Source organism: Salmo salar, chromosome ssa13 (genome assembly GCF_905237065.1).
Source record: "Salmo salar chromosome ssa13, Ssal_v3.1, whole genome shotgun sequence".
NCBI classification, from domain to species: domain Eukaryota; kingdom Metazoa; phylum Chordata; class Actinopteri; order Salmoniformes; family Salmonidae; genus Salmo; species Salmo salar.
The window spans coordinates 61,478,779-61,767,136 of NC_059454.1; the positions used below are offsets into that span (position 1 = coordinate 61,478,779).

The window sequence follows — 288,358 nt, forward strand, 5'->3', positions numbered from 1 at the left end:
CAGTTTCCTCCTCAGTGAACCCCCCCAGCCCTGCCTGACCCCAAGGCCACAGAAGATCTGACTACTTAGCGAGCCACTCTGGACCATGGTGACTGTCCTCCTACCCCCCAGAGCGGTCACTCCTGGTCAAAGGAGCCCCCGCCCAAAACCGGAAGTCTGGTGGTGCCGACACAGGGGGGTCCAGAACATGAGCCAGGTTTTGATCTAATAAAGCTGCATCCCTCAGGCTATCTTATGTCTTTTTTTCTCTCCAGATTCCAAAAAGCATCCGAATCTCTTTCAAGAACTCACTCTCACTATCTCACACACACACACTCCCTTAGTACCCCACTACCGCTATCCCGCTTTCATTCCCTCTCTCAATTTCCCTCTCACACAAACACTCTCTCAGCTCCTCTTGCTCTCTCTCGCTCTCTCTCTGCCCTCTCCTAAGATGACCCACTTCCTGAGTCTCTCCGTCTTCTGCCTCTCTCCACCTGCTCTGCTCAGCGCTGCTGGCGTATAGTATCCTGTACCTGTATACCAGGCTGTAGCTATAGCCCACTGTGCAGTGTGGATGATTCTCCCCATGGGAACGGCCTGCCTGCCTAGAGAATCACCACATAATTAATGAGCTGTCCACCAGGGAGGGGGAGCGGAGGGAGAAGGGGAGCTGGGGAGTTAACCATGAGGGAGTGTGTGCAGTGCTCAATGTCCCCCCATAGGGCAGTTCCTGCAGGTGTTACGTAATGCAGGGGGTTGGGTGTGTGTGTGTGTGTGTGTGTGTGTGTGTGTGTGTGTGTGTGTGTGTGTGTGTGTGTGTGTGTGTGTGTGTGTGTGTGTGTGTGTGTGTGTGTGTGTGTGTGTGTGTGTGTGTGTGTGTGTGTGTGTGTGTCAGTGGAGGCTCCTCAGAGGAGGAAGGGGAGGCCCAATCCCACTCAGTGAATTTAATACAAATAAAAATAGTGAAACATTCAAAACGTTATCCTTTTTAGATAAAACTATACTAAATATATTCACGTCAACAAATAACGGATTAAAACACAGGTCTACAGTAGCCTCAGCAGCATTCTGTAGAGTAGCACCATGGTGTAGCCAGAGGACAGTTAGCTTTTATCCTCCTCTGGTACATTGACTTCCAAACAAAACCTAGGAGGGTCATGGTTCTCACCCCCTTCCATAGACTTACACAGTAATTATGACAACTTCCGGAGGAAGCCCTCCAAACTTACAGAGCTCTTGCAGTATAAACGGACATGATTTCTGAGAATTAATCTAGAAATGAAAGCATAAGTTACAGCTAGCTAGCACCGCAGTGTATAAAGTGTGGTGAGTAGTTGACTCAAAGAGAAAGACAATAGTTGAACAGTTTTGAACAAATTAACTTCTTCAAAAATTAAGGAGAAGCAGCAGAGAGCGAGAGCTAGCTATATTTCGTAGTATTTTTTTCTTCTTCTTAGTTTACCTTTCACCTACTTAGCTAATGCAGCAGAGAGGAATGCTAGCTGGCTAAGGATATCCAACACTGCAACTCTTCCAAGTCAAGGTAAGCTTTCGGTTTTATACATTTATTGCCACTGGGGCCTGCCGCTGTAACTGCTAAACTGCTTGCTGTACACCGTACTGCTTGATTGTACACATGGACTGGATTGTTGTTTTACTAACACGTTAGTTCTAGTTTGTTGACTATAATGTTCATCTGGTGACAACGATGTAGGCTGTGTAGCGGTTAACAGTCATGGTATGAAGGTTTGTCTTGGAGAGGTTTTTGCGCCTGGTCAGAGACAGTTGTTGTGTTGTGCACTATAGTCCACAATCGAAGGGAAAAGGTGAGAGGAGGAGAGCGCGTAGATATGAGAAGGAATTATTGAGCAAAGTGATGCTGGTAGCCTAGCTCTCTGACTCGTGACGTTGCTGAATGTAAAGTGCTACATTTCTACGTAGCAGGGTCTACCCCACAAGGGCGCCATGCGCAGTTGATACCCATAGCCGCTGCTGTGGCTGTCGGCTCCATAAAATATTGCCATAAAATAATCTCAAATGTATTAGGTGGAAAAGTACACATTTCCTGACTCAAAACCGATAGTACTTTTGACAAAAATAGCTAATTTAGCTGTGCGCTTTCAATAAAACAAATTTGTCCACACTTTGTGTATTCCTGATTCATGAGTTCACTGGCAACGGAGCAGAGCAAGGCCTGCATCCAGCGACGTCACGAGTCACATGACCCGTGACACCAAACGCTACTGGTGTGTTCAGGGCCCGAGGTGTTTTGTTGTTGATAAAATGACATACTGTATGACCCAGCGTGAGTAAAATAAGCATCCTGAGAGTTGGACTATTTCATTAAATTAGACGCTAGGCAATGAGTCGTTAGGAACCAACACTGTTTTTCCCTACAGTGAGAGTCAAGGTCTAGGGTGAAGTTCCTCCTTGTGTCAGTTTTGCATTTCCATCCACATGGATGGGGCTGTAGTGGAGCGGGTCGAGAGCTTTAAGTTCCTCAATGTCCACATCACTAAGGAATTAACATGGTCCACCCACACCCACACAGTTGTGAAGAGGACACAACATGGGCAAGGGCCCTGAGATCCTCAAAAAAGTTATACAGCTGCAACATTGAGAGCATCTTGACTGGCTGCATCACCGCTTGGTACGACAACTGCAAGGCACCCGACCGCAAGGCGCTACAGAGGGTGGTGAGTACGGCCCAGTACATCACGGTCTGAGGCACTGCATCGCAGTGCTAGAAGCATCACTACAGACCCGGGTTCGAATACAAAAAATACGTATTCATCAGCGAAATATTCACCATCCAGTCAAATTCATCTCTTGAGCAGTATAAAAATAAATAAAAATGTCAGAAAATATGTATAAAAAAATAGAAAAACATTGAAATACCAAATGTATTTGAACTGAGGTCTGAAGATATCTGAGATGAGTATGTGAGTAACAAGACTCAGCCCAAATACTCTAACTAGTTACCATTTTACAACATAACAGACAGGTGCACAGCCAGCACAAAGATATATATTTTTTCTTAGCTCCGTGAGCATTAAATTAGGTCACACCCAAGAACACACACACTCACTTACTCACTCACTCTCGGGGGTGACTGTGAAAAACACCTTCAAGGGGGATGCTAAAGTCTAGCAAGACCACATTTGCATCGTTATAAATCATTAATGTGATAGTTAGCTGTACCTCCACACCAGAGAAGGAGCCTCAAGGTTACGTGACCATAAATAAATGCATCAGTGTGCCTGGCGGTCTGTTAGTGAGCTGGCCAGTGCTGATAAAAGATGGGTATCTAGCCTCAGTGAGCCACTGAGTGATACCAATGATGTATAAAAACCCTGGATGGCTGATGCTATTTATTGGCCAATGAGAGGCTTTGATGCCACTAGTAGGCCATATTGGCACTTCCCAGAATGTGCAGTCCTCCATAGGAATGAATGGAATTCTATAGTATTTCAATAAAATGTTTCAAAGACAAAATTACATGTATTTAAGTATGTTTTTGTTGTAGTGGGGACAGTAACATCAGTACTTTCTAAAAAAGTATACTTTAAGGAAAATGTTTGTATATATTTGTTTGTTTTTTATTTAGCTCCCATAATATAATTTCAAAGTATGCATTAAGCTGTCTATAATATAATACAAGTGACAAAAACAAATGTAGACATTAATAAATGCATTTCTATAACTTCCAAAATATTTTTTACAAAGTTGGGGGAGTGCCAAGATGGAGGCAAGGTGGCTTCAAACATCTAGTGTATATATAAATTATTTAGTGATACCTGTCTGGTTGGATATAGTGGAGACTGGTGGGGTTTAATGAGAAAAGGGATAAGAGGAGAAATAATTCAAGGAGCTTCATTGAAAATGTATCTGTGTTGGTGTTTCTAGGTAATTTGACATCTATTGTCTACTACACTGTTACACTGGCACACTGTGATGCTGACGGGCACAGTGGCCAAAATGACCTGAGGAGTGGATGTGTATTTACAGTGGGTGGAACCTTTGATGTTCTTCCGACCGGAGTTCAATGGAATGAGCTCGCAGGCACCCCCCTCAGGGGGCTGCTGGGGCGTGTGCTACGCCTTTTTGTGAGAGGCCATACCATTTCAAATTCAAGCTTACTACACCTGCAAGCTCGCAGAGGAGATGTTACGCCATTATATGCCATCCATTGACGTAAATTAATAGTGTGTTCTTGCCACAGATGGTGCTAAGAGTAAATGCAATTCTTGAGAAAACATCTGATATAGATTTTTTTGGGGGGGTGAAAGATGCTTTGCCATTTTAAAGTCCTGCATCAGCATCAGCTAGGTGGTATTCCCTAGGCAGGAAACTGAAGTATACAGTCTGAAATGGAGTGGTACTATTCCGAATTATGTCAATAAGAGACTAATTTTTCTGTTGCACAGCATTTTGAAATGTTTTGCTATGGTGTGCCGTAATGAATCTTTACTAAAACAGAGAGAGAAGGAGCCATTTTGATGAAAAAATTGGCACGTTTCGCCGCTACTTAACACCTCCCGTTTAAAATTGAGCATTTAACACCCCTTTTTTAAAACAGTCCCCCTCTCCCTTTTTCCCCCTTTTTCTCGTTCTCTCTCCCTCCCTCATCACTTTATCTTCCCTTTTCCATTTCTCTCACACACATCCCCTCTCTCTCTCCTTGACTCTAACCTTTTGTAGTAGACCTCCATTGAGGGTTTTGGTTAAAAACTGCCCTCTAGTGGAATTATCACCTCACACATCATCCTCACCACATCTCTTTGCACGCTAGCAAGTTGTGTTAAATTGGCTGACAGGCGATACATGTAAAACATAGTGTCTTCCAAAAGTCTTTATGAGCAACACATGGACATTGTATGTATTTGCTTTATCATCGCACACATTCACCTAGCTGCCCACAAGCATGCATGTTAACACACATATGCATGCACACAGTATGCAGTTACACATACAGTACATGTACGCACGCACACACACACACACACACACACACACACACACACACACACACACACACACACACACACACACAGGTGTTACCCACCTCTCCTCCCGACTGTGAGGGGTCAAGAAGCGAGCGGAGTCCTCCTCGTGGCTGCTGTGTAGGCTGCTCTCCCTGCTGGGAAAACACAGCACAGAGATACAGTGTTAAGAGTGTAATATGTGTTATTTAACACACACACAGGCAGAGATCTGTCTGTTTGTGTGTGTGTGCGCGTGTGTGAGGGTGTGTGACAACTAGAAAAGTTCCAAGTTAAATGAAACGTAACAACTCAACAGAAAGAGCTATGGATGCAAAGACTGACCATCTATGAGGTCAAAATTCTAGTTTTAACCATGTTTTGAAGCTACACTGAGTATACAACACCTGCTCTTTCCATGACATACACTGACCAGGTTGAATGCAGGTGAAAGCTATGATCCCTTTATTTATGTCACTTGTTAAACAATGTAGCATTTCCTGGCATCCCCGCATAGCCTACAAGCCACTGAAGCGGACCTTTAGAACATCTACATTTAAAAAATCTAATATATCCATATAATATAGCCTACACCATCACAATAAATCCATGATTTATTTTAGACAGGTCTAGAGATACAAGATATGAATGAAAATGTATTCTATTTCAGAAGAACAGAATAGCACTCTGAGTTGTCCTTATGTTAGGCCCTGATATGGCTATGCCATATGGCTGTGGGCTACACTAGTTAATTTAGCAGACAAGATTTGCGTAGAATTCTGTGGCATTATTTTATAGTATATTATAGTATGAAGAATACAATTGAATATAGCTGAATAAAATAGAAAGGATATTTTCTCTAAACGATTTGAGGGAGTGCGCACATACGGCTATTCTGTGTTGAGCGGTTAACAAAGAAACAGGTACTCCTATATGCTTCATTTAGAGTTATTTATGAAACTTTAGTTGTGATACAAAACTTGGGGTATATGTTTAGATTTTTATACATTCTAAGGCTGCATGATGCCACTCTAATGATGATTTTAAAAAAGTTACATGAAAAGCATGAGCTCTGCTTAGTTTTTTGCGCAGGCTGTACACACTTCATCAGCCTCTCATTCACAATTTGACAAACACTTGCCTCGAATTTCCCATCGTGCATCCCATTTGTATGGCCGTAATGCCCCCTAAAAAAAATCCATGCCTTTTGCGGCCAGTGGCTGTTGTGCTCTTGGGCTGAATATTATCATTATAATTCCCTTCTCTCAGCTGCGTGCCGAAGCACCTCTCACTCACATGGCTCTCCATCACATGATCGGGTCTTTCTCACTCGGGTCTTTCTCACAAGCAATGCTTGGATTCAAGATCCAAGCATTGCTTACAAATGCCACATCAGGATAGCGGATTTGAGCCAATATTAGCCAATGTGAATGCAATGTGACGGTAAATATGTTATGGTTAGGTTAGGAGTTGTTCCTGAAAGTGACCTGACTAGGAAAGACTCTGGTCCCTAGTCATAGTAGCCAATTGCTAGGAGTCGAGTGGTTAGTTGTTCAGGTCAAGTGAGAAAGAAAAAAAAACTGTTGGCCCTACGAAGCCTAATCCTGGATTAAAAAGTATATCCATTGAACATTTTCTAGTCTAGAACTAGTATTAAATCCGGGAAACCGTCTAGTCACTTTAAGCTATCATTTGTTCTATTGAAAGTATTTCCATGCATTGTTGCCAGTGTTCAGGCAGCAACATTTATGTAAAAACAGTGGGGATATTTTCTGTCAAAGAGGCATCCAGACAAAGTCAACAACAACGGCAACTACAACAACAAAAGACAAGCCTCCATTGGTCGGATAGGCCTCTTCACATAACCAAGAGTGCCACAACTGCAATGCGCCTTACATGTACCACACGAAAGAGTGTGACAGAAAAGTGGCACATCTCATAGCAAATAATATACCTTCAGAGCAGCCTGTCGGTTTCTGCGATAGCCAACTTGGCATGACTTGCCATGACAACAATAAGGCGTGGGTGCATAAATCTGCCATCCAGGCTATGTGTCAGAGCACTGGAAACTAAAGGCTGACTGGGCTACATAAGCAGCAGTACTGTTTTATATTAGGCAAATCAGAGCTGTGTTTCAAATGGGACCCTATTCCTTATATAGTGTACTACTTTTGACCACGGCCCATATGGGGGCTACAAAAGTAGTATACTATATAGGGAATAGGGTGCCGTTTGGGACGTAGCCCAGGTCTTCAGAAAGCAGGTTTGGTTATGAATATTTCATATAGCCCTGTAGACTCCTTCCAGCTGTCCCCTGGCACTTCTACATGGGCTGTGTCCCAAATGGCCCCCTGTTGCTTATATAGTGCACTACCTTTGACCAAAGCCCTATGGACCCTGGTCAAAAGTAGTGCATTACATGGGTGCCATTTGGGACGCAGACATTACCTTTAGCTCTCAGTTGTAAGGCTGAACATGTCAATGGGACTAGGACAACGATCAACTCCAGAACTATCCACTGTAATAAGCATTGATTGTAGTTCTCACTTTGTCTCTTGGAATGGCTGTAGTATGCAATCAGAGATCAGTTTCACCTAATCTCTTGTGACAGCCTTAACAAAATTTAGTAGCTGATTTGGTCAGTCATTAAAGTAGAACCAATGCTACAAGTGGTAGAAATCTCCCATCCTTTAAAGTAGTGAACAGCCAGGCACTTTCAACTTCGATGCAGTTAGTAACAGACACCAGGCAACTCCAGGCAATTAACATTATATTATGCTAATAAAATACGAAGGCCAAAACTTGAAATTCCAATAGTGAACATAAACCCCCATTTAAAAACAATACAAACCATTTCTTTCCCAAACAATGTATTATTGCATTCCAGTGCTGTGCATATCATCCAAATTCACTGAAGACCAAACTCTGGCAGAAATGGCATTTGAATGTATTAAACATTTGTATCCATTATTCTTAAGCGCACTCCTCCATTTCCTGCTGTTTGATGATGCATACTGTATCATGGGCCTGGTTTAATTTATAATGCAATTCATACTCAGCACTGTTTCTTATGTATCATTTCAAGGTGCCTATTTAGTCAAGGTAAGCTTGGGGGTGAAAATAACCTGTTTACAGAACATGTATATTATCAGACTCGGACATCAACAGCTGGTATATATGAGAAACACAAACCTGGGATGGAGTTTCAATAAACAAATAGGGTCCCATTGAGGACTTGAACCACTAAGTGCAGTTTTTTTCGTGTTACTAATCACTATTAGGGGCTTGTTCAAGTGAAAAAGTGATGGAAGTGGTAGAAATCAACAAACCACATCCCTTTGATAGAAGTAGGAAGGTGTCATTTTTTTCACAGGAGGAATATTATACACAAAGACAAAGAAAAACAAACTACATTCCAGCTCTCCACTACAGACCAGGGCCTGAATTCATAAGGCGTCGAGATCAGTAGGAGTGCTGATCTAGGATCAGTTTTTAGATCACAATCAATACAATTAAATGGACAAGAGGCACCTGATCCTAGATCAGCACTCCTAGTATAATCATAATTACTGTTCTGTTTAATGGTTCTGATGATTCCATTTCTACATGGTTCCAACTACACTTTGATGCATAAGGGTGCCTTAAGCTGGCCCAACTTTATATCTAACACTTAATGGGTAACCCACTGTGTATTTTTACATTATACACAGTTTTGCGTTTTCCACACCAATGGTTAAGATTAGGATTGGGAAGGGGAAGCACATCATAGATCTGTACCTAGGGGAAACTTACCTGCTCTCACTGTCGTGATCCTTCTTCTCGCGCACGTTCAGCCAGCGGTGCAGCAGGAAGCGTTTGCGTCGCGGTGAAGCGCTGGGTGTGGAACAGTTGGACCAGGTGGCTGCCGCCTCCTCATCGCTGGACGGTGTAATCTCGATGGACGGCAGCTGTAAATACTCCATGCCCCCTGAGAAGGAGTGCGACCCCTGGCCCTTACTCATAACCTCTGACCTCATAGTGGCAGCCGCTGCAGACACAGCCGGGGTCACGCTGCTCTCGCTCTGCACATTCTTCATGCGCCGCATCTTGAAGCGCTTGCGGCGGAGGGACGGAGTGGCAGAACTGGAGAGGGCGGAAGAGTCACCACCCGCAATGGGTACCTTTCCCCCGGCGGAGGCTTCCGATCCTGGGTCTCCATCCGGGGTCTGCCAGTCCCCCGGGGCCTGCACCTGGAAGGAGGGGAGCCGGAGGGTCTCGGTCATGATCTTCTGTCCCACCGACAACTGGCTCATATAGGAATGACAGCAGCCGAGGCAGACACCTCTATCCAGGGAGGATGAGAGAGAGGGAGGGAATGGGTGCCCGGCAGGATGCTTCCTGGACTGCACTAATGTAGGCGGAGAGAGCCTCTCTCACTGTTTTGTCCAGAGTGATAGTGAGTATACAGTATCAGTATAGCATCTTCTTGTGTCAATACCCTTCCTGGTAACTATGCTCTGTGGATCGAGGTCTTGTGCATTTCTGATCCAGCTGCCACAGCGTGTTCTTAGCCCAATTAGATGAGTTCTCTTCAGCGCCCCCTGGCTCTAGTCCCTGGAATCACAGCCATGGCCTAGAGGTCAGAGTAAAGTGAAAGGGTGCTGTATGCTAAGTATAGTTTAGCCGCATGCATGCAAGTATTCACAGCTCCCATTCACAATTATACACTCAGATAAACTAAAGGATGCAGATATGCACACGCACACGCAGAGGGAGCACAGGACTTTGTTATTAGGATTTGTTTCCTCTCGTTCCCAGCAGGGAGACGATTCAGAGCAAAAGACTGTTGATTCCCCTGTGGTGGGAGGCTAACCACTTTCTGCTTCCTAAATGGCTCCCTATTCCCTACATGGGGCCCTGGTCAATTGTAGCACAGTATGTAGGGAATAGGGTGCCATTTGGAATGCATAGTCTGAGATGAGTGAGACACGTCTATCATAAGTGGTCCTGAGGGGGAGAACCTGCAATTTCTCTGTAGGCTAAAACGTCAACAAAACAAAGGAGCTGATTGTGGACTACAGGAGACAGCGGAGAAAGGATGGCCTCATCCACATCGACGGGGCCGCATTGGAGAGGGTCAAAAACCTCTCCAAAACAATACAGCAAGATGGCGTCGACAGAGATGGTCGCCTCGCTTCAAGTCCTGAGGAAACTATGCAGTAATTTGTTTTTTTATGTATTTTTTCTTACATTGTTAGTCCAGCAAATCTTAAGTGTTATTACATACAGCCGGGAAGAACTAATGGATATAAGAGCGACGTCAACTTACCAACATTACAACCAGGAATACGACTTTCCCGAAACGGATCCTTTGTTCGGACCTCCAGCCTGGACATTGGATCTAATCCCAGAGGCCGACCCAAAACAACGTCGTCTCTGCAGGAGAGGCAGACGGAGCGGCCTCCTGGGCAGACTTAGAAGGCGAGCACACCACCCACCGCTTCAGAGCATATTAGTGGCCAATGTCCAGTTTCTAGACAACAAGGTGGACAAAATTAGGGCACGAGTTGCCTTCCAGACAGACATCAGAGATTGTAACATTCTCTGTTTCACGGAAACATGGCTCCCTCGGGATATGTTGTCAGAGTCGGTACCGCCACTGGGTTTCTTCATTCGTTGCGCCGACAGAAACAAACATCCTGTCACGCCCTGACCATAGAGAGCCCTTGGTTCTCTATGGTATAGTAGGTCAGGGCGTGACTAGGGGGTGTTCTAGTCTTTATATTTCTATGTTGGTGTACTTGGTATAGTTCCCAATTAGAGGCAGCTGGTAATTGTTGCCTCTAATTGGGGATCATATTTAGGTAGCCTTTTTCCCCACCTGTTTTTGTGGGATATTGTTTTGAGTTAAGTGCATGTAGCACCTCTGATGTCACGGTTTGTTGATTGTTTACCTGTTTTGTTTGGGAAGTTCGCACTAAATAAAGATGTGGAACTTTAATCACGCTGCGCCTTGGTCCGTCTCTCCACACAATCGTGACACATCTCTCTGGTAAGAAGTAGGGTGTGGGTGTATGCCTCATGATTAACGACTCATGGTGTAACAATAACAACACACAGGAACTCAAGTCCTTTTGTTCACCTGACCTAGAATTCCTTATAATTAAATGCTGACTGCATTATCTCCCAAGAGAATTCTCTTAGATTATAGTCAGAGCCGTGTATATCCCCCCCCCCCCCAAGCAGATACCTCGACGGCCCTGAAAGAACTTCACTGGACTCTACGTAAACTGGAAACCAGATATCCTGAGGCTGCATTTATTGTAGCTGGGGCTTTTAACAAAGCTAACTTGAGAACAAGGCTACTTAAATTCTACCAGCACATTGACTGCAGTACCCGCTCGAGCAAAACACTGCTACTCTAACTTCCACGATGCATACAAGGCCATCCCCCGCCCTCCCTTAGGCAAATCCGACCACGACTCCATCTTGTTCGTACCGTCCTATAGGCAGAAACTCAAACAGAATGTACCAGTGACTAGAACCATTCAAAGCTGGTCTGACCAATCGGAATCCACGATTCAAGATTGTTTTGATCACTTGGACTGGAAAATGTTCCGGGAAGCCTAAGACAATAACATTGATTTATACGCTGACTCGGTGAGTGAGTTTATTAGGAAGTACATTGGAGATGTTGTAACCACTGTGACTATTAAAACCTAGCCCAACCAGAAACTGTGGGTAGACAGCGGCATTCGTGCAAAACTGAAAGCGCGAACCACCGCATTCAACCATGGAAACAGGTCGGGGAATATGGCCGAATATAAACAGTGTAGTTATTCCCTCCGCAAGGCAATCAAACAAGCGAAATGTGGATATAAGGACAAAACGGAGTCACAATTCAACGGCCCAGACACGAGACGTATGTGTCAGAGACTACAGGCAATTACGCACTAAAAAAAGAAAACCAACCACGTCATGGACACCGACGTCTTGCTTCCAGACAAGCTAAACACCTTCTTTGCCCGCTTTGAGGATAATACAGTGCCACCAACGCGGCTCGCTACCAAGGACTGCCCCTTCTCCTTCTCTGTGGCTGACGTGAGTAAAACATTTAAACATGTTAACCCTCGCAAGGCTGCTGGCCCCACATGCTTCAAGATGGCAACCATTGTTCCTGTACCAAAGAAGGCAAAGATAACTGAACTAAATGACTATCGCCCCGTAGCACTCACTTCTGTCATCATGAAGTGCTTTGAGAGACTAGTCAAGGATCATATCAACTCCACCTTACCTGCCATCCTAGACCCACTTCAGTTTGCATACCGCCACAACAGGTCCACAGATGATTCAATTGCCATTACACTGCACATTGCCCTATCCCATCTGGACAAGAGGAATACCTATGTAAGAATGCTCTTCATTGACTACAGCTCAGCATTCAACACTATAGTACCCTCCAAGCTCATCATTAACCTCTATGGGCTAGGCGGGACGAATTCGTCCCACCTACGTAACAGCCACTTGAAGCCTGTGGCGCGATTTTCAAAACCTTAAAAATCCTATTACTTCAATTTCTCAAACATATGACTATTTTACAGCTATTTAAAGACAAGACTCTCGTTAATCTAACCACACTGTCCGATTTCAAAAAGGCTTTACAACGAAAGCAAAACATTAGATTATGTCAGCAGAGTACCAAGCCAGAAATAATCAGACACCCATTTTTCAAGCTAGCATATAATGTCACCAAAACCCAGAAGACAGCTAAATGCAGCACTCACCTTTGATGATCTTCATCAGATGACAACCCTAGGACATTATGTTATACAATACATGCATGTTTTGTTCAATCAAGTTCATATTTATATCAAAAACCAGCTTTTACATTAGCATGTGACGTTCAGAACTAGCATACCCCCCGCAAACTTCCGGGGAATTCGCTAACATTTTACTAAATTACTCACGATAAACGTTCACAAAAAGCATAACAATTATTTTAAGAATTATAGATACAGACCTCCTCTATGCACTCGATATGTCCAATTTTAAAATAGCTTTTTGGTGAAAGCACATTTTGCAATATTCTAAGTACATAGCCCAGGCATCACGGGCTAGCTATTTAGACACCCGGCAAGTTTAGCACTCACCATAATCATATTTACTATTATAAAAGTTTGATTACCTTTTGTTGTCTTCGTCAGAATGCACTCCCAGGACTGCTACTTCAATAACAAATGTTGGTTTGGTCCAAAATAATCCATCGTTATATCCGAATAGCGGCGTTTTGTTCGTGCGTTCCAGACACTATCCGAAATGGTAAAGAAGGGTCGCGCGCATGGCGCAATTCGTGACAAAAAAAATCTAAATATTCCATTACCGTACTTCGAAGCATGTCAACCGCTGTTTAAAATCAATTTTTACGCCATTTTTCTCGTAGAAAAGCGATAATATTCCGACAGGGAATCTCCTTTTCGGCAAACAGAGGAAAAAATCACAAAGGCGGGGGCGGTCGGGTCATGCGCCTAAGCCCAGAGTCCCTTGATCGGCCACTTGAGAAAGGCGATAATGTGTTTCAGCCTGGGGCTGGGATGACGACATTCTGTTTTTTCCCGGGCTCTGAGTGCCTATGGACGACGTAGGAAGTGTCACGTTAGAGCAGAGATCCTTAGTAAAAGATAGAGATGGAAAAGAAGTTCAAGAAATGGTCAGACAGGCCACTTCCTGTAAAGGAATCTCTCAGGTTTTGACCTGCCATTTGAGTTCTGTTATACTCACAGACACCATTCAAACAGTTTTAGAAACTTTAGGGTGTTTTCTATCCATATGTAATAAGTATATGCATATTCTAGTTACTGGGTAGGAGTGGTAACCAGATTAAATCGGGTATGTTTTTTATCCAGCCGTGTCAATACTGCCCCCTAGCCCTAACGGGTTAAGCTTAAGGCCCTGGCTCTCAGCCCTGTCCTGTGCTGTGCAATTGGGTCTTGGACTTTCTGACGGGTCGCCCCCAGGTGGTGAAGGTAGGAAGCAACATCTCCACTTCGCTGATCCTCAACACTGGGGCCCCACAAGGGTGCATGCTCAGCCCCCTCCTGTACTCCCTGTTCACACATGACTACGTGGCCATTCACGCCTCCAACTCAATCTTCAAGTTTGTAGACAACACAACAGTAGTGGGCTTGATTACCAACAACGACGAGAGCCTACAGGGAGGAGGTGAGGGCACTCGGAGTGTGGTGTCAGGAAAACAACCTCTCACTCAACATCAACAAAACAAAGGAGATAATCGTGGACTTCAGGAAACAGCATAAAAATTGATTTTAAACAGCGTTTGACATGCTTCGAAGTACGGTAATGGAATATTTTGATTTTTTTTGTCACGAAACGTGCCGGCGCGTCACCCTTCGTTACCCTTCGGATAGTGTCTTGAACGCACGAACAAAACGCCGCTATTTGGATATAACTATGGATTATTTGGAACCAAACCAACATTTGTTGTTGAAGTAGAAGTCCTGGGAGTGCCTTCTGACGAAGAACAGCAAAGGTAATGCAATTTTTCTTATAGTAAATCTGAGTTTGGTGAGTACCAAACTTGGTGGGTGTCAAAATAGCTAGCCTGTGATGGCCGGGCTATCTACTCAGAATATTGCAAAATGTGCTTTCACCAAAAAGCTATTTTAAAATCGGACACCGCGATTGCATAAAGGAGTTCTGTATCTATAATTCTTAAAATAATTGTTATGTTTTTTGTGAACATTTATCGTGAGTAATTTAGTAAATTCACCGGAAGTGTTCGGTGGGAATGCTAGTTCTGAACGTCACATGCTAATGTAAAAAGCTGTTTTTTGATATAGATATGAACTTGATTGAACAAAACATGCATGTATTGTATAACATAATGTCCTAGGAGTGTCATCTGATGAAGATCATCAAAGGTTAGTGCTGCATTTAGCTGTGGTTTTGGTTTTTGTGACATTATATGCTAGCTTGAAAAATGGGTGTCTGATTATTTGTGGCTGGGTACTCTCCTGACATAATCTAATGTTTTGATTTCGTTGTAAAGCCTTTTTGAAATCGGACAGTGTGGTTAGATAAAGGAGAGTCTTGTCTTTAAAATGGTGTAAAATAGTCATATGTTTGAAAAATTGAAGTTCTCGGATTTTCGAGGAGTTTGTATTTCGCGCCACGCCCTATCATTGGATATTGGAGCGGTGTTCCGCTAGCGGAACGTCTAGATGTAAGAGGTTTAAGTTCCTCGGCGTACACATCACGGACAAACTGAAATGGTCCACACAGACTGTGTGGTGTAGAAGGCGCAACAGCGCCTCTTCAACCTCAGGAGGCTGAAGAAATTTGGCTTGTCACCTAAAACCCTCAAACTTTTACAGATGCACAATCGAAGAGCATCCTGTCGGGCTGTATCACCACCTGGTACGGCAACTGCACCGCCCTCAACCGCAAGGCTCTCTAGAGAGTAGTGCGGTCTGCACAACGCATCACCGGGGGCAAATTACCTGCCCTCCAGGACACCTACAGCATCCGATGTCACAGGAAGGCCAAAAAGATCATCAAGGACAACAACCACCTGAGCCACTGCCTGTTTACCCCGCTATCATCCAGAAGGCGAGGTCAGTACTTATCGGCAGACTCAATAGCCTTGGCTTCTCAAATGACTGCCTCGCCTGGTTCACCAACTACTTCTCAGATAGAGTTCAGTGTGTCAAATCGGAGGGCCTGTTGTCCGGACCTCTGGCAGTCTCTAGGGGGTGCCACAGGGTTCAATTCCTCTTCTCTCTGTATATATCAATGATATGTCACTCTTGCTGCTGGTGATTCTCTGATTCACCTCTACGCAGACAACACCATTCTGTATACATCTGGCCCTTCTTTGGATATTGTGCTAGGCAAACCTCCAAACGAGCTTCAACGTCATACAACATTCCTTCCGTGGCCTCCAACTGCTTTTAAATGCTAGTAAAACTAAGTGCATGCTCTTCAACCGATTGCTGCCCGCACCCTCCCACCCGACTAGCATCACTACTCTGGACAGTTCTGACCTAGAATATGTGGACAACTACAAATACCTAGGTGTCTGGTTAGACTGTAAACTCTCCTTCCAGACATTAAGCATCTCCAATCCAAAATTAAATCTAGAAATGGCTTCCTATTTTGCAACAAAGCCTCCTTCACTCATGCCGCCAAACATACCCTCGTAAAACTGACTATCCTTGACTTCGGTGATGTCATTTACAAAATAGCCCCCAACACTCTACTCAGCAAACTGGATGTTGTCTATCACAGTGCCATCCGTTTTATCACCAAAGCCCCACCACTGCGACCTGTATGTTCTCGTTGGCTGGCCCTCACTACATATCCGTCGCCAAACTCACTGGCGCCAGGTCATCTATAAGTCTTTGCTAGGTAAAGCCCCGCCTTATCTCAGCTCACTGGTCACCATAGCAACACCCACCCGTAGCACGCACACTCCAGCAGGTATATTGCACTGGTCATCCCCAAAGCCAACACTTTCTTTGGCCGCCTTTCGTTCCAGTTCTCTGCTGCCAGTGACTGGAAGAAACTGCAAAAACCTCTGAAGCTGGAGTCTTATATCTCCCTCTCTAACTTTAAGCATCAGCTGTCAGAGCAGTTTACCGATCACTGTACCTGGACACAGCCAATCTGTTAATAGCACACCCAACTACCTCATCCCCATATTATTACTTACCCTCTTGCACTTTTGCACCCCAGTATCTCTACTTACACATCTATCACTCCGGCATTAATGCGAAATTGTAATTATTTGAACCTCTATGGCCTATTTATTGCCTACCTCCCTAATCTTCTACATTTGCACACACTGTACAAAGATTTTTCTATTTTTCTTTTCTTTTGTGTTATTGAATGTACGTTTGTTTATGTGTAACTCTGTCATGTTGTTTTTGTCGCAGTGCTTTGCTTTATCTTGGCCAGGTCGCAGTTGTAAATGAGAACTTGTTCTCAACTGGCCTACCTGGTTAAATAAAGGTGAAATAAAACATTTAAATAAATAAAAACTAACATAGAGAGGCTGCTGCCAACATCCAGACCTAAATCACTGGCCACTTTAAAAAATGGATTTAATAAAGGTATCACTAGTCACTTTAAATAATGCCACTTTAAAAATGTTTACATATCCTACATTACTCATCTCATATGTATATACTGTATTTCATACCATCTGTTGCATCTTGCCTATGCCGCACGGCCATCGCTCATCCATATATTTATATGTATATATTCTTATTCGATCCCTTTACATTTGTGTGTATAAGGTAGTTGTTGTGAATTTGTTAGATTACTTGTTAGATATTACTGCACTGTCGGAACTAGAAGCATAAGCATTTCGCAACACTCGCATTAACATCTGCTAACCATGTGTATGTAACAAATAAAATGTGATTTGATTTGAAACCTTAAAGTTCCTTGGCGTACATATCACTGACGACCTGAAATGGTCCCTTCATACAGACAGTGTGGTGAAGAAGGCGCAACAGCGCCCCACAAATGAAATGAACCCCCCCCCATAAACCCCCCTAAAATGGTTTCATCCAAATCTGGCAACACTGTTTAGTTTTCGTGCTATGGTTAGAATAGGCAGTAGGCTTGTATTTGGGGTGATGATCTGTGAGGTGATTTGTCAAAAACTGTAAACGACTTGTTTATGTACTCTTGTATACACTGTAACAAGTACATCGAAGACTTGTGATATACTGAAAAATGGCCAAACTAAGTTAATATTTTCGGGGCAATGGGCGCAGCTGACTTTGACTTTCTTTATTTGCATTTTATAGTGAATGGCATTCTGGGATTAGGGAGTTTTCGCTTGTCAAACATAAACAAACATGGCTGCCATCATAAAGAATTTAGCTACTGTTAGCTTAGCTGACACGCATCTCTTTTCTAAACAATATTACATTACTGCCTTGTGCTCACCAGAGATGTTTACAGTGTAAACAAGTCTAGCTGTTAAGTCGCTAACTTCTGTTTAGTTTTTTGTCAGCGCAACCTGTTATTTAGACAGGTTTATGGAATGAATTTGGGTGTGAATGTGTTCCGTGTGATGCTCGGATGATGAATTTCATATTTATCTTTTACAATAAAAGGTGAAATTGAGGAATAAAGTTGTGTATATCTTTATTTCCCATCAGTACAAAACATTGTTTAGATGCTTTTCAGACAACAATGCTGTTTAGACGCGTTGTTGCATCATACATTCTGTTGCTACTGTTCCAATCACATACAGTATTAGCGATGGTACGCTGCAGGGACCACTCAACCATAATCACAAATATGTGATCGTACTTGTCAAAGGGTTAACCTCAGGAGGCTGAAGACATTTGTCTTTGCTCCTAAGACCCTCACGAACTTCTACAGATGCACAATTGAGAGCATCATGTCAGGCTGTATCACCACCTGGAAAGGCAATTGCACCGTCCGCATCCGCAGGGTTATCCAGAGGGCGGTGCGGTCAGCACAATACATCATTGGGGGGACACTGCCTTTCCCCACCAAGACACCTACAGCACCCGGTGTCACAGGATGGCCAAGAAGATCATCAAGGACCTCAGCCACCCGAGCCATGGCCATTTCACCACGCTACCATCTAGAAGGTGGAGACAGTACAGGCATCTAGAAGGTGGAGACAGTACAGGCGCATAACAGCTGTGACCGAGAGACTGATAAACAGTTTCTATCTCCAGGCCATCAGACTGTTAAACAGTCACCACTAGCTGGCCTCCACTCAATAACCTACTACCCGGCTACCACCCAGTACTCTACCCTGCACCTTAGAAACTGCCTTGCCCTATTTACATTGAGTCATTGAACACTGGTCACTTTAATCATGTTTACATACAGTATATACACATAAAGTGGGTAAATCTGTATGTTAGTCATGGCTCATCCTATATAACTACTCCTACACAGACCTTTTCTATTCATATACTGTCCATACTGTCTATACACACACCATTAAATATATATATATATATATTTATACACTGGGTAGGTCGAGCCCTGAATGCAGATTGACTGAAAGCCATGATATGTCAGACCGTATACCACAGGTATGACAAAACATTTATTTGTACTGTTCTAATTATGTTGGTAACCAGTTTATCATAGCAATAAGCCACCTCGGGGGTTTGAGGTATATGGCCAATATACCACAGCTAAGGGCTGTATATAGGCACTCCGTGGTAAGTCGTGCATAGAAAAGCCCTTAACCGTGGTAAATTCGTTATATACCACACCCCTTCTGGCCTTCTTGCTTAAATATACAGTACCAGTCGAAAGTTTGGACACACCTACTCGTTCAAGGGTTTTTCTTTATTTTTACATTGTAGAATAATGGTGAAGACATCAAAAATATGAAATAACACATATCAAATCATGTAGTAACCAAAAAAGTGTTAAACAAATCAACATATATTTTATATTTGAGATTCTTCAAAGTAGCAACCATTTGCCTTGATGACAGCTTTGCAAACTCTTGGCACTCTCTCAACCAGCTTCACCTGGAATGTTTTTCCACAGTCTTGAAGGAGTTCCCACATATGCTGAGCACTTGTTGGCTGCTTTTTCCTTCACTCTGCGGTCCAACCATCCCAAACCATCTCAATTGGGTTGAGGTTGGGTGCTTGTGGATGCCAGGTCATCTGATGCAGCACTCCATCACTCTCCTTCTTGGTCAAATAGAACCTTACATAGCCTGGAGGTGTGTTTGGTCATTGTCCTGTTGAAAAATAAATGATAGTCCCACTAACTGCAAACCAGATGGGATGGCGTATCGCTGCAGAATGCTGTGGTAGCCATGTTGTTTAAGTGTGCCTTGAATTCTAAATAAATCACAGAAAGTGTCACCAGCAAAGCACAACCACAACATCACACCTCCTCCTCCATGCTTCACAGTGGGAACCACACATGCGGAGATCATCTGTTCACCTACTCTGCGTCTCACAAAGACATGGCGGTTGGAACCAAAAATCACAGTTTGGACTCATCAGACCAAAGGACAGATTTCCACCGGTCTAATGTCCATTACTCGTGTTTCTTGGCACAAGCAAGTCTCTTCTTATTATTGGTGTCCTTTAGTAGTGGTTTCTTTGCAGTTTCATCATAGCGCTTGATGGGTTTTGCGACAGCACTTGAAGAAACTTTTAGAGTTCTTGAAATGTTCTGGACTAAGTAATGATGGACTGTCGTTTGTCTTTGCTTTTTGAGCTGTTCTTGTCATAATATGGACTTGGTCTTTTACCAAATAGGGCTGTCTTCTGTAATACCACCCCTACCTTGTATCAACACAACTGATTGGCTAAAATTAATTAACTTTAAACAAGGCACACCTGTTAATTGAAATACATTCCAGGTGACTGTCTGAAAGAATGCCAAGAGTGTGCAAAGCTGTCATCAAGGCAAAGGGTGGCTTCTTTGAAGAATCTCAAATATAAAATATATTTGAATTTGTTTAACACTTTTTTGGTTACTACATGATTCCATATGAATTACTTCATAGTTTTGATGTCTTCACTATTATTATACAATGTAGAAAATAGTAAAAATAAAGAAAAACCCTGGAATGAGTAGGTGTCCAAACTTTTGACTGGTACTGTATTATATATATATATATATATATATACTGCTCAAAAAAATAAAGGGAACACTTAAACAACACATCCTAGATCTGAATGAAAGAAATCATCTTATTAAATACTTTTTTCTTTACATAGCTGAATGTGCTGCCAACAAAATCACACAAAAATAATCAATGGAAATCCAATTTATCAACCCATGGAGGTCTGGATTTGGAGTCACACTCAAAATTAAAGTGGAAAACCACACTACAGGCTGATCCAACTTTGATGTAATGTCCTTAAAACAAGTCAAAATGAGGCTCAGTAGTGTGTGTGGCCTCCACGTGCCTGTATGACCTCCCTACAACGCCTGGGCATGCTCCTGATGAGGTGGTGGATGGTCTCCTGAGGGATCTCCTCCCAGACCTGGACTAAAGCATCCGCCAACTCCTGGACAGTCTGTGGTGCAACGTGGCATTGGTGGATGGAGTGAGACATGATGTCCCAGATGTGCTCAATTGGATTCAGGTCTGGGCCAGTCCATAGCATCAATGCCTTCCTCTTGCAGGAACTGCTGACACACGCCAGCCACATGAGGTCTAGCATTGTCTTGCATTACGAGGAACCCAGGGCCAACCGCACCAGCATATGGTCTCACAATGGGTCTGAGGATCTCATCTCGGTACCTAATGGCAGTCAGGCTACCTCTAGCGAGCACATGGAGGGCTGTGCGGCCCCCCAAAGAAATGCCACCCAACACCATGACTGACCCACCGCCAAACCGGTCATGCTGGAGGATGTTACAGGCAGCAGAATGTTCTCCACGGCGTCTCCAGACTCTGTCACGTCTGTCACGTGCTCAGTGTGAACCTGCTTTCATCTGTGAAGAGCACAGGCGCCAGTGGTGAATTTGCCAATCTTGGTGTTCTCTGGCAAATGCCAAACGTCCTGCACGGTGTTGTGCTGTAAGCACAACCCCCACCTGTGGACGTCGGGCCCTCATACCACCCTCATGGAGTCTTTTTCTGACCGTTTGAGCAGACACATGCGCATTTGTGGCCTGCTGGAGGTCATTTTGCAGGGCTCTGGAAGTCCTCCTCCTGCTCCTCCTTGCACAAAGGCGGAGGTAGCGGTCCTACTGTTGGGTTGTTGCCCTCCTACGGCCTCCTCCATGTCTCCTGATGTACTGGCCTGTCTCCTGGTAGCGCCTCCATGCTCTGGACACTACGCTGACAGACACAGCAAACCTTCTTGCCACAGCTCGCATTGATGTGCCATCCTGGATGAGCTGCACTACCTGAGCCACTTGTGTGGGTTGTAGACTCCGTCTCATGCTATCACTAGAGTGAAAGCATCGCCAGCATTCAAAAGTGACCAAAACATCAGCCAGGAAGCATTTCATTTCTGTATCCACTTTTCATACTAATCATGCCACTTGTGTTTAACATGAAAAGCACTGTTAAAAACTCCCTCTGTGTACAGCCTTTGATACACATTCCAGGTTACTTACAGATTCGGTATTGCTGTCATCACAGGATGTGGTGAAAACATAGTAATGGAATATTTGACTTCCAATTCGGTTAACATAACATGTTCTTAACTTTACTGTATTGTTCAGTAATGTACTCTACTTTACTGTCTAAACTTGTGAAACATAGACGTCTATGACTGGTTCAGATTTGGTCCGGTCCTTTGCCGATCCCAAAGCTTTTGCTTATTCCTAATTTTCAGGATGGAAAATGGTTGAAAAATGTATATATTCCTTAATTTCTAAACATTTCTAAACGGTAAAACAGATAGTCCTATGCATGAAAATACCCTAATTTAAAAGGTGAAATTCTGTACTGTCGCCTCATATGAAACATTTGATCTCAAATCCAAAATGCTGGAGTGTAGAGACAAATTAAGCGTTTTAGCTTCACTGTCCAAATAAAAACGTAGGGGAGTGTACATATCCCCAGCCCTACCTCTCAGCTGTATACCAGAACAGGTGGATGGGTGTCATAAGCGTCGTTGTATGTAGACCAAAACGCAGCGTGTATGTGAATGCTCATCTTCCTTTTATTGAAGAAAAACCAAACAAAACACTTACACAAAACAAACGACGAAAACAGTCCCGTAAGGTGCTCAGACTATACAAGGGAAACAACCACCCACAAACACAAGAGAAAATAAACCCACTTTAATATGGCCTCCAATTAGAAGCAACAACCAGCTGCCTCTAATTGGAGGTCATTCCCAAAACTAACATAGATATAGAAAAACTAGAAAACCCACATAGAAATAGAAAACATAGAAGATAAACCAAAACCCCAAAACACACAAAAAAAACACCCCCTGCCATGCCCTGACCACACTACAATAACAAACTACCCCTTTTACTGGTCAGGACGTGACACTGGGCTGCCATTTTCCTAAAAAATGAATCCCAGAATGTAGTTTTAAGACAATATATGAATTAAAAATATATTTACAGTATAATACAAATCTTCACTTTGTCAATAGCTTTAAATGTTTCTGCTACAGCAACAGTATGGCCTTCTTTAATGCTTTAATCCATAAAAGAGTAACTGAAAAAGGTATAACAACCTCTGTGCGATAAATCAATTATTTCAAAGTCATTTCAAATAAAGCCCAGCGCACAAAGAGACATAGGCTTATGTGTGAGAAATACCATCAAAACAGATCAATGGGATTGCAGCCCAAATTAGAGGCCGATTAATTAGGGCCGATTTCAAGTTTTCATAACAATCGATAATCGGCATTTTTGGACGCCGATTACATTGCACTCCACGAGGACACTGCGTGGCAGGCTGACTACCTGTTATGTGAGTGCAGCAAGGAGCCAAGGTAAGTTGCTAGCTAGCATAAAACAATCAATCTTAACATAATCACTAGTTAACTACACATGGTTGATGATATTACTAGTTTAACTAGCTTGTCCTGCGTTGCATATAATTAATGCCGTGCATGTTAATTTATCATCGAATCACAGCCTACTTTGCCAAACGGGTGATGATTTAACAAGCGCTTTCGCGAAAAAGCACTGTCGTTGCACCAATGTACCTAACCATAAACATCAATGCCTTTCTTAAAATCAATACACCAGTATATATTTTTTTAACATGCATATTTAGTTCATGTTAGCAGGCAATATTAACTAGATTGTGTCACTTCTCTTGCGTTCTGTGCAAGCAGAGTCAGGGTATATGCAGCAGTTTGGGCCGCCTGGCTCGTTGCGAACTGTGTGAAGACCATTTCTTCCTAACAAAGACCGTAATTAATTTGCCAGAATGTTACATAATTATGACATAACATTGAAGGCTGTGCAATGTAACAGCAATATTTAGACTTAGGAATGCCACCCATTCGATAAAATACAGAACGGTTCCGTATTTCACTGAAAGAATAAACATTTTGTTTTCGAAATGATAGTTTCCGGATTTGACCATATTAATGAGCTAAGGCTCGAATTTCTGTGGGTTTATTATATTATAATTAAGTCTATGATTTGATATTTGATAGAGCGGTCCGACTGAGCGGTGGTAGGCAGCAGCAGGCTTGTAAGCATTCATTCAAACAGCACTTTCCTGCGTTTGCAATGCTTGAAGCACAGCACTGTTTATGACTTCAAGCCTATCAACTCCCGAGATTAGGCTGGCAATACTATAGCGCCTATAAGAACATTCAATAGTCAAAGGTAAATGAAATACAAATGGTATAGAGAGAAATAGTCATATAATTCCTATAATTACTACAACCTAAAACTTCTTAACTGGGAATATTGAAGACCCACGTTAAAAGGAACCACCAGCTTTCACATGTTCTCATGTTCTGGGCAAGGAACTTAAACGTTAGCTTTTTTACATGGTACATATTGCACTTTTACTTTCTTCTCCAACACTTTGTTTTTGCATTATTTAAACCTGTTTCATTATTTATTTGAGACTAAATTGATTTTATTTATGTATTAAGTTAAAATTAAAGTGTTCATTCAGTATTGTTGTAACTGTCATTATTACAAATATATATATATATATATATATATATATATATATATAAAAAATCGGACGATTAATCGATATTGGCTTTTTTTGGTCCTCCAATAATCAGTATCGGCGTTGAAAAATCATGTTCAGTCGACCTCTAGCCCAAATGGCATCCTAATACCTTTACGATGCCATTTGGGACGCATCCTGAGACTGGCCGCACAATGGCCATCTAACGAGGCGAAGAAAAAAAGCACCTGGTAGTGTTTATACAGTCCTGCTGAAGTTATTCAAGTCATGCAGGCTGAATAAGGAACCTTTCTGCCCTGATCTGTGGAGCTGTAGGTCAAGTTCAAATGTGTGACTTGGAACCACAGAGCAGTCAAACCAAACAACAACCTCTGCTTTTTAATCTCTGTCGACGAACACATTTGGCGTGATATCTGTAGCCCAGGTAGTTAGCCTACCCCTATCAATCTCACAACACTGTAGAGCAGACAACAAATCTCTCTCTCGCTATTTCTCTCTCGTCAAAAACGTGATTTTCCTTTATGTACCTAGTCAATCTATCTCATGGAAAGAGCAGGTTTTCCATGAGATAGACTGACCAGGTAAATCCAGGTGAAAGCTATGATCTCTTATTGATGTCACTTATTAAATCCACTTCAATCATTGTAGATGAAGGGGAGGAGACAGGTTAAAGAAGGATTTTTAAGCCTTGAGACAATTGAGACATGGACTGTGTATGTGTGCCATTCAGTTGGTGAATGGGCAAGACAAAAGATGTAAGTGCCTTTAACGGGTTATAGTAGTAAGTGCCATGCGCACCGGTTTGAGTGTGTCAAGAACTGCAACACTGCTGGGTTTTTCACTCTCAACAGTTTCCTGTGTGTATCAAGAATGGTCCACCACCCAAAGGACATCCAGCAAACTTGACACAACTGTGGGAAGCATTGGAGTCAACATGGGCCAGCGTCCCCGTGAAACGCTTTCGACACCTTGTAGAGTCCATGCCCCGACGAATTGAGGCTGTTCTGAGGGCAAAAGTGGTTCAACTCAATTTTAGGACGGTGTTCCGAATGTTTTGTATACTGAGTGTATATTTCCACACTATGAGGTTGGAATAATACTGTGAAATTGTGAGAATTATGATAATGCCCTTTTAGTGTAAAAGGGTTTGAAAAGACCGCCTGAAATGTCTGCCTGTTCTGGTGGGATGGAGTTTTGGCCTGGTGATATCATCAGTTTTCCCCTTCCCACTCAGATCACTCCCAGACAGTCCTACCAAAATTCTTGATTGAGAAATGTATCTTTGCTAAGGAGCAATTTTTTTTTTTTACCATTTAAATTGAAAACAATCACAGTAAGGTACTTAATTGTTACCCAGAAATGATTTGATATTGAGATAAAATCAGCTGTACTGAACCCTTAACCTGTGCATATACAGTACACTTTAGTGTTTGCTTACGACACAAATAAGCTCTTTCAGGTGACAGACAAGGATGTAAGCCTTTATTGAGAAGGTTTGCTTGAGGCTCACATCACATGGGCCGTGAAGCAGAGGGAAGTGTGGTAGGGGCCTCATTCTGTGACCAGGTGAAATCTAGCTAGATAGTGCAGTAGGCCTAGGTTGTCTCTCCACAATCCATCTGTACAGAGTAATAATTCCAAAATCAATGTTTGATGGTCAATTAATCTTCTGTGAGTGGAGGAGGGACATTTGTCAAATGAAAAATGTTGTGTCTGGTTCATCGAGAGAAATAGTATACAACTTCAGCTACTACGAAGGCTTTCGGAAACTCACCCCAGGCACCGTATGTATCAAGTGTCTCAGAGTAGGATCAATTTAGCCTTTAAATTTCACAATGAATAAGGTTACATGGACAGGGTGGACCTGATCCTAGACCAGCACTCCTACGCCGAGACGCTATTATGAATGGGGCCAGGTCTATTTGTCTGTCAGCACCTCATATTAGAAAGTCCACTGCCTGACTCCATCTCCTACCTCACATGGTCTCAGGTAACTGGCTACACAGGAGAGGCCTGTTCCCAGCTCACCTCGGAGACCCCCGGCTTCACAAGATGGCTGCAGATACAATGCCACTACAGTCCTGCTCAACTGATACATCAACGGAATCTTCAATGATATGTATCAACCGTTAACACGAGGCAAAGACAAACTACATCAGTTTGACAAAAAAGTAAACTTTGATTGTTCAAAGTTGAACTTAAACCTTGTCTCTGAGTCATAAACAGAAAGATGGTACTCGGTCAAGGTCCTAAAATCAAATGTTTAGGGACAGTGAAAAGGAAAAGTCCTGTGGTCTGAGGAAACCCTATTAAAAAAAAAACATACTTTTAGGGAAACCTAAACCATTCTTCATTTTCAAAGCGGTGCCTGACAGGAAAGAATCCCTGTTAAATCTTACTAAGAATGATAAGGTTCCATTTACACAAAGTCATAATGAAAGTGAAATGAATTGGTCTCTAACAGAAAGAAAGAGAACAAAGGTGATAATAACTTGAACTCAATAGTAGGTTAAAGAAATATAGAGGGTCTACAGTTGCCTATAGGGTTATGAGGCATAGAATCATAGTTAGTCTGGGACATGACAAGAAATGCAACATTATCAGAGATCATCAGAAGACACACTGTGAGAAAATAAGGGTCGGACCTTTTACTTCCTGTCAATGTGCACATTTTCCCGTCAAAGGAAGAGCAAAGCACCAACAACAGCAAAGTCAGCAGAAAAGAGCCTGCCATTGTGCCATAAAACATGCATAGATGGTCATGGTGTGTAAATCAAACTGTCATAAAATGTCCAAAGCCAACTTCATTTGGCAAAATGAGTGTTGGTGTTATTTTAGGGATTGTAGAAGTTACATAGTCTAACATCCTAAACTTAACCATAGCTGAGTCCCTGTTCAAAATGTTACCAGGTGACACACTTTCTTCTTGACAATGCCAAGAATGTGTAAGGTGTTCCATCTCACATTGTTATACTGTAGCTATAAGCATTGCCAATTTCCTTAGGAATTAAAGTCTTAACCCTTTAACGGTCTCTTCTTGAAAAACACATACATTCCTATTACTAACATCTCAAATAAGTACTTCCAATTACTTTAGGCCTGCTTAGATGGCTTTCATAGGTAGGAAAGTGTTGTTAAATAAGGACTGATTATGGTAATTATGTATGTCCAAACATGAATATTTAATAACATTTCAAAGTCTGAATATTGATTAATTGACCCCATGGGTCATGAAATGTGGTTTAATTAAACAATATATGTTGCCTACCATAGTGTGCTGTCAATAAAAATGTTCACCTAAATAAGTATTCTTAGTAAAAAATAAATGTACCCTATTCTTACACCCAATGTCCAACAGTTGCATTTTGTTTTGCCAGATGTCCACCCAGCATTTTCCATACTTGAGCTTAAAACTACCTAGTTGGAGTCTGTGTGTGAAGTTCAGTTTGTACCACTGCACTGTAAAGCAACGCATGAGTTGAAAATACTGAACTCATATGGTACAGAGAATGCACCACAGCCTAGTTCCGCATCCCCTGAGAAGCGTTGAGGACTGCTCCATTGACAATAAATGACTTCCGCTGGAACACTGGGTTTGATGCATCTGGTGGACATGAAGTGGTATCAACTGCCTGGTTGAGCCTATTCTTCCTTATTAGCCTTTTTACATTTTAACTATTTATTTTCATACGTTTAAAGGTTTAATGTACAAATATGACCACTCAATATCACACTATACCACAGTTTAATGCAAGGAAAGTAATACTACTGGACAAAGTATGTCAAATAAATGAGTTACTATGTGGAGAAAAGCTTCACCAGTTCCCACGGTACGACATAGGCTACAATCTAAAAACGGCAAACTTTCTCAAAACACCAACATGTCATGTGCTGGCAAACAATTAGCCTGCTATCCGCGTTCCTACCTTTTCAGACCCAGGCATGGACTCGGCTGTCAAATTCCACCTTCAAAACTTTGTCACAGCCATAATCTGCTATGGCTTTAACATTTCCTTTCGTTTGTGTCCACGCACAGCCTTGAGGGGAAGTGTGGACAAATTAAACGTAGGTTGTATCAATCACAGGTGAACGCATATACTATAAACTATTTATTAAACGTTGTATATTAGAAATAAACGATAATAAGTGATTTATCCTTTTATCAACGATATTCCCTGCATTTTCGGCATTAGAACCTCATACATTTCCAGTGTTAACGCATTAGATTGGCATGCGCTCCACGCAATCAGAATTGCCTTTCGCTTTCAAACGGGGCCTCTCGAGATCCGAGTTAACTTAACGTAGCAGGCTTAAAAGAAAGTTCCGAGTAGGCTACTGCTTTTCGGAAGGGGGTTTGTGTGGTGTCTGTCCCATGTGGCATTTGGTGCCACAACCGGAGAGAAAGTGCCACTGACAAGCAAGCATGTGACAGCAAATGACGCAAATGCAGTTATCAATTTGATTATTCATGGTCTCATTGGCTACTTATTCACAGCTCAGAGATACTTTTCGGTAACCTACTATAGATGTTAATTCAAATCCACCTTTTCAGAGCATAATACCTTCTCCTTACTAATCACGCCATCCCAAATGGCCTGAAATAGAAGCAGTCGAAATAATGAAGACCTTTTGAAACACACACAGCCTACAAACAATACAAAGCCATTACTGAAAATGGTCTGAATGTATTCATCATAGCCTATTAAGCCCGTGCTTCATAGTGTATGAAGATAATCAGTTTCACATGGTGATAGAAAGTAGTCAGATTATTTAATTTAGCATCTTCCAAACAGTAATAGCATACAGTAGCAGCTGTGTATAGTTGCTCTTTCACTATTGTCCCGCCATTGTCTTTCATCTATATTTTTAGCATTTGCTTTATGGCTAAAATAAGGCTGAAATAAACTCATTGTAACATGGCCTAGAGCCAGACAATCACTGGCCACATTAAGAGGTTGGGACTGACAAAGTATTTGGTTAGTTACATGACTTAGGGGTGAAATACTTTTGCATCCTAAACGGCACTCTATTTCTTATGAACCCTATGGGCCCTGGTTAAGAGTAGTGCAAAGGGAATAGGGTGCCATTTTGGAGAAATCCACAAATATATATCTTTTTAACCTTCCTCACCACACTGCAGCTTGGCAATGGCACAATACGTTGTGACGTCATCCGGATAGCCTTTAGTGTCGAGCTTCGTCTTTTAAAAGTTTGACCCCAAAAAATGATGAAAATAAATAGTGAATTGGCTGTGTAAGTGAGGAAACTCCAGTTGATAGAACTGTACCACGCTCTCAGATAAGCTCAGATAAGCTGTACGTTTTCCACCCCACAGTGATTGAAGTGAAAGAGATGTTAGGCCATAAGGTAGTAGCTGAAACTGTTTCATACCAATACTGACAAGGATTGAGGGAAATGGATACAACAGACATGTTGGGTTATGCTACAATATCATATGAATCAATCCTGATGCACCTAAAATGTCAACAATAATATCTCCATGTACCACCAAAAGGTGCACTACGTCATATTCTGTACAGTCATGGCCAAAAGTTTTGAGAATGACACAAATATTTATTTTCACTAAGTCTGCTGCCTCAGTTTGTATGATGGCAATTTGCATATACTCCAGAATGTTATGAAGAGTCATCAGATGAAATGCAATTAATTGCAAAGTCCCTCTTTGCCATGCAAATGAACTGAATCTCCAAAAAACATTTCCATTGCATTTCAGCCCTGCCACAAAAGGACCAGCTGACATCATGTCAGTGATTCTCTCGTTAACACAGGTGTGAGTGTTGACGAGGACAAGGCTGGAGATCACTCTGTCATGCTGATTGAGTCGAATAACAGACTGGAAGCTTCAAAAGGAGGGTGGTGCTTAGAATCATTGTTCTTCCTCTGTCAAACATGGTTACCTGCAAGGAAACACGTGCCATCATCATTACTTTGCACAAAAAGGGCTTCACAGGCAAGGATATTGCTGCCAGTAAGATTGCACCTAAATCAACCATTTATCGGATCATCAAGAACTTCAAGGAGAGCGGTTAAATTGTTGTGAAGAAGGCTTCAGGGTGCCAAGAAAGTCCAGCAAGCGCCAGGACCGTCTCCTAAAGTTGATTCAGCTGCGGGATCGGGGCACCACCAGTACAGAGCTTGCTCAGGAATGGCAGCAGGCAGGTGTGAGTGCATCTGCACGCACAGTGAGGCAAAGACTTTTGGAGGATGGCCTGGTGTCAAGAAGGGCAGCAAAGAAGCCACTTCTCTCCAGGAAAAACATCAGGTACAGACTGATATTCTGCAAAAGGTACAGGGGTTGGACTGATGAGGACTGGGGTAAAGTCATTTTCTCTGATGAATCCCCTTTCTGATTGTTTGGGGCATCTGGAAAAAAGCTTGTCCGGAGAAGACAAGGTGAGCGCTACCATCAGTCCTGTGTCATGCCAACAGTAAAGCATCCTGAGACCATTCATGTGTGGGGTTGCTTCTCAGCCAAGGGAGTGGGCTCACTCACAATTTTGCCTAAGAACACAGCCATGAATAAGGAATGGTACCAACACATCCTCCAAGAGCAACTTCTCCCAACCATCCAGGAACAGTTTGGTGATGAACAATGCCTTTTCCAGCATGATGGAGCACCTTGCCACAAGGCAAAAGTGATAACTAAGTGGCTCGAGGAACAAAACATCAATATTTTGGGTCCATGGCCAGGAAACTCCCCAGACCTTAATCCCATTGAGAACTTGTTGTCAATCCTCAAGAGGCAAGTGGACAAACAAACAAACCCACAAATTCTGACAAACTCCAAGCATTGATTATACAAGAATGGGCTGCCATCAGTCAGGATGTGGCCCAGAAGTTAATTGACACCATGCCAGGGCGGATTGCAGAGGTCTTGAAAAAGAAGGGTCAACACTGCAAATATTGACTCTTTGCATCAACTTCATGTAATTGTCAATAAAAGCCTTTGACACTTATGAAATGCTTGTAATTATATTTCAGTATTCCATAGCGACATCTGACAAACATATCTAAAGACACTGAGGCAGCAGACTTCGTGAAAATTAATATTTGTGTCATTCTCAAAACTTTTGGCCACGACTGTACAATGCATACCACCTAAAAATGTCTGTGTTCCAAATGCATTGGTTCGGTCCAATCCCTGCTTTAGTATGACATCTTTCATCCACAATCAGACCCTGTTTCATGTCAAGATGAGTGACCAACCACATCTCCTCAGCAGTGCGGATGCATCCTGTCTTAACCTTCACTTCAGACACCTCCCTCAGTCGTCTGGCCCTCGGCTGATGTATTACGCAACGCCCATACATAAATGGATCATCGTGTGGAATATTTGCCTTGAATGTGCATTTGTCCTCTCAGCCCACAATGCAGTGCACTACATCCAGCCCAGTGCCCACTGACTATACATTACCATCCCTTTAACAAGTACAGAAGCCTCTGATCAATAGTTAATTGTTATTCTAAGGACATTTAAGATCATCTGTAATCAGGGACACAGGAGAGGAGTGTTTCTTTGGTTATGGTTGTATATCACGAGGTGCTATTTGATCCAGGGGATGAAATACTATAGAACAAAAATACGTTGATGCTGTATAGTAAACAATGACGAAAAAGCCTTTGCGCTAAAAAACTTTCAGAAGTAATCAAGGCACTCATGTCATGGAACATTTTTAAAAAGCCTTTATTGTTTACGGCTTATGCACAGCAAGACTTAAAAAAACGCAATGACGCCCTGCGTCTACAACAGCCTTCATCGGCACCCTGGTGAAGGCTGTTGTAGCCGCAATGAGTCAGTGCGTTTTTTAATTCTTGCTATGTATTTATAAGTGACCCCAACTCTCTCTGCAAGACATGAAATAACTTAAATCATTTGAATAGTATTCATTTTGCAGCAATGCTTTGATTAATTTGTTGTGTAAACAATGTCTTTCAATGTGCCTTTTTGTCTTTGGATCATAGCTCGGTTACAGACGACACTTTCCATCTCCCTTCGCAGCTGCGTTCAGAGTTCAGAGCATTTCATTATTTTGTTCATAATGACTCATGGTCAACATCATTTGTCCAAATGTCAACTGCCTCTTACGAAGACATTATTAATTAATTCGGCAGAAATGTCATTTTCATTTAAAAGCCTCTCCACTTGATCTTTTGAGGGGTTTAAAATCAGCAGACTTTGTTCTTGGGTGTTTGAAGATATGCAAAGGGGACGTTGCCCTAGATAAAAGCCTCAAACCCCCCACAAGGACGTCGATCTGACATGCAGTGCACAAAGCACACTCTAATATCGGCCCTCTAATTTCCATCAGTACCACCGAAGACTAAATTCCCTTCAGGATGTATAAATCCAATAGGGAAAGAAAACACCTGCCTCCCATATGGTACCCTATTTCCTACATTGTCCATGTCAAAATTAGTGGACTAAGATAAAGTAATGCAGTCAAACAGACATATTTATGTTTAAGCACTGCCTTCGTTGCCGCTGACATATGTATTATGGGCCCTTTGGCTCTGTAAAATACATCACAATAAAACTCTGCCAACAGACCACTCTCTCTCTGTCTGTGCCTGGAATACACCTAAACAAAGCCACTGTAACATGCACGCTTGAGTAATGTATTATTACATTTTTTTTACCTTTATTTAGCTAGGCAAGTCAGTTCTTATTTACGGGTTAGGCCAAGCCCTAACCCGGACAATGTTGGGCCAATTGTGCGCCGCCCCATGGGACTCCCAATCACGGCTGGTTGTGATACAGCCTGGAATCAAACCAGGGTCTGTAGTGATGCCTCGAGTACTGAGGTGCAGTGCCTTAGACCGTTGTGCCACTCGGGAGCCTCAGTCCTATGGTGTATGTCTTGCAGGCTGGCTGCATTAACACACCCAGACAATGATCAACCATTCACCCGGGGCATATTTGTGGCCCAATGTGGCTCAGGTGGTAAGAGCATGGGTCAAGCGTTTCCCTCCTCAACAAACAAATGAATAATTGTAACTATGTTGAGGTTATACAGTGTTTGTTTACATTTGTTGTTTACAAACATTGGAGTAAAGAAAGCATTTTTTAATCCATATTCTTCAAGAATCAGTGGGTATATTTCATTAATGTGTAAATCCAAAAACGGATCGAGCAACTAAGGATTCTATCTTGACCCATTCTCTTACCACCTGGGCCACAAATATGCCCCAGGTGAATGGCTGATCATGACATTGTCTGTGTGTGTTAGTGCAGCCAACCTGCAAGAGATACATCATAGGATTGTATCATGACTGTGCAGATAAACTGTCATGACTGTTAACGACATGTCATGTTATGTTTATTACAGTGTTATGTAGCCATTATGACGCAGCGTTCAAGTGTAACCAACAGTTTTTTTTTCTTGAAACTTTTATCCAACCAAACATCAACACATCATCACCACTCTTAAGTCATTCACAATCTTTTCAAGCCTGACCATTTAGACTTTGCGTATTCCTTTAGTTACATGTTATGCAAAAATACAGTTGAGAGGCCTGGAGCAAATAATGCTTATTTTTAAGGAAACAAAAGGGGCACTGCGAACATACTCTTCTCACTGTCCAGTTATTTGCATTAATTAGCATTGCTCAGGCATCCAGAATTATGTCCCAAATGGCACCACATTCCCTAAATAGTTTACTACTTTTAACCAGAGCCTATAGGGCTCAGGTTAAAAGTAGTGCACTATGTAGGGAATAGGGTGCCAATTGAGACACAAAACAGGTATTTGGCACAGTGCTGCTGACAAGAGCAATGAGGTCAGTCATTAACATGCTTTCTATGTTGACCAGCCAACAGCCATACATCAATCCCTGAGAGGATTGGGCATCATTAATTAATCTGTTATATCAATAGCCTCTCATGGATGGGACAGCATTTTGCCAGCCCAGTTTTCCAACAGCTGTTTGAAGAGGTTCTCTCTACAATGTTTGGAGAGAATTTCACTGCACTATCTCCGCTGAGGAAGGATCCGTTTTTGGAGCTTAAGTCATATCGTGCTCAATATGATATGGTATGTACAGGGGTGTGTTCAGTGAGGTGATATGTTCCGACTGTCTTCTTAGGGCTAGGCCCCTTTTTTCTCCACTTCCTGCCTGAATGACCTGCCCAAAGTAAACTGCCTGTAGCTCAGGCCCTGAAGTCAGGATACGCACATAATTGGTACCATTGGAAAGAAAACACTTTGAAGTTTGCAGAAATGTTAAAATAATGTAGGAGAATATAACACAATAGATATGGTAGGAAAAAATCCAAAGAAAAACCAACCAGAATTTCTTTTGAGAGAGAGAGACCATCCTCTTAGAAATTCAAGAGAAAGGTCATATTGAAAATTAGCTCCCTGGACGCAATTCCTATGGCTTCCACAGAGTGTCAGCAGTATATGTTAAAGGTTTCAGGCTTGTAACTTCAAAAACAAATAAGAAATAACAGTTTTAGTAGAGGGACACAGTCGTGTTTGCGTGCGCCATGAAGACATTACGTACCTGCTAAAATCTTTTTCCTATTGAACATACTTCTTTCCGTAAGAAATATTATAGTTTGATTACATGTTAGGGTATCTGAGGAGTAAGTAGAAACATATTTTGACTTGTTGAAACAAAGTTTAGGGGTAGTTTTTTCTATAACGGATGGTCAGGGGGCCAGAACATAATTACAAATAATTTGTTGACTGCAAATTGACCGCAAGAAGTCCAAACAGATACAACATTTGACAAAATCATATATAATTTCAAACCGTGCTTACATTTGTATACGATCACATATACACTAACTCACAATTATGTGTGGGAATACTTTGCAACCGATTCCCAAAACTAAAATCACTTGGAGCTGATTTGCTGGTCTTTTTGCAGAGTTTTATGTCCAACAACAAATCAGCCACCGGTTGGGGAACCCTGACATGGAGAGACTATTTTTTAATGTCAGCATGATTAGACACTTATGCACAAGATAATTCTAATTGTTCAGTCGTTGAAGTATAGCAGCCTGCTTACAACCCATGTGGGTTTGATTCCTGAATTATAATACTGAAATTATAATTTAAGTAATTTAGCAGATGCTTTTATCCAAAGCAACATGCATAATTTTCTTAAAGGTGGTTCCAGCGGGAATCAAACCCATGACCATGGCATTGATAGCACAATGCTCTTACCACCTGAGCCACATTTGGCCACAAATATGCCCCAGATGGATGGTTGATCATGGCTGTGTCTGTGTGTCAGCGCAGCCAGAATACAAGAGATATATCACAGATCTGGCCAGTCTAGTCTGGCATCACCTGGACTGATCCCATCCCTACGGAATACATATTTGGAACTGTCATTCCTCCTCCTCAGACTTCACCCCTCCCCTAGTTATGTCTCAACAGTGCACTAGTCAAGCGTCACCCCTCCTCAACCGTCACCCCTCCCCTACTCAAGTTTCAATCCAGCATTAGTCAAGTCTGGGTGACTAACGCAGGGTTGAGACATGACTAGGGGAGGTCTCAGGAGGAGGAATGACAAAGTTCCTAATATGTATTCCGTAAAAAGGGTCAACCCAGGTGACGCCAGACTAGACTGGCCAGACCAAAGTTCCTAATATATTTCCCGTACATCTCCAGACTGCACGCTTAGCTGCACCGTTAGGGACCTGCTGTGCAGACAACCTTCCTTGAGGGCAAATAGGCTATTTTGGAGAGTATTCTGCTATGTTACATTGCAAAAGCAATGCTCTCAGAGCATGAAGCGTTTGCTAGCTAGCTAGGGTAGTGTACGGTATGCATGATTTGTTACAATGCTAAAGCAATGCCTCCAGAGCCCAACACGCATGCTAGTATAAGGGTGATTTAATCTGTTCTGGCAAGGTTTGTATCTGGGAGATATTTGAGGCAAACTGAGGCCCCTGTTTTTGGCTGTACGGTACATAGGCTAAATAACCTATGTGCCTCCTTGGACGTAACATCATATTAATCTAACGTAAAGATCTGTATATCAGCAGGTTTAGCTTGGTGCTTTTGGAATCATAGGATTACCATTAACATAAGGGATATGATTCAAGTGATTATTGTGGGTATACACTATGAGTATGTTACAGTATGTTCCCCACACGCCATTGATAAGAGCCTAGGTGTCAAAACGAATGCAATGGGATGTGGGAGTGAAATGATATTGTTATTACCTTATTATTAATTGGCTCAGCATCCACTCTTATCAAGGAGGACTTAAAAGGCTATAAATCTCACACATTAAATACCAAAGAATTTTTATAGCCGATATTGTCTGTTATTTTTCATTGGCAAGCCGTGCACCGTTATTTAGGATTTGCAACTGTACATCTTGCTATAAAAGAGGTAGAATGGTGTTTTCAAAATGAGGGTCTTTCAAGCCCTCAGCCCCGACCGATTCTTCCCAAACTATTTTGGGGGAAAGAATAGTCGGTGATTAATTGTGTTTAGGCAAAGGATGAAGGCTGAAAACGCAAAGAAATTCATGAATTAACTAATGCAAACGAGGTGTTCTGCCTTACATAATGAAAAATCGTTAAAGCTGTGACCAGATATTCATAATTATACTACACAAAAACATTGTCTAAGGGTTGAGACGAAGTTATGAGAAAGAGTACATACTAAAGGGAACAATTGGTTTCCCTCATCATTGCTGGCGGTTTGCAGACCTCAAACATGATGAACACGCATTCCCAATCAGCAAAGTAACTTTGCTACTCACGAAATACAGAATGAGTTTTTTTTTTTAAGTGCTGACAAAAAGCCCTATGTACAGTACATATGTACACTGTATGGACAGTATGTACAGTAGAGTTGGGCCTACTTGTTTCAATGGCAGAGAATTCAGACGAGAAAGGCCATAAAATAATTCTGGGTCCCCATGGAGCAGATGTTTCAAATATAAAAAAGCGCACTGTCAGATGTTGGTGGTAGTAGTAGTGGGATAGTCACAAGATGGCCATTCTAAAATGGACAAATGACTGCGGAGTAAATACAATATACATACAAAAGTATGTGGACACCCCTTCAAATTAGCGGATTCGGCTATTTCAGCCACACCCGTTGCTAACAGGTGTATAAAATCGAGCACAAAGCCATGCAATCTCCACAGTCAAACCTTGGCAGTAGAATGGCCTTACTGAAGAGTTCGTCAAATTTCTGCACTGCTAGAGCTCAACTGTAAGTGCTGTTATTGTGAAGTGGAAACATCTAGGAGAAACAACGGCTCAGCCGCAAAGTGGTAGGCCACACAAACTCACAGAATGGGACTGCCGAGTACTGAAGCGTGTAGCACATAAAAATTGTCTGTCCTCGGTTGCAACACTCACTACCGAGTTCCAAACTGCATCTGGAAAAAACGTCAGCAAACTGTTTGTTGGGAGCTTCATGAAATGGGTTTCCATGGCCGAGCAGCCACACACAAGCCTAAGATCACCATGCGAAATGCCAAGCATCGGCTGGAGTGGTTTAAAGCTCGCCGCCATTGGGCTCTGGAGCAGTGGAAACACGTTCTCTGAAATGATAAATCACGCTTCACCATCTGGCAGTTCAACGGATGAATCTGGGTTTGGCGGATGCCAGGAGCACGCTACCTGCCCGAATGCATAGTGCCAAATGTAAAGTTTGGTGGAAGAGGAATGATGGTCTGGGGCTGTTTTTCATGGTTCGGGCAAGGCCCCCTAGTTCCAGTGAAGGGAAATCGTAACGCTACAACATACAATGATTATGTGCTTCCAACTTTGTGGCAACAGTTTGGGGAAGGCCCTTTCCTGTTTCAGCATGACAATGCCCCCGTGCACAAAATGAGGTTCATACAGAAATGGTTTGTTGAGATCGTTGTGGAAGAACTTGACTGGCATGCACAGAGCCCTGACCTCAACCCCATCGAACACCTTTGGGATGAGCCAGGCCTAATGTGAGCCAGGCCTAATCACCCAACATCAGCGGCCGACCTCACTAACGCTCCTGTGGCTGAATGGAAGCAAGTCCCCACAGCAATGTTTCAACATCTAGTGGAAAGCCTTCCCAGAAGAGTGGAAGCTGTTATAGCAGCAAAGCGAGGGTACCAACTCCATTTAAATGCCCCTGATTTTGGAATGAGATGTTCGACAAGCAGGTGTCCACATACTTTTGGTCATGTAGTGTAGTTCAGCTCAGAAACGTGGTAATTAAGTACAATCCCAAAATCCATTGCACCAGCTTTTTCTGTTTCGGATGGAGATGGATCAGAGAGGAATGTACACAACACAATGACAAGATGGACAGAGACAGTTCGTGAAAGTATGCCTCATTTACTTTGAATAACTAATAAAATGATTTTTTCAGACAGTTCTGCAGCATAGGCTACTTAGGCAGACTAGCTAAATAGGATGACTAAAGACAGTACAGTATGGGGAGCACATAGATAACGTTAGGTTTGGCTGGCTGGCTGGCTGACTGCTACTGACTGAACAGAGATGAGATGATGAATTTAAGGAAGTTAAATATTTTCTTATTTGATTGTAATTTCCTATGTTTCTATTGATGTCTACCCAAAGCGGACCTGACAGAGACAATTTAATATTTTCAATGTTTTGGCAATTGAATGTTCACTCTTTTTGGCTTTTGGAATTTCCTTTAAAAAGCTTTATTACATAATGTATTTAATGTTATATAAAAAAAAAAAATGTTTTAATAATCAAACCGAAACAACCTCAAAAAGCAGTAAAGCACTATGTATCAGGGACAGTATAATGGTGTGACGGCATTCACATTACAAGTTGTCCCCCATTGCCTCTGCATGATGTTGAGAAATGTGCTGTAAAAGGCAGGCACGACCCACAGTCCCTTATGATGCGCTAGCATTGGCACCCCTGCGCCTGAACTCTAGACAGAACTCATTATCACAGAATGCAGTGGACTAATCTTGTATAGCTCTCCTCAGTGGTGACACACGTGAAATGCCCAGGAATAGAAACCACTGCCTTGATATTGTCTTTGTGACTGCGTAAGCAGTCGTCATTGCACTATGCAGCTCTTTAGGGTTGGCACCAAGAGGAATACAGAGGGAAAGGACAGGACAAAAGGAGGAAGCAAGTAATTACGAATTTAATAGTATCCTTTTTCAAGAGAACCAGCTATGTAAAATCCATCCTGTCCAGATTGTTGCCCAACTGATCAATCCCTGGTGCACTCATCACAAATGCAAAATCACAAGCTAATTATCACTAGATTCAGAGGGGTTGGGTTAAATGCAGAAGACACATTTCAGTTGAATGCATTCAGTTGTACAACTGACTAGGTAACCCCCTTTCCCTTTCACTTTAGCTATCCCCATTCACTCAATACCAGTGGTTAGAGGGTTGGGCCAGTAACCGAAAGGTTGCTGGATCGAATCCCTGAGCTGACAAGGTAAACATCTGTCATTCTGCCCCTGAGCAAGGCAGTTATCCAACTGTTCCCCGGGTGCCGATGAAATGGATGTCGATTATGACAGCCCCCCGCACCTCTCTGATTCAGAGGGTATGGGGTGAAGTGCGGAAAACACATTTGAGTTGAATGCATTTAGTTGTACAACTGACTAGGTAACCCCCTTTCCTAAAGCACTCGGTGGACTCTGTTACTCCGGCTGACACTTCACATGGGCTCTGAATTTTGATTCATTACTTATGCAGTATTTCATGAATGTTAGAAGCTGATTGGCAATATTTTAAGTCGTCATTGTGCTCCGTCCCCTCACACATGCACTACACTGCACGCACACATGCACGTACGCATGCATGCACATGCGCGCACACACATCCACACATGCACTCACAGCCATGCACACAGACTACACATTACACAGTCACAGCCACCACACAGTCATACACAATCATCATATACTGTATATAACGTTATAAAAATGCAAGACTTTACAATGTGTTACAATTAAAACTTTGAAGCACAAGCTATTGAATTTACCTCTTCCTTGCTCCCCATACCGCTCTCTCCAAATTCCTTGGCTTGTTGTTAAACACTAAATAAACAGCCTAAAAATCCCTTTCCTTGGAGTAAAAACAGAAAAAAAGAGTGAAGGGAGTAGAATGCGTATCGTCTCCTGTATTTCCTCTACCGTCCAGTCTCTCTGAATGTAGCTCAGAGAAGCACAGGTTTCTGCAAATAAAAGCTAACTGAGATTCAGTTCAGTTCTGCACAGAAAGCAGAGGAGTACTCTCATTCTTAAAATGTGTGCCACCCTCTCCAGGTCTCACATCGCTCTTTTATGTGTTCTCTCTCTCTCTCTCTCTGCCTCTCTTTCTTGTCTCTTCACTGACTCACTCACATTTTCATTCTATTTTTTTGTTCCTCTTAAGGCTTTCTCTCCCTCTGCCTCTTGCAGCTCACTCCTTCACTTGCTCTTGTCCCAGGTCTTTCTTCTCTGTTCGCCTCTCTTTACTCACTCTCTCTCTTCTCTGTTTGCCTCTCTAGTCACTCACTCCGTGCATGCTCTTGCACTCATTTCCCTCTCCCTTCCCTCTCTTGCTCTCTCTCCTGCTCTCCCTAACCAGCGTATCCTGCTGTTATCCTGTTTTCCTGGGAGATTGGTGCGTCTCGATGCCCAAGCCAGAAAGCACCACCAAGCAGGCAAGCTTGGCAAGGGAGCTAGCATTTTTTTTAAAGAACACACTTAGAACCAGAAACACATGTTCTTGACACTCAGCATCTCAGCTATGACACCCAGCATCTCTGAAGTTAATTTAAACTGTTATTTAACTAGGCAAGTCAGTTAAGAACAAATTCTTATTTACAATGACAGCTTACCAGGGAACAGTGGGTTAACTGCCTTGTTCAGGTGCAGAAGGACAGATTCTTACCTTGTCAGCTTGGGGAATCAATCCAGCAACCTTGTGGTTATTGGCCCAACGCTCTAACCACTAGGCTACCTGCCGCCCCTGTTAGAAACAGGTAAGATTGGCATTCCAGAAATATCATTTTGTTGAAATGTATTTTGAGCCCAGATAAATGAAGCTAATTGATTGTACCCAAATTGTCCATTTAAATAATAGGATTCAGATAATATTAAATAAATATAGTACCCAACATCCGATTTGGACCAAACTTTTCCTATCATTGAGTATGACATGAGGAATCCAATAAAATGGTCAAAAGCCACCCACGGAACCCTCTCACCCCACGCCAATCCCATCCCAACAACCAGCATACAGTATCAGTTCTCTATGTCTGACAAGTAGTATGAAGCTTCGGTTTGGAGTATTGCTTCTTCAAACTACGTAATATATTCCCTGTGAATCTGATGATAGTTATTTTCCCCTGTTCATAGAAATGAGTCATGGATCACAGGCAACACTCGCACTGAGCTAAAGGGTAGAGCTGCCGCTTTCAAGGTGCGGGACTCTAACCCGGAAGCTTACAAGAAATCCTGCTATGCCCTGCGACGAACCATCAAACAGGCAAAGCGTCAATACAGGGCTAAGATTGAATAACACTAAACCGGCTCCGACGCTCATCTTATGTGGCAGGGCTTGCAAACTATTACAGACTACAAAGGGAAGCACATCCGCGAGCTGCCCAGTGACACGAGCCTACCAGACGAGGTAAATCACTTCTATGCTCGCTTTGAGGCAAGCAACACTGAGGCATGCATGAGAGCATCAGCTGTTCCGGATGATTGTGTGATCACACTCTCCGTAGCCGACATGAGTAAGACCTTTAAACAGGTCAACATACACAAGGCTGCAGGGCCAGACAGATTACCAGGACGTGTGCTCCAGGCATGTGCTGACCAACTGGCAGATGTCATCACTGACATTTTCAACATGTCCCTGATTGAGTCTAATACCAACATGTTTCAAGCAGACCACCATAGTCCCTGTGCCCAAGATCACAAAGACAACCTGCCTAAATGACTACAGACCCGTAGCACTCACGTCCGTAGCCATGAAGTGCTTTGAAAGGTTGGTAATGGCTCACATCAACACCATTATCCCAGAAACCCTAGACCCACTCCAATTTGCATACCGCCTAAACAGATCCACAGATGATGCAATCTCTATTGCACACTTATGTTAGAATGCTATTCATTGACTACAGCTCAGCGTTCAACACCATAGTACCCTCAAAGCTCATCACTAAGCTAAGGATCCTGGAACTAAACACCTCCCTCTGCAACTGGATCCTGACGGGCCGCCCCCAGGTGGTGAGGGTAGGTAGCAACACATCTGCCACGCTGATCCTCAACACTGGAGCTCCACAGGGGTGCGTGCTCAGTCCCCTCCTGTACTCCCTGTTCACCCACGACTGTGTGGCCAGGCACGACTCCAACACCATCATTAAGTTTGCAGACGACACAACAGTAGTAGCCTTGTCACAGACAACAACGAAACAGCCTATAGGGAGGAGGTCAGAGACCTGGCCGTGTGGTGCTAGAATAACAACCTATCCCTCAACGTAACCAAGACTAAGGAGATGATTGTGGACTACAGGAAAAGGAGGACCAAGCATGCCCCCATTCTCATCGACGAGGCTGTAGTGGAGCAGGTTGAGAGCTTCAAGTTCCTCGGTGTCCACATCAACAACAAACTAGAATGGTCCAAACACACCAAGACAGTCGTGAAGAGGGCACAACAAAGCCTATTCCCCCTCAGGAAACTAAAAAGATTTGGCATGGGTCCTGAGATTCTCAAAAAGTTCTACAGCTGCAACATCGAGAGCATCCTGACTGGTTGCATCACTGCCTGGTACGGCAATTGATCGGCCTCTGACCGCAAGGCACTACAGAGGGTAGTGCGTATGGCCCAGTCCATCACTGGGGCAAAGCTGCCTGCCTCCCAGGACCTCTACACCAGGCGGTGTCAGAGGAAGGCCCTAAAAATTGTCAAAGACACCAGCCACCCCAGTCATAGACTGTTCTCTCTACTACTGCATGGCAAGCGGTACCGGAGTGCCAAGTCTAGGACAAAAAGGCTTCTCAACAGTTTTTACCCCCAAGCCATAAGACTCCTGAACAGGTAATCAAATGGCTACCTGGACTATTTGCCTTGTGTGCCCCCCCCCCAAACCCTCTTTTTACGCTGCTGCTACTCTCTGTTTATCATGTATGCATAGTCACTTTAACTATACATTCATGTACATACTACCTCAATTTGGCCGACCAACCAGTGCTCCCGCACATTGGCTAACCGGGCTATCTGCATTGTGTCTCGCCACCACCAACCCCTCTTTTACGCTACTGCTACTCTCTGTTCATCATATATGCATAGTCACTTTAACCATATCTACATGTACATACTACCTCAATCAGCCTGACTAACCGGTGTCTGTATGTAGCCTCGCTACTTTTATAGCCTCGCTACTGTAAATAGCCTGTCTTTTTACTGTTGTTTTATTTCTTTACTTACCTATTGTTCACCTAACACCTTTTTTTGCACTATTGGTTAGAGCCTGTAAGTAAGCATTTCACTGAAAGGTCTACACCTGTTGTATTCGGCACACGTGACAAATAAACTTTGATTTGATTTGAAGTTGCTAGCATTATTTACCATAAAATAGTGTGACAATACCAGGCTTTGACCACTAGATGACGTTGTTCCTGCTATACTGCCACGCTCTTTTATTCATTTTGCTGGTTTCTTGTGTTTATTAAATAGATCACAAAATGAATTGTGCAACTTTGGAGTAGAAAAGCAATAGATTTTGCGCATGAAAATAAATGGCGGGGTCATCCTCACAATTCAAGCCAGTCTTCTATGAAAGCAATTTAGTTTAGTTTGTCCTTCTTAACAGCCTAATGCTTCAACCCAAATCTCCGACAAGTGGCAGCTCTCTGATAGGGCCATCCTTATGGTGCAATTCTCATATGAAGAGTTGTCCTACAAGCCCAAAACTTTGATCTAAAATTTTTTCAATACATTTATGAGAAAACAGCTCTATATGTAGTGTGATTAGTGACATTTACCATTAAACCCAACACCATTGGAAAACACTATACAGGGTGTGTTTTGGACTTTTACCATTGAAGGCTATTAGATTTGCTGTAGCCTAATGGTTTGCTTGTTCCATAGAAATGGTCTAAAAATAACTAATTCAGACCTTTTTTGAAGGAAATGTGTGGCATGATCAGTGGCATCTAGTGGTAAAAATCTGGTACTTTCAAACTCATTTATGGTAAATAATGCAAGGGACTTCAATGTGTGCCTTATGAAAAGTTAATTTATGGAATTTTTTTCCTTCTTAATGCATTTGAGTCAATCAGTTTCTTTTGCGACAAGGTAGGGTGGGTGTACAGAAGACAGCCCTATTTCGTAAGAACAACTCAAAGAAGCAAAGAGAAGCGAAAGTCCATCATTACTTTAAGACATGAAGGTCAGTCAATCTGGGAAAATTTCAAGAACTTTGAAAGTTTCTTCAAGTGCAGTCGCAAAAAACCATCAAGCGCTATGATGAAACTGGCTCTCATGAGGACCGCCAAAGGAAAGGAAGACCCAGAGTTACCTCTGTTGCAGACGATAAGTTCATTAGAGTTACCAGCTTCAGAAATTGCAGCCCAAATAAAAGCTTCACAGAGTTCAATTCAACATCAACTGTTCAGAGGAGACTGCGTGAATCAGGCGTTCATGGTCGAATTGCTGCAAAGAAACCACTACTAAAGGACACCAATAATAAGAAGAGACTTGCTTGGGCCAAGAAACACAAACAATGGACATTAAACCGGTGGAAATCTGTCCTTTGGTCTGATGAGTCCAAATTTGAGATTTTTGGATCCAACCACCGTGTCTTTGTGAGACGCAGAGAAGGTGAACGGATGATCTCCACATGTGTGGTTCCAACCGTGAAGCATGGAGAAGGTGGTGTGGTGTGGGGGTGCTTGCTGGTGACACAGTCAGTGATTTATTTAGAATTCAAGGCACACTTAACCAGCATTGCTACCACAGTATTCTGCAGCGATACGCCATCCTATCATTTGTTTTTCAACAGGACAATGACCTAACACAACTCCAGGCTGTGTAAGGGCTATTTGACCAAGAAGGAGAATGATGGAGTGCTGCATCAGATGACCTGCCCTCCACAATCACCCGACCTCAACCCAATTGAGATGGTTTGGGATGAGTTGGACCGCAGAGTGAAGGAAATGTAGCCAACATATGCTCAGCATATGTGGGAACTCCTTCAAGACTGTTGGAAAAGCATTCCAGGTGAAGCTGGTTGAGAGAAGCTGTCGTCAGGGCAAAGGCTGGATACTTTGAAGAATCTAAAACATAAAATATATTTTGATTTGTTTAACACTTTTTTGGTTATTACATGATTTCTTGTGTGTTATTTCTTAGTTTTGATGTCTTCACTATTATTCTACAATGCAGAAAATAGTAAAAATAAAGAAAAACCCTTGAATGAATAGGTGTGTCCAAACTTTAGACTGGTACTGTATATCTCAGTCAACTAATCCATTGCGGAGTCCGAGACTAATCCATTGCTGAGGCCGCGGGGACGGAACAGTCTAAGAAGGGGAGCGTGGCTAAAATGCACAATGCATGTGTCTCTCCAGAATTGTTTTATAACTGCATTGTGTGAATTGTTTGCATTTGATTTGATTTGTAGTGTCTATCAATTCACCATTACATACAGTGCATTCGGAAAGTATTCAGACCCTTTCCCTTTTTCCACATTTTGTTACTTTACAGCCTTATTCTGAAATAGATTAAGTACATGTTTTTACTCATCTATCTACAGACAATACCCCATAATGACAAACAAAACAGATTTTAGAAATGTTTGCAAATGTATAACAATAACAAAAATGTTAATACTTTATTTACAATGTTTGTTTGGATATGGCAATTTCTATTAATGCATTCAATATATTATTATTCCAAGCTTTTACCATTCTCATTGTCAGACTGGACACGTTGCTTGCCTATGCACAACCTATGCTACACTCGTGAGACACTTGTGAGGTTTATTTAATTCTATTTATGGGTTTGTCAATTTAGTCATTATGTTTTGTTTGGAGCGCTCCTGTCAATGTTGAGTAAGTACGCACACCTGATTACGCATAGAAGTAGGTCTGTTGCTACTTGGCCTGCACGCAAACGTAGGCATATAAATGTGCCCATTTGGGGATCTTATAGTATTTCCGATTGGCTTAACGCAGCACCACTAATGAGCTGTGGAGCTTCTCAAAATAATGTTTCCTTCACCTCAAACAGCAAGTAAACTAATTCTGTTTTTACATCCATTGAGTATGACAATAGTTCCTAAATGTACTACAAAATCTTTCCAGCTCTTTCCCTTTCGATAACTCCCCGAATTAATGGGAAAAATGCCATGCTCTGACCCAGTGGAAACGTCATAAAATAGGCCTACCTGATTACTTCTTATCCCTTGCGCAAGTAGCCTTCAGCTGTGTCAGAGCTCAGTGGCGCAGGAAACTTAGGGCCCAGAATAATTTATACAACGTTGCAAGTTTGCTAGCACAAGCTTCAGGCCGGACCCATCAGTTAGGGTACAATGTTTCAAATTTGTTGCAGACAGACCATGTGTAGCCAATGTGATTTATAGGATATATATTTTTATAAGGATATTTTCTACCTGCAGGCTGCAATGATTTATTTGTTGGCTTTATAGGCTATTTTAATATACAGTTGAAGTCGGAAGTTTACATACACTTAGGTTTGAGTCATTAAAACTTGTTTTTCAACCACTCCACAAATTTCTTGTTAATTAACAAGTTGGCAAGTCGGTTAGGACATCTACTTTGTGCATGACACAAGTAATTTTTCCAACAGTTGTATACAGACAGATTATTTCACTTATAATTCACTGTATCACAATTCCAGTGGGTCAGAAGTTTACGTACAGGGACTTTTTACTAGGATTAAATGTCAGGAATTGTGAAAAACTGAGTTTAAAAGTATTTGGCTAAGGTGTATGTAATCTTCCGACTTCAGCTGTAGTTGACAATGGCAATATAAGTTACTTTTTAGGTTTGTATCATTTGAATTTAGATTTAGATAGAATGTTGATTAACCACATGACAATGATTTTGAGATACGAAGATGTTATTGTAAATTAAATAAAACTGTTCCACTAAAATGTGCATAAGAAAAGCATAGCTGGCACGCAGATCGGTAGAAATGGTAGGACAAATTGGCATGCCACATGAGAAAGTTTGCCAACCTCTGGTGTAGCCTATTACCGGCAACTCCAGGAGAGTAACGGAAGAATCTGAAAAAGCCAGTAGGAGCGGGAGGATAGTTGGGTCAGGTTACATTTTTTTCCTTCTGGTCATCTTGATCTCTGACTCCCCCTTGAGTCATTTGTGTCTTATTTCATCAAACAGTGCACTTAAAGCATCAGACAAGCTAAACGCATATATAGTTGATTTATGGTGTGTCTATATATGAAAAAATACAAGTTAAAACATTTATACAAATTGAGACTTTCCGCCTACCAAAAATTACTTACAATATGGCAATAGGTCTTACCAAATTCCAGACATCCTGCTGTACAGAGTTATAGCCTACTACAGTACAGTATGTGCGCACGCGCACACACACACACACACACACACACACACACACACACACACACACACACACACACACACACACACACACACACACACACACACACACACACACAATTTTACTATTTGATGCCTCTGGACAGTCTGGTTTTGTGCATTCATAGAAAAATGAGAGCCATAAGTCTTTGTAAAGCATCATGGCACCATAAGACATTCAAATCCAAGGACAATATCTTACTAGAGGGTGCCAGTGAAACACAAAAACACACCATTGTAAACAAACAGAAAAAAGGGGAAAGGGGATACCTACTCAGTTACACAACTGAATGCATTCAACCGAAATGAGTTTTCCACATTTAACCCAACCCCTCTAAATCAGAGAGGTGCGGGGGGCTGCCTTAATCGACATCCACATCGTCGGTGCCCAGGGAGCATGTACAGTATATGGCAACATTATTCTAGTGGAGCTCTTCAAAACAGGCAACTAATTGAAACATTGGGCACTGATTTTTGTTTCTATTTACCGTTACAAAATGTTTACCATTATTATTTATCAGACACAATAAACAAAACAAACATCCCATCCGTGACAAGGTTCTCTCTTTTAATTGACAGCACTCTCACAAGAACATTCTTTATGCTCATATAATCATACAGTATACTGACAACACGCTCATGGCAACACATTAGTGTAAAATATCTCTGAGCCAAGTATTTGTTTTCCATGAAGTCAGTAGCTTTTTCTGACCTACTTTCAATGGAAGTGCCTCTCAATCTTATCTAGAACAGGGCAGATTTTTTTTTGCAGACCCATATTTAGCCACTGAGTTATAGACAGGCATGTCAATTATTGAATCTAAATATTCTCAATGCAAACCTGTTTACAGTGACATATAGGGTAAGTTTACCTATTAATGCCACCAAAATCTAAGTTTAGACATTTACAACATATACTTCCCTAATTTTGGTAAGAAAAGTGGAGATAAAATTAAATATTCATCTATCATGTGAAGTTTTATGACAATTGTTTTATATGCCACAAATATTTGATAAAATATGTGAGAAGTCCGCACTAGGCTTAATGGGTACCCAATGTACAATTTAAAAGGATACCTCGGGATTGTGGCAATGAAGGCTCTTTATCTACTTGCCCAGAGTCAGATGAGTCAGATGAACTTATGGATACCATTTTTATGTCTCTGTGTTCAGTATGAAGAAAGTTAGAGGTAGTTTCGTGAGCTAATGCTAACTAGCGTTAGCGCAATGACTGGAAGTCTATGGGTATCTGCTAGCATAAAAATTGTATCCACAAGTTCATCGGACTCTGGGGAAAGTAGATAAAGGGGCCCTTTGCCAAAATCACGAAGTATCCCTTTAAGCCCATGGGTGTTCCAAATAAGCCTACCTCTTAAAGAATCAATTTCAATTCATTTCCAAATGTTAAACACTTACAAACTGAAATTTCTTATGTAAAATAAGATTATATTAAACTCCACTAAAGTTATTAAAATAAACTGATCACTGCTATTCATCATGAAAGTAGCACTCATTGTATCCATAGAGATCAATGTGGATTTACAGTGCCTTCAGAAAGTATTCACACCCTTTGACTTTTTCCACATTTTGTTGTGTTACAGCCTGAATTTAACATGGATTAAATAGAGATTTTGTGTCAGTGGCCTACACACAATAACCCATAATGTCAAAGTGGAATTATGTTTCTAGAAATGTTTACAAATTAATTAAAAATGAAAAGTTAAAATGTCTTGAGTCAATAAGTATTCAACCCCTTTGTTATGGTAAACCTAAACAAGTTCAGGAGTGAACATTTGCTTAACAAATAATATGTTGCATGGACTCATTCTGTGTGCAATAATAGTGTTTTACATAATTTTTGAATGACTACCTAATCTCAGTCGAGCAGTGAATTTCGAACACAGATTGTACCCCAAAGACCAGGGAGGTTTTTCAAAGACTCACAAAGAAGGGCATCTATTGGTAGATGGGTAAAAAAAGCAGACATTGAACTTCCCTTTGAGTATGGTGAAGTTATTAATTACTCTTTGGATGGTGTTTCAATACACCCAGTCACTACAAAGATACAGGCGTCCTTCAGTTGCCGGAGAGGAAAGAAAACCGCTGATAGAATAATTTGTATGTTTAAGATAATGACTAAAGTATTCCACCCTGAAACCATATAATTGTATGAAATGTGTTAAGAGTCATAATTCAATAATGTGTGTGACTAGGCCATTGTGTTACTATTTTGCTATATGAGCTGGGTATAGTTGAGACATTCAAGGACAACTGAACTGTCGACTTGTGATAACGTTGAAACTAATAACTGGAAAGATGCCTCCCCACCCTAGGGAGGAGAAAAACTGTTAGAAATGGCTCTCAGAAGATGATGAAACATGTTGCAGAAGGGTGATAAACAATGTATGTGAACTTTGGAAAAATACAGCCCACCTAAAGAGAGGTGGAGTTTCTACTGATGTGAATTCATTTGTGTGTGTGTGCTATAAAAAGATTGTGTTCTCATTTTGAAGTCAGAGCACTCTCTGAATAAAGGACTGATCTATTGCAGAATCTGAGACTTTGTCTAATTCTTTATTAACCGGAGATTTATGACCTCTGGTTAATAGACAAAGCTTGAGTGATAGTTGAGTTCAACCATTGAGATAGCAAAATTCTCGTGACAACCGCTCAGGGATTTCCCCATGAGGCCAATGGTGACTTTAAAACAGTTACAGAGTTTAATGGCTGTGATAGGAGAAAACTGAGGATGGCTGTACAGAATAAAAATATTCATGTTTGCAATAAGGCAAAAAACTGAACAAAATGTGGTTAAAAAATTAACTTTATGTCTTGAATACAAAGTGCTATGTTTGGGGCAAATCCAACACATCACCGAGTACCACACCTAATATTTTCAAGAAAGGTGGTAGCTGCATCATGTTATGAGTAGGCTTGTCATATGTAAGGACTTGGGAGTTTTTTAGGATAAAAATAAATAGAATAGAGCTAAGCACAGGCATGATCTTAGAGGAAAACCTGGTTCGGTCTGCTTTCCACCAAACACTGGGAGACAAATTCACCTTTCAGCAGGTCAAAAACCTAAAACACAAGGACAAATATACACTGGAGTAGCTTACCAAGACGACATTAAAATGTTCCTGAGTAGCTTAGTTACAGTTTTGTCTTAAATCGGCTTGAAATTCTATGGCAAGACTTGAACATATCTGTCTAGCAATGATCAACAACCAACTTGACAGAGTTTGAAGAATTGTAAAAGAATAATGTGCAAGTATTGTACAATCCAGATGTGCAAAGCTCTTAGAGACTTACATAGAATGGCTGTAAATCACTGCCAAAGGTGATTCTAAGGTTTATTGACTCAGTGGTGTGAATACTTTTGTAAATGAAATATTTCCATATTCATTTTAATACACTTGCAAAAATGTATATAAACATGTTTTAACTGTCATTATGGGGTATTGTGTGTGGATGGGTGGGAAAGAAAATCTATTTAATACACTTTAAATTCAGACCGTAAAACCACAAAATGTAGAATAAGTCAAAGAAGGGGTGTGAATACTTTCTGAAGGCCCTGTAGGCTTTTGTTCTTGCCAACCAGTACACACCTGATTCAACAAATCATAGACTTCAATCAAGACAGTATTAGTTGAATCAGGTGTGTTATTACTTGGTAAGAACACAACCCTGCACCCACACTGACTCTCTGTGGATAAGAAGCCATACAACAAAGACCATAACACACGCAACTTTAAATGAATCATCTGAAATCTCCCTCTCTACTGTTGTATTACAAAGGTATAGGTGGTGGACGAAAATACGGAATCACCTGGATGAATGAAGGACAACAACATGACAATGCTCCCACCCAAAAGTGCATGAGTAGTTGCCCAATAGTCATGTTCTTATCCCTCATTTGCTTGCATTTTTGTCCACCACTTGTACATCTTCCATCCCTGATATCTTTCATGCCTGATATTATTCTTCTCTCTGCATCAATGACAACCTGTCCACTCCAAATGTCTTGAAGAAAGTACAGAGGCTTCTAATTAAGCAATAAGGCACGACTAAGGGCTGTTCTTACACACAACACAACGCGAAGTGCGTGGACACAGCCCTTAGCCGTGGTATATTGGCCATATATCACAAACCCCCAAGGTGCCTTATTGCTATTATAAACTGGTTACCAATGTAATTAGAGCAGTAAAAATACATGTTTTGTCATACCCGTGGTATACGCTCTCATTTACCACAGCTGTGAGCCAATCAGCATTCAGGGCTCGAACCACCCAGTTTATAATTATTCTTAATTGTTTCTAATCTTGGTAAAGGCACCATGGCTAGAAGCATAATATGCATAACTGTAGTTTTTGTGTGTTTTAATCAACTTAAATCGGAAAATAAAAAACATTCATGCTCATGTTCAATGAATATTAGGAATATAATAAACACACAATCCCCATGTGTTTCAATGCAAACCCCGTCTTAATAGGAGCATACTGGGCTTAACTGGAACAACAGTGATTCAGGGTGAAAAGAATAGTAAAGTCTACTCATAAAATATTTGGAAACCAATGGTTTGGAGTATAAATATAGACTATAATATTATGCAAAGTTAGTATTGATCATATTGAACAATATTTCTTTATTGCCATTTACATTCTGTATAGAGGGACTGCTTTTTGTGCTACTGTACCCTTTAAGCCCACCTGAGATAAATGTCAAATTTACAAAAATGGCATCTTTGTATAACAATGCAAGGTTATTTTAACAGTAAAGTAAGAAGAAATGACAAAATGCTACCATGTGCATATATCAGCACATGATTCTCTTAAGTAATCATACTTTATGTAAAATTATGTGAAAAGGTACAAAACAAATATAGGGAAAAATGTGTTTATTTGCAGCTTTGAAATGGGCCACTAGTGGGAACTTACACATAATTGTAAATAACATAACAAAACATCTGATTAGCTCAGAATAAAAACGTATGGATATAACAAGCATATGAATTGGATGAAACATTGAACAGCATAAAATGTTCCCTTTTCCTTTTTTCTTTGAACCCGAAGATGGAAGAGGGCTTAATGGGTACGTGGCTTAACGTACGATTACCCTAGCCTAAATATAATGAAAGCATAAGATTCTTGAACAAAAATAGCCTACGCAAATAATGTGATTCATATGCTATTTATACATTCAAAATTCTCAAAGTCTACTGATATCAAACATGAGTCGGTCGGAAAACAGGAAACCATCATTTTCTCCATGCCTCTTGTAAGGAGTCTAGCATTGTCAGGGCCATCACAACCAAAATCAGTATGTGTGTGTGTACGTGCATGTGTTGTTGTTGTTCTGCGGTGCAGATAGCGTGTAAAGTATGCTACTCTGGACGTTAGTAGGGCTGTAGGGCCGTTAGCCAGTGATTTTCAAGCAAAGAAGTGTCGGTCTCACGATAATTGACCATTAATTAACATAAACACAGTAAGCATTTCCTGGCTTCCACACACCTACAAGCTACTGATGCCGACCTTTGAAACATCTACATTTTAAAAAGTCTAATAAATCCATGTAATATAGCCTACACCTAATTTTAGCCTAAATCCATTATTTATTTTGGACAGGTCTAAAGAAGCATGATATGAAGAAAATGTAGTCTTTTCAGAAGAACAGAATAGCATACTCTGAGTTGTCCTTATGTTAGGTCCTGATCTGGCTATGCCAAATGGCTGTGGGCTACACTAGTTCATATAACAGACAAGATTTGCTTACAATTCCGTGGCATTATTTTAAAGTATTTTATAGTATGAAGAATACAATTGAACAAAGCTGAATAAAATACAAAGGATATTTTCTCCAAATTATTTGATATCATATGGGGCGGCTGCGTAGCCTAGTGGTTAGAGTGTTGGACTAGTAACCGAAAGGTTGCAAGTTCATATCCCAGAGCTGACAAGGTACAAATCTGTCGTTCTGCCCCTGAACAAGGCTGTCATTGAAAATAAGAAATTGTTCTTAACTGACTTAGATAAATAAAAAATAAATAAACATGCAGCTATTCTGTGTTGAGCAGTTAACAAAGAAATAGGTACTCATATATGCTTAATTTGGAGTTATTAATATAACTTTAGTCGGGCTATATGTTTTGATTTTTAATACATTGTTAGGCTGCATGATACAACTAATGATGATTTTAAAAAAGTCGCTTGAAAGGCATGAGCTCTGCTTTGGTTTTTTTGCGCAAGCTATACACACTTCGTCAGTCTCTCATTCACTTGATAATGCCTCGATTTTCCCGGCGGCATCACCTTTGCACCCTAAAGGCACCCTAAAAAAATCCATGCCTTTAGCAGCCTTTCTTCTTAAATGCTCTGAAGCACCTCTCATTTCACTCACATGGATATCCATCATGTGAGTGGTAGTGATGGTAGTGATGCACCAATATTACTTTTTTTTTTATTCAGTGGGTGCGGCTTATATTCAGGTGCGCTCAATAGTCCGGAAATTACGGTACATGACCTATCTTTCCGATTTGGTCCTGCCGTACATACCTACACGTACGCTATGGTCACAAAACGCAGGCCTCCTAATTGTCCCTAGAATTTCTAAGCTAACAGCTGGAGGCAGGGCTTTCTCCTATAGAGCTCCATTTTTATGAAATGGTCTGCCAACCCATGTGAGAGACGCAGACTCAGTCTCAACCTTTAAGTCTTTTCAGTAGGTCCTATGATTGAGTGTAGTCTGGCCCAGGAGTGTGAAGGTGAACGGAAAGGCACTGGAGCAACGAACCGCCCTTGCTGTCTCTGCCTAGCCAGTTCCCCTCTCTCCACTGAGATTCTCTGCCTCTAACCCTATTACAGGGGTCGAGTCACTGGCTTACTGGTGCTCTTCCATGCCGTCCCTAGGAAGGGTGCGTCACTTGAGTGGGTTGAGTCACTGACGTGGTCTTCCTGTCTGGGTTGGCGCCCCCCCTTGGGTTGTGTCGTGGCGGAGATCTTTGTGGGCTATACTCGGGCCTTGTCTCAGGATGGTAAGTTGGCGGTTGAAGATATCCCTCTAGTGGTGTGGGGGCTGTGCTTTGGAAAAGTGGGTGGGGTTATATCCTGCCTGTTTGGCCCTGTCCGGGGGTATCATTGGATGGGGCCACAGTGTCTCCTGACCCCTCCTGTCTCAGCCTCCAGTATTTATGCTGCAGTAGTTTATGTGTCGGGGGGCTAGGGTCAGTCTGTTATATCTGGAGTATTTCTCCAGTGTCCTGTGTGAATTTAAGTATGCTCTCTCTATCTTTCTCTCTCTCGGGGGACCTGAGCCCTAGGACCATGCCTCAGGACTACCTGGCATTATGACTCCTTGCTGTCCCCAGTCCACCTGGCCGTGCTGCTGCTCCAGTTTCAACTGTTCTGCCTGCGGCTATGGAACCCTGACCTGTTCACCGGATGTGCTACCTGTCCCAGACCTGCTGTTTTCAACTCTCTAGAGACAGCAGGAGCGGTAGAGACACTCTCAATGGTCGGCTATGAAAAGCCAACTGACATTTACTCCTGAGGTGCTGACTTGTTGCACCCTCGACAACCACTGTGATTATTATTATTTGACCATGCTGGTCATTTAAGAACATTTGAACATCTTGGCCATGTTCTGTTATAATCTCCACCCGGCACAGCCAGAAGAGGACTGGCCACCCCTCATAGCCTGGTTCCTCTAGGTTTCTTCCTAGGTTTTGGCCTTTCTAGGGAGTTTTTCCTAGCCACCGTGCTTTTACACCTGTATTGCTTGCTGTTTGGGGTTTTAGGCTGGGTTTCTGTACAGCACTTTGAGATATCAGATGATGTAAGAAGGGCTATATAAATAAATCTGATTTGATTTGATTTTGTCTGAGTGAAGGAAACGCTTTAAATTACTGATGTATTTTGAAAGATGAGACGTTGAGGATTATAATAAATACTGCTTTGATGTCATACAAGCAAGACAAACACCCGTGAGACCAAATGTGCAATTTACATTTCCATAACATAAAACTAATTTCATATACAGTGTCAACGTTTATGATCACTATGGTTGATGTACAGTTACAAGATGACATGGCGTCATACCCTGGATTGTTCTGAACAGAATGAGCCTATGTATGTCTATTGTTAAGAACATTTTCCGGTGTTGTGCCGAAAAGCTCCCCCCTGCCAGAATCCACCCCCCCATTCACGTGAACGCGCATGCACTCAATTCTTCATTGCTGCGACTTGCTTGCTAGTTGAGAGTTCTGATCACGTCAGGCTGCGTTTCATTTGATTTGTTATTACGGTTTGATCGCTGGGAGGCACTAGTAATGTCTGCAGTTTTCAGTATGGCTATTTTTTTCAAGTGTATTAATCTATTAATTATTCATTTCGGTTGCCTATCCTGATGTGAAGTTTGTTCTACAGAAAGTATTTGACTGATGTGTGTCACAGAAAGTATTTGACTCTAGCCACAAAATTAAGGAAATTAGAAGGGGGGGGGGATTTCAGCAAGGCTATTTTCTTGCCTAAATACTTTCTATAGAACAAACTTCACATCAGGATAGGCAACCGAAATGATTAATGAATGTATGTGTGTTATATTAAACATAGAGGAGGGAGTAAAATGTAGGCAAGCAATAAACATTTCAGAACAACTACTAGTCAAAAAGACATGGGAGAGATGACGGATTTTGGCAAAGAGATTTATTTATAGAGTAATACACTTCAAACAAATAGCCAAACCGAAAAACTGCAGACATTAGTAGTGCCTCCCCGAGATCAAACCGACATGAAAAGTCTAATGAAACGCAGCCTAACACGAACAGAAATCTCAACAAGCAAGGTGTCCACATACACTACATGACCAAACATATCTTAACTGCATGCAAATTAAAGTAGCCTCTCTACCACACCCACAACTGAAGCCCAATCACGGCCTTGGATTCGCAGGTGGAGGACTTCTGTGAGAGGTCGTAGTTACGTACGAATTCAAACCCAAAACCAACGAGGAAGTCTGCTGCAGTGTTGAGAGCGTTTGCATGAAACCAATCGGTTCGTCAAGCAAAGCTCTTAACCGTACCAGCCCGCTCTTAATTTCTATTCAGTTCAACTCGACATAAATGTAGAGTCTGAACTGTGTGTAAGTCGCTCTAGATAAGAACATCAATGACTAAAATGTAAAATAAAAAATGTGAAGTGGATGGAGCAGGCTCAGCGTTTTTGAAGGGAAATGTGAGGCGGATTGTGGTCGTGTTCCCCTGCTCAGACGTTGCATGCATCAACTAATGGATGCTTGCCACGCCAACGACTGACATCGACTAACAGATTGCTATAACATATGATGTGGTTAGCTGATACTTAAAATACCTATCCAGGCATTGTAAGATCTGGCATGTGTCAGCAATGCCTGGCAAGAGGAACGCGCCCCGTGTGTAGGGAAATGTGTCCTGTGACACTTTAAGGGATCATTCACTCAAAAACAATATATTATTTTTAGTTCATTAGTCCACTGTCAGCAGTCAAGTTTTCAAGATAGTCAGTTTTTTTCCTCTGTACTGGATGTGCTCTATCATAAGTTTTGAGTGAACTATTCCTTTAATGTTGCAGTGTTTATGGGAAAGCTTTGTGTAAACCATTAAACTCCCCTGAGGGGCAGTATTGGATAATGTGCGGACATAATGGACGCAAGTCTGTATGACAAAGACACTGTCTGTTCCGACACAGGCTTGAGTCCATTTCTCGAGCTCACAACACCAAACATACATGCACACGCACACACACAATGTCACGCCTATGCTCTGATTGACAACCACTAATCTTATGGTGTATCTCTCATCTAGGCCCAGCTGGTGGAAAACGACCTGTCAATCATTACTGCTTTGGCCACGGGGGAAACATCACCGCCTGTCACGGCTCTCCTTGTGAAGGAGTGCATGATGGGACTTAATCTCCTTGTCATCATTAACATAACAAGTGACAGGAGTCATGTGTACCTGGTTCTCCGTGAACAGAATAGTTCTGTCTGGGTATCTACAGGGCAGTATACTCATTAGGAACCAAACGGCCAAAACGCGGAGACAGTAATCTGAATTTGTTCATTAAGAAGCACTAGTTTTTGTTGCAAAACTTTTTCCATTACAACATGCTTTACTACGGTGTGCACTAATGAATACACCCCAGAGCAGTGTGTTTCACATGGGAATACCATAGCATAGCCAGCTTCTATGTACTACCCAAGTCTGCCATCTAGTGGTCTTGAGCGAGAATAAAAAAAAAGACTACCTATTAAGTGCCAAACAAAGTAACAGTGTTGACTGTAACTGGGTTAAATCAGCCATAAATCCCCTTGTGATAGGAGGAATGGAAGATTAGTGTGTGCAACACGGAGTGGCAATTGAATGCAAGCTACACAAACATTTTTAATTGTCTATTGATGGGTAACAAGGTTAATGTGTTATGCTCAACACGCTCAGTTTACCACCAAAAACCCCAGAACATTTCCTAAAAAAGAGCAGAACCAGCTCACCTGCTTTTATAGATGAAAACTCTATTGGTAGATAGTGTGGTCTAGAGCTTATCATGAGGTACTCTACCTCAGGCGAGCAATACCTTAATATTAGACATCGCGCACCAGCAGTTATTGACAAATAGACACATATCCCCAACCCTCGTCTTACTGGACTTAGCTGTTCTGTCCCACCAATGCATGGAAAACCCAGCCAACTGTATATTATCTGTGTCGTCTTTCAGCCACGACTCGGTGAAACATAAGATTTTACCGTTTTTAATGTCCTGTTGGTAGGATAGTCTCAAACGGACCTCATCCAGTTTATTCTCCAATGATTGCACGTTGACCAATAGAACGGATGGTAGAGGCGGGTTACCCACTCGCCAACGAATTCTCACAAGGCACCCTGATCTCCGCCCCCTGTATTTCCTTATTTTCTTCATGCGAATGACGGGGATTTGGGCTTTGTCTGGGAGCAGCATTATATCCTAAGCATCAGGCTCATTACATAAAAAATCTTTGTTGAGTTTGAGGTGAGTAATCGCTGTTCTAATATCCAGAAGCTGTTTTCGGTCATAAGAGACAGTAGCATCAACATTATTTACAAAATAAGTTACAAACAATACGAAAAAACACACTAAATATCACAATTGGTTAGGAGCCAGTAAAACGGCAGCCTTCCCCTCCGGCGCCATTCTTTCTCATATAAAAAAAATCAGATTTATTTAATTATCCATGTGGTATATATTAAATGGCACTTAATTTAATATAACAGGCTTTTAACATGCATTATTGGTGCACAATTTCCACTTAAAATATCAAAGGGACGCTCTTTTCATGGAACAATTATTATTTGGGGTGAACAAATATCCACCGTGAAAAGATAGTGTAGGCTACTTGCCTTAGACTTTTTTTTACAGATTGTATTGATTCATAATTTTCTTATTTTCTTCTTCTAAGTCAGCATGGCTACTGATACAGTACAGACAAGGAAAGAGATATATTACATAATGCATGTCCTGTTTTTGCAGATGGAGTGAAACAGGATACTGAGTGTTGCATTAGGGATTTCATGTCCTAATGTTACATAATATCGACATTACACTCCAATAAGAGGCCTGGGCTGGATACAACAACCTGAGCCCTTTTTTATCCATTGTCTCCTACACTGCTGCTTTTCCCAAGGATGCTAGATCCGCATCTAATTTTGGCAGCTAGCTAGGCTACTGCACTATCTGTCTTTTTCTAGAGGTCACAGATAATGGCTAAGGAGTCGATGAAGTAACTGAGATGCAGACAGCCTGCAGTGTCTCCGGCATTTCGAACACAACCAGTGTGTAGGCTATGGAGTTTGGGATCTACCAAATGGAAATAGTGATCTGGGATTCAGCTCAGCTCAGCTCGTCTGTATTCTGTGTTGAGTCTACCATTCACCGGTTAGATATCCTACCGAACTAGTCCCACACCGCTGTATTTACAGGCTATTATACGAAATGCTTTTTATTATTACTTTTTTTAAACCCAGTGAGAGAACTTCTCAAAAACAAATCACCACAATGTGCGCCTAGAACAATTGGAGAATGAATCACTATTGTGTATCGAGCATTTGTTATGCTAGTCATTTCATAAGCACAACAAAGTAGAGCAATTTATGCACATGTGTAAGACTTGCATTCATATGAGGTTTATTGTCATGAAGGTGATTGTCTGCAGGCTTTCCTTCAAGCCAAGTCTAAACAATCCGAGTTTAATAAAAAAAAGGGATCTGCCACAAAAATGGGTCTGATCAAGATTGTGCTGAAGTGTCCGTTTTGAATTGTAGCCTGGCGAAAAAAGAATCCTGCAGTCCTTTTGTTGTACAACCAAATATTGAGTATCTGTAAAGAAAATTGCAATAAGAAAGACTTCATGAGTTATTGTAAACGGTCCAATGAAGATTGCGATGACGTCACTCCACTGTTGCTTTAGAGCAGGGTTTCCTAAACTCAGTCCTGGGGCCCCCCATGGGTGCATGTTTAGTTTTTTTGCCCTAGAACTACACAGCTTATTCAAATAACCAACTCATCATCAAGCTTTTATTATTTGAATCAGCTGTGTAGTGCTAGGGCATAGACCAAAATGTGCCTCCAGGTGGGCCCCAGGACTGAGTTTAGGAAACCCTGCTTTAGAGCCTGGCTGTCTTTACGATGCAAGACTGGCCTGTGCTCCATTTAAAAGTCACAGATCTAGGATCAGCTTACTCTCCCCAAACCACAACCTTAACCATTCGGTGGGTAAACACACAACTTGCCTCAGATCAGTGTCTAGGGGCAACTTTATCCTACTCCCTCCCTGGTTGGCCCACCAATACTGCACTATGAGCCAGACAAACCTCTGAGGCAGAACCCCAAGTGGGTTAAAAAAGAGCCTAGCTGGCCTTGGATTTAGCCTGTCAGCATGTCTGAGGAGGATCAGTTGGAGCAAGGTGAGGTGCAGAATTGCTAATCTTGAACACATAATGAGTTGTTATTAGGGATGCAAGGTGATTTGTAGGTCAGTGATTCTGTGCAGTCCAACAGCAATGTATTCACTCTCAAACACAAACAGTGCCTGAGCTGCCCAGTAGTGTCAGGAGTGTGGTCGTGTGTCAGCAGCACACAAATCAGAGCACAGCAGTACTCTCTCAATCTCATGCATGGCCTCCAGCCAAGGTTCACTTGACAAAGTGCCAAGGGACAGAAAAACCTCACCACCACCACCCCCAGCCACTATGAGAAGTATAAAGTATATAGATAATATTAGACCATTCAAATGTAGAGCGGGAAAGGTATGCTATCTGAATGTTGATGTAGAGTTTATGGAGGTGCCCTGTATGGCTTATGCATGGGATATGTACTTGTGTATTATTAGCCTATGGTGAAAGTGTTATCCTTCGCTTTAAATGAGATGTCCCATCAGACACATGCAATTCAATACCTAAATTTGACACTGCTCCGGCATTAAAATGATATTTGAAAAATAATTTCCCCCCACAGTGGAAGTACAATCATCAGAATCCCATTGAAAAAAGCCTTCGCTTAAAGTGAAGTGCTTTTTGCCTAAACATAATATTTCTTAAATCCATCAGAAAGAGACTTCATACCAGCGTATTGTTAATAATGCATGCTGCGATGCATCTGAATATCAGCTAGAATTCTGAATAATAAAAAATGGTCCGATCTCATCGTATTTAATGTAGGCTTTGTAGGAGACAGGGCGGGGCGGCAAGCTTTATTCCACCTGAAAGCAAACTGTAAGTAAGCTACAGAGTCCTCCTCTATGGCCTCTTAGGAATGAGTAGGACCTTGATAAAGCATTTAATCATTCCACTTTTCTTTTCATTTAATTAAACCTTTCCAACCCAAAGAGGGGATCTGCCACTATCTCGCTTTGCCACTCGGTACAGTTACAATCATTCATTTCCTGCATTTCCCATCCAGGACCCATCGACTTCCCATGACATGCTGGTGGATCTGAAATGTGTAGATTGTTTTGATTTGCACAGGAGTCAAATGACATGGCAGGAGGCCTTGAATTAATATGAGGGCATATTGGCAGTGATTTGATTTTGATAGGGATCTGGCAGCTGTACTACAGTGTTTTAATGGGTTGATTAACAGTGATAGCTGTTAAAAACAGAGTGTACCCTGATCAGCTTTGATTGGTCCTATATCTGGTAGATCAATGCCTGATTGATCCATCATCCGTCACTTCAGATCAACAGCATCAACTTTCGCTCTTGCTTTAACTCAATAAAGGTAGACACAGTACGTTAAAGGTCTAGTTCAGAGATTTTACATATGTGTCCTTTCAAGGTAACAAAATACTTTAAGGGAATAGCATGGTTCATAAGGCTTACTGAAAAAAACAACACTGTGCTGCCTCCTCCCAATACTTCACCTTGATGAGTATACAATCAATAGCACCAAAACATGACCAGCATTTTAGTTTGATGCTTTATAAAGAGAAAATTCGAGGGCACTCAGCTGGGGAACATTAAATAATGGAGAGGATCAGACTAATAAAAATGACCTGACCGTGAGACGAATTCATGCACAAGGCCTACTCCTGTCAGACCAAGGACAAACAGCAGAGGATAGAGACCAGGCATCAGTGGTGGGCTGAACCACGCACCTTACCCTTCATGCTCGTAACTCTCCCCATCTTAAATCCATGGTCAGGGGAATGAATGGATGTGATAAGCTAAACAAACCTGGTGATCACTTTGTACATTTAACAAATATTTACTGGCCATTAAATGTGTTGAACATGTGTATAATACTGATTGACCTGCTGCTTTGGTCTCATATTGCATATGATTTTCAATGTATGATTGACATTAAGTGCTTCTGTATTGTGATTGGTTTGGTTCTTTTTACTGTATGTGGCTGCAATGACAACACAACCAATTTTTCCGAATAAGAGAGAGGTGTAAAGTTTACATGCAATTACTGTACTTAACGATATACTATGCAGAAATCGCTCCGCCATTTCCTGGTTGCTAAAATTGTAATAGTTCAACTAATTTCAGTTTATGTGAGAAAACAAGCAGTCATTGTGTAGAGAATCATTGTACCATCTAAACCACCACTAAACCACCATTTTCCATAACCAAAAATATTTATTTTCAGCTGTTGAAGCTGGTGTACAAAACCGAAAGTAAAAGATGTAAAAACTAAACTTAAGAACGGGAAGCATAGAAATAGCGCACATAGAACATATATTTTGCATCTTAGACTTGCTTTCAATTTGAATGACAGATCTATAACTCACATTTCTATATCCATTTGGTCAGGTTGCCCAAAAAGTTACATATTGCAGCTTTAATTACTGCATAATTTGGTTACCTTCCTACGTTCAGTGGTGGGAAAAGTACTCAATTGTCATACTTGAGTAAAAGTAAAGATACCTTAATAGAAAATGACTCAAGTAAAAGTGAAAGTCACCCAGTAAAATAATACTTGAGTAAAAGTCTAAAAGTATTTGGTTTTAAATATACTTAAGTATCAAAAGTAAATGGAATTGCCAAAATGGAAATCCAGGGGCACACTCCAACAGTCTGCCAGATCAGAGGTAGTAGGGATGACCATGGATGTTCTCTTGATAATTGTGTGACTTGGACTATTTTCCTGTTGAAATGTAGGGAGTACTTTTGGGTGTCAGGGAAAATGTACGGAGTAAAGAGTACATTTATTTTTGGAATGTAGGGAAGTAATAGCAAAAGTTGGCAAAAATATAAATAGTCAAGTAAGATAGAGATACCAAAAAAACTACTTGAGTACAGTAGTACTTTCTAGTATTTTTACTTAAGTACTTTACACAACTGCCGACGTTTTAAGGTTTATTTACAGGCCAACGCTGAAATAGAGCTGTTTTAGAGAGGGGGACAGATCTATCTGCAACGTCGCAGAGTTGGACAGACTAGACTTGGTGTTGTCGTGCTTGGAATTGAAGTTTGAAATTAACAAGACAGTTACAAAAATGTACCATTTTAGTACAATTAAAAAAATACCATGGTCCTATCATATTTTTTGGGTCATTATCATGGCAGGAAAATACCATGGTACTGTAGCAATAACATGGTATTCTCCTGCTATGGTAGTGACCAAAAAAACATGATAGTACCATGGACGTTTTTTCATTGCACTACCATGGCAGGAACATCCCATGGTATTTGCACCACTACCATGGTATTTTGCTGCCATGGTAGTGTAAAAAAAAAAACATTTTTTTAACTGTAGACTACTAGCTACCATGGTCCAAAAAATAACCATGGTAGCACAATAAAAAACACCATGGTTTTGTACTAGCAGCATGTTTAGAAAAATAAAAACATGGTAGTTGTTTATAATGTATTATGATGGTCTGTGTCCCACTGTTTTTTGGGTAAAGTGATCAAAAACGTAGTCATTTATGGTACTCACATAATGCAACATTGACTACTCGCTCTGTAATTGCAAAGCATAGGCATAATACCCTCTTAAACCCCTTTAGCTCATAGTAAAAAAACACAACACAAATGGTCTAGTCGTTTAGTGTACCCTCTTAACCCTTGGGACCTGGATTGGGTATGGTGAGACGAATGATGTGAGTCTGAAACCTTAAAGATTTAAAATAGTTAGTTAATCTGGTGCTTCTCTCTACAATACCGTTTTCAGTTGGTTTTCTCATTCAACTGACTTGGCTACTCTTATACAATTAAGTGATAATGCTTAAGAAGCCAGTGTTTGGAGGATATATTGGCATGGGTGTTGCTAGGGCCGGGACGAAGTCGAGGGCCGACAAACCGTGCAAATCTAGGGTTGCTTCCCAAGCTGTCTGGTTGTTCGTTCTATCGGCTCGGTTGCTAGAGATGTGACCCAGTCGTTCAGTCTTTTTGTTCTGTATCTAGAGTTATACAACAGGTGGGTCTAATCCTGAATGCTGATTGGTGAAAATTGCATTCCAGCCGGTGTCTATTCCACAAGTTACCACCGGCTAAATCTATGACGTTAAAATGCCTATTTATTCTGTTCCATCTGACTGCGCAATCCACTCTCTCATCAGCCCAACCAGGCAATTTATAAACTTGATCTCCACTATAAAAAGCATCTAGACATTATCTCACATTTCTTTTAGACTAACATTTAGTTTTCAACAGCAGATATTTGTATAAACCTTGCTGTCTGTCTCTCCGACATTTGCATCAGGCCTAACAACCCGCGCCAATGTATCCTCCAAACACCGGCTTCTCGGGTATTACCACTTAAATAGCCAACGTAGTAAAAAGCTATTTCTAAAAAGGTATTCGTTATCAGAAAGTATTACCCTTTTTCACAGCAACTATTTCCCTTTTTCTTTGATGTTACAACAGTAGCCTGCCTTTATCAGAAACTTGCCCATACTGGTATATAAATTCATCAATATACCATCATACTTCAAAGTACCATCATACTTCAAAGCTAAAACCATGGTACATTTCCATGATTCAGATGTATACCATGGTATAAATGATGCAATACCACAGAAATATTTAGGTACAATGGCAGTACCATGGTATGACCATCATACTTCAAAGCTAAAACCATGGTCTATTTCCATGATTCAGACTCTACCATGGTACAGTATAAGTGAAAGTACCATAGTAGTACCATGGTATATATCTGTAAGGGGAGCTGTTTAAATGCAATTCAGTCTTCTGAATGCATGTTTCTTCTGTTTACAAAACTATCTTTTACAGTAGGTCTCATCCATTGATACCACTAGTTTTATACATATCAAAATATATTTGAAGCATATGTTTCACTCCAACCCAGCAAACATCACGAAATGTTATAGGCTATGAATGAGCACTTTCTTTCGTGTACCACCATCTCGTTTTACGTTTGAGCGAAGTGTCTTCTCATCTGTGTCCTACCTGTGTCCTCTCGAATTCGACGGAGTCGGTGACGGCGGCTTGCTTCGTTGTTGTAGTTGCTGCAGGTGCCCCAGACTAATGCTCCTCTGCAAATATTCGTCCTCAGTCTCTTCCAGCTTCAGCACGGGGATCAAATGACTGTGATTTGCAAAAGCCATTTGGTTAGTTTATTGCTACACAATAAATGCGATGCTGCACTTCGTAAGGTTGTTAAAATGGGGGTCTACAAGCGCTGTTAGAGGTTGCACCAGGTGAAATGTTCTGTTTTTGCCCGCCCTCCTCCCTTTATCGATAGGTTGGCCTATTCTCCGACAGCGAGGGGCACGGGACAGAGTAGAGTGAGAGGAGAGGAGCTGCACTTCACTGGGGGTGGAGTGGGTTGACGTGACACGGATGGGGTGCTTCACAGGCACCTGCCCCAAGCGCCCTCAGAAGAGAACGTTTGAGCCCGAGTCTGGCAATACAACATAAACATGATAGGCCTACACCGTATGTTATTCAACATAAATGTTTTTACACTCAAAAGATTCAAAATGCAGGCTTTTAAACTCAATTATTTTTTGCCAATAGCCTGTTTCCCCCCAAAATAGAATGACGTGTTAACGTGGAGGAAATTGCCCTAATTTCAATGGCGTGTATTCATGGATGCCAAGGGATGCCAGTCTTCCCCGAAAAATGTAGGCCTACCAAGAAACAAATATATAAAATAATGTATCTTTCGTCTCTCTGTGTTTCATAATTGTGCTTCAATTCGCAAGAGGCTGAATGTATCTCACCAGAGAAAGCATCCGAGCGAGCGAAACAGCTCCCCTCTGTCACTGTATGTGTAGGCCATCAATCTGATGCTGTCTGGTCAAAAAGAGTATGGCATTGTTGCCGCCGTAGCATTGAATTCAAGGGAAGCACGGAGGATGTACAGCACAATAGTCCGGCACAGTGGATGTATCATAATACCCATAAAATCGAGCGGTCAAACATGGAAATGGTTCCAATCGTTTTTTCACCGTAAATGTTTCACATAGTGAATTTTACAAACACTTCAAACTAAGTATGTGTTTGGTGTAGGCTTAACCGTGTAATTCCCTCTCGGACAAGGTGAGTTTTATCAATATATTTGCCTCAATTTACTCTCAAAAATACGAAATGCTAATTAGCAACAGAGAAGACCTTCGCAGACTACAAATTCCTGCAGGAAGCTCCTGCATGTTGTCTCTAGCCAAGACTGTCAGCTAACGTTTACCAGCTCGATCAGAAACCTGTACCCAATCCATGATGAATCCATGTGCTGTATTGAAATGAATTGAATAAAGTGTTGAACTTCTTCTGTCTCCTTTCTCTCTTTTAGCTAGCCACCGATTACACTTTAGCTAGCTACACTGAACAAAAATATAAACGTAACATGTTTCATGAACTGAAATAAAAGCTCCCAGACATTTTCCATACGCACAAAAAGCTTATTTCTCTAAAATTTGGTAGACAAATTTGTTTACATCCCTGTTAGTGACCATTTCTCATTTGCCAAGATAATCCATGCACCTGACAGGTGTGGCATATCAAGAAGCTGATTAAACAGCATGATCATTACACAGGTGCACCTTGTGCTAGGGACAATAAAAGGCCACTCTAAAAATTTGCAGTTTTGTCAAACAACACAATGCCACAGAGGTCTCAAGTTGTGAGGGAGCGTGCAATTGGCATGCTGACTGCAGGAATGTCCACCAGAGCTGTTTCCAGATAATTGAATGTTCATTTCTTTACCGAAAGCCGCCTCCAACTTCGTTTTAGAGAACTAGGCATACGTCCAACCGGCCTCACAACCGCAGACCAAGTGTATAGCGCCGTGTGGGCGAGTGGTTTTCTGATGTCAACATTGTGAATAGAATTCTCCATGGTGGCGGTGGGGTTTATGGTATGGGCAGGCATAGGCTACAGACAATGAACACAATTGCATTTTATCGATGACAATTTGAATTCACAGAGATACCGTGAAGAGATCCTGAGGCCCATTTTCGTGCCATTCATCCACTGCATCACCTCATGTTTCAGCATGAGAATGCACGGCCCCATGTCGCAACGATAGGTACACAATAACTGGAAGCTGAAAATGTCCCAGTTCTTCCATGGCCTGCATACTCACCAAACATGTCACCTATTTGGAATGTTTGGGGTGCTCTGGATCGACGTGTATGACAGCGTGTTCCAGTTCCCGCCAATATCAAGCAACTTCGCTATTTCCGACCTCATGGCATCTTTCAAGTATGAGCATAAGAGTATTAAAAGTGGAGAATAGCACTATAAGTCTGGCCATGTGGAGAAGTGCACCTATAGTGAGGGGCAACTTACCGGTTTATTAAGAGCCAGCATGAAGGATAAAGTTTATCCAGTGTCGGTGAGTGTAGCTATTAAGTTAAGTTTGAACATCTTAGCAGTACAATATGTTATGTACTGCTGTCAACATTCTACAGGGAAAGTGCCACTTAATCAATTATATAATCATTAATAAGATTACCCCGGATACCAGACGTAGATGAGTGATAACTCAATTCTAGAATGTTGTCATTGATGACAATTTAAAAAAATCTATTGACAATTAGAATTGACTTTGTTGTATTGTAGTTTCATGACCAGAAACAAATCTTCAAAGGCACAGTATTTATTTATTCAGAGTGGGACATGCGTTCACATAGTTTTAATTTATAGGATCCTTTCCACTATATGATTGATATGTCATGTGATAAAATTCCAAGTTATCAGTAAAACGTTTATGGAAGAACTGCACTTGTCCTCATGTGAATATTACAGTTTAAATATTCTACAGCTGTAATGTCATCAATCAAATCAAGCTTTATTTATATAGCACATTTCTTAAAACAAATGCATTTCATGGTGTTCAAAGTCATGCATCGAATGGCATGTGGCACTTAACATCTTCTTGGCAAGTCTCTATAGGTGACCAGGGGATTCTCTACCACAAGTGAATACCTTCGTGTAGCCATGCAGCCTATTTTGGCAGTTCACAATATCGGCTGGGCCCAACCAGGTGCAGTCAGTAGAGGACCCGGCCCGAAGACTACAAGCCTTTGTCCCGTGAGCCCACAGAGGATGATCTTCAGTGGCTAAAGAACTGTCTCCGGGGTAGGTTCAGTGGAAAGGTCTCCTTGAACCTGAACTAGAACAACCACTACCCTCCCTGTCATCCCTGTCTGTACCGAACATTGTTAAAAAACAAGGCCACCTGGGGCATGCAGGCATCCTGGCTGGCTATATAGCAGCCAACAGTTGGACAGCGCACCAACCCCAACTGGCACAACATGAGGAGAGGGAGGTTGATGGCCAGCAATTATGGACTAGTGGTGAGGGCCAAGCGTGTTACTCTGTCGCTGCTTAAAAGGGTCCTCAGATCACAGTCGTTTGATGGGGTGTTATCTGTCAAGGGGCACAGATAACAAAGAGGAGGCCATCAAGGTATTCGAAATGGCTACAGGGACAGATGTACAGGAGTCAGGGCTTTAGGTCATGGGGTCTGGGATCCTGGATGCCTCTCTACTACCCACTTGCCATGCGGTAGACGAGAGAAAAGTCTATGACTTGGGTGGCTGGAGTCTTTGACAATTTTCAGGGCTTTCCTCTGACACCGCCTGGGATAGAGGTCCTGGATGGAGGAAGTTTAGCCCCTGTGATGTACTGGGCCTTACGCACTACCCTCTATAGAACCTTGCGTTTGAATGGTCTATCCTACTTTGCTCTGGCTGCTGCAAGGAGGGATCCCCAGCTCAAAAAGACATTGCTCAATCAACGCTTGATTTGGCCCATTTGCCACCCAGCCAAACTTTTTTATTGTATAAATAATTTAGCTATTGTACACTGAACAAAAATATTAATGCAACGTATCAATTTCAAAGATTTTACTGAGTTACAGTTCATATAAGAAAATCAGTCAATTGAAATAAATTAATTAGGCCCTAAATTATGGATTTAACATGACTGGGAAGACAGATCTGCATCCCCAAGTGAAAGAAAAGTACATTTTAATATATTACAAATATACTAGAGCATACTTAAATATACCAAAAATTATAATAATATACTTCAAATATGAGATGTACTCTTCTAGTATATCTTAAGTATACTGTACTTTAAATGTAATATCATTACACTTCAATACACATATTAAATGTGTAATTTAAATTCATAGTTTTTTCACTGTTTTATTATACTATAAATATACTACCGTCAACCTTCAATACACTAATTAAAAGTTTACTTTAAATTCATTGTTTTCAGTCTTTAAGTATACTATATGTTCACTATCATTAAAATTCTCATTTCCTGCTTGTATTTTTCTCAGGTTTTTGCCTGCCATATGAGTTTTGTTATACTTACAGACACCATTCAAACAGTTTTAGAAAATTCAGAGTGTTTTCTATCCAAATCTAATAATATGCTAATAATATGTTAATAATATGCATATCCTTGCTTCTGAGTTGGTGTAGGAGGCAGTTAAAAATGGGCACATATTTTTTTCAAAATTCTCAATACTGCCCCCTAGCCCCAACAGAGATTTACAGAAGAAGACTCACCGTTGTAATCGCTGCCAACGGTGTTTCGAGCTGAATGCTTATGCAATGACAATATTTTAGTTATTTAACTTATATCAAACTTAAATATATATATGTATATATATATATATATATAAACTTACAATTAAATCTATTTTAATCTCACTTTGTAACAATAAAATGTGAAGAAATAAAGGGATATGAATACTTTGGCAAGGCACATGAGTTTTGAAGTACTTTCTGAATTCCTGTTCAGAAGAGAGCAGAGAAAATTGATAATGGTAAAAATTGTCTATTCCACATAAGGAAACGTGCACAGCTGAGGAACATGCTTCTTTTTAATATCCTAAGAAAAAAAATTAAGTTTACTTTCCAAAAAACATATTTAACTTAAATGTCCACAAAATATATTTAAAGTATACTTTCAAAAACGCATATTACCTAGCATCCTTTACTCTGAAGTTTGATTTATAATGTGATATTGTTCCTCATATTTAGCTTATTCAAATGTTTTGATGTTCATTTTCAAACTGAATAATGTTGTACTTTTAATTACAAATGACATATTAACCATTACACTTTTTATTGAAATGTTAATTTATCACCGTAATATCTACAACTAAAGTGTGACATCTGACTGATGCACAGTTCTCTATAACGTTAGAGATGCAACTGCTTAGTAAATAGTATGTTAGCAATAGCTGAGATGATGTTTTGGTCAATCAATATAACCTTAACATGGCTAATGACAATAACTACTATGGTGAAGGAGTATAAGCATACTTGTTCAGTTGTACTAGAAACACAATTAAAATTCACTTTTTTGTAAAGGAAATTCAGGAATTCTAATTCAAATACTATTTAATATTTAGAGTTTGAGAAATACATGTCAAATGTATTCAAAGTATATTTGTTTTGCTCTTTATCTAATATACTAAGAATATACATAAGTAAAAAAAAAAGTGTCTCAATTTAGATCATTTTAAATGTAGCTAATAAAATACAGTAAAATGTACATTAAATGCATTACATGGATTTAAAATTGTTCCAGGTGATGGCTGATAGGTCTCATGATCTCATCACGGTATCTCTGTGCATTCAAATTGCCATTGATAAAATGAAATTGTGTTGTTGTCCATACCATAACCCCACCACCACCATGGGGCACTCTTTTCACAACATTGACATCAGCAAACCGCTCGCCCAAACGACACCATATACGCTGTCTGCCATCTGCAATGTACAGTTGAAACCGGGATTCATCCATGAAGAGCACATTTCTCCAGCGTGCCAGTGGCCATCGAAGGTGAACATTTGCCCACTGAAGTCAGTTACGACACCGAACTGCAGTCAGGTCAAGACCCTGGTGAGAATGACAAGCATGCAGATGAGCTTCCCTGAGACAGTTTGTGCAGAAATTCTTCGGTTGTGCAAACCCACAGTTTTATCAGCTGTCTGGTTGACTGGTCTCAGACGATCCCGCAGGTGAAGAAGCCGGACGTGGAGGTCCTGGGCTGGCGAGGTTACACGTGGTCTGCAGTTGTGAGGCCTGTTGGACATACTGCCAAATTCTCTAAAATGATGTTGGAGGTGGCTTATGGTAGAGAAATGAACATTACATTCTCTGGAAACAGCTCTGGTGGACATTCCTACAAAAGCATGCCAATTGCACGCTCCCTCAAAACTTGAACCATCTGTGGCATTGTGTTGTGTGACAAAACTGCACATTTTAGAGTGGCCTTTTATTGTACCCAGCACAAGGTGCACCTGTGTAATGATCATGCTGTTTCATCAGCTTCTTAATATGCCACACCTGTCAGGTGGATGGATTATCTTGGCAAAGGAGAATTGCTCACTAACAGTGATTTAAACTAATTTATGCACAACATTTGAAAGAAATAAGCTTTTTGTGCTTATTGAACATTTCTGGGAGTTTTTTTTTCAGCTCATGAAACATGGGAACAACACTTTACGTTTATATTTATGTTCAGTGTATTTCAAACCAAACACAACATTTGTGATAATTTATGGTCATAAATTCATTAAAGCACAGACCATAAACAACCACACATTTGAAACTTAAGAGCATTTATTGAGAGGCAGAGTGAGGAAGCAAGAGCTTAATAGAGTCCTTGAAATGGAACAGCCTTGTGTGAGTCACATCTGCTAACAAATGCTGACAATTCAGGATCTATCCGATTTTTTACTCCCTCCTCCGGATTTGATACATCATGTGTATTGCAGCATTTTTTCTTCTTGTTTAAATGTGTGTTTTGGGGGATCACAACCGAGAGGTGCATACATTGCCACCTACTGTACTGGAGTATGAGGCCAGTCATGGCCTCCCTATTCATACATGTTTCTACATCGCCAATTTTAATAGGCTGATACAGAATTTGTAACACGGCCAGCTGTGCAGGTTAGCACATGGCTAAGTCTGCCAGGTTCTGATGGGAACAGCTAACATATAGTGTTTGATCACATGCAATTATTATAACTTTTTACTTTTACCCCTTTTTCTCTCCAATTTTGTGGTATCCAGTTGGTAGTTACCGTCTTATCTCATCGCTGCAACTCCCGTACGGACTCGGGAGAGGCGAACGTCGAGAGCCGTGCGTCCTCCAAAACACAACCCAGCCAAGCCGCACTGCTTCTTTACACAATGCCCGCTTAACCCTGTAGCCAGCCGCACCAATGTGTCAGCGGAAACACTGTACACCTGGCGACCGTGTCAGTGTGCATTGCGCCTGGCTGGGACAAGAACATCCCCGCCGGCCAAACCCTCCTAACAATACTGGGCCAATTGTGTGCCGCCCCATGGATCTCCCGGTCACGGCTGGCTACAACAAAGCCTGGATTCGAACCAGGATCTCTTGTGGCACAGCTAGCACTGTGATGCAGTGCCTTAGACCACTGTGCCACTCAGGAGGCCTATTTTATTTTATTGATTCATTATTCTTATTTATTTTACATTTATTTTATTATTATTTTTTAATTTTTTATTTGACTTTACTGAGATACAGTGCCTTAGACCACTGCGTCACTCGGGAGCCCAAAACTGAACTACGCTGACGATTTTAATTTGCTGATGTGCACTATGAGATGGAGAAACTGAAACTTGTTCTAATGTCCTCAAGTATGGCCCCATCTGTTTTGTCCCAAGGGTTGCCAATGTATCGGTTTTGTTGCTAAACAACCCACCCATCTATTCTGATCATTTTTGTAGTATTCTTTTGACCAATTACATCCGATCTTTGTTCGCAAGTATGGCCCCACGGGGTTGGCTTAGAATTAAAGGATTGTTGACAACATGTAAACTGTATTTCCTCTCAAAATGTTTATTGAAAACAAAAACAATTGCACAATGAGTACATGTTTTTTCTCAAATACATCATTGATGTTGTTGGTTAGCTAGCTAGCAATTTTTTTGCCATATTAGCATAGAGGTGACATCAGTCAAAACACCTCAAAAGAAGACAATATAAGTATTTTCCAGACGTTGATGTTAAGTTGATTTTAGGTTCTGAATGAAAGGTGTAAATTCATATTTTACGGATGTTTAAAATACTTATTTTCCGGACATTGAAAATACGTATTTTCTGGACGTTGAAATCAGTTTCATTTTCGGTTCTGAAGGAAAGTTGAAAAGACATAATTTACAGATGTTTCAACTGCACATAAGACGTGTTCACGCTGCTCCTTAGCCCAATGCTAAGAGCCTGCTTAGCCCTGGGCTAAGGGATATTTTAGCCCGGGGCTAAGCGAGTGTTCATACTTGCACGTTCTAAAGTGGGCTAGCAACAATCTTAGCCCAGGGCTATTTGGCTCTTCTCAAGGCAGGGTTGGCACCAACTTTTCAGGGCTAGCTCCAGAAACACGGTACCAAAATAGCCAGTGTAAAACGGGGTCAAGAACAATGCATATAATTTTCATTCTCGGATCACAAAAGCTGCACTGGCATAGGCTTGTGATGCGTTCTGCAGCTATTTTGATAAGTAAATGTATACTATTTAATTATTCTGAGGACAAAAACCTGATTAAAAAAAACAAAATATAAACTCATCTGTGCAAATACTTTGGTTGATATGGCTAACAAAAATGGTTGCTATGCAGGCTGGCTAATGTGTTCTCACAATTTCCATCTGTTTTCATAGCTTTTCAATTGACATTTAATAAGAAATTGCTATCCATGATTCACCCAGTCTTAGCCTGGGGCTAAGATAGCCCAGGGCTACAAACAATGCAGTGTGAAAAGGCCTATACATTCAATGATGTAAGCATTACAACACAACTATTTTAATATAGGAAAAAGGTGCCAACTGAAGATTGCAATACACAATATTTGTTATTGTTCCCATCTGTCACATGCACTTACTAGCTTTTTCAAAAGCTTTAAAACTATCTGCAATGATGTTCAAAGCAGGCTGACCTTTAGAAGAAACCAACAGACCAGTTCAACTACAATAACATTCCCACTAAAAGTTACAGATTTTTTTTTCATGCTATGACTATGATGCTTTATGTTGTTGTTTATCTACCTTAGTTGAATGCTAATGTAAAAAAACTAACAAAAAAACAAACACTTGCAAAGCATGCTGGGTATTATTCTAATGAGCTCCACCCCCAAACAAGTACACATTTAGTTGGACCAAACCAAATCTGAATGTATCATAGACGTCTATGCTGTGATTCACAAGTTTGGACAGCACAGTACTGAAACGAGCCACCTACGATTCCCCACATGGCAGCTTGTCATTGTTGCTAGTTATCTGACCGTCCAGAATCATTTTACATTTACATTTACATCATTTAGCAGACGCTCTTATCCAGAGCGACTTACAAAATGCATTCACCTTATGATATCCAGTAGAACAACCACTTTACAATAGTAAATTACAAATTTACAATTTTTTTATTCGAAACACATTTGATGATGTTCATTGTAAAAGCATTCAAAACAATTGTTATCTCTATAAATGGTTCTCATACCTCTACTCGGGGAACTATCTCACCTGACTCACTTAATCAAGCAATTGATGATTAGTTGACAAATTGAATCTGGGGTTTATTCATTATGGAAATTCTGTTGCAAAACATTTAGTCTGTTGCAAAACGTTTTGCAACAGAAACCGTTTACTCTAAATGGAAAACGTTTTGCAACGAAAACAAGTTTCTATTGGACAAATTCAGGTAGGTCCCGTTTTGTTCCGCTTGCTCTGTTTGCTTCCATTTGGTTCTCAAGCGGTAAATGGTTCCCATTGAAAGACGTAATGAATACACCCCAGGTGTGCTAGCTCTGGAATAGATCAATGTCTGAGGGTCCCTGAGGAGAGGTTTTAGAACAGTATCACTCACAGTGTAATGAAATGGCTATATTTTACCACTAGAGTGCCTCATTGCCCTTCTTATTGTAAAATGAGCACTCTAGTTGGCCAGAGAATGTTTCTGCATGTATTACTAGTATATGTACATGTAACTGCCAAAATAAACAAAAACCTTGAGGAAATGAGGGATACAAAGTAAATTAAAAGCAGGCGATTCCACACAGGTGTGGCTCCTAAATTACTTAAGCAATTAACATCCCTTTATGCTTAGGGTCATGTATAAAAATGCAGAGTTCCCGATTATTTTGGCTACCATGGCTAGAAAAAGAGATCTCAGTAACTTTGGAAGAGATGTCTCAAAGGAATGTAGGGGATTTAAAGGGTGTGTGTGTGTGTGTCTCAGTCACCAGAATTCAACCCAATTGAACAGTTATGGGTGATTCTGGAATGCTGAGACAGCGTTTTCCACCACTATCAACAAAATTACAAATTATGGAATTTCCCATGGAAGAATGGTATCGCATCCCTGCAATTGAGTAACAAACACTTGTAGAATCTACGCCAAGGCGCATTGAAGCTGTTCTGGCGGCTCGTGGTGGCCCAACACCCTATTAAGACACTTTATGTTGGTGTTTCCAATATTTTGGCAGTAGTCTAGTGTCATTGCCAATGAAACAAACAGATGGGGAATCTTGAGGACAGTGGTTGGTTGGTTGGTTGTTGTCCTTGTGTGTTGCTGCAGAGTCACAGCAAATTGACTATCCTCATTCGATCAATTAGAAGGTCAGCTGTCTGTCTCACTGTCCAGCAGTTTCCATGATTATAATGGTTATTTATGACTTTGCTAGTAGACACCCTAATCTGGAGGGACATTGTACAGATGGACATTGTTTGCGAGCCCACTCCGTTGAAGAGCCGCGCTCAAGGGCACAATAGCACGCAGACCCCATCTGGTGTTTCACACAGCAACTTTATGGTCAGCCATCTAATTTGCCCTTCACTGCCCCATCAAATGTTGAGATGGAATGGTCTGTATTCTGATTGGATCTGTGGATATTGTCTGTGTCTTAGAAACCCCAGGGGTATGGTCTGTGTCTGAGAAACCCCAGGGGTCAAATTGTAGAATGATCTGAGATGTCAAGGGGAACTTGTCTATGTAAACTTTTTTTAAATATGTATTTTTAGGATTTTTGGGGAGGAGACAGTGACAGGCTTGAATAGAAGGGAGATTCAGAGGCAAAAAGGCCTGGATTCAATCCCACACAGGCAGGGGGATCATGCATGTGTCTGAGGCAGGGGCCTTAACCGCTAGGCTAGATCAACTCCAGGCACTAGTATGTGTATTTCTATACTTTACGGCCAGTTTCCCAGACACCAATTAAGTCCTAGACTAAAACGCATGGACAGTAGAACATCTCCATTGAAATGGCTTAATGTGTTCAGGAAACCGATATGTGAGTCTGCATATCTAAAGTAGAGAACAATCAAACCAAGTGGCTCTTCATCAAATGCTTTATTACAAACCAAAACAGTACTTATTCAGATATTGTAGAAATATACCATTTTCACTCGAGAGGGAGGTATATATATATGGCCTTTTTGGTTTACCACAACTCAAAGTAACTGCATGGCATTGTCAATCAAAGAAAATAGAGTGAGAGAAAACATATTGTCCTTTTAACAGTGTCGGTGTGTTAAAAGGACTTAATGCAAGCAAAACACAAACAGAGAGGACAGTTTAAGAAAGTGCAAAGTACTTCAGATTGAATACTTAACCCAAACAAAGAAACTCAAAATGAATAAAAAAATTATAAAACCTTCCTTATTTACAGTCATAGTATTTGTTTTAAGATGATCATTTATATATTTATTGAGGCAAAATTACTGTTCTTTCTCTAGTTAAGTATCAATGACATGCATATCCATCGTTTTTCAGCTTTGGATGGGTTCTTTCTCCCTTTAACGTTACACTGTATGCATGGTTTCTAACAGAGAGGTCCCATCACTCAACCCATAGTGGAGGTCTTCAGAGTAGACAGACACTAATGAATGACATCAAGATGCACGTTTTGTACTAGCTAAACTAGGGTAATGTCCTTTTGGAGTCGGCACATGGTGAAAAGGCAATGTAATGCCTGTGGTTCACGTTATTCCAATTCCCAGCATGGTTTGGAGCAGATGGTCTTTCCATTCCTCCTGTCTGCCAAGAAAGACATTCCAATGAAAAAGGGTAGAAATCTTAATGATTCAGGACGCAGAGCAGTCCGCCACGACTGAATCAGATGGGCAGCGAAAGGTAGCTAGCAAACCAGGGAAATTCACAGAGCAACCCGGATAACTGGAAAATCATTCCCGGTACGTATCACACACCATCAAACGGCCATAAAAGCTGCATTCAATCAGCCACTAGGCCTCTCTATATTGGCTTTCAGCAGTATTATGGGAAATTATAAGAGGGTTGTGGTGGGTAATCACTAATAAGGAGCTCTCACTCAGGTGTCATCCTCTCATCTTGCCACTCATCCGTGTCCTGGTTTAAAGGAGCTTTTCAAACAGCAGTGGGCAAGCTAGAGACTCACCGAGACAAAGTTGCTGATTTCTTTTCGCTCTTGGAACTGCCCACGATTCAGGAGATAATTTCACCTTCACTACTGGAGTGACATTATAAAAAAAAAATATTACTAAAGGTGAATCTGGTGGATTTCAACCAGGCATGAACCGAAGCCAGGTTAACTTGTAATGTTTTTCAAGGAGTATAGACTCCTGAGTACCCGTCCTGGTTCCAACCCTTTCAGAGGCCAGAGTGTGAGTGCACGCTTATGCCCTCTGCACTGTGGGATGAGTAGAGCCCGCTCCCTCCTGGGTGATCTAAGATGAGTGTGCTGGTTTATCCTGGAGGGCGCCACAGCATCATTCACTTCAAATACCTCCTGACATCTCATCCATCACATGGACTGTATCGCGAGGGAGCCAAAATAAGGGGTGTCTCTCCGGGAGGAAGCAGTCATAATGCTGAAGGACCAACGTGCTGGCAGACAAGAATATCGCTATGCAAAAGTGATGCCTTTGTATCTGAGGAAAGCTCAGGCAAATGTTGACAATTAAGTCAGAGAGAAGGATAGGGCATAATCCAACTTTCAGCCGGGACATTTTATTGAGTTTGAGTTTAAATTCTGTGTTTGGCCACCATGAAGAGACTTTGATAGAACGATTTGAGTTTGGCTGAAACTAGTATGACTACATGGCTAAACAAGATCACTCAAAGCAATTGTCCTTTTCATTCCTCATCTGCTTGAATAGAATCAATCTCAGATGTACCATACCGTAGGGTTAACCATTCAAAACAGTGAATCTGTATTCCTTAATGTTTTGTGAATAATACTTTTCTGTAATGTACTCAATTAAAAAAGGCACTATTCAGGATCATAATTGCCGTTCTTCTATAATTACAAGGTGCCGAACCAACACATATATTATGATGTGTAATGGCCCTTTGTTCATTTTCCAATAATACAGAACCTATTTATCATGTTTTCAGCTACATACACAGTTCAACTGCAGGGGATTCAACTTACTACTGCAAATCTCTGCTCTTCATTGAAAAATAAGGATTGATCCAATGACTTTATATACTGCAAGATATATCAACACATTCATTAGTTTGTTCATTCAACCGGATTAACGGACATGCTATTTACACAACACAAACAAAAAAACATTTTCATCAAACATCAACAGTGGCACTTTATCGATAGGGCTTATGTGCATCCATTTATTAATAATCCTTAAACATTCTGAGGAATCTGAGATAAATGAAATAAACTATTCTCCACAGCAATACATATCACAGCCATGAATAATCCCCTATGTTGACGATACGGGATTATATGTCATATATTCCTATGGGTTTATATGACACTGTCCATGAACATGGGAAGATAACGTTACATATGTCCAGACTTGTTAAGTGCATAGTGCTGGATACACAGAAAACATGGAAGCAGGGGAAATCAATACAGATATGTCCATGTTGCTGCGAGTGACCCATGTGCAGGTATATAGGGTGACAGGTGACGTGTCTATGTGGAGTCTCTTACTTACTTACTTTTACTTAAGCTATATCATCTTTGTACAATTACAAGAAAACATCCCTCTTGCATCAGCAGCAGACTTTCATCCACTCTCATTGGTTTGGCGATCGATTGGTGCTTCCCTCCCTCCTCTCTGAGCCAATCACCATGCCTGCTGGCCTTGGTGGGAGTCCAGGGATACATGGAGGTGTGCGATGCCACCGAAGCAGCCTCAGAGATGTTGATTGCTCGGTGTGGCTCGGAGTGAGAGTTTGGCAGGTGTGGTGCCTAGGCAAGCCTGGGAAAGCAGGTGTTTGGAGAGCTGTTTACTTTTCCTGTCTGTTTTAGATTTTTTCTTTTGTCTGCCGTCTGGTTTGATCTGGTCGGAAGCAGGTGGTGTGAGACACCCAGACACCCTGGCCTGTTCTCTGGGGAGCTATGCAGCCCATGTTTCTCCTTTGTTTGTTCTTTTCTAGTCCTCTGTTGCTCTAATTCCCTCTCTCCATCCATAACCCTCCCACTTTCACGACTGTCAATTCGGTTTAAAAATACCTAAAATCTACTTAGGGTCCTCCCCTGTTCCTGCCACCTCAGAGTATGATACACATCACTGCCCGCATTTGCAAAATCAGACAAAAATACAACAAAAGTTCTGTCGTCACGGGAAGGGAAAATGAACATGAGATTTCACTCTGTATTGCTTGTACAGGAGAGGGGGGCAAAAGCTCTTCTTATGAAAATCTTCCCTTCATAAGAATGCTCTCAATTATACTTTTAGATGGCGACTATGAGTAAGGGGGAGTTTTACTTTATGGTATAGCTGGTTTTCACAGGGTCTCTGGGGGCGGGCTGGGGGTTGCTGTCAGCTGTGTACGGGTGCTTCTTGTTTCTGTCTGTCTAGGTCTACTCCTTTATCCCTCCCTTCCCTCTACACAGTCTGGAAGGCCTTGGTCTGGGCAGGGATCATGACCGGCGTTGCCCCCATGCGGGCCAGGTTCCTGGGGCTCAGTTTGGGGGGAGGGCTGGGCTTGGCCGGGGCCGTGCGGGGCTCTGGGGTTTTGGGAACGACTTGTGTGTAGGCGGGGGGCTGTTGGAGGAAGCTGGGGGGCTGGCCGTTCTCTTTGAGGGTGGTCACGGCGGGCAGGCGGGCGTGGGGCCCCCGGGGGGCGCTGGTGTGAACCATGGATTGGGTGGAGGAGGTGCCTGAGCGGGAGCTGCCAGAGTGGGATGAGGAGAGAGAGTTGGGCTTTACCAGTTTGGCCTTGGGAGCCTCAGCATCCTCCCTGAGACAGAGACAAAGACAGGTGTGGCTCAGAACATCGAAGGAATAATTGGTAATATTAATGAAAATAAAAACCTTCCACATAATGCACAATGAGTGCATTAAAGCACATTTATAATGGTTTAAATGCAATGCATAATGCATTATGAACTTTTATTTGAAGTAACTGGCCAAATACATGGTACTCTGAATGGCTGAATAACTGGTATCCACTTCTTACAATGAACCCTAGTTAGATCAAGTTACGACAGCACATCAACAACATGCGATTGATCATCACTACGTCATTTGCAACCCCTCACCTTTTCTAAACAGTAGTCTGACCTCAGACCGTGTGTGTGTGTATGTGTGAGTGTGAGTGAGTGTACGAGTGGGTGTGTCGCCACTAATGTTCCATATGTAAACAGGACCGAAGTGACTGTCTGCTCTGTGACTCTTCCCTCGCCGTGCCACTCCATTATTGATGCACAGCCATCCCCCTGTGCCTGCATAATTCAGCCTGACACTTGCAAATAGGCAACAGCGTGGATGCTACGCTATCGGCCAAAAATAGCTGCTGTTGTAACAAGCACTGCCAGCAGCATTATCAGACATCATTTAGGATGCTGGAATCTGCTTTAAGAGGTGAGGGATAGTCCGGCTGTAGTGGAACTACAGTACCGGCGGGATAGGGAGGAAAGGGGATGGTATACATAGGTTGGAGAGAGGATGCTAAGCAGTCGGGTTTAAGTGGTGGTGTAAACCTGTGTTGGTGGACAGAGTGAAGTCCTTTTTTGTACCAACTAGGTGAGGGTTTTTCCCCACCCTATCTGTTTATGTGTTTACTTTTTGTTAATTCTGGTTGATTTTGTTATGTACCGTAATTTCCGGACTATTAAGCGCACCTGAATATAAGCCGCACCCACTGAATAAAAAAAATATATATATATTTTGAACATAAATAAGCCGCACATGTCTATAAGCCGCAGGTGCCTACCGGTACATTGAAACAAATTAACTTTACACAGGCTTTAACGAAACACGGCTTGTAACAAAAAATAAAAAATTAGCAGTAAGCTTTAGTTGTCTTTTCCAACGTCTTATCATCGACTCATTAAGACCAAGCTCCCGTGCAGCAGCTCTATTTCCTTTTCCAACAGCCAGATCAATCGCCTTCAACTTGAAAGCTGCATCATATGCATTTCTCCGTGTCTTTGCCATGATGAGGGTGACAAAATGACTACCGTAATCAGAATGATGGGAAGTTTGAGAGCGCTCGATTTAATCTAAACAGTAAACAAAAAAGTTGTTTGACCTTAACCCGTTCGGCAATTTCATTGGTCTAATGAAAGCTTCATGCCGGCAAAAAACTGAGCACGTCACAGAATGTGTTTTTTTTTATTTATTTTTTTGAAAGCGGGTAAAATCCATATATTTGCCGCGTCATTGTTTAAGCCGCGGTGTTCAAAGCGTGGGAAAAAAGTTGCGGCTTATAGTCTGGAATTTACGGTATATTTGGTATCTTGAAATGAACCACACCAACCTAAATGTGTTTGCGTCTGTGTGTGTACCTGATCTCGTTAGGCGTCTCCTCCTCCTCGTATTTCTTCTTCTCCTTCTTGCGGAACACCAGCCAGATGATGAGGATGATGAGGAGGACGCCGAAGGACACACCCACAACGGCACCTGCTACCACACCCATGCCCCGCACATCTGAAATGCACACAAAGATAAATATGATTCACGGGTTGGGAGAAAGTGATAGCTATTACTGTTTTGAAGTCCTACAGATCATTTTTGGTAACATCTATGGGGTTATAATATGAGGCAGTGTGTGTGTCTGTGTTGGTTATAGCCTGGGCTACTCACAGTGTATCTTGACCTCTACGGTGCAACTCTCCTCTCCCACATCGTTGCTGGCGGTACATTTATACACCCCAGTACTCTCCTTAGTCAGGTTCCTCAGTGTCACTATCTCTGAGTTCTTCAAATCTTACACAAGAAAAAACAACAGGACAAGGTACAGTGATTGTGATGCAATTTAAAGCTTTTCTCAACTATCACATCCAGAAACACCATTGCAGGGGATGGTTATTTGGACAGTGTTTGAACAACCACCGAATTGTGATAGCTAAGAATGTAAACCAATTCAGAGAGACCATCCAAACTCGTGTCTCTACTGCATGTTCCTGCAAGGTCACTTTCATAATGTTTCTGTGGATGTGTGATGAATAGTACTGTTCTCTGTTCCTGATATAGACTACTGCTTTTTGGACCAAAGATCATTGGCCCAATCCCAAACTATTAGGGGCTAGCGGCCCCTAATAGGATTCGATAAGAATCTGCGGCATTGCATTATAGCTGTACATTACCATCTGATAGACAAGGGGGAGTTTTCGCCATATTACCTAAACTATCCAATCCTAGAAGATCTACAGTACACAAAAACATAAGGCGTAGCGGCTGGTGTTTGATTTGGGATTGGACAACTCAGACCTTTGGTGTAATAGATGTGACTGTGGCCAATTTCCCAGAACAGGTACATGTAGATAAGGGATTGTTATTGAATAAGAACTTGGTCGAGTCTGCATGGGAGTAGTGTCTCTCCCAACACTTGACTGGACACAAATAAGGATACTGGAGGTGGTAGATCTGATTTGAAATTGGTCTGGCATTCTGACACATACTTTAATTACATAAGTATGTTCTGTCCCAAAAGCCCTTAAAGGGGATCTGAAAAAAGAGGATATGGCACAAAAGTGCAGGAAAATGCTTAGAATAAGTATCAAGTTGACATTTGAGTCAGTTTATGACTAAAGACTAATCTGACTTATGACAGACTTGTCATTATATCTTGAAGACTTATGGTTGCACCCATGCACATAGCATCCACACACAGAATACATCCACACACAGAAAGAGCATGCAGTGGACTAGAGGGCTTACCTATGAGGGCAAGTGGGGGCAGCTTCCCTACATACTTGCCCTTGTCCAGCACCCTCTCCCATTTGTAGTTGATGGGGTCAGAGCCGTCTGCAGACTTACAGCTCATCTTAACATCACTACCCTCCAACAGCCGGCCCTCCATCCAACATCGTGGCTTAGAGGGCTTCACTGGGGACAGAGAGAGAGAGAGAGACACATACACAAACACACACACACACTTTGAATTAGATAAATAACAGGTCCATACTCTGGGTCATCATGGGCTCAGGGAGAGAGTAGGGGGTTAAAGTTTACGACGAGACCCAAACTTCACCCTTGACTGACCCACAGACCACCACCCAACCTGACATCTGGACTTAGCTGAAACAGCTGAGAGACATGGTGCACAACCTGGGAACCATCGTGGTGGAACAGAGAGAAGAGTTGAGCATCACTAAGACTGAACTCACATGCTATAAGAGCCAGGCGGATGAGCTGAAGATATGTTTTATGTTATCAATTTAGTGTAGTAAATCATTTTATTAGTAAACCAATAAAGCTGTGACTATATACTAACTGAATGTTGTCTTAGCCATGGGGACCAGACTGACAGAGTGAGAAAGAGGTGGAGGAGCTGAAGAGAGAGAACACGGGCGAAGAACATACTGTTGGCTTTGAAATACATAATCATGTCATATTGACCAACAGAAAGCCAAACATATCTTGAGTTCTTATTTATTCTTATTGATGCAGCCTGGATTCAAACCAAGGACTGTAATGACACCTCTTGCACTGAGATGCAGTGCCTTTGACCACTGCATCTCAGTGGTTACATTTGTCCATTTTTCTCCAGAATATTGAGTCATTGAAACTGAAACAGTGCATCCCATATGGAGGCAGCAAACAATGTACCAGGCCAGCTGTGATTTACAACCTGAGAGAAGTATTTTTTCGACTACCAAAAATTGTATTGGTGAATTATAACCCACTGTTCCCTGGTAGGCTGTCATTGTAAATAAGAATTTGTTCTCAACTGACTTGCCTAGTTAAATAAAGGTTAAATAAAAAATACATTTAAAAAAAGGCTGGGAATGTCAATACAATCCAACTAGCAAGGGCAATGATCACAAGTCAATCATAACGTGGCTAATAGGCTAGCGTATCTATCTATGTAGCAAGCTAAAAACACAGCCTAACATTAGCTAGATAGCTGGCTAGGAGGATGTCATGTCATGCCATTGGAGGAGTGGGTGAGTGACTGACTTTTTCCCCTGATATCATTTTTCAGTGACTATGCACAGCTAGAGATGCAGGTGTCATTTGGTTAGCTAGCAAGAACTTGAACGACTGTTATACAGTTAGCATATCTCTTGCTTTCACAAATTCACTCTGGCTATCTACTCCGATTTCAGAGCACTCTCGTCTGAGTGTGTGAGAGCGCAGAACAACTGATGAATTTACGAACGCGCAACACCTGTTGAATACGACCGGTGTCAGTAAATGTAGGCAAACAAAGTAATAGTTAGTCAAGAACGCTCTAGATAACATGTAACCAGCTCTGCTACAGAGTGTAAAATGGTCAGAGTGAGATCGGCTCTCATTTGTGTCTGGAAGTAGCTAGCTAGCAAGCTAGACAACTTTAACCAGTTAGCTTGGGTGCTTGGTTGGGACAAGCATGCATTGGCAGGCAAGCAACTCGCCCAACATTTTTTTATCAGTGAAATTTTTACGGCCAACTAGCTGAAAAGGTTTGAGGGTTTATCTTTGTTCGTTCGATGTTAGCTTATCTTGCTCTGGCTAGCATTAGTTGTTGATCTTGTTGTTATTGATGTGCATAACTGAGGGAGTGAGAGCCTACCTTTTCATGTTTTTTTATCAATAGGACTGTAAAGTTCGCAAATGTAAGAGGACTCCCGTGGTGTTCACATATTTGCAGAAATCCATTCAGGTGTATTTTGTAGCTTTGGGTGAATACATTCTAATCATCTAAAGTCACGCTGTTGCAACTGCCTGTAAACACACAGTCCAGTTCAAAGTGAATGATGGGAGGCCCTTGTGGCAAATGGCTTGTTTGCATGAAGGTCTACTGTAGCTCTGATTGGCTATTGCTCACCGGTCTGTGTAGACTCTGGTCCAGAACAAGAGATGTTTTTATTCTGTACCCTGTCTTTCAAAAGATAATTTGTAAAAATCCAAATAATTTAACAGATCTTCATTGTAAAGGGCTTAAACACTGTTTCCCATGCTTGTTCAATGAACCATTAACAATTAATGAACATACATCTGTGGAACGGGCGTTAACTTCTTATGGATCCCTTCGCGCACCAATCCCGTTAGCGGGATCGATTTGACAACACCCAGTGAAAAACAGAAATACTCATAATAATAATTCATAAATCATACAAGTGTTATACATCGGTTTAAAGATGAACTTCTTGTTAATCCAGCCACAGTGTCAGATTTCAAAAAGGCTTTACGGCGAAAGCAAACCATGCGATTATCTGAGGACAGCGCCCAGCATACCAACACATGAAAATCAGATTTCAACCAGGCAGGTGCTACACAAAAGTCAGAAATAACGATATAATTCATGCCTTGCCTTTGAAGATCTAAATAATCGCAAAAATTTAAGACGGAATAAACTGTGTTCAATAGCGGATAAAATGAAAGCGGAGCGGGTTTCAGGTCACGCGCCCCAAACAAAACAGTCCACTTGGCTCTACACTCAGAAAGGAAAGGGCTACTTCTTCATTTTTTAAAGGAAAAACATCAACCAATTTCTAAAGACTGTTGACATCTAGTGGAAGCCATAGGAACTGCAACCAGGTCCCTCATAAATCTAGTTCCCCATAGAAAACCAATTGAAAAGACAGTGACCTCAATTCCTTTTTTTCCTGGATGGTTTGTCCTCGGGGTTTCGCCTGCCAAATAAGTTCTGTTATACTCACAGACATAAATGTTACAGTTCTAGAAACCTTAGAGTGTTTTCTATCCAAATCTACCAATTATATGCATATCCTTGGTTCTGGGCCTGAGTAGCAGGCAGTTTACTTTGGGCAGACTTTTCATCCGGACGTGAAAATAGTGCCCCCTAGCCTTAAGAAGTTTCAGGACACTACCAGCTTACAGACGGTAGGCAATTTAGGTCACAGTTATGAAAACTTAGGACACTAAAGAGACCTTTCTACTGACTCTGAAAAACACCAAAAGAAAGATGCCCAGGGTCCCTGCTCATTTGTGTGAACGTGCCTTAGGCATGCTGTAAGGAGACATGAGGACTGCAGATGTGGACAGGGCAATAAATTGCAATGTCCATACTGTGAGAGGCCTAAGACAGCGCTACAGGGAGACAGGACGGACAGCTGATTGTCCTCGTAGTGGCAGACCACGTGTAACAACACCTGCACAGGATCGGTACATCCGAACATAACAGTATGGCAACAACAACTGCCCGAGTTACACCAGGAACGCACAATCCCTCCATCAGTGCTCAGACTGTCCGCAATAGGCTGAGAGAGGCTGGACTGAGGGCTTTTAAGCCTGTTGTAAGGTAGGTCCTCACCAGACATCACCGGCAACAACGTTGCCTATGGGCACAAATCCACCGTCGCTGGACCAGACAGGACTGGCAAAAGGTGCTCTTCACTGACGAGTCACTGTTTTGTTTCACCAGGTGTGATGGTAGGATTCGCGTTTATCATCGAAGGAATGAGCGTTACACCAAGGCCTGTACTCTGGAGCGGGATCGATTTGGAGGTGGACGGTCCGTCATGGTCTGGGGCGGTGTGTCACAGCATCATCGGACTGAGCTTGTTGTCATTGCAGGGAAGGCATCCTCCCCTCTCATGTGGTACCCTTCCTGCAGGCTCATCCTGACATGACCCTCCAGCATGACAATGCCACCAGCCATACTACTCGTTCTGTGCATGATTTCCTGCAAGACAGGAATGTCAGTGTTCTGCCATGGCCAGCGAAGAGCCAGGATCTCAATCCCATTGAGCACGTCTGGGACCTGTTGGATCGGAGGGTGAGGGCTAGGGCCATTCCCCCCAGAAACGTCCGGGAACTTGCAGGTGCCTTGGTGGAAAAGTGGGGTAACATCTCACAGCAAGAAATGGCAAATCTGGTGCAGTCCATGAGGAAGAGATGCACTGCAGTACTTAATGCAGCTGGTGGCCACACCAGATGCTGACTGTTACTTTTGATTTTGACCCCCCCTTTGTTCAGGGACACATTATTCAATTTCTGTTAGTCACATATCTGTGGAACTTGTTCAGTTTATGTCTCAGTTGTTGTTATGTTCATACAAATATTTACACATGTTAAGTTTGCTGAAAATAAATGCAGTTGACAGTGAGAGGACGTTTCTTTTTTTGCTAAGTTTATATTTAAACTCAGCAGCACCCTCAGCGCCCCTACTTCCCTCGACTACGCCGATATCCTCGACCTGTCCACAGCCATACAAATTAATATTTTTTCATAAAAACAGTAAAACAGCTTTGAAGATCTGCATGCATTGGTTGTGTTTAGGCAGGTCTTAAGAAAAATACGTGTACCAAAAGTTTGTATTTCGAAGAACCTCTAATATGATAACCTATAGCAAGACGCGTGGTCAAATTATGAAAATGGATAAAAGCGGCAATCGATAAATAGTGCCAAGGAGCACGCATGTAAAGAAAATACCATGGTTTTAAAAAGGAATAAAATGTAAATCTAAAAGTAGCCTAAAGAGTCTAGCCTAAGTGTGCAGCGCCCATCATTGTTGCCTCAATAAATCACATTGTTTTATGTAACATTTATCAGGAAATATTCCAAAAGTATGGAAATGTGCTGCCACTCCATAAGGGAGGGGATAGTAGTGATCTTAATAATTACCGCCTCATTTCAAGGCTTCTTTGTCTAGCTAAGATTCTTGAATCATTGGTAAATGTACAACTTTGCTCTTTTTTATCTATGACACGTATTTTGAATGTAAAAGGCTATAGGCCTGGGCATAGCTCTATTACAGCAATCACTTTAGTTAATTATCTTGTCAATGCTTTAGACACTAAAATGAAATGTGCTGCTTTGTTTGTGGACCTGTCAAAAGCTTGAATGTTGATCATGCTATTTTATTGAATAAGTTGTCGTCGATAGGCCTGAGCGCTGACGCCGCTTCACGGGTTTCATGATTATCTTAGTGACCATGTATATGCGGATGATACTATTTTGTATGCTATTGCCCCCGACTCTTGATCTGACTGGGTCAAAACAACAGTGAGATTTTATAGCTATGCAGGAATTCCTTGCTGATTTAAAATGTGTGCTTAATACAGGAAAAACGAAATACATGTTGTTTTCAAACTCTCGTAAGAATGTTTCAGATTAACTACATGTTCACTCATTAGATGGTTCTCCAATCGAAAGTGTTCCCGCATATAAAGGAATTTGGATTAATATGGATTTGATGTTTAAAAAACAAAGATGAGCTGGTTAAGAAGCTAAGAAACAGATTGTGCCTTTCTCTAAGCAGTAGGAAGAAGATTATTCAGTCAACCTTTTTATCTGTTCTTGATTATGGTGATATTATTTATCAAAGTGCAGCTGCTAACTACTCTTAAACCTTTGAATGCCATTTACCATAGTGCCCTTCGTTTTGTTACAGGTGACAGTCTTGATACTCATCAAATCAAATCAAATTGTATTTGTCACATGCGCCGAATACATCCGGTGTAGACCTTACAGTGAAATGCTTACTTACAAGCCCTTAACCAACAATGCAGTTCAAGAAAATGAGTTAAGAAAATATTTACTAAATAAACTAAAGTAAAAAAAAAAAAAAAAAAGTAACACAAGAAAATTACATAGCAATAACGAGGCTAAATACAGAGGGTACCAGTACCGAGTGAATGTGCGGGGGTACAGCTTAGTCGCGGTAATTTGTCCAGTGACTATGCATAGATAATAAACAGCGAGTGTGTGGGGGGGGGGGTCCATGTAAATAGTCTGGTTGGCCAACTGTTCAGCAGTCTTATGGCTTGGGGGTGGGTAGAAGCTGTTAAGGAGCCTCTCGATGGTGCAGCTGTAGAACTTTTTGAGGATCTGAGGACCCCTACCCCTGTCACAACACAACTGACGCAATAAAAAGGAAAGAAATTCCAGAAATTATATTTTAATTGAAATGCATTCCATGTGACTACCTCATGAAGCTGGTTGAGAGAATGCCAAGAGTGTGCAAATCTGTCATCAAGGCAAAGGGTGGCTACTTTGAAGAATCTCAAATATATTTGTTTAACAATTTTTTGGTTACCACATGATTCCATATGTGTTATTTCATAGTTTTGATGTCTTCACTATACAATGTAGAAAATAGTCAAAATTATGAAAAACCCTTGAATGAGTAGCTGTGTCTAAACTTTTGACTGTATATATATATATATATATATATATATATATATATATAGAGGAGGAGGATGTGGTCTAATGCATCTCCCTGCCAGCTTCATGCTTTATGATAATTCCTCATATCACTGTAACTCCAGCCACAGACTGCTCTCTCTGCTACCACACGGCAAGTGGTACCAATGCACCAGTCTGGAACCAACAGGACCCTGAACAGCTTCTACCCCCAAGCAATACAACTTCTAAACAAGACTGCTAAATAGCTAATCAAATCTCAATGTGCCAATATTTTATTTTGATTACATTTTTTTAATCTGATCTTTTACCCTGCATTGTTGGAGAGAAAAAAAAAAAACATAAGTAAGTATTTCACTGTAAATCTAAACCTGTTGTCCATGAAGCATGTGACAAATAAAATGTAATTTTATTACAGAATGTGAATGTTACCTTGATAACAGAAAGTGTTTCACATTGATATTATGAAATGCATTCTATAAGCATTGACTATCTGTCTGTCATTACTGTGTCCTTACAGCATAAAGTAATCTATCAATATGAAATATGTAATAATAACCAAGTTGACCGGTGCATCACTAACAAGTCTGAGGTCACATAATCTCCTACTAGATAGATCAACCAGGATGGACCAGTGTTTTTTTTTTGTATTTTTGGTACTTTTTAACTACTGTCATTGCTGCAGAAAACCACACTGAGATCAAAGAATTGTATTCTTGCCAGCTGAAAACAGTTTCCCTATGAACAAACAAACATGATCAAACACATGTACACATAATATAGAGAGCCCCCCCATCCACTTCCTGCTCTCTATCACGGACCTCTCTTCCTCTGTTTTCTCCTAATTTTGCTGAGTAGAGCGAATTCTACCCAGGATGAAATTAAGGGGGCTGAGGATGAGGGGGAGCAGGAGGCAGGGGGCCCTTCATCTTGTTCATGTGTCAGAATCACTTCCCAATGCCACCCAACTCCAATCCCCCCCTTTCCCCAAGACCATTGTCTTCCCATTGAACAAGACAAATGCTAATGTTTGTCTACCTAAACATCGAAAGTGCCATTGCAAAGCTGCGGGCCAATTTGTGAAAATGTATGCGGCACACTCCCTAAACGTCTTAATGTGGGAGACCGTACGAGGGTAGGACAGCCTGGAGAGAGCTCTATATTAGAGCTATACACAGTTAGATGCTGTATCACAGTGTCAATGGTGCTACTCAGTGGTGTAAAGCACCTAAGTAAAAATACTTCAAAGTACTACTTAAGTCATTTTTTGGAGTATCTGTATTTTACTTTACTATTTATATTTTTGACACCTTTTACTTCACTAGATTCCTAAAGAAAATAATCTTATCAAGGCACAAGGCGAGACCCAAATGCAGACACAGGAGGCATATGATTGGAGTCTTAAAATGTTTATTAATCCGAAGGGGTAGGCAAGAGAATGGTCGTGGACAGGCAAAAAGGTCAAAACCATATCAGAGTCCAGGAGGTACAGAGTGGCAGACAGGCTCATGGTCAAGGCAGGCAGAATGGTCAGGCAGGCGGGTACAAAGTCCAGAAACAGGCAAGGGTCAAAACCAGGAGGACTAGAAAAAGGAGAATACAAAAAGCAGGAGAACCAGGGAAACCACTGGTTGACTTGGAAACATACAAGACGAACTGGCACAGAGAGACAGGAAACACAGGGATAAATACACTCGGGAAAATAAGCGACACCTGGAGTGGGTGGAGACAATCACAAGGACAGGTGAAAAAGATCAGGGTGTGACAAATCTACTTTTACTCCATACATTTTACCTGACACCCAAAAGTACTCGTTACATTTTCAATACTTAGCAGGACAGGAAAATGGTCAAATTCATGACTTATCAAGAGAACACATGGTCATCCCTACCGCCTCTGATCTGGTGGACTTACTAAACACAAATACATATTTTGTAAAATTATGTCTCAATGTTGTAGTCTTCCCCTGGCTATCAGTACATTTTTCCAACAATAAAATGGTGCAATCTGCTTTGCTGAATATAAGGAATTTTAAAATATGTTTACTTTTACTTTTGATACTTAAGTATATTTAGAACCAAATACTTTCAGACTTTTACTCAAGTAGTATTTTACTCGGTGACACTTTTACTTGAGTAAGTTTTTATCAAGGTATCTATACTTTTACTCAAGTATGAATTGGGTACTTTTTCCACCACTGGTGCTAGTTACCCTTTTATCTCTTGTTGTCATTGCCCAGTTAAGGATTTGGATCGGGTGCAACATGTGGCAGTGGTCCAATGTCGACCCTTTGGAGTTCGTTTTCGCTTTTACAAGTAAGTTACAAGTAATTGCCATCTTATACTTTAGTGACACCAACAGGTTCGTTAGGTAGTGATTCAAACATCTCACCAACAGTGTTCGTGTGGTCATTGCCAGTCAACCACCTCACTGGGCACAGATGTCAATTTAACGTCTATTCCACATTGGTTCAACGTAATTTCAATGAAATTACATGGAACCAACTTTGATTCAACCAGTGTGTGACCAGTGGGACAATATGAAGGGACAAGGGACAGTATCACTTCTGTAATTGCTATCCGTCACATACAGTAAGCATTTAAAACCATGTTACACATTTTAACAGTGAAATATTGGTGGTGTGAACGTCTCTTGAATCTCTGACTAGAGATGCCCACTGCCACCTGTACTAGATGTGTGAGTGCATCCCTTTTCATGTGACATAAGTATGATACTGTATTGTGGTGAATTCAGGGTTAGCCTAACCAAACCCAAATCTCTGAGGGTATTTTATGTTCGTGTGACTAATCATGTGGTGGAGCTCTTTATATTACCTTGTGTGGTGGTGACTGGTTTTGATGGTTCCTGTTTGATGGGTTTTTGTTTAAAGTGTAAAAAATCATAAAAATACACAGCGGGTCCAGAACTTACCCAGTACTATGAGGTTGACCGTGATCCAATGGTACTTCCCCCCGTTCTTCACCTTGCAGCTGTACTCACCCGAGTCGCTCAGGGTGAGGTCACTGATCAGTAGGGAGGCGTCCCCCTTGAGGTAGTCCCCAGCTAAGGACAGTCGGCCCGCCTCCGCCTCGTTGGGGTCGTACACCCGGCCCGCAAAGTAGGTGATCACCTGGCAGGGAGGAAGGGAGGGAAGGTGGGACGGAGGGAAGAGGTAAAGAGAGATAAGAGGTGCTGGCTGTGTATAGCAGGACTTGTCTGGGAGAGTTGGAACTGTGGTGCAACTGTTATGTACACATGGTTATCCGGGGAAACGTTGTGGGTGTGTGTAGGTGACACGCACATGGATACATGCACATATGCAAATACACTGTCACATAAACAGAAGCATGAACATGCACACACATTTTTTTTACACTTCAGTCATTCAGCAGACACTCTTATCCAGAGCGACTTACCGTAATGAGTGCATACATTTTTCATACTATGCTCTAGCAACTGAGCCACACACACACACACACACACACACACACACACACACACACACACACACACACACACACACACACACACAGTACAGTACGAAAGGGTGGTGACCTAGGGAGCTCTGAGGTACCGGAACGCATGAGAGAAAAAAAACCCTTTAAAGTAAAGCGTTGCATGCATATCATTGCATTTGCATAGTGGCATAGAGCAGCAGAGTAGAGGAACTTACAAAAGTTACACACATGGAGAACATTTTTAGTGGCCTTTTATAAATGCATTTCATGCAATTCTACGTCATTTTACATGACTGGAGACTTTGGCATAATCTTTTTAATGCCGCGTTCAAAACATGGGAACTCGTAACTGGGAAATCTCTGACTTCCGACTTCAAGACAACTGAGAACTGTGGAAAAAAATTGTTTTGAATGGTCATCCAACTCAGAATTCCAAGTCGGGAGCTCAGGCCTCTTCCTAGAGCTCCAACTTTCCAACCTGAAGATCACTGACGTCATGATTCGACCTTGTTTCTTTCCGAGTTCCCAGTTGTCATGAAGTCACCATAATACCACACAAATGATCAAAATGACAGGCTACTGACAAACTGAGAATTTTGAGATCAATAAAAATGACCTCGTCTTGAATCCATCAATAGTCTAGGCCTCGGTGTGTGCAAACACATATTGTAGGCTACAATATGAGGAGGAAACTATAGTCCTAAAAATGCTTTCCAGCTTCACTGACTCACCTAATGATGCGGTGCTCACTCGCTGGCGATGGCTGATGTGCTCGTGCCAAGAGCCTCTCTTGTTTTACTTTGTAAAACAATAGGCCTTTTAGAAAATGTATGAAATATTTTGGTGGCCTACAGCAGACAGATTAAAGTCCTCTTTTCAGCAGGAGCCATTTGCTTTCCAACCAGTGTTTCCCAGCGATTGTATTTTAAGTATTGCCAAAGGCCTGTTTTGTCTGTATGCTGTTTGTTCACTGACAGATTTGCCGCGCGTTCCCGACTGTAGGCTATGCCTTGTTATTGGGCTACATTGTACAGCTAGGCTTTTTTTTAAAGAAGAAGCTAATCCTCTGTGGCTAAATTATATGCTTTCTCATGGTGTAGTAGGCCATTCTGAATTATTTCATTTATTTCTGAACAGACAGCAGTAAGTCTATAACTTTGGCAAATTAATTTAAATTTTTCATGGGCTCTGCAGCACCTCCAGTATAACTTTGCAAATGTATTTCAATGTATCAGTGGTGCTGCAGCTCCTGCAGAACTCTTCGCCCGGCTATGATTCTATAAGGAAATAAATTATCAAGTGCAACGCTGGAGAGATGAGTTGCAGGCTCATTCATGTCTATCAAAGCAGAGAGAGGGAGAGAGATCAGGCTTTGAAATACTTTGCTAGCATCTACAGTAGGCTACACACCGCTGTTTGAGTTGAGTGCTGCGGTGATGCGCGTTGTAGACGATTTCATTCCCTTCATCTGAACATCGGAGTGTCAGTAACATGCATGTCAGTTCAGTGCACACTGTGTAACTGAGAGAGAAACATTATTGCGGACCTACATCAAAAACGACCTCTCCAGAATCCATATGACGGAAATCCATCACAGTGACGGAGAACTTTAACCCCTATTGTAAATACAGTCATCATATTATTCTGATCATGTGGTTATCATACCACATGCTGCGCTTTATAAGGTTATTTCTATAAACAATGGGGCCAATCGGTGACATTGGGATCAACATTTCAAAATGGTTTGAAGCAAAAATAAAAAGGAAGTTTATGCAGTTCCACATGTGTACTTAGAGGAGTAAAGGTGAATATATGCAAATTGGCCCATAACTCCATCTATACAAGAACATAGGCCTAGGACAATACATCCTTTAGGGTATAATTTATATAACTACATATAGGGCCTGATATAGAACCCCTCCCCCAAAAAGCATGCAAAAAGTGTCAAAAAAGTAGACTATTACCATTTTAAGAATAATAATAAATGTAGGCTTTGCCAATGCAATGATAATCAAATTATTATTACATTCTAAAATATGTGATAATAATGTGGACATTGACTGACTAAAACAGATGCACGCATGACGATTTTTCTGCAGCCCAGCGGTTTCCAAACTAGGGGTCGCGACCCCATGTGGGGTCGCCTGATATAAAAATGTGGTCGCCGTAGAATTTCCAAAATCCCCTCCAAAAATGATACAGTACCAGTCAAAAGTTTGGACACACCTACTCAATCAAGGGTTTTTCTTGAAGTGTGCAAAAGCTATCAAGGCAAATGGTGGCTACGTTGAAGAATCTCAAATCTCAAAGATATTTTTGTGTTTTTTGGTTACTACATGATTCCATATGTGTTATTTCATAGTTTTGATGTCTTCACTATTATTCTACAATGTAGAATATAGTAAACATAAAGGAAACCCTTGAATGAGTAGGTGTGTCCAAACGTTTGACTGGTATTGCATATACAAAAAAAATATATACACTGAACAAAAATATAAACGCAACATGTAAAGTGTTGGTCCCATGTTTCATGAGCTGAAATAAAAGATCACAGAAATATTCCATACGCACAAAAAGCTTATTTCTCTCAAATTAGTTTACATCCCTGTTAGTGAGCATTTCTCCCTTGCCAAGATAATCCATCCACCTGACAGGTGTGGCATATCAAGAAGCTGATTAAACAGCATGATCCTTATACAGGTGCACCTTGTGCTGGGGACAATAAAAGGCCACTCTAAAATGTGCAGTTTTGTCACACAACACAATTGTCACGTCCTGACCAGTATAGGGGTTATTTGTGATTGTAGTTTGGTCAGGACGTGGCAGAGGGTATTTGTTTTATGTGGTTCGGGGTGGTGGTTTGTTTAGAAGGGTGTTTGATTTATTATTTCCGGGTTTTGGGTTATGTTCTATGTTTTTGTATTTCTATGTTCTTTCTAGTTTAGTATTTTCTATGTTAGGTATTGGACTCTCAATTGAAGGCAGGTGTTTGTAGTTGCCTTTGATTGAGAGTCCTATATATAGGGATGTGTTTTGTTTGTTAATTGTGGGTAGTTGTCTTTAGCACTGCTGTTATGTGTATAGCCTGCTAAACTGTTTCCTGTCGTCGTTTCGTTGTTTATTGTGTTTTGGTGTTCACATTCAATAAATATAATGATGAGCACGCAACCCGCTGCGCCTTGGTCCTCTCTTCACGAAGACAGCCGTTACAACAATGCCTCAGATGTCTCAAGTTTTGAGGGAGAGTGCAATTTGCATGCTGACTGCGGGAATGTCCACCAGAGCTGTTGCCAGATAATGTAATGTTAATTTCTCTACCATAAGCCAGCTCCAGGGTCATTTGAGAGAATTTGGCAGTGCGTCCAACTGGCCTCATACCAGCAGACCACATGTATGGCGGCGTGTGGGCAAGCGGTTTGCTGATGTCAACGTTGTGAACAGAGTGACGGTGGGGTTATGTTATGGGTAGGCATAAGCTTGCGACAATGAACACAATTGCATTTTATTGATGGCAATTTGAGTGCATAGAGATACCGTGACGAGATCCTGAGGCCCATTGTCGTGCCATTCATCTGCCGCCATCACGTCATGTTTCAGCATGATAATGCACAGCCCCATGTGGTTCTCAACTAGCCTACCTGGTTAAATAAAGGTGAAAAAATAATAATAATAATTAAAAAAAAATGTTGCAAGGCTCTGTACACAATTCCTGGAAGCTGAAAATGTCCCAGTTCTTCTAGGAGGTTCACCAGACATGTCAACCATTAAGCATGTTTGGGCTGCTCTGGAGCGATGATTACGACAGCGTGTTCCAGTTCCCGCCAATATCCAGCAACTTTGCACAGACATTGAAGAGTAGTGGGACAACATTCCACAATAAACAGCATGATCAAGATGTCGCGCTGGAAATGGTGGTCATACCAGACACTGACTAGTTTTCTGTTCCACGCCCTTACCTTTTTTAAAGGTACAGTGAATTCGGAAAGTATTCAGACCCCTTGACTTTTTCCAATTTTTTTTACATTACAGTTTTATTCTAAAATGGATTTAATAGTTTTTTCCCCATCATAAATTTACACACAATACCCCATAATGACAAAGCAAAAACAGGTTTTAAAAAAACTGAAATATCACATTCATATAAGTATTCAGACCCTTTACTCAGTACTTTGTTGAAGCACATTTCGCAGCGATTACAGCCTCGAGTCTTGTTTATGACGCGAGTCTTGTTTATGAGCCCTGTATTTGGGGAGTTTCTCCCATTCTTCTCTACAGATCCTCTCAAGCTCTGTCAGGTTGGATGGGGAGCGTCGCTGAATACCAAGCGTCACGTCTGGAGGAAACCCTGCACCATCCCTACGATTAAGCATGGTGGTGACAGCATAACGCTGTGGGGATGTTTTTCAGCGCCAGGGACTGGGAGACTAGTCAGGATCTATGGAAAGATGAATGGAGCAAAGTACAGAGAGATCCTTGATGAAAACCTGCGCTCAGGACCTCAGACTGGGGCGAAGGTTCATCTTCTGACAGGACAATGACCCTAAGCACACAGCCAAGACAGCGCAGGAGTGGCTTCAGGACAAGTCTCTGAATGTCCTTGAGTGGCCCAGCCAGAGCCCGGACTTGAACCTGATCAAACATATCTGGAGAGACCTGAAAATACCTGTGCAGCGAAGCTCCCAATCCAACCTGACAGAGCTTGAGAGGATCTGCAGAGAAGAATGGAAGAAACTCCCCAAATACAGGTGTGCCAAGCTTGTAGCGTCATACCCAAGAAGACTCCAGGCTGTAATCATGCTTCAACAAAGTACTGAGTAAAGGGTCTGAATACTTATGTAAATGTGATATTTCAGTTTTTTATTTATAATACACTTGCAAAAAATTACTAACAACCTCTTTTTGCTTTGTCATTATGGGGTATTATGAGTACATTGATGAAAAAATAAACAATTTAATCAGTTTAAGAATAAGGCTGTAACATAACAAAATGTGGAAAAAGGCAAGGGCCTGAATACTTTCCGAATACACTGTATATTGTTTAAAATGGCAGGTTTAACACGAAATGTATTTGTCATGTGGCGCAGCGGTCTAGGGCACTGCATCTCAGTGCAAGAGGCGTCACTACAGTCCCTGGTTTGAATCCAGGCTGTATCACATCCGGCCATGACTGGGAGTCCCATAGGGCGGCGCACAATTGGCCCAGCGTCGTCCGGGTTTGGCTGGGGTAGGCCGTCATTGTAAATAAGAATTTGTTCTTAAATGACTTGCCTGGTTAAATAAAGGTAATTTTTTTTTATTAAAGTTAAAAATAAAATACAAAATAACACAAAATAACAATAACGAGACTATATACAAGGGGTACCGGTACCGAGTCAATGTGTGGGGGTACAGATTAGTCGAGGTAATTTGTACAAACAGGCTGCACTGTTTGACATGACTATAAGTTAGCTGTAGTTGGCTAGCTAGCAAGCAATGGATAAGAACATTGCCAGCCAGTATAATTGAACGACAGGGTTGCGTGTCTGGCAACCGAACCAATAGAACGAACGACCAGCCGGCTTGGGTAGCAACCCTAGATTTGTGTCGGGACTATATCTTGTGGAAGGATGAAATAATATCAATACATTTATCAAAATAGTTTTTTATGTTTGTCATCTCTTTATAGCAATAGCCATTTGCATTCCAAAAAGTTTTACCGCGATTGTATTTTTTAATATTGCGATATGCCTGGCTGAGTCTCTGCTTTTCACTGACAGTCACAACTCAACAATCATCTATTTGGTATTTGCAGCTCGTGCTGCCCAAATTGCGGGCCCTAACCACAGTAGGCTATGCAATTTAAAACAATCCACAGTGATCCTCTGTGGCCAAATCATGCTTTCTGTTGTAGTAGCCTATTTTGAGCGACTTTATTTCTTTCTGTATAGACAGGAGTAAGTTAATTAGGCTATATCATTTTTTGGCAATTCAATTTACTTTAGGGAAAGCTTCCCCTAGCCTTATGGACACACAGCCTATGCCTTTTAATGTGGCATAAACACAACCAGTCATGATGTTTTCATCACATAACAAAGGCACTCCTGTATGCTACTTGCGCACCTTCGTCCACTCACAAAATAATTTCAGCATCCAACCCCCAACAGTGCAATGTGCACCCACAATTTGATGAATGGAAAGAGACATCTGTTACTAAACACCTACGTGTATTGTAATGATATTCTGCATTAGGCATTAGGCCTACACTTGTAACCTGAATTGATGCATCCACTGTTACCCAAGCGCCTCGGTCTCGGCCACTCATCTCCACCTTGTCGGTGAGCCGAGAGCCACTCATCATCTCTCCACAATGACAAAATGTAAATGTTCTACTCAAACCACAAAGCAATTTGGAGCGTATACCACCTGGTTTCCAGTCAATTCGCCCATTTTTCATGCGGTTGACATGCAGTAATGTTAAATAATGTTTTATTCATTGCGATAGGCCGGTACGGCATACCCCCCACTATTTTACCGCTTTACCTTTACCCCTCCTGGTACCCTAGTTAATAGAAATACCATGAACAAACTGTGTCTACCACGGCATTATCTAAGACCCAAAGACAAAACAAGACGTTCCTTCATTACTTGACCATGTAGGGACATTTATAAATCAACAAATGCAAGGATCAAGACTTCATTTCATAATTTGACCATGTAAGGAAATTCAAAAATCAACAAATGCATATGTTTTCCCCCTACAGCACTTAAAGTTTATAACCCCCATTGCAGGTATTACATATCACCATGGATATCCAAGCAAAGCCTGTAAAGTGGGCGAATGAGATTTTATTTCCGCGGATAAACCGCAAGCCTAGTAAACGATCATTCGCCCAAAGGCAAACTGTAGCAGCACTTTTATTAACCCGCAGGGAGAGAGTGGAAGGAGAAAGTAGGCGGACGTATTGGTCTAACGAGCCTGACAGTACCTTGGAGGCTAGATTGACCAGAGGCCAAATGGAAAGAAAACTATGCCCACCTGCCAATTCCCGGTCATAAAAAAGAACTGCAGATGGATTCAGTGAAACCAGAATGACAAAAACAAGACAGCCTGCATGCTGAAAGAGGCAGATCTTCGAAGTTGAGAGAAGTGGATGAGAGTTTGATTCAGTCCTTTGGGGGTCCTCCTAGTCATTGAGAAGACTTAATATTGGCCTCAATGAACTGGAGATAGTGAGGTACTGTAATATGTGTCATGAAGTCATATGTTATGTCATCTTATGTCATGCGGTAGTAATGCCCACTGCTCTAGCGTTTCGCGCTCCCTCCTCCCATTTACTTCTCTCTTTCTCTATCCTGTACAAAGGAACACACATATATGCTATAATTTCCTCTGGTTCTATGATACATCTCAATAGTATGGAGTTGCTTTCTGTCCTTGTGTCCTCTCCTACTGATCTGAAAACACAGGGTAGGTGACAGCAATATAGATTCCGAAACCAGGAATGTTCTTTCGCATTGCTAGTTATGGAGGAAAGGACACAAGGGGAGGAAGACACTTAAGTCAATTGAGATGCACTCCAAGTCGTCAGTCAAGTCAGCCACTCTCACCACTCTCTGCTTGGAGCTGGGCTTGAGGAGGAGCCACTCGATGTCCAGCGTGGGGGCGTCGCCTGCCCAGAACTGGTGGTGACAGGGCAGTGTGGCATTGTCCCCGACAACCCTCTTCATCTCTGTCTGGGCACACACCGTCAACACACCCAGCAGAACTGTGTGGGCAGAGAGGAAAAGGAGCTTAGTGACACATTACAGACACGTACATACACTACATGACCAAAAGGACGCAGACACCTGCTCGTCAAACATCACATTCCAAAATCATGGGCATTAATATGGAGTTGGTCCCCCCTTTGCTGCTATAACAGCCTCCACTTTTCTGGGAAGGCTTTCCACTAGATGTTGGAACATTGCTGTGGGGACTTGCTTCCATTCAGCCACAACAGCATTAGTGAGGTCGGGCACTGATATTGGGCAATTAGGCCTGGCTCGCAGTCGGCATTCCAATTCATCCCAAAGTTGTTTGATGGGGTTGAGGTCAGGGCTCTGTGCAGGTCAGTCAAATTCTCGCTTTGTGCATGGGGGCATTGTCATGCTGAAACAGGAAAGGGCCTTCCCCAAACAAAGTTGGAAGTACAGAATCGTCTAGAATGTCATTGTATTCTGTAGCGTTAAAATTTTCCTTCACTGGAACTAAGGGACCTAGGCAGAAGCATGAAAAACAGCCCCAGACAGTTCTTCCTCCTTCACCAAACTTTACAGTTGGTACTGTGCATTGGGGCAGGTAGCGTTCTCCTGGCATCCGCCAAAACCAGATTGTGAAGTGTGATCAATCACTCCAGAGAAGGCATTTCCACTAATCCAGAGTCCAACGGCGGCGAGCTTTACACCAATCCAATCAACTGACGGTTTGCACATGGTGATCTTACGTTTGTGTGCGGCTGCTCGGCCATGGAAACCCATTTCATGAAGCTCCTGACAAACAGATATTGTGCTAACGTTGCTTCCAGAGGCAGTTTGGAACTCGGTAGTGAGGGTTGCAACTGAAGACAGATTATTTTGACGCGCTACGCGCTTCAGCACTCGGTGGTCCCATTCTGTTAGCTTGTGTGGCCTACCACTTCAAAGCTGAGCCGTTGTTGCTCCTAGACGTTACCATTTCACAATATTAGCACTTACAGTTGACCGGGGCAGCTCTAGCAGGGCAGACATTTGACTGACTTACTAGTTGGACAGGTAGCATCCTATAATGGTGCCACATTGAAAGTCACTGAGCTCTTCAGTACGCCCATTCTACTGCCAATGTTGGACTATGGAGATCGCATGGTTGTGTGCTCGATTTTATACACCTGTCAGCAACGGGTGTGGCTGAAATAGCCGAATCCACTAACGTGAAGGGGTGTCAACATACTTTTGTATATATAGTGTACATGTACACACACACAGGTGCACAGACACATACACAGATGCACTCCCACACGCACACACAAACACACACACACCAGGGTATTGGGGGTAATAATGAGCCCAAAGTAGAATGGACTTAACTGCCTCATACACACAGCATGTGGAGAGGTTAGCTTTGTTGTGCTTTGATACAGTGGAATCGAACTTGCATAACTCAATAATAACATTAGCCCACTGAGCTTAAGCCCAGAAATTAGCTGCGGTGCTGCTCACACATGTATTCAGGTCTCAGACAGGTTACTCCTCAAAGAAGGATAATCTCAAACAAGGTTACTCCTCACACAATCATAGATGGGCGAACCACCTCTGCAAGAAAAGTATAATCCATAATAGGTGATTAATGTTTTTTTCACTGCCCTCTCCTTTGTGAAATCTACCTCAACCCTGCAGCATATCTCTATCCAACTAAGGTGTACATCTCTCCATTGAAATACATTGTAAACCTTTTTTCAGCCTGTTTACAAGGCACTCATTCCAATGAGAAACCAATGGCCAATGCAACACATCTGGGACCTTGGTCTGGATTAACTGTACAATGCATGGATAGGATGGCATTAAAATGGCATCAGGGGGGATTTACATTGAGATCAGTCTCATCACAATGGATGGCAGAAAAAGAAACGATGAGGAAAGAACAACAGAAATGTCCCTGAGTGGCTGATTTTCTGTTGAGCTTCCGTCTGCGTCCCAAATGGCATTCTATTACCTATGTAGTGCACTAGTCACAAGTAGTGCCCCATGTAGGGAATAGGGTGTCATTTGGGACGCAGACTATCCCAATTGATTGCAGATAAAGCAAATCACTTCAACTCAAAGAGACAGGTGAGACCACTAAAAAGTGTCTGTCAACAGCCAATTTGTCTCTGTGGCACATTAGGCAATATACAGTATTTGAGATGCTTTAGTGTTGAGAGAATAATTATATTTTCATTAGGTTCTGTGTGAGAACTTGTTAGAAATATTTATGATTTTTTTTGCCATGCCAATAAAGCATTTTGAATTTAGAGCATTATTCAGTGTATCGTCAGTCACAGACTGATGATGAAAACAAAAACAAAGTATAATGGTGAGAGAGCATGGAGTATTTTCACAAGTTTCGAAACAGCAAGGCTCAGTATGGGGGATTAATATTATACATTTCATATTGACGTCACATGAGTATTATACACTGAGTGTAAAAAACATTAAGACACTTTCCTAATATTGAGTTGCACCCCCCCTCAGAACAGCCTAAATTAGTCCGGGCATGGACTCTACAAGGTGTCAAAAGTGTTCCATGTTGACTCCAATGCTTCCCACAGTTGTGTCAAGTTAGCTGTAGGTCCTTTGGTTGGTGGACCATTTTTGATTCACACAGGAAACTGTTGAGCGTTAAAAAAAAAACAGCAGCGTTGCAGTTCTTGACACAAGCCGGAGTGCCTGGCACCTACTACCATGCCCCGTTCAAAGGCACTTATATATTTTGTCTTGCCCATTCACCCTCTGAATGGCACACATACACAATCCAATCACCTGGTCAGTCTGTCATGGAAAGAGCCAGTGTTCTTAATGTTTTGTACAACCATCAAAAACTATTTACAGTGCCTGGTCAAGATTTTTGTTGTTGTTGACAAAAGTCCATAATTTCATGCTTGTTAAAATATAATTGCAGTCGTATTGAATAAGATGCTATAAACGCGCAGGCCTAAATGTCTAGCACAGCTCAAACGTTTGCTTTATTGATACACATTTTGGGAATTCATGTTTGCTGATTCATGTCCATAAATCCAGCCACTGTGTCCGTATGCGTACTTATAAATTAAGAGTTTATTTCCAAAACACTATGTCCACAAATGTCTCCCATTTGTGTGTTTTCATCAGAAAAGTTAGCTTATGGGTAATTTCATGTGTGTGTGAAATATTACTGTTCTCAGATTTTTTTATTCATAGATTTGAGATGTGTATGAAAACGCTACATATCCATTGTTTAGCTGGAATGGAACGTTCGTATCCTATGTATTTGACTGTGATATGTGGTTGTCCATTCTAGCTATCTTAACATGCATGTGCTTATTGTTAGTCGCTCTGGATAAGAGCATCTGCTAAATGACTATACGGTTAAAAGTAAATGTTTTACATATAGATCTGATATTCCTGTATTGATGTCACACATGTATTTGTACATTTCTTTATTAAAAATGTAGTTGTTACATTTGACTGTAAAACCTAGCAGTACTACTTTTTTTTCTCTCAGAGGCGGAAATATAGTGTTTTGCAAAAAAACATGATAATTTGTCTCACTGAAATGAAACCATCAAGTGATAGATTTTAAACAAATATATGCCCCATGCCATGATTAGACAGTGAAAAAACACACATTTCTTGATACAATAAAAGCAAATTTACCAACTTTCTGAAAATGGATATATAGTGTTACAAAATGAAACTCTTCAAATACTCCCACCACTTTTGAATCAAGTCAACAGCTTAGCTTCTCTCGTCTCTCTGACTGGTTCACTATACATTGGTTACACAAGTCTCTCTCTCTCTCTCTCTCCCCCCCACACACACACACACACTCTTGTGCAGCTAACCTTGTGGGGACATACAATTCAGTCCCATTCTGTCACGTTCTGACCTGTAAAGGTGTTATTTGTTAGTGTTTAGTTTGGTCAGGACGTGGCAGGGGGTATTTGTTTTATGTGGTTCAGGGTGGTTGTGTGTATGTGTCCATGTAGAGAGGGGTATTTGATTTATTAGTCCAGGGTTTTGGTTATTGTTCTGTTAGTTTATTTCTATGTTTTGTCTAGTCATTTGTATTTCTATGTTTAGCTAATTGGTGTTGGGGCCTTCAGTTGGAGGCAGCTGTCTATCGTTGCCTCTGATTGAAGGTCCTATAATTAGGGGTGTGTTTGTATTGTGGATTGTGGGTAGTTGTATTCTGTTTTGTGTTCTTCACCTGACAGAACTGTTAGTGTCGTTTTCGTAATTGTATACGTGTTTCATTTTGTTTCACCTTCTTCAGTATTAAAAAGAAGATGAGTATACACTTCCCTGTTGCGTCTTGGTCCTCCACACACGACAGCCGTTACACATTCAAAATCCTATTTTCTTTAACCCTAAACCTAACCCTAGCTCCTAACCCTAAAACGAATCCTAGCTCCTAACCCTAAACCTAATTCTAACCTTAACCCTAAATGCCCTAGAAATAGCATTTGTTCGTTTACGATTGTTGTGTGGATTTCTGGTCCCCACAAGTATAGTTAAACACGTCCACACACACACACACACACATATTTATAATTACCCACATAATCCACTGATCACCGCTAATGCTATGAATGATTTATACCCACCATGTGTAAAGGATGTCACGCTGCTTGCTTAACGAGTCCCACTTTCTCCTGATTCGGCTCATACCGAGGCTTTGTTAGCACACGTGAATGCCCTCCTGAAGCATCTTACCAGTCTGTGCTACGCGAAAAGCTAGCTATTCGCTGCCGCAAGTGAGGAAACTTCAGGCTATGGAGAAAGTTTTACACATACCGATGTGCTACACATTCACCTTGATTGGCACGACAGCCAATCAAGCTGTGTGCCATGACCCCGGGAACGCTAAAGCCATATCACCTCTGCATATCGCCCACTCTCACATATCCTCATATATCCACATGGCTGACCAAGTCTAGGGCTCTCCATGACACTAGCATAAAAGCTAATTAGAGAGCGCTAACCGATTAGCCCAACCCTCTTCCCTCCCATACATGACATGATGGCGGCAATTAAGATACAGTATGTAATTAGAAGGAGCTAGAGAGAGGACAACAGGATAATTTTCTAATGATTACTCAATATGGGCCTAATTAGATTAAATTGAGTGCCACTCAGAAGCTCGGGGGTGACATGCAGGTGAGAACAGGATCCCTTAGTGAAAGTAATGTCTTTGCTCACAAGCTAACATGCTAACTAGCCTCCTGCTTTTAGAAAATGCTGGAAAGTCAATGTCCAATATCCAGTAGAAGTAATTTCTCTAGCCAACCTGGCAACAGCCACTTCCTGAATATAATAAGATGGCCGCCGCTAAAAGTGTTGGGTCCCTGTATTTAAAATAAATACAACAACATAATTTGATCACACTATGCATATATTATCAGACACTGAAACTCCGGTTGTAGCCGTCCGCTAAATAGAGATTGTTCTCTTTTGATTCAGTCCCATTTAATAACTTAAATGCATTTAATAAATAAAGATCTTTAGGGTTACGGTATATTTTGGAGTGTTACACATTTTCATTCCACTCGCTCCTGTTTTAGCACTATGTTTCGCATAGCTATTGATCTTTGTGTAGTTAAGAACGTACCGTAAGCTTACTCCACAGATAGCTTTCTTCACAACGTTGTCAAGGAGGGGGGGGGGGGTCACATGTGTTAGCAAAGCAGAGGTCCTGAGTTCGAGCCAGGAATGAGCCAAATCGGTGGGAAGTGGTACTCACTAAGCAAGCAATGTGACATCCGTAACATTTGCACTTTCCGATGTCGTGTTGGGAGTTGGCAGGGGAGGACCTGAGAACTCAGCAAGCGCATCTCTCTCTCTCTCTCTCTCTCTCTCTCTCTCTCTCTCTCTCCCTTTGTGGGAAAGAGGTCGGTGTTGGCTGTGGTTCATGGCAGAAGCAATGCAAACGGATGCCGGTTTTACGTGAGCTCATATAGTTTTTTGGAGCTGTTCTGCGTTAAGCACATCTCTTTCAAGATGTGAATGAATTAATTGTGGCTTCCCTTTCATATGACTGAATACAATGGTTGACGGCTATTGATAGAAAACACATCTCTGGCTGTCATCACAGAGCGTGAAACACATGGAAGTCAAGCAGAAGGGGAAATTCTGAAATAACTGAATAACTGTTATTCTGAATTAAGTGCCATGAACAGATTTTTTTTATGATTAAATGAAATATATTATGACATTACACTCCCTTATAACGTTCTTTAAACATTCTCGGAACATTTTCTGGCATGAGTGTCATTCAGATACATGGTCATCAGTGGAAGAAAGAAACATGACAGAGAAGGTTAAAGAATAGGTAGCATAAATGTAAATGGATTTGCATTAGTATACACATCAAAAGTCCCAATTCAAAGTTACACTTCACTTTTACATTTTTTCGAGTTATTACATAAGAATTATCAGAATTCCCGAAGAATGCCGCTGTTGCTATCAACACCTAGGCTAGCTTACAGGTACATTAAAGTAAATCAAAGTATAGCCTACTCACAGAGAACATGCCGAAAAGACAAAACAAAAAGGAGAACAAATGAGGTACTGCACGATTAGAGCAAGCAAGTTTGATTTAATTTTTTGTGTAGAGCCCACGGCAAGAAGGCACTAGAGCCTGCCATGCAAACGGGTACCCACTAGATAACACATCCGTGAAGAGCATTAGGATGCTGCATGGCTGCACGTGCCACTTCTGTTCCTTGTTTACATCACACTCCCTTGATTGGTGGATTTTATCTCGCTAACACTTCTGGAATGTAATTACATGCTAGCATGGCTAGTGGCTAACGTTGCGCTAGCTACCGAGCAAGCATACGGACTCGGTAGCACAGAGTAGATTCTCCATATGATGTTGAGAAATAGTGCATTGTGGGTAGTTTAGAAGATATCCGGAAGTTAATAAATATGTAATAACCCAAAAACATTACTGTGTTTGTACTTATAGGTAACCAGATCGTGACTACAACTAAGGTACTATGTCTTTGACCACACTGTGTTCTTACTTATGCTTCCTACCTTTTAAGCAGGTTACAACTTCATAGAAGAGATGCAAAGTGGAAACTTACCAGCAGCACCACAGTATACATATGCTGACCGTGTATAAGGTAAAATGACCATGGGGCTATGGATAAAAGCCTAAACGTTAAATTGTTCGTCCTTTGGACTGTGATCATCCGTATTAGAGGTCGACCAATTAATTGGCATGGCCAATTAATTAGGGCCGATTTCAAGTTCAAGTTCATAACAATCGGTAATCGGCATTTATGCTGATTATGGCCAATTACATTACACTCCACGAGGAGACTGCGTAGTAGGCTGACCACTTGTTATGCGAGTGCAGCAAGGAGCCAAGGTAAGTTGCTAGCGAGCATTAAACTTATCTTATAAAAAACAAACAATCACTAGTTAACTACACATGGTTGATGATATTACTAGTTTATCTAGCTTGTCCTGCATTGCATATAATCAATGCGGTGCCTGTTCATTTATCATCGAATCACAGCCTACTTCGCCAAATGGGTGATGATTTAACAAGCGCATTCACGAAAAAAGCACTATCGTTGCACCAATGTACCTAACCATAAACATCAATGCCTTTCTTAAAATCAATACACAAGTATATATTTTTAAACCTGCATATTTAGTTAATATTGCCCGCTAACATGAATTTATTTTAACTAGGCAAATTGTGTCACTTCTCTTGCGTTCTGTGCATGCAGAGTCAGCGTATATGCAGCAGTTTGGGCCGCTTGGCTCGTTTTGCGAACTGTGTGAAGACCATTTCTTACTAACAAAGACTGTAATTAATTTGCCAGAATTTTACATAATTATGACATAACATGGAAGGTTGTGCAATGTAACAGTAATATTTCGACTTAGGGATGCCACCCGTTTCATAAAATACAGAACGGTTCCGTATTTCATTGAAAGAATAAACGTTTGTTTTCGAAATGCTAGTTTCCGGAATTGACCATATTATTTGGTAGTGCATGGTGTGTGCAACGCCAGGGTTGTGGGTTCGATTTCCACCGGGGGCTAGTACAAAAAAAATGCATGAAATGAAAATGAAATGAATGTAAGTCGCTCTGGATAAGAGGATCTGCTGACTAAAATGTAAAAATGTACATGGCACATATTGCACTTTCTTCTCCAACACTTTGTTTTTGCATTATTTAAACCAAATTGAACATGTTTCATTATTTATTTGAGACTAAATTGATTTTATTTATGTATTATTTATGTATTATATTAAGTTAAAATAAAAGTGTTCATTCAGTATTGTTGTAATTGTCATTATTACAAATATATATATAAAAATCGTCCGATTAATCGGTAGTGGCTTTCTTCGGTCCTTCAATAATCGGTATCGGCGGCGAAAAATCATAATCGGTCGACCTCTAATCCGTATGGTCTATGATGTTCTGGCCTGGGCTGTTAGTATTGTTCCCCAGTCTGGATGAGGCCAGTACAAAAATAAATATAAAAAAATAGGAGTGTGTGTGTGCAGTATATGTGTGTGTGTGCACACATGTGTATGGGAGTTTGTGTGTGTTTGTATGTATCTGCGATTATTAACAAGCCACTTCACTGAGTGAGAGCTCAAAGCAGAGCATCAGAGAGAGAGAGACAGAGATAAAGGAGCTGGTTCCTCTGAAGATGCCCTAAGGGGAGTCGTGCTCCAGTAAATTCCCTCCTCCCCACAGCCTCCTCTCCAGTCTTATTATAGGAGCACATAGGACCCAGTGGGACACATCGAGCCCCGTACCCTTCAAACTGTCCAAAGTCACGCTGCCTGTCTGACTAGCCTGCCCACACACCCGAGTCAACACATCGCCCATGCTCCCATGCTCTGCCACAGAGAAATGCTCAGACCTGAGGAATACAACACAGCGACTTCAAAGAGAAAACTAAAAGAGAAGGGGCCTAACTTACGGCTGTGAGCTCAGATTTAATTATTATTTATGTTCGCCCCATCATTTGGGGTGAAGTATCCTCAGCATGCATCAGTGGGCCCAAAACACGAGGGGTTGAACGTCGACTAACTGACTGTGTGAGCCGCACACTGATACAGTTGAAGTTGGAAGTTTACACACACCTTAGCCAAATACATTTGAACTCAGTTTTTCACAATTCCTGACATTTAATCCAAGTAAAAATTCCCCGTCTTAGATCAGTTAGGATCACCACTTTATTTTAAGAATGTGAAATGTCAGAATAATAGTAGAGAGAATGATTTATTTCAGCTTTTATTTCTTTCTTCACATTCCCAGTGGGTCAGAAGTTTACATATACTCAATTAGTATTTGGTAGCATCGCCTTTAAATTGTTTAACTTGGGTCAAACGTTTCGGGTAGCCTTCCACAACCTTCCCACAATAAGTTGGGTGAATTTTGGCCCATTCCTCCTGACAGAGCTGGTGTAACTGAGTCAGGTTTGTAAGCCTCCTTGCTCACTCATGCTTTTTCAGTTCTGCCCACACATTTTCTATAGGATTGAGGTCAGGGCTTTGTGATGGCTCCAGTACCTTGACTTTGGTGTCCTTAAGCCATTTTGCCACAACTTTGGAAGTATGCTTGGGGTCATTGTCCATTTGGAAGACCCATTTGCGACCAAGCTTAAACTTCCTGACTGATGTCTTCAGATGTTACTTCAATATATCCACATAATTTTCCTCCCTCATGATGCCATCTATTTTGTGAAGTGCACCAGTCCCTCCTGCAGCAAAGCACCCCACAACATGATGCTGCCACCCCCGTGCTTCTTCGGCTTGCAAGCATCCCCCTTTTTCCTCCAAACATAACGATGGTCATAATGGCCAAACAGTTCTATTTTTGTATCATCAAAAGTACGATCTTTGTCCCTATGTGCAGTTGCAAACCGTAGTCTGGCTTTTTTATGCTGGTTTTGGAGCAGTGGCTTCTTCCTTGCTGAGCGGCCTTTCAGGTTATGTCGATATAGGACTCGTTTTACTGTGGATATAGATACTTTTGTACCTGTTTCCTCCAGCATCTTCACAAGGTCTTTTGCTGTTGTTCTGGGATTGATTTGCACTTTTCGCACCAAAGTATGTTCATCTCTAGGAGACAGCACATGTCTCCTTCCTGAACGGTATGACGGCTGCGTGGTCCCATGGTGTTTATACTTGCGTACTATTGTTTGGACAGATGAACGTGGTACCTTCAGGCATTTGGAAATTGCTCCCAAGGATGAACCATACTTGTGGTGGTCTACAATCTTTTTCTGAGGTCTTGGCTGATTTCTTTTGATTTTCCCATGATGTCAAGCAAAGAGGCACTAAGTTTGAAGGTAGGCCTTGAAATACATCCACAGGTACACCTCCAATTGACTCAAATGATGTCAATTAGCCTATCAGAAGCTTCTAAAGCCATGACATAATTTTCTGGAAATTTCCAAGCTGTTTAAAGGCACAGTCAACTTAGTGTATGTAAACTTCTGACCTACTGGAAATGTGATACCTTACCTTATACACTGTCAGCATATGTATACTGTGGTGCTGCTGGTAAGTTTCCACTTTGCATCTCTTCTATGAAGTTGTAACCTGCTTAAAGTGAATTATAAGTGAAATAATCTGTCTGTAAACAATTGTTGGAAAAATGACTTGTCCTAACCGACTTGCCAAAACTATAGTTTGTTTACAAGAAATTTGTGGAGTGGTTGAAAAACGAGTTTTAATGACTCCAACCTAAGTGTATGTAAACTTCCGACTTCAACTGTATATCTTCCAGCCTTAAATTCAATGTGATTGATGCCATCCCTAAGGTATACTTACAGTACTGGTCTCAGTGAAGGGCAATGAATAACTTAGTAGTGAGTATGCATGCAAATGCTGTGGCATGTGCCGTATCTGCATAATGAAACACACAACCTGCCTGAGAGTACATATATCAATCACACACACACACACACACACCATGTGTAAGGCCGTTCACACAGCTTCTAGGCTCTTCTAAAATACAGCACTCATTACACTTTAAGGGCTTGGTGTTACATACAGTATGAGTGACTAGTGCCTCTCGTCGCGGTTTAGGGCTAGCCCAAGGGGACAGCCTTGGCGAATTGAGAGCCCCACTGCTACCTGCCGGTGAGACGCCTTATTTCTTCCCTTCGCTTGACAGTTCAGCCTTCTGTTAAAAAAGATTGAGGGTTGGTGTTGCATTATGCCAAGTACCCTGCGACATAGCGATAAATAGTTATTTCGTCTCCAGCCAGATTTGAAGCCGCTTGGACCTCGCAGAGTTTCCATCTGCGGGGTGATGGGTACAATACTCACTTCTGCCAATAGGTATGCAGCGCCTACTGTAGAGTGTGAACCACTGCATTTAACCATAGAAAGAGGACTGGGAATATGGCCGAATATAAACAGTGTAGTTATTCCCTCCGCAAGGCAATCAAACAAGCAAAATGTCGATATAGGGACAAAGTGGAGTCGCAAATCAATGGCTTAGACACGAGACATATGTGGCAGGGTCTACAGGAAATCACGGACTACAAAAAGAAAACCAGCCACATTACGGACACCGACGTCTCACTTCCAGACAAACTAAACACCTTCTTTGCCCGCTTTGAGGATAATACAGTGTCACCGTCATGGCCAGCTAACAAGGACTGCAGCCACCCCCTCTCCTTCTCCGTGGCCGACGTGAGTAAGACATTTAAACGTGTTAACCCTCGCAAGGCTGCTGGCCAAGACGGAATCCCTAGCCGCGTCCTCAGAGCATGTGCAGACCAGCTGGCTGGTGTGTTTACGGACATATTCAATCGCTCCCTATTCCAGTCTGCTGTCCCCACATGCTTCAAGATGGCCACCATTGTTCCTGTACCCAAGAAGGCAAAGATAACTGAACTAAATGACTACCGCCCCGTAGCACTCACTTCTGTCATCATGAAGTGCTTTGAGAAACTAGTCAAGGATCATATTACATCCACCTTACCTGCCACCCTAGACCCACTTCAGTTTGCATACCACCCCAACAGGTCCACAGACGATGCAATTGCCATTACACTGCACACTGCCCTATCCCATCTGGACAAGAGGAATTCCTATGTAAGAATGCTGTTCATTGACTACAGCTCAGCATTCAACACCATAGAACCCTCCAAGCTCATCATTAAGCTGGAGGCCCTGGGTCTCAACCCTGCCCTGTGCAATTGGGTCCTGGACTGAAGGGCCGCCCCCAGGTGGTGAAGGTAGGAAACAACATCTCCACTTCGCTGATCCTCACACCCACAAGGGTGTGTGCTCACGCCCTTCTGTACTCCCTGTTCACCCATGACTGTGTGGCCATGGACGCCTCCATCTCAATCATCAAGTTTGCAGATGACAACAGTAGTGGGCTTGATTACCAACAACGACGAGACAGCCTACAGGGAGGAGGTGAGGGCATTCGGAGTGTGGTGTCAGGAGAACAACCTCTCATTCAACGTCAACAAAACAAAGAAGATAATCGTGGACTTCAGGAAACAGGAGAGGGAGCACCCCCCCTTATCCACATCGAAGGGACAGTAGTGGAGAAGGTGTAAAGTTTTAAGTTCCTTGGCATACACATCACAGACAAACTGAAATGATCCACCCACACTGACCCTTTTCATCTCATATGTATATACTGCACCTTATTCCATCTATTGCACCATGCCTATGCCACTCGGACATCCCTCATCCATATATTTATATGTACATATTCTTATTCCATCCTTTTAGATTTGTGTGTATTAGGTACTTGTTGGGGACTTGTTAGATATTACTGCACTGTCAGAACTAGAACTAGAAGCACAAGCACAAGCACTTCGCTACACTCGCATTAACATCTGTGTATGTGACTAATAGCATTTGATTTGATTTGATTTGAACTTCAGGCCCATTTTTAACAGTTTTTAGGGGCCATGGGGGAAGTTTGGAGAGTGACGAATAAGAAAGGAACAGCTTTAAACATTGAAAGATCAGCGCATAATGTGGCAAAGCACTTTAGCTTGTCACATAAAATTACAGCATGTCAAGCATGTGACCTTTTTCCTGTCGTTTCCTTTTTTTGCAGACAATCTAAATGTTTGATTGTGCCACCAGCTCTAAGTGAATAGGCCTAAAGGAGAGAGGAGAGGTGGATGCGAGGGAAGTAGCATCTGGTTGATTCCCATTTTGTGCTCAACTTCCACAAACACACACTCATCTGTTGGAGTTTTGTAAAAATTCACATCAAGGCAAGGAGATGTTAAACGAACTGACAGACTAAAGTGACATACAAAACATAACATCCACCACCGTCAGACTTTAACTTTTTTGTTTAGAGATCATGGCTGTGGTTGCTCCTTCTGTTACCTCATTCCTCTACGAGGGGGTCAATTATTGTAAGTGCTCCTGTAATTACTCAGCTGTCTCCATTCCATATGCGGTGCTAGCCCTCTACAGAAGTATTTGGCCTGCTGGGTTGAGGTTATCAATATTTCCTGCCCATTAACCCCCTAAAATGCCCATAAAAATCTGTCAATTTAAGCTAATAGTTTTTATTGCACTTCCGCATCTGCGGTGAAAGGTGACAGAGCTAGAGCGGTGTTTGTCAGACCATGAGACATCCCGAAAATCAGTATTTTAACAAAATCCTCTGTAGCATCCGAACAGTTTGGGCTACATACTAATATGAACCCTTTGTGGAAAGGTGAGACTTACGAGTGTTTTGCTCTAGGACACCCACAGGCCTCACAAGACTCGTCTGAAGGTCCCCCTTTACTAGCGAAAATTGTTAATGGAAGTATATATGGAGACTGTTTAGTGCCTAAAATAAGGGGTTAATTACAACAACAAAAAAGTATTCAGACCCATTGAATTTTCCCACATTTTGTTACATTACAGACTTATTCTAAAATGGATTTAAAAAACAAAATCCTCTACACACAATACCCCATAATGACAAAGAGAAAACAGTTTTTTAAACATTTTTGCAAAAACCTTATTTACGTAAGTATGCAGACCTTTTACTATGAGACTCGAAATTGAGCTCAGATGCATCCGATTTCTACTGATCATCCTTGAGATGTTTCTACAACTTTATTGGAGTACACCTGTGGTAAAATCAATTGATTGGACATGATTTGGAAAGGCACACATCTGTCTATATAAGGTCCCACAGTTGACAGTGCATGTCAGAGCAAAAAGCAAGCCATGAGGTCGAAGGAATTGTCTGTAGAGCTCCGAGACAGGATTGTGTCGAGGCATAGATCTGGGGAAGGGTACCAATTTTTTTTTCAGCATTGAAGGTCCCCAAGAACACAATGGCCTCCATCATTCTTAAATAATAAGAAGTTTGGAACCACCAAGACTCGTCCTAGATCTGCCCGCCCGGCCAAACTGAGCAATTGGAGGAGAAAGGCCTTGGTCAGGGAGGTGACCAAGAACCCGATGGTCACTCTGGTAGAGTTCTAGAGTTCCTCTGTGGAGATTGAAGGACCTTCCAGAAGGACAACCATCTCTGCAGCACTCCACCAATCAGGCCTTCATGGTCGAGTGGCCAGATGGAAGCCACTCTTCAGTAAAAAGCACATGACGGTCTGCTTGGAGGTTGCCAAAAGGCACCTAAGGACTCTCAGACCATGAGAAACAAGATTCTCTTTTCTGATGAAACTAAGATTGCACTCTTTGGCCTGAATGCCAAGCGCCACGTCTGGAGGAAACCTGGCACCATCTTTACAGTGAAGCATGGTGGTGGCAGCATCATGCTGTAGAGATGTTTTTCAGTTGCAGGGACAGGGAGATTAGTCAGGATCGAGGGAAAGATAACTGAGCAAAGTACAGAGAAATCATTGATGAAAATCTGCTCCAGCGCGCAGGATTGGCTTCGGGACAAGTCTCTGAATTACCTTGAGTGGCCCAGCCAGAGCCCGGACTTGAACCCCGATCGAACATCTCTGGAGAGACCTGAAAATAGCTGTGTAGCAACGCCCCACATCCAACCTGACCAAGCTTGAGAGGATCTGCACAGAATAATTAGAGAAACTCACCAAATACAGATGTGCCAAGCTTGTAGCGTCATACCCAATTAGACTTGACACTGTAATCGCTGCCAAAGGTGTTTCAACAAAATACTGAGTAAAGGGTGTTAGGTAAAAACTCGACGAACACTATGAAAGCTTAAACCAAGTTTATTCTTCCCAGAGGATCAACATAGCTGCATTAGACAAACATTTTCACACAAGCACTTATATTTAACCCTTTCTCCTAGGCTGAGTCTTCTCCTACACATCTGAACAAACATTGTATCTTTACTGCTAGGCAGGAAACTAAGTGATACAGGCCATAAACTTTTCTTTCTCCCTTAATGTGACCTGACCTGACCCCGACCCCCTTCATCACTAATCCATGGCTCTCTCCCCTTACCAATGCCTGCCACGTGATCGCTTTCCCTGCACTCAGCACATTCCAAGCTGAATACTTTCCAAAGGCACTGTATCGCTCAGATATAGGACAGACACTTTGGAACAAACTTCCTTTTGATTTTTTTTGGGGGACTATCTGTTGTTCCATGTAGTGAATGTGTTATTCAATGCGTTTGTATGGGCTAATAGTAAGGCCAAAAATAGTTTTTCATCAAATAATTTCAATTTCTTGGGGGGGATAAAATTCTAAATCAAACAGATAAATGATCCTTGGTATGACCTTCTTAAAACAATTCTATTTAGCTTAGTACACCCCCCGGCTTAGATAGGGCTTAGACTGTTATTGGTTAAAAATATAAGCGTCTGTCTCAGTGACTGCATGCAGCACTTTGAAGAAGCTATCCCACAATCCTTCGCTTCTACTGCTGACAAGGCCAGGGTCCTGTCTTTTCTGGCAGAAACAAAACACTGCATTCCATAGTAAGAACCTCATACCAACGGTCAAGCATGGTGGTGGTATTGTGATGGTTTGGGGATGCTTTGCTGCCTCAGGACCTGGACAACTTACCATTATTAAATTATGCTCTGTATCAGAGAATTCTACAGGAGAATATCTGGACATTTGTCCATGAGCTGAAGCACAGCTGGGTCATGTAGAAAGACAATGATTCAAAACACACAAGCAAGTCTACAGTACATCAGAATGGCTGAAAAGCAACACATTTAAAGTTTGAAATGGCCTAGTCTAACAGACCTAAACCCAATTGAGATGTTGTGGCAGGACCTGAAATGAGCAGTTCACGCCGAAAACCAACACGTCGCTGAGTTAAAGCAGTTCTGCATGGAAGAGTGGAACAAAATTCCTCTGCAGAGATGTTAGAGACTGATCAACAACCACAATACGTGTTTGGTTGCAGTCATTGCAGCTAAAGGTAGCACAACCAGTTATTGAGTGTAAGGTGGCAAATACTTTTTTACACAGGGGCATTGGGTGTTATATAACTTTTGTATCATTTACATTTACATTTAAGTCATTTAGCAGACGCTCTTATCCAGAGCGACTTACAAATTGGTGCATTCACCTTATGATATCCAGTGGAACAACCACTTTACAATAGTGCATCAAAATCTTTTAAGGGGGGGGTTAGAAGGATTACTTTATCCTATCCTAGGTATTCCTTAAAGAGGTGGGGTTTCAGGTGTCTCCGGAAGGTGGTGATTGACTCCGCTGTCCTGGCGTCGTGAGGGAGCTTGTTCCACCATTGGGGTGCCAGAGCAGCGAACAGTTTTGACTGGGCTGAGCGGGAACTGTGCTTCCTCAGAGGTAGGGGGGCCAGCAGTCCAGAGGTGGATGAACGCAGTGCCCTTGTTTGGGTGTAGGGCCTGATCAGAGCCTGAAGGTATGGAGGTGCCGTTCCCTTCACAGCTCTGTAGGCAATCACCATGGTCTTGTAGCGGATGCGAGCTTCAACTGGAAGCCAGTGGAGAGAGCGGAGGAGCGGGGTGACGTGAGAGAATTTGGGAAGGTTGAACACCAGACGGGCTGCGGCGTTCTGGATGAGTTGTAGGGGTTTAATGGCACAGGCAGGGAGCCCAGCCAACAACGAGTTGCAGTAATCCAGACGGGAGATGACAAGTGCCTGGATTAGGACCTGCGCCGCTTCCTGTGTGAGGCAGGGTCGTACTCTGCGAATGTTGTAGAGCATGAACCTACAGGATCGGGTCCAGGGTCACGCCAAAGTTCTTAGCACTCTGGGAGGAGGACACAAGGGAGTTGTCAACCGTGATGGCGAGATCATGGAACGGGCAGTCCTTCCCCGGGAGGAAGAGCAGCTCCGTCTTGCCGAGGTTCAGCTTGAGGTGGTGATCCGTCATCCACACTGATATGTCTGACAGACATGCAGAGATGCGATTCGCCGCCTGGTTATCAGAAGGGGGAAAGGAGAAGATTAATTGTGTGTCGTCTGCATAGCAATGATAGGAGAGACCATGTGAGGATATGACAGAGCCAAGTGACTTGGTGTATAGTGAGAATAGGAGAGGGCATAGAACAGAGCCCTGGGGGACACCAGTGGTGAGAGCGCATGGTGCGGAGACAGATTCTCGCCACGCCACCTGGTAGGAGCGACCTGTCAGGTAGGACGCAATACAAGCGTGGGCCGCGCCGGAGATGCCCAACTCGGAGAGGGTGGAGAGGAGGATCTGATGGTTCACAGTATCAAAGGCAGCAGATAGGTCTAGAAGGATGAGAGCAGAGGAGAGAGAGTTAGCTTTAGCAGTGCGGAGAGCCTCCGTGACACAGAGAAGAGCAGTCTCAGTTGAATGCCCAGTCTTGAAACCTGACTGATTAGGATCAAGAAGGTCATTCTGAGAGAGATAGCAGGAGAGCTGGCCAAGGACGGCACGTTCAAGAGTTTTGGAGAGAAAAGAAAGAAGGGATACTGGTCTGTAGTTGTTGACATCGGAGGGATCGAGTGTAGGTTTTTTCAGAAGGGGTGCAACTCTCGCTCTCTTGAAGATGGAAGGGACGTAGCCAGCGGTCAAGGATGAGTTGATGAGCGAGGTGAGGAAGGGGAGAAGGTCTCCGGAAATGGTCTGGAGAAGAGAGGAGGGGATAGGGTCAAGTGGGCAGGTTGTTGGGCGGCCGGCCGTCACAAGACGCGAGATTTCATCTGGAGAGAGAGGGGAGAAAGAGGTCAAAGCACAGGGTAGGGCAGTGTGAGCAGGACCAGCGGTGTCGTTTGACTTAGCAAACGAGGATCGGATATCGTCAACCTTCTTTTCAAAATGGTTGACGAAGTCATCCGCAGAGAGGGAGGAGGGGGGGGGAGGGGGAGGAGGATTCAGGAGGAAGGAGAAGGTAGCAAAGAGCTTCCTAGGGTTAGAGGCAGATGCTTGGAATTTAGAGTGGTAGAAAGTGGCTTTAGCAGCAGAGACAGAAGAGGAGAATGTAGAGAGGAGTGAGTGAAAGGATGCCAGGTCCGCAGGGAGGCGAGTTTTCCTCCATTTCCGCTCGGCTGCCCGGAGCCCTGTTCTGTGAGCTCGTAGTGAGTCGTTGAGCCACGGAGCAGGAGGGGAGGACCGAGCCGGACTGGAGGATAGGGGACAGAGAAAATCAAAGGATGCAGAAAGGGAGGAGAGGAGGGTTGAGGAGGCAGAATCAGGAGATAGGTTGGAGAAGGTTTGAGCAGAGGGAAGAGATGATAGGATGGAAGAGGAGAGAGTAGCGGGAGAGAGAGAGCGAAGGTTGGGACGGCGCAATACCATCCGAGTAGGGGCAGAGTGAGAAGTGTTGGATGAGAGCAAGAGGGAAAAGGATACAAGATAGTGGTCGGAGATTTGGAGGGGAGTTGCAATGAGATTAGTGGAAGAACAGCATCTAGTAAAGATGAGGTCAAGCGTATTGCCTGCCTTGTGAGTAGGGGGGAAGGTGAGAGGGTGAGGTCAAAAGAGGAGAGGAGTGGAAAGAAGGAGGCAGAGAGGAATGAGTCAAAGGTAGACGTGGGGAGGTTAAAGTCACCCAGAACTGTGAGAGGTGAGCCATCCTCAGGAAAGGAACTTATCAAGGCGTCAAGCTCATTGATGAACTCTCCAAGGGAACCTGGAGGGCGATAAATGATAAGGATGTTAAGCTTGAAAGGGCTGGTAACTGTGACAGCATGGAATTCAAATGAGGAGATAGACAGATGGGTCAGGGGAGAAAGAGAGATGGGTCAGGGGAGAAAGAGAGAATGTCCACTTGGGAGAGATGAGGATTCCAGTGCCACCACCCCGCTGGCTCGATGCTCTAGGGGTATGCGAGAACACGTGGGCAGACGAAGAGAGAGCAGTAGGAGTAGCAGTGTTATCTGTGGTAATCCATGTTTCCGTCAGCGCCAGGAAGTCTAGGGACTGGAGGGTAGCATAGGCTGAGATGAACTCAGCCTTGTTGGCTGCAGACCGGCAGTTCCAGAGGCTGCCGGAGACCTGAAACTCCACGTGGGTCGTGCGCGCTGGGACCACCAGGTTAGAGTGGCAGCGGCCACGCGGTGTGAAGCGTTTGTATGGCCTGTGCAGAGGGGAGAGAACAGGGATAGACAGACACATAGTTGACAAGCTACAGAAGTGTTGTTTCTTGTATTATTGTCTCTTGTGTCTTTAGAGAACTGTTTCACTTTGATATCCTTTTTCTTCTGTCCTGATTTTCTCTTTCTTTTCTTCTGTTAACTAGATATTCTTTGTTGTTCTTCGTTAGCTAGCTAGCTTCTTCCAAAAGAGTCCCTAGCAACTGCTTAGCAACTGGTAAACAATTCAGCTAGCTAAGATTACTACAATTTTATGAAAAATAGTTATTTTTCAAAAGCCTATCTTCTTTGTTTGTTGCTTGTTTTTTCTCCTATTCAGTCTTCTTTTGCTTTTTTCCGATGTACTTCACTCTCTCTGTATCACATCTGTGTTATTTGTTCACTCTGATTCCCTTTATTTAATATTAGTTAAAGTTCTGATAACATTCAATATAAAAAAGATGCACAAATAGAGAAAATCAAAAAGGGGGAGAATACTTTTTCACGGCACTGTACATTGAGGTCTCTCAGGACCATATGTAGTCTGGTTGTGGTGTATTAAAGAGCGACTGCCTTTAACCTTTTCACGGGTGAGTTCCAAATATCTTTAACGGTCGCCCCAGCATGAGTCTTTTTATGCGCTTGATGTCAGAATGCGCTTATTGTTCCAAAATGTGATTGTTACGCAACAGGACAGTTAGCCTGCCCTCAAACCAAGACACACACTGCCTGCTAATTATCTATAGGCTATATTTCAACTTGTCAATTAGAAACTATTTTCTAATAAGTTTTATTCTCTAACAACACTTTGAACTGAGGTGTGTTCCCCCTCCTCATTAATTCACATAGAAGTAGCCCATTTCACTGTTGCGGACAATTTATGTTTGATGCTTTACTGAACTGGACAAACTTCTCTCTTCGATGAACGTCCAAGCACCTCCCCAGTGTGTCCCCAGATCAAGTATGCAGACATTTGTGCAGTCTACCACAAACTTTTCCCTCCGGCACATTTTCTGGCTGGCGCTCACATTGCCTTCATTGTTATTTTCCTTACAAATATTAACTTTGGACATATGTGCGTTCCAATCAAAGTAAGTGCCTTATTTTCTGTATATTGTGTTGTCGTTTCAACTGTAGCATACCGTATGTATGTATGTATGTATGTATGTATGTATGTATGTATGTATGTATGTATGTATGTATGTATGTATGTATGTATGTATGGAGCACAATGTATTTACTGTTTTATTCATATGTTTTCAAGTTCTGATGATAAATCATATATTCTGATTCTTGCATAGATTGTAATTGACACATATGACGTGCGTAAAATACTTTTTTGAAGGTTGTACTGTTTTTGATGAGCTAATGCTAAGCTATTTGCCAGCTATGTGTGGCGCCATGTTTGTTGACATTATCCAATGCATTATGGGTGTCATGTAAACGTCTATCAGACCAAAGATGTTATAACAAAATGAGGTGAGGGATGTTTCACTCATCTTTCAAGTAAACTTCCGGAAGTGAATGTAGACGACACACCCCCTTCAACATGCATACCAAACAGACCAAACTCATCTTGTCTCCTCTTCTTATCTTTGGTTGACCCGAAAATATAAACATACTGCACTCTAACTGCAGTTACACTGCAAAATTACTGCAGTAATGCAGTATTAGAATGCAGTATTTGCAGCATACTGCAGTTATGCTACACTCTAACTGCAGTTTTACTGCAGTGTACTGCAGTTATACTGCACTCTGACTGCAATCTTTTTTCGTAAGGGTCATTTCTATTAGCTAATTCATATTATGGTTTCTGTCAGCCGAGAGTTAGGTCAATCTTTCCTCAGTTAGCGCTAGGACGAATGTAGCCTACATTTTCCGGTTTGGATGATTATGTTATGCTGTCGCCACTTCTGTGAATGTCTGAACATTGCATCCAAAAATAAACTGGTCACATTCAGGACATAACGTTGTAAGGACTGTGTTTGTGCAAAATATTTCTGTGAAAAAAACAGTGTTACCAGCTCAAACGCCGACTATTGCGTTAATCGAAACTGGCCGTTCTAAATAAGCGTTCTAATCACACCAGTTTGAGCGCAGGGACCACTGTAGAATGATCACACCTATGTGTTGGTACACATAAAAGGGTTAAAAAGCAACAGATCCCTTTGAAAACGGCCTATGTGGCATTGATTTGAGTCAGAAACAGTTATTCTAGCGTCAAAATTGAATACAAAGTATAAATAAGATAATTTTTGTCATAAATTCAGTCTTGTCTAAAACAGAGTTTGGAACATCTGTGCATCCCAACGGGTAAATGAAGGTTGAGTTTTGAACTGACAATGTCCATTTGCCCAGTAAAATGGAGTGAACAGCTGTGGTAATTGCTCTCTATCCAAAAGCATAGACACTGACTTAGTTTACATAACACAACACTTTACGCGTTGAGAAATACTGCACCAAACACCTTAGTTAGATGTACATTCTTGGTGTTCTTGTCATGTTTTAGCCCTCTAGCAAATCGAGTTCCAGCCAATGAGTTTTAGCCCCAAGCCCATTTGAGTGACAGCTAGCAAGATGCACACACAGCAGACCGAGAGAGAGCAATGACATGGTGCACATATCAGCACAATATCCGGGGCTCTTGAGCGCTACTTTTGGCTCACAAGCGCAACTTTCAGAACTACCTGCTAAAAAGTATACAAAGGTACCGGAGAATCTGTTTATTGTCCAGGTGTTAACATCAGGCTGCTCATAGAATAGCTCACTCCCAGCACGCACGCACACACACACCACAAACACACGCAGGCAACACATCCCCCAACACACACACTAACTCGAGGAAAAGCTAAAGAGAAAATTTGTTGAAATAAAGCTGCATAATTAGGCCTGACAAGCGGCAACCTTGAAATCCATCTTCAAAGATATCTGAGATGTGATCCTTGATATGATGGAGTGAAGCTAAGCCTCCCGCTGGTCTCCCACAAAAGTAAAAAATCTTCTTATCCAATTAGATTATGGTAATTAGAGCCCTCCTAAACATCACCGGCGGGACGTTACGCCAACACCTGATTACTGAATCCATATCCCAAATGGCACCCTATTCCCTATATATATGCAAATCCATTTGACCAGGACCCATTTGGGACTCAGACTCTGTCTTATCTCTCGCTTGCATCTGTGGGGATTCTACCTGAAATTGGGGAGGATTTAAACCCAAGTCTTGGACGGTGGCCAAATTTGAACTCTCCTGATGAAAGTTACATTTTATATCAACAACATAGCTCAGGCTGCAGGAAGCTCTCTCATCCATTTATATGCAGATGATACAGTACTCAGCTGGCCCCTCCCTGGATTTTGTGGTAAACGCTCTACAACAAAGCTTTATTAGTGTCCAACAAGCTTCCTCTGCCCTTAACCTTGTTCTGAACACCTCCAAAACAAAAGCCATGTGGTTTGGTAAGAAGAATGCCCCTCTCCCCACCAGTGTGATTACAACCTCTGAAGATTTAGAGCTTGAGGTAGTCACCACATACAAGTCCTTTGGAGTATGGCTATATTTGTATTTTTAATCCCAGCCCCCGTCCCCGCAGGAGGCCTTTTTACTTTTGGTAGGCCGTCATTGTAAATAAGAATTTGTTCTTAACTGACTTGCCTAGTTAAATAAAGGTTAGATACAAATAAAGTTAGCTACTTGTCTGAGTATTTTCTCTGGCCTTTTGTGGATGCAGGCCTTTCGCGGAATGCTGAAACTCCGATAAATTGGTTCATTCGCTTCAAAATAAAGATTCCACTGTCAATATCGTCTCTAAACAGAGGCAGGGGGGTTGGTGGACTTGGACCAGGTTTCACAGCTTTGCGAATGGATGCAGCCATGCTTTTTTTGTGTTGAAACACCACTTACTGGTCTCTGTTGTGTAGGGCCCAGTGTTAAAAGCCGTCACCAAATGTCAAGCTGCCTGCGACTGAAGATAAAACCTTGCAGCTGCACAGAGCTCCTCAAAGGGACAGCCACTACAGTACATATATACACCATGAGCCTCCCACAACAACTGGCCATATAATTGAAGGAGAGAGAGAGAGAGAGAAGCACCCACGCAAGCAAACGTACCCACGCACACACAAACACATACGCACAAACACAGTAAGTGAACATTGCCTCCAGAAAACTAGACAGTAGCCCCTAATGGCATCCCAATGAGAAAGAATCCTCTCTTTCCATCATTATTCTCAGTCTAAATAATGATACACTCTGCCATAAATTGTCTCTCTCTTCTTTCATAGCATCAACTTAATCCTGGTGATGTGATACGAAAAGCCCTGCTGTTGTCTTTAGTTTGATATGAAAAGGAAATATTCATCATAGACATGTGTGGACATTTCTCTGTGACAGCATGGGTAGCACTATTGAAGCTATCTCCATTCCGATTGGACATGACTGGAACAGGGTCACCAGGAGGGATCAGCCATAGAGCTCTGCTACCGGATCCGAGGCCGGCGGGCCCCCGACATTATACATCGGGTTAGGGCCAGGTAGGGCCTGTTTTTTCATCAATAATTAGGGTGCGGGCAGGGATCGGGTATCACTAAATTGATCACTACCATTTTGATGCTGCGCCATTTGCTTGTGCTTTGCTGCGTAGTAGAGTCATATCTGACTAAGATCATAACATGGTGTCTGAAGTGATTTAACCTCATCAAATATAAGACAGGATAGATTATTTCACCAAAAATAACAATGTTCCTTGAGTTTTGTCGCAGTTAAGAGTGACGAAAAGTAGCTAACAGCTAACTGCTCTCTCATGTCTCTTCAGTGAGTAGAGCAGCCCAAGTGGAGCCGTTGCTATGGATACTCAGAGACTCAGATCCGCCATGAGCAGAGTGCATGCAGAGCGAGCTGTACGCAGGGAGCGAGTGACAGACAGACAGAGAGGATCAGCTAATGGATTTACTAACGGAGGAAGTTATTTCGGGTTTCGGGCGGGGCCTTAAATTTGTCAAAGGCAATCGGGCGGGCATGGGCAGGGCTCGGGATTAAAATGAATGCTGATGGGTATTTTTTTTTCCGCTGTCAACGGAGGGGCGGGGGGGAGGAGGGGGCATTCTGAAGAGTATTTTTCTCCGCTCATACAGGAGCAATAAAGACCTAGTTCATAAATGTTGTGATTTTTTTTGGGTAATTATTATTATTCTTTTGTTTATTTCAATACATCAGGGGGTGCTGCAGCACCCACAGCAGCCCTACTTTCTGCGGCTATGCAACCAGAGCCTAATCATAGCCTGCCGGCCCGTGATTGGTCTGTGACAGCACGTGGTCCTTTGTGACGACAAATAATAAACCAATTTTAGAGCCCAAAACGGCCATCTAAAATGTTTTTGTTTGGCCGTTCTGGTGATTGCAATCTACATAGGCTTTTTAGGGCAGACCAGGGCTTTTGGCAATGTGAGGTTGCTACGCAGTAGGAGACCTGCAGAGCTTGTCACTTTACGCTCCAGACCGGACACTGTGGGCTTGGTTTTCCACTACAGGGGCCTGAAACTCATTCACATCACTGTGATCCAAAACCACACACATCATTATCATATTTCCCAGTATGTAGATATAAAAAAAAAAAAATTCTACGTCTATGTTTGTGCATGTACATCGATGGATTAATTAATCTCACACTATACAAATATAAATAGCATACATTATTACAGTCGTTACTGAAACGGTTGTTCAAGTAGAGGCTTTAGGTAGTCTCATTTCTTAGTCTTCCCAACCCTGGCAGTCATTCTGAATGCAGGTTGTGGGTGATAAAAAATTCTAAATGTCGGATATTCCCACTCTGGTTGGATTCCAATTGGAATTATGCATGACTTTGCAAGCCAGCACAATGTGACTTGCAGGCTTGATGTGGCCTGTAAACTGTTAGTTTCAGGCCACTGTATTACACTCTCATAAAAAATGGTTTAGGTTGGCCAAAGAGCTCTATTTTCATAGCATCTAACCAAAGCAAACTCCAAGGCATTTACATTTGTTGGATGACATGAAAATAAAGCTCTTTGGCTACACACGCCAGTGGTGGTTTTGGCTTTGGAATAAGAATGCATGAGCAGAAAAGGATCCCAAACCTACTGTAAAATATGGTGGTGGATCTTTGATGTTATCGGGCTATTTTGCTTCCATTGGTCCTGGGGCCCTTGGTAAGGTCGACGGCATGAACTTTACCCAGTACCAGGACATTTTAGCCAAAAACCTGGTTGCCTTTGCCAGGAGGCTGAAACTTGGCCACAAGTGGATCTTACAGCAAGACAATGACCCCAAGCACACATCAAAATCCACAAAGAAATAGTTAATTGGCAACAAAATTAACATTTTGCAATGGCCATCTCAGTCTCAGGACTTGAACCCCATTGAAAACCTGTGGTTTTAATTGAAGAGGGCAGTCCATAAGAGCAGACAAAGGATATCAAGGATCTGGAAAGATTCTGTAAGGAGAAATGGTCTAAGATCCCTCCAAATGTGCTGTCAAACTCATAAAACATTTTAGAAAAAGGCTCAGTGCCGTTATCCTCACAAGGTAAGGTATTGAAAACAGGGGTGTCAATACTTCTGACCCCTACCTTTTTGAGAAAAAAACTATTGCTTGTTAAACAAAATCTTTTTCCTCAGAGCAATTGTATTTGTATAAAATAATATAATTTCAATTTTTTTTGTAAACAGTAGCTCAGTATTTGAATTATCTATTTTATACAGTCATTTTTGCTCATCTTTATCAAGGGTGTCAATCATTTCGTACCCCACTGTACATGTCTTTCTGTGCTTTGATCACAAAGATGCCAGATGTTTCACAAGCTCTGTGTCAAATGCATTGTACATCAGTTAAGTATGCACAGGGCCTTAGACTATTTGCTGTAAAAGTAAGATTAGGGCAAACATTTTCGCTAATTTACTGTAATACCACTTTCATATCTATTTTGCTTATTAAGCATCCTCCTCCTTGAAAACTATTCAGCGATAAAGCGAGGGGGAGCTCACTTTTATAAATAAGCACTTTGAGGTTCCCAGAGGAATGACACAGCACTCAACTCATCCATTGTAACTATGAGTTATCGCAACTTAAATCATGCAATCCCCAATTCTTACAATAAAGGAGAATTCCAGCCTATACCACCCATCAGTCCTTTAGCGTCACCGTGAGCTTGACATCAACTGGCACATTTACTGTCTTTTTATATATGACCCTATCACTAACAGTAGCAGCCACTTTAAGGATGCACTGCTGCTGCTGAAACAGATCATTGGTCTTTCTAGATCAATACTTAATTCACTTTTTGTGCTGCCAAGTCCTTTTTGCTGCACTTTGCAACTTTCATGCCCATTAGGTGGAAAATATAGCTGACTGGCGGGATGCAAGCGTGTGTGTGTGTGTGTTTGTGTGTGTGTGTGAATAATGTGCATAAGCATTGTGTGTTTGGGGGGGGGTTGCATGCATGCTTGTGTGTGCGTCTGTTTGTGTACGTCCGTACACTTCGTTCAAAAGTTTGGGATCACTTAGAAATGTCCTTATTTTTGAAAGAAAAGCAAATTTTTTTTGTCCGTTAAAATAACATAACATTTATCACAAATACAGTGTAGACATTGTTAATGTTGTAAATGACTATTGTAGCTGGAAAGAGCAGATTTTTAATGAAATTATCTACATAGGCGTACAGAGGCCCATTATCAGCAACCATCACTCCTGTGTTCGAATGGCACATTGTGTTAGCTAATCCAAGTTTATCATCTTAAAAGGCTAATTGATCATTAGAAAACCCTTTTGCAATTATGTTAGCCCAGCTGAAAACTGTTGTTCTGATTAAAGAAGCAATAAAACTGACCTTCTTTAGACTAGTTGAGTATCTGGAGCATAAGCATTTGTGGGTTCGATTACTGGCTCAAAATGGCCAGAAACAAAGTAATTTCTTCTGAAACTCATCAGTCTATTCTTGTTCTGAGAAATGAAGGCTATTCCATGCGAGAAACTGCCAAGAAACTGAAGACCTCGTACAACGCTGTATACTACTCTCTTCACAGAACAGCGCAAACTGTCTCTAACCAGAATAGAAAGAGGAGTGGGAGGCCCCGGTGCACAACTGAGCAAGAGGACAAGTACATTAGAGTGTCTAGTTTGAGAAACAGATGCCTCACAAGTCCTCAACTGGTAGCTTCATTAAATAGTACCCGCAAAACACCAGTCTCAACGTCACAGTGAAGAGGCGACACAGGGATGCTGGCCTTCTAGGCGTCTGTTTCTCAAACTAGACACTCCAATGTACTTGTCCTCTTGCTCAGTTGTGCACCGGGGCCTCCCACTCCTCTTTCTATTCAGGTTAGAGCCAGTTTGCTCTGTTCTGTGAAGGGAGTAGTACACAGCGTTGTACGAGATATTCCGTTTCTTCGCAATTTCTCGCTCAAAAACAAGGACATTTCTAAGTGACCCCAAACTTTTGAAAGGTAGTGTATGTCTGTGAATTTTATGTGTAAGAGGAAATCCAAAAAGGCATCTATGTCTTCCATAGACCAATTCTCTATCGCAGTTGGTTTGGCTGATACAAAAATGTAAGATTATCATCATGCACCCTCCAAGTTAGTTTGGCTTTCATTAGCTGTAATGTAATAGCCTGGAGGTTTGATTGAGTGCCATATAAGTTATTTTACCACTTCCAGGGAAGCCATAAAAACCTGACTAAGGCTGCTTCCCAAATGGCACCCTACTCCCTACATAGTGCACTACTTTTAACCATATCCCAATAGGCCCTGGTCAAAAGTAGGGCACCATATAGGGAATAAGGTGCCATTTGGGACATAGTTTAAACACCCCGCAGTAAAAGAGTACTAATTGGAGGTGAATGCAGCCGCTCTGAACTGTACCCCCGGCCAACCGTAAACTATACCGGGGACTGTACCATGGCCAACCATAAGTTAACTATGCAAATAAATTATCTCCAGCTCAGGGCTGCAGCAATGTGTTTGGTTTGCTAACTTGCTAGCTAAGTGGCTAGCTTGCAAGATCAAACTTATTGGTTACAGCAGAAATAGTTAATCCCCTCCTGGATCAAGATCCCTGCTGCCTAAATTTGTTTTGTTTGTCAAATTATTATTATTTTTATTTTGGAAAGAAATAGAGCCCGTTGTGTGCACTGCCGGTAATACAGTACACCCCGGTATGGTACATGAACGGTATGAAAATCTGGATAACACATACCCTACTGTTGGCTACAGGGTGTGAGAGTGAGGGCACCAAGAGCCAGAAAACTAAATGTCAGGCATTCCTGGAGTTAATTGCAAACAGGCAGCACACCTTCCTCATTCATTAGCCCTTGATGTTGGGTGAAACACTGGCTAGCCTAACTGCTACATGAACACACATTAATGACACACTACTTCTTTCACAACAATGGGCCTCTGGGTCCTGAACAGGAGTACATGTAATATGATGTATATAAAACAGGAGGTGCCATATACATCCATGTTCCATACCTTTCCATGCCTTCTGTAAACTGGTTCATGGGGTAATAACTGAGCATTTAGGGTTACTGGTTTTAACGGTGGTTGGTTCCTTCAAGAAAGGCTTTGTTTTCAGTGAAACCATGTGATTGGAACAGGTATCCACCAACTATCAATAGAATTAAGTGTAAATGAGAAGGGATTGAAGGGATGGTATCTCATCACCATCGAAAGCCTTCTCCTCTAATCTGTGGGTAAGCAGACGGAGATAACACCCAATGGGATGAGTCTGGTCCTTAAAAGGTGAAAATAAAGGTGAAATAAAAAATAAAAAAGAGAAACAGAGGGACAGGAAGACGAGCCCGTGGCTACGGGGCTAGTTGGGTCGGGTTGGTAACACTGTCCAATACTTTTCTCCAGTACCACACTGACTGAGGCTTCCAGATGGTGTGAAGAACTGAACTGGAGGATGTCAAGGTTGGATGGTGTCAGTGAAGATGCATGGTGCCACACGGTTATAACGTCAGTCACCATGCCTAGACTTCGAGATCGGCACTCATTAGTCATAACGTCTATACAAAGCAAATTGGTCAGTGTTACCTAGTGTCGATCTTTCAGTGTAACATTTCTAGTGTGATTCAGGAATTAAATTAACTCTATGAGAGTGAAATTAACACTCAGTGGTGTAAAAGAACCCCAGTATTGGTGCTAATAACCAGTGTTGAGTGTGCGTGTGCCAGTTTTACTCTGGAGAGTAAAACGTTCATATCAAAACCACGCCCATCATTATCATATTTCTCACCGTGCTCTACTGCAGCTAGATATTTTATAGGATTGTATTTAATATCTGTGTTTTTGAATGTACATGAATTGATAGATTAATCGTATGCCACACAAAGATAAATAACATACACTAATCCAATCAGTTAGTTAGATTTATTGCGCCCATTGAAATGGTTTTGTTAGTCTCCTTTATCAATGTTCATAATAAAACGTCCAACTATTGGATGTTCTAACATCAATTTAGATTGTACATCACTTTAGGTTGTACATCACTTTGCAAGCCAGCATAATGGGAACCAGGAGTTTTCTAACACCACGGTGTTGGGGTAAAACTTGGCCATCAGTTAAGGCCTTGTGATATATATAATGTGTTGTCATATCGGTTTAATTTTAATAATAACATTTGCCTACTGTAACGGTTGTCGTCGGGAATGGAGGACCAAAACGCAGCAGGAATGTGGATGCTCATCTTGATATTTATTTTAAATAAAGAGAACACCAAAACAACAAAACGAAGAAAGCACAAACAACAAAACAGTCTTGTCATGCTCACACAGGCAAAACAAGAAACAATCTCCCACAACACCAAACCAAACAATTACCCATATATAGGACTCTCAATCAGAGGCAACGAGAAAGCACCTGCCTCCAATTGAGAGTCCAACCCCCCATCAACCTAAACATAGAAATACAACAAACCAGAAAGAACATAGAAATACAAAACATAGACCAAACCCCGGAAATAATAAATCAAACACCCTACTACATACACCACCACCCCGAAACACATAAACAAAATACCCTCTGCCACGTCCTGACCAAACTACAATAACAAATAACCCTTATACTGGTCAGGACGTGACACCTACAGTAGGAACTTACTTGGTAAAGTCCACAGAACTGAAAATTAACAAATTCAACAACCATGTCTGTCACGAACAAACCCAGTCATGGATGGTAACTCTACAATTCGCTTGAAAAGGCACATTGAGAAAGTATATTGGGACGTGGCTTTAAAAAAAATACAAAATATATTTTTGGCCACACGTGAATGGAAGTATTGTACCAGTTTAAGTGGTCTATGGTTATGTTAATAACATTTTGAGCATTTCCGCCGCCAGTTCTGAAGTCTCAGTAAATGCTTACATAAGAGCATATGACAATAAAGACTTGTAATTATTATTGTAATATCCTTAACCCGACACTGAGTGACCTTGTCAAGAGATACAGATATCTTGGTGTAATGATAAAAAATACTATATGAGCTGTTATTGCATAACACCATTGGTGCAAACCAAAGTATATACACTTCCTAGTGTTAAAAATACTATATTGCATAATACTGAAAGTGTTAATTCCCTAACACAAAGAGTAACAGCATTAGCCCTAAGTAGTGTTAATTTAACAATCTAAAGTGTGGACACTGGCCCAGTGTTAAATTGAACACTGTCATTTGTTGATTTAACACTGGAGAATTTGCTGTGTAGAGACATATTATCTGCAGGCTAATGTTTCCTGAGAGATATGAAACTAAATGTATTTGGGTTTGAATGAAGGGGTGTGTTTTTATAGTAAAAGGATAGTTTCCTTCAGTTGGGGTTTGGTTTGATTGAATCCAGACCATAGTGACTCTCCAGAACCTGAGAAGCTGAGCTCACACACACATAGGCATGCATCCATGAATACACACACACACACGCACGCACGCACGCACGCACGCACGCACGCACAGACTCTCCGCCCCCCACGGAGGTGAGAGATGGAGACTGAGAGGAGATTGGAACCAGATGAATGGTGTGCTTATAGGCTAAACCCCCCATTCGTCCCCTCCCTGGGCTTCTATGTTACATCTCTATCACCTCCCAAAGCCCAGATTAAAACAATGTGGGGAGACGCCATGCCAAACACTGGGCTCTCATAGGGTGTGTGTGTGTGTGTGTGTGTGTGTGTGTGTGTGTGTGTGTACACGTCTGTGTGTTAGAAAGACAGAGACAGTTGGACTAAGCCTCTGTTCTCAGAGGGTGTGTGGAGGATTCTGCTTGCCATAATAATCCTGCTTCCAAGTATCTTGTTGATGGTGTTTTAAACGTTCATTTTTTATATATAACGCTCTAGAGATAAGCTACATCAGATACATCAGTCAATGTAGTAAGACGCAAAGTGGTGAATTACTGAAAGGGTGGAATAAACATTCTGGCTACAAATGAGCAGAGAAACCCTGTAAGAGGCAATCTGGGATTCAAACAACAACAAAACATACACCCAAAACTTTTTGGGTAAATAGCTGGGGGATGGGAGATTAAGACTGATGAACTAAGCTCATAAGGCATTTATAAGTTATATTCTTCAAGAACCAATGGCTAAAATGGCAACTTTCAACACTCTAGAATTTGTTTTATACAATGCCCCAGATACACTACATGACTAAAAGTATGTGGACACCTGCTCGTCCAGAATCATGGGCATTAATATGGAGTTGGTCCCCCCTTTGCTGCTATAACAGCCTCCACTCTTCTGGGAGCAACACAGTTTCATCACGTTGTAGAGTCCATGTTACAGCAGAAACGGACTCAACCGCATGAATGCCCAGCCATCCTGTCTTCAGTCAGTTGGGTGTTTCACCCCCCCTCCCCCAAAAAACGTTAACGTTTTAAATGGTTATGATGTTTTTCTGTTTTTCATGACAGTCTTCATCCATAATCGTATCAGCCCTAGACATTGCATGAATGTGCAGATGTGTTCTTTGGATGTTGCATGAATGTTTCAGAAAGGGTTGTGTGGGACAATATATCAGTGGGCTAATGTGTGTGTGTGTCTGTGTACGTGTGTGTGTGTGTGTTCCACATAAGCAGACACATATACATTCCCCCTTACCCAGCCAGGCACTACAGGGGTAGCATCCTAAATGGCCCCCTATTCCCTATATAGTACGCCACATTTGAAGTAGACCCTTAGGGCTTTGGTCAAACGTAGTGCACTATGTATGGAATAGTTTGCCATTTGGGATGCAGCATGAGGCACCTGAGAAAAATGAGGCCGTTGTCAGGCCACTCAGGGGACAAGGAAATAAGACTTTCTCTTCAGTAGGAAAAAAAATACTATTCCACCGTTCGGAGATTCATCATCTCAGCCTGGCCTCAAAATATACTTTGCACCTCCAAGATGTATGATACTACTAATAGTGTAGTTACTTGCAGTGGTGGAAAAAGTACCCAATTGTCATAATTGAGTAAAAGGATAGGTACTTTAATAGAAAGTTACTCAAGTAAAAGTAAAAGTCACCCAGTAAAATACTACTTGAGTAAAAGTCAAAGTATTTGGTTCTAAATATACTTAAGTATCAAAAGTAAATGTAATTGCTAAAATATACTTAAGTATTGTGAGGAAAAAATGTGTTGTTTGAAGAGATAGCATTGAATTGTACACAGCATCGCCTCTCCCTCTATCTTAGTTTGTGCAGGTGACTGTGACCTCCTCAGACCAATTGGCAGTATTCCCAGAACATTGTTCTGGGAACCAAAAGGAGTACCTCAGATTCAAGGTCCCAGCTTTGAGAGAAGAAGCCTAGTGAGGTGTAAGTCAGTCACGTACAGTAACCAACATTAATGATGAATAATGAATAATTTAATATCATGCTTATAAGACTCGTTTGGATAGCCATATATAAGAGAACTAGCAGGACTGCCCCGGGAGAGCTCCCGACCGATGTGTACTATGGTGCATTAAGTTTGTTTGAACCTGTCTGCAAGGAGACACCGGTGGCGCATTCCGAAGTGTGAAAGCGTAAGGGAATTTCCCGTTTGACCAAAGCTGACGTGGACCCGCCCAGACCTTTACTGAGAGCTGCCCGGGGGAAGATACCTGATCCGCGAACCTCTGAACGTCTACTGAATTCCAGTAAGTCAATTTAAATGAAATTTGAATGATAAATTTAGGTTTGACTTTCAGTCCATGGTGGTAATTTCCAAGACAGTATCAAAAGTAAAAGTACCTATCATTTCATATTCCTTATATTAAGCAAAGCAAACAGCATCATTGTCTTGTTTGAAATATTTACTGATAGCCAGGGGCACACTCCAGCACTCAGACATCATTTACAAAAGACGCATTTGTGTTTAGTGAGTCCACCAGATCAGAGGCAGTAGGGATGACCACCAGTGCATGAATATGACAATTTTCCTGTCCTGCTAAGCATTCAAAATGTAATGAGTATTTTTGGGTGTCAGGGAAAATGTATGGAGTAAAAAGTATATTATTTTCTTTAGGAGTGTAGTGAAGTAAAAGTAAAAGTTGTAAAAATTATAAATTGCAAAGTAAAGTACAGATACACCAAATAACTACTTAAGTAGTACTTTGAAGTATTTTTACTTAAGTACTTTTGACCACTGGTTACTTGAGACAGAAATTAAAGTCGGGAGGTTAGTCGGGAGGATGGGTGGGCAGGTGTCATCTGCGACAAGTTCGAGTCGCATCAGGCACAACTGTAGCATTTTAGCTAACCCTTCCCCTAACCCGTATTCTAAATGTAACCCAACTCCTCTAACGTGCTACATAAATTCACATAACCTTTGTCATTTTAGTTCTCTTAACCACCAAAGTAAATTCTCCCCGTAATTCTCCTTTGTTGTTCTCCTTTGTTGTTACAGCACAACACGACCAGGTAAGACGTATGCTACTATTCGTCTTCAAATTCGTATGATAGTGTATGACCGCTATTCCCATTCATAATGTAACCTAATGAAAAAATATTATAATAAATGGAATGCCACAGATTTATGCACAGAATAATACAAATTGCCCTGAGACGATGTTGATCATCTAGAGAGAATGATTTATTTCAGCTTTTATTTCTTTCATCACATTCCCAGTGGGTCAGAAGTTTACATACACTCAATTAGTATTTGGTAGCATTGCCTTTAAATTGTTTAACTTGGGTCAAACGTTTCGGGTAGCCTTCCACAAGCTTCCCACAAAAATGTTGGTGAATTTTGGTCCATTCCTCCTGACAGAGCTGGTGTAACTGAGTCAGGTTTGTAGGCCTCCTTGCTCGCACACACTTTTTCAGTTCTGCCCACACATTTTCCATAGGATTGAGGTCAGGGCTTTGTGATGGCCACTCCAGTACCTTGACTTTGTTGTCCTTAAGCCATTTTGCAACAACTTTGGAAGTATGCTTGGGACCATTGTCCATTTGGAAGACCCATTTGCGACCAAGCTTAAACTTCCTGACTGACGTCTTCAGATGTTGCTTCAATATATCCACATAATTTTCCTACCTCATGATGCCATCTATTTTGTGAAGTGCACCAGTCCCTCCTGCAGCAAAGCACCCCCACAACATGATGCTGCGACCCCCGTGCTTCACAGTTGGGATGGTGTTCTTCGGCTTGCAAGCGTCCCCCTTTTTCCTCCAAACATAACGATGGTCATTATGGCCAAACAGTTCTATTTTTGTTTTATCAGACCAGAGGACATTTCTCAAAAAAGTACAATCTTTGTCCCCATGTGCAGTTGCAAACTGCTTTTTTATGGCGGTTTTGGAGCAGTGGCTTCTTGCTGCTGAGCGGCCTTTCAGGTTATGTCGATATAGGACTTGTTTTACTGTGGATATAGATACTTTTGTACCCGTTTTCTCCAGCATCTTCACAAGGTTCTTTGCTGTTTTTCTGGGACTGATTTGCACTTTTCGCACCAAAGTATGTTCATCTCTAGGAGACAGAACGCGTCTCCTTCCTGAGGTCCTGCGGCGTGCTCTGGGAATTATATTTGCGTTACTGACTCAAATTAACAAAATTAGTCGAAAGATTCATTATTTTACTAACGAGTCGAAAAGATCTGAGTCAGTAAAAATAGCCGAACTGCCAGGGCAATTGAGTCTACCTGGAGTAACAGATAGGCAGGAGTTGTACTTTTGGGACCATTCCATTGGTTTCATTGCTTGACAAGGCAAGCTAAATCCATATTCCATATTCATTTGGACAGTGAAGCTTAAACTTTTAATTTGGCTCTATACTTTAACATTTTGGATTTGAGATCAAATGTTTCATATGAGGTGAAAGCAGAGGTGGCCCCACAGGTCCCTGAGTGGTGGGGTGATTTGTAGTATTCATACACCCAAAACATGCTAACCTCTCACAATTACCAATAACTGGACAGGTTACCATTTTTAGGGTTCTGACTAGAGGAAGTACAGCTACGACTGGAAGTAACTTTTTTATAACCTGCTACGAAAAGTCACTTCCTGTAGTAGTTGTACTCCCTCTAGTCAGAACCCATTTGTAGGTGGGTATAATATTTATTTAACTTTCACTCATCATTATTCACAACTCATTCATGATTATCCGTAATCATGGAAGCATCCACATTAAAGAGAAACTAATCTCCAATGGGCATTTTCTGCATATAGACCAAAAAATCTGCAGGGACTGAATGGGATGCGTGAGATAACGAGCAGCATTAGGGAGCACCGAGACAAAAAAAATATCCAATAACAACATCAATGCATAACAATATTTTGCTGCAACAATCTCAAACAAGACAGGCTGATACGTTGTTTACAAATCATAATGCTACAAATGTTTAAATGTAGCTAATTAAACCAATCACATGATAGGAACACTCCAGGCCGCTTTCTGTCAGCTGAGTAATGGCATTAGCTAGCAAGCTAGCTAGCATTTACAACAACAATGAAACGTGGCAGAATTGAAGCTTTCTTTAACAAAAAAGACTAACTATGAAATGATCAAACTCAACCAGAAGAAGATGATGATGAGGACAATGTCGGAGATGCTGCTACCAATCCACCTCCCCAGAAAAATATCTACATGTTTTGGGAGGGGTTGCTTTGAAAAATTCAAGTGGCTAGGAAGGGACAAGACTAGTAGCACAATATTCTGTGTGTTCTGTCGAAAGTGTGGAGTAATAGCAGCAGGGAAGACTTATTTTGCTACTGGGTCCAGCAACCTAAAACACGAGTCATTGCTAAAACATAACTTAAGTCATAAGCCGGGACAAGTGCCGGGACAAGTGCACCGGGGCAACATCACTACGTCTACTACCAGGCAGCCGTATTTGACAGGCAACAGGTGGCAGCCCAAGCCGGTCAACAGGCAGAGCTAACTGAGCTAGATATTACATTTAACACCGCTTACTGCATTGCCAAAGAAGAAATGGCTTTTACCCAAATTCAGACCCATATGTATGCTCTTTCCATGACATAGACTGACCAGGTGAAAGCTATAATCCCTTATTGATGTCAATTGTTAAATCCACTTCAATCAGTGTAGATGAAGAGGAGGAGACAGGTTAAAGAATGATTGTGTATGTGTGCCATTCAGAGGGTGAATGGGCAAGACAAAAGATTGAAGTGCCTTGAACGGGGTACGGTAGTAGGTACCAGGCGCACCGGTTTGTGTCAATAACTGCAACGCCTCTGGGTTTTTCCACGCTCAACAGTTTCCCGTGTGTGTCAAGAATGGTCCACCACCCAATGGACATCCAGCCAACTTGACACAACTGTGGGAAGCCTTGGAGTCATCATGGGCCAGCATCCCTGTGGAACGCTTTCGACACCTTGTAGAGTCCATGCCCCGACACATTGAGGCCATTCTGAGGGCAAAAGGAGGAGCGCAACTCAATATTAGGAAGGTATATGTGTATATGACAGAAAAAGTAATTATGGTGGGTTGGGGAGAAGCAAAAAAAAAAGATATTCTACCAAAACCGACAATACAGTGTTATTATTCTATTTATTTATATTCATTTCTACTCATATCCACTGTGTCTGTGGCAGAAAGTACTCAACAACGACAGAGACACTTGCATGTGTGGTTCAAAAGTCATTACACGTACGATAATCTGTTACCCTCAAGTCATTGGCTGTGTCCTCCCACTCTCTGTTATTACTAATCAAACATCACAATGTCATTACTGTTATACATGGATATGTCCTTACTGTTATACTCTTATATAATATTTCAAGAGCTACACTGTGATGAAGACACAATGTCCTCCTCACATTGTTATATGGTCTTAAGCTGACTCAGTGCTGTCATGCTATTTTAATTGGATGGTAAATGGGTGTCATTTCTGAAAGACAGCAGCAGTAACCTCTATGGAAGAAGAGGCTTGAGACAACACAGTCACGAAAATCCATTAAAAGTTGATGTCTTCAAAGTATTCTGACAACCGCTCAAGAGAAAGGGTGAGAGAAAAGCCAGCAAACAGCCCATTAGTAAGGGAAAAGCCAATCCTGTAGAGGTTGACATGTTTCATTGCTATGACAAAACTAAATTGGTTCAAGTTAACTGTTGAAATGACAGAGGAGAAGCTTGCTTGCTCATTGGGCTTAATGTTTGGCGGAAGCTTCAAACCTCCAAGCAAAGTCCATATTTTGACCAGGCTACATTGGGGAGATGGTGATTCATTGCATGTGCATGCCTGTGTGCGCTAGTGTGTGACAGACCACATTCCAATGAAGTGTGTGAGGTCAGTGTTTAGATTAAAGCAAGACCAGAGTCTGAGGGAGATGTCTCGAAGTGGCACAATAGTCAACCTTGGCCCTATGGAGACCCTTCCCCACGCTATACACGCCTCTTATACCCTTCCTCTCCTAATCCTCCTCTCTAGTCTGGTCTTCTACAATCACCTTCTCCTTTCTCTCCTTTTTTTACTTCTCTTTTCCTTTTCTTGCACTTTCTTCCATCTCCATTCAGTTCATCTTCTCCTGTCACCTTCTGTAGACTAATGGAGGTATGATGAAAGCCATCTGTTAAGCCAGTGTTTCTTAACCATTTTTGTGCCAGGTACAGGCGAGCTATGGTCTTCCTTAGGGACTCGATGGATTAAAAATAGCAGTCAAAGACTGACTGAATCTGTGTTAACTATAGTTACTATCTGATGTACCACTTCCGAGCAACTGACCTGGGCTTGAAAAACACACTGTTTTCATTTCCTTTTCTTTAGCATGCAGTAATTGATATGGATGGATGGAAACAATTGCCATTCAAGAAGATAGTTTTACGATGTGATACCATACTGTACAGCAGTGGTCCCCAACTACATTCAGACGCAGAGAGATTTTTTTCTTGACCGAATGGTCAAAGGGTCAGAACACAATAACAAATCATTTGTATACTGCAAATTGACCGCAAGAAGCCCAAACAGATATAGTATTTGACAAAAACAGAATCATTTCAAACATTGATCACATTGGGATACAATCACATACACTACACTACCAAAGACTTGTGGACACCTGCTTGTTGAACATCTCATTCCAAAATCATGGGCATTAATATGGAGTTGTTCCCCCCTTTGCTACTATAACAGCCTCCACTCTTCTGGGAAGGCTTTCCACTAAATGTTGGAAAATTGCTGTGGGGACTTGCTTCCATTCAGCCACAAGAGCATTAGTGAAGTCAGGCACACATTTTGGGCGATCAGGCCTAGCTCGCAGTCGGCGTTCCAATTCATTCCAAAAGTGTTTGATGGGTTTAAGGTCAGGGCTCTGTGCAGGCCAGTCAAGTTCTTCCACACTGATTACGACAAACCATTTCTGTATGGACCTAGCTTTGTGCACGGGGGTATTGTTATGCTGAAACAGAAAAGGGACTTCCCCAAACTGTTGCCACAAAGTTGGAAGCACATAATAATCTAGAATGTCATTGTATGCTGTAGCGTTAACATTTCCGTTCACTGGAACTAAGTGGCCTTGCCCGAATCATGAAAAACAGCCCCAGACCATTATTCCTCCTCCACCAAACTTTACAGTTGGCACTATGCATTGGGGCAGGTAGCTTTTTCCTGGCATCCGGCAATGCCAGATTTGTCTGTTGGACTGCCAGATGTTGAAGCGTCTTTCATCACTCCATAGAACGCGTTTCCACTGCTCCAGAGTCCAATAGTGGCGAGCTTTACACCACTCCAGCCGACACTTGGAATTGTGCATGGTGCTCTTAGGCTTGTGTGCGGCTGCTCTGCCAGAGAAACAAATTTCATGAAGCTCCCCGACAAATAGTTATTGTGCTGACGTTGTTTCTAGAGGCAGTTTGAAACTCGGTAGTGAGTGTTGCAACCGAGGACAAACGATTTTTAAACACTACACGCTTCAGCACTCGGCAGTCCCATTCTGTGAGCTTGTGTGGCCTACCACTTTGCGGCTGAGCCTAGATGTTTCCACATACAGTTGACTGAGGCAGCTCTAGCAGGGCAGAAATTCTATGACTGTGTCACGTTGAAAGTCACAGAGGTCTTCAGTAAGGCCATTCTACTGCCAATGTTTGTCTATGGAGATTGTATGGCTGTGTGCTCGATTTTACACACCTGTCAGCAACGGGTCTGGCCCAAATAGCTGAACCCACTAATTTGAAGCGGTGTCCACATACTTTTGTATATATCATGTATGTTTTTTTTATTTATGCGTGGGAATACTTGGAAACAGATTTCCTAAATTAAAATAATTTGGAGCTGATTACCTGATGTCCAGCAATGAAAATATAATTTGTCCAACAATGAAAACCCTGCTGTACAGCCTGGTTTGTGATCAGAAGTATCCCACCAGTTACAGAAGCACATGTGAAATGTTGGGAAACCATATGTCTGCGTCATGTGAAAAATGTACATGAGAATCTTCAAACATGTCTGTTTTCATGTGTGAAGTTGTCAAAGCAAATTAAAAGATTGCGATTAATCATGATCCCCCTGCAACTCCATTACCATTCACCACTTTCAAAAACAATCTCAAAACCCACCTGTTCAGTCTGGCTTTCCCCTCAGCTTGCACAAATCTTATTTGAAGGCCATTTATGAAAGCATAATAAGTTATCAACACAAGAAAGTAACTAAATTACGTTATTTTTCTTAGCGCACCTCAGAGATCTCAGTACACCTTGATTTAAAACATTTATTTTCTAAGAAATTACTGAAACACATAGATGCATAAATTTACATTTCAAAATCAAGCCCAGAATGATTGTTCTTAAAACAACTCAGGTAATTGATATATTTCTTGCCAAGTAACATTTTAGCATAATACTTCTGATATCATATTCACATTTGGAGCATAAACAACAGCAAGTATTTCAACTAGTCATATATTTTTTAATAATGACTAACTAGTGGCATCTGCACCCCAGTCTCCCGCTCAGGAAACCAACGTGTTAACCATTAGACAAAGAGGAATTCACTCTTGGGTCAAGGGTGACCGATTTTAAGTCTCTGGCAGGGCTACCTTATCACAAAAGTGTGAGTCCGACTCACCTCCGCTACATGAACACACTTTATTCTTTCAATTCTGCCCTCAATTCAGAAGAAGACTTCCTGGATTCCTTAAGACTACTTATGTCTCAAGGCCATAAAAATCAACACAACAGGAGGTAGAGAGAAGTAGGGGAGGAGAGGGAAACAGGAATGAAAAAGAGGGAGGGGAGTGCTGAGCTGACAGCCGAGAGATGGGCTTTGATCATGATTGATCTCTACAACGTTTAGCGTTCACACAAGACACACTCCTCTGCACACACACCCTCACACACACTGACGGGGGACACTGATGCAAAACACACGCAACTGCGTGACACAGGTCTGAAAACACCCAAAAGTCTCACAGCAGAACCCATATTTGTTAGTAGCAGAAAATCAAAAACTTTTCAAAATCATTCTCAATGAGGTTCACCTTTCGAAATACTGCTTAAGGACTAACGTTTCTTTGTGTCATTCCCTTCTCATTGTGTCTGATTGATCTGTTCAACCCCTAATGATGTGATTTGGCATGGTGCGACCGCAGCCAGCTGTAAGGCCTGTTTAGTATTCACTAGATTTAATGAGGACAACAGTGACATGTCATTCCACTGCACTGCAGATGGACTGATATCATCATCATCAGCTACTGAGGCTGTCCTAATATGAACACCGTAATTAGCGGCAGCATCATCATCAGCCCCATTGGTACAGTGGTGGAGTTAGTCATGGTGTAGTCATATGGTGCTGTCATATAACTGCGTTTGTCCTTGTCAGTGGTCAAGATGAAGGTAACGGAGGCCACGTCATACGCTGACTATCCACAAAAGAGTGCAGCATGGTGGAGATCACATGTACTAAATCGTAAGCAAGCTTGATTGTATGGTGCAGGGTGAATGACATTACTTTTCATACAATCTCCATCAAGCTTGATCGTAAGAAATGAGTGCATGACCCCTCCGTGCTTGAGAGTTATTTAGGGGGTGATTAACACAACCTGTACTTAATCGTAGCCCAATCATAGCCCCAGTTTAATAGTGATTTAAGAATGGGATATGCCACTGTACTCCAAATTGGACCTTTATCCACATTGGTACACTACTGCCAGCTAGCATGAGGATGAAAAGGGCAGTTTTCCAAGAAACTAGCAGTATGTCAATCTTCTAGATGGAGCAGTGTGGATAAACGTACAATTTGGAGTAGAGTGGCATATCCCATCCCTGCATTGAAGTACGTTTTCCGAACCATATCTCGCGCCGGCTCCACTGTGTCTTTCTTAAAATAACCATGATTGTGTTCTGACCCCAGTGCAGCTCAGTGCAAACAAGCGTAACGGTATGGTCGGAATCTTCTGGCAAGTCAAAGTCAAATTGAAGTGTAAATCTGCTAAACTCTTCCTGTCCCAACAGTTAACGTTCACTGCTTCCCCAATCAAAAGCCCTGGATTAACACTGAGGTTGGCGCTAAACTAAAGGATAGGGCTACCGCGCACAGGGATATCACAGACAACCCTGAAGCTACAACTGAGAACAGGAACAAGTACAAGAAGTCCCGCTATGACCTCCACAGAGTCATCAAACGAGCAAAAGGATAATATAGGAATAAGGTAGACTCATATTATAGAGGCTCCGACGCCCACAGCATCTGTGCAGGGGCTACAGTCCATTCTGGTTTACAAAGGATGACCCAGCCTGCTCAAAGATGCCTCTCTACCAGACAAACTCAATGCATTTTATGAATTCTTTGACAATAACAACATCGTGCTGGGAGTGGGGGCCACCTACAAACCCAGAAGATTGGATGATCTCGCTCTCCGAGGCCGATGTGAGTAAAGTCTTTAACCAGGACATTACCCGTGTAAGGCCATTGGGCCCCGATGGTATTCCTGGACGCGTTCTCAGAGCATGTGCAGAACAGTTGGCAGGTACATTCACTGTAATTTTCAACCTCTCCTGTAATCCCCACATGTTTTAAGATGACCACCATCATTTCTGTTCCCAAGAACTCTAAGGCTTCATGCCAAAATGACTACAGCCCTGTAGTACTCACATCTGTAATCATGAAGTGCTTTGACTGGCTGGTTATGGCACACATCAACTCCATCATCCCAAACACCCTAGACCCAGTTTGCATATCGAAGCAATCTCAATTTCACTCCACACTGCCCTCACACACCTAGATAAGAGGAATACCTATGTGAGAATTCTGCTCATTGACTACAGCTCAGCGTTCAACACCATTGACCCTGCCAAACTCGTCACCAAGCTTAGGACCCTGGGTCTGAACACCTCCCTCTCCAATTGGACCCTGGACTTCCTGACGGGCCAACTCCATGTGATGGTCCACACGTGCACAGTCGTGAAGAAGGCATGACAGCGCCTCTTCCCCCTTCAGGAGGTTGAAAAGGTTTGGCATGGCCCTCAAATCCTCAAAAAGTTATACAGCTGTACAATTGAGAGTGTCTTGACTGGCTGCATCACTGCTTGGTATGGCAATAGCACTGCGCTCGATCGCATGGCACTACATAGGGTGGTGCGGACAGCCCAGTACATCCTTGGGGCACAGCTCTTTGCCATCCAGGACCTCTATATCAGGCGGAGTGAAAGGAAGGCCTGGAAAATCATTAAAGACTCCAACCACCCAAGCCATAGACTGCTCTCTCTGTTTCCTCATGGCAAGTGATACCGGTGCCTCAAGTCTGACACCAACAGGCTCCTGAACAGCTCCCCATGCCATAAGACTGCTAAATAGCTAACAAAATATATAACACTATCTGAGTTGACCTTAGTATTTTATTTTTATTTTTGCACTGTCTCACTGCACACTCACAGGGCACTACACACTACGCACACTGATACTCTAACACACATACAAACACTAACTCCATAATTTGCTCACACACATAATATGCACTAGAGGTTGACTGATTATGATTTTTCAACGCCGATAGCAATTATTGGAGGACCAAAAAAAGCCGATACCGATTTATCGGCCGATTTTTATTTATATATATATATATATATATATACACATACATACATATATATATATACACTGCTCAAAAAAATAAAGGGAACACTTAAACAACACATCCTAGATCTGAATGAAAGAAATAATCTTACTAAATACTTTTTTCTTTACATAGTTGAATGTGCTGACAACAAAATCACACAAAAATAATCAATGGAAATCCAATTTATCAACCCATGGAGGTCTGGATTTGGAGTCACACTCAAAATTAATGTGGTGTCACAGAAGTTGTCATGTAGAGAAGAGGACCAAGGCGCAGCGGGATTGTGGACACTCATGTTTATTAAAGGAAACATGTAAAGCATCCACTTGAACAAAAAAACAATAAACACACCGGTAACAGTGTGGCAGGCTCAAACCAACGCAGTGCACACAAACAACCACCCACAACCCCAAAGAATAACACACACACCTATATAGGACTTCCAATCAAAGGCAACTCAACACACCTGCCTTCAATTGGAAGTCCCAATCAACAATACAAACATACCCAACACAAACATGCCACGTCCTGACCCCAAAACTAAAACACTAGCTCCATCTGCTGGTCAGGACGTGACATGTGGAAAACCACACTACAGGCTGATCCAACTTTGATGTAATGTCCTTAAAACAAGTCAAAATGAGGCTCAGTAGTGTGTGTGGCCTCCACGTGCCTGTATGACCTCCCTACAACGCCTGGGCATGCTTCTGATGAGGTGGCGGATGGTCTCCTGAGGGATCTCATCCCAGACCTGGACTAAAGCATCCGCCAACTCCTGGACAGACTGTGGTGCAATGTGGCGTTGGTGGATGGAGCGAGACATGATGTCCCAGATGTGCTCAATTGGATTCAGGTCTGGGGAACGGGCGGGCCAGTCCATAGCATCAATGCCTTCCTCTTGCAGGAACTGCTGACACACTCCAGCCACATGAGGTCTAGCATTGTCTTGCATTAGGAGGAACCCAGGGCCAATCGCACCAGCATATGGTCTCACAAGGGGTCTGAGGATCTCATCTTGGTACCTAATGGCAGTCAGGCTACCTCTGGCGAGCACATGGAGGGCTGTGCGGCCCCCCAAAGAAATGCCACCCCACACCATGACTGACCCACCGCCAAACCGGTCATGCTGGAGGATGTTGCAGGCAGCAGAACGTTCTCCACGGCGTCTCCAGACTGTCTCGTCTGTCACATGTGCTCAGTGTGAACCTGCTTTCATCTGTGAAGAGCACAGGGCGCCAGTGGCAAATTTGCCAATCTTGGTGTTCTCTGGCAAATGCCAAACGTCCTGCACGGTGTTGGGCTGTAAGCACAACCCCCACCTGTGGACGTCGGGCCCTCATACCACCCTCATGGAGTCTGTTTCTGACCGTTTGAGCAGACACATGCGCATTTGTGGCCTGCTGGAGGTCATTTTGCAGGGCTCTGGCAGTGCTCCTCCTTGCACAAAGGCGGAGGTAGCGGTCCTGCTGCTGGGTTGTTGCCCTCCTATGGCCTCCTCCACGTCTCCTGATGTACTGGCCTGTCTCCTGGTAGCGCCTCCATGCTCTGGACACTACGCTGACAGACACAGCAAACCTTCTTGCCACAGCTCGCATTGATGTGCCATCCTGGATGAGCTGCACTACCTGAGCCACTTGTGTGGGTTGTAGACTCCGTCTCATGCTACCACTAGAGTGAAAGCACCGCCAGCATTCAAAAGTGACCAAAACATCAGCCAGGAAGCATAGGAACTGAGAAGTGGTCTGCAGAACCACTCCTTTATTGGGGGTGTCTTGCTAATTGCCTATAATTTCCACCTGTTGTCTATTCCATTTGCACAAAAGCATGTGACATTTATTGTCAATCAGTGTTGCTTCCTAAGTGGACAGTTTGATTTCACAGAAGTGTGATTGACTTGGGCGTTACATTGTGTTGTTTAAGTGTTCCCTTTATTTTTTTGAGCAGTATATATATATATATATATATTTGTAATAAAGACAATTACAACAATACTGAATGACCAATGAACACTTTAATTTTAACTTAATATAATACGTAAATAAAATCTATTTAGTCCCAAATAAATAATGAAACATGTTCAATTTGGTTAATGCAAAAACACAGTGTTGGAGAAGAAAGTAAAAGTGCAATATGTACCATGTAAAAAAGCTAACGTTTAACTTCCTTGCTCAGAACATGAGAACATATGAAAGCTGGTGGTTCCTTTTAACATGAGTCTTCAATATTCCCAGTTAAAAAGTTTTAGGTTGTAGTTATTATAGGAATTATGACGCGTCGACTATTTCTGTCTATACCATTTGTATTTCATATACCTTTGACTATTGAATGTTCTTATAGGCACTTTAGTATTGCCAGCCTAATTTTGGGAGTTCATAGGCTTGAAGTCATAAACAGCGCTGTGCTTCAAGCGTTGCTAAGAGCTGCTGGCAAACGCAGTAAAGTGCTGTTTGAATGAATGCTTACGAGCCTGCTGCTGCCTACCACCGCTCAGTCAGACTGCTCTATCAAATATCAAATCATAGACTTAATTATAATAAACACACAAAACTACGAGCCTTTGGTCATTAATAGGGTCAAATCCAGAAACTATAATTTCGAAAACAAAACGTTTATTTTTTCAGTGAAATAATAACCGTATTTTATCGAACTGGTGGCAACCCTAAGTCGAAATATTGCTGTTACATTGCACAACCTTCAATGTTATGTCATAATTATGTAAAATTCTAGCAAATTAATTACAGTCTTTGTTAGGAAGAAATGGTCTTCACACAGTTCGCAACGAGACAGGCAGCCAAAACTGCTGCATATACCCCGACTCTGCTTGCACAGAACGCAAGAGAAGTGACACAATTTCCCTAGTTAATATTGCCTGCCTACATGCATTTATTTTAATTAAATATGCACATTTAAAAAAATCTACTTCTGTGTATAGATTTTAAGGAAGGCATTGATGTTTATAGTTAGGTACATTTGTGCAACGATTGTGATTTTCGCGAATGTGCTTTTGTTAAATCATCACCAGTTTGGCGAAGTTGAAATAGGCTGTGATTCGATGATAAATTAACAGGCACCGCTTTGATTATATGCAACACAGGACAAGCTAGTTAACCTAGGAACATCATCAACCATGTGTAGTTAATTAGTGATTATGTGAAGATTGATAAGTTTAATGCTCGCTAGCAACTTACCTTGGCTCCTTGCAGCCACAAGGTGCTTTTGATGCTGCACTCACGTAACAGGTGGTCAGCCTGCCACGCAGTCTCCTCGTAGATTGAAATGTAATCGGCCATAATCGGTGTCCAAAAAAACCCAGATTACCATTGTTATGAAAACCTGAAATCGGCCCTAATTAATCTGCCATGCCGATTAATCAGTCGACCTCTAATATTCACATACATTTATACTGACTCTACACACACCCACTCAAATAGAGTCATAATATACGCTACTGCTACTCTGTTTATCATATATCCTGATACCTAGTCACCTTACCCTTATACATATCTACCTCTATCGACTCAGTATCCCTGTACATTGTTATATACTGTAGTAAGCTTATTTACTTTATCGTGTTCTTCTTATTTTTATATCTCGTGTGTTTTTGTTCTACCTTGTTATATTTACTATTACATTGTTATTGATTACTATATTTTAACTTGAAACTTCATTGTAAAATAGTTGGGAGAAGATTTTTGATGTACCAATTCCATGGCACATAGAGGTATATTTTATGGGTGATTTAAATATGACTGGCTTTCATCAAGCTGCCCACTCAAGAAAAAGCTTCAAACTGTAACTAGTGCATGCAACCTGGTTCAGGTTATCAGCGAACCTACCAGAGTTGTTACAAACAGCACAGGAATGAAATCATCAACATGTATTGATCACATCTTTACTAATGGTGCAGAAATTTGCTTTAAAACGGAATCCAAATCCATTGGATGTAGTGATCACATTATAGTAGCCATATCTAGGAAAATCAAATTTCCAAAGGCTGGGCCTAAGATAGAGTATAAGAGGTCATACAACAAGTTTTGTAGTGATTCCAATGTCGATGATGTAAAGAATGTGTTGGTCTGTGGTGTGTAACCAGATGCTGCACTTGACACATTTATGACATCGCTTATTCCACTTAAGAATAAGCATGCACCCATTAAATAAATGACTGTAAAAACTTAAATCCCCATGGATTGATGAGAAATTGAACAATGGTATGGTTGAGAGGGATGAGGCAAAAGGAATGGCAAATAAGTCTAGCTGCACAACCGATTGGAAAACGTACCCCAATTGAGAAATCATGTGACTAAACTGAATAAAAAGAAGTTACATTATGAAACAAAGATAAATGACATAAAGAATGATAGTAAAAATCTTTGGAGCACCTTAAATGAAATTTTGGGCAAAAAGGCAAACTCAGCTCCATCATTCATTGAATCAGATGGCTCATCACAAAACCCACTGATATTGCCAATTACTTGAATCATTCTTTCATTGGCAAGATTAGCAAACTTAGGCATGACATGCCAGCAACAAACTCTTACACTACACATCCAAGTATATCTGACCAAATTATGAAAGACGAGTGTGGTAATTCGGAATTCCGTAAAGTGAGTGTGGAAGAACAAACTTTGGGTACAACATAGTACAACATAGAGCCAAGGCTACATTGAACTATTTTCCACATCAAGTAACTGATGCAAGCAGCATTATCAGATATAAAAAACAGATAAAATACACCTAATGGAACAGCGGGGATTGTGAAGAGACACACACACAGGCAGACACACATACACATGATAAGACACACTCTACACACACGTACACTTGGATGTTGTATTTTAAATATGTGACAGTAGTGGCAAGACACACATTTTTTGGGGTAAAGTGTTATGAAATGTAATATCATGTAATATTTTAAACTGTGTATAACTGCCTTAATTTCGCTGGAGCCCAGGAAGAGCCTTGGCAGCAGCTAATGGGGATCCTTAATAAATAAAAATACACAAAACGACACCAGAATCAAAACTTAGAATTTTCCAATTTAAATTATTATACAACAATCTTGCAACCAATAGAATTGTATATATACAGTTGAAGTCGTACGTTTACATACACTTAGTCAAATACATTTGAACTCAGTTTTTCACAATTCCTGACATTTAATCCTAGTAAAAATTCCCTGTCTTAGGTCAGTTAGGATCACCACTTTATTTTAATAATGTGAAATGTCAGAATAATAGTAGCGAGAAAGATTTATTTCAGATTTTATTTATTTCATCACATTCCCAGTGGGTCAGAAGTTTACATACACTCAATTAGTATTTGGTAGCATTGCCTTTAAATTGTTTAACTTGGGTCAAACATTTCAGGTAGCCTTCCATAAGCTTCCCACAAGAAGTTGGGTGAATTTTGCCCCATTCCTCCTGACAGAGCTGGTGTAACTGAGTCAGGTTTGTAGGCCTCCTTGCTCGCACACACTTTTTCAGTTCTGCCCACACATTTTCCATAGGATTGAGGTCAGGGCTTTGTGATGGCCACTCCAATACCTTGACTTTGTTGTCCTTAAGCCATTTTGCCACAACTTTGGAAGTATGCTTGAGGTCATTGTTCACTTGGAAGACACATTTGCGACCAAGCTTTAACCTGTCTGGGCCAGTGGGACGCTTGCGTCCCACCCTAATCAACAGCCAGTGGAATCGCGTCGCGCGAAATGCAAAACCTCATAAATGCTATAACTTCAATTTCTCAAACATATGACTATTTTACACCGTTTTATAGATACACCTCTCCTGAATCGAACCACATTGTCCGATTTCAAAAAGGCTTTACAGCAAAAGCAAAACATTAGATTATGTTAGGAGAGTACCCAGCCAGAAATAATCACACAGCCATTTTCAAAGCAACTAGCATGCATCACAAATACCCAAAACACAGCTAAATGCAGCACTAACCTTTGACAATCTTCATCAGATGACAATCTTAGGACATCATGTTACACAATACATGCATTTTTTCATATTTATATATAAAAACAGCATTTTACATCGGCACGTGACATTCAGAAAATCTTTTCCCTCAAATGCTTCCGATGAATCAGCGCTACAATTTACAAAATTACTATTCGAAAACATTGTTAAAATTTAATATTGTCATTCAAAGACTTATAGATTAACATGTCTTGAATGCCACTGCTTTGCCAGATTTAAAAATAACTTTACTGGGAAATCACACTTTGCAATAAACGACGTGGTATACCCAGCAAAATAGGCTAGGCTATACATGTTGGAGCCATCTTGGAATGATCAACCATCAAAAATACTATTGTAAATAAAACCTTACCTTTGATTATCTTTATCAGAAAGCACTTCCAGGAATCCCAGGTCCATAACAAATGTAGTTTTGTTCAAAAAAGTTAATCATTTATGTCCCAATTGTTAGCGCGCTCCGAAGGCTACTGAAAATGTACCGTGCTGAGTAGGACTTGTCGTCACGAAAGTACAAAAAAATATATATTTAAGTTCGTTCAAACATGTCAAACGTTGTATAACATAAATCTTTTGTGCCTTTTTCAACCAGAGCTTCAGTAATATTCCATGGGGACGTTTGCATTGTCTTTCAAAACGTTTCGAAAGGGGAGGGTAGCCATGGGCGGCGGCGTCATAATGGTAAATAGCCCTCCACCTGTGACCACTTTCCACAGCCTCTCTTTCAGTCAGTTTTGATAGTAGGAGACTCAAACCACTTTGTAAAGACTGGGGACATCTAGTGGAAGCCTTAGGAAGTGCTAAATGATTCATAAGCCCCTGTGTGTTTCAATGGCAAATGTTTGAAGTGATATCCACACATCAGATTTCAGTTTCCTGTCAGGATTTGTCTCAGGGTTTTGACTGCCATATGAGTTCTGTTATACTCACAGACACCATTCAAACAGTTTTAGAAACTTTAGGGTGTTTTCTATCCAAATCTACTAATTATATGCATATTCTCGTTTCTGGGCAAGAGTAGTAACCAGTTGAAATCGGGTATGTTTTTTATCCGGCCGTGCAAATACTGCCCCCTATCCCCAACAGGTTTTAACTTCCTGACTGATGTCTTCAGATGTTGCTTCAATATATCCACATAATTTTCCTACCTCATGATGCCATCTATTTTGTGAAGTGCACCAGTCCCTCCTGCAGCAAAGCAACCCCACAACATGATGCTGCCACCCCTGTGTTTCACGGTTGGGCTGGTGTTCTTCGGCTTGCAAGCCTCCCCCTTTATCCTCCAAACATAACGATGGTCATTATGGCCAAACAGTTCTATTTTTGTATCATCAAAAGTACAATCTTTGTCCCACGTGCAGTTGCAAACCGTAGTCTAGCTTTTTTATGGAGGTTTTGGAGCAGTGGCTTCTTGCTTGCTAAGCGGCCTTTCAGGTTATGTCGATATAGGACTCATTTTACTGTGGATACAGATACTTTTGTACCTCTTTCCTCCAGCTTCTTCACAAGGTCCTTTGCTGTTGTTCCGGGACTGATTTGCACTTTTCGCACCAAAGTATGTTAATCTCTAGGAAACAGAATGCGTCTCCTTCCTGATCGGTATGACAGCTGCGTGGTCCCATGGTGTTTATACTTGCGTACTATTGTTTGTACAGATGAACGTCATACCTTCAGGCATTCGGAAATTGCTCACAAGGATGAACCAGACTTGTGGAGGTCCACAATTGTTTTCTGAGGTCTTAGCTGATTTCTTTTGATTTTCCCATGATGTAAAGCAAAGAGGCACTAAGTTTGAAGGTAGGCCTTGAAATACATCCACAGGTACACCTCCAATTGACTCAAATGATGTCAATTAGCCTATCAGAAGCTTCTAAAGCCATGACATAATTTTCTGGAATTTTCCAAGCTGTTTAAAGGCACGGTCAACTTAGTGTATGTAAACTTCTGACCCACTGGAATTGTGATACAGTGAATTATAAGTGAAATAATCTGTCTGTAAACAATTGTTGGAAAAATAACTTGTGTCATGCACAAAGTAGATGTCCTAACCGACTTGCCAAAACTATAGTTTGTTTACAAGAAATTTGTGGAGTGGAGAGTTTCAATGACTCCAACCTAAGTGTATGTAAACTTACGACTTCAACTGCATTTGGGGGATACAACCATCCCAGCTCTGCAGATTTTGCTGCAAAGAGACAGAATCAATAAATTGTTTGTTTTGGTAGTGTCCATACTGTATGTATCTTAGTTTTGGTCGCAGGTTCAGGAATGGCTGAAGAATTGCAACATTTACCTTGAGCTAACTCTGCAGATAGCACTACTTGGGGATCTGAAAAGTCGTAGTTAATTGATCAATGATATAATAATAATTTGAGCAAAACATTTTATCTTTAATTTACAATCTGTAGAAACTATGAGAATAGAAAGCTTCAGAACTTTTGTGAAACATCACAGCAGAGTTGAAAATGATATCGCAAATAGGTTTTAAGAGATCAATTGGAGGGGTTTTGTGGAGCTGAAGGTTGGGACTAAAAACAACAAGATAGCTCATGTAAAATATACTCGGTCCGTAAAATGTTCGAATGAACTTAAACCAAAAATAACAGGAGGACAAAACTGATAGTGAAGTTGTCCTATTTGTAGACCTTTTCATGGGAATCAAATTCCTCTTTTGTAGCCTCAAACTCTGGCACTGCAGTAATTTGTTGAATTCCAGCCCTTTCTTGTATTCCTTACATTTTCAGCATGCAATAATTCACTTCATTTGTTATCATTTACACACAGTGTCGTGTTTCTTTGTCTGCCTCTATTCATCAAAAAGTAACTTTTCCTTTATCAGAATAATTATTATCCTCTGTGACAATGGATTTACAATGGATTCAATAGCAGTGTTCCGACTTAAAGCCTTTTCTCCCCCTTCCGAAGCTGTCCCAACGTATTCATAAATGAGCTAATAAGTTCTTAGCTGTTAGCAGTCTCTTACTGGTGCTAAAAATGGATGATTGCCATCAAGTTTTATTACTCTATTATGATATTTCACAAACCAAACATTAAAATACTGTTACATAAATGAAATACTATATAAAACCCTCACCAGTCAGTGGATGAATACCGGTTTATAGTAAAAAACTATAAACCGCCCAATCCTAATCCCAGCCCAGCTCAAAGTCAACCCAAGCCTAAATCTGATAACCTCTTCCTGTATCTGCATAACCTAGCTTGAAGTCAAACTGAATCATAACCTCTTCCTGTACCTGTGGAGAAGAAAAGAGAACAGGACGTACCCCACAGCCTTATGTCGTGCCTCTGTCTCTGTCTCAGTCAGTATGACTAACACTAACCAACCCAGGGACGTTGGCCAGTGCCCAGGGTGCCGTTTGACATTGGCACAGTCAGTGGCATGTTCTCGAGCTGAGTTTGACACGCGGTGAAAAACGTGGGCCGACTCCCAATGGCCGACTTCCTCTCAGAGTGGTTTGTAATGACGCCGCTCGAAGGCACACAGCACCACGCCTCTCACAGGGGTGGCAATAATATATCTCCACAAAGAAGATGAATCAGCATGATTTAGAATAATGAGGTATTAAGGGATATTATGACTTCGGTTGGTGCTGCCTGCCTCCTAGCCCCCTCTCTTCTCCTTCTCCCTTTCAACCACCTACAAAGCTCACCTAGTGTGCTCACAATTGTACAAAACAGATTACAGATTTTTCCACACAACAAGTTCCTTGTCAAACAATGGCCCATGTTGGGCTCACTGACAGAATAAGCTTTGCTCGTTTTGAACGGCCGATACGCTGATTATTTCCAGCTCCGAAATGAGATCAAATGGATGAGAATTCAAAGGAAAACAGAGGAGTGCTTTCTCCGGACAAATTAGACCAATGCTAGTCTCTTTGAGTCAGAGATAATGGAGTGAGAGGACTAAGACAATAGAAATGGGAAATCCTATATTGCTACAGTATGCTGGGGAAGAGTGGACAATGAGAGCAAGACCAAGCTGGATCTAGGCCAATAGAGAATACTCCAGCCTGACCTGAAACCAACTTTTTACCTCATCTTGGCCAATGAGATGATGAGATGATAGCAAAGTGCAGTTGGGGTTTGGGACCACAATTGAACTGGAATCAGACCATTGTGTTTGAAATGAGTACGGACGGATGTATTTGGGTTTGGGACCGGAGAGGGACCATATTGTGATTGTGTATTGACCGTATGGTGGTCCTGCTGGGCATGGGGATGAACCCTTGGACAAACCACAATACTAGGAAGTCACAAACCTGGTCCAGAAATGCAATGATATTGGCCAGATACTCCCTGTAGTACAGTAGCAGTGTGGAACTTTGTCAATGACAGTGGTGAATTATTGTGTCTAAGCCTAAACTCAATTGAGATTCAGATGATTCATATGGAGATATGATCCCCTTATTTAATCATCCAGGAATTAATATGCTGCTGATTATACTTGAGTACTGACCTGACATATGGAAAAGGCTAGCTGGCCCTTTTTTCTTACCATCAATGACTGTAGAACAGTTCATTCATGTTTGGAGTGGAACAAAACCAAGCAAATCCTGCTCACAGTTCAACATGTCAGTTCTACACCAGTGTCCAGCCCTGCCTATCCTCTTATTTTCTCTTCTTTCCCCTCCTCTCCACCCCTCTGTCTGCAACCCCTCTCACCTCCACAACCCTTCCCTCCTCCTCCCACTCTCCTCTATTCTTCCCTCCCTCTCCTCTCCTCTGCCTGCCTCTCCTCTCCCTTGATCCATTCTCCTCACCTACACCCACCCCCTCCTCCTCTCCTCTCCTTCCCTTACCTCCTCCCCCTTCTCTCTGTACAGTATGTTGAGTTATAGAACAATGGATCTGCCTGTTTCCAGGCCTCAGCACTTCTGCTTGCCCCGCTGGCTTCCCTTTATTAGACCCACTCGACACTGTAAATTTGGCCAGACCACATCTCTACTGTTTGATTCATACCTCAAAGCAAAGGTCAAGTTATCTACTCCTCAATAATTCAATTACGCACATAAAATAAAAAAAACGAGACATATTTTATCAGGGGCGGAAAAGAAGGCAAAGACACTCAACAACCCACCTACTCACAAACTGCCTATGCTTCTGTTTTTTCTCTCCCTTTACATTTCCTGGCAGCACTTTAGTTTAAACAAAACCACCAGTCATAGTCTGTGCTGCAATGCAGTCCAGAGCCCAACTCCCGGAGAGAAAGCTAAGTAGAGGAAGGATGTGAATGAAAGTAAGAAAATAACAGTAGCAGGGGAGCAGTGTGTCTGTGTGTGAGAGTGTGTGTGCACCTGTGTATTCATTTGTGTGTGTGTGTGTGTGTGTGTGTGTGTGTGTGTGTGTGTGTGTGTGTGTGTGTGTGTGTGTGTGTGTGTGTGTGTGTGTGTGTGTGTGTGTGTGTGTGTGTGTGTGTGTGCACTGCATGTGTGTGTTGTAGGGCTGACCCCATTTAGTCGACTGGTCGATTGTTTGGTCGATATGCAGTTGGTCGACCAAGATTTCTTTAGTCAAGAAGTAGCAAAAAAAATAAACTGATGTTCTGTGTTGGTCGTTGCAGCAGGGAGGAGAGAGAGACAACAGGTGCCAGTCACACAGTCACATGCTGTCATTTCCTTTAATATAGTGCAGCAAGTCTGACCCCGGCCCGGCACAATCAAATCAATTGTGTTTTAATTATTTAATCAAACAATGCGCTTAAAGCATCAGACAAGCTCAGTGCATATAGTTGATTTGATTAAAACACAAAGGATGTGTCTATACAGTGCATTCGGAAAGTATTCAGACCCCTTTGACCTTTTCCACATTTTGTTACACTACAACCTAATTCTAAAATAGATTTTTTTTAAATCCCTCATCAATCTACACACAATACCCCATAATGACAAAGGAAAAATTTGTACTTTTTTTGCAAATGTATTAAACATAAAAAAATGAAATATCACATTTACATAAGTATTCAGACCCTTTACTCAGTACTTACAGCCTCAAGTCGTCTTGGGTATGGTGCTACAAGCTTGGCACACCTGTATTTGGGGAGTTTCTTCCATTCTTTTCTGCAGATCCTCTCAAGCTCTGTCAGGTTAGATGGGGAGCATTGTTGCACAGCTATTTTCAGGTCTCTCCAGAGATGTTCGATCGGGTTCAAGTCTGGCTGGACCACTCAAGGACATTCAGACTTGTCCCGAAACCATTCATGCGTTGTCTTGGCTGTGTGCTTAGGGTCGTTGTCCTGTTGGAAGGTGAACCGTCGCCCCAGTCTGAGGTCCTGAGTTCTCTGGAGCAGGTTTTCATCAAGAATCTCTCTGTACTTTGCTCTGTTCATCTTTCCCTTGATCCTGGCTTGTCTCCCAGTCCCTGTCGCTGAAAAACATCCCCACAGCATAATGCTGCCACCACCATGCTTCACTGTAGGGGTGGTGCCAGGTTTCCTCCAGACGTGACACTTGGTATTCAGGCCAAATAATTCAATCTTGGTTTCATCAGACCAGAGAATCTTGTTTCTCATGAGAGTCTTTAGGTGCCTTTCGGCAAACTCCAAGTGGGCTGTCTTTTACTGAGGAGTGGCTTCCATCTGGCCACTCTACCGTAAAGGCCTGATTGGTGGAGTGCCGCAGAGATGGTTGTCCATCCAGAAGGTTCCCCCATCTTCACAGAGGAACTCTGGAGCTCTGTCAGAGTGACCATCAGGTTCTTGGTGACAGGTCAACGGTGTATGTAACAGAGCGGTTTGACTCTCTGCCAGGTAAGTGCTATCGCATGTACACCACATTTGATGCCCAGCCCTACAGTACACCACAAGTAACGCAGTATGAAGGGAACGGATACTGGGTGCTCGGTCTCATTCAAAATACAGGCACGTCTTGAGCTTTGCTGTACAATGACTGTGAACTGCCCTTTGTTCTGTGGTATCCTCGAACAATGTGATTCAATTTAATTCAATAAATATTACTGACATTAAATACGTTTAACACTTTATAATAACTTTCATGTTATGCCTTTATACATGCTTATGCATTATAATTATGTAATTATTGCCAAGGCAGAAGGAAAAATCTTGTCTAACTCATATCTATCTCTCTACATATACTGAATCTATGTAGAGAGATAGATTCCCCTCTCTTAGATATTCTAGTCAGATAATGTCCCAATCTCTGTCGTATTAGATAGCATAGCAGTCAGATGACAATTCCAAATGACACCCTATTCCCTATATTGTGCACAACCTTTGAACAGAGCCCATTAGGCTCTGGTCAAAAGTAGTGCCCTAAAAAGGGTGCCATTTTGTAACCCATTCTACATTTTATGTAACGCCCTGGCCATAGAGAAGGGTTTTTTGTTCTTTATTTTGGTTAGGCCAGGGTGTTACATTGGGTGGGCGTCTATGTTTATTTTTCTATGTTGGTTTGTTTCTTTGGTTTGGGCGTGTGTGGCTCCCAATCAGGCACAGCTGTAGTTCGTTGTTGCTGATTGGGTGTCACACATAAGTAGCCAGTTTTTCCTTTGGGTTTTGTGGGTGATTGTTTTCTGTGTAGAGTTAATCCTGACAGGACTGTTTTGCTGTCGTCTTTTGTTTATTTTTGTAGTGTTCTCTTTTTCAATTAAAATTCTAATGATGAACACATCCTCCGCTGCACCTTGGTCTTTCTCTAACGACGGCCGTTACATTTTATTAGGGCCACTGTCCTTGCCCTAAGTGTCTAAATACTGACCTATGGGCCCTTGTCAAAAGTAGTGCACTACATACAGTGAGGGAAAAAAGTATTTGATCCCCTGCTGATTTTGTACGTTTGCCCACTGACAAAGAAATGATCAGTCTATAATTTTAATGGTAGGTTTATTTGAACAGTGAGAGACAGAATAACAACAAAATAATCCAGAAAAAAACGCATTTCAAAAATGTTATAAATTGATTTGCATTTTAATGAGGGAAATAAGTATTTGACCCCCTCTCAATCAGAAAGATTTCTGGCTCCCAGGTGTCTTTTATACAGGTAACGAGCTGAGATTAGGAGCACACTTAAAGGGAGTGCTCCTAATCTCAGTTTGTTACCTGTATAAAAGACACCTGTCCACAGAAGCAAACTCTCCACCATGGCCAAGACCAAAGAGCTCTCCAAGGATGTCAGGGACAAGATTGTAGACCTACACAAGGCTGGAATGGGCCACAAGACCATCGCCAAGCAGCTTGGTGAGAAGATGACAACAGTTGGTGCAATTATTCACAAATGGAAGAAACACAAAAGAACTGTCACTCTCCCTCGGCCTGGGGCTCCATGCAAGATCTCACCTCGTGGAGTTGCAATGATCATGAGAACGGTGAGGAATCAGCCCAGAACTACATGGGAGGATCTTGTCAATGATCTCAAGGCAGCTGGGACCATAGTCACCAAGAAAACAATTGGTAACACATTACGCCGTGAAGGACTGAAATCCTGCAGCAACCGCAAGGTCCCCCTGCTCAAGAAAGCACATATACATGCCGTCTGAAGTTTGCCAATGAACATCTGAATGATTCAGAGGACAACTGGGTGAAAGTGTTGTGGTCAGATGAGACCAAAATGGAGCTCTTTGGCATCAACTCAACTCGCCGTGTTTGGAGGAGGAGGAATGCTGCCTATGACCCCAAGAACACCATCCCCACCGTCAAACATGGAGGTGGAAACATTATGCTTTGGGGGTGTTTTTCTGCTATGGGGACAGGACAACTTCACCGCATCAAAGGGACGATGGACGGGGCCATGTACCGTCAAATCTTGGGTGAGAACCTCCTTCCCTCAGCCAGGGCATTGAAAATGGGTCGTGGATGGGTATTCCAGCATGACAATGACCCAAAACACATTGCCAAGGCAACAAAGGAGTGGCTCAAGAAGAAGCACATTAAGGTCCTGGAGTGGACTACCCAGTCTCCAGACCTTAATCCCATAGAAAATCTGTGGAGGGAGCTGAAGGTTCGAGTTGCCAAATGTCAGCCTCGAAACCTTAATGACTTGGAGAAGATCTGCAAAGAGGAGTGGGACAAAATCCCTCCTGAGATGTGTGCAAACCTGGTGGCCAACTACAAGAAACGTCTGACCTCTGTGATTGCCAACAAGGGTTTTGCCACCAAGTCATGTTTTGCAGAGGGGTCAAATACTTATTTTCCTCATTAAAATCCAAATCAATTTATAACATTTTAGACATGCGTTTTTCTGGATTTTGTTGTTTCTATTCCGTCTCTCACTGTTCAAATAAACCTACCATTCAAATTATAGACCTATCATTTCTTTGTCAGTGGGCAAACGTACAAAATCAGCAAGGGATCAAATACTTTTTTCCCTCACTGTAGGGGATAGGGTGCCATTTGGGAAACAGCCTTTTCTAAGGGCCACTGTCCTTGACCTGGGTGTGTAAATACTGTGCATCACCTTGTATTTTAATCAGGCTGAAGAGATTGATGCTCACAGGCTGTCATGTTAATGGTGCGCATCCATCAAATATGGCCCCGGCAATTCACTCCAATCAGCAGGGCTGTAGAGAGACACACTGCCACCCCGTGTTGAGTTAGGAGCATTATACAGTGGTCACACACACACCAGCATAGTGAGACACAAAGATAAACACACACACATGCATGCACAAACTAATAAACATGCGCACACATGCTCACACACATACACACAAACAAATACACATAGACAGGCACTAACATTAACACACACACATACACACACCCCAACATTACATAGATCAGATCCGCGCAGGCCACATTGACAGGTCATCCTGGGAGACAGATTTTGATGGATATAGACATTTAATTGAGTGCTTCCCTTACAAAAATCCCCTGGAAAAATCATGTGAAAAACACGTGTATAAACAAATCACTAAAACATTTTTTAGGGGGGCGGGGATCTTCACGAGTCAGACATGTTTTTTGGCACGTGTTTTCCCCTCGTAAAAAAAATATATATGTTTTTTTTCACACTTATTTTTCACCACTTCCAGCTTCATCTGGTCTACCTTCCAGGGACCAACCAGGACCAACCCTGCTTAGCAAACCAGCAGTAGGACGCAGGGTTCTATGTTGCTGGAATGAATGTGCCAAAATTTCCAACTAGAAAAAAGGCAGCGAAAGCAAAGGCCAGGGGAACATAACCAAAAATAGGGAAAATTGCAGGAAAGAGAAAGGCATTTTATTTAATTGCGTTATCATAAAAGAATGATCACCAAAAACATGTTTTTTTCTACATGCACTAACAATTAATTTGTTCTCGCATTTCAAAATTATTTCCTTGCAATATTTTGTTTTGCTATCAATACCTTTGTGTTTATGTTAGCAATACTAAGAATAATTTTCTCAACTGCAGAACTCTTGCATGATATTAATTAATGAAACAAAAGTAACTCATTCACTAGAGGATTGCACAATGTCATGACAATATTACTCTATTAAAAGGTGTTTAAAGCAGCGATCCTTAATTGAAGTTTTCTCCCCGCCACAGTTTCAGTAAAAAGCGGAGGGATGGGGCTGGAGAAAAGCATTTGGAATAAAACATATTTGGGTTCTGATGGGGTACGACAGTTGAACTAAGCTCAAAAGGCATTTATACAGTCCATTCGAAAAGTATTCAGAACCCTTGACTTTTTCCACATTGTTACGTTGCAGCCTTATTCTAAAATGTATTCAATTGTTTTCTTTTCTCATCAATCTACCCACAATACCCCCTAATGACAAAGCAAAAACTGTTTTTTAGACAAAAAAAAAACTGAAATATCATATTAAAATAAGTATTCAGACCCTTTACTCAGTACTTTGTTGAAGCACCTTTGGCAGCGATTACAGCCTCGAGTCTTCTTGGGTATGACGCTACTAGCTTGGCACACCTGTATTTGGGGAGTTTCTCCAATTCTTCTCCTCAGATCCTCTCAAGCTCTGTCAGGTTGGATGGGGAGCGTCGTGCACATCTATTTTATGGTCTCTCCTGGCTGGGCCACTCAAGGTCATTCAGCGACATTTCCTGAAACCACTCCTGCGTTACTTTGGCTGTGTGCGTAGGGTCGTTATCCTGTTAGAAGGTGAACATTCGCCCCAGTCTGAGTGCTCTAGAGCAGGTTTTCATCAAGGTTCTCCCAGTACTTTGCTCAGTTAATCTTTCCCTCAATCCTCACTAGTCTCCTAGTCCCCTTGTTTCTCATGGTCTGAGTCCTTTAGATGCCTTTTGGCAAACTCCAAGCGGGCTGTCATGTGCCTTTAAGTGAGCAGTGGCTTCTGTCTGGCCACCCTACAATAAAGGCCTGATTGGTGGTGTGCTGCAGAGATGGTTGTCCTTCTGGAAGGTTCTCCCATCTCTTTGAATGTTTGAACATCTTGAAGAACAATTTGGCCTTAAATTGCCATGTAGTCTTATAATCTCCACCCAGCACAGCCAGAAGAAGACTGGCCACCACTCAAAGCCTGGTTCCTCTCTAGGTTTCTTCCTAGGTTCCTGCCTTTCTAGGGAGTTTTTTAGAGCCACCATGCTTCTACATCTGCATTGCTTGCTGTTTGGGGTTTTAGGCTAGGTTTCTGTATTTGATTGATTGATCTCCACAGAGGAACTCTGGAGCTCTGTCAGAGCAACCATCGGGTTCTTGGCCACCTCGAAAATTCGACTCGAAATTGAGCTCAGGTGCATCCAGTTTCCATTGATCATCCTTGAGATGTTTCTACAACTTTATTGGAGTCCACCTGTGGTAAAATCAATTGATTGGACATGATTTGGAAAGCACACACCTGTCTATATAAGGTCCCACATTTGACAGTGCATGTCAGAGCAAAAACAAAGCCATGAGGTCAAAGGAATTGTCTGTAGAGCTCAGAGACAAGATTGTGTCGAGGCACAGATCTGGGGAATGGTACCAAAAAATGTCTGCAGCAGTGAAGCTCTCCAGGAACACAGTGGCCTACAATATTCTTAAATGGAAGACGTTTGGAACCACCAAGACTCTTCCAAGAGCTGGCCGCCTGGCCAAACTGAGCAATCGGGGGAGAAGGGCCTTGGTCAGGGATGTGACCAAGAACCCGATGGTCACTCTGACAGAGCTCTAGAGTTCCTCTGTGGAGATGGGAGAACCTTCCAGAAGGACAACCATCCCTGCAGCACTCCACAAGTCAGGCCTTTATGGTAGAGTGGTCAGACGGAAGCCACTCCTAATTAAAAGGGACATGACAGCCCGCTTGGAGTTTGCCAAAAGACACCTAAAGACTCTCAGACAGTGAGAAACAAGATTCTCTGGTCTGATGAAACCAAGGTTCCACTCTTTGGCCTGAATGCCAAGCGTCACTTCTGGAGGAAACCTGGCACCATCCCTACGGTGAAGCATGGTGGTGGCAGCATCATGCTGTGGGGATGTTTTCAGTGGCAGGGACTGGGAAACTAGTCAGGATCAAGGCAAAGATGAATGGAGCAAAGTACAGCGAGATCCTTGATGAAAACCTGCTCCAGAGCGCTCAGGACCTAAAACTGGGGGCGAAGGTTCACCTTCCAACAGGACAACGACCCTAAGCATACAGCCAAGACAACACAGGAGTGGCTTCGTGACAAGTCTCTGAATATCCTTGAGTGGCCCATCCAGAGCCCGGACTTGAACCCGATCTCTGGAGAGACCTGCAAATGACCGGTGCAGCAACGCTCCCCATCCAACCTGACAGAGCTTGTGAGGATCTGCAGTAAAGAATGGGAGAAACTCCACAAATACGGGTGTGCCAAGCTTGTAGCATCATACCCAAGAAGACTCGAGGCTGTAATTACTGCCAAAGGTGCTTCAACAAATTATTGAGTAAAAGGTCTGAAGACTTATGTAAATGACATTACAGTTTTTAATGTCTCGTTGGTAGTTTAATCTTCAGCGTAACTTGTCGATTTTATTCTCCAAGGAGTGCACGTTTGCTTGCAGAAGGGAGGGAAGTGGGGGTTTATTCGATCGCCTACGAACTCTCAGAAGGCAGTCCACCCTTCGGCCTCTCTTTCTCCACCTCTTCACGCAGATCACGGGCATCGGGGCCTCTTCCCAAGGAAGCAGTATATCCTTCCCGTCGGGCTCGTCAGAGTCGTGAAAGTAAAAAAAGGATTCTGCTAGTCCACGGTGAGTAATCGAAGTCCTGATGTCCAGAAGTTATTTTCGGTCATAAGAGATGGTAGCGGCAACATTATGTACAAAATAAGTTTCAAAAATTGTTACAAACAATGCAAATAAACAAACAAAAAAACACAATCGGCTGGGGGCCTTCTTCTCTGGCAACATCTTACTCGGTTTGTTATTTTTAATAAATGAGCTGTTTAGCTATAATTTCTAAAAAACAGTTTTTGCTTTGTCATTATGGGGTATTGTGTGTAGATTGATGAGGGAAAAATGCAATTTAATCAAGAATATGCCTCTAACATAACAAAATGCACACAAAGTAAAGGGGTCTGAATACTTTCCGAAGGCTCTGCATATATGCTACCGTTCAAAAGTTTGGAGTCACTTAGAAATGGCCTTGTTTTTTAAAGAAAAACACCTTTTTTTGTCCATTAAGATAACATCAATGTGATCAAAAATACAGTGTAGAAATTGTTAATGCTATAAATTACTATTGTAGCTGGAAACGGCAGAATATTTTATCTTAAAAAAATAATATTACAGAATATCTACATAGGCCCATTATCAGCAACCATCACTCCCGTGTTCCAATGGCACGTTGTGTTAGCTAATCCAAGTTTATCATTTTAAAAGGCTAATTGATCATTAGAAAAACATTTTGCAATTATGTTAGCACAGCTGAAAACTGTGGTCCTGATTAAAGAAGCAATAAAACTTTGTTTCTGGCCATTTTGAACTTGTAATCGAACCCACAAATGCTGATGCTCCAGATACTCAACTAGTCTAAAGAAGACCCGTTTTATTGCTTCTTTAATCAGGACCACAGTTTTCAGCTGTGCTAACATAATTGCAAAAGGGTTTTCTAATGATCAATTAGCCTTTTAAAATGATACAATTTGGTACAATTGACCAACTGGCGATGTGTTTGTAGATCGACTGAAGTGAAGGAAGCTACAGCAACCAATGAGATACTGGCTGGGGTTGAAATAGCATTTTAGTATTTTTTAATTGTATAGAAATGGAGTAATTAAGCTTGAACTTTCTCAAATTTACTTGGACGGGGGGGGGATCTCACCCGTCCGGACCTCACTAAAACTCAGACCCTGGCTACGGCCCTAAAGTATTGCACTTCTTCCCTTTACAATGACACAAGCCATATTACACCACTGTTATAGTGTGCAAATATTATAGAAACAGGATGGAGGATAATAGAAAAACCACATAGCCTATTTTCCCCAATGGAGTATGATAGTGTTTAGTTAGTGTTCCTACAAAACCTCCAGCTGTGTAGCTTAGCGGCCACTGAGCCAGTTATGATGAGTAATACTTTAAAAGCCCTATAAAGGCTGCTGTATGAGCCAACCACAGCCACATGTGAACTTACAGCCTCTTGTTTATAAGCAAGAAACAAATGAGTCTGACTCACTCATACGCGTCTGTATATAAACGCAACATTCCCCCCATCAATGTGACATAAACACACACTCATTCGTTCAATTCAGCAAGGTTCAGCTCCAGTGTTTGTCCTTTCATTAGTCATATGGGGCGAGCAGTCCACCCTGGCTTGACCATTGTGTGCATCCTAAAGATAGTTGGCCTATATGGGTTTTAATTGATTGTTTAGGTGTTTGCATGTTTAGCTGTTTCCAGTTCCTTATAGACATTCTGTCACTCTTAAACGTGATATTCAGGGCCTCCTGAGTGGTGCAGTGGTCTAAGGCACTGCATCGCGGTGCTAGAGGCGTCACTAAAGATCCGGGTTCGATCCCTGGCTGTGTCGTAGCCGGCTGGGATCAGGAGACCCATGAGGTGGTGCACAATTGGCCCAGCGTCGTCTGGGTTAGGGGAGGGTTTGGCCGGTTGGGATGTCCTTGTCACATCACGCTCTAGCAAGTCCTTGTCAAGGCCGGGTGCATGCACGCTGACTTTGGTCGCCACTTGCACAGCATTTGCTCTGACACAGTGGTGTGGCTAGGTTAAGCGAGCAGTGTGGCTTGGCGGGGTCGTGTTTTGGAGGACACATGCCTCTTGACCTTCTCCTCTCCTGAGTCCGTACGGGTAAAAAGTACAAAATCAAAAAACAAAAGTTGTATTCAAATAATACTTTCTCATTAGTTTGTACCAAATATGAAATAATAGCACAGATTAGGAGAAACTATAATGATAATCAAGAGCTTGTAACAGTAGTTGACAGAGGAAGAGGATTGTCTTCAGTCCACTTTCGCCTGAGGACGATCCTCACAGCAAGACAAAACAGGCAGCATGAAAGAAAAAAAGACAAATGGAGAGAGAAAGACCAGACAGGGCGAGCCAATGACTGACTGACTAACTAACTGAGTGAGCGAGAGAGTGAAGGAGCGAGCTAATGTAATCAATGCCCACTCACCCCGCCTTGCTTTCTGTAACTGCCTAGCGCAGAGGGAAATCGCCACGTGTGCCAATAGAAGAGAAAACACAGTGAGTTTGTGCCAAGCTTCTTTCTTCCCGCCTCTTTTTTTTTCTCTCCCTCATGCACTGAGTGCATCTGCAAGTGAGAGAGCGGGTCAGGCGACTAACACTCGGTGACTAGGCTGGCTGACCATGCTGACCGCAGCTGGTGTTTGTGCTTGGAAGAATGGGAGCTAGCACCGGCCAACTCGTGACCCCGGTAGGCTGCTCACTCATTAACAAAGGCCAATTGGACTGTTTAATAAACTCCTCCACACGCAGTCTAAAGCAGGCAGACAGGCAGGCAATAAGCGCTAGCCTGGACCACCAAAAAAAATGCCTTGTCTACTGGAGAGCAACAATACATTTGTCTGAGTCAAAATCCATTGTGGAGGTGAAGGATTGCCACACCCTGATCTGTTTCACCTGTCTTGTGCTTGTCTCCACCCCATACCAGGTGTCTCCCATTTCCCCCCATTATCACCTGTGTACTTATACTAGCGCTTTCTGCTTTCTGTGTGTCTTGTCTTGTCAGGTCTTACCAGCGTGTTTTCCCGTATCTCCAGTTTCTGTTTTCAAGTCTTCCCGGTTCTGACCATTCTGCCTGCCTTGAACCTGAGCCTGCCTGCCATTCTGTCCCTGTTTGACTCTGCCTCGGATTACTGACCTCTGCCTGCCCTTGACCTGCTGTTTGCCTGCCCCCTGTTTTGTAATAAACATCTGAGATTCCAACTGTCTGCCTCCTGTGTCTGCATCTGGATCTTATCCTGAGTCGTGTCAGGATAATCTTCAAGCGGCAATTAAGCCAAGAAAAAAGACTCCACGTGGATACATTTGTGACCCGTTCCAGGAAGCTAGGTGTATGTAACACGTCACTACTTCACAGGAGAGGCATTTGAACGTAAACATCCATTTTTTTTATCAAAATGCGTCTTTTGGCAGAAATGCCTTCTGGAAAATGTTAACTTTCATGTGCCTTAATAACAAACTTGTATGACATCTGTAAATACAAATCAAATTGTTAAATTACGAGCCTAGTTTGTTTAGCCACAGAAAAAGTAAGGAATCCTCCCTCTAGCCATGATTGGCTGAGATAATGGATGGGCTGGACATGCCAAGAGATGAGTTTGGATTGGTGTAGCATGCTTCTGTCTTTAACCCGATGTGTTGATAATCCTTTCAACCGCAGCATTTATGAAATATCACGAAGAACTGCAAAAGTGTTGCTCTCTGACTCTGAAAATGAATCAGACGATATGGAAATCCCTGATATAGGTAAAAACATTTTCAGTGAACCAGACATTGTAGAGTCTTCTGATGATAGTGATGGGTAAGAAACGGCGATCAACAGTATTGTTGTCACGGAAGAAGTTAACCGAGTTTTGAAATCAGTGGAATGCCCGGTGGAAGCAGGGTATGGTTGCAAATGTGGTGGGAGTTGAAAAGAGAACACAGACGGCTGTTGTATAAAACACCTGTTTCTGGATTACATCTTCAAATTAAGGGCAACCATTGCATCCATGACAGAGAGGGAGAAGAGTTTATCTATGTATACGGGTAAGAGTCTAGCTACATTTTCAGATATTATACGTTTCTAATTTTGTCAGAAAGTTGTTTTCATTGCAAGTTAAAGCATACTGTTGGCTAGCTTGCTAACGTTAGCTGGCTGGCTCGCTAGCTAACATTACGTGTAAGAGCTGTTTCTAATTTTGTCAGAAAGTTGTTTTCATTGCAAGTTAAAGCGTACTGTTGAATAGCTTGCTAACATTAGCTGGCTGGCTAGCCAGCTAACATTACGTGTAAGAGCTGTTTCTAATTTTGTCAGAAAGTTGTTTTCATTGGAAGTTATAGCCTAATGTTAGCTAGCTATCTAACATTGAACCTAGTTGGTTACCTTTAGCTACCTACAGATTCATTCATGGTACATGGTAGTATGGGTTGGGATTATGGGTCTAAACAAAAGACTCCACTATGCAAGTAACCATTTCACTGTACAGTTTACACCTTCTGTATCCTGTGCAAATAAACATTTATTTTATTTGATATAGTGTGTGTTTACCACATATGGTAATGTGAAGAACATGACTTGCACCAAAGTCAGATTAGGATATAGGCCAAGGACTAGATAAAGTGTATTTTTACACTTTTTTGCTACTACTTTCACCACTTTTAGTCTTAATCTTTGGTTATTTTCCACGCTACTTTACTCACTCTGTTTAGCACATGGCCTCACGTGAATCCTTAACCTGTTATGGCTAGGGGGCAGTATTTTCACGGCTGGATAAAAAACGTACCCGATTTAATCTGGTTACTACTCCTGCCCAGTAACTAGAATATGCATATAATTATTGGCTTTGGATAGAAAACACTCCAAAGTTTCTAAAACTGTTTGAATGGTGTCTGTGACTATAACAGAACTCAAATGGCAGGTCAAAACCTGAGAGATTCCTTTACAGGAAGTGGCCTGTCTGACCATTTCTTGAACTTCTTTGCCATCTCTATCTTTTACAAAGGATCTGTGCTCTAACGTGACACTTCCTACATCTTCCATGGGCGCTCAGAGCCCGGGAAAAACCTGAATGTCGTCATTTCAGCCCCAGGCTGAAACACATTATCGCCTTTCTCAAGTGGCCGATCAAGGGACTGTGGGCTTAGGCGCGTGCCCTGGCCGCCCCCGTCTTTGTGATTTTTCCTCTGTTTGCCGAAAAGGAGATTCCCGGTCGGAATATTATCGCTTTTTTACGAGATAAATTGCATAAAAATTGATTTTAAACAGCGGTTGACATGCTTCGAAGTACGGTAATGGAATATTTAGAAATGTTTTGTCATGAATTGCGCCATGCGCACGACCCTGATTTACCATTTCGGATAGTGTCTGGGACGCGCGAACAAAACGCCGCTATTCGGATATAACGATGGATTATTTTGGACCAAACCAACATTTGTTATTGATGTAGCAGTCCTGGGAGTGCATTCTGACGAAGACAACAAAAGGTAATCAAACTTTTATAATAGTAAATCTGATTTTGGTGAAGGCTAAACTTGCCGGGTGTCTAAATAGCTAGCCCGTGATGGCTGGGCTATGTACTTAGAATATTGCAAAATGTGCTTTCACCAAAAAGCTATTTTAAAATCGGACATATCAAGTGCATAGAGGAGTTCTGTATCTATAATTCTTAAAATAATTGTTATGCTTTTTGTGAACGTTTATCGTGAGTAATTTAGTAAATTGTTAGCAAATTCCCCGGAAGTTTGCGGGGGGTATGCTAGTTCTGAACGTCACATGCTAATGTAAAAAGCTGTTTTTTGATATAAATATGAACTTGATTGAACAAAACATGCATGTATTGTATAACATAATGTCCTAGCTGTGTCATCTGATGAAGATCATCAAAGGTTAGTGCTGCATTTAGCTGTCTTCTGGGTTTTTGTGACATTATATGCTAGCTTGAAAAATGGGTGTCTGATTATTTCTGGATTGGTACTCTGCTGACATAATCTAATGTTTTGCTTTCGCTGTAAAGCCTTTTTGAAATCGGACAGTGTGGTTAGATAAAGGAGAGTCTTGTCTTTAAAATGCTGTGAAATAGTCATATGTTTGAAAAATATAAGTTTTTGTATTTTTGAGGAATTTGTAATTCGCGCCACGCCTATCATTGGATATTGGAGCAGGTGTTCCGCTGGCGGAACGTCTAGATGTAAGAGGTTAAAGAGATTGGTGGCTTAAAAGGGTGTGAACGATGCTGAATGGGTGTAGACTAAGAAGAGCTCTCCAGTAGGTGTACCAAAACATTCACAGGCAATTTTCTCAAAAGTGGGGTTACAAGTTTATCAAATTTCAAAGCAGAATTATATTCCCATTGTTCCACAACTGTTGTGTAGGATATACGATTTTGTAGCTCTGAGTCTCTACTTTTATCCAATGTAAAAAACACAATTTCAAATGTTTCTACATAGGCCCGAATCAAGGTGGTGGGTCACATTTGTTCTATTGAGAGGCTGTGCCACATACCCTTTGATGTTGTCCCTAATGTTGTTTTCTTACCCCAGCTTGTCTCTTAGCTACAGTAGCAATTCTCTAGGCTTGGGCTACGAACGATATCGTAGCCAGCAGCCATCTGGTGTATTAGGGGTGGTTTCCAAACCATTCAGGGGGGTGAGGGAGCCCAGAAGCCCAGTCCTGGGGTGTTGGACACCACAAGCGAGCAGACTTCCCTTCAGCCCTCAGTGAGTAGAGGGAAGTCCAGAGCCATGAGATAGAGGCTACGTCCCAAATGGCACATTATTCCCAATATAGTGCACTACTTTTGACCAGAGCTCTATGGGCCAAGGTCAAAAATAGTGCCCAACATAGGGAATAAGGTGGCATTTGGGACAGAACCATAGAAGGGCTCCATCTCCAGTGCCAGGGCAATAAGCCAGTAGAATATCATGGATGAGTGTCTAACAGTAACACTATGGAGAAATGAAAGCCTTGTTTACCTTTGATCATTTCCAGAGGCATTGTGCCCATTGAAACTGGAATATATTGTTTATTTTGCTTTGTCATTATGGGGTATGGTGTGTAGATTGACGAGGGGAAAAAACGATTTAATCAATTTTAGAATAAGGCTATAACGTAACAAAATGCGGAAAAAGTCAAGGGGTCTGAATACTTTTCTGAATGCACAGGAGATCCTTATTGAGCAACAAGTGAAAAATCCATTCAGAGGGTGGATCCCAGCTCGCTAATGAAGTACCTAATTTCACAGTCCAAAGTTAGTGGGGACAATGATTAATGCAGATGTGGCATTATATTAAGATCAGAGAGAATATTAATTGAAAAGGGATATAAAAAATATAGAGTGTCAGCAAGACAGCCATACATGATCTTATTCTTGACAAGAGGAGAGCAGGGGAGCAGCAGGAAGCATTGCTCCACAATTAGACTTAAAATGTAGTGATTAATATTTCACTGTGTTGTTGGTGCTTACCACTCTGTAAGGCTACGTTCCAAATAGCACCCTATTCCTTATAGTGCACTACTTTTGAACAGGGCACATGTGGCTCTGGTCAAAAGTAGTGCACTATGCAGGGAATATGGTGCCATTTGGGATTCAAACGAAAAGACCATGATTAACCACAACGCAAGGCTGTGCTAATATTCATTTCCATAATCATGTTAGCATTTTGCTAACACCCAAATGGTAAAATGACAGGTGTGTAATAAGACAGATATAGCATTCCTACTGCAAGGCCAAGCTCACAATCACAAGCAGGTTCAAAGTACACAAAAAGTAAACACAGTCATGGAGTCCTTAATGGCACTCTATTCTCTATATAATGCATTTACATTTTAGTAATTTAGCAGATGCTCTTATCTGGAGTGACTTACAGGAGCAATTAGGGTTAAGTGCCTTGCTAAAGGCCACATCGACAGATTTTTCACCTAGTCAGTTCAGGGATTCGAACCAGCAACCTTTCAGTTACTGGCCCAACACTCTTAACCGCTAGGTTACCTACTTGTGCACCGCTCAATACAGATTCAGCAGTATTGTCTGCTGAATAAAAAAAACACTAAACAGACATTATTGTCCAGGTTGTATGAGTAATATATAAATAAATCACTTAGTTTACTCACTAAAGCAAGACCAGCAAACAACCACAACTATATTCCCAACCAAATGAGGGGTCATTTGACTGCATACTTGATTGACTTCACGTTATGTAGCTCTTTACACACGTACCCGTTTACGGGTTGAAAATAACAGATTTAGACACTGATGAACTGTTAAATTGGAATGCAGTGGCTGTACAGTAACATGCTATACATGACCTCAGAGCTCAGGCTGTGAAGTGGCGCTGTATGGGTTTTGACTGACTGACAGCTGTACTGAACTTGAGTACCACACGCGACAAGAAGTTGCCCCCATTCCTCAAGCTAATTGGGCAACTTTAGCAAACATTTTCTTGTTTGAGAGAGGGAAATTCTGTATATTAAAAGAACTCTATGTATTTTGAAAGATGAGATGTTGAGGATTATAATAAACACCGCTTTGATATCATATAAGCAAGCCAAACACGTGAGTCCATATCATAAAACTCATGTCATATACAACATTTATGATCACTATGTTTGATGTACAGTTACAAGATGACATGGCATCATACCCTGGGTTGTTCTGAACAGAATGACCCTATGTTTGTCTAGTGTGAACAAAATTTGCCGTGGCACACGCACTTATGACTCCTTTCTATGTGCACCAAAATTACAATCGGTTTCTTTGAATAGCCTTGTGAAAGCCTAACACTGTAAGGTTGGATTTTATAACTTAGCAAGCATGTTGGCAATAAAACAAACTTTCAAATTATGCCCACCTAACCCAGATTGCGATTTATAATCGACCATTTTTGGATTGCGTAACCAACATCAGTAGTTGTGTGATGGTTGGGATGCAGGGTTGTGTTCCAAACAAAACAACTACAAGTGTGCTTGCTCTAGTTCCTGAATGGCACAGCTAGGAGAGCTCAAAACTGTACACACGTTGGAGAGGTGTGTGACCACTTGGAGACACCAGTTAGTCCTCTCACTCAAACCCTTGTCATTGTATTGCCTTATGTTGCACCTACCCCACATTTTCCAGGAATATTATTATCATGTTACTGAATGTATCCAGAGTATTTTCAGATGTTGTTATCCACAAATGTGTCGAGAGTACAGTAAATATAAAATACACATGAAATCAACAGTGTAATGTTTGGATTCAGTCTTGTGTCAGGTGAACTGTTGTGTCCTCACCTTTGGTCTAATTATTTTCCCATAATCTCCAAACTGTTCCCTTTCAATCGCTACCATGGTTACAGTGGCGTGCGAAAGTATTCACCCCCCTTGGAATTTTTCCTATTTTGTTGCCTTACAACCTGGAATTAAAATAGATTTTTGGGGGGGTTGTATCATTTGATTTACATAACATGCCTACCACTTTGAAGATGCAAAATATTTTTTTTGTGAAACAATCAAGAAATAAGACCAAAAAACGGAAAACAAGAAAATCAAAATCAAATCAAATTGTATTAGTCACATGCTTACTTACGAGCCCTTAACTAACAGTGCAGTTTCAAAAAAGAATAAGAGATAAAAGTAACAAGTAATTAAAGAGCAGCAGTAAAAAATAACAATATATACAGGGTGGTGCCGGTACACAGTCAATGTGCGAGGGCACCGGTTAGTTGAGGTAGTATGTACATGTAGGTAGAGTTAATTAAAGTGACTATGCATAGATGACAACAGAGAGTGGCAGTGGTGTGGAGGGGGGGGGGATGTGAGTAGTCTGGGTTGCCATTTGACTAGATGTTCAGAAGTCTTATGGCTTGGGAGTAGAAGCTGTTTAGAAGCCTCTTGGACCTAGACTTGGCACTCCGGTACCGCTTGCCGTGTGGTAGCAGAGAGAACAGTCTATGACTAGGGTGGCTGGAGTCTTGGCAATTTGAGCGTGCATCACTATTCACGCCGCCAAAGTCAATACTTTGTAGAGATACCTTTTGCAGCAATTACAGCTGCAAGTCTCTCGGGGTCTGTCTCTATAAGCTTGGCACATCTAGCCACTGGGATTTTTGCCCATTCTTCAAGGCAAAACTGCTCCAGCTCCTTCAAGTTGGATGGGTTCAGCTGGTTTACAGCAATCTTTAAGTCATACCACAGATTCTCAATTGGATTGAGGTCTGGGCTTTGACTAGGCCATTCCAAGACATTTAAATGTTTCCCCTTAAACCACGCGAGTGTTGCTTTAGCAGTATGCTTAGGGTCATTGTCCTGCTGGAAGGTGAACCTCCGTCCCAGTCTCAAATCTCTGGAAGACTGAAACAGGTTTCCCTCAAGGATTTCCCTGTATTTAGCGCCATCCATCATTCCTTCAATTCTAACCAGTATCCCAGTCCGTGCCGATGAAACATTTTTTTTTTATATATAATGGATTTCATGGTGCTCCGTGGAATGTTCAAAGTTTCTGATATTTTTTTATAACCCAACCCTGATCTGTATTTCTCCACAACTTTGTCCCTGACCTGTTTGGAGAGCTCCTTGGTCTTCATGGTGCCGCTTGCTTGGTGGTGCCCCTTGCTTAGTGGTGTTGCAGACTCTGGGGCCTATCAGAACATGTGTATATATACTGAGATCATGTGACAGATTATGTGACACTTAGATTGCACACAGGTGGACTTTATTTAACTAATTATGTGACTTCTGAAGGTAACTGGTTGCACCAGATCGAATTTAGGGGCTTCATAGCAAAGGGGGTGAATATAAATGCACACACCACTTTTCCTTTTTTTTGTTGAATTTTTTTTAAACAAGTTATTTTTCTCATTTCACTTCACCAATTTGGACTATTTTGTGTATGTCCATTACATGAAATCCAAATAAAAATCAATTTAAATTACAGGTTGTAATGCAACAAAATAGGAAAAATGCCAAGTGGGTGAATACTTTTGCAAGGCACTGTATGAATATGCTTTCCATATTCCTTCTGTAAGAAATATTCCAATGTAGCCCTATCCATATAGGCCAATTTACACGTGTGCTAAGGGTTATTAAGCTGCTCCACAGTAAAATTAACAGCTAGAAAAGTGAAAGCAAGCGAAAACCTCCAACAAGGAAAACTTCGACTAACCCACTAGGGACACTGAAAACATAATTTCACTGCTGCAGACATGGAAACTGTGGCTCTGCTTCATTAACTTTGCCATACCCTGTATGAATATACATAATCCCAATGGTCACATTTATAGAAAATTACCCTAAATTCAAGAAAGTAGATACAATCTTCAAGCATAATACCGGTAAACAAAATGCTTGGTTCCAATACTGTTTTTTTTTTTAAACGCATCAGGGATTTTACAATATCTAACAGCCAAAGACGACATGTAAAGGGAAAACAAACTCTGTATTACAGTGCTGGTGTACCTCTTGAATGAATAACAGTAAACGGACACTTGCTCCATTTCCTCTATGTACCTCAGCTGAGGCTACCAAACAGGTGGGGAATGCAATATGTATGAGTAGAGAGAGGGAGATAGTAAGAGGGGAAATAAACAGGAGGGTATATATAGCTCAGACCAAAAACAAATATTAACTGTATCAAATGAATGCGCTATACAAACACAGTATAGACCCGGGGGGCATTCCCAACATGCCTCTCTCTGAGCTGGTGGGCGGCTCTAGAACATCTGTCACTCGACAGTGCTGTTGTTCCCACACTGGCTTTACTGGTGATTAGGTTAACAGCATGGCATATCTTGACGTAACAGCCATTCATGAACTGTAGCATTGGTATGGGCTTATTAACATACTGTACATCGACATCTCATTGAAAAGACAGAAAATATTTCTGAATTTGGTGCAGAGTGAAAGTTTAAACAATGTATTTTATAGACGTCGAAAATATCTCTCTGACGTCTATTTGAGGGTCAAATAAAGGCCAGGCCGTGCTGGCACAATAATTATCATCTGTAGACGAGGCCAAGGCAGACTGACCGAATTTCAACCAATATTCAACATCCGTCGACGTCATTTGTCAGTTGGTGCTCCCTGGGATTGGCAAGGGTTTCTGGAACACAAAGATGCATTACCTGGGATCATTTTATTCATGATCATTATTAACCACTTAGCGTTTTTTTGCTAAGGAGCGGATTGTCTTTTACTACAGGTGTTCCTGTGTGCCTCAGTTGGTGGAGCATGGCGCTTGTGGGTTTGATTCCCAATAGCGCCACATCAGCCCCACCCTTAGACATCCGGTTTTCAGGGGGAAAAGGAATGGAGAGTGAGACACGACATGAGCCTCGCTGTTTACAGTCCCCGGTGAAACACATAGCAGCTAGCACAGCACATGCGGGGTAGGTCAACGGAGTGGGGCATAGATAGCCATGGATGTCGAGGTGGGTGATGAGAGGGGGGGGTGAGATGGTACCTTGGTGGATGCAGCCCAACCAATATGTTTCGCCTTCCTGACACAGACACACGATTAGCCCTCTTTACCCCAATCCCATGCATAAAATGTCAGAGACAGATAACAGGATTATGCTGTTGTAATGTGGTCTCTATGGTGAATTGACTTTAAGACAAGGCAACGAACGGGCACCACATTTCTGGCCCATTTGTTAAGGTGAGGTGGGGGTGGTTGTGGAAGGATTCTGTCACGATGGTGGGAGGGGGGATAGGTGGGTGGCTCGTGGGTACGATTGTGGGGAGTGCGGGGGTGTACAGCATGTGGGTGGGTTGCGGAGCAGTAAGTGGTGGGTAACCTGCAGAGGGGCAGGCTGTTCTGCAGAGGGGGCGAGGGGGGTTGTGTGTGTATGGCTGTGTGAGAGAGTGAGACTTTGTGTGTGAAAAAGACTGTGTGTGCGCGTGTGTGTGAGGTGTGAAAGTGTGTGTGAGAGAGAGACTGTGTGTGTGTGTATGTGTTTGTGCGTGCATGCATATGTGTTTGTGTGTGTGAAAGAGACTGTGTGCGTGCCTGCGTGTGTGTGAAGTGTGAGAGTGTATGTGTGTGAGAGAGAGAGGAGACTGTGTATGTGTGGAAAGGTCCTCCTTGTGTGACGACAGTGCAGCAGTCCCGGAACAGGTCGAGCCCAGAGCAGAGCGTGCCAGATGGATGCAGGGAGGAGAGAGGAGATGGAGAGATAAAAGAGAGAGGCGGAAACCTGTGCTCTGTAGCTCAGAGAGAGGCTGGATGTGTGCTGACCAGGGCAGACAACCTTTCTCTCTAACTCTTCTTACTTTTAGCCTCAATCTATCCTTCTCATGCTCCCTCTCTCATTTTACATTACATTTTAGTCATTTAGCAGACGCTCTTATCCAGAGCGACTTACAGTAGTGAATGCATACATTTCATTAAAAAAAATTCTCCGTACTGGTCCCCCGTGGGAATCGAACCCACAACCCTGGTGTTGCAAACACCATGCTCTACCAACTGAGCCTCTCCTCTCTTTCCACGCCTCCTCTCTACTCTTCTCCCCTCCCATCCCCTCCTTTCATTACCTTCCCTCCTCTCTTTCTTCCTTCTATCAGTAGAGTCTGCATTGGGCGTTCAGACCCCAGCATAACAGCACTACCAGCCTTTACATCCATCAGCTACAGCAGGAGGTTGTAGGGAGAGGCAGAGCTGAGATCTCTCTCTAAAAACACAGAAACATGCATGCATGCACACATAAAAACACTCATACACAGACACAGGCACGAATGTATGCACACACAAATAAACAGAAACATAATGCAGATACAAACACAAGGACACACACACACACATACAATAATAAACAGAAAGCATACTGGCAGATACAAACAAACACACCCCCCTCTCCGTTCGCACACTTTCCTCATCCTCGGAGGATGTCAACAGATTGATGGGGGCGGTTGTCCTGAGTCATTGCTCACATGAGCAGTGAGAGGTGCAGTGTTTGGAACAGGCACCTATGTCCCCTTCCCACGGGACAGAGAGGCAGAGTAACCATGGGGTTGAGTCTATTAGTCTACACACAGGCAAAGTCCCAAATGGTATACTATTCCCTATGGACCCTGGTCAAAAGTCCACTATATAGCAAACAGGGTGCCATTTGGTATGAAACCACAGACATGGAGATGCTTGTCAAGGACAGAGGGAACACAACACACCCGTCGATCAGGGACAAAAGAACAGTCAGAGAGTGAGTCCTGCAAAACGTGGTGTCAAGGTAGGAGAGCAGGAGTGAGAGAGAGGGACAGAGGAATAGAGAGAAGTGAGGAGAGAGTGAGAAAGACATTCTGTACAGAGGCAGAGATACAGAGAAAGAGTGAGTGGCAGGGACAAACACAGGTAGAAAGGGACAGGCAGACAGAGAGAGAGGAGAGAACGAGTGAGTGAGTGAGTGAGTGAGTGAGTGAGTGAGTGAGTGAGTGAGTGAGTGAGTGAGTGAGTGAGTGAGTGAGTGAGTGAGTGAGTGAGTGAGTGAGTGAGTGAGTGAGTGAGTGACTGACTGACTGACTGACTGACTGACTGACTGACTGACTGACTGACTGACTGACTGACTGACTGACTGACTGATAGAGTAGGTGGGGAGGAACAAACAGAGAGAGAGAGAGGCAGGGAGAAACAGACAGACAGAGTGAATGCAGAGAGCGAGAGCGATAGCGAGAGGGAGAGAGTAAGTTTGGCTGGTGCTGCATGCTGCAGTGAGAGTGCTGTGCAGTGCTCTCTCTCTCTCACTATTTGTCTTGGGAAGAATGAGCCCAATGTCACAGTAACAGCTTCACGTTCCTCTGAGGGTACGGGACGGCCAGCGTCCATAATGGATGAGCTGCACACACATACACACACGCACACAGCCAGGCCATGCAGTCCTGGTGATAGAAAAGGAATCAAACCTAACTTGAGCCAAGACAATAATAATAATAATTTCCGTTGTGAAGGTCAAACCCTCTGAACTGAAGCCCCCATACACACAATCCCCACTAGTCAATATTTATTGAGATGTGTTTGTGCGTACATATGTATTTGTAGTGTATTTGTATTTATTATGGATCCCCATTAGCTGCTACTATTCCTGGCGTCCGTCAGAATTAAGGCAGTTACACAATTTAAAAAAACATTACAATACATTCATTACAGCATTCACAACACACTAAGTGTGATGCGGCAGATAAGGAGGAAGAGAACACTGCTTTTAGATACTGCTCTTGAAATATGGACTGTCCCAGAGAGCAAGATGCAGCTGAGTAGTGGACATACATCAGGCCTGGGAGTCATTTCATTGGCATATCTCGTGGGGAACAATAAGGAATTATCTTCACGCCTGTGTCCCAAATAGTACTCCCTATTCCCTATATAGTACACTTTTTTATTGAATTTTATCACAAAAATGGCACACAGGTTCTTATCACAGGATTACAGCAGTAGTTGGACAGGCATAGCAATGTCAAAAACACTCCGTTTGTTATAAATTTGACCTCTACTAAAGCCCTATATGGCCTGGTCAAAAGTAGTGCACTATAGGGAATACGGAGTCATTTGGGATGCACCCCACTGCTGTGTGTCTTCCCCCTGTGCTATGGTTTCAAGAAATACTGTTTATGTCAGAGGGAATGGACTACTGTAAACCCATGTTGCAAAGTCAGGGCAATTGAATCACATTGTCAGTGTGGGGCAAAGGAAGCTGGTGGACAGGCCCATTGTAATGGCTTGAATGGAATTAATGGCACGTTATCAAACACTTGGAAACCATTTTCTGATGTGTTCGATTCTGTTCCATTCATTCCAATTCAGCCATTACAATAAGCACGTCCTCCGATATCTCCGCCGACCAGCCACCACTGGTGTAAGTGTGGGGATGGATGATACCCACACAACCAGATATGAACATGGTTGTGGATGCGAGCATAAGTTAAATGACAGCAATTTAAATGAATATGGATGCAAAAATGCCTCCCACAACACTTTGCCTCCTTGTGGTTTCCATACAATTTCTAATAAATACTTTCATCACTACTTTAATTCATAACTGATGTATTCATTACCGTAGTGAACTGCCGTCTCAGGTTGTGCTGTAACATCCGGTGAGCTAGCATCAACCCCATAACACTACACTGAGTCACCAGGACATGTCGGTAGGTATAGAATCAGCTCCATACTTCAAACTGTCATTCCAGGTAACAGTGTTGGTACCACAACCATGTCTAACCTGAGATATAGGTTACTCAATGCAATCCCCAGTCTGTGCACCCACAGAACCCACTGAGGGCCCCATATCTCCCATTAATAAGCATATAAAAGGTCAGTAACGCCCCTGAAAATACTATTTGACCACGTCTCATAGCTACACCATGACCTCTTCATATCCACTGTATTGCAACCTGCAGTGTAAATTGAATCTCCCATGGGGCGCAAAATAAATATTTCTAATGTGGACTCACATTTATTGCTGTATTGTGTTGGTAAGAAACGTACAATCATCACGTAGAAAATTAAGATTAGGGGCTCAATTCAATCCAGCCCGCATTGCAGTGTTAACGCAGTAGCTCTTTTTCCAGTGGTCAAATTAACTCATTGGTCTTGGGTAGTGAATAAAAACCTACAACTACTACCAGGCCGACCCCTCTCACAGGTATGCCTTCACTTTTCAGAATTAGAAGGTTATGGGCACGTGATGCATATTGTGAATAAAGGATTTGAGAAAAAAAATCACATTTGCCCCATGTGGAATGAGAACTCAAAACCATTAAACTAACTGTTTTAGCAGAATGCACCACTAATCCTGACAACAGTTTTTTTTTAAAACAACACTAAATTGACACGACCACCATTGTTATCTATTTCTTGTTGTTATGGATGTAGCCAGAGTTGGGTAGGTCACTTTCTAAATGTAATCCGTTACTAGTTACCTGTTCAAAATTGTAATACTAACGTAACTTTTGGATTACCTAAACTCAGTAACGTAATCTGATTACATTCTGTTACTTTTAGATTTTAGACTCCTCTGTAAACTGGTCATCTCTGTATACCCATCCCAAGACCCACTGGGTTGATGCTTATTTATAAAATCCTCTTATGCCTCACTACCCCCTATCTGAGATATCTACTGCAGCCCTCATCCTGCACATACAACACCCGTTCTGCCAGACAAATTCTGTTAAAGGTCCGCAAAGCACATACATCCCTGGGTCGCTCCTCTTTTCAGTTCGGCTGCACCGGCTCCGACGCTCGTCTTATGTTGCAGGGCTTGCAAATTATTACAGACTACAGCCGCGAGCTGCCCAGTGACACGAGCCTACCATACGAGCTAAATCACTTCTATGCTCGCTTCAAGGCAAGCAACACTGAGGCATGCATGAGAACATCAGCTGTTCCAGACGACTGTGTTATCACGCTCTCCGTAGCCGACGTGAGTAAAACCTTTAAACAGGTCAACATTCACAAGGCTGCAGGGCCAGACGGATTACCAGGACGTGTTCTCCGGGCATGTGCTGACCAACTGACAGGTGTCTTCACTGACATTTTCAACATGTCCCTGATTGAGTCTGTAATACCAACATGTTTCAAGCAGACCACCATAGTCCCTGTGCCCATGAACACGAAGGCAACCTGCCTAAATGACTACAGACCCGTAGCACTCACGTCCGTAGCCATGAAGTGCTTTGAAAGGCTGGCAATGACTCACATCAACACCCTTATCCCAGAAACCATAGACCCACTCCAATTTGCATACTGCCCAAACAGATCCACAGATGATGCAATCTCTATTGCACTCCACACTGCCCATTCCCACCTGGACAAAAGGAACACCTACGTGAGAATGCTATTCATTGACTACAGCTCATGTTCAACACCATAGTACCCTCAAAGCTCATCACTAAGCTAAGGATCCTGGGACTAAACACCTCCCTCTGCAACTGGATCCTGGACTTCCTGATGGTCCGCCCCCAGGTGGTGAGGGTAGGTAGCAACACATCTGCTACGCTGATCCTCAACACTGGAGCTCCTCAGGGGTGTGTGCTCAGTCCCCTCCTGTACTCCTTGTTCACCCACGACTGCATGGCCAGGTACGACTCCAACACCATCATTACATTTGCAGACGACACAACAGTGGTAGGCCTGATCACCGACAACGACGAGACACCCTATAGGGAGGAGGTCAGAGACCTGGCCGGGTGGTGCCAGAATAACAACCTATCCCTCAACGTAACCAAGACTAAGGAGATGATTGTGGACTACAGGAAAAGGAGGACCGAGCACGCCCCCATTCTCATCGACGGGGCTGTAGTGGAGCAGGTTGAGAGCTTCAAGTTCCTTGGTGTCCACATCGCCAACAAACTAGAATGGTCCAAACACACCAAGACAGTCGTGAAGAGGGCACGACAAAGCCTATTCCCCCTCAGGAAACAAAAAAGATTTGGCATGGGTCCTCAGATCCTCAAAAGGTTCTACAGCTGCAACATCGAGAGCATCCTGGCTGGTTGCAATACTGCCTGGTATGGCAATTGCTCGGCCTCCAACCGCAAGGCACTACAGAGTGTAGTGCGTATGGCCCAGTATATCACTGGGGCTAAGCTGCCTGCCATCCAGGAACTCTATACTAGGCGGTGTCAGAGGAAGGCCCTAAAACTTGTCAAAGACCCCAGCCACCCCAGTCATAGACTGTTCTCTCTACTACCGCATGGCAAGCAGTACCGGAGTGCCAAGTCTAGGACAAAAAGGCTTCTCAACAGTTTTTACCCCCAAGCCATAAGACTCCTGAACAGGCAATCAAATGCCTACCCGGACTATTTGCATTGTGTGCCTTTTGGTAGGCCGTCATTGTAAATAAGAATTTGTTCTTAACTGACTTGCCTGGTTAAATAAAGGTTAAATAAAAATAAATAAAAGATTACTTTCCCCTTAAGAGGCATTAGAAGAAGACAAAAATGTTACCAAATGAACAACATCTATTGCAGGATAAATCAATGTTAAGGTTTACATAGCTGGCCATATACGGATGTTAAATTTTACTTTATGGGTTGGTTATATAGGCTTCTTCTAACCCATCACTTTCTATTTTATATAATAATTACATTTTATCTTTACATTAAAAACCAAAGTCTATCAGAATTCCAGTCATTCCAATAAATGTTATACCCCTTGATCTTCAAGAATAGGACTTGGAAATATGGAAGTTTAGATTAACCAAATTGTTTTACCTGAGCATAACCCCAAAACTAAGGACTTATTAGCCAACAAACTATGTTGTTTATGATTTTGTTGTCATGGCGGACTGCTTGGGCTCATTGACTCGAGTTGGAAAGTAAATGCTGCACTCATGGAATGCCATTCTTTGAAAGCTACTAAAAAGTGCTATTTACATGTGAAAAATGAATGCCATATGCTGCATTTGCTTTAGGCCTATTGTTTACCTTTTTGTTGGTGACACTTTGATACCTTGATAATATGCAGCTGTTTAAAGGGCAAATCCACAGATGAAACAATAACAAAATCAACACCCCGCCTCTGTTTTGGTAAGAAGCTGAGGGATGGGCCTGGAGAAATGTAACCACACTCAGATTAATAGACAGAGCTATGGATGCAAGGACTGACCATGCATGATATCAAAATGATTGTTTTAACCATGTTATGAGGCTATACAGTGGTTGTTTACATTTACAATGTTTACAAACAGTGGAGTAAAACAAGCTTATATTTTGGGTTCTCATGGAGGTTGACAGTTGTAAGTTATATTCTTCAAGAATGAATGGATATATAATTTATAAGTAAATAAATGGATGTAGCAACAACAGATTGCCCCTTTAAGTCTATCAAAAGTGTGCAAGTTTGTGCATGTGTCTATTAGACCTATGGATTTATTTTTTTATCAGCAGGCTGGGATCCACACTATGCAGCTGTTGCAAGAGCGCATTTTTCACTGGCTGTCCACTGGTTTCAAAAACAATGATTGATAGGCAGCTTAAACTTCTTGAATTCAACCATTATTGGGTTCAAATACACATTTAGATTTGTGAACAGCCACCCACAACAAAAACAATCCGTAAGGCACAAATAGATAAATCAGGGAGTAGCAGTGTGATTTACATCAATGCGCTATGTAGATATCCATAATAAGTGATATCCGTATCACCATAGACTACACCACTGCTGTCATCCTTTCCTCCAAGCGTTTATTCAAGGTGGATAATCTTTTGATGCCGACAGCAGTCGCACTATTGGAAGACATAGCTTGGACTGTAACCTACAAAAGCCTATTCCTGTGCTTTTCCCGCGATCCATCAAACACATTTGGTGTGTCATCATAGTGGTCTCTGATTTGCGGTCAGACTCTCTCAGGTGGAACGAACTTAAACGTGCGCTTTTTTTCCATGCTGATTTGAATGTCATTGAGAAAACAGAGAAGTGTCAAAGATTTTTTTCCGCAAACATCCTTTCTGAATCAACTAGTTTTTCAAAAGGATCTGTAATCTGATTACAATATTTTTTTTGCTGGTAACGTAACGGATTACAGTTTTACGGATTATAGATTACAGTTTTACAGATTACGTTTTTTTTGTAATCCGTTACCCCCCAACCCCGGATGTAGCTATGAATATAAATGTATAATCCTCATAGGCTGCATGTTTTTTTCTTCTTTTTAAAAGCACATAGATATGTATGAAGCGGTAAGCAAAAACGTTGAATTTGGTCATATGCAGAAATGTGCCTTACAGCCTTGAGTTTTATGTAATGTCAGTAGTTTAGTCAAGGAAGAATCATGCTAAATATATTGGCACACTCCACTTACCAAGACAATTGCCAAATAAAGCGCGCTGTCACCTGCTTTTATAGTAACAAGGGGGAGCCAAAAGAAGTAATAGCAAATGAATAGCAAGTAATAGGAAATTTCCATTGAGGCTGCTAGCTAAATATGCTGATATGCTAATAAACAAATTACAGAGACAGGCAATCCAGCTCATAGTTAGGAGCTACTGAATGTAATTTTTGGTGAGTTTGGACATTTACAAGGGACATTGTGCAAATGATCTATGTTTTGACGCATGCAGTACTGGCTCTCCAACAGCATGCCTATGCTGTGTCTGTGTGGAAGAGAAAAAAACGCAAGGAAATCAATATAGCAGTAGCAGCTGTACAAATAACTAATCCAAAAGGGTTTTGCCTTCTCAGACATGGCAGAAGGCTAATACAATATGATGCACCATCACCTTTAATTCAGCCACTTAGATGGCAAGTTAAACTAGCGTTGTGTTAATGCTGTTTTTCATGCCGGAAAAAAAATAAAACGCATAAGAAATATCTTGCTGCGTTTTGTAAACAAAGATCTAAAATGCTTCTTATTGTAATTTCTGTTCGGCATCAGACTCATTTTGTACTTCAGTTGCACTTCTAAGCTCAGATGAGATTTCACAAACGGGCATTCTATCAGCAGACTGACTGACGAGTAGCTACTTTTCTTTGATCACTGTTGAAGCAAAAAAAACACTTGACTTTCAATATAAAATGCGACACCTGTCAATAGACATCTGGACTCACCTGCTCCTGCTTTCTCCTGTTGTGCTATTTACAAACAAACATGTGACTGGCTCAACCGTGCTGGGGAACTAAGTAAGCTTCATAATGTAAAATAATGTGACAGGTGAAATAAGAACACGATCTGCTTCATCTCCTAATGCTTTGCACAAGTTGACTGCAGGTATTTATTTAAAACATTGCTACAAATATAAACATTTATTGGACATTTTCAAAGAAATAGTTTCAACGGTATTGACGGTATTGAAAAACCATCCCGTGGCTATTTCCAAATACCCTGGTATACGGTATATACGGTATACCGCCCAAGCCTAAAGTGTATTTCATACCGAACCCCTCCCTTGAGATGACCTAGAGAGACCTTCTCAAGGGTTCTCTACATCATGATTTCAATGGTAGAGTTGAACTGCTAGGGGAAAAAAGAGCTAGATTTACTACAAAATACCAAAATATATCACTTTTGCAACGAACTGTCATAATGAAGACCAGAATTTACGTATTTCACTATAACTAAGCCTAAAACGTGATTTCCGATGAAAAAAAATGTTTTTTCATGAAAGTTACTCTAAAGACTGAAACGAATCGACAGCACAGTAAGGTATGTGTGCCGCCAAGAGGGATATCTAACATTCGGTGGCTTCATTCTCACAAATAAAGTGTAAAAGCACCATGTGCTATTAAGTGGGATGATAGAAATTGAATCCCATCTAGTGCCTGTGATCCAGCAGCTCCTCTCTAAATCCAGTTCCCACTTCACTCAGTCCGCTGTGCTGTGAAATTTGGGGACAGACACCCAATAATTTTCAACCCAGTGCTATGTCAATCCTTCTCTGTCGGGGTATTACGGAGTTGACATGTGCTCAGTGGCGCTGACGATCAGGCATCGTCTGACCATGCATGCTGCGATTCCTTCGTTTGAGTTAGGGCGAACAGTAATCCATTCTTAAAACATATCTGCCACATTCTGCACACTCTATTACTCCGTTACTTGACTAACACGTCTTTTCCTCCAATAAAGTCCACATGGTCAAGGCCTGGTCAAGGTCACAGAACTTGTGCTAATCTTTTATCTCCTTCATACAACTTGGACCGGATTATGTCTTCTCATTGAAAAATACTGTATGAAACCTGAAATACATAATGGAAAAGGGATATACGGTGGAAAAGGGATTTATGCAAATGTATGAATGGAATACAAGATAAGACAATAAGAACCTTTCTAGAAGCGGTGACTCGCTGACAGAAAAACACTGAAATGTACATAAGAATTATGAATCAAATCAAATTTTATTGGTCACATACACATGGTTAGCAGATGTTATTGCGAGTGTAGCGAAATGCTTGTGCTTATAGTTCCGGCAGTGCAGCAATATCTAACAAGTAATCTAATAATTCCCCAACAACTACCTAATACACACAAACCTAAGTAAAGGGATGGAAGACCCCCCATACAAGTCATATTTTGGACTAGTCATCACAATTCTGTCTATACTCTCCCAATCCGGTAAATGCTTCACCTACAGCGCAGGCGTTGCTATTAAAACCTCTTGACGGTCGCCTAGGATAGGGGGAGCCACAGCGCATTTTGAAAAAAATGTGTGCCCATTTTAAACGGCCTACTACTCAAACTCAGAAGCTAGGATATGCATATAATTAATACTTGTGGATAGAAAACACCCTAAAGTTTCTAAAACTGTTTGAATGGTGTCTGTGAGTATAACAGAACTCATATGGCAGTCAAAACCCCGAGACAGATCGAAACAGGAAGTGGAATTCTGAATTGCGAACTCAACTTCATCACGTTGCCTATTAACCTGTTGGGGCTAGGGGGCAGTATTTTCACGGCTGGATAAAAAAACATACCCGATTTAATCTGGTTACTAATCCTACCCAGTAACTAGAATATGCATATACTTATTATATATGGATAGAAAACACCCTAAAGTTTCTAAAACTGTTTGAATGGTGTCTGTGAGTATAACAGAACTCATTTGGCAGGCAAAACCCTGAGACAGATTCTGACAGGAAGTGGATACCTGATGTGTTGAATTACCTTTAAGCCTATGCCATTGAAACACACAGGGGCTTATTAATGTTTTGGCACTTCCTATTGCTTCCACTAGATGTCACCAGCCTTTACAAAGTGTTTTGAGTCTTCTACTGTGAGATCTGACCGAACAAGAGCCTTGGAACGGTGATGGCCGATTAGACTCTGGCGCGCGAGGTCATGTTGGGTACCCTCGTTCCAATACGTTTTAAAAGAGAATGCATTCGTCCACCTTGAATATTATTCATGTTCTGGTTAAAAAGGCACTAATGATTTATGCTATACAACGTTTGACATGTTTGAACGAACGTAAATATATTTTTTCCCTCGTTCATGAAGTGAAGTCCGGCGGGCTTAGATCATGTGCTAACAACACGGAGCTTTTTGGACATAAATGATGAGCTTTTTTGAACAAAACTACATTCGTTATGGACCTGGGATTCCTGGAAGTGACATCTGATGAAGAGAATCAAAGGTAATGGATTATTTACATAGTATTTTCGATTTTAGATCTCTCCAACATGGCGGTCAGTCTGTATCGCAAAGCGTATTTTTCTGGGCGCAGTGCTCAGATTATTGCAAAGTGTGATTTCCCAGTAAGGTTATTTTTAAATCTGGCAAGTCGATTGCGTTCAAGAGATGTAAATCTATAATTCTTTAAATGACAATATAATATTTTACCAATGTTTTCTAATATTAATTATTTAATTTGTTGTGCTGACTTGACTGCCGGTTATTGGAGGGAAACGATTTCCTGAACATCAACGCCATAGTAAAACGCTGTTTTTGGATATAAATATGAACTTGATAGAACTAAAAATGCATGTATTGTCTAACATAATGTCCTAGGAGTGTCATCTGATGGAGATTGTCAAAGGTTAGTGCATCATTTTAGCTGGTTTTATGGTTTTGGTGACGCCTGTCTTTGAATTGACAAAACATTACACACAGCTATTGTCAATGTACTCTCCTAACATAATCTAACTTTATGCTTTCGCCGTAAAACCTTTTTGAAATCGGACAACGTGGTTAGATTAAGGAGATGTTTATCTTTCAAAGGGTGTAAGATAGTTGTATGTTTGAAAAATTTGAATTTTGACATTTATTTGGTTTCAAATTTGCCGCTCTTGAAATGCACCTGCTGTTGATAGGGTGCACCACGGGTGGCACGCTAGCATCCCACATAGCCCCAAGAGGTTAATCACACCGTGAGCTATGGTTCATTGAGCACTTCCTATTGCTTCCACTAGATGTCCCCAGTCTTTACAAAGTGATTTGAGTCTCCTACTGTGAAAACTGACAGAATGACACGCTGTGGAACGTGGTCACACGGAGAGGGCCATCACCATTATGACGCCGGCGCCCCTGGTTACCCTCCCCTTTCGAAACGTTTTGAAACACAATGCAATCGTCCCCCTTGAATTTTATTGGAGCTCTGGTTGAAAAAGGCCCTAAAGATTTATGTTATACAATGTTTGACATGTTTGAACGAACCTAAATAAGAAAAAAATGCATTTTGTTGAAAGAGTAGCCCCGCGCACCTCGGAACTTTTGGTGCAGCCTTCAGAACGCGCTAACAACAACAAGCTAATGGAACATAAAGGATGAACTTTTTCGAACGAAAATACATTTGTTGTGGACCTGGGAATCCTGGAAGTGCCTAAGGATGAAGATAATCAAAGGTAAGGGATTATTGACAATAGTATACAAGACTAGATTTGATATGCGATTGTTTCAAGATGGCTAGCCTATTGCTATTGCTAGCCTATTGTTCTGAGTATCGCATCCCCTTTTATCGCAAAGTGTGATTACCCAGTAAAGTTATTTTTAAATCTGGCATTACAGGTGCTTTCAAGAGATATTCATCTATAAATCTTAGAATGACAATATTACATTTTAAAAATGTTTTCGAATAGTAATTTAGTAAATTGTAGGTCTGTTTCATCGGATGCATTTGAGGGAAAATAGTTAGTCAACGTTACGCACCGATGTAAAATGCTGTTTTTATATATAAATATGAACTTTATCGAACAAAAGAATGCATGTATTGTGTAACATGATGTCCTAGGTGTGTCATCTGATGAAGATTGTCAAAGGTTAGTGCTGCATTTAGCTGTTTTTTGGTTATTTGTGATGCATGTGGTTGGTCGGAAAATGGCTATGTGGCTACTTTTACGATATACTCCTCTAAATTAATCTAATGTTTTGCTTTTGCTGTAAAGCCTTTTTGAAATCGGACAACGTGGTTCGATTCAGGAGAGGTGTATCAATAAAACGATATAATTTGAAAAAAAAATTGAAAAAATAAGATTATTAAATTTTGTTATGCTAATGGCGATAGGATTTTTCGCTGGATGGCCGCACAGGGGTTAAAAAGTGAACATAGAGACATTATGCTGATCAACGCAGAGATGTGGGAAAACAGCCAATTATCATTTGTAGGGAGGCTGACCCTATAAGCAGCATCTCCTTCATGCCCTGTTGAAGCACAATTTACTTTTGAGGTATGGGACTGAGAGATGGGAAGGGAGCTCAGAAGAGCCAGCACGCTAAAGATTCCACAGACACTTCTCTGGGTCTTCGCCATATCTGAGAAGTTCTTGGTGGTTGAAGATGGTTTCCACAGAATGCTATGAGGTTGAAGATGTTCAGTGAGGCACTGTTGCCCTGTCTCTGTGAAGTAATACATTGTTGACGTCATCTTTGAAGCGTTATTGGGTTGCCGATTTTCTGAAATGCTACGGGTTTGATACTTTCGATGAAAAACTATGGAGCGGCCATTGTTGGTTTCTTTGGAAAACTGCGGCAGGGATCATCAACTAGATTCAGCAGCAGGCTGATTTTTTCTTGAGCGGATTGTTCGAAGGCAGGCACATAATTACAAATAATTTGTAGACTGCAAATTGATCGCAAGAAACCCCAAAATATATAATATTTGACAAAAGCATAATTTAAAACCTTCCTGTATACAATCACGTGTATCTCTATGTGGGTGGTAATACTTGGGAACAGATTTCCAAAATAAAAATCACTTGGAACAGATTTCCTGGTGTTTTTACAGTCTTTTATGGCCAACAATGAAAATGATAAATAAAAAAAATTGCTCTGCTCCACAGACTTGAAGCTTTTAATGTTATGGGGTTGACGCCATGCCACAGACATTCCCTATTGTGTAATGTTACAGCTATGATGATGATGCTACAGAATATGCCTCCTTTGTTCTAACACCTCCTTTATTGGGCTCCCGAGTAGCGCAGTGGTCTAAGGCACTGCATTTCAGTGCTAGAGGTGTCACTACAGACCCTGGTTCAATTCTAGGCTGTATCACAAATGGCTGTGATTGGGAGTCCCATAGGCCCGGCGCATAATTGGCCCAGCGTTGTTACGGTTTGGCCGGTGTAGCCCGTCATTGTAAATAAGAATTTGTTCTTAACCTCTATGGGCTAGGTGGGACGCTAGCGTGCCACCCGTGGTGCACTCCATCAACAGCAGGTGCATTTCAAGAGCGGCAAATTTGAATCCAAATAAATGTCAAAATTCAAATTTTTCAAAAATACAACTATTTTACACCATTTGAAAGATAAACATCTCCTTAATCTAACCACGTTTTACGATTTCAAAAAGGTTTTACGGCGAAAGCATAAATTTAGAGTATGTTAGGACAGTACATTTACAAGAGTTGTGTGTAATGTTTTGTCAAGTCAAAGACAGGGTCACCAAAACCATAAAACCAGCTAAAATGATGCACTAACCTTTTACAATCTCCATCAGATGACACTCCTAGGACATTATGTTAGACAATGCATGCATTTTTAGTTCTATCAAGTTCATATTTATATCCAAAAACAGCGTTTTACTATGGCATTGATGTTGAGGAAATCGTTTCCCTCCAATAACCGGCAGTCAAGTCAGCGTCACAAATTAAATAATTAAAATTAGAAAACATTGGTAAAATATTATATTGTCATTTAAAGAATTATAGATTTACATCTCTTGAACGCAATCAACTTGCCAGATTTAAAAATATACCTTACTGGGAAATCACACTTTGCAATAATCTGAGCACTGCGCCCAGAAAAATACGCGTTGCGATACAGACTAGACGTCATGTTGGGGAGATCTAAAATCGAAAATACTATGTAAATAATCCATTACCTTTGATTCTCTTCATCAGATGTCACTTCCAGGTATCACAGGTCCATAACGAATGTAGTTTTGTTCAAAAAAGCTCATCATTTATGTCCAAAAATCTCCGTCTTGTTAGCACATGATCTAAGCCAGCCGGACTTCTCGTCATGAACGAGGGGAAAAATATATTTCCGTTCGTTCAAACATGTCAAACGTTGTATAGCATAAATCATTAGGGCCTTTTTTAACCAGAACATGAATAATATTCAAGGTGGACGAATGCATACTCTTTTATAACGTATTGGAACGAGGGTACCCAACATGAACTCGCGCGCCAGGTGTCTAATGGGACATCATCGTTCCATGGCTCTTGTTCGGTCAGATCTCCCTCCAGAAGACTCAAAACACTTTGTAAAGGCTGGTGACATCTAGTGGAAGCAATAGGAAGTGCCAAAATATTCCTCAGCCCCTGTGTTTTTCAATGGGATAGGTTTAAAGTCAATACAACACATCAGGTATCCACTTCCTGTCAGAAAATGTCTCAGGGTTTTGCCTGCCAAATGAGTTCTGTTATACTCACAGACACCATTCAAACAGTTTTAGAAACTTTAGAGTGTTTTCTATCCATATATAATAAGTATATGCATATTCTAGTTACTGGGTAGGATTAGTAACCAGATTAAATCGGGTACATTTTTTTTATCCAGACGTGCAAATGCTGCCCCCTAGCCCTAACAGGTTAACTGACTTGCCTAGTTAAATAAAGGTTATACATATCTACAGAACACTATAGGCAGCAGCCATCTCTTTGGCTTTTATCAAAGATCAACCAAACCAGGGTAGGGGGAGATTGTTTACAGGGGTGGAGGGTTCCCACTAGGCACAACACATCATTTCAACATGGAAATGTGGGTAATATTTGGTTGGTTGATTTCAATCTTTATTCACCCACTTAAAAAGACATCCAGAAGTTTGTTGAATTCCCAAGGTGTTTCAACCATCTAAAAGCACAACCAAATTCCAATGAAAAAACAATGTTGGATTTTTGGCTTAGTTATCATCAACATGTGTTTTCACTGCACTTTTAACCATTTAAAAGCACAACAAAGGCCTATATCAGATCAAGCATTAACCGGCGAAAGCCAACATCCGCATAGCTGGTGCATTTCCATTGTCCGAGGTATAACAGCTGTCAAATCAGAACGGCTGCTCATGTGGTCATTGTCACAAAGCCACACCCGTCCCACTCGTGTTAGAAGTTCAAAACGAGAAAGTGTAGGCTATATAGAAATCATGACACTCAAATTTAAAATCATTAAAACAAAATAAGGACAATTTCTATCAGCCTAATCGAGGTGTAGATTACATTCCAGTGTTCAAACTTGTAAACAAGGCTGTGTTGGATTTTTCTTAATGCAACTCCGTGCAGACAATGGAAATGTCCACTTTACGTATAATGCTGGGAGATGCTTGTGGATTTCACAGCTCTAACGAAGTTTCACCTCAGACACCACCAAAACAACTGCTATGCGGGTTTCGGCTAGCACAGATATGATAGAATCTAGCCCAATGTTCCTTCCATACGGGTCAAATGGAAGGAAAGAGAAATCACACTGAAATCAGCAAAAGAAGCTACCCGATTCCTGAATAACCTGGACAAGGAGAACAGTGGAAATAGCGATTAATGAAATGTATGGACTACAGGACAGCGCCTCAACACACGATGTACGACAGACGTGGCACTGGACTATTGAACTGTTTAGACTACTGAAATGAGGTGACCAATGGACTATTATACCCCACCACATCAAAGACACAAAAGAGAAGGGTGCAGTATGTGTCGTTAATGCCTTCACTCACACGCCTATTGAAAACACAATCTCAGTACCACTCAAGTGATCTGTCCAGATGAATAACACTTTAATGACGATTGGCTATGCAGCCTAAATGACAACCCATCCATTGGTAGGCTATAGCCATGATCTATGTGTTTAAGTAACGAACTGACAAGTGAACAAGACAACATGATGATTGCTATGATCTGGACAATTATTTTTGAATGCTCCCCAGCCGGTTATAAAGGCCTGAGAGGGTGGGAAGAATGTGAAAAAAAGACTGGGAGAGATCAAATGTCATACAGCCTAAGTAGGGTTGTGACAAATGTACAATTATTCTTAATGTTTAAACCACAATTTTTTTTAAATTGTTTAAACAATAAGAAAAAAAATCATAAAAAGATGATTCACAATTCAGATATGATCCTGCATATGACCACTAGGGGGCAATGCAGTTCAATCTACCGCAGTCCTGGCAATTTACCAGACAGCGCTCACCTTACTGCAGCACCCCACCCACTCGGCAACGATGTCAGTACATGGGAGATCACGTCCCACTTCTCATCAATGTGATGGCTCGTTGCAGTGACGTATGGCAGCATGTTGGTTTTCATAGATGTCCAACAATCTGTTGTTAACGCCACATACGATGTTTGAGAGCTCGCACTTTGTACTTGCAGAGCAACCGTTGTAGAATTTCTCCATCCAGGCAGTCACGGTTTTTCAACATGGCATCTTGTAGTCTGGTTCTAGATATGCCATCAGGGCAGTGAAGCTGACATCCTTTACCATTGACAATGGCTGCATATCAACTGCAATCATTTCTGTAATTAGTGCTCTGATTTTCACTACGTCCCTTATCTAACTGCTGCCAGCAACGGGTTGGGTCACGGTGCCTCCCTTTTCAGATGGTTAAGCTGTACTGTACACCTGTACTGCCACTGTAGCTCAATTCCACCTTGCAAAGTTTGCATTTATTTCAACACCTTCAAATGTATATATTAATTGATAAATATATGTTATCAATGTGGGCAACATGATATCATCAAGTGTTAGTTATACTATCTTTCTATTCTCCCATAGAAAGCACAATGAATAATGTATAATTAATTGGTTGAATGAATGTTGAAGACACATTGGCAATTGCCGAGTTTAGAAAAGAGAGAGACAAAGAAGCAGGCAATGTGTGTGAAGCCTACAACTATTATTTCCAGCTCTTTGTTGGACAGTTATATAGACCTTAAGTCATTAACTGAATCCCAAGGTGGAATGTATAAGAAATGTAGCTAGGCCAACTGAACATGTAGCTAATAAACTCTGAAAAATCTAACGAATCGCTTTGTCTGTGGCCCAGAGCGGACGGATGTTGCACTGATGTTACAAGTCATTATACTACCATGCTCTTAAGCCTTGTTCACATTGGCAGTTGAAGAGAATCAAATAAAACATTTTTGCAAATCCAATTCGAATCTGTTCTTTTTCCTGTAGTCTGAACATCCAAAAAGCACATGGAATTGGATATTTCAAGTCACATTTCAAACCACCTTTGTCTGAACGGTCAAATCTGATGTATTTGCCCTCAAGTGGTTTTTATATTGTTCTTTGGCATATGTTGTTGCTTGCTAGTTACTCTGTCGACAGTTTGGCAAGAACATGTGGCAGCCAACTATTGTTAATTGTTTAAAAACAAATTAGTGAATGTGCTAGAAAGCTAAACAGCTACCTAGCTAGTTACAGTAGTTGGCTGGCGTGGCTAGCCAAAAAGGACTTGTTTTGAAAGTTGGATCATCTTATCCTTTGAGACTTTAAAAATAATCTTACACTATGATTTTGAACATTCAAAGCAACTGGGAAAAGTCCATGGCCGCATTGTCAGCTTTGCTTGCTACATAACTTTTGAGTGATAGGAAGCATGAGCACCACCACCAATCAGACTACACCACTGTGCACATACCCGTCATTACTATGACAACTAGCATAGCCATGTCAGAAAATGACTGCTGTCTGAACACACACAAATCCAATTTGGTCACTTCTAATTTGCTGTTCGGACAGACAATATTCCAAAACGGATTTGAAAAACAAAACGGATTTGAGTATTAATTAAGGCCTGTAGTGTGAACAAGGCTTTAGTGATCTATTAATCACTACCTTACAAGTTTTACTCAATAAAACATTGTTTCACTACTTATTTACTACATACATGAATTGTAAGTCAGTACTGATGATTTTTTTCGTGAGCACCTTGTGAAGGAGGCAATTGGCAAAAAAAAGCTATGGAGGTTGTTGCTGAGAAAAAGTCACATAATGTGGAACTGCTGCCAGCGCAGGATGCAGAGGTTTATCTTTCCCCTTTCATGTGGCTCTTCAGGGCCAAATCACCCATGCTTGCAATGTCAAAGTCTGAAGCATTTTTTGCACCGTACACGGTGTGGGCATGGTTGGGTCCAGGGATGTAGTGGTAAAAAAGGTGAGTAAACTATACTAAAAAATATATATAAAATGCAACATGTAAAGTGTTGGTCCAATGTTTCATGAGCTGAAATAAAAGTTCCTAGAATTGTTCCATACGCACAAAAGGCAGGAATGAATCTACATTTGCCTGGCATTTTAGCTATTGATATGACGTTTGGCGGCACCTAATCTGTCAGTTCTGTACCTGCCTGGCTGAGTGGGTGGAACGAGCACGCCTGGCAACCACAGCGTGAAACACGAGGGGAAATAAAACTCAGCAGTCTGCCTGGAAATGAATATTTTTCATAAACATATTTGATCATTATCTGTTCTCCTCTCATTTTAATTCAAGTACTTTTCAAGTACCAATTTGAGAAAATATCAGATTTTCAAGGCATTCCAGTACTTGAATTTCAGAGAGCCAAATTCAAGTACTTTCAGCACCTCAAGCACCTCTTGTGAACCCTGTCTCTTATAATTGACCCTGAGAGGGATAACCTATTCCTTTCCTTCGGCTTAAAAAAAATTAAGATTTAGGCCAATCACTCCTGGCCAGGAAAAATTATGAATGTACATCGCATTCGGAAAGTTTTCAGACCCCTTCCCTTTTTCCACATTTTGTTACATTACAGCCTTATTCTAAAATGGATTCAATCTTTTTTGTCCTCATCAATCTAAACACAATACCCCATAATGACAAAGCGAAAACAAGCCCTGAGGACGAAGGAATTGTCCGTAGAGCTCCCAGATAGAATTGTGTCAAGGCACAGCTCTGGGGAAGGGTACCAAAAAATATCGGCAGCATTGAAGGTCTCCAAGAACACAGTGGCCTCCATCATTCTTAAATGGAAGAAGTTTGGAACCACCAAGACTCTTCCTAGATCTGTCCGCCCGGGCCAAACTGAGCAATAAGGGGAGGTGACCAAGAACCCGATGGTCACTCTGACAGAGCTCCAGACTTCCTCTGTGAAGATGGGAGAACCTTCCCAAAGTACAACCACTTCTGCAGCACTCCACCAATCAGGTCTTTATGGTAGAGTGGCCAGACGGAAGACATTCCCCAGTAAGAAGCATATGACAGCCCGCTTGGAGTTTGCCAAAAGGCACCTAAAGGACTTTCAAATCATGAGAAACAAGGTCTGATGAATCCAAGATTTAAATCTTTGGCCTGAATGCCAAGCATCACATCTGGAGGAAACCTGCCACCATCCCTACGGTGAAGGATGGTGGTGGCAGCATCATGCTGTGGGGATGTTTTTCAACGGCAGGGACTGGAAGACTAGTCAGGATCAAGGGAAAGATGAACGGAGCAAAGTACAGAGAGAGCCTTGATGAAAACCTGCTCCAGAGCGCTCAGGACCTCAGACTGGGGTGCAGGTTCACCTTCAAACAACACAACGACCCTAAGCACACAGCCAAGACAACGCAGGAGTTGCTTCTGGACAAGTCTCTGAATGCCCTTGAGTGGCCCAGCCAGAGCCTGGATTTGAACCTGATCGAACATCTCTGGAGAAACCTGAAAATAGCTGTGCAGCGACGCTCCCCATCCAACCTGACAGAGCAGATCTGCAGAGAAAAATGGAAGAAACTCCCCAAATACAGGTGTGCCAAGCTTGTAGCATCATACCCAAGAAGATTCAAGGCTTTAATCGCTGCCAAAGGTGCTTCAACAAAGTACTGATTAAAAGGTCTGAATACTTATGTAAATAGAATATTTCAGTTGTTGTTTTTTTGGGGCATTTTTTGTCATTATGGGGTATTGTGTGTCGATTGATGAAGAAGGGAAAACAATTTAATCAATTTTAGAATAAGGCTGTAACGTAACAAAATGTGGAAAAAGTAAAGGGGTCAGAACACTTCCGAATGCACTGTGTACTTTAGAAGGGTCTCATATGTCTCAGAAGGTAGAACAAGCTCTAGACAGGACTCCTTAATAATAATCACTATATTTACTCACAAACGCTAATTATGCTAGTTGACTGCACATAGCATGGACACATAGTACTAACACTCACTCCGCAGTGGTTGGGAATGGGTATGGGAGCGGAGCGCGAAGCTCCCGTACTTCATCTTTTTTTTCCTCACTTTTACAAGTCTTTCATTTAGTCCTAGTTGGGCAAAATGTACCTACCAATGGAATCATAAGTCGTATTATCATATTCTATATTTATGTTTTTCTCCTTCATAACCTTACATAAAATAGGAAATGTGTGGCTAGAGCGTATTTACTGTAAGTCTGGCCATAACTATACTGTATATATTTTCTTTGTATTGCATAGAGACTGACCAATAACCTGCATTAAAGGGAATGGCCACTACGGAGGCACCAATAAGGTTGCTCTCTCACCTGTGCAACAGTACTGGACAGATACTTGCCGGAAGCATCAAAAGGGAAAGGGTTGGAGGGGAAAGACAAACATGATTGTTGCAACTCTAGACAAGTCATCATCTAAACTATATCCTCTTCTAACATGTCTCAGGTATCAAACCACAACATCAAAGAGATGGTCTATGTGAACTGTGGAGATATAAACATCCAACTGAAAGACAATACTCCTATTACGCTCACGTCCACAACTCATATTCAAGAATGGCCTTTTTTGTAAACTTGTAAACTTTCTTTAATTGACTGGGTTTCTGAATGTAAATACCTTCCTAGAGTAATTATGGACCATTGCCCGTTGTCTTTCATGTTAAAGCTCAAACCTCTTATGCCAATAGCAAAGACATGGCGACTCAACACAATGCTACTTGGAGAGAAGGGGTGTGCCTCATATCTCAACACACAGATAGACATGTTTTTGGAAATAAATGTAGATAATGAAGTATGCTGAACTTATGTCTGGTAAGCTCTTAAAGCATATATGAGAGGTTATATCATGTCTTACTTTTCACATAAGAAAAATAACACCTATAAAGAATAAGAAATACTAGAACAGAAAATTCATGACATAGAAAGAAAACACAGATTAGATAGAAATGTTGTCACAACCTTCAACAGCTGAACACTTTGAAGCTCGAACATAACACAATCATTTGATCTGCAGAGATTGCTACCATGAAATCTAAGCAACAATATGTTCAGCGAGGTGAAAGTGCAGGGAAAAAGCTTGCATGGCAAATGAAGAAAGAGGAACGTATCATCCACAGCATTCAAACCCCAGATGGTAGCATAACAATGGATCCGTTTTTTTTTTTTTTTTTACCACAAACTGTATCAATCCGAAAACAAAAGTTCAGAGGAGGATATGGACAATTTCCTTAATAAGGCCATTTTACCAATTATAAGTGAACCAGAGAAAAAAATGATATGGATGGAAACACTACCCCAGGTGAATTGTTGGAGGCCCTCAATAATCTACAAAAAAGGAAATCTCCTGGTAATGATGATTCTCAGTGGAATTCTATAGACACTTTTGACCTAAATTACTAAAGGCCATGTTACTTATGCTTAGAGTAGCTCTAGAGAAAAATGAACTTCCCCAGTAACTATGTTTGGCCACAATCACCACACTTAAAAAGAAAGATAAGGGTGAATTGTCATGAAAATTCTTCAGCCCAGTATGACTCTTGAATGTGGATTACAAAATCATTGCTAATGTAATGGCTTTTCGCATTGAAAGAGTAATACAAAAGTTGATTCACTCAGATCAAACAGGGTTCATACGGAACAGAATGTCTTCTGACAATCTGTTGTTTTTTTCAATATAATCCATCATACCAAGAACTTGAATGCTCCAAAAGTGGCAGTATCAATAGCATTTGATAGGGTGGAATGGGCATATTTGGTGGTTGTCTTAAAAAAGTTTGGTTTTGGTCTGGTACATATCCCCCAAATCATCTAAACGAACAAATGGACAGATCTCTGAATCATTATCTAGAGGGACCAGAGAGTGGTGTCCTTTGTCTAGTTATGTATCTTCTTTAGCAACAGAACCCCTAGCATCAATAATTAGAACTCATGCCGAGGGCTGTTACAGTGACAGTATTACCACCATACCGTGGTATGTTAACTTGTTAACTCTCAACACAGAATAGCCGCATGTGCGCACTCCCTGAAATCGTTTGGGGAAAATATCCTTTCCACATTATTCAGCTTTGTTCAGTTGTATTCTTCATACTAGAAAATAATGTAATGGAATTCTAAGCAGATATTGTCTGCTAAATGCAGCTCACAGCCATATGGCATAGCCAGATCAGCACCTAACATAGGGACAACTCAGAGTATGCTATTCTGTTCTTCTGAAAAGACTACATTTTCTTCATCCTGTATCATGTTTCTTTAGACCTGTCTAAAATAAATAATGGATTTATTGTAAAGGTGTAGGCTATATTACATGGATTTATCAGACTTTTAAAAAAGTAGATGTTCCAAAGGTCTGCATAATTGGCTTGTAGGTTGGCTGCCAAGAGAAGCTAAATGTGAGATTGGCAGTTATTTGCTTGACCGCCACAGCCCTACTCATGCCTCAATCCGGGACATAGAAATTGGTGGAGATCAACATGTGATATCATTGTATGCAGATGACATATTACTTTATTTATCTGAACCAGAACATTCTTTGTCCTTTATTTTACTACTGTTGTACGCATATGGTGCTGTATCAGGATTCAAAGTGAATTGGGAAAATATTTGAAATAGGCATTATCCAAAAAGGCAGATGTGGCTAAAATAACTAACTTCCTATATTCCATCTGAAAAGTAACGTACAATTTAAGTAATAAACCCTTTGAATTCACTGATGTCTGTCTGGAGGGACTTTCAAAAGTTTCTAGATGTCACGATTTCCGCCGAAGTCGGCTCCTCTCCTTGTTCGGGCGGCGTTCGGAGATCGACGTCACCGACTTTCTAGCCATCGCCGCTCCATTTTTCATATGTCAATTTTTTTTGTCTTGTTCCATACACACCTGGTTTTCATTCCCTAATCACACTGAATGTATTTAGTCCTCTGTTCCCCTCCATGTCTTTGTGTGAAATTGTTTTGATGTTATGTGTGTATTGTTACGCGCCAGACTTGTGTTTATGTTCCATGTTTTGGGCACGCTGTATGCACTTCAGTGCTTTCATTTGGACCCAAATAAAAAGTGCTCCTGTTAACTACACTCTACTCTCCTGCACCTGACTTCGCTTCCAGTACACACCCTTAACACTATAGTTGTCACTTTAGCTGCCTCATTATTATTTTCTTCATTAATGTATTATTATTACTATTTGTTTTTGCGTTGAATAATGTATTTTTTAGCATTGGATGTGAAGGTCATTCATTTGAGTTTTTGTTGTTGTTAATCATTGAAGCTAATACCGGCAGAGGGGAGGGAGGGGGATGTTCATGTGTTGGGGAGAGAGAAGGGTTTTGCACGATGTGCTCCCATGTAGCATGCGGTTATGTGTAGGTGGGAGGAATAACGGGGTATTATCTGTGTCAGATTTTGCTGATGATTGTTAAATTGTAAAAAATGGCAATAAATATATTGTAAAAAAAATAAACAAATAAAATAGGCATTATTTCAGTTATGATTTCTCAAGCTTAGAAAGTACAATTAAGTGGAAATGGACAAAGACACATATGAAACACCTGAGCATACTGATACCATGCAATCTGGAGTAGGCATATAAGATCAATTACATTCCTTAATATCAAATCAAATCAAAGTTTATTTGTCACGAGCGCCAAATACAACAGGTCTAGACCTGTCAGTGAAATGCTTACTTACAGGCTCTAACTAATAGTGCAAAAAAGGTGAGATGAGATTGAATCCAATGTTCAGAGATGGAGATCTCTCCCTATTTCTATGATAGGTAGAGTCAACATAATCAAAATGAATATATTACCAAGGTTGACGTATTTATTCCAGGCCCTAACAGTTTCAATTTCATCCAACTTTTTAAATTAAATAAATGGCCTGCTCTCCAACCTTATTTGGAATGGAAAGACCTCGAGTCAGATTGACTGTTTTACACTTACCCTATAAAGCTGGAGGTCTTGGACTAGGTCATATGAAGATATATTACTGGGCTGCAAAACTGTGTTCACTTAAACAATGGTCAGCAGACTATCCTTGGCCATGGGGTAGTATCAAAGCCATAAATGTAATGCCTTATGATCTAAAATATATTCACTACTTTGGGTCCAAGGCATTGAGGAAAAAAAGAGACAATCCAATGATTCTCAATGCCATTATTATTTGGGAAAATGTACATAAATTCATGCGATGGAAAGAAGCAATATCGCCAGGCACCCCTATTTGGAATAACCGCACCCACCTTACCTCCATTAATGACAACACCTTTAAGTCCTGGTTCCAAAGTGGCATCATGAATTTTGAACATCATTCAAAGATTTACAAGAAAGCTTTGGATTATCCAAGGCCGAATTCTTTAAGTTCTTTCAACTCAAAAATCATATTCAATCGCTTCAACAGAATTTGGATGAACCTAAGGCATCTAGCATAGAAAGAATACTGAAAGAAGCCGCTAAGCCAAAAAAGTTGATTGCCAAGTTATTTTAAGGGTTGTTCAAAAATCTACAGGATGGTTCAGAACCTACAGTATGAGGACAAAATGGGAAACAGATCTAAAGGAAGAAATTGAGGAGTACCATTGGTCAGAGTTATGTAAAAATGTTCATACCTGCTCCTACATCCTAAGACAAACTACGGCAATTAAAGATAATTCATAGGACTTACTACACTCATGCCAGAATGCATGTAATTCTCCCAGAAATGTCACATCTCTGTTGGAGATGTAAAAAGCACAAAGGAAACCTATTGCATATGCTGTGGACCTGTGATAAACTGACACCATTTTGGGATAATTTACAGTATATGCTATCATTTCATTGTGTCGAGGAATTTATATCCATCCATCTCCATGATTATGTCTGTTGGTTAATGTAAATATTAGTAATCAATATCAGTGAAAGTTTTGAAATCTAGGTCTAATTGCTGTAAAAAAAAAAAAGCCTCATATTCACCCTTAATAACAAACTGGAGGACTGAACTATTTAGCTACATTCCGTTGGATTTTTCATATCATAAAACTAAACAAAAACCGTAAGTGTTTGACGAAATTTGGAAACCATATGTTGATCACCTTGGGGAATGTGTTGTATAGTGGGCGTTTTGTTTTTGTGTTGTGTTTGTGGGGTGCTGTGGAAAGAAAACATAAAACAAATTGTCAAAAGATACAAATTCAACATATTTTTGTCTATGTTGAAAATTGGTTACAATGTGGTTGAAATTTCACCCTCAAAACAACAGTTAAATACTTTCTTCAAATCCAATTTATTTTCCACGTATTTTCACGTCACAATACATTGACAATTTACGTTAACACAACATTGATTCAACTCGTTGGTGCACAGTGGCTTGGGGGATTGTGGAGGGTGAGGGAAATGGAAGGTCCTGTGTTTCCTCATTATTTAATGTTAGGAGTGCATCCAAGTGTAGACGTTAATAGAGTGGATGGCATCTTCCCCTCCTGACAGGAAATGTTTGTTTTTTGAGACGAACGTCTGCAGTCATTAATGCTGTAACGTAAGACGGTGGCAGGCCCTTGTTATCTCCTATCATTCCACTGGGAAATAACACAGCTAAAATAATGAGGATGCCATGCTATCTGACTAATGTAATTCACTGGTACAGAAAAAGCAGATACACTACCACAGAAGCTTTGTATTCCAAAACAGGGCACAAAATATGAACCAGAGATGCCCTTTCTAGCATTATAACGACACAATCTTATATGTCACATCTTAAATATCATACCTTAAAATCTACACATTTTCAAAGCATCATCGATTTATTTTTGTTACTCTGACTCCTGTAAATGGCATGTCTTTTCCTAAATGCCACGTTTCAGTGAACACAAAGAGAGGGTAGGCATCTGAGAGGGACCTTAGCCTTTTGTCTTCTCCGGAAGCCATGTACACGGCAGTTAGCCTGTCAGACCGCATAATCACCAAGGTAAAGAGGCCAGGAATAGACACAGGAGAGACAGCAAATAGGGGGGTTGGGAACAGTGGCACCTGCGTTAGCCGCACACGTTTCCACTAAATCCCAAAACAGGCTCAATTTGTTACTGCTATAAAAGGGAGCTGCAGTACATAAACACAACCACAATGGCTTTTTTTCCTTTCCAAGGAGGGAACTCATGTCAGGCCTTAAAATGATGGGATACGAACTCAGGGAGTTTCCCTGAGGGAGTCTGCGTTACCTCAATCTGGGTCCATTGGACAAAATCCTTAAATGAGACCAATGGAGTGAATTTTGTGAGGTCTGTTAATTATGACTTATGGAGGGCCTGTGCTACGCCTGCCCAGAATCCAACCACCACAACACAGAAACATAAAACCAGCAAAGATACACATCTGCATGTCCAGCACGGCAGAAAAAGTCTTAATTTCAACTCAATGGTAAGTCTAACGACTCGTAAAGAAACAGGGATGGTGGTATCATCTGTTCGGAGAGAGCGAAATAGAGAAGACGGGCAAAAAAAGGGGCGACTGTGAGAAGCCTACTCTATAACCACGGAGGTTCCCTAACCTAAGCTTAATAATAGGTTAATTAATATCCTAGCACAAACAGGATACATCTTATCCCCCCCTGTGTTTACCTTTCATTTCCACAGAAGGTTGAGGCACTTTCTTTCTGACACGCATAGCCGATTGGAGCAATCCCCTTCAATTGGGAGTTAATGGCACTCTGCTGTGCATAAAACACATTTCATCATCCAAAAAACAAAGTTGAGGCCCTATGCACAGCAGTGTCACCTTCAAGGTACTGGTTCTGAAAGGTAAAGTGACTATAACCATGTAAGATATGTGTGGTGTCCATATTAGGACAACTTCTTGCTGAGACTGAGGCTATCCAAATATGGACACCATAGATCTGGCTTCAATGAGTGTACTTCTCATCATGCCATGATCTCTTGTAAATTGGTAAAAATAGTCCATAAGCCTAAGATTAAACTTAATACACTGCAATTGACTACACTAGATAATACCCCATCAATGTACGCTGAAGTGACAGGGATGTTTTTGGACTAAAGTAAATGAACATTAATGAACAGCAATGGAATGAATCACCACAAAATTCCATCACCCATTATATTTGACTTTCATGGATATTTACTTCACTAAGTACTTTGGTACTACCCTGTTTTTATAGTTAAGTCCAAGCCCACAAATATTACAGTAAATCATGCAATTGATGTGGATGCATGGATAAACACAATCTCACACCCACACACCCACACACACACTAGTCTATAGAAATGCAGGGTGGGGTTGATAATGCAGGACAAATATTTTCGAAATGAATATCGGCCCTATTTTTTCACTATGAAAGCAAGATCTGCATTTGGTTTGAATTACAGTAAACTCAAACCATTCAAAAACATCTCTCAACACTTAAGTAAAGGAAGGCAGTTCCTGTTCCTCTGCACTCCCAATCTGGTTCTAATTTAATCACTCACAGCTCAAAGTGAGGTTTCCTTAGTGGGTCACAGTACTGCAAGAACAACTTTAACACTAGAACCGCTAAAGCAGTCATTTTGACTGCTCATGAATTTGACTGCCCTTGACTTTTCGAAACTAAGTCTACATAACACTGCTGTTGTTAGAATTGTAATATCACAAACAGATCGGAAGTTATAACCAGTTTAAGGAGGGCATCTCATTTTTTTTAATTGTTTTCCCTTGTTGCCCCTCCTTCTCCCAACAGGGGAAGGTGCCGTGCCCATTTAATAATCACCCTGATAATGAACTCGAAACTTACCCTAAACTATACTGAAACTAATTTCACACATAACAATGGATTATATAAATGAAGTAAAATATGATGGGGAGAATGGTTGAGTTGTTGAGCGAGGGGAAGTGAACGATGCAGAATTATGTAATCACCAATTGTGACTGATGAACAGGGCGGGTAATTCTATTGTATTGGTATATTCCAATTATAATCTCAAAATGGTTTGTACCCTAGATCACTCCTACAAATCCAAGCGTTATCAGTCTACTCGAGCCTACTTGGAGTACACAGTGAGAGTATGTGTAATTTAAAATGGCAAGAAGACCAAGACGAATGGATGCACATGATGTATTCTTAGAATAAAGGATTCCAAAAGGGTTCTTGGGCTGTCCCTATAGGAGAACCCTTTTGGGTTCCAGGTAGAACCCTCTGTGGAAAGGTGGAACCAAAATGGTTCTACATGGAACCAAAAAGGGTTCTCCTTTGGGGACAGATGATGAACCCTTTAAGGTTCTAGATAGCACTTTTTTTCAAAGAGTATGTGTTATCGCTGCAACAAGATCTGAAAGAAAACGACTCAGATGGTGGGGACGAAATTAATCATGACATCTCTGATGATTATTCATCTGATTCTGAGCCTCAGCCTGAACCTACACCTCCGAGGCCTAAGCGCAAAAAAAGCCAGAACGATGCACACTGAGCAGGTGTCTGTGCCACCATCAAATGTAACGGTCAGACAGAAGGAAAGAACAAGCTGGTGACTATGGGCTGATAATGAGCACAAAACGTAATCACTGAGACAGCAGGCCCTACATCTCAAGCAAAAAAGCTATGCACTCACCAGCACAGGGAGCAAGGAGACACTGCCTGGGATCTGTCTGTAGTTGAACTGGAAGCATTCATTTCAATCCTTAATAACCATGGAGCATTCGGTGGAAAGAGCGTGTATATGGAGAGCTTTACGCGTTACCTCCATTTTGATGACAAAGAAGCGAGAATGTGACGCCTGGAAACAAAGAAATTTGCTATGGTATTGGATGTAGCATATAAATAATTGACTATTTTGACACTTACAGTGCATTCGGAAAGTATTCAGACCCTTTGATTTTCCCCACATTTTGTTATGTTACAGCCTTATTCTAAAATGGATTAAATGGTTTTTTTTCCCTCTACAATCTACACACAATACCCCATATTGACAAAGCAAAAACTGTTTTTTAGACATTTTTGCAAATGTATAATAAAAAATTAAATAAAACATCACATTTAGATAACTATTCGAACCCTTTACTCAGTTCTTTGTTGAAGCACCTTTGGCAGCAATTACAGCCTTGAGTCTTCTTGGGTATGACGCTACAAGCTTTCCACACCTGTATTTAGGGAGTTTCTCCCATTCTTCTCTGCAGACCCTCTCAAGCTCTGTCAGGTTGGATGGGGAGAGTCAGTGCACAGCTACTTTCAGGTCTCTCCAGAGATGTTCCATCGGGTTCAAGTCCGGGCTCTGGCTGGGCCACTCAAGGACATTCAGAGACTTGTCCCGAAGCCTCTCCACCTTTGTCTTGACTGTGTGCTTAGGGTCATTGTCCTGTTGGAAGGTGAACCTTTGCCCCAGTCTGAGGTCCTGAGCGATCTGGAGCAGGTTTTCATCAAAGATCTCTCTGTACTTTGCTCCGTTCATCTTTACCTTGATCCTGACTAGTCTTCCAGTCCCTGCCGCTGAAAAACATCCCACAACCTGATGCTGCCACCACCATGCGTCACCGTAGGGATGGTGCAAGGTTTCCTCCAGACGTGACGCTTGGCATTCAGGCCAAAGAGTTTAACCTTGGTTTCATCAGACCAGAGACTCTTTTTTCTCATGGTATGAGAGTCTTTAGGTGCCTTTTGGCAAACTCCAAGCGGGCTGTCATGTGCCTTTTACTGAGGAGTGGCTTCCGTCTGACCACTCTACCATAAAGGCCTGATTGGTGGAGTGCTGCAGTGATGGTTGTCTTCGGGAAGGTTCTCCAATCTCCATAGAGGAACTCTGGAGCTCTGTCAGAGTGACCATCGGGGACTAGTGGACGCCACTGTGTCTCTGGCCATTTTGAGCCTGTAATCGAACCCACAAATGCTGATGCTCCAGATACTCAACTAGTCTAAAGAAGGCCAGTTTTATTGCTTCTTTAATCAGAACAACAGTTTTCAGCTGGGCTAACATAATTGCAAAAGGGTTTTCTAATGATCAACTAGCCTTTTAAGATGATAAACTTGGATTAGCTAACACAATGTGCCATTCGAACACAGGAGTGATGGTTTCTGATAATGGGCCTCTGTACGCCTATGTAAATATTCCATAAGAAATTAGCTACAATAGTCATTTACAACATTAACAATGTCTACACTGTATTTCTGATCAATTTGATGTTATTTTAATGGACAAAATGTTTTGCTTTCCTTTCAAAAACAAGGACATTTCTAAGTGACCCCAAACTTTTGAACGGTAGTATATATATATATATATTGTCTTTGTATCTCAAAATCATTGTAATGTGGTTAACCTTAAAAATCAAAATGAACATTATTGAAATCTAAAAGATAAAATTCAAGCAGAGTGCCAAAACCAAAAATCGATCCAGGTTGAATGTGACAGCAGAGATGAGGTGTGCACTGGTGACCACACCCCCTGACTTTGAGAAGTTCCAACACGACATACATCAGGCAAACCCATCTTATTAATGGTAGTGAGATAATGGTGCTTTCAAGACAACTGGGAAATCTGGAAAAAAAACGGTCAAATCATGACTTCAGGCATTTTCAGGTCGGAAAGTCAGAGCTTTAGAAAGAGGCCCGAGATCCCGACTTGGAATTTGAGTTGGATGACCGTTCAAAGCGATTTTCCCTAGTCGGAGTTAGTTTTTTCCCCGAGTTCCCAGTTGACTTGAATGCACTGAAGTCGTAATTCTGAGATTTCTGAGTTCCCAGTTGTTTTGATCGCAGCATTAGAGAAATTATGTCAGACTAATTTGCAATTGAGTGTCATAGCCACACATTAAAAGTATGTGATCGTGAGTTGAGAAGACAAGCTCAATCTGCAATTAACTACCATAGCCCCAAATAAAAAAGTCAACATGGCTGTTGGCTGTTAATTACATAATTATTTCCACATGGTTGGGGTCGAGAGAATTTTCAGATATCAAAATGGGGTCGTGGATGAAAAAAGTTTGGGAACGACTGGCCTACAGTAATATAAAGTAATGAAAATGCTATTGTGTTATTTGAAATATTTTCCCTCGTATTCTAATGTTACCTTCATAAATACAAGCACATATTATTTTTTGCGACAGCACATATGAAATGTATGAATTACACTGATAGAATGTCGCAGTCAGAATGACTGCACATTAGCTTGAATGGGGGTCCCCTTTTAGTGTGAAGAACAGCTAGTCTACTTGGGGTCCATACACACAACAAAAAATACATTACAGACGTAAGACTATACAGTTGAGTTGACATTACAAGACAGTCACACAATTGACAGCAGTAGACATTAAATACATTTTTGGGACAAGAGGATGAGACAAGAGGAGTCAACAAACAATATACATGTAAAAATAACTAAAAGCCCCATGACAGGAAAAAGTACAGAGCATCCAATACACATCATCTATCAAATTGCTAAAATGTATGCAGAGCATGAATTCCATACCACACATTTCATACCAGGGCAACCATACATGTAACTATGATTAGGTTGCCTAATCTGACAATAAACCATATGGGATGAGGAACAACAGTACACGTGAATGAACTCTAAATGAAAATCTGAAAAATGTTATTCTTTTCACCTACACAATAAAGCCCTTTCAAGACCAGAACTGGCAAGATCAATGAGATAACCTTAAAATCCACTTTATTTCCTTATCTTATGACATGTTTCTGAAGGGGAAAAATGTTTTCCTGACGCTAATGTCGAGCCCAAAGTGAATGCTAATTGATTTGGAGAGAAGATGGCGTGTGCGTGAGGTGGAGCGCCTCTGTGTCAAAGTCGACAGATATCCCGTGTCACTGTAAGACAACAACAGAGCTCCTATCTAGAGCCACTTGACTGCAGCTTCCACCCGAGAGACAGGCAGAAAAAGAGGGAGAGGGAGAGAGAGAACGAGGGACAGGAGAGAGAGAGAGAGAGAAGCGAAAGAGAGAAGGGGGAGAGCAAAGGAGAGAGAGAGAAGGGGAAGAAAGAGAGAGAGGACAGAGAGAGAGAAAGAGAAAGAGAGAGAAAGAGACAGTGAGTGCCAGTGATTTGAGGCCAGAGCAGCACAGCAATATGTCACTTCCTAACCGCTGGCTCTAGAGACTAGAGAGGCTTGTGTCATCTCCACACTTGACAGTTACTTTGCCTGCCCCTGGAGATGCAGTCTAAATATAACCAAGACTAGGGGAGAGATATGGTTTTTAAATTTGCATTCAACTTGATAGATCACACAAAATGGTTTATACACGTGCATGTAGGCTACGGTGCAGGAAAGGTCATTCTATGAGATATGGTCATGTGCGACCTGTGGGACTCCATTCCTACAAGTGTGATACTTCATATGTGGAGCATTTAGAATGGAAAGAGAAATAGAGTGTGAAATGGCAGCAAGTGACTGGGTGAAAGACAAATCCGAGGGGAGAACTAACTGGGGAGCTACACTGACTGCAAGGAGAAAGGAGACTAATTTTCCACATTAGCTCTTTGACACAAATGAATGGTGCCAGGGTTATTCACCGTCCCAGTCAGTCATCAAAAAAACCTTTGGAGGGCACCAGCTTGTTCCAAAAGGGAGGTTGCGAGATGATTCAATGTGAAAGGCTTCTTTAACTGTACACTGTATTTCACTGATCATCTGGGTGGGAGGATATTGAACATAACAGATAATAATACAATGTAGCACTGTTTGGATATCTCCATCCCCTCAGTTGTGAGACTATGACCGGCCTTAGAATGAATAAAGACAAGGTCAGAATCATTCTATAATCTTTAGGCTAGCCTATATACTGAAAGAGGTTGTTAGCTCAATCAGATGTACTGTATAGCCTAGCATAGAGAGCATATAGGCTACTGTCAGGGCTTTATCAGAGGCAAAAGCAAAATTACTTTTAATGAAAACGTACTTACGACTATATACAGTTCTGTGACCATACTCATTAATGACAAAGTTGGATTACACTCATTAATGACATTATCTTTATTTTCTCACTACCTAACCTACTTGTTTTGTTTGAAATGCTCCGAGGCAAACTGACTACCAAAGCGTGTTGTTTCTAATGCTCGGGCCGGGTTGCATGGCTTGTCTAACTCACTGCCATAATGCAACTAATGAAAGCTCCGTCTCATCACCCCATGGACAAGCAGGCTAATTGCGGTGGCATGCCCCGTCCGTCCCGATGGCATGCCCCTTCCGGAGTGTGCCCCATCCACCCCGACGGTTCAGCGAGACTGGGACAACACCACACACACACACACAAACACACACACACGTCTCAACCCACTGGGCACAGATGTCAATTCAACATAATTTCATTGAAATGATGTGGAAACAAGATGGATTCAACTAGTGTGTGCCCAGTGGGAAGGCATGATAGCTTAGCGGTTATAGCGTTGGGCTATCAACCGAAAGGCTGCTAGTTTGAATCCCGAGCAGACAAGTTGAAAAATCTGCCAATGTGCCCTTGAGGAAAGCACTTAACCCTAATTGCTCCAGGGTCACCGTTGATAATGGCAAACCCTGGACGCAACCCCACTCTCTGAGGGTGTCTCAAGGGGAGTTGGGATATGCAAAGAACACATTTCCAATTCACACATGCATATTAATACACAATGATACATGGGATAGGATAAAGTAATCCTTCTAACCCCCCCCAAAAAAGATATAGATGTACTATTGTAAAGTGGTTGTTCCACTGGATATCATAAGGTGAATGCACCAATTTGTAAGTCGCTCTGGATAAGAGCGTCAGCAAAATGACGTAAATGTAAAATGTAAATGTAAATGAAATATAGGACAAATATAAGCACCCACCAATTTATTATGATCGACCCGACTATAAACACACAAACAAAATAGTGCGGGAGAACTTTGAGGATGACTGAGGACTCTATTCAATCCGTTTCAGCGGAAATTCAGCGTTACAGTGTGATTTCAATTTAAAGCCAATGTCCATGCAATAGCGGAGACTGTATTCACGGTAAACACTGCATATTAGGGATTATCATCTTCCCAAAAATCTATCAAAAGTTTCAACACCGGGAATAATTCATATTTCTCGGTGTCCCGAGAATAGCGTTGTCGGATCATACAAGCTTTGTAAATGCACTTTGTATCTGCAGTCAAACAAAAGTAAAATGACTAAAGTTGCTAAGCTTACTAAATAACCTCATTCAACGAATGACAGAATATCTCCTATATTTAGCTAAATCTAGTTGATGATTATACAGATCGCAGATCAGCTCATGAATAACAGGGAGAGGAAGAGAGGAAATAGTTTAAATATCAAGGTATCTTAATGAGGACCAAAAATCCATATCTACTCTCATACTGTTTGTTGATCACACATTCCCTACCGAAGCTCTCATATGGGCAGCAAGTACAAGACAGCGCAGAGGAGTGGGGGAAATGTTATAGCGGTACTTTGGCATGCATAGGTGAGATAATGCAACTTATGAATAAAGTTTTAATGCGAGACAGGAGTCAGGATTCTGGATTTCAGCAGGATTGGGACTGGATAGGGGGAAAAAAAATACCCATTGGGCAAAAACTGGTCCAATCAACGTTGTTTCCACATCATTTCAACCAAAGAATTGAATGTGATGATGTTGAATTAACATGGAAAACTGATTGGATTTGTAAAAAGTAATCAACGTAACGGAATTTCATATTTTTTCACCAAACCTTTAAGCTAAAATCCAATGGCATGGTGACATTTCTTGTTGAATTCACGTTAGTCGACAACCCAACCAAATGTAAATCAAATTAGACGTTGAACTGACGTCTGTGCCCAGTGTTTAGGCTCTAGGACAGGAAAAGATAGGATTTTTTTCTCACGCCTCTCTGAATTGTTAACAGACTTCATGTCTGTGACAGAGATGCCTATGTATTGAATTGTGCATAGGCCTATCAACTTTGTGACTGTCTGAAGAGTCACAATAACCAGGTTTCCATCCAACCTTTTTATGCACGCGTTAAGAAAAAAAATTGTCTGTAAACGTTCCAAATGTCGACAAAACTAAATACGCTAGACAGGGTGGGATCTTTTTGTGTCGGTAAAATTATATATGTAAGAAATGGTGGTGGAAACGCTTTTATGCGCAAATATTGACATAATATCGATCATTTCGACGTAAAGTTCGAATCACGCGATGACATGTTGTGTGGTCCTCCCACAACAACTCTGGAAGACATGCAGTTTATTAGGCTACAGATAAAATGACTTATGATGAACATTACAGGGTGGTGAAAGTACAAAGTGATGAGCTTGATTACCCATGTTAGTCCCTACTGCACATTTTGGCTCAATCAGAAAATGACCTTTACTTTTCTACCGCACAATCTGGAACGCTGCTACTTTCGTATTGCTGAATCCCATATGAATGTAAAACATTTCAGATAATGATAGCCTTATATATATATAAAAAATAACCTTTCCAAGTCAATAATAGTATAGGCCTACTGTACATTGGTGAGATTACCTAAACTGCAGTCTCCACACAAGGTGTTCCCAGGGATTTTCAGTAAAAAGCTGTTATCACAAAAATCCATGCTATTGTTTTCTCTCGACAACTTCTCACATGCCATAGCTGATTAAATTAGGCTATACAATGTGGACAAATCATTCAAATAGTCTAAGCTCATACTTCTATAGACCTATAGGCCGTCATTGTAAATAAGAACTTGTTCATAATTGACTTGCCTAGTTAAAAAAAAAGGTTAAATAAAATAGGTCAACCAAAGAACCAACTCAAAACCAAAATTATACAAACAAAATGGTAATGTTGTCAACAATCCACAATATTGGCTGACGCAGCCATTATTTCCTCACGTGACACACCAAACTGGCCTCAAATTAGTATTTTATGTTACGTTTGGTATGATTACAAAAGACAGAAGGTTACTTAAGCCAAAAACAAAAGGAGGGAGGTTGTTCGGGGAGGATGTGTGGGCATTTTACCTGAACATCTAGCAAACAATGACGTATATGAACCCTGGATTGCTGATGCTATGTATTGACCATTGAGATGCTTTGCCATATTGGCCAACCAGTGGAAATGAATGGAATTCTACAGTATTTCAATTAAATGTTTCAAGGACAGAATTACATGTATTTAAGTATTTATTGTTGTAGCGGGGACAGCAACATTAGTCAACGCAAAAAAATATACTTTAAGGGAAATGTTGTGAATGTATTCATTTTTCTATTAAGCTCACATAATATAAAAGTATGCATTAAGGTGTCCGTAATAGAATAAACTTAGGAAAATTGAATGTAGACATTAATAAATGCATTTCTATAGCTTCCAAAATATGTTTTACCATGGTGGGGATGTGCCAAGATGGTGGTGCAGTAGCTTCAACACAGCACCCTATATTAGTGCATTCGGAAAGTATTCAGGCCCCTTGACTTTTTCAACATTTTGTTACGTTACAGCCTTATTCTAAAATGTATTAAATAAAAAATGGCCCTCATCGATCTACACAATACCCCATAATGACAAAGCAAAAACAGTTTTTTTAAATTTTTTTGCAAATGTATTAAAAATAAAAAACGGAAATACCTTATTTACATAAATATTCAGACCCTTTGCCATGAGACTCTAAATTGTTTCTACAACTTGATTGTAGTCCACTGGTGGTAAATTCAATTGATTGGACATGATTTGGAAAGGCACACACCAGTCTATTTAAGGTCCCACAGTTGACAGTGCATGTCAGAGCAAAAACCAAGACATGAGGTCGAACAAATTGACCATAGAGCTCCGAGACAGGATTGTGTCGAGGCATAGATCTGGGGAAGGACACCAAAAAATGTATGGAGCATTGAAGGTCCTCAAGAACACAGTGGCCTCCATCATTCTTAAATGGAAGAAGTTCGGAAGCACCAAGACTCTTCCTAGAGCTGGCCGCCAAGCCAAACTGAGCCATCGGGGGAGAAGGACCTTGGTCAGGGAGGTGACGAAGAACCCAATGTCCACTCTAACAGAGCTCCAGAGTTCCTCTGTGGAGAAGAGAGAACCTTCCAGAAGGACAACCATCTCTGCAGCACTCCACCAATCAGGCCTTTATGGTAGAGCAGCCAGACAGAAGCCACTCCTAATTAAAAGGGACATGATAGCCCGCTTTGAGTTTGCCAAAAGGCACCTACAGGACTCTCAGACCATGAGAAACAAGACTCTCTGGTCTGATGAAACCAAGAGAAAACTCTTTGGCCTGAATGCCAAGTGTCATGTCTGGCGGAAACCTGGCACCATCCCTACAGTGAAGCATGGTAGTAGCAGCATCATGCTGTGGGGATGTTTTTCAGGGGCAGGGACTGGGAGACTAGTCAGGATTGTGCAAGACGCTATCCATCCAACCTGACAGAGCTTGAGAGGATCTGCACAGAAGAATGGGAGAAACTCCCCAAATACAGGTGTGCCAAGCTTGTAGCGTCATACCCAAGAAGACTTGAGGCTGTAATCGCAGCCAAAGGTGCTTCAACAAAATACTGAGTAAAGCATCTGATAACTGAGTAAAGCATCAAAATACTGAGTAAAGCATTTACTTATGTAAATGTGATATTACAGTTTATTTTTTTTATAAATGTCAAAAGATTTCTAAAAACCTATTTTTGCTTTGTCATTATGGGGTAATGTGCCTAAATTGATGAGGGAAAAAAGCTTTTTAATACATTTTAGAATAAGGCTGTAATGCAACAGGCATAGATCTATGCCTCGACACAATCCTGTCTCGGAGCTCTATGGTCAATTTGTTCGACCTCATGTCTTGGTTTTTGCTCTGACATGCACTGTCAACTGTGGGACCTTAAATAGACTGGTGTGTGCCTTTCCAAATCATGTCCAATCAATTGAATTTACCACCAGTGGACTACAATCAAGTTGTAGAAACAATTTCGAGTCTCATGGCAAAGGGTCTGAATATTTATGTAAATAAGGTATTTCCGTTTTTTTTTTTTTATACATTTGCAAAAAAATAAAAAAAACTGGTTTTGCTTTGTCATTATGGGGTATTGTGTAGATCGATGAGGGCCATTTTTTATTGAATACATTTTAGAATAAGGCTGTAACGTAACAAAATGTTGAAAAAGTCAAGGGGTCTGAATACCTTCCGAATGCACTGTATAAATCATTGCTAGCAACCCAAAGTTTGTGTGTTTGAATCAAATCATGGACAACTTTAGCATTTTAGGTAATTAATAACTTTGCAGCTTCCTGACACCCACTGATCAACTGAAACAATGAATATAGAAGTTATAACATGTTATAGCAATATAGAAATGAGGAAGTATGCGACCTAATATGTTTATATAGCCTAATACCTGGAATGTTTACTGAACATAAATATAAACACAACATCTAAAGTATTTGTCCCATGTGTCATGAGCTGAAATAAAATATCCCAGAAATGTTCCATACACACAAAAAGCTTATTTCTCTAAAAAATATTGCACAAATTTGTTTACATCCCTTATAAGATTTTCTCCTTTGCCAAAATAATCTATCCACCTGACAGGTGTGGTATATCAAGAACCTGATTAAACAGCATGATCATTACACTGGTGTACCTTGTGCTGGGGAAAATAAAAGGCCACTCTAAAATGTGCATTTTTGACACACAACACAATGCCACAGATGTCTCAAGTTTTAAGGGAGCATGCAATTGGCATGGTGACTGCAGAAATGTCCACCAAAGCTGTTGCCAGAGAACTGAATGATAATTTCTCTACCATAAGCCACCTCCAACGTCGTTTTAAATAATTTTGCAGTATGTCCAACCGGCCTCACAGCTGCAGACCAGGACCAGGTATAACCATGCCAGCCCAGGACCTCCACATATGGCTTCTTCACCTGCGGGATAATCTGAGACTAGCCCCCTGGACAGCTGATAAAACTGAGGAGTATTTATGTTTGTAATAAAGCCCTTTAGTGGGGAAAAACTCATTCTGAATGCCTGTGCCTGGCTCCCCAGTGGGTGGGCTTGGCTCACAAGTGGGTGGGCCTGTACCCTACCAGGCCCACCCATGGCTGAGCCCCTGCCCAGTCATGTGAAATCCATAGATTTGGGCCTAATTAATTTAATTCAATTGACTGATTTCCTTATATGAACTGTAACTGAGTAAAATTGTTGAAATTGTTTCATGTTGCATTTATATTTTTGTTCAGTATAATTACGCATAGGCTATTGGATCCCGCAATAGACTGTCGAATGGAAATAAGTTGTGATATTACTCCGAAGTTGTGTTTCATCATCACCTTGAATACCATTTGGAAACAGGAGCTTTGAAAAATCCTAAAAACACAATAGCCTATACATTTTAAAGTGTGTTAAAAATATCTGTTGGACACTCAAATCAATGAACCTTAGGGCAATTTGAGCATACGGGCTAATATGCAAATATGTAATCGATATCGTAATGATAGTCTTGGCTACATTATTTATCATGATGTTGACTGAGCTTCAGAAAACACAATAGCTAAGTTTTAAGATATGCTTGGGATGAAGGGCAAGGTTCTTGCAATGGAGAGATTTGAACACATCTTAAAACTGCGAGGGCTTTGTGGAAAATGATATCGATTACAATATCATCTACAATGCTATAATGCCCAGTATAGCATAGGCTACTATGCTACTTCACATGTACACTAACATGGATTGCGCTATACTTCAGCAAGTCTTATTTAATGAACATAAAAGCGCGTGACTCATGTACTGAACTTACCCAGAAACAATGTGTCAAATAAGCCAGACATCACGACTCTCATCTGGAACGAAAATTCCAGACTCTCAGCTGGAACAAAAATTCCACACAAACGAGCAGAAAACGACGTCTTCTTGCTCCCCTAAATGAATTGAAATCATATACCTGTGCCCTCAAATCTGAAAAAAAAATCGGAATAGAACGACTGAAGTTAGTGGGGCAATCTATCTACATAGGTAGGCTACACAGGTTGTCATACACGTTCTCCCAATGTCCTTGTGCTCATTCACAAATATAGCAGCACCTTTTCATTATCTCTCACAGAACACCCGGTAAATTAATTAGAGTTCCACTCCACCTAACCGAGAATACATGACTGCGTTCTTGCAGGATACGTAATTATGCCCCCTCACTCTCTCTTCATTCGACAGGATACAAAGCGGGTGCAATATGTATGCGCACAGCCCGCTGAAAACCGGGGACCTCTACAGTTGCGAGTGCACACATGCCCTTGCAGTGCCAGCGCGAGCGGTTTCACACCAACACATATTCCTACCGGACAAGCTGCATGATGATTGGCCACTCCTTATCACATTCGCAGGTACAGTACTACAGCTGCAGCAGCGTGAGGAAAGAGCACTGGAGTTGGAGTGACTGTGACTGCAGTTATCTCAAACGAAGCCCTCACAAAAGTAGAGATTTGCACAGCATATTATAACATTATGAAAGTGACAAATACCAGGTTATATCCACATGTATGTTAAGGCTCACTTTAAAAAGAGATGTCAATGTCAACTTGACTTCCCTGCAGGGCCAGCGTTATGGGCGGGCCCTAGGGGGCCTGGCCTGCACTACCTTACCTCCTTGCCCTTCCAAAGAAAATATTGAAATATTGATCATTTATTTGACCGAGGCGAGCGCCGACAGAAAGAGGCATCAAGCTCAGATAAAGCTTCCGAGCGAGCGAAACAGTGTCCCTCTCACTCCTTATGTGTAGACCATGTATCTGATTATGTCTTGACAAAAGGAGTATGGCATGTCACACTTTTTTTCTGGCCAGACAGAATCAGATACATGTGCAAAATATAGTAGGCTGATAGGCGCTGTTTCACTCGCTAGTTTCAACAGAGAGGAAGGGGCGAAGTGAGAAGTCTCACTCTCACTAAAATCTTTCCTGCGTTTCTATTGGCATAATATGCAGACCTAAGCTTAGCTGTGTTTGAATACTCATACTATCCCACTAACTGTGCTATTTGTGCTGTAAATTGAGTATGTAGTATGCGTATTGGTCATAGTATGGATATAGTTAGTATGCCAAAAGTTTGCGGATGTCTCACTACATTCGCCAAAATACGAAGTATACAAGCAGTGGACACTATTTTCGTGCTTTTTGGGCCCATAATTCAATTCTTCAGAAAACGGGCGTGGCTTCACAACATTTTGAGATTTGAAGAAAATTGTGGAAAATATGCAGCCGAAGTCCGACGAGAGCGGCTACAAATTATGGCAAATCTTAAGAAATGTTGAGCAATGTAATAAACTAATGACTTTCAAATAAGTTTAGTTACGTTGGCAGACAATTTGTTAGGCACACTAGCCTTACGAACCGCATAGCATATTATTACAGCAGTTGCTTGTATGTTCCGGTATGTTATCTAGCTTCCTAACTTTAGTTGGCTACTAATACATCAAACTTGCCAGTATATTAACTATATGCTATCAAACTAACTGCCTAACGTTTATTGACTTGATCATTTACGTCATTCTTAGCTTAGCTAAGTGGTATAGTCATTGTGCGTTCTTAATGGACATTGGTAATGAAGTCGTAAGATATCTAGCTAGTCATTTGTTATGCTAACAAGCTAGCAAGAAGTTGCATAGCAACAGAATCAACTTTTGGTATACAGGCGAAGCGCTAGTACATTCAACTGAAAGGATACCGTTCGTTTACTGTATACTAAAATTAACTCATAGTATGTAGTATATACTCATTAAGTATGTAGTATACAGTATGTTAGTATAGGTATTCAAACAACTCTTTTCACTCGTATTCCCGCCTTTGGGACAACAACTCACATTGTTAGGGCGGAGACATGAGCATCTCATCATTATGCATATGATTGGATCACGGTGTATCAATGTGTCCATATGGTTAGAGCGTTGGGCCAGTAACTGAAAGGTTGCTGGATCGAATCCCCGAGCTGACAAGGTAGTTAACCCACTGTTCCACGGTAGGCCATCATTGTAAATAAGAATTTGTTCTTAACTGACTTACCTAGTTAAATAAAAATAAAACATTTTTTTTTATAAACAAATCACAGGTGAATTAAGCCCAAATGCTTGAACGAGCGTGTGCAGCCTGGAATTAGAATGCAAGGTAGTTAATGAGAGAAAACACTATTATAGCATCAAAGTCTAATTTGGTGCGTCGATGCAAACCAATGCTGGTAAAGTCAGCGGATAAATTGTCAGAAAATAGACTTTGTGCATTGTTAGGTCTGGAATGTTGACATTCAAGTGTTTATTTAACGTTGATAAGTTTAGCTGCCAGTGCCAACATATTTGAAAATAATAACTTTATGCCTACCTTTGTTGATTTTGAGCACAGGCATATAGCTTAGGCAGGCTACAGCTGGGAAACTCATGGAACTCTGTTCAAGAGAGAATACTGTTATGTAGAAATAACGAGACTAGCTAAATTCTTTATAAACTGATAGGAATTTACTAGCTACAACTCTCCTCATGTTCATGAGCTTACATAACAGGAGGCAGGTCCGGTGGCTCCCGTAGGTGAGTCAAAAGGAACACACAACAATCATTCACAAGGGCTACATAGCAAACATAACAAATACAATTGTTTATTATGGATTCCCATGACAATGAAGTTGGCATATGCTACGCAGTGTATGTGAATTCAAGCTCTCTACTCTAACACGCAAATTTTGACCTGCCGTATGTTGGTGGGTGCACAGTGCGCTGTTCGGATGCTGGCATCCCAAAAAGTAAATGTATGTTTTGCCAAAATTATATAATTTCTGCCCGAAACATTGGTGATTTACCCAATAAATTACTGGGAGGTTATACATAGAGTGTGCGACTCTCTTTATTATTTTTAGTGCTTATAGTTTATTCGCCGTTAGTCAGCACCTCTACATAAAATAATTGTCTCTGGGTGTGCACCAGCTCATGTTTTTTAATGCATGTATTAGGTCATTTAACGTTCTCATTCGCAGAGTGGAAATGTTGTTTGCAGAGTTCACAACCTGCTACACATGTGAGAAACAAGTTTTGGTTTATTTCATAACTATAATTTAGGAGTTTTGTCAATTTCTTCATTGTCTTTTGTTTGGAGTGCTCCATGTGAGCAATGAGCATGTGTGTGGTTTCTCTGTCCTGATAATGTCGAGGGGGCGCATGCACCTGAGCATGCAAACCTGCTGAATTGATACAATGCTGCACTTCACCACATACAGTGGTTCCTCCTTTAAAAGTTGCAAGCTTACACTGCAGGACTTAGAGGTACCCATCGTCACAGCTTCATTGCTCCAGACCACCGCAAGGGGCAGTTAGAGCACTCATTAACCTGTTGGGGGTAGGGGGCAGTATTGACACGGCCGGATAAAAAACGTACCCGATTTAATCTGGTTACTACTCCTGCCCAGTAACTAGAATATGCATATAATTATTGGCTTTGGATAGAAAACACCCTAAAGTTTCTAAAACTGTTTGAATGGTGTCTGTGAGTATAACAGAACTCATATGGCAGGCAAAAACCTGAGAGGATTCTGAACAGGAAGTGGCCTGTCTGACAAGTTGTTGTTTATCTTGGCTCTTTTTATTGAAGACTGAGGATCTTTGCTGTAACGTGACACTTCCTACGGCTCCCATAGGCTCTCAGAGCCCGGGAAAAAGCTGAATGATATCGAGGCAGCCCCAGGCTGAAACACATTATCGCTTTTGGCAAGTGGCCGATCAGAGGACAATGGGCTTAGGCGCGTGCCCGAGTCGACCCCATGCTTTATTTTCTTTCGTCTGTTTACCTAAATGCAGATTCCCGGTCGGAATATTATCACTTTTTTACGAGAAAAATGGCATAAAAATTGATTTTAAACAGCGGTTGACATGCTTCGAAGTACGGTAATGGAATATTTAGAATTTTTTTGTCACGAAATGCGCCATGCTCGTCACCCTTCTTTACCCTTTCGGATAGTGTCTTGAACGCACGAACAAAACGCCGCTATTTGGATATAACAATGGATTATTTGGGACCAAACCAACATTTGTTATTGAAGTAGAAGGCCTGGGAGTGCATTCTGACGAAGAACAGCAAAGGTAATAACATTTTTCTTATAGTAAATCTGACTTTGGTGAGTGCTAAACTTGCTGGGTGTCTAAATAGCTAGCCCTGTGATGCCAGGCTATCTACTTAGAATATTGCAAAATGTGCTTTCACCGAAAAGCTATTTTAAAATCGGACATATCGAGTGCATAGAGGAGTTCTGTATCTATAATTCTTAAAATAATTGTTATGCTTTTTGTGAACGTTTATCGTGAGTAATTTAGTAAATTTTTAGTAAATTCACTGGAAGTTTGCGGGGGGTATGCTAGTTCTGAACGTCACATGCTAATGTAAAAAGCTGTTTTTTGATATAAATATGAACTTGATTGAACAAAACATGCATGTATTGTATAACATAATGTCCTAGGTGTGTCATCTGATGAAGATCATTAAAGGTTAGTGCTGCATTTAGCTGTCTTCTGGGTTTTTGTGACATTATATGCTAGCTTGAAAAATGGGTGTCTGATTATTTCTGGCTGGGTACTCTGCTGACATAATCTAATGTTTTTCTTTCGTTGTAAAGCCTTTTTGAAATCGGACAGTGTGGTTAGATTAACGAGAGTCTTGTCTTTAAAATGGTGTAAAATAGTCATATGTTTGAGAAATTGAAGTAATAGCATTTCTAAGGTATTTGAATAACACGCCACGGGATTCCACTGGCTGTTACGTAGGTGGGACGAAATCGTCCCACTGGCCCTAGAGAAGTTAAACATTTGGGTCCCACGGTTTTTATATGACCAATCATATCGAGTGGTTCCAATGACGAATTTGACGTGAGCCATCCGTCGCTGGTGACTTTCTTCAACAAAGATGCCAGGCAAAACATTACGGTGGAAGCAAATGTAAGTAATTATAATGTCACAACGAGTCAAGCAAAAAGTGTACAATTTAAAGGAATATGTTAGTTAATGTAGAGACAAACAATTTTGCATATTTTTTGTCATGAAGGTAATTTACGAAAATCGCTATTTAGCAAGTTAGCTGACTAGCTAACATTAGCCAGCTAACGTACGCTAATCCCATTCCGTACAAATGTGCGCAACCGCGACATTCAAACGAGGCTGCAAAGAAAACTAATGGGACTGTAGCGACTGTGTTGACATCAAAATCTGGGGTGTGAACTACGTATCTATTAAAGCGTTGATTGACATGGTAATGGCTCTATAGTATCGGAGAAAAGTTGAAAAAACGGACCCCTCCGACACTGTATGTTACATCGGGAAGTGTCATGGCGTGCAGCACACTTAAAGCAACAAATTCTTTCTTACAGCCTCTCTCCACCAGGTGTAGCACTTCTCTCACCGTTTAAAAACAAGAAAGGGACAAGGTAAGGGGGGATACCTAGTCATTTTTTTGTGTCATCACTGCAAGCTATCATGACTCTCAAAAGCAGCTATTTACTTTTGAAGATCACTTTAGCACCGCCCTAAAAACCCGATTCAAATTCGACACAAACCTTCAAATAGATATGTAATGACACATTATATAAACTCTTTATAGTGTTTTATTTAAATTTGAGGCGATAAGGTGATAAGTTGGACAGATCGAGTGAAAATAGCAGTTTCCCCACACAACATCTCTCCTTCTCACTATCACGCAATAGGTTTCGCTTCCCCACCCGCCATTTTTAAAAAGACGCGACGGAGCTCATTGTCTTCTTGAATCATGCAGAGATGGGCATCATGAAGGTCTCATCATTGATTTTGTTGTAAAGGGGAGAAATTGTGCTTTACAATGGTATTGATATTACAGTTGATCTGGAAGTATTACGTTTTTTGGGCGCTAAAATAAGTTCAATTGTACGGACCAGCGCGATGTACAAAAGTGAGTTAGTTCACGTTAGCTAACTAGTGTTATGACGTGAGTATGACATTGTAATTCGTGTTGTTTAATGTTTTAGGGACTCCTGAGAAAACCAGCAAACCAGGCTGTCGTCTTGTGAAACAGTGAATGTAAAGAATCTAGCTAGTTAAAGCATTTACTGCAAATTGAATGTACAATTGTGTAAGCTTGCCTTGCTTTTATTTTCCATGCAGTGCAGCTGAAGTAACATAGCTAGCTAACTATTTATTTGCTTATTGTGTAGTGGAGGATAAAAATAACTATGCCTATGGATGTGTAGCTAGCTACAGTATGTAGCCGATCTGTGTATGGACCCTAAAACGGTTGGTATGAATATTTGTTCAGAACCTATGAGCCTCAGCTATCATAGTTGTTGTATTGACTTCAAGTCTGAATGGCATTAATGAAGCCTATGGATTGAGTAGAATTTAATAACTTTATTGTGCCAAGGATGCAAGTCCTATATACACGTACTGTAGTTATTACCACGCATGAGATCCCATACATTGTAGCCTGTACATTGAATATATACACTGATCATGTACACTTCCTTGGCAAATAAAGGTGTGGTTCAGCTATGAATCTCTGTGAGACATTATTTTTCAGTCATATCCAATACCAGGTGTATTGAACTCAATTCTTTGAATGATGCTGTGTCTTCATGTATCTATTACAATTATACACTTCAACAGTGTTTACCACTCCTGCTCCTGGGACATCAATGATTACACATTGTAACTATGTAATAGACTACAAACATTATTTATGTAAAAGGCTGATTTGTAATTCATATATACAGAAAAAAACAGTACACTACACTTCCTATGCATATCTAACTCCCTTCATCTGCATTCATCTGAGGACACAGGATAGTTGTAGTATTTCAATGAGATACTTCATTTCAACCAGTGGAGAAGGTGAAACGCTTTATTGAAAGTTCATTATCCAGCTGTTATAAATACATAATACATGCATTATAAATATTATAAATATTAGAATTGTAATATTATATTATAAAAACAAGTTCAATCTGTACTTCAATGCACATATTATGTGCATTATAAAAAATAAAGAAGAAGAAAGAGGAGGTGGGGAGAGGCGTAGAAGACAGAAAAGGAAAGAGGTAAAACAGAGGAGCAGGGAATACAGCCTATGATTAATGAATTGCAGTGCTACCCTAATATTCTCTCAGTTCATCACAATTACATAGTGTCTCTAGCAGTGTCTCCTAACCAGCCTTGGGCTCCCAGTCGGCTCGAAGGTTATCTTAAGAGCGGGTGAGGCAGCGATGACGGGACTGGCTTTCTCTCTCACATCAAAACATACCTGCAGATGAGAGAGAACGATAGATAGAGGGCATGATTAACCTGTTAGGGCTAGGGGGCAGTATTTGCACGGCTGGATAAAAAAAATGTACCCGATTTAATCTGGTTACTAATCCTACCCAGTAACTAGAATATGCATATACTTATTATATATGGATAGAAAACACTCTAAAGTTTCTAAAACTGTTTGAATGGTGTCTGTGAGTATAACAGAACTCATTTGGCAGGCAAAACCCTGAGACATTTTCTGACAGGAAGTGGATACCTGATGTGTTGTATTACCTTTAAACCTATCCCATTGAAAAACACAGGGGCTGAGGAATATTTTGGCACTTCCTATTGCTTCCACTAGATGTCACCAGCCTTTACAAAGTGTTTTGAGTCTTCTGGAGGGAGATCTGACCGAACAAGAGCCATGGAACGATGATGTCCCATTAGACACCTGGCGCGCGAGTTCATGTTGGGTACCCTCGTTCCAATACGTTATAAAAGAGTATGCATTCGTCCACCTTGAATATTATTCATGTTCTGGTTAAAAAGGCCCTAATGATTTATGCTATACAACGTTTGACATGTTTGAACGAACGGAAATATATTTTTTCCCCTCGTTCATGACGAGAAGTCCGGCTGGCTTAGATCATGTGCTAACAAGACGGAGATTTTTGGACATAAATGATGAGCTTTTTTGAACAAAACTACATTCGTTATGGACCTGTGATACCTGGAAGTGACATCTGATGAAGAGAATCAAAGGTAATGGATTATTTACATAGTATTTTCGATTTTAGATCTCCCCAACATGACGTCTAGTCTGTATCGCAACGCGTATTTTTCTGGGCGCAGTGCTCAGATTATTGCAAAGTGTGATTTCCCAGTAAGGTTATTTTTAAATCTGGCAAGTTGATTGCGTTCAAGAGATGTAAATCTATAATTCTTTAAATGACAATATAATATTTTACCAATGTTTTCTAATTTTAATTATTTAATTTGTGGTGTTGACTTGACTGCCGGTTATTGGAGGGAAACGATTTCCTCAACATCAATGCCATAGTAAAACGCTGTTTTTGGATATAAATATGAACTTGATAGAACTAAAAATGCATGTATTGTCTAACATAATGTCCTAGGAGTGTCATCTGATGGAGATTGTAAAAGGTTAGTGCATCATTTTAGCTGGTTTTATGGTTTTGGTGACCCTGTCTTTGAATTGACAAAACATTACACACAACTCTTGTAAATGTACTGTCCTAACATACTCTAAATTTATGCTTTCGCCGTAAAACCTTTTTGAAATCGTAAAACGTGGTTAGATTAAGGAGATGTTTATCTTTCAAAGGGTGTAAAATAGTTGTATGTTTGAAAAATTGTAATTTTGACATTTATTTGGATTCAAATTTGCCGCTCTTGAAATGCACCTGCTGTTGATGGAGTGCACCACGGGGGGACGCTAGCGTCCCACCTAGCCCATAGAGGTTAAGCTTTGTTTTTTATTCTAACACTGTCAGTCATCATAATAATCAGGAGGTGAAATGCAAAACTGACCTTGGATCATTAACTCTGGGACTACTACATCTCTATCTGTGTTTCAAAGTAAAGCATATCTTTAATAATATTTCCTGTTGACCTGAACATTTCAAATGGCAGCAGTTTTACGGGCACCTAACAAATTGTGCGATTATGTGGTTTTTTTTCGCATTAATTGTAACTTATTTTGTACATAATGTTTCTGCCACTGAATCTTACGGCAAAAAAGAGCTTCTTCATATCAGGACAGCGATCATTCACCTCGGATTAGACACAGATTTTTTCTTCAACAAGCAGGACGCACAGGATATACTGCGAACACCGAACAAGGCCAACATCCTCGTTATTGGCAAGAGAAAGAGACGCAGGTACAGAGGACACGTAAGGATCCGCAGATAGCGAGTGAGAAAGCTGCCGTTACCGTCAATATTACTCGCCAACGTACAATAAATTAGACGAGGTACGATCATGAATATCCTACCAACAGGACATCAAAAACTGTAACATCTTATATTTCACAGAATCGTGGCTGAGTGATGACATGGATATTCAGCTAGCAGGATATACGCTGCACTGGCTAGATAGAACAGCACACTCTGGTAAGACGAGGGGGGCGGTCTGTGCATATTTGTAAACAATAGCTGGTGAACAAAATATAAGGATGTCTAGATTTTGCTCGCCTGAAGTAGAGTATCTTATGATAAACTGTAGACCACACTATTTGCCAAGAGAGTTTTCATCTATACTTTTCGAGACTGTTTATTTACAAACACAGACAGATGCTGGCACTAAGACCACACTCAGTCAGCTGTATAAGGAAATAAGCAAACAGGAAACCGCTCACCCAGAGGCGGCGCTCCTAGTGGCCGGAGACTTTAATGAATGCAGGGAAACTTAAATCAGTTTTACCTAATCTCTATCAACACGTTAAATGCGCAACTAGAGGGAAAAAAATTCTACATCACCTGTACTCCACACACAGAGACGCGTACAAAGCTCTCCCTCACCCTCCATTAGGTAAATCTGACCACAATTCTATCCTCCTGATTCCTGATTACAAGCAAAAATGAAAGCAGGAAGCACCAGTGACTCGGTCTATAACAAAGTGATCAGATAAAGCAGATGCTAAACTACAGGACTGTTTTGCTATCACAGACTGGAACATGTTCCGGGATTCTTCCGATTGTATTGAGGAGTACACCACATCAGTCACTGGCTTTATCAATAAGTGCATTGAGGACGTCATCCCCACAGTGACTGTACGTACATACTTCAACCAGAAGCCATGGATTACAGGCAACACTCGCACTGAGCTAAAAGGTAGACCTGCCACTGTTAAGGTGCGGGACTCTAACCCGGAAGCTTATAAGAAATACTGCTATGCCCTCCGACGAACCATCAAACAGGCAAAGCGCCAATACAGGACTAAGATTGAATTGTACTACACCGGCTCCAACGCTCGTCTTATGTGGCAGGGCTTGCAAACTATTACAGACTACAATGGGAAGCACAACCGCGGGCTGCCCAGTGACACGAGCCTACCAGACGAGCTAAATCACTTCAATGCTCGCTTCGAGGCAAGCAACACTGAGGCATGCATGAGAGCATCAGCTGTTCTGGACGACTGTTTGATCACGCTCTCCGTAGCTGACGTGAGTAAGACCTTTAAACAGGTCAACATACACAAGGCCGCAGGGCCAGACGGAATACCGGGATGTGTGCTCCGGGCATGTGCTGACCAACTGGCAGGTATCTTCACCGACGTTTTCAACATGTCCCTGATTCAGTCTGTAATACCAACATGTTTCAAGCAGACCACCACAGTCCATGTGCCCAAGAACATCAAGGCAACCTGCCTAAATGACTACAGACCCGTAGCACTCATGTCCATAGCCATGAAGTGCTTTGAAAGTCTGGTAATGGCTCACATCAACACCATTATCCCAGAAACCCTAGACCCACTCCAATTTGCATACTGCCCAAACAGATCCACAGATGATGCAATCTCTATTGCACTCCACACTGTCCTTTCCCACTTGGACAAAAGGAACACCTAAGTGAGAATGCTATTCAATGACTACAGCTCAGCGTTCAACACCATACAGTAGTACCCTCAAAGCGCATCACTAAGCTAAGGATCCTGGGACTAAACACCTCCCTCTGCAACTGGATCCTGGACTTTCTGACGGGCCGCCCCCAGGTGGTGTGGATAGGTAGGAACACATCTGCCACTCTGATCCTCAACACTGGAGCTCCTCAGAGGTGCGTGCTCAGTCCCCTCCTGTACTCCCTGTTCACCCACGACCGCGTGGCCAGGTACAACTCCAACACCATTATTACATTTGCAGACGACAGAACAGTGGTAGGCCTGATCACCGACAACGACGAGGCAGCTTATAGGGAGGAGGCCAGAGACCTGGTTGGGTGGTGCCAGAATAACAACCTATCCCCCAATGTAACCAAGACTAAGGAGATGATTGTGGACTACAGGAAAAGGAGGACCGAGCACGCCCCCATTCTCATCGACGGGGCTGTAGTGGAGCAGGTTGAGATCTTCAAGTTCCTTGGTGTCCACATCACCAACAAACTAGAATGGTCCAAAAACACATTAAGACAGCCGTGAAGAGGGCACAAAAAAGCCTATTCCCCCTCAGGAAACTAGAAAGATTTGGCATGGGTCCTCAGATCCTCAAAAGGTTCTACAGCTGCAAAATTGAGCGCATCCCGACTGGTTGCATCACTGCCTGGTACGGCAACTGCTCGGCCTCCGACCACAAGGCACTACAGAGGGTGGTGTGTATGGCCCAGTACATCACTGGGGCTAAGCTGCCTACCATCCAGGACCTCTACACCAGGTGGTGTCAGAGGAAGGCCCTAAAAATTGTCAAAGACCCCAGCCACCCCAGTCATAGACTGTTCTCTCTACTACCGCATGGCAAGCGGTACCGGAGTGCCAAGTCTAGGACCAAAAGGCTTGTCAACAGTTTTTACCCCCAAGCCGTAAGACTCCTGAACAGGTCATCAAATGGCTACCCAGAGTATTTGCATTGTGTCCCGCCCAACCCCTCTTTTACGCTGCTGCTACTCTCTGTTTATCATATATGCATAGTCACTTTAATTATACATTCATGTACATACTACCTCAATTTGCCCGACAAACTGGTGCCCACGCACATTGGCTACCCGGACTATCTGCATTGTGTCCCGCCACCCACCACCCGTCAACTCCTCTTTTACACTGCAGCTACTCTTTGTTTATCATATATGCATAGTCACTTTAACCATACCTACATGTACATACTACCTCAATAAGCCCAACTAACCGGTGCCTCGCTACTGTTATAGCCTCGCTACTGTATAGAGCCTCGCTACTGTTATTTTTCACAGTTGTTTTTCAGCCAGTTCAGATGCTGGAGGGGTTCACCAACACAGCTGATATAACCTAGAGGATTTAGGGAGAAGGGGGGGAGGGATGAAGTGAAGGAGAGAGACTGTTATTGAGAAAATAAGGTAGTTAAAGAGACTGTGTTCAACAGGAATCTGTGTGTGTGTAGTCTCACCTGGTGTCCACACTAAGTGGCTACAGAGTACTTTAAGTTGAAAAACAGACAAAGAATAGAAGATAATGTCATTATTAGGCTTTTACATTACCAGATCACAAATCCTAAGGCAACAGCTGGTCAGGTTCGCCTCTGTACTTATAGGGTGATTATTCCAACTCTCTGTGAAATGCTGCAGATCTGCCCGCAGATGAGGTAGTAACACATATCCCACACAGAAGAGGTGGATAGAATTTGACAGGTCAAGGTAGCCTTCTTCCTCCAAACTGTGTAGCAAGTTGTAGTACTGACATGTCACAGCACTTCAAACATCTCTCCATAAGCATTCCACTCTAACAGAGAGAAAGGAAAGGTTTTGTTGGAGGAAGCCTAATCTCTGTGGTCCTGTGATCTTCCTCCATGAATAGTCAACACTGAGGTGGGTCCGAGGTTATAGAAATGCAAGTTGTGTGTGCCTCTCTGGTAATGCCAATATGGAAGACTATCAAATGCTTCTCAAAGATGCGCTCGTGGTCAAACTAGCACTAACTCGCATTAACCGAAAAAATGGCTGACAAATAAATAACGTGCCACAGAATGCTGCAGCAGACCACAAGGTATGTTGCAGTATGATGCAACTTTTAAAGGAGGAACCACTGTAGCTCAAGTCAAGACAGATAGACAGGCAATTAATTGTGCGATTAATGCGATTGAAAGAACCTGAATTTTCATCAGGATATTTTCTACCTTTTTTTATTTGTCGGCTTTAGGCCTATGTATTTTACTTAGTTGACTATGTAAGTAATATGCCTACTGTTGCATTGGCCTATAGGCTATCTCTGAGTTCCATGCGCTAATTTCTTTAGATGCCAATGGATCTCGGTGTATCAATGTGTCCATATGGCAAAGGCTGGTGACCTTGCATTAGTTGAATTTTAACTATTAGATTTTTATAATTTTAATGATTTAAATTAAAATGTTTATGATAAACAGAAGACAATAATTTTGAGAAATGAAAACATTATTGAAATGAAACTGTTCCATGAAAATGCGCATATTAGATAATCATAACTAGGACGCAGATAGGTAGAAATGGCTAAATAAATTGTAAGCTTCCCCAAACTTGAAACTACCTATGGTCAGGAGATCACATGAAAAAAAAACAGGCCATCCTATAGAAATCAAATGCCCATCCAACTGATTCGTTCTGGCGCCGGCCCTGCTTCCCTGATTAAATAAAACACTGTAAAATCATATGCATAAATTAATGATGATGATTGCATTTTCAGTTGTCCAATTATGGTAAAGATAGTCAATTTACTTTATTTAGAAATGAGGGAAATGACAACCACAATCTGAGTATTTTTATTTTAAGAGTCTGTACAATTTTACATTTTCGTCATTTAGCAGACACTTTTATCCAGAGCGACTTACAGCTGCAATTAAGTGCCTTGCTCAAGGGAACATTGACAGATTTTTCACCTAGTCGACTCGGGGATTCAAACCGCTAGACTACCTGCCGACTAGCCTAAACTGAGGCCGTTCATCCAGCAGAAAGGGCATTGGTGTCACGATTCCCACTGACAGTGGCGCCCCCTCCTGCTCGGGTGGCAATCGGCGGTCGTCGTCAACGGCCTATTAGCTGCCACTGATTCCCTTTTTTGTTTTCCCCCCTTTTGTGATTGTGTGCACCTGTTCGTAGTGGGGGTGATTAGCGGGGCTATAAGTATTAGCTGGTCCGCCTTCTCATTGTGCGGGATTGTCATTCCTGTTTGTGTGCTTGTGTTTATGCTTCGTTAGTTTTGCGCCGCATGTGTGCTTGGGGCACTTTGTTTTGTGTGCGCGTTATTCGCTGTTTGGGGTGGCTTGTGTGTGTTTGCCGCTTGACCCATTAAAAAGCCACTACCCTGTGCTCGCTGCTTCCTGCGTTTTGATTCCTCACGACGCCCGAGCCTTACAATTGGAAGTGTAAGTAGGGGTGCTGCTGATGACTCCCATAATGGAGAACACAGTGGCATCCATAGTACTTCACTACAGGGGCTGACTGGGACCAAAAATATATATAATTTAGACAGGCCCACTGGGCTAAAGATAGATCTGCCCTATGTCCAGTCCATCTATGCTTCACTATATATCAGACCTTCCTTTGTCTGCAGGGTTCCGTTCAGGCAATACAATCTTTTTTTTTTCATTTTGGCCTTTTTTTCTTGCTTTGTGACTTTTATTCTTTGTAGTGGATTTCCCCACATGCGTAATGGCCTGTGATGTATTGATTTTGCTGATAGGTACCAGAGCAAGCACCAGCAGTCATGGCTGGATTACTAAAACTATCAGGTATGAAGGTAAGACCCAGATGCAGACACGTTGAATTAACAATGGTTTAATAATCCAGCAGGGGCAGGCAATAGACAGGTCAAGGCAGGCAGGGGTCAGTAAAACAGAGGTGGGGCAACGGTACCGGACGGCAGGCAGGCTCAGGGTAGGCAGAGGTCAATAATCCAGAGGTGGGGCGAAGATACAGGTCAGCAGGCAGGCAGGTTCAGGGACAGGCAGAGTGGTCAGGGAGGCGGGCTCAGAGTCTGGACAGGCAAGAATCAAAATGAGGAGGGCGAGAAAAAGAGAGACTGGGAAAACAGGAGTGGAGAACAAAAATGCTGGTTGACTTGACAAACAAGACGAACTGGCAACAGACAAACAGAGAACACAGGTATAAATACACAGGGGTTAATGGGGAAGATGGGCGACACCTGGAGGGTTGTGGAGACAATCACAAAGACAGGTGAAACAGATCAGGGTGTGACAAAATCATTGATAAAACTGCAAATAACTGGCAGCTTGCAGTCTCCAATCATCTAACCATAACAGAAAGGGGCTGTTTTTTGTTCTACCTTATGTTATTTTTAGTATTACATTGTTATTGATTACTGCATTGTTGGGTTTAGAGCTTGCAAGAAAGGCATTTCACTGTACTTGTGCATGTGACATTAAAACTTGAAAACTTGAGAATGATGCTGAACGATGGACACTGTACACATGACATAATTTCATATCCTCCTATGACTTCCCAAATATAATTACTACATAGCTTCTAATTTCACCCTGTCCGTTGCTGAAGTCTAGCTCCACCCGAATAAACGATACAAAAGCTGAACATGATCTTAAATGTGTGTTGACTGTGAATCTGACTTGAAAAAGCAGAGCAGAACAAAGGCTCATTAAAAATTAATCAAGGGTATATCTGCCTTCGTGTTTTCCCCCTTGCTCAGAGATTCTCATTGTGGCTCAATGATGGCAGAGGACATTAACATCACTCCCAATAATGTGTTTCATTAAAGCTGCACTTATTACAACAACCATTCCAAAATGGTAAGAACAATGATTACCAATTCCAGCATCAAATTACTGCTTGGTTATCCGCTACTATTCTTTCTAAACAAACCTAAAAGTCATTCATCTACATTGGGCAAACAGATAAAACATCGGAACGAAGGACAAACATTTCATTCCTATCATGATAGAACGCAACAGTGAAAATTGAGAGAGAAAATATGGTTCCTTCATTGTTTTTGTCAAGCGTGTTCTGGACTGGTATAACAGCCTGCCAAAACCTGGGGAGATGAAAAGGGCATTATTGTCAGTGTAATCTGGGGTGAGACAGTAGGCAGCTCTACAAAACAAACTTTCTCTGATAACCATGAGAGAGTGGGAGGGAGTCAAAGAGAGACTGAGATATATAGACAGAGAGAGAGAGAGAGAGAGAGAGAGAAACGGACAGACAAGGGAGATATTCAAATCTATGCAAACCTCGGCAGTCTATACAATGATGATGATCTCTACTCTTGCCCCAACTAATCTTAGCTGTACCATAAACACTTGTGTTTACAAACGTTACAATTCATAGGATTCTGGAATTGACCATCAAATTTAACAACAAAGAGCTTTGTCTACTGGGATGTCACTGGTACACCACCATTGGTCAAAAACTGTTATACATTGACTTCTAATTGGCTGAGACAACTCAGCTCAAACTAGTTATCGTCAAACAGTTCTCAGGCTGAGAAGACTTGTCAACCTCAACAGCCATTAGAATGAATACTCTAAGGTGAAGACAGTAACCACTAATGGACATACGCCTAATCTTACATAAGACTAAAACTATGTCCTACAAGGAACGATAATCCCTAAAGTGTGCTACTTTTGAGTAGCGCACTATTTATTTATTTAAAAAAATGTATTTCACCTTTATTTAACCAGGTAGGCCAATTGAGAGCAAGTTCTCATTGACAACTGCGACCTGACCAAGATAAAGCAAAGCAGTGCAACAAAAACAACACAGTGTTACACATGGGATAAACAAACGCACAGTCAATAACACAATAGAAAAATCTGTATACAGTGTGTGCAAATGAAGTAAGCAGGTAAGGCAATAAATAGGCCATAGTGACGAAGTAATTACAATTGAGCAATTAACACTGGAGTGATAGATGTGCAGATGAGGATGTGCAAGTAGAAATACTGGTGTGCAAAAGAGCAGAAAAACAAAAACAAATATGGGGATGAGGTAGGTTGTTGGTTGGATGGGCTATTTACAGATAGGCTGTGTACAGCTGCAGCGATCGGTAAGTTGCTCTGACAGCTCATGCTTAAAGTTAGTGAGGGAGATATAAGTCTCCAACTTCAGTGATTTTTGCAATTCGTTCCAGTCATTGGCAGCAGAGAACTGGAAGGAAAGGCGGCCAAAGGAGGTGTTGGCTTTGGGGATGACCAGTGAAATATACCTGCTGGAGCGCGTACTATGGGTGGGTGTTGCTATGGTGTCCAGCAAGCTGAGATAAGGCGGAGCTTTACCTAGCAAAGACTTATAGATGACCTGGAGCCAGTGGGTTTGGCGACGAATATGTAGCGAGGACCAGCCACTATGTAGGGAATGGGGTGCCATTTGGGGCACACAATTTGGGACACTAGCATAAATTAGCTGATTAATAGTATGTTGAGTGTTTACAGTCCTCTGTCCTTGTGCAGGATGTTCAGAGGAGCTAGTGCAGATCATTTTACAGGATATAGATATTAAACCCTACACAGAAACACACATAGGCAACACCCCAACCACCCGAAGAAGCCCTTGTATGTTCTCCATCGTGTGATTCTCAGCTTAATGTGTTAGGAGTTTTTTCTGTGCTTGACATCCACATGCTGTTATTGTGCTTAAATCAGCGATTTTACACATTTAGATATGTATTTTAAATGGGAGAGATTGACACAGGGAACTGATCCCAAATGTAGCTAAGTTGTTTGCAGTGACTAGTTTAACAAAACCAAATTGCGGATTGCAGTCACTCATTGTCCATTGACAGCTTTCAAGGTAAAGAAACTGTGTGTAATGTGTAAATGTGTAAAATCACTCAACTATCCCTTTAACCTCTATCTTCAGTGAAGGAGCTGGATCATCCTCTCAACATATTATCTCCAAACTGATACACAATGCATTCCTCTTCACTTTGTAGAAAACACTCCAATCCAATCGGGGGGGCAGGTAGCCTAGTGGTTAGAGCATTGGGCCAGTAACCGAAAGGTTGCTAGACAAGGTGAAAGTCTGTCATTCTGCCCCTGAACAAGGCAGTTAACCCACTGTTCCTAGGCCGTCATTGTAAATAAGAATTTGTTCATAATTGACTTACCTAGTTAAATGAATGTTAAATAAAAACAAATAAAAGAATCGTCATAAAATAGAGCGATAGATAATGTACTGAAGTGTTGAGTCAGTATCCGATGCATGGCTGAACCGAAGTCATCAGCAAAGAGCACTGACAAGTCAATGTGTCTTATGAACAAAGATGGTTCTGTCATCTGTGCCAACGACACAAAAACGTCATATTATTCTGCAAAATAGAGTGATAGATAATGTACTGAAGTGTTGACAGTCAGTATCCGATGCATAGCTGAACCAAAGTCATCAGCAAAGAGCACTGACAAGTCGATGTGATTCAAAGCAACAAGCCGCACCGTTGATGATATACTGTAAGCCGGGACCAAATGAGAAACAGAGGTTCCTCATTAGGCTGGAAAATGTTAATATTTGACCTCATTTCATGGCTTGCCTCCCAAATGGCACCCTATTCCCTTCATAGTTCACTAACAGGTAGTACACTATAGGGAATATAGGGTGCCATTTGGGATGCATCCATGGGTTCTTGGAACACTTCATAATCAGATACTTCTCTCTCTCCCTGGATGATTGGACTCTGTCGTGGGGTATTGTCTCTGGAACGTGATGAAAGTAATGAGCACACTCATCATTAGAACATGTTTTCCAAGGAGTCACCTTTGTTATTCCAAGACGAAAGGCTACAACTGGGCCATTTTTTTTTCTTGACATTTATTTTTTAATGTGAAATCACATGGCAGAAACAAACACATTTCGGATAGTCAGCGAGTTTGTTTTTAAAGGGCCTCTTCTCTAAACATCAGTTGATGAGAGAAGGTGGCGATATTAATTAAATTCGCCCTGGGATTAGTTTGTTTCGCAGCATAGATTTTTTTCTGAAGTTATGGAATGGACAACATCAAAAGCATTTCGCTATAATGGCCTGTATTTTTTTGTTTTCTCATGAAAAAGGAACACAGAGGGAGGTTGGAACTTATTATCATGACCTGATTAAGGAGAAGAGGGAGAAAAGTCTACTGGCAGCAAAACAATATTGCGGCCCTGTCAAATATGACAGCCCAAAGGACTGTTTTCAAGCGCAACGCTATTTTCAAAGTACAAGTATGCACTTTGACTGTTTTTATGCTGTTTTTGGAGACAAAGAAAATCTGAAAAGGCTCTTGTTTGTTTAGTCATGAATGACACGGTGAGCCCAATTTAAAAGCTATTCGTGCGTCATGATGCAATGTTGATTCTTCAACTCGTCTCTCCCAGGCTGCTCCCCACGGTCGATGACAACATGGAGTGGAACAGTAGACTATTTACTGTCGATGTCATTTCGCAAACTAAGACAAAAATGAAGTCACGGATGAAAGTGGGTTTTGAAGATTATTAATTCATGTTCTCAGTTGCAAGACATTTAAGTTTAGTGTCCTCATTTTGGTAATTCAGCCTTACCTGTAAACAAGGCATTTAAATAGCATGTCCCCAGGCAAGGGGCTGTTTAAACTGCTTAGCTCATGCACAAATATAACTCTTGATTAAGCAACCCAACCTTATGATGAAAATGTGTTTGCTTTGACTGAAAAGGAACATCAGATCTCACTTGTTTTTCCTATCAGTGATGTAAGTAATTATTGGGAACTGCTTCATGGTTTTAAACTTTTTGGAGTATTGTTCGATTTTTTTTTACTTGAATGTTATCTGTGTGGTTGGTCCTGTATTCCCACAGTGGTACACCAAATTAACCAGACATCTATCTCAAATAATTGGAATATCTAGTGATGGTATTGCAGTTCACTGTCTGCTATTGACCAAAACTGAATTAGGATCTTAGCTGGGGATAAAATACCCTTACAAAAATACACCATTTATGAAGTGTTCCAAAAACACGTTTTCATGTGATCACATGTGATCTTATGCTAATGTGATAACATGTAATAACAAGTTAATGTGATAACAAGTTAATGTGATAACATGTAAAGAAACGTGATAACATGAAACATGACATGTGAAGTGTTCCGAAAACCCATTTTCCCAAGATTTCACGTGGAATGTCATGTGAAATCATGTGGTTTTCTGTAAGGGTACATTGAGGGCTTCCAATTAAATTCATTTCGAAGCCTTGTGCCTATACGCTTGAAAAATGGGAGGGATGTGTGTATGTGTGATAGACGCACTGCAGGCACTACCTACAACCTCCTCCCAACCCTTCCCCCACTCTTCTTTATTGCCTGCCCGATGATTGTGTGTGTGTTCAGTGTGTGAATGTGCGTGTGTGTTAACTCACTGCAGGATGGCTGTAGTAAATCTGCAGGCACTCTAGATCAAGCTTTGGAGGGGGACCCATAACTCTCCCTTAAGTGTTTGTTAATCAAGCAGCTAAATGAAGCACCCTCCCTGTTAACATTGCTGAGAGTCCTAGCATAATTTATTCACCTTACATGTTACTCCCCACACCTTTTTATCAATGAATCCTTCATACTACCATAGGCTAGTATGTGGCTCTTCACTGCATTGCAATAGTCAAATGTTATGTCTTGGACACACCCAAGGAAAGCAGTCTATTCTAAATATAATTTATTGTTACATCTTATGCCTCTAATTACAGTAGGTAAAACACAAATATTTAATACGAATAAATTGTTACTTTTGAAGATATATGTAGCTAGTTTAATAGCTACAAAACGTAGGATTAGGTTTTTCCTGTGACATACAGCACTTGTAGAATGACCAAGTCAGATCTGTAATATGACAAGTACTCCATAGGAATGATGATGTGCAACGGCTTGTGCTAAGATGACTGATGATCGCCACACACAGGCGCACACGACACATCTTGATATTGCCAAATTACATGCACACACACTTTTACACACACACACACACACACACACACACACACACACACACACACACACACACACACACACACACACACACACACACACACACACACACACACACACACACGTAGGATCTTAATTTGATCACCCTGTTGCAGGATAACTTCTCAATGAAGGAAATGTAAAACGTGTAGTGTATTTCAGGTTTAAAAAGGATTGTAAAGTTTGAAATTTCCACTTAGAAATTTCAGACTTGATTTTCCATTACGAAAAATGTATCAACACCTACAAAAAAGTCCATTCCTCACAAACTTTTTTACAATAACCTTGGCACTAATTTCAGAACCTTTTTCAGTTTTCAAAACTCTAGACGCAAAACTCAAAACAGTCATCACTTGTAACACAGGCTGTCCAATGTTCAAAACATTGCATTGTGCAGTCAAATCTTTAAAGAAACCTTGCATTTGCAGAATCATTGGTTCAAATAACTCATTTATCATGAAATACCATAGGAACATTAATTTAGATCACCCACACACAAGATACCGATAGTGTCACTGTGTAGTTGTTCGTACAATCATTAAATATTGTAGTACAAAATATGTGATATGGGTTTCATTATGGTACTACACGTAAATACATCACTGTAAAATGACTAGTAGAGAGAATACTACAGACACAGTGGAATCATTTAACAAAATATGAACTGTATTGATGAAATACAATAAAATCACGACATAGGTTTCTTTGAATCAAAGCAAAAATAATTTGCTACAAAAAAGAAAGAAACTACAGTAAAACGTCAACTGCAGTGTTCCTCACCTGGCTTACTGTAAAAATCAAAACAAAGGTTTGATTACTATACTTCTATATTTCCATAAATTCTGTCTTGTGGATTTGGCCACAGGTTATCATCCACATCACAATGGATGTTTTCATTAGCCAAACATCTTGGGAAGAAGTTTCGGTCATGGCGAATCCAGACCTGACACTGGTCTGCTGTGATGTCATTGCATGCGTCATCCATGGCCTGAAAAAGGGTGGCTTGTTCGTGAGGGCGCCTATCCTTCCACCTTCCACCTCCATGTGGAGACAAATTCCTCAATCTGGTTAAGGAAAGGAGAGTATGGGGGTAAGTACAGGGTGGTAAATTGTGGATGGGCCTGAAACCATGCTTGCACCATTTGAGCATGGTGGAACCTGACATTATCCCACACAATGACATAGGTCACACCATCAGCTCTGCAGACCTGATTTAGCTCATAAAGGAAGGTTACAAGAAGAGCTGCATTATATGATCCAATACAAGGTCTGCGTCCCACCACACCATCTTCCGATATAGCCGCAAACATGGTGATGTTGGACCCACGTTATCCAGGTACTTGGATTGTTGCCCGCTGGCCAATGAAATTCCGACCTCTCCTCCTTGTCTTGGCCAGGTTGAAGCCTGCCTTATCCAAAAAGAGGAATTTGTGATGGTTTTCATTAGCATCCAGCTCCATCACCCTCTAAAAATACATTTTGGAAAGAGAATTACTGATTACGATGTAGAATTTTGGGGGAATTTTTCACAACAGGCATCTCGTAACTGAACATACCTGAACATACTGCATTGTATTGTGCTTTGTCTTTATGGGGTATTGTGTGTAGATTGATGAGGGGAAAAAACGATTTAATCCATTGTATCTATCTACCTATACTGACTGTAATTTAACAAAATGTGGAAAAAGTGAAGGGGTCTGAATACTTTCCGAATTCACTGTATGTGGCTTCGATATGAGTCAGAAAGCTTTATTCTACTGTCAAAATTTACTACAGAGTAAGTAGGATAATTTTTGTAATAAATTCAATCTCATCCAAAACAGTTTTGTATCTGACTATGCCTCAACAGAAATGAATAGGTTAATTTCAACCCTACCCACATGCCCACAGCTGGCAGCACACAAGTTATCATCAATTTGGAGTGCAGGTGTGCGGGACCTGATTGTAATGCCCGTGGTAAAGGTTGTTTGACTTTTGATATCCCTATGGGGCTTAATGAACCAAATCTAAAACAAGGCAAAATCAGGAAATTCATTCGCCCTTTAAGATTCGGCATTATTTAAGGCAGACACCGGGCACTCAAACTGTAAAACAATGGTGTGGTCCAGAAACAAACCCTAGAGCGAAATACAGCAATCTGCCCACAGGTCTTTGCTTAAAACAAGAACCTCTTTCAGCAAACCTTTCTAATCCACTTTGCTGCCTCATGACCACTACAAAGTAGTGTCACCAGCAACACATCTTCTAACAGTCTTTTCAATGTGACACAGGACCAATTATGATACAGGTTTATTAGTTGTGAACTTACAGTGGAAGTCTACATACAGATGCAGGTCTCCTCCATAAGTTGCTGTAACATTCTTGATATCACTGACAACTTCAACAGGGAAGCTGTATTTAAACTGAAAAGAGTGAAAAGAGAGAGGGGAGGCATGTAATCAATAATGACACACTATCTATAGTCTTTTGTTTTGTCTGCAATACTAGTCAATAGAACAATGATGGGTTCAATGCCCTCTTGTCCAGTTATTTTAGACATCAGGAAGCTATTTTTGAGTTTATTTACTTGACTGCAGTGCTGCTAAAGGCTGAGTGTGGCATTCCAGTTGTTGCTGGTTAGCTAGCTAGCTACTTCACCCCACATTGACAGTAAGGAGTTCTAGTGACAATACAATTTTAAAACACTTCTCAGAAGTCAGAACACTCAAGAAGCAAAGCACAACCCCAAAGCATTGGGAGTGGCTAACAAGCGGTTGCATGGTATGAAAACCATGCATTGCTTGCAAGCAAGCCTACATGGAGCTTTTTCAGGAAAATAATTTCCTCCTCATATTGTACAATATTTGTGTCTCCATATACCTACAGTAGAAATGGGTTATTGAAGGATTCAAGACGAGGTTGTTTTTATTGTTCTCCGATTCACAGTTTGTCAGTGTCAAAGTAGCCTGTCATTTCGATCATTTGTGCAGTATTAAAAAAGATGAGGGGCTAGATCTATCTATCTACCTATACTGAACAAAAAGAAGTGCAACATGCAACAATTTCAAAGATTTTACTGAATTACAGTTCATATAAGGAAATCAGTCATATGAAATTAATTAGGCCCTAATCTATGGCTTCTTTTTTCTTCCGGAGTTTATATCATTTTCATAGATTTGTTTAGGAGCTGTTGAAGATTGAAATCCCCCCTAAATTGTGTTTTACAAAAAAAGGGTGGATTGTCCTCCATACTCCCCAATTCAGAATATATCATTGTCATAGTCATGGTATGCTTGGTTCAATAGCTATTGACGAGAGACAACCGAATATCCACCTATTTTAGACATCGATATAAAACTCATTTTACCTCAGTCAAAAATCTCCAGAATTTCAGCATTTGTTAGTTTGCTCCTTTTGAAAGACATTGCTAGTGCTACAACTTAGCCCACTAGCTACTGATACTGATTATTTGTCACCACAGATGGTTTGTTTACATAGCAGGTTAGGTGAATTAACGTGGCAGGTTAGGAGAATGAGATTAAGGTTAGGAAAGGGGTTAGGGTTAGGTTATATATATAAACATTGAGTTGTTATTTTACCTGAAATGCCCAAGGTCCTCTACTCCGACAATTCATCCACACATAAAACGGTCAACCGAATCGTTTCTAGTCATCTCTCTTCCTTCCAGGCTTTTTCTTCTCTTGACATTATATTGCGATTGGCAACTTTCATAAATTAGGTGCATTACCGCCACTGACCTCGTTCGTCTTCAGTCACCCACGTGGGTATAACCAATGAGGAGATGGCACGTGGGTACCTGCTTCTACAAACCAATGAGGAGATGGGAGAGGCAGCACTTGCAGCGCGATCTGCGTCAGAAATAGAACTGATTTCTATTTTAGCCTTTGGCAACGCAGATGCTCGTTGGCGCACACGAGCAGTGTGGGTGCAATAATTGAATAACATAGATGTCTAAATATATTTTTTCTAAATACACTGCTCAAAAAATAAAGGGAACACTTAAACAACACAATGTAACTCCAAGTCAATCACACTTCTGTGAAATCAAACTGTCCACTTAGGAAGCAACACTGATTGACAATACATTTCACATGCTGTTGTGCAAATGGAATAGATTATTTCATTCAGATCTAGGATGTGTTATTTTAGTGTTCCCTTTATTTTTTTGAGCAGTGTATATTTTTCTAAATATATATTGTGTGGTCAGCCTATTAGCTAAAATGCATAGCAGGTTAGGATAATTAACATGGCAGGTTAGGAGAATGAGGTTATGGTTAGGAAAAGGGTTAGGCTTATGCTACAGTTGTCAACAATCTACTCGTCAAGCATCCCAATCAGCCACGCAAAATGGTCTTGAAACAAAAACCGTCTGTCCTCGGTTACAACACTCACTACCGAGTTCCAAACTGCCTCTTGAAGCAACGTCAGCACAAGAACTGTTTGTCGGGAGCTTCATGAAATGTGTTTCCATTGCCAAGCAGCCGCATACAAGCCTAAGGTCACCATGTGCAATGCCAAGCATTGGCTGGTAAAGCTCACTGCTATTGGACTCTGGAGGCAGTGGAAATGCGTTCTCTGGAGTGATGAACCACGATTCCCATCTGGCAGTCGGATGGACTAATCTGGGTGTGGTGGATGCTAAGAGAACTCTACCTGCTCCAATGCATAGTGCCAACTGTAAAATTTGGTGCAGGAGGAATAATGGTCTGGGGCTGTTTTTCATCATTCGGGCTAGGCCCCTTAGTTCCAGTGAAGGGAAACCTTAATTTACAGCATACAATGACATTCTAGATGATTTTGTGCTTCCAACATTGTAGCAACAGTTTGGGGAAGAACCTTTGCTGTTTCAGCATGACAATGCCCATATGCACAAATCAAGGTCCATACAGAAATGGTCTGTCGAGATCGGCGTGGAGGAACTTGACTGGCCTGCACAGAGCCCTGACCTCAACCCCATCGAACACCTTTGGGAAGAATTAGAACGCCGACTGCTAAACTAATCAACATCAACATCAGTGCCTGACCTCACTAATGCTCTTGTGGCTGAATGGAACAAGTCTCTGCAGCAATGTTCCAACATCTAGTGGAAAGCCTTCCCAGTGGAGTGGAGGCTGTTATAGAAGCAAAGGGGAGGCCAACTCCATATTAATGCACATGATTTTGGAATGAGATATTCGACGAGCAGGTGTCCACATACTTTTGGTCATGTAGTGTTACTTGGTGACAATTCATTGAAGGGCAGTTGTTCAATCTTGATCAATATATGGTGGCCTTAGAGTAGGTGCATTTCTTTTGGTTAGAGCTAAATTGAATTCTCTGAGAGAGGGCTGAATCAAATGATTCATGTCACATTTGATGTGGCCACGGATTGGTGCTCGATTAAAAAAAAATGGTACGCACATACATGGATATGCTCGCTCACACATACGCATATGTGCTCGCACGCATATGTGCTCGCACGCATAAACACACACACACACACACACACACACACACACACACACACACACACACACACACACACACACACACACACACACACACACGCAGACACACACCAACAAACACACACAGACACTCACACACACATTCCCCATCAATAGAGCATGGCATCTTTGTTTGTACCACAGAGGTATTCAAACACGAGTTGAGGTATTTACCCTTCTTCTACCTTTTCCAGTGGATTCGACGGCCCCTCATCACACTACAAAGTAAACCACCTGGGCTTACAGCACGGCTGCATCTTCCCAAATCAACGACTTGTTGCCGAGTCCTAGTGTGAGAGAGAGAGAGGAACATCACAAGAAAAGAGAGGAGAAATATTTGTTGCTAACATTGGTTGCTTTAAAGTCAAGTAATGAAAATGAGTGTGTGTGTGTGTGGGTGTTGTGTTTGTGCGTGATGTCTATGTGTGTGTTGGGGGGTATATTTGAAACAGGGATTTAAGGCAAGTCGGTGGGAGCAAGAGAAAGAAGGTATGTTTTAAAGCACCTGGTGATTTAGCAATACATCAGCGCACTGTCGGCTGGAGAGAGAGGGGAGAGAACTACGGCAGAAGGGAGAGAGAGGTAAAGAGAGAGAGTGAGGATAGATGGAGAGTTGAAACCTGAGAAGAGAGAGTGATGACAGGGGGAGAAATTAGAAGAGAGAGAGGGAGACATACATTTACAGTGTGATAGGGAGGAGGACAATTGAAAGAAGAACAGAGCAAGAGATGTACAGTTGGGGGAGAGGGCAGAGAGAGAGAGAGAGAGAGAGAGAGAGAGAGATGATGCAGTGATATCTACTCTGGGAGACACAGGCATAATCCTCTGGTGGAGTGGAGGTAAAGGCCAGGCGATTAATTTAGCTCTACTCACATACACTCCAGTCTTTAACTTTCCAGCAATCTAAAAGAAATAGGAGCTATCCTTCTGTCCCCCTCCTTTCCTACTCAGCCCAGACACTGCGGCTTGCGTACCAAGTTGCATCCTATTCCCTATGGGCCCAGGTCAAAAGAAGTGTACTAAATAGTGAATAGTGTTCCATTTGGGACGTAAACTGAATGTGCATTAAGGGAAGAATCTCTGCAGTATTACATGCATATATCATTATTAAAGGAAACACAGAGGCAGCATGATTTCAAGGACTTCCTTTCGTATGACACAGCTAAATGGGATGGTAAACAATACTTTCCAAAGCAAACAATGTGGTATGCTTTTCTAACGAGGATTAAGTTAGTAAATCAGAAACAAGATTCGCACTAATTAACATTCTGAACGGATTCAATTACAAACACACTTAGGTATGCGACCCAATGAATGGACGGCCTTCACTGGAGCTTATGGTTTTGGGAAAAAACTCATTAGCGTTATTTGAATAAGGTCCAGTGGTGCGTTCTTTTAGCGTTTTCTCAACGTTGCCGAAAGCTGGGATCAAGCTTCCAAGTGGCAGTTTGGAAATTCATTGGTCGTAGAGGAATACAACAATGAGTGATGTGTGCATCAATCACTCTGCACACGTGTCATCATTTTAAGTGGGTTATTTAAATTAATTAAATACTGCCTTGGCATGGACTTCCGGAACCATTAGATTTGCAAATTATGTTGGGTTATGGCGCCCAATACTAATCCTCATTCATAACCCATATCTGGCCCCCAAAATAGGCGACATACATGCTAGGACATCATGTAGGCCTACTACTGAATTCATGAATGGTGATGCGCCTAACCTCCTACATGGTCTATGATGATAATCATTTGAACATTTTAAGGATGGAAATGTCAGCCGTCGAATAGCTGTTTTTTTTAAGTAGTCTTTGAACCTGTGACCTTAGAATTGGTGTCGCTCTCTGATTCAGCCTGGCGGTGTGGATTATTTATTTTGTCTTTGAGCAAAAAAAAGTAAGCCGAAGCGGAGGCGTGACAAACAAGATTCAGAAGTGCGCTGCTGCGCTCTTATTTCCAAGATGCAGCAATTATGCTAATACCCTCAGCCATCTGAATATTACTCAAAGCCTGAAATAAAACCTTTCATTTCCCAGTGAAATATGGATGCTAATTTCATTACTCTCACAACAACAGCCTTTACACAAGTTATGTTGGATACAATGCATCAGGATTTATTTGAAATTCTATAAGAAACACTATTGAATAGTGAGATGAGGATGCAACATCAGTGGAGGAATAAAAAGACGAACAGATAACACATTCGGGTTTGAATCCTTCATTTCAACTCTTCTACTTGTCGTCCATCAAAGCAGTATAAACCTGACCAGATGGAAACATACTTTCCGACACATTTTTGAAAGAAACTAATGGTTTAAAGTTTTCAAAAGAGCTGGAAAAATGAAGGGGATATGAAGATATGTAATGTACCTTTTCAAATTTAGCACAAATAAAGACTTGGGATTAAACCATGTAAATGTCATATCCATGGTGTCCATATTAGGACAGCCTCAGTCGCAGCAGGAATATTATCTGACCCTGTTCAAGATCAATAATTAAATTAAACAGAATCGCACAACGAATATGTGCTACTCACAAAAATTAACTACACTGTTTTAGAAGAGTTATCTCTTGCTTGCAAGTCCTTTGACACTATTTGAGTGATTAGTGTCCCACTGTCCAGTGGATCACAGAGACCGACTAAAGAGGACAATAACACGTGGCAAATCTTTGACCCAGATTTGCTGTAAAAGTAAGTCTATGCTAAACAAACTCATTTCAAATCAAATAAAATGTTATTGGTCACATGCAGATGTTAATGCTTGTGCTTCTAGTTCTGACAGTGCTGCAATATCTAACAAGTAATACCTAACAATTCCACAACAAATACCTAATACACACAAATCTAGGTATGGAATGGAAGAAGAATTTACAAATATAAATGTATGGATGAGCAATGTCAGAGCGGCATAGGCTAAGATGTAATAGAGAGTATAGAATACAGTATACACATATGAGATGAGTAATGCAACATATGTAAACAATATTAAAGTGACATTATTAAAGTGACTAGTGTTCTATTTCTTAAAGTGGCCAATGATTTCAAGTCTGTATGTAGGCAGCAGCCTCTCTGTGCTAGTGATGGCTGATTAACAGTCTGATGGCCTTGAGATAGAAGCTGTTTTTCAGTCTCTCGGTCCCAGCTTTGATGCACCTGTACTAACCTCGCCTTATGGATTGTAACAGGGTAAACAAGCAGTGGCTCAGCTGGTTGTTGTCCTTTGGCCTTCCTGTGACATCGGGTGCTGTAGGTGTCTAGGAGAGCAGGCAGTTTACGCCCGGTGATGCGTTGTGCAGACCGCACCACCCTCTGGAGAGCACTGCGGTTGTGGGCGGTGCAATTGCCGTACCAGGCGGTGATATAGCCCGACAGGATGCTCTCGATTGTGCAACTGTAAAGGTTTGTGAGAGTTTTAGGTGATAAGCCAAATATCTTCAGCTTCCTGAGGTTGCACACATACTCATCTTTGTTGGTAATCAAGCCTACTACTGTTGTGTCGTCTGCAAACTTGATAATTGAGTTGGAGGCGTGCATGGCCAAGCAGTTATGGGTGAACAGGGAGTACAGCAGGGGGCTGAGCATGCACCCTTGTTTGGCCTCAGTGTTGAGGATCAGCGAAGTGGAGATGTTGTTCCCTACCCTCACCACCTGGGGGCGGCCCATCAGGAAGTCCAGGACCCAATTGCACAGGGAGGGGTTGAGACCCATGGCCTCAAGCTTATTGATGAACTTGGAGGGTACTATGGTGTTGAATGCTGAGCTATAGTCAATGAACAGCATTCTTACATAGGTATTCTTCTTGTCCAGATGGAATAGGGCAGGGTGCAGTGTGATGGCGATTGCATTGTCTGTGGACCTATTCAGGGCTGAAACTACAGTGCCCGTGGGGTTATGTAGCACTTTCTAAGGCTTCCATTGGCTCTCTAAAGCATTCAGAAAGCGGATTGACGCGTCTCCTGTATCTGGGCAGATAACAGGAGCACAGTTTGTCAGTGGACTGCCTGGTGGCTAAGAGATTGGAGATGCGCGTTCACGAGACCTCGCCATTTTTTCTCTTCCTTTTTGAATGAATACAGCATTGTCTGGTTGGAATATTATCACTATTTTATGAGAAAAATACCATAAAAATGTATTTTAAACAGCGTTTGACATGCTTCTAAGTATTTTTTGTATCGAAATGTGCTCGCGCGTTAACCTTTGGGTAGTGACCTGAACGCACGAACAAAACGGGGGTATTTGCACATAACTATGGATTATTTGGAACAAAAACAACATTTGTTGTGGAAGTAGCAGTCCTGGGAGTGCATTCTGATGAAGAACAGCAAAGGTAATCCAATTTCTCTAATAGTAATTCTGAGTTTAGGTTGCCCCGAACTTGGCGGGTGTCAAATTAGCTAGCCGTGATGACTGAGCTATGTACTCAGAATATTGCAAAATGTGCTTTCACCAAAAAGCTATTTTAAAATCTAACATAGCTATTGCATAAAGGAGTTCTGTATCTATAATTGTTAAAATAATTGTTATGTATTTTGTCAACGTTTATCATGAGTAATTTAGTAAATTCACCGGAAGATTTCGGTGGGAATACAATTTCTGAACATCACACGCCAATGTAAAAAGCTGTTTTTTGATATAAATATGAACTTGATTGAACAAAACATGCATGTATTGTATAACATGTCCCAGGAGTGTCATCTGATGAAGATCATCAAAGGTTAGTGCTGCATTTAGCTGTGTTTTGGGTTTTTGTGTCATATATGCTTGCTTGAAAAATGGCCGTGTGGTTATTTGTGTCTATGTACTCTCCTAACATAATCTAATGTTTTGCTTTCGCTGTAAAGCCTTTTTGAAATCGTACAATGTGGTTAGATTAATGAGAGTCTTATCTTTCAAATGGTGTAAAATAGTCGTATGTTTGAAAAATGGAAGTTTGGGGATTTTTGAGGAGTTAACGCTAACGTCCCACCTAGCCCGTAGAGGTTAACTGATTTGCCTAGTTATGTAAAGGTTAATACTTTGAAATGCCAATGTTTGTCTATGGATATTGCATACTTTAACCTGTTGGGGATAGGGGGCAGTATTTGCACGGCCGGATAAAAAACATACCCGATTTAATCTGGTTACTACTCCTGCCCAGTAACTAGAATATGCATATAATTGTTTGATTTGGATAGAAAACACCCTAAAGTTTGTAAAACTGTTTTAATGGTGTCTGTGAGTATAACAGAACTCATATGGCAGGCCAAAACCTGAGAAGATTCCAAACAGGAAGCGCCCTCTCTGACCATTACTTGGCCTTCTTTGTCATCTCTTTCCAAAACAGAGGATCTCTGCTGTAACGTGACACTTTCTAAGGCTCCCATAGGCTCTCAGAAGGCGCCAGAACGTTGAATGATTACTCTGCAATTACTGGCTGAAAAACAGTAGCGCATTTGGTAAGTGGTCGATCTGAGAACAATGAGACGGGTGCGCGCGTGCACGTGAAGAGTCCATGTTACTTTTTCAGTCTTTGAACGAAAACAACGACTCCCGGTCGGAATATTATCGCTATTTTACGAGAAAAATCGTATAAAAATTGATTTTAAACAGCATTTGACATGCTTCGAAGTACGGTAATGGAATATTTTGAAATTCTTTGTCACGATATGCGCCGGCGCATCACCCTTCGGATAGTGTCTTGAACGCACAAACAAAACGCCGCTATTTGGATATAACTATGGATTATTTGGAACCAAACCAACATTTGTTGTTGAAGTAGAAGTCCTGGGAGTGCATTCTGACGAAGAACAGCAAAGGTAATCAAATTTTTCTTATAGTAAATCTGAGTTTGGTGAGTACTAAACTTGGTGGGTGTCAAAATAGCTAGCCTGTGATGGCCGGGCTATCTACTGAGAATATTGCAAAATGTGCTTTCACCGAAAAGCTATTTTAAAATCGGGCACCGCGATTGCATAAAGGAGTTCTGTATCTATAATTCTTAAAATAATTGTTATGTTTTTTGTGAACGTTTATCGTGAGTAATTTAGTAAATTCACCGGAAGTGTTCGGTGGGAATGCTAGTTCTGAACGTCACATGCTAATGTAAAAAGCAGTTTTTTGATATAAATATGAACTTGATTGAACAAAACATGCATGTATTGTATAACATAATGTCCTAGGTGTGTCATCTGATGAAGATCATCAAAGGTTAGTGCTGCATTTAGCTGTGGTTTTGGTTTTTGTGACATTATATGCTAGCTTGAAAAATGGGTGTCTGATTATTTCTGACTGGGTACTCTGCTGACAATCTAATGTTTTTCTTTCGTTGTAAAGCCTTTTTGAAATCGGACAGTGTGGTTAGATTAACGAGAGTCTTTAAAATGGTGTAAAATAGTCATATGTTTGAGAAATTGAAGTAATAGCATTTCTAAGGTATTTGAATATCGTGCCACGGGATTCCACTGGCTGTTGACTAGGGTGGGACGCAAACGTCCCACCTAGCCCAGAGAGGTTAAATAATGACGATAGTGAGTGCTATGGGGTGATACTCATTTAGTTCAGTTACCTTTGCCTTCTTGGGTACAGGAACAATGGTGGCCATCTTGAGGCATGTGGGGACAGCAGACTGGGATAGGGAGAGATTGAATATGTCTGTAAACACACCAGCCAGCTGGTCTGTGCATGCTCTGAGGATGCGGCTTGGGATGCCGTCTGGCCCGGCAGCCTTGCGAGGGTTAACACATTTAAATGTCTTACTCATGTTGGCCACGGAGAAGGAAAGCACACAGATCTTGGTAGCGGGCTGCGTTAATGGCACTGTATTATCCTCGAAGCGGGCAAAGAAGGTGTTTAGTTTGTCTGGAATCAAGACGTCGGTGTCCGCGATATACCTGGTTTTCCTTTTGTAGTCCGTGATTGTCTGTAAACCCTGCCACATATGTCTCATGTCTGAGCTGTTGAATTGCGACTCCACTTTGTTTCTATACTGACATTTTGCTTGTTTGATTGCATTGCGGAGGGAATGACTACTCCGTTTGTATTCTGCCATATTCCCAGTTGCCTTGCCATTGTTAAATGCAGTTGTACGCGCTTCCAGTTTTGCGCAAATGCTGCCATCTATCCACGGTTTCTGTTTAGGGTAGGATTTAATAGTCACAGTGGGTACGTCTCCTATACACTTCCTTATAAACTCACTCACTGAATCCGCGTATACGTCAATATTATTCTCTGAGGCTACCCGGAACATATCTCAGTCCGCGTGATCAAAACATTCTTGAAGCGTGGATTCCGATTGGTCAGACCAACGTTGAATAGTCCTTAGCATAGGTACTTCCTGTTTGAGTTTCTGCCTATAGGAAGGGAGGAGCAAAATGGAGTCGTGGTCAGATTTGCCGAAATGAGGGCGGGGGAGGGCCTTGTATGCATTGCGGAAGTTAGAGTAACAATGGTCCAGTGTTTTTCCAGCGCGAGTGCTACAGTCGATATGCTGATAGAATTTAGGTAGTTTCACACCCTGATGTTACAATCCCTGATGATCTCTGGAAAGCAACCCTTGCCCTGATTTCATCAACTTTGTTATCCAGGAACTGGACATTAGCGAGTAATATACTCGGAAGCGGTGGGTGGTGTGCTTGCCTCTGAAGTCTGACTAGAAGACCGCTCCGACTCTCACTCCTCCTGCGGCGTTATTTTGGGTCAGCCTCTGGAATCAGTTCAAATGCCCTGGGTGGTGTGCTTCGGATCTGCTTCGGGAAAGTCGTATTCCTGGTCGTAGTGCTGGTAAGTTGACGCCGCTCTGATATCCAATAGTTATTCCCGGCTGTATGTAATAACACTTAAGATTTTCTGGGCTAACAATGTAAGAAATAATTCATTTTTAAAAATACTGCAAAGTTTCCTAAGGAGTAGAAGTGAGGCAGCCCTCTCTGTTGGCACCATTTTACATTGTGTATTTTTGTTTGATAAAGCAAAGTGTATTTTGAGTCATTCAATGTGCTCTAAATCCTGGCCTGGGGAGAATACACATCTTATTTATGTACATCTGTCAAGCCTCCCGTCTTTTTCCATTCCACGGAATACGTCAAACACGGGCTCATACTTGACGTGTCCAGATCTGTATTTGTCACCACCGCCGTGGAGCTAGCCTCAATTTCAGGCCAGATGAATTAAATGAAGCATGGTGAAAGTCAATCTATTGGGAAGTGGGGAAAGTAGAATATACACACTATGTCTAAATAACAGAAGAAAAACATGACCCTTAAGACATTGTCTTAAATCAGTATTGTTATGAATGATCTTGGTCAAGTGTATTAAAATACATTTCATTATACGGCTGTAAAGTGCTTGGATTGGGCCGGTACACACCGTTAGTCTACAGCTTGAGTTCCGGGACCTCTTATGCTATATTGGCTTACAAATATGAGTATTAGAACCTAAATATGATGAGAACCAGCAACTAAAATGAGTACCGGCAACTATTTCAGTCCATTTCAAGCACTGGCTGTAACCCAAGTAATCAGTGCTATACAGTAGCACTACTCTAAATAAACTTACAGTGCAGTATCATAATTGGTAAAATATGGGACTGCACTTTCTCCTCATTTGGAAGGTAATGGTGTGAATCAAAGCAAGTCTCAAGGGGTCAGTGTATTTCTCTCCCGAACAATTAAAATGTTCTAACTAAAGTGCCAAGTTATTGAATTGTATCCGTGAAAAATGTATTTCCCTTTGACAAAGCAAACACAGTTTACAACTAAGAGACAGCATTATTTTGTGCTTTATTAAACCAAGACATTATTAGTCAGGACCCTTGATGCAATGATGTCAGGCTCATGATCATTAGCTGACTGTAAAAGGGAGTTGCTGCTCAAAAGGAAAATGCTATTTAAAAGCATATGAAAACAGCGGGGGGAAAACAGATATATATACACTGAACAAAAATATAAGTGCAACATGCAACAATTTCAAAAATGTTACTGAGTTAGAGTTTATATAAGGAAATCAGTCAATTGGAATGAATTCATTAGGCTCTAAACTATGGATTTCACATAACTGGGAATACGTTTCGTCACAGATACTTAAAAAAAGGGATATCAGAAAACCAGTCAGTATCTGGTGTGATCACCATTTGCCTCATGGAGTGCGACACATCTCATTCGCATAGAGTTGATCAGGTTGTTGATTGTGGTCTGTGGAATATTGTCCCACTCCTCTTCAATGGCTGTGCGAAGTTACTGAATATTGTCGGGAACTGGAACACGCTGTCGTACAAGTTGATCCAGAGCATCATAAACTTGCTCAATGGGTGACATGTCTAGGAATTGTGTACAGAACCTTACAAAATGGGGCCGTGCATTATCTCGCTGAAACATGAGGTTATGGCGGCGGATGAAAGGCACGACAATGGGCCTCAGGATCTTGTCACAGTATCTCTGTGCATTCAAATTTCCATTGATAAAATACAATTGTGTTCGTTGTCCGTGGCTTATGCCTACCCATACCATAACCCAACCGCCACCATGGGGCACTCTGTTCACAACATTGACATCAGCAAACCACTCACCCACATAACGCCATACACGTGGTCTACTGTACGTTTGTGAGGCCAGTTGGACATACTGACTAATTCTCCATAACAATATTGGAGGTGGCTTATGGTAGAGAAATGAACATTCAATTCTGGCAACAGCTCTGGTGGACATTCCTACAGTCAGCATGCCAATTGCACACTCCCATCTGTGGCATTCTGTTGTGTGACAAAACTGCACACTTTAGAGTGGCATTTTATTGTCACCAGCACAAGGCGCACCTGTGTAATGATCATGCTGTTTAATCAGCTTCTTGATATGCCAGACGTGTCAGGTGGATGGATTATCTTGGCAAAGGACAAATGCTCAGAAACAGGGATGTAAACACATTTGTGCACAAAATGTGAGAGAAAAAAGCTTTTTGTGAGCATGGAACATTTCTGGGATCTTTTATTTCAGCTCATGAAACATGGGACCAACACTATATCGGTCCACTAATACAGGACCCTCAGCACCGATATTTCTCGCGGCTATGGATATAGCATAGCCAAATTTTAATATAGGCATATGAACCACTGTTTGCTGACTGTGTCACGTCCTGACCAGTTAAAGGGGTTATTTGTTATTGTAGTTTGGTCAGGATGTGGCAGGGGTGTGTTTGTTTAGTGTGTTTCGGGGTTTTTGGTTTATGTTCTATGTCTTCTATTTCTATGTGGGTTTTCTAGTTTTTCTATTTCTATGTTAGTTTTGGGAACGACCTCCAGCTGGTTGTCATTGCTTCTAACTGGAGGCCATATTTAAGTGGGTTTATTTTCTCTTGTGTTGGTGGGTGGTTGTTCCATGTATAGTCTTAGTACCGTACAGCACTGTTTTTCGTCATGCTTTTGTTCAGTGTTCATTTCTTTAATAAATCAAGAAGATGATTCACATCCCTGCTGCAGTTTGGTCCGATCATTACGACGCTTATGACAGACTGGTAAAATAGTTTGAGGTTATTCCAACCTACTGAAAATGACATTTGTTTTATCACACCATTGACTGAAAGATGTCAGGCAGCTTGTGGGTCCTTTCCTCTCCGCTTGCACCTGGCTATCAGGGTTATTTGGGAAGGTTTTTGTAGTGACTTTGTCACAGGGAACATACATTATCTGATGCTGCGCTAAACAAACAGATAAGCAAATCGCAGCTATAGTGGAGATACATAAACATGGACATTGTCGCGGTTGATCAATTCCCTGCAAATCTGACTTTCTAGACAAGCCTATGCTATCGCTTTGCTAGTGTAACATCATGGAACAATGTCTAGTTCCTCAAGTGCTTTTGCGGACACAATGCATCTGCGGAGTCGGTAAAGTAACTGGGCCGAGATTGTGAAATCTCGTGATGCCGGTTCCCGTTGTTAATCTCTAGTCATCACAAGATAACAACCAAAATGTGATGCCTTTTCCAGAAGTCTTTTGATTTAGTCAAGAAAAAGACGTCTGTGGTTGTAATCACATTATCTGACATCAATTCAACCAGAAAGACCTAACTGAACCAGGAATTGAGCCCCCTAAGGGGGTAGAGGCATTGCCGTGCCTTCTTCACGACTGTGTTTTTTTTATTTCACCTTTATTTAACCAGGTAGGCTAGTTGAGAACAATTCTCATTTGCAACTGCGTAATGGCCAAGATAAAGCGTAGCAATTTGACACATACAACAACAGAGTTACACATGGAATAAACAAAACAAAAAGTCTATATACAGTGAGTGCAAATGAGGTAAGTTAAGACAATAAATAGGCCATGGTGGCGAAGTAATTACAATATAGCAATTAAACACTGGAATGGTAGATGTGCAGAAGATGAATGTGCAAGTAGAGATACTGGGGTGCAAAGGAGAAAGATAAATAAATACAGTATGGGGATGAGGTAGGTAGATAGATGGGCTGGTTACAGATGGGCTATGTACAGGTGCAGTGATCTGTGAGCTGCTCTGACAGCTGGTGCTTAAAGCTAGTGAGGGAGATAAGTGTTTCCAGCTTCAGAGATTTTTGCAGTTCGTTCCAATCATTGGCAGCAGAGTACTGGAAGGAAAGACGACCAAAGGAGGAATTGGCTTTGGGGGTGACCAGTGAGATATACCTGCAGGAGCGCGTGCTATGGGTGGGTGCTGCTATGGTGACCAGTGAGCTGAGATAAGGCGGGGCTTTACCTAGCAGAGACTTGTAGATAACCTGTAGCCAGTGGGTTTGGCGACGAGTATGAAGCGAGGGCCAACCAACGAGAGCATACAGGTCGCAATGGTGGGTAGTGTATGGGGCTTTGGTGACAAAACGGATGGCACTGTGATAGACTGCATCCAGTTTGTTGAGTAGAGTGTTGGAGGCTATTTTATAGATGACATCACTGAAGTTGAGGATCGGTAGGATAGTCAGTTTTATGAGGGTATGTTTGGCAGCATGAGTGAAGGATGCTTTGTTGCGATATAGGAAGCCAATTCCAGATTTAATTTTGGATTGGAGATGCTTAATGTGAGCCTGGAAGGAGAGTTTACAGTCTAACCAGACACCCAGGTATTTGTAGTTGTCCACGTATTCTAAGTCAGAGCCGTCCAGAGTAGTGATGCTGGACGGGCGAGCAGGTGCGGGCAGTGATCGATTGAATAGCATGCATTTAGTTTTACCTGCGTTTAAGAGCAGTTGGAGGCCACGGAAGGAGAGTTGTATGGCATTGAAGCTCGTCTGGAGGTTAGTTAACAGTGTCCAAAGAGGGGCCAGAAGTATACAGAATGGTGTCGTCTGCGTAGAGGTGGATCAAAGAATCACCAGCAGCAAGAGCAACATCATTGATGTATACAGAGAAGAGAGTCGGCCCGAGAATTGAACCCTGTGGCACCCCCATAGAGACTGCCAGAGGTCCGGACAACAGGCCCTCCGATTTGACACACTGAACTCTATCAGAGAAGTAGTTGTTAAACCAGGCGAGGAAATCATTTGAGAAACCAAGGCTGTCGAGTCTGCCGATAAGAATGTGGTGATTGACAGAGTCGAAAGCCTTGGCCAGGTCGATGAAGACGGCTGCACAGTAATATCTCTTATCGATGGCGGTTATGATGTCGTTTAGGACCTTGTGCGTGGCTGAGGTGCACCCATGACCAGCCCTGAAACCAGATTGCATAGTGGAGAAGGTGCGGTGGGATTCGAAATGGTCGGTAATCTGTTTGTTAACTTGGTTTCGAAGACCTTAGAAAGACAGGGTAGGATAGATATAGGTCTGTAGCAGTTTGGGTCTAGAGTGTCACCCCCTTTGAAGAGAGGGATGACCGCGGCAGCTTAACAATCTTTGGGAATCTGACGATACGAAAGAGTGTTTGAACAGGCTAGCAATAGGGGTTGCAACAATTTCGGCAGGTAATTTTAGAAAGAGAGGGTCCAGATTGTCTAGCCCGGCTGATTTGTATGGGTCCAGATTTTGCAGCTCTTTCAGGACATCAGCTATCTGGATTTGGGTGAAGGAGAAATGGTGGGGGCTTTGGCGGGTTGCTGTGGAGGGTGCCAGGCAGTTGACCGGGGTAGGGGTAGCCAGGTGGAAAGCATGGCCAGCCGTAGAGAAATGCTTATTGAAATCCTCAATTATAGTGGATTTATCGGTGGTAACAGTGTTTCCTAGCCTCAGAGCAGTGGGCAGCTGGGAGGAAGTGCTCTTATTCTCCATGGACTTTACAGTGTCCCAGAACTTTTTTGAGTTAGTACTACAGGATGCATATTTCTGTTTGAAAAAGATATCCTTAGCTTTTCTAACTGCCTGTGTATATTTGTTCCTAACTTCCCTGAAAAGTTGCACATCATGGGGGCTATTCGATACTAATGCAGGATGTTTTTGTGCTGATCAAGGGCAGACAGGTCTGGAGTGAACCAAGGACTATATCTATTCGTAGTTCAACATTTTTTGAATGGGGCATGCTTATTTAAGATGGTGAGGAAGGCACTTTTAAAGAATAGCCAGGCATCATTTACTGATGGGATAAGGTCAATGTCATTCCAGGATACACCGGCCAGGTCGATTAGAAAGGCCTGCTCGCAGAAGTGTTTTAGGGAGCGTTTGACAGTGATGAGGGGTGGTCGTTTGGTCACAGACCCAATACGGATGCAGGCAATGATCGCTGAGATCTTGATTGAAAACAGCAGAGGTGTATTTGGAGGGTGAGTTAGTTAGCATGACATCTATGAGGATGCCCGTGTTTACGGATTTGGGGTTGTACCTGGTAGGTTCATTGATCATTTGTGTGAGATTGAGGGCATCAAGCTTAGATTGTAGGATGGCCGGGGTGTTAAGCATGTCCTAGTTTAGGTCACCTAGTAGCACGAGCTCAGAAGATAGATGGGGGGCAATCAATTCACATATGGTATCGAGGGCACAGCTGGGAGCAGAGGGTGGTCTATAGCAAGCGGCAACAGTGAGAGACTTGTTTCTGGAAAGGTGCATTTTTAGAAGTAGAAGCTCGAATTGTTTGGGTAAAGACTTGGATAGTAATACAGGACTCTGCAGGCTATCTTTGCAATAGATTGCAACACCACTCCCTTTGGCAGTTCTATCTTGGTGGAAAATGTTATAGTTAGCAATGGAGATTTCAGGGTTTTCCTAAGCCAGGATTCAGACACGGCTAAGACATCCGGGTTGGCAGAGTGTGCTAAAGCAGTGAGTAAAACAAACTTGGGGAGTAGGCTTCTAATGTTAACATGCATGAAACCAAGGCTTTTAAGGTTACAGAAGTCAACAAATGAGAGCACCTGCGGAGTGGGAGTGGAGCTAGGAACAGAGGAGAAGTAGGATAAGGGTACGGCTAAAGGCTATACGAACTGGCCGTCTAGCACGTTTGGAACAGAGAGTAAAAGGAACAGGTTTCTGGGCATTGATGGCATAGATTCAAGGCATAGTGTACAGACAAAGGTAAGGTAGGACGTGAATACATTGGATGTAAACCTAGGCATTGAGTAATGATGAGAGATATAGTCTCTAGAGATGTTTAAACCAGGTGATGTCATTGCATATGTAGGAGGTGGTTGGTTAAGGCATATTGAGCAGGGCTAGAGGCTCTACAGTAAAATAAGGCAGTAATCACTAACCAGGACAGTAATGGACGAGGCATATTGATATTAGAGAGAGGCATGCGTAGCCAAGTGAACATATGGGTCCAGTGATTGGTTGAGCTGACTGGGGACACGGCGATTCAGACAGTTAGCCGGCCGGTGCTAACAGTTAGTAGGCTGGGGCTAAACAAGCTAGCAGTTAGCAGACCGGGTTAGCAAGCAAGCAGTTGGCAGACCGGGCCAGGCAAGCTAGCAGTTAGCAGACCGGGGCTAGCAAGATAGACTTTGGGGGAAGTCGCGATGGGGGTAAGTCTGTTTTTGCCTCTTCGTGCGGTGACGTCGATACACCAGTCGTGGATTAGTAGGATTCCAAGTATCTCTATGTAGCTAGCAGGCCGGTTAGCAGAATGGGCCTTCAGCGGACGTCGCGCCTGAGGGGCCTGTTGGAATCCTCGGGCAGATTATGTCGGTATTCCAGTCGTAGAGGATCGACGGGGTTCCGTGCCCCGTACCGGCAGTAGAAGGGGTCCGGATATTGTAGCCCAGGAGTGGGCTTCGGTGGTAGCACAGGAGCCCTGGCCGAGCTAGCTTCAGGCTAATTGGTGCTTGCTCTGGGATGGAAACGCTAGCCAGGAGTGGTCACCTGGGATAGCTGGTAGGTAGTTAGCTGGCCAGCTTCAGTTGAGGGATTCCAGATCCGAAGTAAATAGAAATTAGAAGAAAAAAATATAAACTGATCCACTCCCCATTGGGTGAGGCGGGTTGCAGGAGAGTATTTAGAAGTTGAGGTTTAGGAAAATACACTGCTCAAAACAATAAAGGGAACACTTAAACAACACAATGTAACTCCAAGTCAATCACACTTCTGTGAAATCAAACTGTCCACTTAGGAAGCAACACTGATTGACAATAAATGTCACATGCTGTTGTGCAAATGGAATAGACAACAGGTGGAAATTATAGGCAATTAGCAAGACACCCCCAATAAAGGAGTGGTTCGGCAGGTGGTGACCACAGACCACTTCTCAGTTCTTATGCTTCCTGGCTGATGTTTTGGTCACTTTTGAATGCTGGCGGTGCTTTCACTCTAGTGGTAGCATGAGACGGAGTCTACAACCCACACAAGTGGCTCAGGTAATGCAGATCATCCAGGATGGCACATCAATGCGAGCTGTGGCAAGAAGGTTTGCTGTGTCAATCAGTGTAGTGTCCAGAGCATGGAGGCACTACCAGGAGACAGGCCAGTACATCAGGAGACGTGGAGGAGGCCGTAGGAGGGCAACAACCCAGCAGCAGGACCGCTACCTTCGCCTTTGTGCAAGGAGGAGCAGGAGGAGCACTGCCAGAGCCCTGCAAAATGACCTCCAGCAGGCCACAAATGTGCATGTGTCTGCTCAAACGGTCAGAAACAGACTCCATGAGGGTGGTATGAGGGCCCGACGTCCACAGGTGGGGGTTGTGCTTACAGTCCAACACCGTGCAGGACGTTTGGCATTTGCCAGAGAACACCAAGATTGGCAAATTAGCCACTGGCGCCCTGTGCTCTTCACAGATGAAAGCAGGTTCACACTGAGCACGTGACAGACGTGACAGAGTCTGGAGACGCCGTGGAGAACGTTCTGCTGCCTGCAACATCCTCCAGCATGACCGGTTTGTGGGGTGGCATTTCTTTGGGGGGCCGCACAGCCCTCCATGTGCTCGCCAGAGGTAGCCTGACTGCCAGTAGGTACCGAGATGAGATCCTCAGACCCCTTGTGAGACCATATGCTGATGCGGTTGGCCCTGGGTTCCTCCTAATGCAAGACAATGCTAGACCTCATGTGGCTGGAGTGTGTCAGCAGTTCCTGCAAGAGGAAGGCATTGATGCTATGGACTGGCCCACCCGTTCCCCAGACCTGAATCCAATTGAGCACATCTGGGACATCATGTCTCGCTCCATCCACCAATGCCACGTTGCACCACAGACTGTCCAGGAGTTGGCGGATGCTTTAGTCCAGGTCTGGGAGGAGATCACTCAGGAGACCATCCGCCACCTCATCAGGAGCATGCCCAGGCGTTGTAGGGAGGTCATACAGGCACGTGGAGGCCACACACACTACTGAGCCTCATTTTGACTTGTTTTAAGGACATAACATCAAAGTTGGATCAGCCTGTAGTGTGGTTTTCCACTTTAATTTTGAGTGTGACTCCAAATCCAGACCTCCATGGGTTGATACATTGGATTTCCATTGATTATTTTTGTGTGATTTTGTTGTCAGCACATTCAACTATGTAAAGAAAAAAGTATTTAGTAAGATTATTTCATTCATTCAGATCTAGGATGTGTTATTTTAGTGTAACCTTTATTTTTTTGAGCAGTATATTTTAAAAGATATGCGAAGAAAAAGATGTAAAAAGATATATACAAGGGACACGACAGGACAAAGATGTCTGACTGCTACACCATCTTGTAAAACCGTTGGTGTGTGGACCATGACAATTTGTATCAATCTGCTACTGTTTGATGAGCTAAATGTGTTTCTTGTATGCATTACTGCAATTCAGCTTTTAGCTGCCATAATACTGAAAAAAACCAATACCCTCATCACCATCATCAAATCAAGTACTTATAACAACCAGTCAGAGTTTAGATGTGACTATAAAGATACAATACATGACAAAAGCTATTCGGAAACCTGTTCATCGAAGATATCATTCCAAAATCCTAGGCATTAATATGGAGTTGGTCCCCCATTTGCTCCTATAACAGCCTCCACTCTTCTGGGAAGGCTTTCCATTAGATGTTGGAGCATTGCTGCGGGGACTTGCTTCCATTCAGCCACAAGAGCATTAGTGAGGTCAGGCACTGATGTTGGGCGAACAGGCCTGGCTTGCAGGCGGCGTTCCTTTTCATCCCAAAGGTGTTCGATGGAGTTGATGTCAGGGCTCTGTGCAGGCTGTGCATGCTGTAGTGTTAAGATTTCCCTTCACTGGAACTAAGGGGCCTAGCCCGAACCATGAAAAACAGACTCAGACCATGATTCCTCCTCCACCAGACTTTACAGTTGGCATTATGCATTGGGCAGGTAGCGTTCTCGTGGCATCCGCCAAACCCAGATTCATCAGATGGTGAAGTGTGATTCATCACTCCAGAGAATGCATTTCCAATGCTCCAGAGTACAATGGCAGCAAGCTTAACACCAGACGAACTGACTTGTTGGAAAGGTGGCATCCTATGACGGTGCCACGTTGTAAGTCACTGAGCTCTTCAGTAAGGCCATTCTAATGCCAATGTTTGTCTATGGAGATTGCATGGCTGTGAGCTCAATTTTATACACCTGTCAGCAACGGGCATGGCTGAAATTGCCGAACCGACTCATTTGAAGGGGTGTCCACATACTTTTGTATATGTACTACCGATCGATGCAGATACAACATCCTCTGTCACTCTCTATGGTATTGACTCTACCAGTATGCAGTCACTGGTTCCACATAACGTCTACAATCCCTTAAATTGGTAACAGAGGGTGGATTTATAGCGGCAGAGTCAGAGTGGTACATACAAATCTTTATCTTAAACCATGTACTCGGGAGTATCCAAAGTGACACATCATTATTTAACACCCTTCCCGGAGATAGCACTTCTTCACTGCCCTCTGCCTATCTTTGGTCAGACGCAGTTTTGATCCGGGCTTCACCTTCAATATTTTTGTTTGCTTTTAAGGATTTATTTAAGCCAAAATGCAATACCAGCTCCACCATCAAATTATCTTGTCATTTAAGGAATTACCGAGCTAGGCACTGGCTCACTTTTTACGATGCTGACCTATCACAGCTCCACATTCAATATCAATTTTTGATATTAAGGAATTATTTGAGCCTACATTGACCTACTGACATCTGCTAATCATTGGTTTCAGCAGGGGCGAAAATCTGATATCAACTTTTGAGGGGACAATTACATGACATTTTCTCAAGAGCAATTCCTGAGGGGGACACCAAAAGTAGTGCTGTAACACATAGCCTACATTGTAATATGGTAAATGTATATTGAGGAACAAAAGAAATAAGGTGTTTGCCGTACTCCTAACTACCGGTACCCAAAACTACACAACTAATCACAACAGCAATACCATTGCCTTTAACAAATCTTAGTTCAGTCACCAGTTTAAGTTGAGAGTGGGGGTATCCATGGCATTTTCCAATTATGTTCCTATTTTACAAGTAAAAAAATTGAGAACCTTTCATAATGTTGCCAAACAAAGACTCAACAAACTTACCTGAGACTCCCTGTCTCTGCCAGTCTGTCCCTGCATATCTGTCCCCAACTCTGCTGTCTGTGTGCCATCTGTTGCCTGCTCTGCCTAATGACATCATTGTGAAACATTTCCATTAGAATTTCATTTCTTTCTTATGAAGATTTTATCAACTAGTCTTTGAGATATTAGGCTACTAGGGTTCTTACTATGCGTTTTGGTGTATTGAAAAATACTCTGATGTCCGTCTTTTATTTTTCTGCCATTTTTCTACCTGGCTGGCTGGCTGGCTACACACACACACAGTGTGTAGGTTATTTACAGTAGGAGATGGGCTTCTATCATCTTCAATCATTCTATTTGGGCTTCGATCTAAAAGGTAGCTAGCAAATGTGAAACGGATTAAAATGACAAGAGTTGACAGCTGTATGAGTTCACCATTTACACAATTTTAATAGTTTGTTTCATATTGGCTGGCTTCCAACAATAGCTGAATTTGCAAAGCTAGCGAGCACCAATTCAGTTTCAGTGGTGTTTGCTATAATCTTTGCTACCCGGGTTAAATAAAGGTGAAATAAAATAAAGAAATAAAAGTTCACTTGCGACAATTTAGCTTTTGCAACGAGACCATTAAATATATTTAAGACAATGGTAGAAGAGAGTGTAGTTCAGTTTGGATTTCAGTTTATCGCTAACCTTATCACAGGGACTTTGAAGCACTAACTTACATCATCTGCATGCTGATTCCATCTTTGACGACGCCACATAAATGGAATAGGTACTAGATAGCTTAATAGTTAATATTTGCGTGCTAGCTCTGCATAGTCAGCTAGTGTGTGTGCGCGATTGACTGGATTAACCTCACGTCAGTTAAGTGCATTGAGTGCCTTTCAGACAGTAGATACGACCTCTCTGTTACCTAGCAAGCTAAGGAACTGGCAGTGGATCAAACCATTGTGAGGCAAAGGGTGGGGGGGTTGCAATCTTTTGAAACTTAAAAACGCGCTATTAAGTGTCTATAATCAGCACAATTGCTTTCATTGCATATTATTTAAATTACATAGTTATGTTTCAGTGATATATTGGGGGGGACAAATCATATTTTTCCCAGGATGGGGGGGGTCGTGTCCCCCCCGTCCCCCCCAGGATTTCCGCCCCTGGGTTTCAGATGCAGTTTTAGGCTCGGTTCCCCTTCAGCACTTTTGTTTTAGTGCTAAAGAATGATTGACCGATGAATCACAGCTAAACCTTGCAACGCTTCTCTGGCATTCAAGGAATTTACGCCTATCTGGCTTCGACAAACACCTTGAAAATGTCAAGGTCTACTACACGTCTTATATGCTGACAACTCACACACAATTGGTGGGTGCAAAAATTGGTTGACATAGGGAAGGTTCCTCGGTAGTCATTGCAACCTATAATTATAGGTGAGGTGAAAACTACTTAGCCAAATATGGCATGAACATGTTTAACAGAAAGCTAACATGTTAAGAGCACTGACATGGTACTTGAAAATATCTGGTCAACAACTCAGGTTTCAGAATGTCTTGGTCAGCGGCATCAGAATTAGCAGCTAAAGGAATTTCTCTGTCAGCTTGTCCGTGGATGTTTTCAGTGTGGTTTCTGATTTCTGAACAGGACTGAGGATTCCAACACAGTGCATACATTCTAGTGATTTACACAGTGCATGTATATAATATATTGGGTATATATTGGATTATAGTCCTTGAGAATATATATACAGTGCCTTCAGAAAGTATTCATACCCCTTGACTTATTCCATATTTTGATGTGTCACAGCCTGAATTCAAAATGTATTAAATATATTTTTTCCCCTCACCATCTACACACAATACCCCATAATGACAAAGTGACATTTTTACACATTTATTTAAAATGAAAAACAGAAATATCGAATTTACTTAAGTATTCACACCCGAGTCAATAATTAGTAGAAGCATCTTTCTGGGTAAGTTTCTTAGAACTTTCCACATCTGGATTGTGCAACATTTGCCCATTATTCTTAAAACAATTCTTCAAGCTCTGTCAAACCGGTTGTTGATCATTGCTAGACAACCATTTTCAGGTCTTGCAATAGATTTTCAAGTAGATTTATGTCAAAACTGTAAATCGGAAACATTCACTGTCTTGGTAAGCAACTCCAGTGTGGATTTGGCCTTGTGTTTTATGTTATTGTCCTGCTGAAAGGCGAATTCATCTCCCAGTGACTGATGGAAAGCAGACTGAACCAGGGTTTCCTCCAGGATTTTTCTTGCGCTTAGCTCCATTCCGTTTTTTTTTACCCTGAAAAACTCCCCAGTCCTTAACGATTACAATCATACCCATAACATGATGCAGCCACAACTATGTATGAAAATATGTGTTTTTTTGGATTTGCCCCAGACATAACACTTTGTATTCAGGATAAAAAGTTATTGTTTTACCACATTTTTTGCAGTATTACTTTAGTGCCTTGTTGCTTCTTTTCACTCTGTCATTTAGGTTGGTATTGTAGAGTAACTCCAATGTTGTTGAGCCATCCTCAGTTCTCTCACATCACAGCCATTCAACTCTGTAACTGTTTTAAAGTCACTATTGGCCTCATTCCTCTCCGGCAACTGAGTTAGGAAGGACGCCTGTATCTTCGAAGTGACTGGGTGTATTGATACACCATCCAAAGTGTAATTAATAACTTTATCATGCTCAAAGGGATGTTCAATGTCTGCTCTTTTTATTTTTACCTATCTCCCAATAGGTGCCCTTCTTTGCAAGGCATTGGAAAATGTCCCTGGTCTTTGTGGTTTAATCTGTGTTTGAAATTCACTGATCGACCTTACACATAATTGTATGTGTGGGCTAAAGAGATGAGGTAGTTATTCAGAAATCATGTTAAACACTATTATTGCACACAGAGTGAGTCCATGCAACTTATTATGTGATTTTTTACTATTGAACTTATTTATTCTTGCCGTATGCACACACGTTAACACCCACTCTACACACGTACACATGGATTTCTTATTGTAGATATGTGGTAGCAGAGTAGTGGCCTGAGGGCACACACTTAATGTGTTGTGAAAAGTGTTATGAAATGTAATATTTTTAATTGTATATAACTGCCATAATGTTGCTGGACCTCATGAGAAACCTTAATAAATAAATACAAATAAGAAAGGGTTTGAATCCTTATTGACTCAAGACATTTCAGCTTTTCCTTATGAATTAATTTATGAAAATTTTGAAAAACATAATTCCACTTCGACATTATGGGGTATTGTGTGTAGGCCAGTGACAAAAAACTCAATTTAATCTATTTTAAATTCAGGCTGTAACACAACAAAACGTGGAAAAAGTCAAGGGGTGGGAATACTTTCTGAAGGCACTGTAGATTCAAATCCTGCTTTTCAACGTCCCATGCCAACCTTTTGCCCTGTGGGGTGAGCCTCTTCATTTATGAAGCCGACATCGAGTAGTCCAATCTTCCTCTTCTTCTCTCATTAAAAAAACATATGTTGTGCTATCCTTTCCATAGTCCCTTCTCTCCGCCAGAGGTTTCAATTAGAATCAATTATTCAGTTCAATCACAACAGAGAAACGTTGTGCTCAAAAGCAGTCCAATTCAGTCTTCATAATTTTCTGACAGCAGTTAATTACAAACAGAAATGCTATTCTTAACGAGTTTACTTGCTCTCGCAATTGTAGCAGTGATTTGGAATGCACTCTTGTGATGAGTAGCCCTGTCAACGTCTGTAGCATCAATAAAGGGAACCTACTGAGTGTTTATGTTTGATTTTATACTTATTCATACTGTTTGTACATTTACATTACATTTACATTTAAGTCATTTAGCAGACGCTCTTATCCAGAGCGACTTACAAATTGGTGCATTCACCTTATGATATCCAGTGGAACAACCACTTTACAATAGTGCATCTAAATCTTTTAAGGGGGGGGGTTAGAAGGATTACTTTATCCTATCCTAGGTATTCCTTAAAGAGGTGGGGTTTCAGGTGTCTCCGGAAGGTGGTGATTGACTCCGCTGTCCTGGCGTCGTGAGGGAGCTTGTTCCACCATTGGGGTGCCAGAGCAGCGAACAGTTTTGACTGGGCTGAGCGGGAACTGTGCTTCCTCAGAGGTAGGGGGGCCAGCAGGCCAGAGGTGGATGAACGCAGTGCCCTTGTTTGGGTGTAGGGCCTGATCAGAGCCTGAAGGTATGGAGGTGCCGTTCCCTTCACAGCTCCGTAGGCAATCACCATTTGTACTCATTGGGATGAAATCTCTTTTGCAAGATAGAATGTAATTGAGGTTTAATGGTTAAGATGTTGGCGTAGAGCTCAAGAGACCTTGGTTATAATCCCAGAGGTTACTCGATGACCGTTAGAATGAAAATGTAAGAGTTTGCGACTTTGAAAGTAAGGATGATTGAATGAAAAAGGGGTTTTGTGCTCAAACAACTGGAGTAAGGATGACCTGAAAAATAAAATTCTGAACAGTCAACATTGTTTTCATCCTTAGATACCTCACAGGTAAAGAGGCTGGTGAGTGCATCCAACAGGAAAGATAAAAAAGATGAAGATTCATGTTTTTGTTCCTGTTGTAGCGTTGACTAGTTTGGACCTGTGGGGGGGGACCGAGACTTTGAAAACCAGTTCAGGCCTCAGCTCACATGTAGGCTCATGGACACACTGCCAGGTAGTGGCCCTGCTGCACTTTCACATGGTTTGACCTCTACACAAAGGTTAATATTAATGCAAGACCATGACATTTTAACTCTCAAGTTACATGAAAGCAAGCTGGTTGGATTCCAAAACAGATAAGATCAAATAACAGGAGAAATCCAGGTTAAGTGAGAGTAAAAGGAAAGGATTCTCCTCTCCAGCCACCAGCCCACAGCACTAATCCAGACTGTTGCTTAATTTTAGGAGACAGCATCATGTTTGCGGCGCTGGCGAGAGTGAAGCGACCGGGGATTCTCCATTTAAGGGTAAGCAGATGGGCCTTGATCCTTCAAACTGCTCTGGGCAGCCATTTTGATTAGGCACTGAATTGAGCACGTCAGGGGCTGGCTAGATGACAGGTCCCAATGAATTTAGCGCAACAGTGGAGAGCGAGGTGTAATTATCGGCAGAGCTGTCCTCTCAACCGAGACACCCTGCTCAAGTCACAATGGGTTGAAAACGTTGTCTAAATGAAAGGGGGCTTGTTTTTGCCTCCGTAGCTACAATTAACATATTGTCAAGGAGTGTCGTCAATATATGAATGAAGGGTTATAATTGTCATGGTATCAATTAATTGATTGTTAATTAATAATTGTCTATACTGATATTCTCTCAGCATGTAGATTATGATATAGTACAGTTTACAGCACGCTACATGCAGCACAAAGTGTGGCCCAGATGTCACTGTCTGTCCACATTTTCAGTGTAGCTTCATTGTAAGAAGACGCTGGGAGACAGGAAGCAGGTGCAGAAGATGAGTATTTAACAAGAAAAGGAAGATACACAAAATAGGAGAAGTGTACACAAACCAATACTGCCTGATGACTGAGGCCAAATAAAGGGAGAATTATCAAGGTGAAGAAGCCCATGTGTGGGTAATGGGGAGCAGGTGTGCATAATGATGATTGCCAGGGCCGGTGGATAGACAACGTCGCGTGCCAGAGCGGGACTAGGCATGACAGTACCCCCGACGCGCAGCTCCAGCCGCAGGATGACACCAGCCAAGAGGATGGCCCCAAGGGGCCGAGGAGCAGGCCGGTCCACAAGGCGGAAATGGAAATCCCAAATGACGTTGGGGTCCAGGATGTCAGCCTCCAGGACCCAACAGTGCTCCTCTGGGCCGTTCCCCTCCCAGTCCACCAGCTACTGGAGTCGATCCTCATGACATCGGGAGTCCATGAGGGACCTGACGGCAGAGGCGGGAGTCCCATCGATGTCCAGGGGAGGCGGAGGGGTGTCACGGGGGACGGCACAAGCCAGGGGACCAGGAACCACCGGTCTGAGGGAAGCATGAAAAGAGGGTGAGATCTGGTTGTAAGGTTGGAGAGTTGTAAGGGATAAGTTACCTCATTGATCATCTGGAAGACCTTGAAGGGCCCCACAAACCAGGGGCTCAGCTTCCGGCAGGGCAGGCGGAGTGGGAGGTTCCTGGTGAAGAGCCAGAAACAATCACCAGGATGGAACACGGGAGCCTCACCGCAGTGGCGATCCACCTGTTCCTTCTGGTGGCGGATGGCGTGCTGGAGCCTCAAGTGGGCAGCGTTCCAAACCGCCTCTGCACGCCGAAACCACTCGTCCACTGCAAGGGCTTTGTTCTGGCTCGGGGTCCACAGGGCCGGGGCCGGCTGATACCCCACGACACACTGGATGGGAGTCAGCCTGGTGGAGAGTGACGAAGTGAGTTCTGGGTGTACTCCGCCCATGGAAGGAAGCGGGCTCACTCCTCCTGCTGGTCCTGGCAGTGACTACGAAGGAACCTCCCCAGCTCCTGGTTAGTCCTCTTCACCTGCACATTGGACTGAGGCTGGTACCCGGATGTGAGGCTGGCCGTGGCCCCCAGCTTCTCCATGAAGGCTCTCCATACCCACAGCGTGAATTGGGGGTCACGGTCAGAGAGGATGTCCAATGGAAGACCATTGTGCCGGAAGACGTGCTGGAACAGTGCCTCAGTGACCTGGAGAGTGGCATTAGTGTAAAGTACTTGAGTAAAACTACTTTAAAGTACTACTTAAGTAGTTTTTTAGGCATCTGTACTTTACTATTTATGTTTTTGACTACTTTTACATCATTATATTCCTTAAGAAAATTATACACATTTTATTCCATACATTTTCCCTGACACCCAAAAGTACTAGTTACAAGTTGAATGCTTAGCAGTACAGGAGAAAGGTCAAATTCACACACTTAAAGAGAACGTCCCGGGGTCATCCCTGCTGCCTCTGCTCTGGTGGATTCACTAAACATAAATGCTTCGTTTGTAAATTATGTCTGAGTGTTGGAGTGTGCCCCTGGCTGTCAAAAAAAGGAATACAAAAGGAATAAAAAAGGAAATTGTGCCGTCTAGTTTAAGGATATATATATATAAGGAATTTGATGTATAGCATTTACTTTGTACTTTTACTCAAGTATGGCTATTGAGTACTTTTTTCACCACTGTACTTAAGTACATTTAAATCTGATACTTTTTTGTATTTTACTGGGTTACTTTCACTTGTGTCATTTTATATTAAAGCATATTTTACTCAAGTATGACTATTGAGTATTTTTTCCACCTCTGGAGTGCGGTAGGGAGACCAGAGAGAAGGATACAAATGGCAGGATTCCGAGAATCTGTCCACAACAGCCATAATAGGGGTCAAACCATCAGACGGGAGATTAGTGATGAAATTTATAGACAGATGGGACCAAGGCCGCTGAGGCACAGGACGGGGGAGGAATTTCCCTTCTGGAGAGTGCAGAGTAGATTTGGTTTGGGCAAATACGGAGCAGTAGTTGCAATAGTGGACAACATCCTACGCCAAGGTGGGCCACCAGTACTGAGCGGCAATGGATTGAATGGTGCGGGTGAGTGTCCAGTGGCAACAGATGTGTGTGTCCAGATCAACAGCCGATCCCTTACCTCCGTGGGAACGTATGAGTGCTCCGGAAGGAAGTTAGTAGTTCCCTCTCCAGGGCCTGGCAGATGTTCACATCTATGTCCCAAAGCACTGGGGCAACGACTCGGAAAGGCGGAATGATGGGCGCACTCAGGACAGGAGCCTCTCCCGAATTGTGCATGATAAGGAAAATGCAGACATAACATAGGCGATTCGTACTTCACATGAACACACCACAATACCACCTGATGACTGCGGCAACAGAGGGCTAAAGAAAGGGAGCGTAATCAAAGTGATGAAGTCCAGGTGTGTGTAATAATGGGGAGCAGGTGGTTAGAAGGCCGTCGACGTCGAGAGCCGGAGCGGGAGTCGGTGTGACATTCATTAATTTTATTTATTAAGTTTAGTGACCTGAAATCAGTAAGATCTGTTCATTTTCTAGTAGTTAAAAGGTCATCATAAATCTTGAATAAATAACATCACACAGACATACAGGTAACTGCCAAAATAAAGGAAACACCAATATAAAGTGTCTTAGTAGGGCATTGGGCCACCACAAGTCACCAGAACAGCTTCAAATTCGCCTTGGCATAGATTTTGGAAATGTGTGGAACTCTTTTAGAGGGTTCAACACCATTATTCCAGGTGAAATTTAATAATTTGGTGTTTTGTCAATGGAAAATGCCAATATCCCCTATGCTCCTTTCATACCCCAAATAATGGGCAACTGGACATTTTTATACATGACCCTAAGCATGATTGATGTTGATTGCTAAATTAACTCAGGAACCACACCTGTGTGGAAGCACCTGCTTTCAATATACTTTGCATCCCTCATTTACTCAAGTGTTTCCTTTATTTTGGCAGTTAGCTGTACATAGACATACATCTACCCACATAGCCAAAATAGAATGAATGAATGTTCTTCAAGCAGTTATACATTCTGGGGTGGTATCTTTGACACAGATTAAGCCAAGTCCTTAACTAAAAGCAATGGAGAATTTTCACTGGAATTTGTCAAGGATTATACTTTATCAATGTCTGGGTGACCAACTATAAATGCCTCTATAGTGCAAACTGGCTCTAACCAGAATAGAAAGAGGTGTGGGAGGCCCCAGTGCACAACTGAGCAAGAGGACAAGTACATTAGTGTCTAGTTTGAGAAACGGATGCCTCACAAGTCCTCAACTGGCAGCTTCATTAAATAGTACCCGCAAAACACCAGTCTCAACAGCAAAGAGGCGACTCCGGGATCCTCTTTCTGTTCTGGTTAGAATCAGTTTGCACTGTTCTGTGAAGGGAGTAGTACACAGAGTTGTAAGAGATCTTCAGTTTCTTGGCAATTTCTCGCATGGAATAGCTTTAATTTCTCAGAACAAGAATAGACTGACAAGTTTCAGAAGAAAGGTCTTTGTTTCTGGCCATTTTGAGCCTGTAATCGAACCCACAAATGCTGATGCTCCAGACACTCGACTAGTCTAAAGAAGGCCAGTTTTAATGCTTCTTTAATTAGCACAACAGTTTTCAGCTGGGCTAACATAATTGCAAAACGGTTTTCTAATAATAAATTAGCCTTTTAAAATGATATACTTGGATTAGCTAACACAACGTGCCATTGGAACACAGGAGTGAGTGATGGTTGCTGATAATGGGCCTCTGTACGTCTATGTAGATATTCCATTAAAAATCAGCCATTTCCAGCTACAATAGTCATTTACAACATTAACAATATCTACACTGTATTTCTGATCAATTTGATGTTATTTTAATGGACAACAAAACGCGATTTTCTTTCAAAAACAAGGACATTTCTTAGTGGCTCCAAACTTTTGAACGGTAGTATACATTTGCAAAAATGTCAAAAATATATTTTCATCCATTTTAGAATAAGGCTGTAATGTAACAAAAGGGGACTGAACACTTTCCAAAGGCACTGTATATGAAAAAAATATTGCGTATCTTAATTTCCACAGTTAACCTGTTGGGGATAGGGGGCAGTATTTGCACGGCCGGATAAAAAACGTACCCGATTTAATCTGGTTACAACTCCTGCCCAGTAACTAGAATATGAATATAATTAGTAGATTTGGATAGAAAACACTCTAACGTTTCTAAAACTGTTTGAATGGTGTCTGTGAGTATAACAGAACTCATATGGCAGGCCAAAACCTGAGAAGATTCCATGCAGGAAGTGGAAATCTGATTTGTGGAATCACCTTCAACACTTTGCCTATGAGAAACACCGTGAGTTAGGATTAATTTAGCACTTCCTAAGGCTTCCACTAGATGTCAACAGTCTTTACAAAGTGGTTTGAGTCTTCTATGGTAGAAACTGACCAGAAGAGAGGCTTGTAAAGTTGGTCACAGGGGGAGGGCCATTACTACTATGACGCGGGTGCCCATGGGTACTCTCTCATTCCGAAACGTTTAGTAAGACAATGCAATCGTCCGCCTTGAATATTATTGAAGCTCTGGTTGAAAAAGGCCCTAAAGATTTATGTTATACAACGTTTGACATGTTTGAACGAACGTAAATATATTTATTTTGCTTTTTCGTGGCGACAAGTCCCGCGCGCTACAGTACATTATGAGTAGCCTTCGGAACGCGCTAACAAGAAGGAGCTATTGGGACATAAATTATTAACTTTTTCGAACAAAACTACATTTGTTGTGGACCTGGGATTCCTGGAAGTGCCTTCTGATGAAGATAATCAAAGGGAATATTTACAATAGTATATTTGATTTTAGATGGTTCCAAGATGGCGCTAATCTGTATCGCCTAGCCTATTTTTCTGAGCATACCACCTCGTTTATTGCAAAGTGTGATTTCCCAGTAAAGTTATTTTTAAATCTGGCAATGCGGTTGCATTCACAAGATGTTAATCTATAATTCTTTGAATGACAATATTACATTTTAACAATGTTTTCGAATAGTAATTTTGTAAATTGTAGCGCTGATTCACCGGAAGCATTTGAGGGAAAATATTTTCTGAACGTCACGCGCCGATGTAAAATGCTGTTTTTATATATAAATATGAACTTTATCGAACAAAAAATGCATGTATTGTGTAACATGATGTCCTAGGAGTGTCATCTGATGAAGATTGTCAAAGGTTAGTGCTGCATTTAGCTGTGTTTTGGGTTTTTGTGATGCATGCTAGTTGCTTTGAAAATGGCAGTGTGATTTATTTTGGCAGGGTACTCTCCTAACATAATCTAATGTTTTTCTTTTGCTGTAAAGCCTTTTTGAAATCGGACAACGTGGTTCGATTCAGGAGAGGTGTATCTATAAAATGTTGTAAAATAGTCATATGTTTGAGAAATTGAAGTTATAGCATTTATGAGGTATTTGTATTTCGCGCGACGCGATTCCACTGGCTGTTGACTAGGGCGTCCCAGGTTCCCAGACAGTTTAATGTATAATATGAGTGTTACCTATAACCAGGATTGCCATTACAAAAATCACATTTCTGGCAACAAATTATTATTTTAGCAAATATTTGTGATTCATCCTATATTGTCCCTAACATCATTACCCCATAGCAACAGATATGTTGGGATACATACACGCACTCATACACGCTCCCCACCCTTCCCCCACAAAAAAACAAGCTCAGATGTTCAAAAGTTGTTCCATCCCTGAGCCCAACTCAAGACAGGACTTGATGTGTGAATGCATATACAGTTGTAGCTGTTTGAGAAGGCATGCAAAATGGGGCGATTTGATTAACCAATGGCAAGTCCTAGCTGATGGAACTCAGATACACCCCCTTCCCCTGAAACATACACACACTGGTTCCCTGTTGTGACCATTTTCCGAAGCATCTCTGTGCAGTCAGACCACAGTAATTTGCCCCCTCTCTGATTGTCCGAGTGTGACCCCCTCTCCATGGGTTACTGCAGCTAGTGTTGCAAGCACTGCCACTACCTGGGTGGGGGCACCCCATCGGAATCCCCACTGGCTAGGTACAAGGTTGTCAAGGTTCTGATTAGCAGCTTTAACAAATTCTGTGTATAGTATGCTCACCCATCCTGGGGCTTTGCCTTTGTGGAACCAACCCTGCCAGGCAGGCTCAGAATCTTGAGGGAGTGGAGCTGCTTTAGTGGATCTCTGACAGCATTTATCATTCTATCTTTGCTGCATATAGGCTTTCAGTAGGCTTGTTAAACAGATAAGGACTCCTTAGTGTATGGGTCGCTCAGGTGGGTGTCTAGGGTATAGGATTGGGGACAGTTCAATCAAGATAGGACAATAAATCAATACATGTATTTTAAAATGTATATCCAATATCTGCACAAAATGGAAAGCTCTCTGTCGGAACTCCTGCTGGTAGAAACACATGGGCTCTGGCATTTGCAACCATTTTCCTTTTCATTCACTTAACTCCACACTTTTCCAAACACAAAAAAACACACCCCACCCATCATCACAATACACCCGCACATACCCACATACTGTGCCTTTTATGTCCTCTGTTTGCAGTGTTTTTATCCATACCATGTTGATTCCTACCTAATTTCAGGCTTTTGTTTACTTGTGTGTTCCAGTTTCTTATCTTTGAAGATGTATTATTATCCTTTCTTCTAATGCTGTCTTTTATATATTTATAAATAGACAGTCGAATACAACTTTTTTACAACTTTCCTTTTCCCTTGAATGGTATAGTGTATTTGTAGTCTTTCTTTATTAATTGTTGTATTTTGTTTTCCAATACATTTTTATTACAATACTTACCGTGGATAGTATTGGGAGTTCCATTATTTGACTCCTCTATGGGAACTTTGTGTCACGCTGGTATAAAGGATCTTGGAGACAAGCGCAGGAATACACAGTAGGGGTTTATAATACACCCAAAACAAACACGTATACAAAAACACTGGGCTGTACCCAAACAAAAGAGCGAGGGTAAACCTTGTTGAACACCACGGGACGATACCCGTAATACACAATATACACTGCTCAAAAGAATAAAGGGAACACTAAAATAACACACCCTAGATCTGAATGAATGAAATAATCTTATTAAATACTTGTTTCTTTACATAGTTGAATGTGCTGACAACAGAATCACACAAAAATAATCAATGGAAATCCAATTTATCAACCCATGGAGGTCTGGATTTGGAGTCACACTCAAAATTAAAGTGGAAAACCACACTACAAGCTGATCCAACTTTGATGTAATGTCCTTAAAACAAGTCAAAATGAGGCTCAGTAGTGTGTGTGGCCTCCACGTGCCTGTATGACCTCCCTACAACGCCTGGGCATGCTCCTGATGAGGTGGCGGATGGTCACCTGAGGGATCTCCTCCCAGACCTGGACTAAAGCATCTGCCAACTCCTGGACAGTCTGTGGTGCAACGTGGCATTGGTGGATGGAGCGAGACATGATGTCCCAGATGTGCTCAATTGGATTCAGGTCTGGGGAACGGGTGGGCCAGTCCATAGCATCAATGCTTTCCTCTTGCAGGAACTGCTGACACACTCCAGCCACATGAGGTCTAGCATTGTCTTGCATTAGGAGGAACCCAGGGCCAACCGCACCAGCATATGGTCTCACAAGGGGTCTGAGGATCTCATCTCGGTACCTAATGGCAGTCAGGCTACCTCTGGCGAGCACATGGAGGGCTGTGCGGCCCCCCCCAAAGAAATACCACCCAACACCATGACTGACCCACCGCCAAACCAGTCATGCTGGAGGATGTTGCAGGCAGCAGTACGTTCTCCACGGCGTCTCCAGATTCTGTCACGTCTGTCACGTGCTCAGTGTGAACCTGCTTTCATCTGTGAAGAGCACAGGGTGCCAGTGGTGAATTTGCCAATCTTGGTGTTCTGAGCAGACACATGCACATTTGTGGCCTGCTGGAGGTCATTTTGCAGGGCTCTGGCAGTGCTCCTCCTGCTCCTCCTTGCACAAAGGTGGAGGTAGCGGTCCTGCTGCTGGGTTGTTGCCCTCCTACGGCCTCCTCCATGTCTCCTGATGTACTGGCCTGTCTCCTGGTAGCGCCTCCATGCTCTGGACACTACGCTGATAGACACAGCAAACCTTCTTGCCACAGCTCGCATTGATGTGCCATCCTGGATGAGCTGCACTACCTGAGCCACTTGTGTGGGTTGTAGACTCCGTCTCATGCTACCACTAGAGTGAAAGCACCGCCAGCATTCAAAAGTGACCAAAACATCAGCCAGGAAGCATAGGAACTGAGAAGTGGTCTGTGGTTACCACCTGCAGAACCACTCCTTTATTGGGGGTGTCTTGCTAATTGCCTATAATTTCCACCTGTTGTCTATTCCATTTGCACAACAGCATGTGAAATTTATTGTCAATCAGTGTTGCTTCCTAAGTGGACAGTTTGATTTCACAGAAGTGTGATTGACTTGGAGTTACATTGTGTTGTTTAAGTGTTCCCTTTATTTTTTGAGCAGTATATATAGCACACAGCATAACAGCTGCACCAACGCATAGGTACTCACACCACCAACAGACATGGGAACAGAGGGCACATATTTAACATACTAATCAGGGGAAATGGGAACCAGGTGTGTGTAATCAGACAAGACAGTTCGGGGTTGATGATAATTATTCCCGTTCAATGAAGCCTAGAAATCCGGTGACGTAGACCTCTGGAACTGGTGAACAGAATGAGCATCAGTACCGGGGGGATCCGTGACACTTTGTAATATTTAGAATAGCCATGGAGTGGTTTTGGTGTCTCAGAACAATTGGTTATCAATGCAGTTTATCGACTGTGAGGGCTACACGTTTCCTTTTTAATCTATTCACCTTGAAGAGTGGGTACAGAACTTTGCGCCGTTCTGCAATTTCCTTCAGGAACTGATCATTCATATCTATTTTCATGCCAGTGAGTCTTTTACCCAGGCTTTTATCTTTAAAGAATGCACATTTGGCAATGATTGGGCGCTCATATCTCTGTCCTCTCTGTCGGAAATGGTGTACACGTTATGAGTTTGATTTTGTTGACAGTATCGCCTGGGATCAGTTGCGCTTTAAGAAAGAATTCTTTCACCATACTTTCAGGATCGTCACGCTATTTTTGTTTGTTACCAGTAAGTACCAGATTTTGTCTCATAGATCTAGTCTGTATTTCAAGTAAGGCTTCTCTCAGAAACATGTTCTCCTTTTTAAATTCTAAAACGTCCTTTTCAATCATATTAGCTTGTTTATTTCTTTCTCTATTGTCACATCTTTTTCGTCACTCATCTCGAGGCTTGCCCTCAACTCCTTCATATCTTTACTGACTAGTTCAAGTATACCCAGTTTATCATTTATCGACTTTAGCAAGTCGGTTTCTACACTTACCATTCCTGGTGGTGAAAAGCATAAATCGTCTGTTGAGGAGTGTCGTTTTCTTCTGGCGATTGGTTCTCCATGCTTACCCTCCGACATGTTTGGGTGTTGATTGTATTCGTGAAATTTGTTGTTAGATTTCTCTAGCCTTATAGTTTGTTTTGGTTTGTCATCCAGATTGAAAGTTTTTGCCATGAGTGTGTGGAGTGAAGTGATAATATTTAATCAAACTTACAGATATTGAATATTACATTTTTATCATGAGGCATTCTGCACCGCTGTGTTCAGTCCGCCATAACACCTCTTCCTCCTGCCCGTCCCCTAATTGTTATCTAAAACAATTACTCAAAAGTAAACCAGGCACCAAGTTAACTAAAGGTCTCTTTTCAATCTTCTCTTCTGACTTGCTGAATACCTTATTATCTGGGGTCAGCGGTTATCAGCACATGACCCACCGAAGGAGATCAGTCTTTACCACTGTCTGTCTCATTCAGCTTCTTGAAGAAGACAGACCTCAAAATGTGTCTGTCTATCTAGCTCGTTGGTCCTGGTCTTGATGCAGACCTGCTGTACAAGCCCATGTCTTGCTTGAACCACCTGGATGACCTTGCCCATGGCCCAGGAGGTACGAGGCACCATGTCATCCCTCGTCTAACGCTTCCAGAACAGGTCCGACATGTATTGGACTTGTTTCCATCTTCTTCAGATTCCTTGAGGCAGGGATGGCTTGGTTTTGAGGAGCAACAGGTGACTAGGTGTCAGCGCCTCCAGGTCATTAGGTCACTGGATGCCTTGGTAATAGGACAACGATGATATCCTCTGCCTCACATAGAATAGTATGAAAGCCCTTCTCATCCAGGGTTTGAATTCTCAAAGTGGTGTTGAGAATCTTCCTTATTGATCTTTTTATTTATTTTTATTTCACCTTTATTTAACCAGGTAGGCAAGTTGAGAACAAGTTCTCATTTACAATTGTGACCTGGCCAAGATAAAGAAAAGCAGTTCGACACATACATCAACACCGAGTTACACATGGAGTAAAACAAACATACAGTAGAAAAATAAGTCTATATACAATGTGAGCAAATGAGGTGAGATAAGGTAAGGTGAGGTAAAGGCAAAAAAGGCCATGGTGGCAAAGTAAATACAATATAGCAAGTAAAACACTGGAATGGTAGATTTGTAGTGGAAGAAAGTGCAAAGTAGAAATAGAAATAATGGGGTGCAAAGGAGCAAAAATCGCAGTGGTGGATAGTATATTCGGCTTTGGTTACAAAACGGATGGCACTGTGATAGACTGCATCCAGTTTATTGAGTAGGGTATTGGAGGCTATTTTGTAAATGACATCGCCAAAGTCGAGGATCGGTAGGATGGTCAGTTTTACGAGGGTATGTTTGGCAGCATGAGTAAAGGATGTTTTGTTGCGAAATAGGAAGCCAATTCTAGATTTCACTTTGGATTGGAGATGTTTAATGTGAGTCCGGAAGGAGAGTTTACAGTCTAACCAGTATTTGTAGTTGTCCACATATTCTAAGTCAGAACCGTCCAGTGTAGTGATGCTGGACGGACGGGCAGGTGCAGGCAGCGATCGGTTGAAGAGCATGCATTTAGGTTTACTTGTATTTAAGAGCAGTTGGAGGTCACGGAATTTATCAAGCTCTCCCAGAGTCCACCGAGACGAGAGCCGCTAGGGGGATTGAAAAAAAAAAATATGTCCCATTGCTATGCTCTGTCCTGAGGTAGGTAGGCCATCTGTTGCCCTGCAGCACCATTTAACTACTGACAAACACCACACTTGGATAGAACTCTTATTATTGTCGCACTGGCACCAGGAATCTAATACTTTAGGCAAAGCTCCACCACATGGAGGTCCTTTGACAGGATTGCAGGATGCTTAGATTCTTCTGGCTAGCTGCCCTACTCAGTCTTCCCCCAACTCTAAGGATTCCATCCTAAAGCACGGGGTGGAATAAGAGACTGCTCTTCTTCACATTCTGTCACCTTCTGCAGGTTAGAAATCTCCTCTTTAGACTTCTTCCTCTGGCTGTAGCAGATGATCTCCTCTTCTGGCATAGAGACAGCAGAATTCCTCTCAACTTGAGGATTCATGCCACTGCCTTGAGATGAAACCAGGAAGAGAAATGTTCCATCCCATGCTGGACTGAATTCACCTCCTCTTCAGCTGTCATCACAGTGTTCCTTTTGACCTCAGGGTCCTCTGTGGTTAGATCCCTTGAGTAATTTGGGTACTCTGGCCACTACTCTTCTGACTTGTTGAGAAAGTCTGGCCCCAAGATCCAGGCTTCATTCTGTCTGAAGTAATGCACCTTCAGTTCTCTCAATGTGTGATCAGCTGGGTTCTTGGCAGCATTGACATATCTCCACTGCAATGGTTCTGACACCTTCAGAATTACAGACACTCTGTTGGCCACAAAGGTACGGAACCTTGTGGTCTTGTTTCTGATGTACTTCAGTACTATCTGTCCAGAACACAGAATCTTCAAGCTGCAGCTGCAGCTCCCCTTTCAGCATCTTGCCAATGCGTCCTGCCAAGCTCCATATGGGGAATCATGGTAGGTTTGAGCGAAGCGACTCTGGCCTTTCCCATGATGAAGAATCTTACTTCGAATCCTAAGATCGAATAATACTACACCGGCTCTGACACTTGTCGGATGTGGCAGGGCTTGCAAACTATCACGGATTACAAAGGGAAACCCAGCCGAGAACTGCCCAGTGATGCGAGCCTACCAGATGAGCTAAATGCCTTCTATGCTCGCTTTGAGGCAAGCAACACTGAACCATGCTTGGGAGCACCAGCTGTTCCGGACGACTGTATGATCACGCTCTCCGTAGCCGATGTGAGTAAGACCTTTAAACAGGTTAACATTCACAAGGACACAGGACCAAATGGATTACCTGGATGCATACTCAGAGCATGCGCTGACCAGCTGTCAAGTGTCTTCTCTGACATTTTCAACCTCTCTGACCCAGTCTGTAATACTAACATGTTTCAAACAAACCACCATAGTCCCTGTGCATCTAAACACAAAAGCAACCTGTCTAAATGACTACCGCCCCATAGCACTCACATCTGTAGCCATGAAAGGCTGGTCGTGGCTCACATCAACACCATCATGCCAGAAACCCTGGACCCACTCCAATTCGCATACCGTCCCAACAGATCCACAAATGCACACCACACTGCCCTTTCCCACCTGGACAAACGTTCATTGGGCTGAAATGATTGGATAGGTGGACTCAATATGGTGAGTGCCTACACCAAGCCCTTCAGAAGCCATTTCCATTACAATTATGTCTATCTAGGGTCATATTCAGTAGAACCCAAATAGACAGAATCAGGGCGTGACAACTAGGGATGTGACAAATGGACAATTTTATTTAACTTTTAAACTGCAATTTTTTTTATCTGTTTCATAAAATTCCATGTGAATTCACAATGCATGTCACGTGTGCTTCATCTCCGGCCTCTATGTCACCAGGTTGCTCGTTATGGTGCACACTTGTCACCATCGTTACGTGCATTTGCGCGTCATCAGACTCACCTGGACTCCATCACTTCCCTGATTACTTTCCCTATATATGTCACTCCCTTTGCTTCCTTCCCCAGGCGTCATTGTTTCTGTTCCTTGTGCGTTGTTCGTGTTTCATATTTTTGTATTATGTTGTTTATTTATTAACACTCACTCCCTGAACTTGCTTCCTGACTCTCAGCGCACATCGTTACAATGCAGCTGTGCTGCTGCCAGCAATGTTTTAGGTCTCAGTGTGTCCCTTGCAGATGGTTAAGCATTCCACTTGTAGTACCATTACCGTACCTCAATTCCACCTCGCAATGTTTGCATTTCCTTCTCATTTAACTTCTCAAAGTATTGCCCTACAAGACTTCGCTGCTGACGCTTGCCTTCTCTCATTTTTTCAACTGTAACGATGTAGTGGTGGAGAGTTGACTCCAAAATAATTGATTATTCCTTGCACGTTGATGTCGACACCCATTTCTAAGTGTCAAGATTTGATTGCACTAGGAATCGACTCCTAAGATTAAGTATTTTTGGAACGGAGGATTGCTGTATTTCCGTGAACAAACACTTGCATTGGCGAGAGAGGAGGTAGGGTGTAATATAGGCAGGACGGCCAACAGGCATAGTCAGAACCCTGCACTAGGCCTATCTATCGGCAATCATAAGCTGTATCTCGCAATGGAATGCTGTATCTCGCAATTTCTTGGTTTGTAATGTCTCGCAACTTCCGTAAAGCAGGGCCTATCATCAAGGGCTAGGATATTCTACATGCAACCAATCAAAGATTGAACACACACTCACATCATTAGCATGCAGAAGGAACCATGTACACATGCTTTGGTAATCTGTATCTTGTCTTGTCTTGCATGCTTTGTAAATTCACCAAAGTAGCCTAATGTTCGCCACTTCCTCTCTGGTTTTATTGAAATTACAGAACTTTCCCCAGGCCTTTATAGGCTATCATTTAGTTAGGCTATAACACAGAAAACAATGTTTGTGATAACTGCACTGTGATTTTTATTTTGTGGGAGCAAAACAGCATAGTCTTTCACTTAGGGATTTTTCTTAGTGTTAAGGATCCCAATTCCGTTTTAACATGTAAACATTCACACCCCATGGGACAATTCATAGAGATAGAGGACTCTAGTGCCCAAAAGCCTCTTTTAGCATGGGCAGCGCCATTGAGGACCTTTACCATTTTGAAGTAGTCAACAGGGTGGGACTTCCTATGGTTTAAGGAAGGGTCACATAATTCCATCCAGGTCACCAGGAGGGATCAGCCAATGAATTATACTCATGAGGAAATATTACATAACTGCAGGTGGCAATAAATCGCCTTTATACCTGTTCAAACAACACACTCTAGGTGGCAGTGTGCAGCCTCTCAGTTTGTTTGCCTACTCATAGAAGTAGTATAACAAGAAAATGGACTATGCTAAGGATTAACCTTCACCTGTGTTCTCCTGTATCTGTGCTCTGAATTCTAATCAAGGCCCACCATTGTGTGAAGATGATGCAAATATCCATCCTGGTTAAATCATATACTGTAGGTATCTTTCCTTTCAAAAAGCCTTAAAGATTTTTGAATGTTATATCGTTTGTGCATCTCTGAGCAATGTTCTATCCATTCCCGTATGATGCAAAACTCATCATACCGGCTGTATTTTGGCCAATAGCTCAGATACACATGAAATGACCCCGAGAATCAATAGAACATCGTTCAGAGATGTGCAAAAACAATATAACAAATGGATGAATCTTTCATTTAAGTCTAGAGTAGCATGCCTGACATTCTCATTCAAAGCATGTTTATGTCAATGATGTGAAGAGCCTTGGAATCGTTGGAATGCTCTAGAGCGGATGACCTGCGTTTGACGTATGTAGAGCCAGAGTTGAATGAACAATATTCATTGTTGGGTGAAGGGGACAGTGTACAAGACAGGGGCACGTCTATTCTATGTGATTCAAGCTCTATGCTCTGTCTGTCCCTATTCCATGTCACACAATAAGAACCTCCAGACCCAGAAGCCAACTGTAATTAGCTCGCCTTGCTTTATTGAAAAGATTCCCCAAGAGTTTTCCCCCACAGCCATTCCTAGGCTAGCACATATCGCACCGAATGTAGATCTAGCATTCGTCTGCCAATCGTTCAGCGTGTTGTGCGCACTCGGTTTGTAAATTACATTCAGAGGTGCTATGTACTCTCGGCCAGCAAACGGTATTGATGTGTCTGAGCCCTTAAGGTATTTTGAATAGTCCATCTCCTTCACCATGGGTGCATTTAATTCCTCCAATGGTTTGCATGAATAAAACAAGGTGGTTCGTTCCTGCAACCTAGCTTTTGCCCTTGCGGTCGTTGTTTCACTATCTGGCAAGCAGCGCGTGTCAATATTCAATCCGTAACGTCACTTAGGAGATGAGACAATCCCATATAGCGGAGCGTTGCATCAGCACTTTTTGTCAGGCCTGCTCATTGGTATGCTGTGCGGTTGGCTCCCCTGCACATTACTCCGCTTGATCATCCCTCCACTGAGTCCAGAGCAAAATACATCTGCTTTAATTTTTCTGTGCATTGTCTAATTGTCATCTAAAGTACCACTGGAACAACAGGCATGGCTAGGAGCAATGTGTATGGAACGTCACGGCATGATTCATGTTGTGACTGGGAATAAGAAATGTACAGTACATAGCAGTTGCTGGACATCTGCCTTCTGATACTGATTTTAGAAACTTGTTGCAAAGGTGATCTCCCTCTTTTTAGCCACATAATGCTATGGTTTCTCCTAAACAATGTGCATGCAGGCCTAATGCAAGATGGCACCTGCAACCTAAAAACAAATCAATGAAAAAAAAACTGCCATATCATGGATATTGAGCTACATTGATAGAGCTATTACATTTTGATCTCCCTAAAATCCTGCTAGTTACATGTCAATCATGGAAACATATGGTCTACTATATAGCAACCTGGAGAGACTCCAGAAGCTTCCATAGACCAGGGTTCACACCATAACAATTTGAGTAACCTCATTTGTATACTCAAAATGTCTGACAGTCAACAATTATGGCATCATTGACTTGAATTTCCATTCATTTATTCTAAGTCTATGGTTCACACCAGGTGGCTGTTTGCGGTTTGTCCCTCCGTGTTGTGGCAGGCATGGGAAAGATTGTTTTTCGTAGTTTGTTGGGTTGTTGTTGATCTGCTATAAATCAATGTATACAATGTATCAGTGTATAAAAAGAAAAGTTGGGATAGAAACTTTTGCTGTGACTGTGTTCCAGCTGAACTAACTTGATTACAATGCAGCACACACTTTTCATCAAAGGGATACAGCACAATAATGTAACTCCTCTGGCATGAAATTGAACAGCAGATATCATTTTTGGGCATGTGAAGAGAGCACAACGTTGTTGTCTCAATAGATAACTGATATGGACTGGATTCATCTTGCTGTGAATACCCATTCTTACAGACAATATTGTCATTATTTTTCTTTTAATGGTTGCTTACAATGTAAAGAGCTTTGTTATTTATGTCTGTAAATTAAAAGCGCTCAACAAATGCAATTTATTAACATACCTTTTTCATCTGTTTAACACTGTGGAATAGAACACAGTGCGTTATTTAAAGTGTACAGTATATCCTAAGCACAGCTGCTTGAAGAATGGGAAGCTCTTGTAGCTGCTGTTTCTAGACCACAGTTCTACAATTCTACATGCGTTTGTCTTCAAGTGTTGAGGAGACGCAACTAGGGCTGTTGCGGTCACAAAACTTAGTCAGCCGGTGACTGTCAAGCAAATAAGTGTCGGTCTCACGGTAATTGACAGTTAATTAACATAAACACATTTAGCATTTCCTGGCTTCCACACATAGCCTACAAGCCACTGATGCAGACCTTTGGAACATTTACATCTACAAGTCTAATAAATCCATGTAATATAGCCTACACTGTCACAATAAATCCATTATTTATTTTAGACAGTTCTAAAGAAGCATGATATAAAGAAAATGTAGTCTATTTCAGAAGAACATATTCTGAGTTGACCTGATGTTAGGCCCTGATCTGGCTTTGCCAAATGGCTGTGGGCTACACTAGTTCCTTTAGCAGACAAGATTTGCTTAGAATTCCATGCCATTATTTTATAGTATGAAGAATACAACTGAATAAAGCTGAATAAAATATAAATGATATTTTCTCGAAACGATTTGAGGGAGTGCGGAAAAACTGTTATTCAGTGTTGAGCGGTTAACAAAGAAATAAGTATTCCTATGTGCTTAATTTTGAGTTAATGTACAGTACATTTAGTTCTACAAACGTTGGGCAATATGTTTAGATTTTTAATACATTGTAAGGCTGCATGATGCGCCTCTGATGATTTTTAAAAAGTCTCTTGAAAGGCATGAGCTCTGCACTTATAATGCTTAGAATTTCATGCCTAGAAGTTGGCAACGTAAGCCCCTCAGCCCTCGTTTTTGATCGAGTTTGCGAGTATACAATTATGTTCACTCCGGGGCTTGAAACACCCCATAATTCAACTTGCGATGATTGTACATCCGCTAAGAAACGTCAGCCAAAACTTAAAACCAAAATTAATATGGAGAAGTGTAAGTAAAAGTAAAAACAAATGTAAATAAGTTTGACATTGTGCTACTAATGCACATGATAGCTCAAACACGTGTCATAAAAGTAATGATGTTTTTGTTTGATTAGCTTTTTGAAACGTTGGCTCGCGCATACAACTTTCCCTGACATCACACTTATACATTAATTTTCGATATACCTGATATAGTCGCAAGGTTAACATTCGATGTCTGCAGATGCGTTGTCTTCTAGCCAAGATATGAAATGCAATCATAGTTGACTGTAGCGCATATAATGCACACACAACTGCTACCGGTGGTTCCACGATGACTGAAAACACAATTGTGGGATGAACAAGTGACACATCTCCGGTCAAGAGCGATCCATTTAAAATTCATTCATTCTTCCCTCGCACTGCAAGTGTCAACTCGTCAGACGTCATGATACGTCATCAGAAGTGTCCACTTAATTTGAGGGCTGAGGGGAGAGGGTGTGTCTTAAGTGTTTGGAATGCAGCCTCTGAGTGCTGAGCACTCCAAATCCCCTCTCACTCACATGGCACTCCATCATGTTATTGGGTCTTTCTCACAGGCTACAAGAGAAGACAGACACATTGGGGACGCAACTGCACGCGTCCTTATCCAATTTCGAGATGCATATTGAAGATATTGGAAGAACTGTCCACATTTACTTTTCATCAGCCAACAAGATGAGTAGGCTTAACGAACAGCAAAGCACTAGCCTATGTCAATCTACTATCCTTCATAGTACAAAGGTCGACCTATTCTATTCTGTGTGAGAAATAAATATTCCAAACATAGTTTGAGACAGTTGTGGGATGCGATAGATCCCAAATGAATACAACAACTAGCATCAAAACAACTTTTTTATGCAATGTGGCTGACGCAACAGATCAGAACATTTAGCTTGAAATGTTGATAAACTATTAGGCTATTTCTTCACATTACAAGCGCAAATATGTGCACATGGTAATAGCCTATTAGCGCAAATGTTCCATTAGCGGAAAACACCATTATCAAAAGTGAACGCAAATGCAATTATGCACGTAGTGCTTTTAGTATAAAGGTGCATTTTTATGGTGAAAATGATCTTCCCCAAACTTGAAACTCACGCGCTGCTCATCTATGCTTGTTAGGCTCTACACCCCTAAGTAGATTGATGTGCTTACTTTTAAGAAGGTATTTGGCCACTTTAGTATGGACTAGGCTACATGAGGTGTGCAACTATGATTTGAAAAAGTCACAAAAAAAAGCATTGTTTCTTATGCTGGGCATCATTCACAAGTGATAATATGGGCAAATGGAGAACACTTTTCACGTGGTTCATTTTCATCCCAGCCAGGTAGGCCATACTCCTGTTGTAAACTATCAAAATAAAGAAAGTCGCACACTCCATGTATAAACTCCTAGCAATTTAATGGGTATTTATCATACTCCTGTTGTAAAGATAAGCAATGTGCTTAATATTAGGAAAGTTAA

At 41.7% G+C, this 288,358-nt stretch overlaps 2 protein-coding genes across 6 annotated transcripts in view; both read right to left on the reverse strand.

The window, feature by feature from the left end:
- The window catches only part of LOC106567545 (protein Aster-B), a 127,759-nt gene extending 98,943 nt beyond the window's left edge, over nt 1-28,816 (reverse strand). Inside the window, exons 1-2 of one of the 2 annotated variants that reach the window (XM_045693456.1) lie at nt 28,503-28,816; nt 5,048-5,122 (exon numbers count right to left, since the gene is read on the reverse strand). Coding sequence is in view for 1 of the 2 variants with exons in the window: in XM_045693457.1 (XP_045549413.1) it covers nt 5,048-5,122; nt 8,757-9,256 (575 nt within the window). In the remaining variant the exon portion in view is untranslated. Of the gene's footprint in view, nt 1-5,047; nt 5,123-8,756; nt 9,272-28,502 lie in introns of those variants that run through there. The other variant, XM_045693457.1, reaches the window with a different exon arrangement.
- Nucleotides 28,817-77,435: 48,619 nt separating this feature from the next.
- On the reverse strand, nt 77,436-218,929 carry LOC106567546 (CXADR-like membrane protein). 4 transcript variants are annotated; one of them, XM_014136988.2, is made up of 8 exons: nt 218,735-218,929; nt 218,452-218,609; nt 101,639-101,796; nt 93,525-93,723; nt 84,219-84,386; nt 83,142-83,264; nt 82,844-82,985; nt 77,436-81,294 (listed from the first exon to the last, which is right to left on the reverse strand). In XM_014136988.2, exons 2-8 carry the CDS (start codon nt 218,492-218,494, stop codon nt 80,940-80,942), a joined length of 1,188 nt encoding a protein of 395 aa, XP_013992463.1. In that variant the 5' UTR covers nt 218,495-218,609; nt 218,735-218,929; the 3' UTR covers nt 77,436-80,939. The 4 variants fall into 4 exon arrangements, with proteins under 4 accessions (XP_013992463.1, XP_013992461.1, XP_013992464.1 ...); XM_014136986.2 differs by lacking the exons at nt 218,452-218,609; nt 218,735-218,929 and adding an exon at nt 107,523-107,672; XM_014136989.2 differs by lacking the exons at nt 218,452-218,609; nt 218,735-218,929 and adding an exon at nt 107,391-107,516.
- Nucleotides 218,930-288,358: the final 69,429 nt, after the last annotated feature.

Excerpts from the sequence above, each read along its gene's own strand:
- LOC106567546 (XM_014136986.2), bottom strand. The coding sequence starts at position 107,613 with ATGCGCTTGCTGAGTTCTCAGGTCCTCCCCTGCCAACTCCCAACACGA. Across the intron at positions 83,265-84,218 it reads GCCCCCACTTGCCCTCATAG|ATTTGAAGAACTCAGAGATA; the intron begins GTAAGCCCTCTA and ends TTCTTGTGTAAG. Across the intron at positions 81,295-82,843 it reads GAGACGCCTAACGAGATCAG|GGAGGATGCTGAGGCTCCCA; the intron begins GTACACACACAG and ends TCTCTGTCTCAG.